The sequence below is a fragment of the Diadema antillarum genome, unplaced genomic scaffold (genome assembly GCF_040938485.1).
Source record: "Diadema antillarum isolate AM-2024a unplaced genomic scaffold, OU_Dant_1.0 seq00000514_RagTag, whole genome shotgun sequence".
NCBI classification, from domain to species: domain Eukaryota; kingdom Metazoa; phylum Echinodermata; class Echinoidea; order Diadematoida; family Diadematidae; genus Diadema; species Diadema antillarum.
The window spans coordinates 3,163-291,520 of NW_027271468.1; the positions used below are offsets into that span (position 1 = coordinate 3,163).

At 38.8% G+C, this 288,358-nt stretch overlaps 6 protein-coding genes across 6 annotated transcripts; 4 read left to right on the plus strand and 2 right to left on the minus strand.

The window, feature by feature from the left end:
* Positions 1–4,044: 4,044 nt before the first annotated feature.
* On the minus strand, positions 4,045–37,291 carry LOC139734231 (chloride channel protein 2-like). The gene is made up of 20 exons (XM_071645031.1): positions 37,232–37,291; positions 32,538–32,703; positions 26,746–26,884; positions 25,967–26,098; positions 24,573–24,701; positions 22,680–22,813; positions 21,168–21,245; positions 20,039–20,243; positions 17,820–17,904; positions 16,693–16,794; positions 15,405–15,489; positions 14,625–14,768; positions 12,671–12,851; positions 11,976–12,073; positions 11,094–11,209; positions 10,182–10,315; positions 9,000–9,181; positions 8,017–8,068; positions 6,993–7,021; positions 4,045–4,230 (listed from the first exon to the last, which is right to left on the minus strand). The coding sequence occupies exons 2-20, from the start codon at positions 32,661–32,663 to the stop codon at positions 4,045–4,047; spliced, it is 2,337 nt and encodes a 778-aa protein (XP_071501132.1). The 5' UTR covers positions 32,664–32,703; positions 37,232–37,291.
* A 6,555-nt stretch (positions 37,292–43,846) lies between these two features.
* Positions 43,847–188,388, plus strand: LOC139734226 (kazrin-like). The gene is made up of 15 exons (XM_071645026.1): positions 43,847–44,031; positions 156,682–156,920; positions 169,385–169,502; positions 172,367–172,579; positions 174,116–174,423; positions 175,583–175,808; positions 176,575–176,589; positions 179,008–179,217; positions 180,532–180,734; positions 181,441–181,553; positions 182,375–182,609; positions 185,298–185,399; positions 185,863–186,029; positions 186,747–186,900; positions 188,251–188,388. Exons 1-15 carry the CDS (start codon positions 43,971–43,973, stop codon positions 188,386–188,388), a joined length of 2,502 nt encoding a protein of 833 aa, XP_071501127.1. The 5' UTR covers positions 43,847–43,970.
* Positions 188,389–203,718: 15,330 nt separating this feature from the next.
* LOC139734227 (uncharacterized) lies at positions 203,719–233,953 on the minus strand. Its single transcript, XM_071645027.1, has 5 exons — positions 233,283–233,953; positions 208,928–209,068; positions 204,676–204,995; positions 204,458–204,639; positions 203,719–204,061 (listed from the first exon to the last, which is right to left on the minus strand). Exons 1-5 carry the CDS (start codon positions 233,668–233,670, stop codon positions 203,719–203,721), a joined length of 1,374 nt encoding a protein of 457 aa, XP_071501128.1. The 5' UTR covers positions 233,671–233,953.
* Positions 233,954–257,936: 23,983 nt separating this feature from the next.
* Positions 257,937–262,515, plus strand: LOC139734234 (E3 ubiquitin-protein ligase MIB1-like). The gene is made up of 4 exons (XM_071645033.1): positions 257,937–258,183; positions 261,327–261,498; positions 261,885–261,991; positions 262,361–262,515. Exons 1-4 carry the CDS (start codon positions 257,937–257,939, stop codon positions 262,513–262,515), a joined length of 681 nt encoding a protein of 226 aa, XP_071501134.1.
* A 53-nt stretch (positions 262,516–262,568) lies between these two features.
* On the plus strand, positions 262,569–265,942 carry LOC139734235 (E3 ubiquitin-protein ligase MIB2-like). The gene is made up of 5 exons (XM_071645034.1): positions 262,569–262,578; positions 263,254–263,366; positions 264,211–264,318; positions 265,071–265,175; positions 265,724–265,942. The coding sequence occupies exons 2-5, from the start codon at positions 263,289–263,291 to the stop codon at positions 265,940–265,942; spliced, it is 510 nt and encodes a 169-aa protein (XP_071501135.1). The 5' UTR covers positions 262,569–262,578; positions 263,254–263,288.
* A 5,870-nt stretch (positions 265,943–271,812) lies between these two features.
* On the plus strand, positions 271,813–283,603 carry LOC139734236 (uncharacterized). Its single transcript, XM_071645035.1, has 10 exons — positions 271,813–271,831; positions 272,492–272,702; positions 274,580–274,706; positions 275,283–275,501; positions 276,732–276,907; positions 277,646–277,767; positions 278,450–278,636; positions 279,895–280,024; positions 282,549–282,665; positions 283,151–283,603. Exons 1-10 carry the CDS (start codon positions 271,813–271,815, stop codon positions 283,601–283,603), a joined length of 1,761 nt encoding a protein of 586 aa, XP_071501136.1.
* Positions 283,604–288,358: the final 4,755 nt, after the last annotated feature.

The following is a 288,358-nucleotide window of genomic DNA, read 5'->3' on the forward strand; positions in this document are numbered from 1 at the left end:
TCCGCTCTTATTTCATATGTAACACGACTCATAGAAGTACTCGGTTGCGGAGATATCAATGATTTTGTGAGAGCATGTCGAGTGGTCTAGGAAATCAGTGTTTTGTGAAAACCACCTTCAAAGTTTTCCTTCCGACGCATTCGTGATGAAGGGGAGGTAAAACAGTTTTCATGTTTCGACAAAAGAAGGTACGTATTCTCCTAGCAACCTCCGCGATGTTCATTCAAGCTTTGCGCCAGTGGTCTACGCATAACCAGTCAGTAACCAGGATGCCACGCACTGACCAATAAGATCCATCCCTTGTTGCTAGGGGCCGAGTCTATCCACAGCACTAAATCTAAATCTTCAGACACATTTTTGTTCTGTTGAAAGCCAGAAAGTCATGGCTCAGAAAAATGCTAATTTTCTCTCTTTCCTTTCATCAGTTAGCCTAAAAATTTCAGCATATAAAAGACAAAACATCAGATTACAAAATAATGTCAAAAACAGAAATTCAATGGTTTTGATCGATTTTGATGATCTGACTTCAAACTCGATTTTCTCGGCTCAGCCGTCAGCGACTTTAGGATCCTTTTGTTGTGGTGGGTCACACTTAAAAGACCCGGTAGCGTTGGGAGAGAAGGGTGGCTGATTGAATCCATCTTCCTTCGCTGCCCACTGGAGTTACATTTGAAAACCATGACTAGCGTAGGCCTGGTAGAATACAACTGCCCATCAGAGAATATGTGCATCAAAACATACACTCATAGGTAACACTCAACTCCTGTCTAGATTCTTTGGCTGTGTGTGAACTTCCACAGAGATGAGGGCTAAAGCTGTACAATGTATGTCATTCTAACTGGGATTCTTGAATATATTCGAATTGGGCAAGCCTTCCCACTGCACAAATGCCAACGCTACTGGGTCTTTACATTGTATCATTTACAAAATGTCGTGCGAGATTATCCTGTCAGCTGATCTGAGTTTTCACCCATGGTATGTCTGTAAGAGCAGCTATAAGAAATACACACCGTACAAGACATTAGATTTCTGAAGAGGAATAAGATATTTGTTTTTAAGGGCCATCACAGATCAGTGCATAGATCAGTGCATATCTACTAGGTGCACATAGTTCTGTGGATCAGGAATGGGATGTTTTTTGTGACTTCCTTACCATCTGTGGTATGTGATGGTGATCATTCTCAAAAAACGACTCAAAAGAAGTTCTTGCAGTGACCAGTTCTCATTGAGCCAAACTACTCTGATCATTTCCATCATGAGTGATGATGGTTTATGAAGTGCATTTATGAACATGTGAAACAAAGCAAGAAGGATGCAATCAGGGAAATCATAAAAAGATGCAGAAGTTTGGTTATGATTAGGTGCATTTACTTTGACAGTGAAATACCATGGTATATCGTACTGTATTTATGTATTATTTGACACCATGGTAATTCCAATGAGAATGCACATATTTTGTCTGCTTTAAAAACAAACCTTTTGGCTCACACAATGTGTATGAACACTTTTACAGAGAAAAAAAAAAGTCCTGTCTTTGGTAATGATCACTACTGAGACAAGAGAAATGAAATTGTTGCACACATTTGGATACATGAATCATCACTTCAAAATGATGAAAATTTTTACCATGCTTCGTTACTTCTTGATGCACTAGATATTAGTGTTGGTGCTATGAAACATAATAAATGTTACAGTATGCTATGAACAGTCTGAAGTACTGAAAAAAACACACTCAGATATTCCAAGGGTTTGGACATTTAATGAACTCTAATCTATCAAATATGACATTTATATTTGATGTGTTCTTGTACTTGTGACATCAATCTGAATGACAATGGCTCAAAAGTATGCTGATGATAAAATGTGACCCTGCACCTCAAAACAGACAAAAAGTCGCCAGACATGAATTTTTAGTTAAGACCATATTCTGAAAGAGTAGACTTTAAGCTTTAAAATGATGTATAACTTAAATCAAATGGACTCTCCTAACCTATCTAAATATTGGAAAGAAAGCACAAATTCAGGAAAAGTGTGAACTGAGAAAAGAGGCTCTGAAGTACAGTGTCTATTCAAGCGCTTAATCTTTACCAAACCGTGCTGGCTGTGCGATGAATGGGACAAAAAACAGGAAGTAAACCACCAGAGTAACGACAATGAAGGGATTATCAGATTAAACTGAAATTAAACATGCCTCATTAACACATTCTATCCATAATTAATGCCAACTTTCCAAGCAGTAGCACTATCCTTTCAAAAGTTATTAGAGTTGAAAGTGAAGAGTGTGGACGAGGTTTTTCAGAAATGAAAAAGGGATTCTAAAGACACACCTAATCACACTATTCTACCAAAAATGTTCGAGATAAACTGCTAAAAAAACACACTTTCCTGCCCGTTTTATGATACCAAATTTTAGCATAATGTAAAAGAAGACCCACTCTTTCAGAAAATATGAAAAAGTCAAGTTCGGCTAGGTTGACCCATTTCATATATTTTCAGTCCTCACGCAAAATCAGTGTGTGCGACTTTATGTTCATTTTGAGGTGCACGGTCACATATGATGATTTACGTGTTCCTGTGATAAATGCCCTGGACACACTGCACAATGTGAGTTATCAAAGATGTGCATGCAAAGAACATTAAAGTTGACATGCAGCAGCAACCTATGGGAAAGTTTCCTTAAACATTGTGGATTCAGCAAATGTAGAGTATATTAGTGAATATACAGTGAGAATATAAGGACAATTTGACAATCCAACCATAAATAATCTTGTTTTTTTCCAGTTTATTCCATGTTCTGCACTCTCTAAGTGGGAATTCTACAATCTGTGATGTTTGAAAGTAGTAAATTGATATCCAGAAAATCCATATTTTTCCAATATTAATCTTTAAAAATTATACCATTTGCTTGGTACATGTATTTCATTGAATTATGTTCAAAGAAAGCATCATACTACTGTAAAAGTGTATATTTTCGAGCGAGTAATATTTTGCACTTGGCCCAGTAAGATGAGTTTTGCATATTTTTAACTCCACGAAATCAAGGTATCAACTACTGGAACATATGGCAAGCAAAAATATTCACATGCTTTATTTTTGCTCTAGTCTCTGGTTGCACAAGATGTGCGGAAATTTCAAAACTGCACAATTTCCACTTTTACAGTACTCAGTACTTCTGGAGGAACCAGTTCACATGCTCTTCTACTGTGCAAGCAAGATTCAATGCTTCCAAGTGGACTCCTAGATTTCCCTCAAACTTTCACTTGGTGTTTCACTAATCTTTCTGCGTTCACAGAATCCACATGTTAGGGACAATCTTAAGATTTAGATACTTATTTCTCAATCTAATAATGTGAATATTCGTTTGAAGCATGGACTAAAGATGAACTAGATTCTAAAGAAAATAAAAGAAATGGAAAAATGTGTATCATGAATGGGACCTTATTACTGATTATGTCAGCAATGAAATAAGCAATTTTGAAGTCAACTCCCATTTTGCAGCTTGCACTCTGTTAATAACTTGAATTCTAGTCTCTTGATTGTACCACATATCAAACACATAGCTCTACCAGCAACTGGAAGACATTGAGGAAAGAGTACAGCTTAGATCATTAGTCTCTTCAGAGGTATCCTTTCCATAAGCTGGAAAACTTTCTGTACTCTGGTTTTTCTTTGATTAGTCCCTTTTGTTGCATTTTTATAATCATTTTCTTCTTCTTTTTATTTCATGCGGGGATGAGATGAATAGTAAGGATGAGCAGCTGGAAAACTTTCTGCACTTCTGCTTTTTTTCGTTTACTTCTTTGGTTGCTGTTTTTCTTTCAATCATTTTTCTTTTTCACGCGGGCATGAGATGAATAGTAACGGTGAGCAGCTGGAAAACTATCTGTATTCCTGGTTTTATTTTGATTAATCCTTTTGTTGCCTTTCATTCAATCATTTTTCTTTTTCACGCGGGCATGAGATGAATAGTAACGGTGAGCAGCTGGAAAACTATCTGTATTCCTGGTTTTATTTTGATTAATCCTTTTGTTGCCTTTCATTCACTCATTTTTCTTTCTTCATGCACGGATGAGATGAATAGTTAGGTGAGCAGTGAGAGGGGGAAAAAAATGATACTTGTGAATTCTGAGGGTCGAAACTCACCGACTTGAGCTGCTTGCCAAAGAATGAGGCACGCTTAAAGTCTAGGGTCGTCGTGGGGGAGTTATTGGACGGCCCGCTAAAGTTATCCTACGAGGGAAAGAGAGATGGACAGGCACAAGATCCCGCACGATGGCGAGGGGAGTGAAACGTCGTGCGAAGGGAGGAGAACCGATGTGCGGCGAGAAGGCGTGTCCGCCTTCTTTCATCTGTCGGCTCAAGAGTGCTGGTGATACATGCTACGTATGCAAGCAAGATGCACTGGGCTAACTAAACCACCAAACAGCATGCCAACATACACTAGACTACTTGTATATACCCAACTAATACTAACCAAACACTGAGACAATTTTCACAAGCAGCAAACGTCAGCGTTAGCATCGATATCACTACGAATCTAGTGCCAAACTGTACGCATATTTAGATCACAGACAGAATGGATATCTATTAAAACATGTACCATGTACACTGCACTACTTGCAACAAAGAATATTTCACTATCTTTATGAGCGGCTTGCTACAATGAATTACTTTTTAATGTAACTCTGACAAAGTGTACCATTACCAATAACTCTCAGTTTGTGCTCACAGCACATCCTCATAGCACTTTCAATAGCTCACTCCCTCAAGTACTGCAGAGAAGAATTTGATGATTAAAACTAGTGTACCTAATATGGTGGTAATGCTGTAAGGATGAATAAAGGGAAAGCTATCACTAGCAAATTTAAAAAAAAAGCATTGAATGAACTGGAACAAATGAACAAAAATAAACAAAACAAAAAAAAATAAGAATGAATGATTTTTGACAACTACGGTCTACAAACACTTCAAACACAAACCCAGAGATTGTGATGCAACCTAATTTTTACCTCTCTCCTTTTTTTGTATGCATAAATTGTCATTCATCCTAAGAGTCAACATTAGCATGTTTTTGATATATCCTATGAGGCAGTCTACCTTGATAAGTTTCAGAACAGTTATACTTGTTCTCTAGGTGCAAAGTAGCTCAACAGAAGAGAATATATGTAACTGCAGTAACAGACTACTAGTCATACGAATAACTCCACCCATGCCATCTGTTTCCTAAACCCTCCCTCCACAACCCCCCCCCCAAAAAAAAAAAAAAAACAAGGGGGGGGGGATTTAACATTATCAAGTGGGGGAGGAGGAACAGAGGAAGGAACTATTGGTAAAATTATTTCTCTGAAAGTACCAAGTGCTGTGGTAGTACACACGGCATACACTCCAGATTATTAAAGAAAATCTTGTGCTGTTCAAACTCTTCCCACTGGTGCACAAGGAAGGGCACTCACCACACACTGCACAGCAAGTTACGGGTGCTTGTGTGTCTTAGGGGGTATCCAGAACTGCAACATTCTCAACTGGTGTGAACGCAGTTTTTACCTTTTTCGAACTTGTGGAAAGTGTGCGCAAAAATCTCTGCGAAAGGACACCAATGTCAATTCCTATCATTCAGTCAAAGAATTGAAGTTCAGGCAGGAGGTTGTTAAACCCTACCATACAGGCATTCGTGAGCAAAATGTTTTCTTTAATACTTCTCAGAAAAATCGTTAACAGTAGAATAGAAACAGGGGAGGAAAACGAATATCACCAAGAAAATGTCTTTAGCAGTTATACGCTTGACCGATTCCATCATTCAATCTTTAACATCAAGATCAAAGTGGAAAAATATGTTTTTGATATGAGTTCTTCTGGGTCATTTGTGAAGATTATGAATGCAAAACAGGTTAAGTGCCATCTTAAAACATTTTTAAGTCCACCATCAGATAGAGTTACACTGGTAATTATCACCTTTCCAGTGATACCTCACTTGTTACATAGCAAGGAATATTTTTGAAGTTATGATTTAAAATATCACATATTTTTTCATTATTTTTTTCTCTTTTTAGCAACTTTTATCACAAATATCTCAAATTAACAGGAATGGAGTTAACTCTTTTTGCGACCAAACTCTTCATATTTTGCCAGGCAACTAACAAAGAGTCAAATGCATATAAGCCAGCAACTGCAGGACCAGCCAGTATTTGGTCCCCTTCAAAGGACAAGGCAATGGCAAAACAGTACCATGTCGAGGGAACTACTGCTGCTGCCAGTGGACTTGAACCAGAGACCTCAAGCTAAAGAGTCTATGGTCTCATCCACTCAGAACTAACCCTTCCTTATTCTTTCTGAGTTAAAGGAAACATACTTGTTCCATTATCAGTAAAAATTGAAATTGATCACTCATACCAGAGGGACCCAAAGCAAACTTTTATTGGACCACACTTTGAGAGAAAAAAAAAAAAATATATATATATATATCCAACAGGATAATAGAAGCCAACATCTGCATTTCACATACTGAGTCTTTTAAAAACAGTTATAAAACATCTTCCTTGCTCACTCACAATATATCAAATATATTCATCTCTAATCTCTATTAAATATATTCAGCTCTGATTTGGTGTGCAACATTATTTTGTATTTAGTGATACAAATTAAGATACAACTTTTTTTCCCAATATCTTAAAAATAAAGAAAACTAACTTATTTACCCTACATCAAGAATATACAATAAAATCTGATTCTTGTTCATATACCCTCACTGGAATCAGAAATCAAATATATGCCTGCAACATATTCAAGTCAAAAAGAAGAATCGCTACTCCTCTACTGTATATGATATCACATTGCATTAGTTCAACAGGTTTTGTTAGACTGTGACCCTGCTGAATACCATTAACTGTATTCGTCTGCTTCACAAGTACTGTAGCATGTGCTCCAGTGAAAATTGTATAACAGTGACTTTCAGATATATTCAAACAGGACAAAGAAATTCTCGGGACACTCACCTCGAATCCCTTGGACACGTCTGGTTTGTCTGCAAGGGAGATATTAAACAAAGCAAACTTAACAGGCGCATTTGATCTCTGATCTTAAACTGAATTCAAACCATTATCTAACTAACTACAAAAGCACTCTAAAAGCGCAGACCTTCTAAAAGCGCAGACCTCCGCAAAGCATGAAGCTTATTTCCACCACTACACTGATCTTGTTCTTCCATAGAGATATCATACGTACACACAACACCAGTGCTAAAAGTCGCCAGATTTCCAAATATAGAAGCCTTTGTTACGTCATAAGCCTTCAGCTGCACGGCACGCCTCACCCTAGCAGAAACTAGAGCACGCACTTTAGTGCGGGCAGGCAAACCTCGAATACTCACAGCCTGAACTCCCAAGTTCATTGACCCCGACCTGCCAAAACATCAAAAATCCTTCATGAATTCCCCAAAAATTCTCGGATCATTACCAAAAGTTAATTGTTTGTTACTTGTGTCATTCTCAACCTTTCCTGCAAGTTTCATCCCAATCCGTTAACTACTTTTTGAGTTATTTTGCACACGGACAAACTAACTAACGAACGAACGAACGAACACACAAACCAACGGTAACAAAAACATAACCTCCTCCCTTGGCGGAGGTAACAAGAATAACACTTCTACTATACACTCCAGGTTGCAATATGTAGAGTTTGCTATACTGTCAAAGTGGAAATTCTCGCACATATCACGCCACATAAAACTGGTGCAAAAATAAAAGTGGGCGACTGTTAGCTTGCTATATTGAATCTCATATCATATCTTTGATAACACGGACTTTTACAACATGTAAACATTCCTGTTTATACAAGTTTTCCAGTTACTGTCTTGTTAACTGCAATCAATGTAAGATTTACTGTAATTGTATTTAAAGGGTTACATACGGAACAGATCCTTAGTAAAGTTAAACCCACAGACTTCAGTTTCTCAAAGAGACATTTCATATGACACAACTGCCAGTAATAACTGACAATAATCCTCAGCACAATACTCACCTTCGTTTACTGGGGAGAGACTAATGCTGACTGCTCTTTCATTAGAAGAAGGCTACCAACAACAAAGATGAAGTCATAGAAAAAAGATTTGAATGGATAATCAACATAAGCCTGGACTCATATTTGATAATGCATGGTGGTCTTCACAGATTTAAGGGGGGAAAAATAATAATAATGTGTTATACTTGAAAAAAAAACACCATATCATGTCTTGTTTTTTTTTTTCTTTTACTATGCAATTTAGAGTTGCATTTTCAGACACACAGAAAGTGAGAAAAATAATAATAATGGGTTATACTTGAAAACAAAAATCATGTCTTGTGGTGTTTTCTTTTTTTTTTATGCAATTCAAAGTTGTATTTTCAGACACAAAGAAAGTGACAAACATTTGAAGTGAGGTACATTATGCCATGATTGAGCCTTAACCATATCTCACCTTAACCATACTGTAGTCCATGTTGAAATGAATGCACATAGGCACTTACAAATTGTTCATTACAAAAAAGCAGAGTTCAATAGACTGAGTTTTGTTTGTTTGTTTTTTCTTTTTCTTTTTTTCTAGAGATAGAAAAGACCCACTCTGTGAGTAGCAGCATTTCACACTTAAACAGAATCTGTGATTCTTGGTGTACTGGCATACACTGAGACTGTCTCAAGTGACTGAGGGGAATTTGGCCGGAGGAAAGCGCTCCAAAACAACAGTCTCCAAACAAATCTACAATTGTGTGTGTGAATAGGAAAATCCCTGACTCAATTCTAACTTCACAAGATTCTGTTATTTTTGGTAACTGGTATTTACATTGATGTATTCAAGTGATGGGGGGAACTTGGGTAGGGAAAAGCCCTGCAACATGACAGAATCCTCACAAATATACAACTACACATGTGAACAGTAAAATCTATGACTTGAATTTGTAATCCCTGGAGGTTTTTTGTTCTTATTGTATCTCACAGGACCAAGATAAAGCCAGCAAATTTCTGACCTTCTTGTGAAATTCCACCACCGCCACGGTCTCTTCTCCAGCCGCCTCGTGGCCGGTGTCCATGCCGTTCTCCCTCCGCCGCCTCTCCGTGGCGACGAGGACGCGTCGCGCCCTGCCAATCTTCTTCTCCAGCATGAAGGAGAGCTCCATGCGCTGAACCGAGCCGAGGAGGATCATGGACTCTGATCGCGGCGGAGAAAATCACACGAGAAAGCAACTTTGGTTTATGAGGGCCAGTCTCCATCCTTCCAACATTTACCCCTCTTGCTTCTTTTTGTGTAATATCTTCGCTGTATATTTTTTGTTTCTAACAATGCCAACAATAAAGATGTGAATTTTCGTAGTAGAAGGGTGACAGTTGAGATGTGAATTTTCTTCAATTTGTCTCCCTCTAACAAATGAAATTTGCAAGATTGCAACTGGTGATCTGTAATTTAATAAAAATGTCAGACAAAAAAAAGGAACCACAGGACTCAAACCTGTCATCTACTGCTTTCCGGGCAGCGACACTACACCACCAGGCTGTCCCTGGTTGCCAGCAGTGACATGATGAACTTGGAACAAATACCCAAGCTCCAAAATTCCGGACATTCCAGATCAGCAGTTGCAATCTCACAAATTTCATTTGTTTGAAGGAGACAAATGGAAGAAAATTCACATCTCACCCTTCACCCCTCTACTTAATATCGTCGGCTGAGAATGAGAAGGGCGTTAAGTTGTCTTGAACACTATGGGTTTAGTGACAACTTAACGCCCTTATCATTCTCAACCAACGATATTGTCTTGCTTTCATTAATCCCAACAATCAGTGGATCTTAAAAGGATCTTGCTCCCAAGGTCTTTACAGTCAAGTCTGCCGTTTCTCCACTGCCTAAAGACCCATTAGCATGGGGATACCATGGAGTGCGAAGGCAGGCCTGACTCGAATATATTTGAGAATTCCCGTAACAAAGTGTGCACAGCTATATCACTGATCTCTATGCATGTACACACAAAGCCAAAGAATCTCAGGTGGAGTTAACAGTTAGAGATGAGCGAACGCTTCGATGCACACATTCGCTGATCTTTGGAGAAAAACTGTATTTTCCATGACACCAGGATTCGATCCCAGGATCTCAAGTTTAAGTCTCAAGAGTCTCATCCACCACATCACAGCAATCCCACTAAAAAAAAAAAGTTTACCAGGTGCATCGACCAAGGGGAAGGACGTCAGGGAGGAGTTGTTGAGGAGATCTTGGAGCTCTTTGTAGGTGGACAGCCAGGAGATGAACTTGAGATTTCGCACCATGATGTCCTCAACGAAGATGTCGTACGTCCTTGATGGCAGAGGGGAAGGGCACAAGATAGAAAGTGGAGACATGCATCAGAGAAAGAATCCCTTAAGAAATTTCTCGCTTTGCAATATTTTGTTGAAAGTATGATTTCTCTTTGTATTTCCTGGTGATGTTGGTTTATTGCTCTGCATATTCACACATTCAGTGCACATCTGATCTACCAGGTATGTATTAACACAAAAGAAAACAAAAGATGTCAGTTTGAGTTTCAGTGGTTGAAATATAAATGTACAAACTCTTTTGAATACCTCTAGATATACGCTGGTACATTGTCACACATTGAGGGCTGTCAGTCAGCAATCTGTAACTTTCACAGATCTCAAACATCAACTGAAACAAAGGTTAGAGGCATACAGGGTGTGTATTACTTTAGCTTAGAGGCAGTTTAACTGCAACACATTAATTATATTTTTAACCTCCTGTAACAAATAAGCTTCATCTTTGCACAAGCCATAACAGATTACTGAATTTTTAGAACAAAACATACATTGTACCAAGCTAAAGGGAAAGTCTGGGGGACAACCATTATTCTTTTGCAGCTAATGGAGGTACAAATTTACAGAAAATTTTAGTGCACTAAAAAAACCAAAAAAAAAAATAGGTATGAGCTAAATTTTTGACTTAAAGGATCAAACAGACAGTGATTTCTTAAGGCATCATTAACATTTTTGCATTGATTTGACTCTGAAACAAGTTCCTATTTGAGTGCAATATTCACTTATGCATTCATTTGTTGGTTTGTTTGCTGATTTTGACTAACTTGGAGCCAGCGTGGCTGATATCAGGAAGGTAGGGGAGCTTCTTGATGCGTATGATGCTGTCATAGATGGACGGCTGGAGGAGCTGAGCTATGGCGTTGGCTATCAGAACAGCAATCTAAAACAGAGACAAAACAAAACAAGATACACAGGACTTACTGTATAATACCAGTAGGTTAAAACTGACCTACAGCTTGTATGAAAGTACATGCACTGTGCCAAATTTGTCAACCTGTTACTTTTTGTCCACACCCTGAGTGAAAAATAGACATATTGTTCATTCTTATAAATAGGAATTTGCATGTTCTGGGAATGGCAGCAAGAATATACAGTCAACCTTGCTTAAGTCGACCTCGCATAAGTCGAATAATCACCTAAGTCGAAGGTCTTTTCAAGTCCCTTTCTCTTTAATCTCTCATAAGTTGAATTTTCTCTAAGTTGAAGCTATTTCTTTGGTCCTAATAGATTCCACTTATGCAAGGTTGACTGTATATAATTATATTTTTGATCATTTCTAAAGCAGCTTGATTTCTACAAATTCATACTGTTTCACTCACATTTGGACTAAAAGCAAACAAGCAAATGTCAGTGTGGGATACAAGATGAATTTTTCGTGTGTATTATTAATTCAGAAGAGATGTGAAAACACCAAACAGAATTTTAAAATGAATAAATAAAATAGATTACAGACAAATACCCACAGAAATGGCTTCAGCCCACCTCAAAGTGGTGTAAATTTTTTATCTCTCTTTCAGGTCAATTGCTTTATCACAGCAAGGTGTTTATCACTTTCAAGGTTTTTCAATAAAGTGGTGGAACTGCACTTCACTATTCTTTCCCTGGACAAACTGGGACAGGACCTGATAATTCTAGAAATATCTCACCATGACGGGAAGGATGTGAGTGATTTGACCAGTCAGCTCAAACACGATGACCGACGTTGAGATGGTGTGAGTTACACTGCCGGACAATGCAGCAGCACCTGAGTAGAAACAAGAAAGAGCAAAATTATGATGCACATGCCCACTTCATACAAATATCACAAGATATTTCACACACTGTAACACATTAAGATGCTGTCATTTAAACATTGTACAGAAGGGTTCTGAGAACAATGTATGTTGATTTAAATACGTAGCAACACAGATGTTGATTCCTCCGGGAGGAATTCAGTACAAGATTTTTCAGGCACAAATCATGTAACAAACATTGCTTTCTTGCACATTTAGAACCACAGTTTAAAAGGAACTCCTCATAATTCACCCAATAAATGTACTCAAAACTGCAACCAGCTGATATGGTTTGTTTTGGTAGTTTTGAATTAACAAATTTTACCTGAAGTATTTATACAGATTAAACACTTCTCATGTTCACAAACAGCAACAAGACAAGAAGAATTTCTTGTTATTCACTAAATAAGCACCATATAAAACTCCCAACTGGTTAGTTTATATTCTGGATTTTCTGGAACCTAATGCAGATTTTTTTTTCCAAGTCAAATACTAAACGTGAGACTTCAAAGTCACAAAAATGAACTACAGCCTGCAGAATTCAGAAACAGGAGATTTTAACCACTCACCAACCACGGCGTAGCCACCAGGGACCACTTTGTTGAGCACATCGCCGTTCGGGATGCCCTCAGGGAACCAGACGGCCATGGCCTCTCCCACCAGTCTGCCAAACGCTGCTCCGATGGTGAAGACTGGGATGAACACTCCACTAGGTACCGGTAGTGTCACGGCAATGGCCGACATCCAGAACTTGTTTAAATGGTCATAAGAAGTTATCATCATTGATAATGCTAAAATCATTGTATATCATTATTGAGTAGTAGCAGATATAGTAGTAGTAGTGGCAGCAGCAACAGTAAAAGTAGGTGTAGTAATAGTATACAAATGATGCACAGGATAGAGTGTGTTAGTGAAGGTGCGGCGCGCTCGAGAGTATTGACAATGGTGCGACATGCACGAGGCGCAGCCGAGTGCATGTTTGCAACCGTTGTCAATACTCGAGAGTGAGCCGCACCTTCACTAACGCCACGAAATAATCCTGTGCATCATTTGTTTTATAAAATGGGTCGAAAACTAACAGCATTATTCACGTACCTTTGTGGGTCAATACCAGTCAGCTACATGTAGCACTCGCTCAAAAGTCAAGATGTCCGAAGATGTTCGTCCCAAACATTTACGCACGTCGCACTCGGAAATCCCGCACATAAGTACTGTACGTACGTATAAGAGTATACGTACGCCACGTACTGTTATGCACAAGAAAGGCCGCCGGCTGTTGTGGCAGCCCGCGGCCCGAACTAGAAGTTGTTTACAGGATTGACAGCGCGTATAGTAGCGCGTGACGCACTTGTAACAACTGATTGAGTGCGCACTGCTAGTGTAAACATTGTGACGTACGTCAGGCCAGGGAGGTGGAAGAGAGACTCTTCTTAGTGCATACCTGAAGAAAATAATGCACGCACACGTGACTGATTTCAACGCTTCCTATTGGCTACATTCTTGAACCCATTTTATAATACATCATAATCATTATTGAAGCTACAGCGTAAAATGAGAAGAAAAAACACACAAAAACACTGAATTAGAGAAACTATTAATTTCAGTACAATCTCATTTTGGCTACCCTACAGGCATTGAATGGTATAAATGCATCACTGACAGGATAGTCTTAAACCACTCCTTTCAGCAAAGTTTAGAATATGAATTGGCATTGTAGATGACAGCAACAATACAGGATTCAACAAGGCTCATGTCATATTAGCATCTATAACTTAAAAAAAAAAACATATAAATATAAACCTGTATCATGACTAATATTCAAGACAATGCATTGCGTTTTATATAATCAGCTGTAGTCTTGATGCTCTAAACAAATCTATTGCCAACACAATATCCATTTCTTTTGCATCCATACAAAAATGGAAAAATTAATCTTCCACAGTAACTGTCAAAAGATGTTGACAGTATCTTTTCTGCATGTATCACTGTGCTGGAAGTACAATTGTACCAGATACCATAAAAGTGGAATTGTTTGTTTTTTTATGTAATATTACTTCATGTCTTTGATCTCGAGGTAGGTATTCAAGGGATACTGTACTGTTACATTTATTTTCATTTTTTTTTTTACACACTCACTAGTCCCGTACCATGAGTGCATTTGCTGTCATAATATGGACCAGCTTCCTTTTATCACAGTATGCGCTGCCTAAGCCCTAAACTGCCCAGGGCCCTGTTTTATGAAGAGTTAAAATTGATTATATAGTTGATTTCAGCTGTAAGTCTACGGCAGCCTGTGTAGTAAACAAATTTAAAAATCGATTTTATCTTTTGATAAAACGGGGCCCTGGTAGCAGTGAGCTGTTTTAAGTGCTAGCTACAACTTGTCCTGACCGTCCGCAAAATTACACTGTACCATTACAGAAATTTCATTTTACAGGCCAACTGCGAAAATTTCATGAGCAAAAATTTCTGCTTTTACAGTACTCTCTGAATACATGACTGAGCAGCAAGGCACACACTCACCTCCATGATGATGAAGACGACCAGGGTCACAAACACATTGGGTCTATGCCAAGGCTTGTAGATGTTTTCCTCCTCGATATCCTCGGGGTCATTTCCCAAGGTGGTGTTGCTGAAGAGCTCGTTGATTTGCTGTTTTTGAGTCAGCTGAGCAGAACAAAGAGATTCTTTTATCGAACATATGTAATGACTGACAAGGCATGTACAATTGATGCACACGCCTAAAGTACATCACATGATACATTGCATATGTTCAACACACATCTGAATGACAAAACCTCGTGGCATAGTGGACAAGACTCCCGACTCCCGACTCCCGATCGGAGGACCCAAGTTCAATTCCCGCCCAGTGCTTACTTCCTTGGATGAGATGTATTTATCCACCATGTCCCTCTCAGCCCAGATGTATAAATGGGTACCTGGCAACTCTAGGATAATACAATTACAAGGCTTACAATTCAACAACTTTTATAGTGATCAACAAACAACATTCAGTCACACCACGTATCAGGCATGCCCTTCAATCTTCGAGTGATAAGAAATACATTAGGTGGTGTACTCTTGGTGTTCTTGGGAAATAAGATGAAACATGGGGAATAACTTCATCAATTGCTGCTGATAACTAGCAGTTGTTTAAACTCTTGATGTGACCTTGACTTAGTTCACTTAGCTCTTGCCAGACAATGTTCAATATGTACTATGACAGTCACAAAACGGAGGGATTACCTTTCATATCTAGCTATGCATGGCAAATTAGATGATTGGGGCAATTCCTAAACTTACCTCCCCAGCCATAAACTGTCCAAGACCCAGCGGAAAGGTGATAGATGAAATGATAAATGCCACAATGGTGGGATAGATCAGCCGGCTGAAAGATAGAAAAGTAATTGTAGAAACATTAATTCCACACATTTATTCAACTTAATACACAGATATTAACCTCTTGCCAGTGTGACACTATAAATAGCCCCGAGAGTTTGTGCATGAGACATCAGCTTCCAAGAAACAAATGGGTTATAAGTAGAATTTTATTGCAGTATGACTTCTCCAAAATCAGAGAAAAAGTCAAGCAACATCTTCAAAGATTCTTGGAAGGATATAACCTTCCATAATATAAATTCAAACAAAATATCTGAAAAGCTGCAATACTTCTTACTTTATCACTGTGGTTCTCAATTACAAATTTAACCAACAGTTACTCATAGAATTGTAGGACACACCCAGATTTGCAAATCTCATGCTTGTTTTATACGGGGAATACACAAAAGTTTGAATGCAAAAACAGATAAATGCAACTTTCAAAGTTTCATTATCATTAAAGTCATCATCAAATAGAAAAAAAAAACGAATGATTTTTTAATGACTCTGCACTTATGTCATAACAAGAATTCTTATCTACATGGGACGTTTTAGTGGCGCAATAAAAATGCATATTCTCATGCACTCGCTTTTAACTGTGCAACATGGGAGCATATTGAATGAAACCGTCCAAACGCATAGGCCAATGTATCATTGTTAGTGGTCGTGCAATAATAAACATATATTTTGTCTCATCTCTTGCACGAGTGTTTGCTGAGTGTGCAAACTCTTGTAACAATTCACAAGCATGCATACATCTTGCTACATACACAGGTGCAAGTTGCTCCTTTTTCAGTGCAGAGCCGACTTCAAAGTCTGGTAGAAGTACAGTACATTTCTACAGTTTATGCCTTTCTCTATAAAAGATTTTAGATAATAATTGCATTGGATGACTTCTAATAATTCATGGAAAATTGGGGAATATTGCACTCATCTTTGAGGTGTGCAATATTCCCTGGTACCCAATTCATAGCCATCCAATATAATGTAAATAGCTTTAAAGATCTTATCAAATTTATCATGTGTCTTCATCGTTTTCTTTGTTTCTCAGCAGATTTAATGAAATATCTCAAATTGATGCAAATGGATATATTTGTTTTTGCATTTAAACTCTTCATATACAGTGTGCTACATAATGGGATTTAGTCTTCCCAAGGAAATACCTCGCCAGTAGGAAGCGTGTCTAGTCACATTCTCAGAGCAGGATACTTACTTCTTTTGAAGGAAACCACTGACGGTCTTTTGGCCTCTGAAGAAGTCCACGATTTTCCTGTGAAGGTAAACGAACAGGGCGCCTCCGAAGCCACAAACCACGCTGAAAAGAGACACAACAAGATGATCAAAGGCAAACATGACAAGAATAGATAATGGATATCCATGCATACACTGCTTCGCTTCTGCTTCTGGATGTTATGCCTCTGTATACGCCATGTATTTTGCAAGATTTTTATTTTCGCAAATTTTGCAAGTCTGATGCCATTCACGAATTTAGCAATGTGCAAAAATATTCACTCTAATCCCAAAATGAATGTAACAAGCACTCATACATTTCTCCGTTCATTACTATACTCCAATAGTTAATATTGCGAATTTATCCCCTTGTGAAATTGTTGGGAAGTACCAATTCGCAAAAAAAAAAAGAAAAAAAGTATATATGTGATCCGCCAAAAGGATCCTAAAGTCGCTGACGGGCGAGCCAATCATGGCCCAGAAAAATTCCATTTTCACGCCTTTCCTTTTATCATTTAGCTTCGAAATTTCAGCAGATGATAGAAGATACATTAGACTATAAAATTATGTTAAAAACAGAAATCCAAACGTTTTGACAGATTTTGGTGATCTGACTTTAAACTCGATTTTCTCGGCTCACCCGTCAGCGACTTTAGGATCCTTTTGTTGTAGCGGGTCACATATAATATACATATCAATATGCAGTATGATAGTATCACAAAATGTATGAAACACACACACAAACACACAATCTAAATACATATTGGACAGGAACAGAAATGATCATATCAAAATGTGATGCTAGACTGTGTACAAGACAATAACAATCACATTTTGCTACAGCCATAATTGTGCCAGAGTGTCTACTTGTACATGTACAGCTGATCTACGTGGTTGCATTTTATGTGTGTGCATGTGTGTATGAGCACTTTGTATGCACAATCTGTGGTTATGAACACATCTTGGTGTCTGTAGTGAGTGTGTGGTTTACACGTGTGTTAGTGCTTGTGTAGGGACTGTAAATATACAGTGTGTGTAAGCATGTGGGTAATTACATGAAAACGAGTTTGTGTTTGTGTTAGTGTTATTATTCAGTACACCAGGGCTTACCCGATAAATGCGAATGCCACTAACTCTTGGACATCAAAGGGAAAGTCCAGTCTGAAATTTGTCTTGAATAATGCAGTAATAGTCTCTGTGTAGAGGAAAGAAAACAAGGAATTCAGTGCACTATTAAAGACAATAAGACTTTTATAAAAAATCTAGACCAATTATGTTCATTTCTGTACATTAAGGATGTGACTATCATGCCATATTATCAAGGAATATAAAGACAATCAATATCATTTTTGCAGTATGTGAGTATGATACGTAGCCCTGCATCACAAAACCATGAAAAAGTTGCCAGACATGGATTTTTATTTAAGGGTAGATTCTGAAAGAAAAGACTCTAAACTTTAAAATGGCATACAATTCAATACAAATGGACTTTCCAAACCCATCTAAACAATGGAAAGAAAGTACACACTCTGGAAAAGTGTGTACCATATGTCCCCCAAAAAAATTACAATGGGACCCTCCGCAATGATAACTTTAAAAATAGTGCATCAATCCAAATACAATTTCAGGGTACAAAACTATAACTCATTGCCCACATCTTACAGAAAACCTCATTCGCTTTGCTTCAGTGGTTAAAGAGAAATAAGGAATTTTGTAGAGCATGTCAGGAATCTCTTCCCTCCAAGTTCTGTCTATTGTGTTCACACACAAGAGCATCCAAGTGCTAAACTTGAAAGAATCAGACTCATGACATGCTTTACAACAATCCACATTTCTCTGTGACTGCTTAACCAAATTGAATGGGGTTTTCTGCAAAATAGAGCTAAGATGTTGCATTTTAAGACCCTGAAGTAGCATTTAGACAATTTAATCATATTGGGTGTTATCAATGCGAAAATCTGATTGTATTTTTTTTTTAACATACTGTACTGAGAAAAGAGACTTTGAAGTTTAGGGTCTAGTCAAGTGTGTAATTTCACCCAGCTGTGCTCTCTGCAATGAATGGAACAAAGAGCAGGATATAAAGCTCCATGGCAACCACTATGAAGGGACTGTTAACCTAAACTGAAAGTTTGCACATCATTAAGTGAATTCTATTCATAACCGATACTAACTTCCAATGCAATAGCATCATCCTTTCAAAAGTTCTTAAGAGTTGAAAGTGAAAAGTACTTGAAGGTTTCTAGAGCTCAGAATTCGTAAATCTGGGATGGTCTACATTAGCTCAAAACAAAGTATTCAAGCAAAACTGCAAAAACAAGACAATTTCCCATTCGGTTTATGATCCTAGGCTTTAGAAATATATGAAAGAGAACTACTCTTTCAGGAAATATAAAAACCTAAAATTGATTTGGTTTTCCTTCTTCATGTGTTTTGATTCCTCATGGAAAATCAAGTTGCACAAGTTTTTGCTGGTTATGTGATGTACGGTCACATATTAACTCATTATGTGCCAACTAATACAGTCAAAGAAGAAGTCAGTTGAGAAGCACTGTGACATGAGAGGTAAATATTATCCCTTTTCATTTATAGTAATTTCCAACCATAGAGATATTTTACACTTAATCACATGTAGGTCCATTTCTGTTAATATGGGAGGCACTATCTTCATGATTTATTTGTTTTGCAAATATTGGTACAGCAGTAGATTTGAAGAAAAAAACAATTCTCCAACATAAAAGCACTGTCAAATATATCACGTACGCAACTAATGGTCCTTTAAAAGAGGCTTCCGAATGATTTTCAGACTTAAGCATTTGAACATCTATAAATTGTTTATACTGTGTACAGACTTTCACAATCTATAGTAACTATGATGAGGAATAAGAATGTTTTCATAATTCATTAAAAAAAATTACATGAAAGAGAATGATGACAAAGCAGCTTTAAATAAGAATACATGATTGGATACACAAGGAAGCAGAACAAAGGAGGAAAGCATTCATAAATTCTACACCTACCCTTGTATGCAAAGTTGTTTAGCAAGTGGTATGGTAACGGAATTACATTGCTCCTCTACTGGAATACGTGAGCCTCCCATGTCATCATTGCTCAGTGTAATTTGTTTTGGGTTTTTCAGAGTATTGGTTTACCTGTTCACGGACCACAATAAATTCCACAAATCTAAATATGTACATGTACATTGCACTATCGATCTGTGTGCAGCATGATGTGATCTTATGAAAATCATCTAGAATTCCCCTGTATAAAATATTGCCACAAGCTCTAGACATAACAGGTAGGAAATCTAAAGAGAGAGAGCTCCCAACCTTCATCTTTGTTCCAAACTGCCAGCAGCCTGAAGACAAACGCGCCGCACACGGCACCGAAGAAACCGCGCCAGTAGTTGCGGACGGCAAAGTAGACCGAGGTTACCTCGATGCTGAAGAGCACGCCGCCGATGGGCGCAGCAAAGTTGCAGGACACACCCACAGCACAGGCAGCGGCGAGCATCTCGCAATTTCTAGATTCGTTCTGTGTGAAGATGGGTGTTGAAAGGGTTGGGGGAGAAAAATACAAATGGGTATTTCCATATAAGGGCCATTCAGGTATGTCAGGTTATTTTCTGTTTCTGTTGTGCATCCCCCTCCCCCCCCCCCCCCCAAATATATGATCTTTTAGAACACTAATGAGAGATAACTTTGCCCAAAAATTGCTTCAAACAGGCAATCTATTAGAATTTTTGCCAGAATCAAAATTTTGGGGCGAATGTATGTTACGCTGGACTGGCATCTACATGTATGTGCTAACATATGAAGGTCAAATGATTGTTCATTGAAAATTTGTTGTTTTGCAACTACTTGTGATGGATAGAAGTTTGTATTGATATGGTTCTGAACAACACTCCTTCGTAATTCCCTGAAATAGGTCTAAATGTGTATCACTACTTCAGTTATATAACAGCGTAACTTATCATCTAATGGCAGTTAGAGGCTTTCTATATTTTCTGACAGTATTTCTTTTTTTAAAATTTGCAGCTTCAAATCAATCTTGGATACAAATTTGATAAATGAATTTTGCACAAAAGGTTACATACAAACAAATTTTAAAACCTAGAGACAATTCGACCTAGAACACATCAAATATTGCAACCTCACAAAGCAGTAAGGTCTATCTCACAGCCTTGAATGGGGCAAAAACAAATGAATAACCCATAACCATGTTTGCCAACATGTCTGCAGTCTAGACAATGGCTCCATGCATACATGTATGATCAAGAAAGAATATAAGGCTTAGAGACCAATGAGAAACAATCTCGTAAACCGCAGGGTGGCATTAAACAGATGAATGTACAACTGTTCCCTTTACCACGTGCGGTCTTGTCAATACTACGGTTAGATCATAAAAGTTCACTGGAGCAAACGAAAAAGGGGACAAAAAGGACCTTTGGATACTCACCTCAAATATTCCCTTGAATGACACGATCAGTTTGCTCAGCATGGTAGAGACTATGCTTGCTATATGGACGAATGGCCCCTGGAAGTAGATTACCAAGAAAAAGGCATGGTCATTTCACATTAATCCTCTCAAGCAGATTATCTTGGGCACTGCAGACATCACCTTGCAGTTCATGTGAAACTTCACATAATCCCCCCCCCCCCCCCCCCCCATTAAAAAAAAAAAGGACATAAAACTTAAGAAAATATTGTTTTAAAAAAGATCATGCGCAACTTCAGGCAATCAAGACATTTATGGGAAATTTTAAGGACTTGTACATGTAATCAAAAACTTCAAACAAAAAATATGATATGAAAACATGATTTTACACTTATCTCTATGAAGAGGCCATATCAATGTGCACGTGCAAACACACATATAACGAAAAGAAAAAAGAAAAACTCACCAATCAAAACCTTGGTGAATCAAGGACTCAGAACAGGTTTTTCTGCCTAATCAAACCCTTATCTCTCAATGCCCATTATTCCAACATATTTTAACTGCAAACACGTTTTAAAGCAAGTGACCTTCTGTACAACACGCTTTGCAATGACTACATGAGGATGATGTACTTTTTATTGCAAAGTCAGTCATGCATGTCAAATTCTATATCACTTGTCTTATACAATAATATACTTCATATTTGAATGTATGCAGGTATCTTTTCAACAAATGCTGAAGTAATAATGATAAGGATGACAATAATTAACATTTATAAAGCGCTTAATGTGGGTGTTTCTAAGCACATTGATACAGAAAAGAAAAGTTGAATTAGAATACAGAATGTATTTATGGACACTGTGATATGTATACACGTGTAGCAAAGGAGAGAAAATTTTTACAATGGACTGAATAAAAGAGCTTAAAGCGATGATTTAAACTTTTCTACACTTTGAACATTTTGAATGTGACAGGGGAGCTCATTTCAAAGAAATAGAGCAATGACAGAAAATGCCCTATCAACATAATGGGGATAAGAGCAAGGACCATAGGATCATAATTGCAGAGTAGAGGATGAACGGAGAGATCTGGCTGAAGCAGAGGAGAACAGAGAAATCAGGTTTTGAGAAAAGATGGGGCACCATTGTTGTGTATCATATAAACCAAATCATAAAAAGGTTTTTAAAAGTGACCCAGTGATGTATGGGGAGCCAATGGAGGAATTGGAGAATTGGAATAATGGAGAAAAAGGAAATAATGCCAACTATTAAAATTTATACTGAAATTATAACAGAGGAGCAAAACAATGTCATAGCTTCCTTATGGAGTGAACTTGTAAAGAATTACTGAGTGGATTTTATTTTCCTAACATCCTGATAAGTGCAGATTTCAGAGTCTGAATCATTCAAGTTGTAAGAGTTAAAGTCAGTTGTAAAAGTGCCAAGAAGAGAATAGTTTTTTATGCAAGGTAACATGGTATGATATCACTTCCTCTTTCTTCATATCTGCTAGTGGGCAGAGTTTGGCACTTACTTCTTTCCCAAGGGGCATGCCGCTCCCCACAGAAGTGGCAAGGCCTATCACTTTGGAAATGAAGGTTCTGAAGGAGAGGTATTCTTCCAACACCACGCCCCTTAGGATGGTCTTCATCTCCGGAATACCGGAACCTGATAATTGTAGCAACAACAACATGCAAAAAGGTAACAAAATAAAATGAATACATAATAATAAAAATATCAGTATAAAACTGGAAATGAACAACAACAGCATGAAAACTATTAGACAGACACATACAAACTGCAAACTTATTGTCTGCTACACAACATCCTGTCAGACATTCGTACAATTGTAGTTGTCATACAAAATGTATGTGACCATGAATCACAAAACTACCATTTAAAAGTCAAGTGACCCAATTTTACACAAAGACTAAAAATAGGTGAAATAGGTCAACCTTGTCAATCTTTGTTTTTTATATAGTAATCTGAAAGAGCAATTTTTCTTCTGCATAATTCTCAAGTTTGAGATAATAAAAAGAATGGGGAATTGTGTTTCTTGCAATTTTCTGAGAACACTTCTTTGCAGAAAAGTGTGATTACACATCCATATGTCAAAGTCTCAGAGGACCACTGTCAATTCTTAAAAATCCTTTACACAGTAGTTGATTTCACATGTAATTAAATAGAAAGGATGATGATACTGGATTGAAAGTTTGAACATTACATCTATTTGCTATGAATAGAATGTGCTAATGGAGTTTGCAAAATTTCAGCTTTAATCTGATAACCCCTTCATTGTGGTTGCTATGGAGTTTTACATTCTGTTTCTTGTCCCATTCCTTGCATGGAGCAGACTTGGCGAAATTGAGCGCTTGGACGGGCCCTAAACTTCAAACCCTCTTTTCTCAGTAAACACTTTTCCATAGTGTGTACTTTCTTTCCATTATTTGTAAAGATAGCTTTGGAATATATACATATCATATTATTTTAAAGCATGGAGTCTGCTCTATCAGAATCTGTCCTTGACTAGAGATCCACATGTGGTGACTTTTTGGTGGTATTGTGATGCAGGGTTACATATCATTGCATCAACATGTAAAACAGGAGCCGATAAAATTTGATGGCAACTTGATCTTTGTGCTGCATACGTGTTTAAGTTTTCATTTCAATGTCTGAAGCTGACTAATTCCTCTATTCAATTCTCTGCAAATGGTGCAATATCATTCTAAAGAGTATTTCGCAAACTCATGGGATGTGTACAGTATGTTTCCTTGCTCTTCCACGAATAATCTAGACACCAAGGTGAAAATATATCACAACTTACTGTACACACGCATTTCAAGGGACAAGTCTGATAACACAGTGTACATGTTACAAACATTGTAGTAACGAGCTCACACGTGTACGGAGAGGTATCACTTTCAACAAAGTGAATTCAGCAGTCCAAATTTTCTAGTACTGTATTATGTTGTTCTCTCTTTTTAGTATGTACACAATGATTGATTCATTCATTCTATTTATTCATGGTACTAACATCAGCTACGGCTGTTTTTCAGTTAGTCCGTGCATTTGTTATAATCTCTTAACTGTTAACGATATATCATTTATAATGGGATTAAATTGGGGCTTTTTGCGACCATGTTTTAAAAGGTTTTTTTTTTTATATCCATCATGATGCAACTGTTCCACATTAATCCAGAAACTCGAAAGTACAACATAATTGTTTGCAACATGATAAAGTATTAGGAGGAAACTTGTTCAAATGTATTTCTTAGTATGGGGGGGGGGGGGGGGGGAGGGGACTGCTGAATTTTTGTTTCTCATCACAACCCTGCACTGGGCACACAGACAAAGAGTAGCGATAAACCAACCACAGTGCAAGCTTCCAATAAAGAAGCCAACCTCAGAGGCAAAGACAAATATTTACCGATGGCATGAGGTGAGACGAGGTGAACGAACCCTGCTGAGAAGATGATGAGGACGACGGGGAAGCCCGCCCAGGCCAGGTACTGCAGGATGGCTTTCCCCTCCAGCATGTAGAACATGTGCACTTGGGCTGGTAAAGACAATGGCAGCGGTATGAAGTGTAATTTTTATGACTCTAAAGCAAGATGCAGTTGGAGATAACAGACTTTTCAAGGCATGAAATTTTCATGAACTGCAGCCACTGGCATTCAATGCATACAGGAATCTTGGCTCTCACAAAATTTGGGAAATCAAAATGCAGACCAACATTCCTGATTTTACAGTAGCTTTTGTTTCCTTTCATTCTAGGTCATATTGTCTCATTGTTTGGTTTGTTTTTTATTGTTTGGTTTGTTATGATTTCTTTTATTGCATCCCTATGCCTTGTCTGTCTGTCTTGTATTGTCCCCATCTTGTTTTGTCTTGTGCTGCTTTGTCTATATTTTACTTTATCTTGACTCGTCATGACTTCTTCTTCTTGTCCTGACGTGTCATGTCCTGTTTTATTCCTGTTTCATTTCATTCCTCTTCTTTTTTTCTTTTTTTTTTTTGTGTGTGTCTCTTTTTGGGAAGAGGAAACCATGAGCCCACAGATACCACACAAGAATTTACAAGAATATTACATCGAGAAAGAATATCCCATTATCTTGGAGGTGACACACATTCAATATGACAATCAGATAAAATTTAAGTGAATAGGTAAATAGTGTGTCTAAATTGTTTTGAGCATTTGAAAGTGGAGCAAATAATCTCATACACTGTACATGTCCCCTATATCCAAAATGTGTTGCATACAGCTCAAATTTCACTGGTCTTCATCAAAATAATCTTGTCTCTGGAACAGAACTGTCTGGTTGTGTGACTATAGGAAAAACCTCTGTCCACAGGATATGATACTCATTCACAAGAGCCATGTGTACAAATGGTGCCTGTAGACAACAAGTTAGATACAGATAAGAATCATTCATGCATCTTAAAGGGGATGTCTAGTAACTGATCAGTGGGAATCAGTGGGAATGCTGGGGGATGATTGTTCCAATTCTTGTGGGATTAATTCAAGAGTTCATTATATATCTATTGTTGTGTGAAAATTATTTGCTTCAAAACGGTCTCATATTCAAGTAATGTGCAGTTTAATGCCCCGTCACTGTACAGGCATGCTATTAAACCTGGAAACATTAAACTGCACATTACTTGAATATGAGACCATTCTGAAGCAAATAATTTTCACACAACAATAGTAATATATAATGTACTCTTAAATGAATCCCATAAGGATTGGAACAATCATCCCCCAGCATTCCCACTGATACCCGATGATCAGATACTAGCCATCTCCTTTAACTGATGTCATACCTGTTTGAAACTTTTGGATGGTGTAGTCAAGAGCAAAAGACAACAATGCCATGATCACACCGAGGAGAGCCAAAAATATCCAGTCCTCCCCGATCTTGGAAAACAGCCAGTTGCGGAACCAGATCAGTGATGCTGTCAAAAAAGTTGGACACAGAATATGTTATGCATGTCTGTTTCAATTACTGAATGAAGCTACTACAATTCAAATCTAATGCTTTACATATACAAAACTAATGAGTGAGGTTGTTAGAGTGTTTATTTCATTCTGCTTACAGTTCAATATATGTAGCTTACAGCATTTCTAGCATCACTATCAAATGAAATGCTTCAATGAATATCATCACCATCATATGTTGCAATTATGGAATCATCATATTATCATCATCTTCATCACAATCTGTAACTGCCATTATTGAAAGAATGTATCATATTTACAATTGCTTACAATATTATATCATACATGATTTCAGAGTACATTTGTAGTAGTGACAATGTACAATTGTAGTAGTTGTGCATGTACTAGCACCACACTGTGATTGTGCAAGGATCCAACTTTCTTTGTATACACATGTGCAATTTTACTCTTGTTTCTCCAACAACAACAAAAACTTGAATATTCAATTCTCCATCCCAAAAGAAAGGTACATACATTGTACAAGCTGAGACATGCTTGACTCTGTCTTCAAATAAAAGCATACAATTTTGTGACATCAGCATGGGGTACAGAATGATATCCATCATTGTAATACTTTACAATTAGCTGAATTTTATTCCCATACCTTTACACCGGTGGCATCTACTCTCCCCAGCATACCGCCTGAATTCATCCTCCAGTTGTCTCTGTGTGCGCTCCTCTCGTAACCTTGCTGCCTTGGCCTTCGCGAATTGACCTAGGTCACGCGAATATTGGCCATGCATCTACAAGTGAACAAGATGCCAAACAGTGAGGTTGGGGGGGGGGGGGGGGGGGGAGAAAACTACAATGCGAGTGCCTTGAATTGCATTCTTAAGAAGCAGAAGGGGAAAAAATTATTCCTTTTAACTGCCAATCACAAAGAGTCTCCCTACTATTTTGACTACAGTACAGGCAGTAAAAAGTTCCAGCAAAAAAAATAATAGATAAATAAATAAAAATCTCAGGTCTACAGAAAATGATAACACAATAGAAACACAATTGCTGTACATGACTGTTTGATGACATATCAAAAGACAAACTTCAAGGAATGTATCAGTCAAGTACTAGACTGTATGTTACATTTTATATTCATGTTTTTCCTTTTCCTTTTTTACAGTGACTCGCATTGCAAGTCACTTCCTTATGAATTACCACATAAAACAAAAGAAAAACAAAATATCTTGAGGGCAAAGCAAATGAACTACAATTTTTGTATTGCACAATGATGACATCACACTTACACATGTACATGACTGAGTCATTATTTCCTTATGTCTTGTCAGTCAATGAACTTCTTGTTCTTATTTGTATTATTATTATCATTACCATGTCTTTGTTTTAATCCCCATTTACCATGGGATATCATTTTCACAAGTATGTCACTTTCAGTGAATAAACTGTAAATAAGCTGTAAATTGCCAAATTTGCTCAAGGACAAAGAATTCAGTGTTCATTTTCCACACTAGCTGAATCGTAGGTTATATAATGTATAAAGTTTGGTGCTATTACTCTCTACAGCAAGGAAGAAAAAGGAGGCATTGTTGAATGTGGTACAAAAACATTGTACACTACATACATTGTGGGCTTTGACAATACAAATGCTGCTACATGTAAATCTCAAAATCCTAAAATATCTTTAAACTCCAAAAGAACTATACAGATCCATGCTGTATGCGGCCTTTCAAATACACTTCGATAAAGCTGATCTTGACTAAATTTAAGACTGTAGGATGGCTTTTAACCCCTTGCATGATGTGTTGGTTTGGTTCTATCACATACCAAATATCACTATAGAGCAGTAAGATTTTCCCAAAAGTTCACGCCAGAAACTGGTCGTGCACTAAGTTTTCATGAGCATTTCACCTTTCTAATGTCTAATGTTCCCTTCCATTAATCTACAGCTGTACACTTCTCACCAAATAATATTAGCGATGAAGTTACACAGAGTAAATGACCCTGCGATCTTCCACCATGGTCATTCCATGCCAACAGTTGGCTGTGTACAGTACTTTCCATCCATCTTTCTCACCACCCAGCTGCACTTGCATTGTAAGCTTTGACCTTTGACATGAAATCTTATCTGCCCATCTGTACACCTCAGATAGCATAAAAGGTACAATATACTGTACAGATACCTGGACATATCATCACCAAAATCCACAAAAGATATTTTTAGGGAGTTTTCTGGTTTGTTTGTTTGTTTGTTTTTTAATTAAGTTTAAGCGTTGGGGGGGGGGGTAGCTACTGTAGTGACATATGACACTGTTCTTTTGTTCTAATTCATGTTCAGTGTCGTGGGGCAGCTAGCAACAAATGACGCCTTTGTTGTTGTTTTTAATGTTAAGTGTCATCAGGGGCAGCTGATGACAGATGGTGTCAAAACATCGCATCTCTGACACTATGAGGAAGAGATCTAAGAATTAAAAAAAAGAAAGAAACATTGATACAAAACACTGACCATTTTCCACCTGTGGTCAAACAAATCTGTGCATACATCAAAAAAAAAAAAAAATTGCAAACAATTTACAAAGATCTATGACAGACGTGGGAATGACTTGAAACAGTGTGCTCTGAGCCAGGCTGTGCTAGAGAAGAACACAAACTTGGCATCATTCCATCATTGTGTCTACAGGCTGTATGCTACACTCAAAATAACACTATGACTACATTTGCTACAGTTATGATTGCCACTGCAGGTGTACACTCACTCACTTGCCAAGCCATTTTCCCTCATGATTAGATCACACAGAATTAAGACAATGAGATGAAACGATACAGCTACACAGGTACAATGTGTACATGTAGTGTACATTGTGTAATAAACCCTGATGGATTTAACTTTGTATGTTAGTGGTACAATAGGCCTACGGTGGCAACATTAAAACAATGAATAAAATAAAAAATATTTATTGTATATAAAGTCTATTACGTGACCTTGCATCACAAAACCAACAAAAAGTCGCATGCAATGATTTTACATGAGAACTGTGTTGATGAAATGGGTCAACCTAATCAATCTTGAGTTCGTCATATTTTCTGAAAGAGTATTCTTCTTCTGGGCAATTCCGCAGTTAGGTGGACATGACATGGATAAAAGAAATGTGCCTCTTTATCTTACTCTTTAATCTAGGTATCAACTAATGCCATGGATGTTCACCAATCATTAAGGTCTTTCAAATTCAGTAGATTTTATCTTTCATATTGATTGATTTCGCGAGATCTAAAACCATCATTTAAAATGTACATGTGGGACTGGGGATGCTGAAATTCACTTAAATGCAAATTACAGTGGGTTCCTTTGAAATTTTTTCCTCAAAGTTTTGCTAAAGGGTAAAAGATAAATACATTTAAATACTCCAGAAGTCATGTGACATTTTGTCAATTACAAAAGGGTGAAATGACCTGCGGAATTACTCCGGACAAATGTAACGTTACTAACCGTAACGTTACTAACCATGCTTTTGGGGGTCTAGCTAAGAAATTATTGGTCGAACTGCTAAAAAACATTGTGTGAACATTTGTCATGATGCAATAATTGAAATTAATGCAACACTTTGTTTCAAGTAACTTGAATTTTTGCACACTTTTTGTTACAAGACATTGATTTTTTTGTCATGTCCTTTTTTCGTAACGTTACTAACCAGTCCTTTAAGTTGCCATAGCAATGCTACTATTTCTTGGATTGTATTCATCCTTATCTGTATCATAAACCTGGGAATGATGAACATGTTTTTGACATAATTTTGGCTTGAAATGAATAAATGGTAATTTAGTAGTAAAAACAAATATCTAAATTTGTTCAAATGTAACGTTACTAACCGCGGAATTGCCCTTCTACATTTTTGCATATTTTTGGCTCATATAACAAATTAAGGGGAAAATTGTGTTTTTAGCAGTTTTTCTACATTTTTTTTTTTTGTTGTTGTAAAATAGTGTGATTAGGGAGGTCCCTTTTCACTTCTTCAAAACCCCCTATATACGTGTACTCTTCACTTTTAACTGAGAAAACTTGTGAAAGGATGATGCTACTGCTTTGAAAGTTAGTGTTGGTAATGGATAAAATGTGATAATAGAACATTTTTAATTTCAAGTTAGTCCAATAATCCCTTCATTGTTGTTATTTTAATAGGCATTTTATGTGTTTTTTTTTCCCTTTGGTCCCATTCATTGCACAGCTACATCGTAGCACAGCTTGCTAAGATTAACTTGAATAGACCCTGTAATTCGGGGCCTCTTTTCTCAGTACACACACATTTCCAGAGTGCGTGCTTTCTTTCCAATATCCATATAGGTTTGGACAGTCCATTTGCATTGAGTTATACATCATTTTAAACGTAAAGCTTAAAGTCTGCTTTTTCAGAATCTGCCCTTATGTAAAAATCCATGCCTGGTGACCCTTTGTTGGTTTTGTGATGCAGGGTTACATGTACATATTTTTTATGTCTTATTTGCTGTTAAAAAAACATTAAATTATTACTTTTTCTTTCTCTCGATTCCAAAATTTAACATGCAAAACAACCCAATTGTAAAGTAATGAAACATTCCCAAACATTTGTGTCCATCTGAATATACACAGTGTCATCACTGTATCACAAAATGCTAATATTATATTATATATATAGTTTCTCAATTACTGCACATACATGTAGTCACAAACACGTGCTTGTATGTGAGTGTCACTGTAGAGTCTTTACTCAAAGATAACAGTTATTGCATATCACCAATCATTACAATGAAGTTTTATTCTCCCATCTATTATATAACAACAATGATAATAATGATAATAACAATAATAATAATAATAATAATAATAATCACAACAATAATATTAACAATAAAAATAATAATAATAACAACAAACACATTGTATGTAATGTAGTGGGATTGGGTTTTGGGGACAGTCAGCCTTGACTTCCCCCCTCCTCTCTACTGTACATTACGATCTACCGTAACCAGACCCAGACTGTGACTTTAACCTGACTGTGGGGTCACATGACTGACACATTTGACCCTGTCAGGTGACTATTGACCCCAATGACCTTGACTGGACACTTGATGACTGGACTTGTGTTACTGACAGATGTGGATGGTACCCCCCCCCCCCCCCCCCCCCTAAAAATCGGTCAGCATCAGGCGCATCAGGCCATTATGAATATCGGTGAGTACTTATTTCACTAAGTGGAGCAAATCCCACTTTAGTAAATGAACACTGCATGAAATTGCACTGCAGTAGGCCTACACATACATGCACAGTATCCAGTAAGCAGAATCACGATCCTGAAAACACGTTTGAGGCATTTTCGGGGGTTAGATAAATGTAACTGTGTTTTCAAATGCGTTTAGAAACACTGTTTTGAAACTCAGTTTTGAAACGCCTTTCAAAGGGCATTTTAAAACACGTTTGAGACCACGATCGCCTCTCTGCGAGTAGATAAACACATTGATGTTTTGAAACACGTTCACATCTCAAGGTCAACTCCGAGCCGTTTCCGGTTGTGTTTTCTACCTATTATTTGTGTGTGAATAATGAGGCATGTTTGGTGGTATACAGTTGACCTTCACTTCCTGGGTCGAACAGCGCAAAGTAGTAAATTAACTATGCAGTGACAACACGCGAATCTACACTGTTGTTAGTGTTAAAGTCTGTACGATGGATGGATCTAGGCTAACATTAGGACATCTAGATCTAACGTTAGGATAAACGCTGCTATCATTCATGCACCCCGAGAATTGCATTTCAAACCACATTCGCAAATACCATTCCAAACGCGTTTTGAAAAGTGATTCTCTCTCTCAAGTTAGATAAACACAGCCTAAGAAGTAAACTGGAACTTGGAAGGCAAACTTCCTTCTGTTCCCTCCCCCCCCCCCCCCCCCCCCCCCCCCCCAAATACCACACCACTTGCCAATTATGCGTGTGGCTGTGGTACTGTGCATGTGGGATTTTGAGTGCGTGCATTTGTGCGTATTTAGAATATTACAGCTAGCAAGCAAGGCTGTAACTGTTGTTGAGTGGTACGAGAAAAAAAAAAAACAGTGGCGGGGGGGGGGGGGGGCATAAGGAAGTCTTTCCAAAGTAAAATACTTACACAGTAACTTTGTTATGCATCTATTTTTCGCATTTAAAGGACGAAAACCAGAGTTGTAGCTGACGCCACCACTGCACTGGCGTATGCTAAAATGTTATGTAGGCTAGTCCCTTTCATTCATAATTTTGTTGGTGCGCTAACACTCCTAATCCGGAATCGACGAACAACCATATTTCGTCCGTAAAATAACAAAGGAATTCTAAAACTTGATGTCATATTGTTCATTTACGACGAGTTGCAAATATAAGAGTCTGAAAAATCGGTGTAAACAACTATAAAATGGAACGTCAATCTTGTGAAATCTTACCAAAGTTTGCTCATATTCCATCTGCCGTCTGTCCGGTTGGAGCGCCATCTTGAACTTTTGATGTTCTTGTTTTTCTTTTGCTTGTTCGGCTTGCATAGCCTGGCGTGCTAATCGACTCGCTGCCATAATACAGCTGTTTGGACGCGTCCACTTGTGTACAAGGTATCTGTCAAAGAAGCGAGTGTCAAAACAACTTGGGGAGCATATGAAATTATCCATTACACTATTATGATGTGTGCTTATTTGTTACAGCTCAACACAATCGAATCATTTAATTGGAAAGAATTATCAGTCATTACCTTAATACTCACCAACTGATCCATTACTGCAAATTAACAAGTCTGAACCCCTGCCACGAATGGAATTTCTCTATTCAGCATAAAAAAACGTGAAATTTCGCTAGTGGGAGGAACCCCAGCGACCGAGAAAGTTTTCTCCATTAATGTTTCTTCCATTTTTCATTGAAACTGAAGTAAAATCTGTACTGCAACTCTTATCACCGCTATTCTACCATCTCATAAATATGCAGAAATCATAATCTGTCTAAGCTAATATAAATTTATGGCCTAATGTAATGTGATGTAGGCCTAATAATTATAATGTCCTTCATCTTTATGAAACTGATGAACTGTTTCAATCGTGTTTGTTACCAGTGTTTGTTTATTTTTCGTGTTTACAACGCATAATATTGTTCAGCAATTGGGTGTAAAAATGCTCTTGGCAGAAGATATCGAGGTACGAAGCACCAAAAAAAAAAAAAAGTTCAGGGCCATATTGACATCCAATATTAAAGGGACTGTACAGTACTGGTTGAGGTGGGGATTCGTGTTTTGAACATTCTTAAGTGAGATAATGAGAAACCTCCTATGAAATATGAAAGAGCATGTGATTTTAAGAAGGATTCAACATTTATTTGATGAAAATTGGTTTTCAAATGGCTGAGATATCCAAAAAAGTGATAATAATAAAATGCGACATGCCACAACTTTTAGGATCTCTTTGTTTCACCTTGTTTTTGGATTTCTCAGCCATTTCAAAACCGATTTTCATCAAATAAACTTTTGATACCCCTTAGAATCGCATGCTCTTTAATACCTCACAGAGTGGTTTCTGAATATCTCGCAAAACGTAAAAAGCTAAATTCTCATCTCGACCAGAACTGTACACCCTTTAAAGACAATTGACGTAATAGGTAATCAATTAGGTTATTATCAAAATAAAGCTGATACCGTATAATCTTCAAGTGTCGTTCTTGATAAATCAACAGATCAGACTAATGCCCGGACATTAGTGCCCATTAATTTTGATTTTTATTTCATGAATCCTTGCGCGATTTCTATTCGTGCATCATTATTATTATCATTATTGCGCCCTATGTATCGTTCATCTTTCATGAGTATAGCGATGGCGAAAAATATAATTAGCATCATAAAGACACATCTTCCCTAGAGAGTGGCTGGCCATTAAAGCAAAGCTGATGTATTTCAAAAGCTACGATAAATGAAGCTGAAACGGCCCACAAGGCACTAATGATTTCGTTTGACATATCAAAAACTTTTTTTTTCTTAACACCTATACCCCCACACCTACACACGCAATTTCCCGTCGTTTTGTATCTCAAGAAGGAATTTGCCTAATATGTGTTAAAGTTGTGTGCGCATGTACAACTTGACCAGACAAATTATGTATCTAAAGATTACGTCAAGTCCACAATCATGCATACAGTCTCCGAGTCCTTTTCCACTTTGAGTCAAAATTAACCTACGAAAGTGTGCAATACTGTTCAATTATATAACAACGTGTTCTCTTTCCTAAATGTTTTGCTTTCTTCAAATGATTTCCGGTTTCAAAGACATCAACCATCAGCGACCGATATTGGATCCTGCGTATATCCTACATGTATTATCTCGTCACAGTGACGAGTGCAAACTCGTTTTACTATTTGCATAGAGCCGTATACAGAGTACGGTTCTAAGAATTCGGAGAAGCCACGGATCACATCAAAGGAAATGTGGCTAAGCATTATTCTAATGTCCGGATTTGCCCTTTAGTTGCAGTTATACCACAAACTACACAACCTATACAAAGATGCGTATTTGAAGCGATGCTAATCCACTCTTATACTATGTCAAAGTTCATGCAGTGTCGGCACTACTTTTGTTTTTATAACTTGGAACACAAAATATACCAAATCAGAGTACCTAATCCGAGCAAAAGAAAGGTACAATGAGCAACGTTCTTCGCTGTCAGTATAGCCAATGTTTGTTGTTGTTGCTGTTGTTGCTGCTGCTGTTGTTTAAAATAACCGTTATTGTTTAAAGGCGCTTCATTCAGTGTTAAGTGCTTCCATCAAAAAGCAATATTATATAACAACTATACACAGCTTGCATTCATTGCTGTTTCCACGGTAACAAAGAATGGGCAACAAACAACGAGGAGTATCAGACTTACAAAAATGAATGTTTATGGTGCAATTGACAATGATATCTATAGTCTTCTCGAATTTGCATGATGTTGATTTCACGAAATCGGATTTTTTTTTTTTTTTTTTAAGTAGCGGCAAATTATACTGGAATAATTTCCATAATACTCGTATTCGTCTGACTGCCATTGATATGAATGTGGACATATGGAAGCAGAATATCTGTGTGGTTATGATTGATTGATATATATTGATTAATATTATTGATTCTTCGAAAAATGAATGCGAAAAAGAATTGGAAGTGGTAAAGAAGCAGTGTATAGGTCCTATACAATGTGTATTTGTATTGATTAGTTGAGTATAGTACAGCTTAACTTAAGTGTCAGTAGTGATAACAGTAGTAGTAGCACTTATTAGTATAGTATACTCAGCAGCAGCAGCAGCAGCAGCAGCAGTAGTAGTAGTAGTATTACAGTAGTAGTAGTAGTATAGTATTATGTAGTAGTAGGAGTATAGTTGTAGTATATAGTACATGTAGTAGTAGTAGTAGTAGTATAGTAGTAGTAGAGAGTAGTAGTAGTAGTAGTAGTAGTAGTAGTAGTAGTAGCAGCAGCAGCAGCAGCAGTAGTAGTAGTAGTAGTAGTAAGTAGTACATGTATTAGTAGTAGTATAGTAGTATACTGTAGTATACGTAGTAGTAGAAGAAGTAGTAGTAGTATATATAGGTAAAGAGTGGTAATCGATACAGTAATGATTTAGTGTTAGCAGCAGAAATAGCAGTATACTCCTTGGAGGTCATGCACAGAAATGTATAGTAAAGTAGAGTAAACTAAAATAAGAAAAATACATTTCAGTCATCTTCCTTGACTTCTCTTTGGATCATGACGGAAGAATTACGGAAAGTTATTATAGGTTCAAGAGTGTAGCCCATGCATGCTTCTGATCAGGATTCTCTTTAATCAGGCCATGCTAGTGACCCAGGGGACAGCCATGAGTGTGGGCCAACTTAGAATATCAAACAGAGAAAGTTAGAGAAAGAAGATGAAGAAGAAAGAAAGATAAATAGGGACAAAGAAGGGGAGAGAAGCTGGAAGTGAAAGAGAAGGTCGGAGAAGAAGAGGACAAAAAGTTGACGATGTATATAAAGGAAATCTTACAAAGCCTTTTTGCACACACGCGAATGATATTGAGGAATCTGTTTTGTAATATCAGGGAGGCGAGACTCTCACCTCCTTAGTAATTATACACTTTATCACAGCATAGATCGGGTCGGTTTGCTAGCAGGAGATCCCACAAAATTAGCTCTGTAAATATTAGCCCCAAAGTGACCTTTTCTTTATAGTTTGATTTTCTTTCTTTTTTCTTTTTTTTTTCTGTGCACATTTTCACTTCCTCCCCATATCATGTCCGAACTTTGAGACGCTTTTATGACACCCCTTTCTTGTTTGTCCTCTCTTAAAATATGACCTGAATCACTTTTGCATGGCTGGATAATTATATTGCTTGGATGCTGCCGACTGTGTTGTTATATTTTTCCTTTTACTCAGTTTGAGTACATCACGTATTTTTGGTGTGATTCACATCCACTGTTTACCCATCGCATGAAATGATGATTAATCTGCATATCAGGGACGTATTATAGCCATAACTTAGCACAGAGTGTAAAAACATCGATTACTGGCCGTCTTACGTATACACTGAAGTGTTACAAAGAAACGGCGCATGTCGTATCCCCGCCTTAATAATGTTTATAGCTTGATGTTATAACATAGAGAGAAGTTTTGAAACTTTTCGTCTTTGCTAACATCATGGTTTGGATTGCCAGAAACTAAAATCAAAGGTAGTGGTAGTTAACAGTAACTAGGAGAAGAAAACGCGGGAAACGAGCCCTCTTGCAATACTTCGACTTTGAATGATAAATGTCATTTTTGAATACATTGTATTTTGGTCCGATTCAAAAGTATTGACATGATTGTACTAGATTTAGATCTAATCAAATGGTCCGGGCAAGATCAACTCGTGCTATCGAAATGCAATCGACAGCATTCTGACAAAATGTAATACACTTTCCCAGTCAGAAAAGCGAAGTGATTTAAGTGAAATAAGAGAGTGCACCAGTAGACTATAATTAAGGAGTGTGCTCTAATGACACTGGATCTCAAAAGACAACGTTCACTGTATAAACGAGTAAAACCAATAAAAAGTGTGCACGCACGGATATAGGCAGGGCAACACCAGTATAGGCCTAGGTCACAAAATAGATTCAACTCACCTTCGAAGCGATTTTAGAATCAGCCCAGCTCTCCAGCTGATCAGCTTCCGGAACACCAGATGTTTGGCTAGCCCTCCCTGCCGGGCCACTGGAAGCAGAGTGACAGATTCACTGTCGCACGGCGCGGCTCTCGGTATATTATACCAATGAGTTTATGGCAGCTTTATACCACCGGTGTCCCAAGTAAACCAAACAAAGTGGTTGTTGCAAATAGACCTCGGTCATTGCTCATTTCTAAACACAAACTCAGCAGGAACCGCTGCTTTTCTCCTTTTTATTCTTGTCACCTCATCACCATTACGTCTATTCTCTGCAGAAGACTTCGAAAATACAAACGGCATATCCTGTAATAATTCCTGCGAACTTCGCATGAAACGCGTTGTTTTTCAGACAGAGCATGTGATAATACAGGCCAATACCATTTAGCCATGTCGCACATGACGTGATGCGTTTTGACTTTGCTCGAAGTGTCGAATGGTATATCCCTTATTACAATCGCGGTTATCTTTCAGCGGTTGTTCAGACATTAAGTGTTTTATGACCCCCTGTAGTAATCCCGCTTTCTACTCTAAGTTCATTTCCGAGATTGGAGATGAAAATATTTGTGAGATATGCATTTAATTTCTATATTATAGTTTGGGAGATAAGGAACGCATGTCTTCTCCATCACCTCAAAATGTTTCCAATATTTTGCTCTGTATATACGCAGTCCTCCATCACCAACCACCCAACCACCTTCTCCGCAATGTATCATGTCAAATAATAATATTATATACCCATATCAATAACTACATCCGTGACTCAGCTGCACGTACTCTTAATTGATGACGGGGTCCCCTGTTCGAGTCCCTTGGCTAGCTTGTGCTTCTAGGGCGAGATTTTTTTTTTTTTTTTGGGGGGGGGGGTGGTAAGGAGAATGCACACACAGTAAACACATTTAATTCATAACGTTAAAAATATTCCTTGTAATGTAACGAGTGAGGTATCACTGGAAATGTTTCATTTTGTTCTATGATCTGATAATCTACTTTCTTAAATTTCTTTCTCTTTTCTTTATAACGGCGCTTGACCCGTTTTACCGTCAAACTCTTTATGTATTATTTGCTAATGGTAGTTGAACGGATCCGTAATCCTCTTCTGAAATTCATGCCTAAACGTTTTTAATGCACTGATGTCTGACTGCACAGCCGGGCGTCAGAGCGACTCATTTGCGGATGTACAGCTGAGCCTAACCGGAGATAACCAGTTGGACACCACCGTGGCGTGTTAAAAGGATGGGGATAGTTTTGGTTGATATGGGCTTCATAAGTTCCCAGCTTTTTTTCATGAGATGATGAGGAACCTGTCATGAAATATGGAAAAAAAAAACATACAATTTGAAAAGGAATTCAAAGTTCATTTAATGAAAACTTAGTTTTGAAATGGCTGAGATATCTAGAAACAATTAAGGAGTTCCTTATAAAAGGTGGGACCCACTTTTATTAGGAGCTATTAGGACGACTTTGTTTTACCTTGTTGTTGGATATCTCAGCCATTTCAAAACCGATTTTCATCAAATAAACTTTGAATACCTGTAAATTGTATGCTCTTTGATATTTCGTAAGTGGTTTCTTGATTATCTCACACACACAAGAAAAAAATCTGAATCCCTTATCTCAACTAAATCTATATCACTCCTTTAAAGCGGTGGTGTTTACAAGGGCATGTTTCCAGCGTTTGGGCTGCCATTTAGCCGCTGGTTTCCGATTCAGTTTCCCGAAACGAGGATGGCTAAAGTTGAGAGGAGAAAATAAACGTCACTTCGACGCCGGATGGTCTGACAAAGATAGATCCTGATTACGAGAAATATTATTGACAGGTATAATACGGCCATGGAAAATGAATGCACGGACGGACAGACAGACAGACAAACAGGACAGATATTATAGTAGATAGATAGGTAGATAGATATAAGATTGGAGGAATGCGAACTTCTTGATAACGATGAATATTTACGAAAGTCTGTGCATCATCATGAAGTATCGTTGACCTAGGATGCCGACATCGCAGATTGTTGTATAGAGAGGGGACATTGTTATGTAATCAGCCTAGGATTTAGAAATGCATACGTCTGCTCACAAATCATCCATAACGTAAAATTATGCTTGGTGAAACTGCAATATTAAGAGCAAAGTGGAAAGGGAACTGAGTTGGGATGATTATCATACGACACCTGGTCATATTTCACCTTTTCACACACCGCAACGAAAATAGATTCTAATGTTATAGACTTTAGTGTGTCTATTATGTCAATTACTTTAAATTGTGCTCAACACAGACGTTTTGTTTTCAAGTCTGTTCTCGTTGAGGGCGCTCTCATCATCATCAACCCAGTGCCGTATATTAAGAGAGTCTGGCCAACTCATAAATTGAACGCCATGTCATTACCCAGCGTACAGTGCGCTTATGGTTTTAGCGTGTGCGCTTTGGGGTTAGCGCAGGCGTCCCAAAGGCGCAAGGCACTGTGTTGCTTGACTTTTTTTTTATAGAGAGAGAGAGAGAGAGAGAGAGAGAGAAAGGGTGTAGGTTGGGGGAGGGACGTTCATTCATTCCATCCATGTTGAACAAAGCCAACAATCAATCTTTTTTTACGCATTCAAATAGACACAAGCACACAGGTATAATCAAATTATAAACAATAGGGAAGCTGTTTAAAGGACATAATTCCTGAATATGAATATGATAAATTATTGCTGTATAAATAAAAGAAGAATTCACAGTATGTCGTGTCGTAAACTTTCACTAGACTGTAGGCCCTTATGCTATATTGTATATTTAGCAAGTTGTCCAGGGAACAAGAATATCGTATAACAAAATGATACAATGTATATATATTTACAATTCTAGCTGTACTGTGCACTGACGATAGACGAATTTCACAGTTTTATTGTTTCGCACATAAATAACCATTATTACTAGTACCATCCTATTTAGTACCATAAACTGACATGAAGGCCTACTACATAAGTAGGCCCTAATTCAAGAGGAATACACCTATGTACAATGTATATACAACATGAAAAGTCATCGGCAAGTGCATAATGCTATGTAAAATGATCTCAAATTGTTTGAATAATTATATAATAATTATATAAATAATTTCAAAAAAGACCTGTAATTGAACAATTGAACAAGCACAAGTACCTGGATAACATAATAATCACGAGGGATATCCTCAGTGACATCCGTACCAAATATAAACTATGATCAGGACCATTGAATGGATATGAAATGAGTTTTAAAAAATGAAAATGTCCAAATGGCGACCGGTATACCTCCGCCATATTACATTGTTCTTAGCAGATGTAGAGTACGCCTTGACAATGTTACACGACAGTTTCACATATTATTGGCAGAAAAATTTGTCACAAAATTTAATGCGTCGAGTGTTTACTTTCCTTGAACTAGATGTAAATGGATGAGTTTTATTTAAAGGAGAAGTATTAAGGAATTTGAGCATTTCTTACTCGTAAGTTAACCAATCTATTTTCATGGCAATACTTTAAGCGGTTCGTATTTTACAAATCTGCGGAAATTACTGTCATTTTAGTATTTTCACTTGACCTTTGACCATCATGGCCAAAATCTTTCCCTACGCGTCATTGTGTAGTAATGGTGGCATGCAAATACCGCGTTTGGTTTTAAGTTTGTGCATTGGGTAATCTCCAAAGTATGGATGAACTGGGTAATAATATTTCAACAATAGATAGTAGAATTTTAACATTCTACCTGACATCGATCCTTGACCTTTGCCACCTCCCATGACCCCCAACCCCAACCCACCCCCCACCTCCCCCCCCCAAAAAAAAAAAAAAAATCACAAGAGAATCACGGTCGAGCAGTAAGTTTCGTCTGAAAATACATGTACTCACCTTCAGAAATTGTATACAGATATGGGGGAAATGGCAGTATTTTAAGATTGTAACCATTATGATTTTGACCGTTCACTTTGAGCAAGTTTACACAAATGTTATATGCTAAAAAAAAATCGTCCACTCCCACATGCACACAATCATGTCAAGTTTCATGGCCAACGGTTTCAACAAAATTGATTATGAATGAAGGACAGACAAATGCCTCAGGCGACACTTCGTACGTTATAGCGGTGACATACAATCTTAATGTGAATCAAAACTTGGATAGTCTGAAAGACAACGCGAGGAATCCAAAGAAAAAACAAATCATATCGTTTTCCTGCCTATGTCACACTCTAATTTCCCACTTCTTTCCTTCGTTTTGGATCTGTCGGAAAGCGGTGCATCATTTTACACTTGAGCCAGGTCGGTTAGCGCAGGATAGGCATGACGAATTTTCAGTTTATCGCGGTAAGATATCAAAATATCTTTCGCATACATGTACTTCAATAAAATAGACAACGGCAAGGACACTGCACCGTGACTGATTTGGGGATGTCCCAAAGGCAAGCAATATTAACGCGTAGCTGCGCATGTTCAACAATGGGCACTGCGTATGAACTCTGCTCACGCCCGCGTGATTGACTTTGGTAACGACATGGCGCCTGTAGATCACGGGACCAGCTTTTGACCAATCACAGGCTTCAAAACACATAAGCCGAAAACCGAGTTGGCCAGACTCTCTTAATATACGGCACTGCATCAACCTGATACTGGACAGGTGAAGAAAGACATCGGAAAGATAAAACCGTGGTAAAGTTACTACGAATACCGTGAGAAGATGTTTTGAAATATTAGGGTTTGCGCTGGCCAGAATCTCGTGCCCCAGGATTTCCAATAGTATACTTTCTGAATTCACTGCAGTGCTCTCTCCCTCCCACCTCCCTCCCTCCCCCCTCTCTCTCTCTATGTTTGTATAATAGATAGATAGATAATGATAGATAAAATAGATAGATAGATAGATAGATAGATAGATAGATAGATAGATGGATGGGTAGATAGATAGATAGATAGATAGATAATGATAGATAGATAAGATACATACTAGTATACAGGTATCTATGTAGAATGATTACTAAGTATGTATAAAAAAATGATAACATATCACTTAATTGTATCTTGTATACTATTCTTGTTCGAATGAATACATAGAATTGCACATTTACATTTTATGGTATAGCACAGACCTATACAAATGCATAATTTTCTTTACAAAAGAGGTGATTCCGTGTCCGAGTTGCCTTCCTGAAAGGGGTAAATTGACGTCGTCTTTTAATTAGTGAGTTAGGAAACTCTACTTCAGCAGAACTATACACCTGCAAAGAAGATAACAGTTTAATGTTCACGAAATGCAGTTTGGACAAGTAGCATTAAAAATTCTATGATTGACTGTCAGGCTCAAACTATGTCTTCCAATACAATATTTCAATGCGTATAGTGAGATTGTTTCCGCAACAAAAATGCAATGTATACATGCAGTGTATATTGCTGGCTATGGTATATACGAGTTCACTTCAACAAAGTGATTGAACTAGTAAAGATAAGCAAGAACAACAAGGCTATCATCATTACTATCATCATAAACAACAGCAAGACATTTTAGACGTGTTTTAATCAATGTTAATAAGAGAGAGAGGGAGAAGTGGAGGGAGAGAAGAACAGACAAAGAGAAGAGATTTCACGATCAGGTGATTTGCAGGTTCCATTACTAACATTTTGCTCCCATGACTGCCTCCGAGGCGCTAAAGCCAAACCTAAATACCCACAAAAATAATTCTAACCCTAGGTCCATGGTGGAGAAAATAAGACCGAATCAATTGTCGCAGGAGCAAATTACTGTCGTGTATCCGATTTACCGAGCTTGCTAAAAGTGTCACTTGGACTCATTTTCAGGAACTCACGTTGAATATATCGGTTCTACTGTAAAAATTCAGCAATGCATGAAGTTCGTGAACTATTTCGTAAGGGTATTAATAGAAAGGAAGACTGTGTAGTTAGAAGAAAGTATCAATCTTTAAACACAGCAATAAGGCATTGCATTAATTAATTGGTGACTCTTTTTTTGTCTTAAAATACTTGACCGTAACTCATGCGAAAAAAGACGTGAAGTATTCAAAATCATATTATTTTTGACAATTGTATTTTCTTTTATTAAAACTCGATCTAAGTAAATGTAATTCCCATATGTATGATAGCTGCTATTACTTTTTGGATCACATTCAATATCCTTCAGACGTTCTAGAAGCGATTAGAATCATAAAAAAATAACAATTAACATCTTTATAGAGGAAAAACCAAAACAATGAAACTACTGGATTTTACGATATTCTTAAAAAAAAAAATGATAACTGCAGAATTTGTCCCTGTTGCATAAAAAAATGAAATCAAACATAAGTCAGAAAATCAAACATGTGTCAGTTATCAGCCAATCAGAACCGAGTATTTAAAGAACCGTGTTTGATTTTCTGACTTATGTTCGATCTAAAATTTTATTCGACAGTGACGACTGTACAGCCGCGCGCTTCGTACAATCAATAATAGCGCCATCTTTTGTTGAGGTATTGTTTATCGTAGTGTAAGGGTGTGCAGAGAGCAGCTAGCTCTTTCCCTTTTCCCGTCTACAATGAGCTGGACCGTTGTAGTTACGAACCCTAGCGTCTCGCCGTGGCACCCCGAATGCACGCTTCATATTTGGCACGTGAGGTCCAAGCAGGTTATGCCATTCATTCGGTGACACAAATACGTACGTACGTTGGTGATTTGTTGGACCGGAATCCACTGGCACAATGGCAGATGTTTTTCGGACAAATGGAGGTGAAACGGCAAAAAATGATTCCCTGACGTGTGGTATGTATTCTTGCTTTTGTGATGCTTTAAATATATTTGGGGTTTTGCTCTACTTGGTGTATGTTTGTCGCAATTTGACGGTTAATTTGAACGTCGATTTAGAAAGACACAGCTGACTCAAGCCATCTCCTCACAACGGTCACGGAGGGGAGATTCCCCCGTGTGATCGGCGCAGTGACTCATAACCGGTCCGCTGGATCAAAGGATCATATCATTATTTCATTTTCTGTCAATTCTTCTACTATGGACAAATGTTCGATGAATGGAAGATGTACTGGAGATGATGACTCAGTTCTCCTAATGTACATAAAGCTGACTGATTAATGTCAACAGTTGATGATTATTCAAGGAATTTGCAGTATAAACGTTATAGGCCTATAAATCTAAGATTCTTGTAAGAATGAATGAGAAATATTTCAGTGTGTGTGTACAGCGACAATGGAATCTATATATGGATTCACTGACATTAACTGTGAAAGAGCATATTGATCTGAACAACGTGTTATGTTGTTTTATGTTTTGTTTTGCTCATAGCAGAGCAGGTTTGGGTGCACTTTAATAATCTTAAGGTTAAGGCTATAACATTTGAAATTAGATCCCCCCTTTTACTTTCAGATATACCTACCATATCCCATTTTCCATTGGACCACATCTGAAGAGTCTATGGTGTAGAATGTAAGAATGTAGAACATCCTGGATTTATGTGGTGCACAGATCAAATTATATTTTTGTATTAGAGGTTGAAATTTTCCCATCTTCATTTTGATGGAAAGATCAGTCTGTATCTATATCACCAGGTACAAATGTATACAGTGTAATCAATGTCTCACGGAGACTATGTCTGGCTTCACGGATCCTCCAGACAGACGGGGTTTTCTCTCTCTGTTATATTCTTTAATACTAGTGACCTGTTATATGGGAATAAGAAGTGCAAAATAACTAACGTTACATGGTATGGCATTTTTATGGCCTAATTTAATTACTAATCAAACCTGCGTTGCTATGACTCAGATTTTTAGTCATTTCAAAGTATAACTGTGTCATTTAATTCCATGCCTCACCACACCACTCCAGCATGTGCATCAGTCATAGAAAAATAAAGATTAATCATTGAAATAGAGAAGTACTATTGAAAGTCCCCCATCATGCATGGCACGGCTATACCCTACTCACAGGAGACTGTGGACCTGTATCTCCCCGGGAGGAAATGAGGTTACTAGTCCCTGGGTTGACCTTAATTCTGAATTACAGTGCAGGTAACAGCATGCCTCTTTGAGTGTGTTTGGCAATTTGTGCACAGAGAGTATGTTTGCATTGTGTTTATGTGCTGTGAGTGAGAGACAGATATTTACAAATTATATTGAGAGATTATAGATTATTGTATACCTAGTGATAAATAGTAGTACATGGAGATACACACAGAATGAGAATGAGAGTTGGGAGGTGGGGGGGGGGGGGGGGGACTCCACAGACCTGGTCTTTCAGTGACTACAGAAACTAAATTTCACAAACATTTATGAGTACATATTTGTGATACGTACAGTACTTCTGCAATTATGTTGACCCTGCAACTGTAGTGGATATATTTGTGTGTGCAGGTGGGTGGGGTTAAATAAATAAGGGGGGGGGGGAAGGGGGCAAGTGTCAACTTATGTACACTCTATGACAGGGTTGAGCAGAGCAGCATTCATCTAGGAGTAGGAGCAAGTGGGTTGACATTTGAGGTATGACCCGACACCTGTGGGTCTCCCAGCAGCCCCCCTGCCTGCCACAGAAGTGCCAGGGTGCCAACTTCCAGCGGCGGGGGGTCTCCGGCTGACGAGGAAATTGTTAATTTGAGTGAAATTGGCGCACTCGGCCTGTTCTCCTTCCCCCTCCGCGCATGAGGTTGGATGGGACGTGATGGGAAGAAAGCCCCGGGTTGTCGCTAAGGAAGGAACGTACTCCTCACAGAGCTTTCAGCAGATACTGATCAATTGCCAACCTGTGTGGTTGAAGGAGAGACATTTAGTGTAGACTGCAGATGATGTACAAGTAGAATGTACACTTTTTGTACATTTATATCCAAATGTAGAATTACACAATGAGCTGCTGGGCAGCTGTAGGTTCAGTTACTCCTGCACAAATGACTGCCAAGTTGTCCGAGTCAAAGGACTATGGAAAGTAAAACAAGTCTCCCTTCATCTTACTCTGAAAAGTTGAGAGGCAACTTCTTGATTTCTTCCCCCCTTTGTGATTAGAACTACAGAATGCCACCTCAAAAATTCTAGTTTTCTTGAAATGCTAGATTGCAAAAATCATTAGGCCCTACTTTGTGTTTGTTTTGATATGTGTGAATTGCTTTCATGTAGAAGAATGTCTTTGTTTAGAACTGCAGCTGCTGGTATTAAACCCAGGACTGCACATCATATTGAGGTCAACTCTTGAACTTGAACTTCAGTTTTACCACGTTTCCTCACAACGCAGACACAGCTGCCTTTATCACTTCTAGCAGTGCCCCGCCCTGATACTCAAGAATGATCATTACATCATTTTGGCATTGTTTGATGTGCAGGAGGCTGATATAGAGACCAGAAAACATACTGCTTTTATAACATGCAGTGTGAATCAATGCTGAATAGGATCCCACCATCTTTTTTTTTTTTTTTTTTTTAAGGTCATACTGTGGTGAAGTTTGATCAGACCTCATATCATACATACCGTGTTTAGGAATATCATGGGCAGTATTCTGATCTGCTTTTTTTAATGTGTGTGTGTGTGTGTGTGTTTCTGTTGTGATTTATTACCTTAAGTGCAACTTTCTGTGAATGAGCTTAAAGTCATGTGTACAATGTAGATCCATAGTCATGCAAAGTTGTTGGGTTTAAACTCAGAGTTTTGAAAATATACAAGGAGTAATATACAAAGTTGTAGGCACCTATCTGATTCAAAGTCTACCATGCAAAAATTTGATGTCACTTTGCATTGTATACAGTGCATGGCCATGTTCTCCATATTTTCCATTTCATGTATTGTATTTATGAACATTGTGATATTGAAGAAGAACTCTTTTTAATGATTAAACGAGCTCATGATAGCTCATGGCCTGCATTTTATCTCGGCAGCATCTTCTGTCAATGAGAAACAAGAGTAGCATCGGCGTGTAAATAATAACATCCATGCAGAAAGGTGACATTTATCACCATCGCTTACCTGGTCAACTGATATCTGGTTTCATTATGGAGTAATTAACCCTGGTTCAACTGTTATTGTGAGTTTAATTGCAGTTGCAGTGTTTCCGACACCCTGCCGGCACTAATGCTTGTCGCACATGCTGGTTTTAATCTGACGAAGTCCCCCCCCCCCCCCCCCCCCCTCCCCCCCACTTGGCTATTGCGTTTCCACAAGGTGGCAAGCAAGCTCTGGCAACTGACATTGCAGAGGAGTCAAATGCTTTTACAGACCCATCTTGCCTTGTAACTAAAGCTCGAGCCACAAGATTGATTTTCAAGGGAATGCCTTTAAACGTTGACACTTCATCACTGTGACAAGGGAATAAAGTTTAGGACAAATTGCCATACTAAAGTAAGCACTTTGAACTGTACAAGATACATGTACAACACCATCAACCACAACAACAACAAGTACTACAGTCATGACTCAGCAAGGTTGAATGTGCGTACAAAACTAAAAGGTTATTCACCACCTTTTGGTATATAAAAAGTTGAAATAATCTTTTACATTGTAGCTTGGACTAGCAGTTTACATAGTTTACATACACCTTGATAGAAGTTTGTCATTGTAAGGATCAAGAACTAATCTTTACATGTACAATACAAAGTAGACCACATGGAGGTCACTTGATCTAGTACAGTGTAACTGCATATTTTATTTTTTTTTTCCTGTAAGGTATTCGATTTGTTGTTTCTGATCCTGAAAAGCTATTCAGTACAGATCAAATGCCACCAGATTTATGTGTTTACTCCCTCGCCCTTTCTGTCTGGGCTGGAAGTTTTAATATTTGCCTGAAGCACTTGCTTTAGGCAGATGTTTTGCTAGCCTGGCGCCATTTTGACAAGTGATTGTTGAAAGCGTAATTGTGCATGGAGATGTTTTTATTCTCAAGTAAATATGCCATAGGGGAGCACACACACTAAGCTTTAATATCAGACAACCCATCAATGTTAAAGAGCAAGTTTTGCTAGTGAAGCTACATTTAAGTGTACACAATTAATGGTAATTGGAGTGTATACTATTGTAACTATGAGACATTTTTTTTTTTTTTTTTTTAAAGAAACAATCGGTCAAAGATGTTTTTATATCAGTTGTTTAAATTTTGATATCACTATAAATTGAAAATGTATAAAAAGTTGAGCAATGTTTTGTTGGAAATGAGAGGCTACATGTACGTGTACTAAACCCATATAAAGTGTACTACATATGTACAAGTAGTATTTATGTAGGTTTTGGTAATAGAAAATAGATCTGGAGATTCAGTGGCATTTCTGTATTCTCCTTTTCCCCTTTTCTGATCAGTGAAATGAGTTGTATTAATCAAATATTTACAGACATGTCTCAATAATACAGATCTTGAAATGTTTCATACCACTGAACCATTCTGTGATTATGGATGATAAATGCATGTACAACAGTGTGTGTGTGTGTGTGTGTGTGTGTGTGTCTATAATGTCTTTTTTAACAACTTTTATGGTGACATTGTAGCTCTGCATTGCACTTGACTCAAAACAAAACTTGCCTTTCCTGTTTTTTTTTTTTAAATTCCATACAAGGTACGATGAATATCACTTTCTGTCAATGTTTGCATTGTGCAAATTTGATGTGCTTGGTGTTTGTTCTGCCCATTGTACAGACATGAATGGGAATCAGTCAAGGGTAATGTACATAGTACAACCCCCTATATTGTAATCAGGGGAATAAAATTCAGGGGATGAGATATAGATTGTACCTTTGCACTTTTAAGGTCATTGATCTCCAGAGTATGAGAGACTATAGATGGGAAAGTTTTCTCATCTAGGAAACTTGGAACTCATCGCTGGGTTAATAGAAGACTACTGTAAACGTGGAAATTTTCGCGGTACATTAATTTTCGCGGATTTCGCGCTACGCTCGGCTAGCGCGAATTCAAAAACGCGCGAATATATCTTCACAATTTTCTACGCACATTTTGAACGGGATGAATTGTGTGCGCTTCATCGATGATACTGCTACGTAGTACAATGTACAGGCATGTTTACGCTACTAGTACTGTGCGAAGAGACGATACCCTAGATTGCTGTGTACTGTAGCATGCATGTGTGCACCGCACGCATCGATGCTACAGTCCCCCGTGACTACGGTACTAGAGTCACAGCTGTACTACGTATTTGAGTGCTTGTACTCGCAGTCGAGCCGCTCGCTACGTCGCTTGTCGTACGCTGGCATAGCAAGCTATGTAGCAGAGGCTTTGGATGAAAGCAGTGAATGTGTACTACAGTAAAGTAACCTGCTGCGGAGCGCGAATTTAAGAACCCGCGAATACGTTTTCGAGCCGCTCAGCGCGAAAAATTAATCGCGCGAAAATATTGACGTTTACAGTACATTGTACTACAGCTTGTGATGTCATTTAAGCAGAGAAGGATTGTATAAAAAATGAAAAAAAAAATCAACATATTTTCACTTTTCTCACATAGTAAAATAGCACTTGACTTGCCTCTTTCAGAAAGCAGGGGGATAATATTACCCTCAACATACATCAGTAACGAACTGAGGAAATGTGTTCTTTTTTAAGTGAAATTTTGTGGAATTCTCTATATTCTTGTACATGAGTATGCATGTGACATCATACATTGTGGTAGTCCTCTCATCCAGGAGTGACTGGACAGAAACTTTAAAAATGCATAACTTTGGAACAGATTGTCTGATTTTCCTCAAACTTTCTCTGATGTGTTTTGCAGATATTGCCGCATTCCCTCAATCCACTTAAAATATGGTACAAATCAAGGTGAACTTGTCCTTTAAATTCCATATGATCAAAACAGACAGTTTCATCCTTTATATTGCCTGTACTGTACCAATGCCATACCATTAGGCTGCGTTCACATAGAAGTATTCGGTATTCGGTATTCGGTATTCGGTATTCGCTATTCGCTATTCGCTATTCGGGCACCGAATACACCATTACCTGCACCGTCAACTCACCATCCCATGCAGTGAGGATTTCTTCCTCCTACATCCCAGCAAATCTTATTAAAGGAGAAGTCCGGACGATTTTGAAAAAAATTAACCAAAATCTACATAAATAAAGGATCATAATGACTAAGTTTCATTGAAAAAGACCCTCCCAACTCGCCACAATCGATTTTTTAGCATCACTAATTTTGAATCGTAACCGTTCGATTTCTGTACGCCGGCGAGAAAGATCACGTGACAGCGTGACGTTTCATCCTCACATTGCTTTTTGCTTGGAGCGTCAGCTGGCTCGGGGGAGCCCTGCTTGAGCAACGGTGATACGGGCCAAGCAAGCGGTAGTAGCGTACCGCTCAACAGTCTCTGACCACACAGCGGATGCACGCGGCATGATCTATTGCTTCATTAAAAAAATGCCGATGTGTCAAGTGTTAGGGTGTTGTCAATACTTCAACTTTACTAGTAAGTCTTCAAATTGAAGAAATATTTCGATTTTAAATTGATATCTATCCACGATACTACCTTTACATGATCCTGAATGCTACAACACGCAGCCCGATTACGCTGTGTGTATTGGGCTGCTGGTCGTAGTTACCGGCGCGGCGCGGCGGCGGTACCAAGCTGGCGCTGGCGTTTCTTCCTCGGTTCAAGTTACATGTATACTGTCGTATTTTATCACTGTCAGACACACTTTTCAACAGTCTCGGACAACAAAAGAGGCAATAATTCTGACATTGACAGACTGATTTCAGATTGTTCACACTCAGAAGTCGAAAAAACGATCGCGGATTGTGATAGCACTTGGCAGCAGCAGACGTAAATGTATGCCTGCACAGCCCGACAACAGCTAATGCATTGTAAGTGATGAGGTGGACACTAATAAGTACGGCAGTATTATAATACATACATATTTCAATTTAAACGAAAATGTTATAGCATTGCAACTATTTTACATTAATCTTTGAAGATTTTATATCTAGATATATAACGAAGATTATTTGAATAAAGGAATACAGCGTTTGGCAACAGCACTCCTAAATCGGTGTACGGTCTCCTGCAGTAGCGCCGACAAGGCACACATGCAGATACCGCCCGCAGTCAGCAGTGCAATGGGAGATCGATGCGTAGCTGGGCTTCGCTCGCGGTGCTCTCAGCTGAGGAAACTGCGCCCGATACGTCACGCGCAATGCATCCTGGGACAGATAGTACGAAGGGCAGCTCGCGACGGATTCGAACATGAAGAATTACCTTATTTTAAAAAAAAATCATAGTAAATGTATCTGATGGTCTTTTCTCGTCGGGAAAAGGGTAATAGGTTCATGAAATATTGTTCTTTACACACGAAACGGCTGATAATCGTCCGGACTTCCCCTTTAACAATTTCTAAACTGCATCAGAATGTCAGTCTACATGCTTATTTTTGCTAAAGGGCAAATCCAGACCAAAATTGTCATTATTTCATAAACGAGAGACGGTATATGCTGCAAGAAAATCGAACAAGCTCGATTCCCACTTTGCTATACTTTTCGCAGCTATTCAGTACTTTCGAATAGTGCCCTCCTATGTGAACCGGTGTGAGGAAATCCTATCGTTCGATTCAAGCTATTCGCGTGCCCTCGAAAAACGAGCCCGAATACCCGCATAGTATACTTCTATGTGAACGCAGCCTTAGGCTGTAGGCCTATATCACACAAGATCTAATGAGTATCCATACTCTTACTTCATCCTTACCCCCACCCATCCCCCCTTAGTTTTTTTTTTCTCTCTCACACTCTCCCCATAGACTGATTTGCGCTGACCATGATGTCACCCAGTTGTTTCTATTGTCCACACCCTATTGTGGGGAACTCGCCCCTTGTGTGCAAATCCGGGATGATCTAACCATGGATTAAGTCCCCCTGTAGTGCTGTGATATGGATTAAAGTCCCCCTATGGTACATGTACTGTGATAGAATAAAATGCTTGTTCGAGGGGAGCACTCTTTTTCACAGTACATGGGCTAATCCATACTATATGGCTAATCCATACTGTATGGAAGGATACTTGGCTACATGTATTTATAGTTATTAGACTGTAACTTGTTTTGTTTGTTTGTTTGTTTTTTAAAAACCACCCTCCTCAGAAGCATACTTTTGATGTAACATGCAAGTTTTCAGGGCTTTTCAAAAGTTTTTTTTTTTAGCTGAAGATTGTTTGATTCACTAGTATTCTCTCAGTGCAGTTTCCTTCAGGAGGGACTGACACCAGTATCTCAGTGACCAGTACTTTAAAAGTAGTTATTCCCCGCGTCTTGAGTCTTGAGTCTTGATGAAGTACATGTAATCCCTGTAGCAGCTGCAACACAGCTTTCTGGGATGGGTCCTTCAGTTTATCCCAGACCAAACTGTTCAAGAATAACAGCATGGTTTCAAAAGCAAATGTTATAGTGAAATACATCGTTTACTATTAGAGATTTATTGAAAAAAAAATTGAGTGCCGCTTTGCCTTTCTCTCAAGAATTTGAGCCTTCAAGCATATTACAATTTTTGTAAATATCAAGTTACATGTACAGTTGTAGTTGCTTCTTTAAAAAAAAAAATCCTTATTTACGCTGATGTACATGTAGGGCAATTTGTCAATCAGTTGCAATGAAAACATCTCGAAGGAAGAATTTCATGAATTTGAACAAAAAAATCCTTCTGACCACTGTGTCATGCTGCTCAGAACACATTACACTATATTTATGTACCATTTTTTTTACTTAAACATATTCAGAATCAAACTTGCACATTGATATGCTTTTTTAATACATTGTATAGATCACTGCTCCATTATCTAGAACTTGAGAGCACTTTGAACCAGGTTATGACAGTATGCTGCACATACATTATTCTCAATATGCCTAAAGGATTCTATGTGTAGGCTCTACAAGATCTTTTATTTTGCTTTGTATGAAAAGCTAAAGTTCTCGTTATCTGTTCTTATTATTGTTCTTATTCATTTAAAAAAAAATTGTTAACCCAGCACATGGCTACATTTTTGCATGCGGCTGTTAAATTTGCTGTCCAACAGTGATTCGCGATATTTGCGAAAATTAAATCCTCGTGTAAATAAGAGCAGAAGAATTAATACAGTAATGGCTATTAAGTTGCAGTACTCATGAAATTTACAATTTTATTTGTCTCTTGTCTTTGCATGCATATATTACAGTGTATAGGGCGTACAGGCTGTAGGCTTTCCATTTGGGACCATGCAGCTCTTTTGTTTTGTTTTAAAAAATGTTTTAATATTTTCTTTTCAAACTGAAAGCATTGTTCAACAATGCCTTTAAATCACTCAAACTAGAGTGACACATTCTCTGTGTGCCACTGGTACACCCCTGGTGGTAACGATCCAAGAATTAGCTCAAGATGGACGTGCTGTCATAACAGATGTGGGTTCAGTTGCCAGTCAGTAAAATGTCTGGCCCCTCATCGGCAGGCCGGGCAGACGGTATTGATTTGCAGGCCAGCGTTGGAAGCGAAAACATTCCAGCGCGGCTAATGATACTCCTGGCTATATCACCTTCAGCAACAGTTCCGCTTCCCACCCTTTTATGATGCATGCAAATAAAATTGTAGATAATATTCCCTGTCGGGAAATTCCCTGAACCCCTCCTCCCCCCCCCCCCCCTCCTTGTTTGATGTTGCATGGTTGAACATCAGTGGAAAATTAGTTTCTGTATTTCATGTGGTAATAATGTTTTATTACCAGACCATTTTGTGTAGTAGGCTGTAGCGATGGTTCAAATTGCCAAAAATTTGAAGCAATCGAAACAAAGCAAAAGTAAAGTTAGATCACTTACTTGATGTAATTCAACTTGCTTTTAATGTTTATTAACAAGCTCCATTGGATGTTCAGAATGTTCTTTCACTGCAACGTAATGAAACTTTCCATGATATTGCTCATTTAACAACTCTGTGTGTCTCTGTGTGTGGTTTTTCTCACTTGACCATTATCTGCTCATGCACAAATGTAACTCATTTGGTTTGGCCTTGTTTTATTGAGGAATTATGCAGTCTGTCTCAGAGAAGTCTACTGTCCTCAAACTCTTCATTCTTTTATTTTTGTATCCATGAGCACTAGTCCGTAGAGTAGAATTTTCAAGGCAGTTTGGCTTTCTATACTGCCTTATGCCTACTTACAGTACCTCTCTGACAAATACATGTGTTGCATCAGCCTTGTTCAACTGTGATAGAAATTGATGGTGAGATATTGAAGTATGTGTCATTTGTATCAATGTGGTTGAATGAAAAAGGAATGATGAATGTTTGGCATTGATCAACAATGCCAAATCCTGTTGAGACATCTGTTCCAATTTGTTCAATGTGGCAGCCGACTCTAAATGTTTCGTGAATTTCAGTGACCATGAGCCGTCCACCAGCATATTGATCCACTGAAAGCTAAATAGATGTATGTGCAGTTCATTAAAATGACCAGGGTTGCCTACAGTGTATGTTCTTTCAAACGCCAGCCCCCCCCCCCCTATTGTACCCCGACATAAGTGTATGTAATGCTGTTTATACACACTCGAAATAGGCAGTTTTTGAACATTGATTACTGAAATGTGATGCAAACAATTTGTGTGCATGGGACACAAAAGTATTGTTAAATCTGGTGATATATATTGCGATGCTCAGATCAGTCCTGCTTGTTTTGTTTGTTTGTTTGTTTGTTTTTTTAAATAAACAACTCTGCTGATAGCTTGTGTGAATGGCATGCAAAGAATGGATTTTTGTTTTGTTTTTTTCATCTGGTAAATGTAATGTGCATTTCTCATCTCACTTGTGGTGTAAAATTATTTCGATTTTGGCAGATGATAAGTGCAACTTTTAACAAAATTAGTCGCGCAAAAATATCCACTTTTACAGTAACTGTAAAACCAGAAATGTTTGCATGCCTTTTAATTTTGCGAATCTTGGCTCTTGTGAAATTCGCGAAATTTAATTGCGCGCAACAGTTCTTGTCCACGTATGCATTGAATGCTAGTGGCAATTTGCGAAATTTGATGCCGAAAAAAAAAAGGAAAGCCATTGGCTCCAATTCATGAAAATATCATGCAGCGAAAATATCTCGCTTTACAGTAAACTCCTGTGTTTGAATGTATTCCTGTGTCAACCCTTTGCTGGAGCCTTTCTGCCAACTTTTATAAATTTCTACCAAGGCTGTTCTGAGGAGGTTGTCTGGCTTTGTTTACTTTCCAGGCCACCAAATTAGATCCAGACCACAGAAAAGTTTCATCTTTTTTTATATCCTGCTTTTTGTAATCCTCATAAAGGCAAGTCCAAAACTATTCACTACCAATTCTGGGTTTTGTCTCGTACTCAGGGGTGTGATCCATTGTATTATACTGGCATGTTCTCTAATCCATTGAATACCTTTGAAAAGAACCTGGAATTCTGCCTGAGTTAATTTGTTAGTTCAGACTTTATCTCTGGCCACCAAAAATAGATTCAATGGACTTGTCATTGATTTTTCTTCTCCACCCCCCCCCCCCTCCCCCTTTCATCTCCCTGTGTGTATGTTGGTGCTTGTGTGTGTCTGTGTAGTGTGTGTTTGTATGTGTGTTTGCTGTGCAATCTGAAATAAGGTCAAGACTAGAAACAAAATCACCTGAGTGAGAAACTTTGTGCTATACTGTAAACATAAACAACCCTGGCTTTGGTTGGACTTCATCACTGTGGAGACAATGATTGACAGAGCAAACAGTGGTCTTTAATCGTTTGTATCTTCACACTCTGTAGACTGGTATTTCTGATACAGTGGCTGCAGATGTAATGGGCGTGCCTGAACAATTTCCTTGTGATGATGAAATGATGATGATTTTGATGAGATTTTTTTTTTTTTCACGATATGACTCCAAGGCTATTGCAAGTGTACTAATACCTGTCTGTTCACTCTGCAAATTTCATGCGATGAAGATGAATTGGCAATATTTTCATGTGTTGTCAAATTTGTGGCCCAACAGTGATTTGATGATATTCATGAAAATTAAACCCTCATGAAAATAGCAGCTCTTACAGTATCATATTTTCTTTTTTTTTTCTCTCTCTCTACCTCTCTTCTTTTGTTGTTGGTTTTTTTTCCTGCTTGAACCCAAGTACGGACTTTTTCCAAGAAAGAAAGAAAGAATGAAACTACATTTGATGCAATAATGAATGCACTGTAGGTCTGTGCCAAAGGTCACACTGCACTTTGAAAAGCTCCACATATTTCACATGAATGACAGCCTAGAGACCAGTTTTATCTTTGATGTAGAATGATTTAGGGAAGGGATAAAAAGATACGATCAAAACATTCAACATTGCAAAATGTTTGCAATTGGTTTTAAAGTGATATATGGCCACTCAGAAGCTGCAAAGTTCTGTATGTACAGTGTTCATCTCAATAATGTTTGCATTTTATATTGCGTGGCTGCATTACTGTATATTAAAGTAAAGAAGGTTCATTATTAAGATAAAATGATAATGATGACGATAATAGTAACGTGGATAATAACATTCATAATAATTTCGTGGATACTGATGATTATAGTAGAGATACCTGTTTAAATATAAAATCACATAAGTCTTCAGACACCTCAAAGGAAAGGAAAAGAAAATTAATTTTAATTGAATGCATGTACATGATGTCAATGCAGCAGAGTGCAGAATGAACAACTGATTTCTGTGTGATCATGTACACATTGTACAATACTACAGGGTTTTGCATCATGGTTTCTTGATATTGACTTGGGTCATGTACACTTGTAGGAAGCTTCAAATTTGTGTTATCAGAGTTGATATACAGTAATCAAGCTTGCAAAGTTTAGAACCCTAGCATATCACTGACATGCAAGTCATGTAATTCATCACCTCGAAACGAGATCTCAAATCATTTGGACATCGTTAGATGGGGATGTGAGCATTCGCAGAGATATGTACATGTATACTTCTTGTGACTACATAATATTTTGTTGTATGAATCATATTTTAGTGTATAAAAGCCCTTGTTCCACCCATGTTTAGAAGACGATTATGAAAAGAAAGACATCTGGGAGATTAAAAGTGCTTTCCAAGGAATGATACAGAGTGAACTGGAGGCATTTGTGTGTTCAGCTTGTGCAATCTCTGTAGTCCCACCCATACTGGTTCTTGTAGGCATGTTTTCCTGACCAAAGCCTCAATGGTGTTTTTATGTACTGTATACTGACTGTGGTCCTCTATTGTCTTTCCGATCAATGCACCCAGTTGACAAGTTTCCTTTGCCATGAATGGGTCTTAAAGCCACAGGATTGGACCATGAATAGAATCTGATTTGGCTTTTGGAAATCCATTGGATCTTGAATGAGGAAGAAAGAAAGAACTGTAGAGTGAGGGGAGGGGGATGGAGATGGAGATGGTATTATACAGAGGGAGTAAGAATGAATGAGAAAATTAGAGAGAGGGGATAGTTATAGGGCAGGGGGAGTGAAAAAACAGTTAAAGATCAATACTGTTATTCTATTTGTATATATTTTCTATACTCAAGCTCTAGCGTTATTCATTTTGCAACGAGCATTCAGTGGTATTTGCACATGACCTTGTGTAATGTGTGTGTGTGTGTGTGTGTGTTTGTTGTGTGTGCATCAGCTCTTTTGATGTCTTTTTAGAATCATTTGGTAATATTGTTGACAATTTGAAATTATTTCAAAGATAAATTTTATGAGGTCAGTGTGCAACATTTTCAGAACAAATTATTATCCCTTCGACCCTAACATTTTGATAAGGCCTATATGGGCCTTATCACAAAATGAACCCTCGAATTAGCCCTTGTTTAAAAAAAAGAAGATATTTATGTAAAATGACTTTAATCCTGCATTAAGATTATAAATCAAACTACTTGTACTAGAATTGAGGTGAAAAAGCATCACATACTTTATTTGATGTCAACAAAAATGTATGCATAACATTTTGATTTTCTCACATTTTGTTTGATTGTTGTGATTTTTTTTTTTTTTTTTGGGGGGGGGGGTAGGAACATGAGCTTGTAAAATACATTGTATGCTGGATTTTAGTTCTTACCTTCAAAAGATAACACATTCTGCTATGTATGGTATAGATACAGACCCTTTTTATTCTCTTTAGTATTAATATTTTTGAGGTTTTATTATATATGCCAGCATTCATCATGAGATGTGAGGTATACAGTTTGTTCTGTCTGGACCCCCCCCCCCCCCTTGTTTGTTTCTTTTACTGTATCTTACTGTATGTACTTGGCCATCTACAAAATACACACTGTGTAGGTAGGGTATAACCATGGATCTCCATGGTCTAACTTAAAAGCTATTTTGAGTTGCAGACGTTGATGTTGCGGTCGATCCACTCAAAGAGAATCCCCCCAAAAGAGGTTGTCACGCAAGTATTGATGTGGTCCAAGGTAAGATGAGATACTTGCAGAGGTTTTTGTCTCAGCCTGATCCTTCCTGTTTTTGTTATGGACAGCATGGGAGGATTACAGGAATAATCTTGGGGTTTTATTGTCATGGGTTGTGTTTTCCCCTGAGCTCTTCCTGTCAGGCTGAGTGGGTTTCACACTTGTGAAAGAACTCATTCGTAACCATGTTTATGATAATGGAAACATATTTTTTAACTTGATTGAAGGAACCACCTCACAAACCACTTCAAATGTATACACAATGTATCTATGGCAAACTAAGTTTTGTGTGATGGTTGTATCTCAAATGCCATGCCATGTGTATCAAACGTGCAATCTTTGACATGATGACACACATCAGGGCCCCGTTTCATAAAACTTGTTATCAGTGACAAGTTGTCATAGATGTGACAAGCTACTGAAATCATTGCATATGATTGGCTGAGAGCAAATTTGTCATAAAAATGTGGCAGTTGTCACTGATAACAAGTTTTATGAAACAGGCCCCTGATGTGCCAATTTGCATGCACTATGGTGGAAATGATTAAATGCTGTACATGCCATAAAAGTTTGTAGCCCTTTTTTTTTTTCAAATTGGAATTTTCCAACAGTTTTGCAAGTGGTTGAATTCCTGATCGTGGAATAGCAATGGATGGAGAAATGTATGTGTGCGTCCACATTCATGTTGAGATCAGAGTTGATATTTTTGCATGTTTTAAATTTGTGAATAGCACCTGACTCACAAAATTTGTGAAAATAAAAACCCCACAATTTGGGTATAACAGTTCAATATCAGTCTGTATACAAGTATATCTCTATTGTAATTGGAGTGCAAACCATTGAGATTCCAAGTACGCATAGGATCCAGAAAAAAAAAAAATATGACTAGTTTAACAGCTTAGGACCAAAACATAATACCAGTTGTAAACATGGTTTTAATAGAAATATGTTTTCCAGAAATGTGTTTGAGAAACATGATTTGAGGTTGCTTTATCTCGCATAGTAATTGCTTTTAATTGGCATTAGACACTTTCATTCAAAGATTCTAAATGTGTTTTCATACCAGTTCTTATGCCAGTCTGAAAGGGTTTCCAGCTACAACCAAGTCCAAGGGTGTTTGGATACATCAATACCAAGGGGGGAATGTATCCATGACAGATTAAAACATGTCAGACAGAATTTCTGCTGTCATGCACTAGCCTCCATCTTCCTGGACTCGTGTTTCAATGCTCGCACTATCACAGACACAAAGGGATAAAATTTTTCCTTTGGATTCCCTGTCTGGTATTCAATGTCAAAGCATAATCATCATTGCAACTGATTGACAAATTGCCCTACAAATTTGCATAATCATCATGTTTAGGTTTTGTTTTGTTTTGTTTTGTTTTGGGGGGTGTTTGTAGACCAAAAGATTGCAGAGGTGAAAATTTAAGTGTGCATGTTCCCTTGGACTAGCATGGTCTCATGTGAACATGTGAGTGATTCAGTTTAAAGGGTGTGTACAGTTCTGGTCGAGGTGAGGATGTAGCTTTTAACATTTTGCGAGATATTCAGAAACCACTCTACATGTATGAGATGTCAAAGAGAATGCAATTCTATGGGATATCAAAAGTTTATTTGATGAAAATCGGTTTTGAAATGGCTGAGATATCCAAAAACAAGATGAAACAAAGAGATCCTAATAAAAGGCGTGGCCTGTCGCCTTTTATTATTATCGCTTTTTTGGATATCTCAGCTGTTTGAAATCCAATTTTCATCAAATAAATGTTGAATCCTTCTTAAAATTACATGCTCTTTCGTATTTCATAAGAGGTTTCTCATTAACTCACGTAGGAATGTTCAAAACATGAATCCCCACCTCAACCAGTACTGTACAAACCCTTTAAAGTGTCCAGGGCCCGTTTTATCAAGAGATAAAATTGATTGTAAATTCCTGTACCACACAGGCTACCATAGACTTATGATAGAAAACAACTATATTATCAATTATGTTTGATAACTCTTCATAAAACAGGGCCCAGTTAATGCAGTCATTACTAATTGGTTTAATGTCCTCCTTTCTTTGTTTGCCCCAATGGAACACAAACAGAAACAAAAACAAGTGACAACCTTGCAAACAACTACATTGTAGCAGAAAGAAACAAGATGCGACAGCAAAACAACAATTTGGTAAAACAATCAGAACCATTAATTACAACATGAGCTTATGACATATGATTGATGCATTTAAAATGTATGCTGCCCAAGTTGTGATATGATGATGTTAATTAGGTTTAACCCATTGACGATGAGTCCCGAGTATTGTCAGTAGGTGTCTATAGTAAAATCAGCTAGTCCTCAATGGGTTAAATGGGGCCAATGGGCCGATAAAAATCCTAATTGTTTATGCCAAAAAAAGTGAAGAAAATGCAATGGAATTTAGAGAATCTCACTATTCTAGGGATTGTTTGATAAATTTATACAATTGCCCAAGTCATGCTTGACCTAAAATCTTATTGAAATTGAAAAGTTATGTGGGGCGGTATCAGCTCTTAAAGGTGTGGGTTGAGGCCGAGAAGGGGTAAAGAGAAGGGAAAAGGATGGGGAAAGGCAGGGAGAAGGGCAAAAGGGTGGGGGGGGGGGGATGAAGGGGGAGATCGTGTAGAAGGGAGGGAAGGGGAGGGATGGGAGGGTGGAAAACTGGTGATGGGTGATGGTTACATCCTCTTGTTTAGGGTGGTGTGATGGAGTGTCTAGGTATGACTCAACCATGTTGTTGAATGACTATGTGCATTAACTACACTTTGTAAACTTTAAAACTTTTACTCTGCTCCTCCCCCCTCCCCCACCACCATTGTTCCTGACCCTGCAAGTGCCATGTATTGTCCCAGTCTTTGTCTAAATCCAATTGAGAGCAATTTTGTGCGAAAACGAGACGATTATGACTGGATAACTTCGTTGTCTGAGATTCTTCATCACCCCATTGTTCCTGTCAGTGCGAGACGCTGAGGTGTCAGGAAGCGAACACTTCGGATCCTATCTCGTCGTAAAGCCCTCGTTAAAGTGCTCTCTGCCATTTAACGTTCTACGAGTCTCTCGCGATCCCTCCATTATCGTTTTTTAGTCTCGTTGATAAATCAGAACAATTGAGTTGCTTGGATAGAATCTCGTTATGACTAACTGTCTACTCCTATTTTTGTCATTCCAAGAAGTATGATGTTGGTCATATTGTGCAAGTTACTGTGTGTGTATGTCTGTTAGTATGTGTGTTTTTTTTTTTTTTTGGTTGTGCATTTGTGACAATTTTATATGTATGTGCTTTGTCTGTGTGTGAGCAAGTATGTGTGTGCATGTAGTTGGGTGTTTTTTCTTGTTTCTCCAAACTTGTCACTGTCTTGCAGGCGCAAATCTAAATTCCGCCCAATTTATTGAGCTCAGCGGGGCGAATGGAAACATGCAGGCCATCTGCAGTCCATAAAAGTTGACATAGTCTGACTCTGTGAAAGGGAAATGGGAATAGACAGATGAATGTAAACAGTCCAATGCATAGAGACATCAGATGAAATATTGGAATCTGTTGCAGATTTGATCTTCGTGCATTTTGGCGTGTGATTAAAGTGCTATTCTATACCATTATGAAAAGGGGACTGTAATAGAAATTGAAGTAAAATGATTACGGAGTGTTGGGAGTTTCATCAAAACTGGACGGGCAGATGCTGTATTTTAATCTCATTCTGATGCCAGCTGATGCATTACGATGGGATAAATGACTTTAGGCAGTATTTTATTTTTGTTGTGGACATGCAACATTGTCTAAAGTGCTGTCTTTAGGCAGTTAAAAGAGAGCTACAGGTGCCAATATGTGCCTCAACTTTCTCCATTGTTTAATAGTACCTCCTCCCCAAATCAACCCCAATCCCCCCAAAAAAAACAACAACAACAACAACAGACAAGCTAAAAACAAAATAATAACAAGAAAACAAGTTTGTTGAAAGTGCAACTGTGTCAGGTTTTATTTTGCAGACAGTGTGAATTGCTAATGATATGAAGTCTAGTATTGATTGACTCACAGTGTTCTGGATGTGAAATGTATCATCTACTTCGAGGGGTGAGAAGCCATATGATTGAATAAATTCCTGCGTAATCCTGTCACAGCATGCATTTTTTTTTTGTAATTTCGCTGGTAATGTGGAGTGCGTACATATGCATGCCACCTGTTCTGCTACCTATGTCACCTCACACTAATAAAATTTGCAGTTTGCAGTGCCGTGTGCTTTTTCCAAGGACGTCGTTGCAAATCTAATTCGCATGTGATTAATTACATTCGTGTGCGTTGTACAAATTAGCAAGATGAACCGGTAATTTGCCCAGTTGCCCGCCTTAGGAGTATTCTACAAAACACAACTGCATTGTATGTACACTATTTTGGGGGGCAGTCATTAATATTGTTAATCTCTGGACAGGAAATGTCTCATAGGCATTGCATTACTTTCACACAATGCTTCAGCATTCAATCAAATTTAACACAAATTCATGCCACTTTCACCTATTAATGCAGTTATATAGTGATTAGTTTAAAATTGGATGAATGATGGTGATATTATACCTTTTGATGGTATCCCCATCATTAATTGTGTACATGTATTAATATTAATGTTAATGATAATAACAGCTATACCATGATAATGCTGTACTTACAATGACAAAAGAAAAAAGAAGATTATTTTGATTAAAGCAATGTAAATGTGTGTACAGATTTTAAGGAACAATTTGGTTAAAATATGAGGAAAATCAGACATTGATCAAAGATTACTGTAGTATCTGACTTTCTTGGTCATATCACTGATTTTCTTGCAAGAAAACCCCCAGAAAACTTCTTTGTAAGGCATTCAGGCATTAAAAAAACCCCCCAAAGCCAGAAAAAACAGCAAAAATAACAAAACTGAGCAGAACACCATGTTTCAGCAAAGGGTTTTTTGCATGAATTCTCACAAAGTTTTCATTAGGGAAATAAAAAGAAAAAACAATGAGAGGCTTTTTATCGGAATGGATTTTGCATAAAGCTGTCATGAACGTACATGTAGGCTATTTAGAATTAAAAGAAATGGCATGAATGCTTCACTTGATTTGGAAGCGTACACTGTATATTGAGAGAGCACTGAGATACATTTTATTGTGCATGTTTATGTGTGTTTTGCAAATTGTTTTGATACTTGGCGAGAAGTTGCTCATATTTTGGTCATGAATATTGTACTGCTTAACGATCCCAGTGTGAATGGATGCAATCATGCTTAAACCAGTTGCATCAATAATAAAAACCAACAACAGCGACAAACTAGTTGCAGTTTTTATGTCCTTGGATAAGGTCTGTCAAAATGCAAATCTTTCCTGTATCAGTTGTGGAGAATAAAATGCCACCAAGTATTGAAATGAATTAGGGCCTATTTGTTTAGCGAAACTGCATCGAATTGGAGCTATTTAAGGCAAGGGTTTGAATGTAACTATTCATGGTGTGAAGCACATGCTATAAGCGAAACAATTTGGAGGCAGACTTAATAACAGACTGCACTTTGCAGTTTTCATTTTTAGTAGTTTACAATGAAAGTCTGTTTTTACTGCGAACTCTGGCAGGAAAGCAAGCTTTAGATCACTTCCCGCTCACAGAAACAATAGAAGTGACACTTGACTGTCGGTCAGATGGGGACAGCTAGTATAGTTGTCTGACTGTCCTTCATAGTTTGGTGACTTTTGTGTTGTCGCAGTCCTCCCCCCCTCCCCCCCCCCCCCCCATCAAAAAAGTAGATAAATGAAATAAAGTAAACTTTAAAAAAAAAGAAGCTCCGTGCAGCCAAGGCAGTCATTCAACCTTTCTGTGGCATGAAACTATGGATTGAAATCAGTTAACAGTATGTAGCCACTCTGGTAATAGAATTGGCACTGTTTTGTTTTTTCCTCTTTTTTTTTGAAGTGGTCATCCCATGGGTGCTGTAGGCATTATATCTTTGGATAGATCTTAATAATAATTATAACAATTATAATAATAATAATAATGATGATGATGATGATGATGATGATGATGATGATAATAATAATAATAATTGCATTCATATGGTGCTTTATTCATGTACTGGTGTTTCTAAGCGCACTGGTGCAATTCATACAAAAAGACTAGAAAACACAATAACAGGACAATGCAAAACCAAAATTACAGTCACAAAAAAAGAAAGAAGAAGAAAAAACAATACAGGTGATACAGTGATACAATAATTAATAACTGACTGTGTGCACCTCCAGAAAAAAAGAATTACAACTGATTTAACAGATGAGTTTTGAGAAAAATTTTTAATGATTCAATAGATGAGGCATTCTGAATATAAAGAGGGAGTTTATTCCAAAGGGTGGGGGCAATGGAGGAGAAGGCTTGGTCACCATAACGGGTTTTTGTACGTGGGCCATGAAGTAATTGGAGAGAGGAAGATGAATGCAGGGGTCTGGCAGAAAAGGAGGAGCGAAGAAACATTAGGTTTTGAAGATACGTGGGTGCAAGATTACTTGCTTGTTGCTTGTTATCTATTCTATTTCTAGTCTTTTGCTGTTATGATTTTAGAGGGGATAGGGTGGGGAGGGTGTGGGAGGCTAAACATGGCAGGTGGGCAGAGGGGAGGAGGACTAGATGTCCAGGAAACTTCACTAGCTATTGCGATCCACCTAATTACCTCTTTCACACTTCCTGGCACCCTGCGCATGACTCACAATGAAATGGTTTGTCAACCCCGCGGCACCGTCAATCGGTCAAGTCGTTGAGATGCGGTGTCACAAACAATCGCGCTCGAGGCGGATCCCGTCGTCAAGTGACACCGCCACCGCCAACGCCAATCGACGTTTCTTTCACGGTGTCTCCTGAGTGCTCCCAATTGGGAGGAGGGCGTCATTACCTCCGTCTTCGCTGTAGCGAGTTTTAATGGGACTGACGATGTGCCAATTACATGGAAAATTAGCTATGAATCTCAAGGCTTGCTGGGGAGGATCTTGCTTTGCCAGGAAGTTTCTACGCCCCCCCCCCCCCCCCCCCATCGTGATTGTATGGCCACAGATCTCTTTGATTTACTTCTACATTCTTTTTAATGGCCTTCATCTTGTATGAAATAGTATACTGTCTGTATTGAAACCTTTTACCATTTTTAGCTCACCTGAGCCAAAGGCTCAAGTGAGCTATTGCGATCGCCCTTCGTCCGGCGTCCGTCGTCCGTCGTCCGTCGTCCGTCGTCCGTTGTCCGTCGTACGTCGTCCGTCGTCCGTCGTGCGTCGTGCGTCGTGCGTAAACTTTTTACATTTTCATCTTCTTCTTGAAAACCCCATGACCGATTTTCATCAAACTTGGCAGGTAGCATCCCTAGGGGGTTAGGAACTCAATTTGTTAAAATGGGCACCATGCCCCACCCAGGGGGCCCCCAGGGGGGCCCAAACCCCCCAAAATTAAGGAATCTGTAAAAATCTTCTTCTCTAGAACCAGAAGTGATAGAGCTAAGTTAATACTATGACTTAGTACATTGATGACTGTAGTTTCAAGTTTGTTCATGGCAGAATCAGGGGTGCCCCCCTTGGGACCCAGGGGAGGGGGGTGGGGGAGGGTTCTAATGGGGCCTAAATTGTACATTTTCATCTTCTTCTTGAGAACTCCATGACCCATTTTCACCAAACTTGGCAGGTAGCATCCCTAGGGGGTTAGGAACTCCATTTGTTAAAATGGGCACCATGACCCACCCAGGGGGCCCCCAGGGGGCCCAAACCCCCCAAAATTAAGGAATCCGCAAAAATCGTCTTCTCTAGAACCAGAAGTGATAGAGCTAGGTTAATACTATGAGTTAGCACATTGATGACTGTAGTTTCAAGTTTGTTCATGGCAGAATCAGGGGTGCCCCCCCCCTTGGGACCCGGGGGGGGGGGGGGGGGGGTGTGAGGAGGGGTCCTAATGGGGCCTAAATTGTACATTTTTATCTTCTTCTTGAGAACCCCATGACCCATTTTCACCAAACTTGGCAGGTAGCATCCCTAGGGGGTTAGGATCTCAATTTGTTAAAATAGGCACCATGCCCCGCCCAGGGGGCCCCCAGGGGGCACAAATCCCCCAAATGAAGGAATCTTTAAAAATCTTCTCTAGAATCAGAAGTTATAGAGCTGAGATAATACTATGAGTGAGTACATTAATGACTGTAGTTTCAAGTTTGTTCATAGGAGATCCAGGGGTGCCCCTCTTGGGGGTAGGGGGGGGGGTGGTTGGAAGGGTCCAAATGGGGGCCTGAATTGTACATTTTCATCTTCTTCCTGAAAACCTCATGATGGATTTTTGTCAAACTTGGCAGGTAGCATCCCTAGGTGGTCAGGATCTCAATTTATCAAACTGGGCACCATGCCCCACCCAGAGGGCCCCAGGGGGCCCCAATTCCCCCAAATTAAGGAATCTTGAAAAAATTGGGCCCTTATTGTACATTTTCATCTTCCACTTGAGAATGCCTCGTCAAATTTTGGTAGAGCTGTGAATAATTTAGATAAGTGACTGCGTGAAAGGTGAACTTGCGATACTCAGGTGAGCGCTAGACCCGCGGGTCTCTTGTTTGGGATAGTCTTCATTTATTAATTCAAGCATATGGCACAGTGTGCTTGATTGATACCGTTTTGCTGACTAATGCTAGTCACCTTGAGCGAACCACGAGGGGTTGGCATCATTCGCCCGTTTTCTTGTGTGGGTGGATAGTCTGAAAGATATAAACATAGTTGGTTATTGTTTGCAGACATATCCAATATCTGTGGCTACTTGAAACTTAAACATTTTGTATTATAATTTTTTTAAAACTACTACTACTGCTGTATTTTCTTTTAAAATGTCAATCAGCTACCTACATTGGTGAGATGAGCTAATTATGCAATGTGACACAGTCAAGGTTATTGGTAGTAATTGATGGTAACATCTTACGAAGACCTATTTTTAAGCTGCTCTCCAGTGTTCAAAATAGCTTTGTCACAGTTGTCTGATACTGTGTCACTTCTTTAATAAAACACAGTTTTAATTTGGGATTAGAATATCGGGCATGATTATACGAAACCACACAAACCTCTCCACTAACAAGTTTGTAATAGAGTGTAGCTTTTCCGCGAAAAGCATCGGTTGTGGGGGGAGGGGATGGGGGATGGATACCAAATTAAGGTTTCAGTTTTATCTGTGTTCAGAACCTGCTTCAAAATGTTTTCAAAATTTACAGAAAGAAAAAAAAAAACTTTCCCTTACTTTATTTTGTTAATTAATGCCTGTATGAAAAAGTCTCCAAAATTGTAATTCTCATATGACAGTTAAAATATTATTGAAGTCACACACAGCCTACGATGATTTTCAGTTGATCTTTAACCCGTTGAGGACGAGTCCCAAGTATACTCGGGCAGGGGTCTATGGAAAATACGTGTTGTAGCAGAATTAGCCCGTCCTCCACGGGTTAAATTTGAGATCGACTTTATTTCTTTGTGAAACACCCCCCTGGTTTGCTCAAGGATAGACTGTCAAAATGTAACACATAGAGAGGAAAGTTAGATTCCTATACAGTATAATTGATCAACAAAATTTTAAGTGCAAGTTACAGCTGTTGTAACCCAACAGCTTTGAAATTCAAACCCTAAATCAAGCAAATATGTTCTGTACTCCACTGGTGAACAAACAGGTGCCATATACCGTATGTCCCCTCAAAAATTACAATGGTACCCTCCGCAATGATAACTTAAAAAATAATGAATCAATCCAAACACAATTTCAGGGTATGAAACTATAACTCATTGCCCACATCTTACAGAAAACCCCATTCAGTTTGCTTCAGTGGTCAAAGAGAAATTAGGGTTTTTGTAGAGCATATCAGGGATCCCTTCCCTCCAAGTTCTGTCTATCGTGTTTACACATGCAGTTCCAAGAGCATCCAAGTGCCAAACTTGGAAGAATCGGACTCATGACTTGCTTTACAACCATCCACATTTCTCTGTAACCGCTTTAAAGGGTGTGTACAGTTCTGGTTGAGGTGAGGATTTAGCTTTTAACATTTTGCGAGATATTCAGAAACCACTCTATAAGATGTCAAAGAGCATGCAATTCTAAGGGGTATCAAAACTTTATTTGATGAAAATTGGTTTTAGAATGGCTGAGATATCCAAAAACAACACAAAAGAAAGAGATGCTAATAAAAGGCGTGGCCTGTCGCCTTTTATTATTATCACTTTTTTTATATCTTAGTCATTTGAAAACCATTTTTCATAAAATAAACATTAAATCCTTCTTAAAATTACATGCTGTTTCATATTTCATAAGAGGTTTCTCATTATCTCACTTAGGAATGTTACAAACATGAATCCCCACCTCAACCAGTACTGTACAGTCCCTTTAACCAAATTGAATGGGGTTTTCTGCAAAATAGAGCTAAGATGTTATATTTTAAGACCCTGAAGTTGCATTTAGACAGTTTAATCACATTGGGTGTTACCAATGCAAAAATCTGATTGTAATTTTTTGGGGAACATACTATTGTGGCAGATTGGTTTGTGCATTCTCTCTGCAGAATAAAGTGAATAACCTTTGTGACTTGTATGGATTATGGCGTGTTCCCTTGTTAGCATCAATCGGAATAAATGCGTCGGTCGTTTACTTTGATGGCCTATTAGTGCCGGAGTGCTATTTTCTCACCTCTCAAGGCAGGGATTCCAGCCTCGCAGGCGCACACAATCGGCTGCGCACACACATCGCCCACGAGGACTAGTTTACCAGGAGCACGTGAATGCCACATACGGTACCTATCTGGTCCCCTTCTGCGCATTCCACCCCATTCTTTACCATGTGCTGTACCGCTGTTGTTATTGGGATTTAAATACTTGGCGTATTGATTACAGAGTATTGGCACCGGGGTCTCAAAAAATAGATGTGGGTTCCAGGGTTGTTTTTACTGGGCCATCTCTTGACAAACAGCCACTAAAATTCCAATACCCACAGGTACTAGCCCTTTCAGAAAGGTGTGAAGGACTACGTAGCCGAACATACATTTCTCTCTGTGGTACTTTTCTGTTCTTGAGATATAAGCAAGCCTCCAGTGGGATTTATGACACAATTGAGATTGACATGTCATTCAGGTATCCGTAAGGGATAGCAGTGGCGTAAATTTGGGCTTCGACATTGTCTTCTAGTCTACTTCAGAGTTCAGAGGCAGTTGATATTCAAGTAAAAGAGGCTAAAATAACAGTGGAGACACTCCACACCGCTACAGAAATAGATCCTCGGGGTGGTATCACCTACAGTTAGTGTAGCTGTCATCCATTGGATGTATAATGTACATCAGTCATGGTGTCACTGGAAAAAGACATGCCCAGATTTTCTTTTGCATTGAGATAAAAAAATAGAAAGAATGAGACAGTTAGTCATGACAGTCTTGAGAATGGAAGGGGTGGGCAGGAATACCCCCTCCCCTCTCCCACCCCATACAAACAAACACATACACACCACCACCATAACTATAGAATCCCTGAGATCTGTGTAGAAGAGTATAGGTCTGAAAAGAGTTTTCTGTAAACTTGTATTACTTTTTATTAGTCAGTATGATTAGCATAAATTGACTCAGAGACAACAGTGGAAACCAGTACAAGTACTCTCAATCCATTAGTATTTTTTTCTCACTTTGGTATTTTTTTTTTTTTAATTTTTAAAAGGAAGAGTGAATATTTTGATTTTATAATGTGTACCTGTATGAAACATTGGTCTTTCCCTGAAAGAGCAGAGCAGAGAGAGAATTATAACTTCATCACCCATCAACTGAAAGTCATTTTGTTTTTCTCCTGAAATTAGAAACAATATCTTGTAACAACTTTTGAAGTTTGTGGCATTGAACACATAATTGTAGGTTTGTATGGTCTGTTGCCATGCCATGGGCCTCTGCATTTTGTAGGTCCTCAATTTAAAGGTGATTGGAATTGACATCACCCCATTCACACGTGGCTTAATTTTCATGAGGTTGTGGTCAAATTCAGCATTTCATCCTCATCTCTGATCAATGTCTGGATATTGACTGCTTATCCCGAGATTTTGTTGTGGTAGGTGTGACCGATATGCATCAACATTAACATGGAGGCTTGTGGTATAAGTGTGATTTTCTGTGGTGAGATAGGTTATACCACATCAGCTTGAATGTGGTTTGACTTCATTTTATTATTTTTTCAATGTGTGTTTGTATTTTCATATGCTTGTTTGTTAGAGTTGTACATGCATTTTTGTCAGGAAGTATGTGTGTGTAGTATTCATAATAGTTATATCTAGATTAGGGCCTAGATTGATTGATAGATAAGATAAATGAATAAATAGTAACATTTTGTGTTTGTTAAAGTTATGTATGCCATTTTGTCAGGGTATACTGTGTACTATATTCATGAATGAATGAAAAAAGTAGATTAATTAATACAACATAATCAATAAATCAAAACATCTACGCAGTAAACAGTCATACATTTGGTTGCAGTCCTTTAAAAAATGTCCCTAGTTGAAAAAAAAATATCAGGAGATTAAAATCTTTATACTTTTAAAATGTCCTTTCCTTCTTGAATAATAAAATGTTATGTACAATATCCTCCTTGGAAAGAGAGTGGGCGGGGGGGGGGGGGGGGTAGTGGGTGGTGGGGATGGGGAGGGGAGAGGAAAATGGTGATGGGGCAACATTTTTCATCGTCACTTATCTGAGCTGAGTGAGTGTGTCTTCTACTCTAGGGAGATTCAGATAGTATTAAACTCATGTGACATAGAAGGGAAATACACAAGGAGATTATTATTTGAATTAAGATGATAATAACACTGATGATTAGAATTATTTTCATCATGATTATCATAATTATTATTATTATTATTTTTGTCATCATTATCATTATCATCATTATTATTATCATTATTATTACTATTTTTTGTTTACTTTCAAGGTGTTCATGGTTCAAGTTTTTCATGAAATTTATGAAGGGGGGTGGGGGGGGGGGCAATGCAGATTTGGTATGAAGTCTTATTTTGCAAGAAGTGTGATATTGCATGAATGAAAATACCATGCACGCGCAGCTTAGAGGCAAATTGCAATGATAAATTAGCAAGATGAGATCATGCTGCTCCATCTTCTACTCCTAAACTTGTACATCAATGCATTTATACCAGAAACTATGCAACATCCAGCCCATCGAACTCACACTTATAAGCAGATAGGAGTTCCATATGCAGACATACAAGGTTGCCATTTACAATTTGTATGTTGCCCGATGGCCCTTTACAAATGTACAATTTTGTAATTCTGATTTGCCGTAAATGTTTGTCTTGCTCTGTGATTTTTTCATTCTTTTTTTTTTTCCGGGGGGGGGGGGGGGGGGGGAGGGGATGGGAATATTTTGCTGATAGGAGCACTGTTTCATGGAATTTCTGGCCTTGAACAGATTTTGAAGGCAAAATGGGAGGGTGGAAGCTGCGGTTTTCTCTGCTAAGTCTTCCTGTCAAACTGTTACTCTTCATTTAAAGTAACATACAGTCCCTGGCATTCCTTATGTTATTTGGGAGGGGGGGGGGAGGGGAGGAAGGGTTAGGGAAGGGGTATTCCTCTTACCCCCTTGGTATCGCTAGGGATTCGATAGCATGTTGAGCTGTTACCCTGGGCCCCTGCTGGCTTCATCATCTCTTCCTGCTAGGAAATTTGATTTGAGGCCCCCATGTTGAAAGACTCAGGCAGGGGTGAGAACTCACCTCAGATGAGGGCAGTGCAACATCATTCCTTATGCATGGGACTGGGCTTTGTTGATACTGTCATCAATTGATATAAATCCTTGAACCAATACAGTGGGTCACAGGGTCTATGTGTGGCGAGACTTAACATTGTGAATTTTACCATTAGTTTGGATGTTTTGTATCTCATTACAACCCCTCATTTTTCATGATGTGGTATGAGGTCGGTTAAACCACACACTGGAATATGAAATGGATTATGACTAGCCAAAAGATTAGTATGTTGTATTGATTTGGCAGAGGATCAGATCAAGAAGGTTTATATGTGTGCCACTGAAGTGTCAGTCAAGCAATTTTTGTCTTTATAATTAGTTTCTATACCAATACTACTGATGTATCTACATTTGTATAGTGAAATAAGTGCAACAAAATATAAGGAGTCATTACCATAAGTGCTTAATTCCATTTCATGAGAAAAGGATGCTTACTTTGACCAAAAGCTGTCAACTTCACTCATGGTAATTTGCACCTATATAAAGGTCTTTGGTTGTGAACCTGTGCTGTATCCAAAGATATGAAAGCAAAAACAAAAGCGGGCTAACATTGTATAATGGCTAACTTGAATGCCAGATAAAGGACATGTGAAGGTCAGAGAGAGACTAGGGAACATGATCTTTGGTGAGAGCTTGGAGACCAGTGACATCATTTGGGAAGGGACCAATGGGAGAGCCCCAAAGTCCTCTGATCTCAGCTGATGCATTCAATACTTTGCTGACTGACATGGTTGTGACAGAAGGAATGGCAGGTGTGCTTTAAAGTCCATTTTACCTTGGACATTTTGCCCATAGCTCAGCATCAAATGTGCTAAGTCAACACACAGCCAAATTTGTATGTGATACAAATATGTGCATACCTTGCAGTATTGTCTTGCTGAAACTTTATTTTTCCAGGGTTGAACTGTAGGGGTTCACTCCAACTTTCATGGAGGATTTGGGATGTAAGGTATTTATAGCTGATTGGAAAATTTTGTATTAGGATCATTTGACAATATGTCATCATGATTGCTTTATGTTGTCATATAATTGAAAGATTAAGAACATCAGAAATAAAACAATTAACAAAAAAAGAAGAAGAAAGAAGTAAAGCAAATGGACCCATGTGATACTGTGAGTAGTTTCCAAAGTTTTACCTTTGAGTATTTCTCTGCAAAGACAGATTCTATCAGCCTCTGACTGCCATGCAGATTTGACCATGGCTCTCTGACAATACAGAAACTTGCAACAGCAGGAAGTTTTGCAAGAGTGATACTACCGTTCAAGAATAGAACCAACTAATGAGCCTCCAATTTGCTTGCAGCTACTTTAACCCGTTCCATACTGAATTCTAAATTCCCCATAGACTTAATACACAGGCCACCAGGTTCCTGGAGTGAACAGGTTAATTTAGCCTAGATTGTTTCTGTTGTTTCCTTCATAAAAGACAGCGTTTGCATATTCAAGTCGGCTCAGTTCATAATATTCGGAGAAATTATTTCCAGCAAACAATATTGAAAGGCTTTTGTGACACATAATTTCACTATGTACAGTCCCTTGATCCAGTGTATCATTGGATATGATTAGAAGTATAGTCTAGTCTTCTTTCCAGATCTATGGTTTCCCACCATCCAGAGTAAATGAAAGTGTATTGTAGGATAGCTGTCTGACTTGGCACAAGCTGAATAATAAGGTCAGTGTGACAGGCTTACAAAGTGACTTCGCTATTAAAGGGACTGTACAGTACTGGTTGAGGTAGGGATTCTTGTTTTGAACATTCCTACAGTTGTAAGTGAGATAATGAAAAGCCTCTCATGAAATATAAAAGAGCATGTAATTTTAAGAAGGATTCAACGTTAATTTGATGAAAATTGGTTTTCAAATGGCTGAGATATCAAAAAAAGTGCTAATAATAAAAGGCGACATGCCCCAACTTTATTAGTATCTCTTTGTTTCACCTTGTTTTTGGATATCTCGGCCATTTCAAAACCGATTTTCATCAAATAAACTTTTGATACCCCTTAGAATCGTATGCTCTTTGACATCTCATAGTGTGGTTTCTGAATATCTCGCAAAATTAAAGCTAAATCTTCACCTCGACCAGAACTGTACACACCCTTTAAACCTGTTTAAGACTACTAGTAGTCCTGAGTGTACACGATCAATCGACAAGTGTCTGTGGGAAAAGCATGTTGTAGCAAAATTGTCTTGTCCTTAGAGAGAGGGGGGGGGGGGGGAGGGAGAGGGAGAAGGAATGTGTTTTTATGGGTTTTCAATTGTTCCAGTATGCAAAGGGAGTCAAGTATGGGGTATGGTTCCCAGACTATGATTTCCCAACTTGACACCAGGTAAGATGCATAGGCCTTGATATTCCCATCTGAGAGTGACACGGCTGTTTTGCCTTTTGTTTATTCCTTCTTTTTTTTTGAGCATACGGTTCCCAAAATACCTCGATATGGAAATACAGAACATGTTCCATCCCCGTTTCAATGCTTAATCTGCGCTCGACGGAGTGTTTGAGGGAGATGGAGGGGTAAGATTGGCGCCCAGTTGTTGCTCAAGCTCAAGATGGCATCCGCAGATTCTGCTTTTGTTTGCGTCAAACTCCATTGCTGGTTGTCCGGCGAGATGGTGGTGGACGATAGTGTCCAGGATGCAACGTCCAGGGGCTTCTATGTTAACCCACTTTGTGGTCAGCTCCTTCAAACACAGCAGTGTAAATTTTTAGAAGAGAGCAAAAATTTTGTTTGTTGCAAAGTTGCCCAGGCCTTTACCCGGTATTTCTCTCTCTCCTTTTTCTTTTGTAATATTGCAACCTTCTTTGATTTTCCCAAAATTTCTTGTGTATTCATTTCCCGAGGCATCATTTGATACAATTTTATAGGTGTCCTGAAGACAAGTTGGTGCTGCACATTGGACATGCATGGGTTTCAAACTGAATCCATTTTGAAATGTTCATCTTCTACACAAATATTCAGATGAAATGGACTGCAATTGCTTTGACAGGCAGTATTTTTATACCCTTGATTGTCTACACTGCATATATGACAAGATTATGTGTCAATATGGCATGGACTGTTTTATGGTACACTTTATCTGGGTTCTTGTTGCTTAAGTCATTAAGTAATAAACTTACGTTTTCCCTGATGAAGACTTGCCTATCATGGCAACAACTAATGCATGACATTGGCTTTCACATACTGAAATGAATCAAGCATAAGAATGGATGAATTTAATACTGTAGATATACAGTATGTGTTTCATTTTAGGTCTGTAGCTAGTTAAATGCGCATATTTAAACGAGTCGTTAATCATCACAGGACCATCTCTCTAAATTACGGCCGACATCACTCGCAAAGTATAGCTGTGAGCAGTATTCCGAGACGGCACAGAGCGGTGCAGTGAAAAGGTGCGTGCAAGATAAAATGCATCCAGCGAAATTTTCCTGGCTTTTCCCTTCTCCTTCTAATCCATCATCAGCTGCGCTTCCTTGCCAACCGGTATTTAGCTCAGGCAGAGTCTTTTGTTGACAACCGCCTCCTCGGAGGATCTTGCCGCCTGTGGGTGGATTTAAAAAAAAATGATGCCAAATTATGCGTAAAAAGGGATGGAACCTGTGATATTATCTCAGCTATCAAGTATCTTTTAAATGGGAATTGCATACTTGAATGCTTTTTGATTTTCTTTTTCAACATGTCTGTATAGTAGGTTCTTTCTCCTAATAGGAGGCATCGAGAGGTTGTTTGTAGTGGATACTTGTCTTTAGTACTTGAGAAAGCAAAAAAAAAAGAAGTTTGTACAAATACATTGTAGTCAAACAGACATTTCATGTGAGATAAATGTCAATAATTGTCCTTCAAATTCAAACTGAAATAGGAAATTCATCATTGTGTTTGGATCTAGGTGCCTACATATACATTGGTTGCATGCCATTATGCCTGTAGTGTTTAGTGTGTGTGCACGTGTGCATGCTGTATTTTTGTGTTTGTGTGTGTTTGGTATATTATAAACATGTGCAGATGTGATGCAATGGTGTTAGGAAGCAGGAAATGACCTCCAAACCTACATTACACTCCTTTCACATTGTCAGGGAACATACAGGGATGTAATGCATTTGTTGGAATGCAAATATACGATTAACACTCTGATAGGTCATGGCACTAGAAGGGTTGACAGGACCAGCTTCCGTTTATACTTCAATTATATGTCATACCCAAACTGAATTGCCTTCATGAATGACCTGTGTTTTGATAATAGGTGGTATAGCAAACAAATGTATACTACAAGCTTTGAGTAGGGAGGAAATGTGGGTAGAATTATCAAGATATTGTTGCGCAGTTTGAGGGAACATGTTGAGTTCATTTTACATATAATGCAAGACAAATTGGAAGATCAATTTCATACAGATTGGAAGATCAAGGGTATAAGTTGAAAAAAGATGTGGGTTGATGTAGCCATGAGAACTCCATTCATCACTCTCAGTTTCAATTTTCAAAAACAATCATTAAAGAAGTTCTTGCATTTTGTTTGACTCTTTACTGCGACATTTTCACTATGTAAAGCGCATTTATAAATCAATCATACAGTGTATGCATTATATAAAAGACTGTTTGTTATTGTAATGATGATGGTGATAAGAAAAGGGCAAAGAATACACAATAGATCCAGAGAGATAAGATGGATAGATGAATTACTAGAGAGGAAGAGAGGGAGATGAAGAGAGGGAGGGAGGGATGAGGGAGGGAGGGATGAGGGAGCGAGGGGTGGGAGAGGGGAGGGATAAAAGACAAGAGATTGAGGTATAGGAGGGGTGAGGAAGTGGGCAGAATCCATGAGAAGTAGATCAAGGACTGAAAGAGGCATCTTGCCAAGTGAACTCTTCATTACCCGAGGCTGATGATGAGGATGAAAAAGAAGAGGAAGATGGTGGTGACCTTTCAGGCTGTAAACTTGGTGTGAAGAAGACAGGAATTCTCCGCACATCCTTCCTCCTGTCTGTGCGCATCCGCTGAACTCGCTCGAGCAAGTTTTGTGCCAAGATTCTTGCCTCCTCCTCCCCTCCACCCCCCCCCCCCCCAAAAAAAAAAAAAATCAAATCCTGCACACTTTGCCATATAGCCCCTGGATGGTCTGGTGAATATGTTGTTTGATATGCACAATGTTCTGCACTGTAAAAAACACATAACAGCACACAGGCAGAAGTTATTTCATCTTACAATTTTTTTTTAAACAGTTTTGCAAAATTCAAGTGATTGGGCGTAGTACAAATCCAGAGTAGGTTGTAAAAGCATCAGTGGACAGAATGAATTTCAGAGAGCTTGTTTAGATACTAAAGGTATGGAATTGATGTCATTGTTTTGACATTAGCTTTTTTTTTCTTTTTTTTTTTTTGGTTATCATGACAGTTTTGATGATAAATGTCATTTTCAAAAGTCCTTTCCTACACGTACATACATGTACATTGTAGTTTCTAGCTGGCCATCATGGAAGTAAATTTGTGAAACTTGTATCTTGTCTGTTTATATTTCATTTATTATCTCCAAGCTACCTGGACTTGTGAACTAAATTAAATGACCCATTCCAAAAGAAAGAAAGAGAATTTGAACTGAAGAAATTGTGCACAGATTTCATTTGTAGAGTGTCTTGGCATTTTTACTCACCGACTGGTAGCATGATGCTCTGCAAACAGTAGAAAGAGGGGGAAAAAACTTCATAAGTGCTAGGAAATGAAAAGCTGCAATTTCCTGTCTGAAAGTCAGTCTTTTATTGGTTCAGTGTAACTTTTTTTCCCCCGCTTTTATAAACAAATGAAAGAATGCTGCAGCAGTTTGGAGTTACATTGTATTGTATGGAAATGGGAGATACAGCGCGAGGATTTAAAGAAAGCATGCAAGCCTACTCAAGTCAGCTAGTTTTCTTTTGTCATTCAAGAAGGTAGAAAATCTTCGCCGAATAGCTCTATCCCAAACCGTGTAAGTGCCAGTCATTAGTAGAACGTGTGGTGCAGAACTAGTGACGGCTTCTTGGAGATCTAAAAAAAGAAAAGGACTTAAAAAAAAAAAAGAAGAAAAAAAGCCGAGACAAGAAAACCGGGAGTGTCCAGGCCAACATGTGAATTCCTTTTAGCATACCGCTTTCGGCCCATGTGAGAGGCCGGCTGTGAAAGTGTTGTACACTGTACGACTTGTTCGTCAAGTCTTCTGTGAATGAGGCAGGGGTGCGATGGCGGAAATGGAGGTATCCAGCGGACTTGTCGAGATTCTGGACTACTCTGTGTCAGGTGGGACTTTACCAGTGACCTTTTTGTGATACCAGCAGCTCTCCTGCAAACAATTTGATTGCTTTGAATGTCTGTCTTGATCTTAGAACTGATTGTGACTTTAGGGGACATTTGCACTTGTTCTGTTATCAGAGTTATGTGAGGAGATTTCAAGCTGTGAAAAGTTTTTGTTTTGATTTGTTTTGTTTTGTTTTTTTGTCTGGAGTTTGTTTGATATGCATGCAGTGTTACAAATAAGATCTGCTGCATTCTCTTGTTATCTTTCAAAACTTTTGTGACGTTTTATACACATGACTCTTGAAGTGTTAGTCTGATAGCATTAACTCTGCCAAGTGGTTAACTGCACATCATGCCCACCATGCCAGTAACTGCAGGTTTCATACAGTGTAGGAATACAGGCTGCAAGCTTGAGTACGGCAGAAAGAGTTCACTGCTATGAGCGCAATGCGTACATGAATGCGTGTAGATGTGTTTGTGGGAAGTATATCATTGTTTGATGTGATGTGAATTGAGGTGATGTGCAGGGAAGAGTTCCACATCAGACAAATTCGGCAGCTCTGGATGTGGACAAGCTCAGTGACTACAAAACCTGTACTTGCATTATCCTTCTAGTAGTCTTTTATCATCACATTCATCAGAATGTCTATAGCATGCCTTTGAAATGAACATTAAATTAACCATTTCTCTTCCAGAAACGTTTAATAGTCAGTGTATACAATGTACAATGTCATGGGTGTTTTCTGTACCACAATGGGTTTAGTATTTCAGAGCAGGCGCATTCTCACTTTCATGAGATTTAGTGCAGGAACCACTCTCTATAGGGTCCTATATCTACTCTCTATCAGTGTACAACTGTACTATTACTATATATAGCCTTTCTTTTGTATCAGGCAATGCATTCATGCTATGTAATTTCTCTACTGTGTACACATTCTTTCCAAGTGCCCCTGTGTGCCCCTTGTAAAAAGCAAGGGATTACAACATGCATTCAGAATGTTGAGAAAAGGAGAGAGAGAGAGAGAGTTGAGCTATAGATACACTTTCATAAGGGATCATGAAAAGCAATTTCGCGAGTTTGATCCTTTCAATGTGTACCTCGTTAATGCTGCAGAGTTTTCACAGGCTGGAATTTGTAGAATAGATCATAGCCATTTTGAATGGCAGCAAATATGAATGCAGATGGCTCTGTGAAAGTTAAACCAAAGGCATGATTCTCTCATAAAGATTGTTGTTTTTTCCTTTTTAAAGACATAATAAAAGCATAATTTACCATTTGCAGGTGAAACAAAAACCCAGCATTAGTGCTTCAAAATAGTTCTGAAATATGAGTTAGGGATAGAAACAACCAATGTAAAAATTTGAACCAGTATAAACGATGTTAAATATTGTTAAATTTATATACAAAATGTGAACAATAGTTGTAATAAAAGTGTTTCCTGACTAAACCGTCTACAGTTATGGTTTAGTGAAAAAAAAGGTGATACCTCCTTATATTTTAGGCTTTATTGCAAAAGTTTTATATGGTAGGATGTTTTGTGATACAACTGACGTACAAGTACATATGTACACATACAATGTATGCATCAAAAGTGATATCTTGAACATATATTAAACTAGAGAGGGGCCGTCAAAGGCGGCAGACCCACGCCTAAGTACAAAGTTGGGGTAAACATAATGTGCATTCGGTCATCTACCAGAATTCGGCCACTTAATTGCCAGTGTGCTTTATCACCAGCCAGTGAGTTCTACCAAAGATCGTACACTGAAGTGTACGATCTTTGGTTCTACAGTCACATCACACGCAAATCACATCATTACACATACGGTATTAACACTCATTCACGTCTCCTCCAAAAATCCATCGAAAATCCCAAATTCCACCGTCAAAAGTGCAGAATCGGAACTTTTCCAAGCGCGCGCGAATTAAGTCCAGTTTTAAGAGTATTGTCTACGCGACGGGTCGAGGAAAAAGCGCTAAAAATCGAGAAATACGCCGTTTTCTTGCGGGATATTTTGATTATAGCAAGCCGAGAGTGTGATGATATCAAAGGTCGTATGAGTGTACGATCTTTGATGGTATCCACAAAAGCGCAAAAGAAAAACAAAATTTACGTACCCCCTAGGCAATTACCCCTATGATTAGTGTCTACGGGAATTATTCAATGCAAGGGTTGAATGCAAATGTCTACTGCACCAGTATTCGGCCACCAACGAGCGCCGCAACGTCCCCGGTGCAATTTTGCACCAACAGTGTAGAGCGCGATGCATTTTCAGCGGCCTTGCACACGCATTGACATTGAGCACGCATATCGTGCAGTGTGACTGCGACCGAGCAAAATGCTCCTCCAACGAAAAAAACAATCAATGTTAATTTGAAAAATCATCAAATATCAAAGGTCGTATGAGTGTACGATCTTTGATGGTATCCACAAAAGCAAAAAAGAAAAACAAAATTTACGTACCCCCTAGGCAATTACCCCTATGATTAGTGTCTACGGGAATTAGTCAATGCAAGGGTTGAATGCAAATGTCTACTGCACCAGTATTAGGCCACCAACGAGCGCCGCAACGTCCCCGGTGCAATTTTGCACCAACAGTGTAGAGCGCGATGCATTTTCAGCGGCCTTGCACACGCATTGACATTGAGCACGCATATCGTGCAGTGTGACTGCGACCGAGCAAAATGCTCCTCCAACGAAAAAAACAATCAATGTTAATTTGAAAAATCATCAAAATACGGGCCAGTTTGTGATGACGGAGAACGAACTTTCATAAATCTAGAAGGACATAGTCCCTCAAATAGGCCTAAACGTAAATTTCGGAATTCTTACGAACATTTGAGCAGCGAAGTCGGATCGTTGGGGAGTTTATGTCTTCGTATGGTAGCGGAAAATCGCAAAGTGAGAAACGGGAAATTTTCGGAATGGTCACTATACCATGGGGTCAAAACTTCAAGGTCACACAGAATTTGCAAGGGTCAACCGATTATCACCAAAATCTAATCGATTCTTTCCTGTCATTATCCAAACATTCCCTGAACATTTCGTGCAAATCCGTTTACCCGTTCTCTTGTTATCTTGTACACAAACAAACAAACAAACAAACAAACAAACAAAAAAACAAAAAAACAAACAAACAAACAAACAAACAAACAAACATACGGAACCCTTTACATAACCCCCTGCCGATTTTCATCGGCGTGGGTAATCACTGTTCCCAAAGGTAGACAGGACCTTTAGAAGGTCTGCAGAGCTGAGAAGATGAAAATCTCTCCAAAATGAAATTATAAAACTGTAGTCACTATAGGAGCATTTCAACAATCTTGTGTAGTGATTCATATATTATGTTGCAAACTAATGATTTTCACTCTCTTTCCTTTTCTTTCCTTTTCTACGTATTTCATTTTCATGGATGCTTCTCTGCATACTTCTCAATGGTGCCCCACATAACCAACACAGGTGAGTGATGAGTTTTTGTTTCAGTACATGAACCAAACTCTCTCTTCGAAAGAGATGTTTTGTCGTTTTCGAAGTGCAAAACTTTATGTGTGTTTTGTTGATGTTTTCAATTTCTGCTGTGCGAATATGTCATTTTACTGCCAGTTGAAATGTTCAATGGGTATATAAGTTTGATATACTGATGTGAACACACATTGTTTAAGAACTTTTTAATGTGATTAAAAACAGCAGAAAGGCAAAATGTACATTTTTTTGTGTGTGGTTCAAATTAAGCATGTACCAGTATGTAATGAAAAAAAGCCCCCATGTCCATCGCAAGTGAGACATTTGTAACAATTGCATTGCAGTGTGCATGTGATCTTTAGAAAAACTGCGCTACTGAAAGAACTAGTTATCGATAGCATGACACAATACATACGACTGATATTTGTAAGCTTTTTTCCCCCCTTTTGAACACCAGAGAATGGGTGCTGATTGTGTAATGGGATTGTTCAGTTCAAGTTTATTTCCACAAATTTGCTTTAAAAAGATACAGAGAGACAATCAATTAAAATATTTATATACAAACCCAAATTATTTCAGGTGAGTACATAGGCCTACTCATCATAATCAAAAAGTGTGTGATGGAGATTAATATAACAGTTTGATTGTTAGCATGTGCACTAAAATGTATACACACACACACACACACACACACACATAAACACATGAATTGACAGCATCGAGCAAACATGGTCAAGCTACTGTAGGTGACATGTTCAATTTCCATTTTTGAAATTGTATTGAGATTGCCCAGTTGATTGCGATGCAGCTGTGTGTCTGTCTGGAGCAAATTTAATCTGCCTTCAAGACTGGCCGTGTAATTTCATTGACGTCTTTCTTTGTCGTATCAAATTCAATAAGCCCATTGCTGCAGGAAAGATTATCTTTTCATGCCCAGCTGCATTGATGTCATTGACTAACATGAATCTATTCTGAAACCATGTATAGATCAATACAGTTGCTTGAGGCAGGGCAGAAAATTACGCTAGCCCTGAGACTTGACATGAGACTAATATCTCCCACTCCCCTTTCTGGATGAATGAGGGGGTATGAAGTGAGGGAAGGTTTACTGGCTTAGCTGGATTGATCCCCCTTTTTGGTGTCCTGTTAAGTATGATTGAGGTATCCGTGTACGCCTTCAGTCGTAGGTGAGCGTAAGTGGAGAATATAAGAAGATTACAACGATCTCTTAATCCCAGTCTGTAGACAGTTTGTGATGTTTTGTCGGCGTTGGTTACTGTCTTCAGGTAGAGAGTGAATGTAGCTTTCTCGGCACTTCTAGCTAGCCATGGAAACCGGTAAAATGCCGTCAAAAGAAACCCCCAGAGACTCAAATAATCATGAATCACCGTTTCTTATTACTTCCAATTACAAATGTTGTATAAAATGCAAGTACGACATGAAGGTTTGGCATTTAGGAAAATAATTGCTCGGCGCGGCTACGTACATCTCGTCCGCCCACGGAGGAGTGTAATTTACTGCACTCGGTAAGGCATTGGAGCCATGGAGGCGTGATAGAATCACAGCTTGAAAAGTGGCACATAAATTTCATCTCCAGCGTTGTCGCCATATTCAGCCCAAGCTCTGCTTTAGGCGGTAATTGACGCCACTTCGGGGCAGAATGATAGGTAGCACTTCTCAATGGGTCTCCATATTTTTTCTTTTTCAGGTAGTAGTGAAGATAGTGAGCCCACTTCATTTTGGTGGAGGATGCGGTTCTGTTTGTTCACTCCATACATCAATCCTTTGATTATCTATTTCTTCACTTAATAATTTCCTTGCTTCTTAACCCAGTGAAGTCTAGTCCCGAGTATTCTTAGGATGGGATGAATGGGAAATGCACGTTGTTGGAAAATCAGTCCATCGTCAACGGGTTAAAAGTAGTTCGGCAGTTTGTAGTGGGCTGTATGTTCGAATACAGGTATGAATGAAGCAGGAAAACACCAGTTCGCTGTTGGGCATGATTGCACAATATGAGTGAGGATGCATGCTTGTGGTTTGATTTGACATGCAGTTTGATGGTCACAAGGAAAATGCTTATTAGAATTCATATTCTCAGCACAAAGTACATGTGGTCAGCATGCCAAAAAACAAAAACAAAAGCACAATTTTTGAGAAAAAAAAAAAGTTTGAAAACCCCAGTTGAAGATGGCACTATGTAACCAGACTCTGAGAGAAAGACAATTATGCCATACCTTTCATTTCCTGTAAAGATATGATATCATAATACCATTCAACATTCAGAAATAGGTGTCGATGCCCCTCTGGATGCTGCTGGAGAATAGAAGAAAATGGAAGACACTGCCAGGAACAGGAAATTGCTAGGAATAAAAATGGGTATGGAATAGAGGGTGAAATTTGCATTTCTTTGATCTCTTGAGGGCTTTTTACACTTGTAAATTTTTGCTTAGCCCCGGACCAGCGGTGGGGCTAAGGGGGGGGGGGGGCCTTAGCCCCACCGTTGGTACGGGACTATCCTTAGCCCACTTTCTGTTTACACTCGTTTTTGCCAAAGTGGGCTAGCCCCACCGATAGTACGGTACTATCTGGCCCTGCAAAATAGCAGGGGTTAGCACCGCAATTGCGGTGCCAAGCAAGTGAGTGTAAACAGAACGAAAAAATAATCCTGGGCTAAGCGACGGAGACGAAGTCCGACCCTCACTGACCAATCAGAAACGAGGTAATCAAGTGCTGCCGGTGCGTGCGTGTACGTGTACAGTACACAGCGTAATTATGAATATTCATGTGGTTTGGAAAGTCCGGGGCTAAGAAATAGGAGTGTAAAAAGGTCAGTTTTCTCCTTAGCCCCGGACAAGAGATAGTACGGGACTAATTGGCGAGTGTAAAAAGCTGAAAAAATTGGTACGGGACTAACGATAGTCCTGGGTCAGAGAAAGTCCGGGGTTAAGAAACACAAGTGTAAAAAGCCCTTTGGAAAGCCACTAGGTTAACAAATTTCTTATCTCTTTTTTTTTTAGAGGCATATAAATATATGCTTTTTCTGGTGTAGCAATATACTGTATGAGTACACACCTTTAGATTACGGTAAAAGCAGAAATATTTGTGCATGTTGTTTTCCATGCTCGGCTGAGTTAGATGAATTTTGCATGTTTTATCAATGTAACTCCATGGAATCAGAACATGAAATTATGTGACATGTTACAAAAAAAAAATGTGCGTCCTATTATTTTCACGCTAGTTGGAAGTCCTGCAAAATACATAAAAATTATGTATGAATGTAGATATGAAATAATAATGTTTTATGCTTTATGCACCAAACAAAGGAAAACATTTTCAAATTACATCAAAGTCATGTTACCAAAGTAGCCAATCAGAAGCGCTGGCAGGGCATTGATCCTGTTAATATGTAATAAAGCAATATTTGTTTCTGTAAGAAGTGTAGCATCTGTGGAATGATGCAGGAAATTTGCTTGGTGAGATTTTATTTGGAAGTTCTTTTGAATATGTAAAGAACTTTCTGAGGGATTTCCTCTCCTTTGAACTCTTTACCTTTATCTTATTTGTGTTGTTTTTGTTTTTTTAATGCAAAATCAAATACTGAATGTTAGTCATGAAGTGTACTCATTCTGATATTACATGCAAAACCAGAGTTCTATATGAATCTGTTAGAGTTTTGGCATGGATGCATGTATGAAATCTTTATATGAGCAATACTGTTTGCCATGCTTGAGATTTTTGTTTTGTTTTGTTTTTTTGCCTTGAGGGCAGATCACTTGTTAGGGATTGAATAAGTCTGAATTTGGACAGACTACTAGCTCTATGAGCTATGATTGTAGTTTACAAGGTGAATGTGCAGTAGAGCTGCAGATATATATGCTAAACTACATGTGTATGTTCATGCCAGTGTGATATATTGGACACGTTGCCCACTGATGTAAATAAATATCCCTGTCTTGGAAGGGGGCGGATTTGAAGTGCAAGCATTCTGATTGAGCCGTCTGGATCATGCTGAGTTGATGCCATCATGCCTCTCCACCACCTGCCTGCAGTTGAGAAATCTCCAGCTCTCGTCTGCACGGATGCCGTCTGTGCGATGACAAGTATTTTTCTCCCAAGACATTGACCTTGATTTTAGGCATGCTCCTCTCCCAGGTTGTTTGATTTTTACCTTTTCTCTATCAAACAAAATAGAAAAAAAATATATGATAGTTATATTTTGCACCTCGTGAGTATTTGATGAGACATACAAACGCTTAATAACAAAGGGATAGTGTAGTTTTGGTTGAAGTGTGGATTCAGATTTTAACTTTTTTGCAAGATGATTAGAAACCAATATAGGAAATATTAAAGAGCGTACAATTTGAAGACGAATTAAACATTAATTTGCTGACAATTTGTTTTAAAATGGCTGAGATATCTAAAAATAAATCAAAACAGTGGTCCCAATAAAAGGTATGACCAAAAAAAAAAAGAGCTTGTCGTGTACCTTTGTATCTTTCCTTGGACAAGTGCATTTATTATACAATATCAAATTATAAAGAGTGTGTGTTTATACATGTAGGCACAAACAAACAATTTTAAACTCACTGCCTTATGAAGTCAAGCTGAGTGTGTGTGTGTGTGTGGGAGATATGGGGGGGGGGCAGACAAAACAATAACTCACTGCCTTGAAGTGAGGCCAAGTCAGTGTGTGTGTGTGTGTGTGTGTGTGTGTGTGTGTGTGTATGGGAGATATGGGGGGGGGGGGGGCAGACAAAACAATAACTCATTGCCTTGAAGTGAGGCTAGGTTTGTTAATTTCTGGTAGGAAGGAAGCCCTGGTCAGCATGTAGAATGACTGTCAAGTCACTCTCACACGCAAGCAAACGCAATTGATGAGACCCTGGGCTGTAATCTCAACCGAACACACTGATTGGGGAAGATTGCAGCAGCGCCACTGCAGTGATATCAAATAAGTCTCACGCTATCATACGGCTATCTGAATCAAAGCAATCCAAGACTAGTCTTCATTCCTTGCTTTCCTGAGGATATTTTTTTTCATTCTTTCCGACCACTATTAAAATCGGGACGTCTCCTAAAAAGAAAGTACTAGAAGAAGAGCTCCGCAGATTTTCACACTCGAATCTATTCCACACAGGAAGGCAATCAGGGTAAAGTTGAATGTTATGACAAATGAGACTGGTAAACCAGTCAGACACTTCAGGGTTTTAACTGGAATTCTTTCTGCAAGAGAGAAAAGACATTGCATGAAATATTTCGGAGATCTAGGGAAGCAGTACTACAGACTCGTTTAACCCCCCCCCCCCCCCCCAACTGTATACAGGAAGAGATGCTTGGCACTGAATACATGTAGATGGAAAATACTCTTAATTTTTTAACAGATTTTCATATCTTTTAATTAAAAAAAAACATGTAGAGTCCACAGTGCTTATATGTGAAGTAGTATTGTTCAAATGCACTGTTTCGCGATATCATGGAAGCACAAATATTTTCAGTGTTACATTAATACCTTAAAGCACATAAACTTACTTAGATCGTCTATTATTAGTACAGGTAATATTGAGTTTGTGATGACTCTGATTAGTTTTGTCTATTCAAATACTAAGATTTCTTCATACTCATGCATGTTGTAATGCAGTTAGCGCAGATGTAGTGCCAAATGTTGCGGTAAACCTTTACTAAAAAAGGGAAAATATTGAGTATTAATGCTGACCTTATGCACAATGCATGGGATGGTTGGAAAGTCACCAACATAATACCCGTATCAGGACAATTATCCCCCCCCCCCCCCAATATCAAATACTGGTTAGTGGAATGATAGGGTCAGACCAAAGATTAGGGGTTAGGGTTAGGGTTAGAGTTTGGATTGGGGTCAGGATTAGGGTCAGGATTAAGATTAGGGGAAGGGTCAGGGGAAGGGTATGGGTAATTCTCCAGGGGGTAATTGTCCTAGACCCCATAATATGTAAGAACCTCAAATGTGAGAAATTTTACAGAAGGAAGAATACCTTGCACCTTTATTTTCACCTTGGCACAGTGCACCAATTCCAAGTGCTCAGGGGCATTTGAATTGATATCATGCACAGCTCACATGAATAGCCATTCAGCGGTATTCCAAGAAGCATATTAATCCGTGCCCAAGTACACACACACATACTGCCTTCTATTTCAGTATCAGCCCTAACCCTCATGTAAATATTTGGACTAGCATTGTGTATCCAGGGGATATTTGGATTTGGGTACAATCCTGGGATGATTTTAATCAGAAGGCCCATCAGTCTGACTGTAGCAAATGTTCTTGTGGTATGGATATGATCGTTGTGCTATCACAGCTCCAAATCTGTCAGGATGCTTAAAACTCACATAATACCTCATCACCTGGGGCAACAGAAATAAGTTATCCAAGCGTTGTATTTAGTGAACCGTACTTCTTTCACGCGCTTGTCTGATTGCCATGTGAGCAAAAATGGAAAACTAACAAATACATTGTTTGTGTGTGTATGTGAATTGCCGTACTTCAGAAATCTTCATACAGGTTGTAGGTTTCAAGAATTCCATTCCTTAATGTAGGCCTATTCCGGTCTGATCCTCTGTAATCGTTAAAGCAGTGAACCTCATTCGAAGTTGGAAAAGAAAAGAAAAGAAAAACACAGGTTCAAAAAGGGGATGAGTATCTTCACGTGAAGAAGTTATCACCAGAACTGGAGATTTAACATCATGACATTTAGATTATGATTTGAAATCGGTAAAAAGCAAAGTACTGGGAAATGAGGAGGGTTGGCATGTATTTATTGTAAATTTTTGCCAAGAGCCAAGATTCACAAAATTAAAATGCATGCGAAAGTTCTTGTCTATACCATTATATGTGTTGAATGTCAGTGACAATTTGCGAAAAACGCCGTCTTCTTCAATTCGAGATGATTTCATGCTGTGAAAATATTTTACTGTACAGTGAGTCAGGAGAACATGTTTAATATTTGTGCTATCCTCAGAAAGCAGCCTTGTTATAGTGCACTCCTGTTGTAACAAACATCCTATATAAAACGAAATTCCCAAAACAGCGTAGTAAAAATTCAGGTCTCAAAATTATTATACATATTTATGTATAAGACTTACTATTCAGCTATAATGAAATTTCGATATAACAAGAGAAAACTGCTACAACAGTAGTCCTGAAGACTTTGTTATAGTGTCGCTAGGAGTGCACTGTATTCCACAAATTTTGTAGCAGCCAGTTTGGGTTGCCAGATAATACTATTACCCTAACCAGATTATTTTGCAAACATGTAATGAAATAAGAAGTAATAATTAATTGAAAAAAGAAATGAAGTTAAAAAAGGTACATATGCATATATAGTTATTCAGGAAAATGTACCTTAAGCTATCATGACCTTCAACCTAGAACATCAATACTGTTTTGAGTACACTCACATATACCACCGGATTTATATTGCCTATTTCTACATCTACTGAAGATCAGTGACACACACACACACACATTTTTTTTTTTCAAAAATTCATTTCTCTTTAACTCAGCCATCAAAAATTGGAGTCTGCACCCCTAATTGTGTCTGAAAAGAGCTTTCTAGACAAGATAAGAGCAAAGGAAGGAACAACAAGAACAACTGATCTCAACCTCCTGGGAAATGAACAAAAAGTAAATGGCAACAACAACCGTACAAAAAGAGCTCTGAGTTGATGTTCTGGTAATTTGCAAAAGGGCAAACCTCTTTATAGAGTGCCGCATTCAATGGCAATGTGCATGATTGAGCATCAGCTGTATATTACTATTTGGTGCATTGGTGCAGTCATTTTTATAATGTTTTTCCCCCAAGCCACGCTGTGTCACCCATTTGAGTATATTGCATTTCAGTGTCTATTCCTGCATTGACTTGAGATGCTATTGTAACGATGTTAAAAAAAAAAGAGATTGTTGATGTGAAAGAGAGAGAGAGAGCGATTGAGAGACAGACAGACGGACAGACAGACAGACAGAAAAAGGTATCCAGTGAGGATGGATTCAATAGAAAGAAAGAGACGATATATTAGAGCCAGGAAGAAAGAATGAAAGAAACAGGTGATATTGGTCTGGTATGTTTGACAGGTGCTGAAAGAATGAGAGGGGGGAAAAAAGGGGGAAAGAAGGTATATTGGAGAAAAAGGGATGCTAAAGAAAGAAAGAAAAAAAATCAGAGGCAGGGAGAAAGAATGATAGAAACAGGTGATATTGATTGTATCATACAATAGGATGAAAGAATGACAGAAAAAAAGAAAACAAAAAGAAGTATGTTGGAAAAGGGAGAAATAATATGACCAAAAAAAAAAGACACGGAATAAATTGAATATGCACAATTATCAGTTGTTACTCTTTGAAATTATGTACAATTTCTTTTTAAAATATTTGTAATAATATTAGAGCAGAACCAGATAAAAGACTTTAACAATTGAATATCTGTTGACTTGTAAATTTCTTAAAAACAAAAACAGAAATTATACGCTTGTTTGTGGTATTATTTTCCAACATGATAGTTTCAGTGCAGTGGAGCAAAACCTGACAGCAGACTTTAAAGGGTGTGTACAGTTCTGGTCGAGGTGATGATTTAGCTTTTAATGTTTTGCAAGATATTCAGAAACCACTCTATGAGATGTCAAAGAGCATGCAATTCTAAGGGGTATCAAAAGTTTATTCAATGAAAATCGGTTTTGAAATGGCTGAGATATCCAAAAACAAGGTGAAACAAAGAGATCCTAGTAAAGTTGTGGCATGTCGCCTTTTATTATTAGCACTTTTTTTGGATATCTCAGCCATTTGAAAATCAATTTTCATCAAATGTTGAATCCTTCTTAAAATTACATGCTCTTTCATATTTCATAAGAGGCTTTTCATTATCTCACTTAGGAATGTTCAAAACATGAATCCCCACCTCAACCAGTACTGTACAGTCCCTTTAACAATTAACTCTCAAAATATCCATTTCATATTGAAACCTTTTCCCCAGTAGAGAGTATGATATATTTAAAGCAATTGGTACAAGTTTCTGTTAAGAGTATCAATGTTTGTGTGATCTGGTGCTGTATCATATTATTTGTTATAATTAATACTGCTATTCATTTAAACATTCCCACTATTGATAAGGAAGAGTAACAAAAAAGTGATCTTTCAGTTTTAGTTTGAGCCCTCTGTTGTTCATATATTGTACATGGTGGTTTGTTCCAGCTGCAGAATTTTCAAACACCCATGCATTTTTAAATGTGTAGGCCTATGAAGTATAGATTCGTAAACTGGCTGATCAAATGAAGAGATTTTAGGTTCCTGTATCCTCTCGAAAGTATGAGAAAGTGTCGGGTGTCTGGGAGAATGATGCGAATGGGCACACCTTCCGTGAATCACATGCATTTCCATCCTTCTCTCGGGCACATGACAAAATAGTTGTGAAGTGATTTTTTGTTTTGTGCAGATATAATGAAATCAATTCATTCATTCAGATTCAGATTCAGATTCATTTATTGTCCATTTAGGAAATTCTTGTTGGCATTTAGGCATACACATAGGAATATCTGCATACATACATACATACATACGTACATTGTGTACATGTACAGTATAAATAAATACAGTTTTCAATATATACACAATCATGCAAGTATAATTTATACTCACAATACAGTAAACACATACATCATTACAAATTCATAATTCATCACAATTCATTATATTTACCAATCAACAACAAAACAAGAGTTTAGAAAAGGTGAAGCCCGTCCTTTCTGAGGGAGTGCACAAATCAACCAATTCCATCCAATACTTCCACAGTGTAGGATGTGTGCGGTGAAAGTCAGAAGGGCCGATTTATTGAGAAAAAGGTGATGATTTCCACAGTGAAATTCCCTGGGGATTTGAGCGTTTACAATTTGATCAAGGGGATACTGGATTATAGATTATTTATGCAGAGAGGAGTGTTGGAGGTGTACATGCAATCAAGTACCAGTGCAAAGACCCAGCTTGAACTATCCACCATTGAGCTGAATTCATGCGGACAGAAAGGGCTGGTTTTCCAGGTCGCTGAAATGTTTGAATGATAAACAGTCGGATCGTAATTTTCACGCGCGTCTGTGTTTACTCTCGCGATGCCATTCATGATGTATGAATGCAATTTGGCAGAGTGGAAGTCTAGTTTTTCTGAGTGACTGGTTTCAACTTATTTTTTTTTTTTTTTGAACCTGAGTGAGCAATTGGTGCTTTCGTAGGTCAATCAAGCATAGAATGAGTGACAACCCTTTGGAAAAGCCCCACAGGCTGAATATATACACACGGCATTTAAAACCACTACAGTGGGATCGCACTTGTGCTTGTGTTGATCTAGAGATTGCTGTACTATTCAATGAGTCCAAAGATGGCAGTATTTCAGCGTTTGCGTGGAATTTTGACCAATGGTACATGCCTAATTTGATTGTGATGGTGGGGAAAGTTTATTGCAAGTGAGTTAGGTAAGTTTGACATTCTTGTAAGAACTACAATTGTATACACACAATTGTCAGTGGTATGAGCATAGTGGGTGAGCTGTAATGTTAAAAAATTGTGTACTCAACCTACAGTGTACTTTCTGTCATTTTAGTGTGCATTGTCCCTGTCACTAGGCCCATTCACACACAAAAGTTAAATCAGCTTTTTTTTAAAAATCACATTGCATTAGTGATTTATTTACCATGTTCAAATACATGGCAAAAAAAAATAATGATTTGGCTAGGTGCTTTAAATCTTCAAACTATACATACCCAAAAATGACTGGAACATGACAAACTGCACTTTGGTTTGCAGACATGTAGCCAGTTACATCATGGGATTGAAAAAAAAAAACACCCAGATTTTTTTTTTTTCACATACCATTGACAAACTGTGTGAGACAAATCATCTCGACCTCAGATTTTCAAGAAAAAATATTGAGATGGACTGATTTTTGCATCATGATGTGGATCATGATATAGGTATTATTTGTGTGTGTGTGTGTGTGTGTGTGTGTGTGTGTGTGTGTGTGTGTGTCCACTCACAAGAACAGATGGCTTTTCGCACCGTGTTTGCAAGGATCAATTTTTGAAAACTGTTAATCACAGGTGTGTGTGAATGGGCCACTTTGAAGTGATAAAGATCTTTGCATTGACAATTTCACTTGTGAACAGTCAATCACTCTGCAATATTCTCAGGAGGCCTGCTTGTGCTCGTGCAAACGTATCACCATTTGTTCCAATAAGACAGCAGACAGCAAGGAAGGAGATATCTATTTGTGACTGTGTAGCCCCACAACAAGAATTTGTGTCTCATGCAGGCAGTATACGTATAATCTCGAATCAGAACTCATTCCATCCGTATGTTGCGAGAGCCCTGCTGTAGTTATTAGATATTTACTGGCTGCCACATCACTCTGTCGTCAACCAATTCATCATCGGCTTCTTGCCTGTATTTTTAGATGATTCCCCTCACAACAGAAGTCGATGATGAGCAGAGTCTTGCTGTTTTGGTTTTGTTTTCATGTTTCTGCTGATTTTGCCTCTCGCTTTCTCTCATTTCTGCTGTGATATTGGATTTGGAATGAGAATATGTTCGACAGCCACACTGTGGAAAGACACTTAGGACAGTCTCTGGCAATGCCATTCACCTCGGAGTCCAAATTGTATTGTTGATAATAAAAAAAGCATTCTTGATATTATTCTTTTGTTACCATATGACAAAGTGCATTGTTTTTTTTTTACGACATCATTTGTGCATAACGTTATTATTGTATTTGAAAAAAAAATGCCCTTATCAGATGAATGAAAGACAGATCGACAACTTGTATCACTTTGAATCATGTTCTCTTTTTCTTTTTCTTGTTTTGATGATGGAAATAAAGTATTGAATTGAGAATTATTCAAAATAAGAGAACAACTCATTCCATAAAAATCGGGGGGGGGGGGTGGACCCACTACTATCAAAAGCAACAGAGTAATGTCTGATATTTGTATTTGGTCGCAAAGCTTTCATTCTGGCTAGAAGATTGTCAGACAATACCTGGTGGAATGTGGTCATTGTTCTTTTTGTTATTTGTTCATATTTTTGTGATATCTTGATAGCTAATATTTCTAACATCAGGAGGATATTTGCCTGTAGAGTTCATTCCCCTGCCTTTTACTTTGTACTCAGATTACTTTGGGCACATTTTCAATATATTGAGAATTTGTGTTCTTTTTACATTGTTTCTCTTTACTTTTTTTTTCTTCTTCTCTAATATCCCATTTCTGCTTGCTCTGGTAATAATGGCATGATCCAAAATGCTGAATTTTTGAATCCGTGGTAATGTCCCAGCATTGATTGAAATTTAGTTCAATTATTTGAAATTATTACGATTCTGATAGACACAACAGTATCAAAGTTCAGGGGGGTGTTTCATCAAGTTAGTCAGCGTTGACAAGTTGTCAGTCTCTGACAATCACCATAGTGACAGTCAGTGACCATAGCATCTCAGCCAATCAAAACCAAGGATTTTGCTGAAATTGTCAGTGACTGACAACTTGTCAGCGCTGACTAACTTGATGAAACACCCCCCAGTTACACGTGTTGTAGTGCCGTAGTTTCAGTCAAGCATTTTCATTTTCTCCCAAATAAAACAACTTATATGAATTCTGAATATGAGTGATTCACTTAAAATATGAATTGCCAGGTATTAAAGACAAAGCTGTCTAGATACATTAAACTCGCAGCATATCATGCTGTACATCAAGTTAGCGTGGCTGCTAGGAGTGTGCACTGTTAACCCCTCGCATAGGAATTTGCGTTTGTCGCAGCCGGAGATGCTACCCTAGATTTGCCAATTCCAATTATCTATCACACTTGAGTCCTGCATGTTGCACTGGGTCGTCTTTGATGGTTGGGAATGACAGGCAGCCGTGACGCCGTCTCAAGGCTTGCCAAGTTCTACCCTTGACATAGATGTTTGACAGAACTAGATTGCATTTCCTGCTTCTGAATGTACCGCAACTATATAAATGCATTTCTTTCTTTTTTTTTGGGGGGGGGGGGGTGGGGCTATCCAGCACTTTTAATTGCAGTGATCATGATTCTTTACGGCAAGTTCACTTCTTTTGTGTGAGCCCCCTTTTCAAGTTAAATTTTTGTTTGTTTGTTTTCTCTCATCCACAAGAATTCAATGGATGGAGACGATTGGAGCGTCTTTGGCACAAATCTATTCAGCAAATAGATTGGGGGGGGGGGGTTAAGATTGTTGTCTTGTAGATTCTAATGTTTGCCATTGAATGTAGATGGTGGAAAGCTGCACTTTCAATCTTTTTTCTAGGTTTCTATGGAATTGTCTCTGTTTTCCAGATGAGAACATTCTTCTTCTTCACTGCCCCAGACATGTTAATATTTTGGATTGTCAGATTTATTATTATTATTTTTTTTTATGACACACACACACACACACACACACACGCACATATGAACGTTGCTACCTCACCCTACCATATATGTCTAAAGGCCTATATTGGCCCTAAACTTCTTTTAAAGTTTCCTTTTTGCTCCCTGTAAGAACTGGTATCATCATTCATTTGTATGCCCGGGTGCTTCCCATTAGGCCTCCATGTAGGCCTACATACATGTATGTATGTGTATCCTCCTCCTGATGTTGATCTCTTATAACCTTTGCTACAGACAGCCAAGTATCTGCCTATTCCACCAGTATGGTCCGTACACAATATGTCCCCTGATAATGGATAGCGGTGCGGTCATGACCGTACGTCCTCCGTCAAACACATACGGCTCGTAAATTTGTTTGCAGCTGAAATACCACAGAGGGTATGGCTTCCCTGGCACAGAGTATGTATGCAGAAAGTCTTTGCCATTTTCAGCACAGACTATACAACTGTGTACATCTGTGGGAATTTTGTCTGTTAAAGTTCAAATCAAACATCAAACCTAAACTTTGATGATTGTCCACATGGTATTGAATCTTTAACCCATTGAGGACGAGCTGATTTCAATGCTAAAACACGTATTTCCCGCAGACTCCTGCCCGAGTATACATGTACATGTACTCGGGACTAGTCTTTAATGGGTTATATGTAATTTCTGTGCGAGAGTCTTACCTGATAAAACCACAGAACTACAAGCTAGTCATCGAAGTTTAAAACTAGGAATCAATCTCTACAAAATATTGAATTAACCTCTGCAATTTATAGCAATGCTGTGTGAGTGTAACAAATAGTCACTGAAGTGAAGGATTGTGTACTGATACATGAATGAGATCTACAACAGTATCAAATGATCGTTGTCACGTAAAGAACTGTCACTCAGAGAGATTCCAATGTAATTTACATTTTCCGCCAGCTTAGATCTCTCCCTTTAGATCATGCCAAGGAAACAACAAAAAACAAAAACGAAAACAGAAAACAAAAATTGAAGTTCCTAGCCCAATATTCCTCGCTTGAATCATTAATCAGGGCATCAGGAATTTATGGCCATGCCTCTTCCATAAGCACTGAGATTGTTTACATCTTAATGGAGTTGCGACCCGTCTGGAGAGATGAAGGGGGATAAAGGGATGTGTGGGTACACTTCCGATGGGGGAGAATTTAAGCCCGGCTCGGAAGTGACTCATTCCCAGGTTTCTTTAAGACCCCTCCCTCCCTCCCCAAACCCACCCCCCTCAATTCATGTTTTTTGAGCGATGCAGCGATGCGTGATGCATACACACAGAATAATTTCTACGTGCCCAACATGCTCCGATTATATTCAATGCTCTCTGTCTACATGTAGTTCCCATTGTAATGAAAGCGTATTGCTTCTTATTGACTCAGTGTCTTCCATAAGAATGAGACTCATGAAGCTTGTAATTTGTTCTTGAGTATTATTATTCCATTCTGTTTCTTCCCATTAAATTTCATGAATCTTTGCATGTGACGTGCCAGACAGCTGAATTCAGCGTTTCTTGTGAAATGTTTTGAAATTTAAGTTTGAAATGGTGCGTAGTTTTAGCCCCTGAAAAGGAGAGAGAGAGAGAGAGGGAAAGAATAAAAACTAAGTCTGTTCATAAGGATTAGGTATTAATGCTTTGCATGTGATACACAAGTATGGTAATCATATCAGCAGTAGGCCCCACATATAATACATGTGTGCTAATGTGTAAATGCTTTAAGCAATCTCCACGTATGGTATACATGGATATCATAAATGTTTTATGTGCCGTCATTTTCATATATTGCTTGGTGGTGATGTATTGCAGATTTCATGCATAATGCAGGTCTGTATTATTGTCAAGCAAATGTGATTTGTGACAAGTTACTTTATAAAATGGGTTCAAGAATGTAGCCAATAGGAAGCGCTGAAATGAGACACACCTCCTTCCTTTACTTCAGTACAATTGCACTGCCTGTAATCCTATGGTAAATTGCCGATCGTCTGTGCGCTCCTTTGAATTGCAGTGCCTGCAATGCTAAATATACGAAGTCCAGAGGTTAGATATTGCGATATCGATAGCCCAGCGAAACGAACGAAAAATGGCTGCCTCCAGCTCGGATCCGTTGCAGGCGCAATTTGAACTGTTAAATGACGAGGAATTGGATGAATTAATCAATGGAACTGATTCGGCGAGCACGAAACGGTCTCTGAAATTCAGATGGCAAAGATTTGAGGCCTTTGTGAAATTTACCAAGACTTCATTGACTGATATTTCCCGTGAAAATTTGGATCAGCTACTGTTAAAATTTTACGCTGGGGCAAGGAAGGAGGACGGCACATCGTACAGCAAACGTAGTATTCAGTCAATCAGGTATGCAGTACAGCGTCACTATCTAGACGAACAAGATTTTGACATTTGTGACAAAAGCACATTTCCGAAAAGCAATAGAGTGTACAAGGCAGTTCTTGTAAAGCTGAAATAGAGTGTACAAGGCAGTTCTTGTAAAGCACTGTCCAAGAAGAGCGTAGAACTTCAAAGACATGATCTTTCTGATGCCAGTGTTACTACTGTTAGATCTACTACTGTTGCTGGTGAAGAACATAATCGTCATGATCATGGAACAGAGTCAGAGGAAATGTCAATTTCTATTCAGAGTTGTCAGACGCAGAGACAGGTTCAGGAGTATCGGTATCGAAGTGTCTCCATTTTACAAAACTCACCTCAAGTTCGCACTTCTAGTGCACCTCACTTCCATTTCCAGAACTGCGAGGTGCACTTCCACCATAAGTAAGGCAATTGGAACTTGTACATGAGTTGATGTTTGTATTAGTCTTCATTTCACTGTTCATCTTCAATTTGGTTGACGTTCACTTCACTTCAACGTTCACTTCACTTCGACGTCTTCACTTCACTACTTCTTCATCTTGAATTTGGTTGACGTTTACTTCACTTCGACGTTTATAGGTAAGTAAATAACTCATAGACCCATTTTATAAAACAAATGATGCACAGGATTATTTCGTGGCGTAAGTGAAGGTGCGGCGCACTTTCGAGTATTGACAATGGTGCAACATGCACTCGGCGCACTAACGCACTCTCTCCTGTGCATCATTAGTATACTAGCACTAAATGTTTTTATACTAGCAACCAAATGAAGTTACAAATACACGTACAATAATGCCGGCTACATTATGAGGACATTTTCTCCCCCCCCCCCCCCCCCCCATGAAAGGGAAACTATAGAAAAAACAACAACAAGGCACAGACAGGCATTTATGCTGTCACTATGCAAAGGAGGGCTACCATCCCTAATGGCCACCAAAGTGTTTTAATATGGCCAGGTGTGTGTTGACATATCCCTTAAAAATGAATAGTTCACTTCATTCACATGTTGTCTAGCTCTGTATTTAGCAGCACTAGGACCAAAGATGCATTTACATTGTAGCTACCTAAATGTTGCCCCAACAATAATAGCACACGGCACTCTCCATTAGTCACTAAAAGCCATGCTGGACGTCTAGTCTTAATTACAGACATTATGGGAAATCAATTCTGCCGCCCGGCTCAAACGCACTGCACGGTATCGTTTGTCACGCTCGGAGACCCTCGGTAAATGGCGAAACAAACGCCGGGTGATCAATTAGCCGGGATTGATTTCAGTATGAAAGCGAGGGGTGCGTCTGCATCTTATCGCGAGGACGTCGATCGTTTGCTGGGTGGAGTTCGTTTTAAATATGGAGACAGCTGCAAAGAGAAAAGAAATATTTCAGCAGTGATTAGAGTGGAAAGCCCTTTTTGTTTTGTTCTTCATCTGTTTGGGTAGCAGTTTAAAAAGATATAGAGTGCCGAAGATATTCCTATAAATGCACCTGTATCAAACTAGGTAGAGCAATATAAAATAAGATGTGATGTACCCAATGGAATCAACCTCCCCAGCCATGTATCCAACCGTTCATTCTGTTCACCTGTTTTTTGTTTTTTTTCCCCCCTCCCTTAGCTATTGCTATTAACATAAGTTTGGACCATTAACCCATTTACAGCTGGTGCCTGGGGGGTTCTCAGGCAGGGGCACCAGTAAACAAGGAGGGAGATGTGGGCTGTTGCAAAATGGAATGATCCTTTTCTTGGGGTGAAATTTGTGAGATCATGGACCCTATCCATGGTTAGATGAATAGTCTTTCCAGTGCATTGCTTCCTGAATTAAGGTCAAATCTTCTCCTTAAAGCAATCCTCCTTAAAGACTGCGTCACACTAGTGAGTATCAAGCCAACAAATGCCCAACGAATTTGAAAATTTGAAGAAATATGTTCACATCCTACTAATACTAGAATAATTTGTAACGTGTGATGTTCTTTGTATTCATTATGTATTCATAGGGATTCGCAGAGGTAGCCGATATTTGATTCTGAACATGTCCCAAATTGAAAATCGGCTCCAGCATATCTCTGTGAATCTCTACAAATAGGTAACGAATACAAAGAATGTCAAAACATGTTATAAATTATTCTAGTATTAGCAGCAACGGATGTGAACAAATCTTCAATATTCGAATTTGTTGAGCATTTGTTGGCCCTTCACTCCTTCACTCCTGAAGGTCTCCTCCCCCTCCCCTCCCCCCTCCCCTCCCCCCTCTCCACATACCCATGTTCTACACTCATTCTTTTTGTGAAGCACTGGTTGTAGGCTTGGAGTGGATGGATTATCCCCAAGGTACTTTTCAATTCCCTTTCTACAATTGAGGGGGTCGGTGCAATATAGTGCTAACTCACACTTTTGCCAAAATTGAGTTACATGCATTTTCATAATCCTTATCCTTCACTCTAACCTCCGTGAAAATGTCATATTTGAATTCAACCAATAAGATGGTAAAAAATATGTGCATTCATGTTTTATTAATGTACAATGTACGGACTTTCCGAACATTCAACAGCGATTATCTCAAAATGACTATTGTGAGGGTTAGCACTATATTGCACCGACCCCCTCAATTGTGAACTTGAATATAACATGTAGCATGTTTACATACCTACCCATTCACATTTCAATGTCACTTTCAATTTCAGTGGTCTCGAGAGAGAGAAAGATTTTTTTTTTTTCATGTGGCCTCAATCTCCCTAGCTGCTGTTGAGCACCTGCTCAAAGATTGAGGATGCAATCTGCTATGGGCTGTATGTCTGATGATGAGGGTGGGTTGGAGGTGAGGCAAGGACAGGTTATATTGCGCTGATGTTTGCCCGCATTAAAGACTCTGTGCATCTTTGAGGTGGATCTCAATTTTAGAAATCTGGGAAATGTACTGCCAGAGCTGTATTGTGATATATTCAAAGACATTCAGTGTAAATGAACCCTGTGGTGGCACATTCATTGTGAGAAAAAAATTTAGTGTGTTACTTTCGAGAGAGCTATGAACTACTGATAAATGATTAGGATAATTAATGTTTTTTCTATTAATAACACTGAAATACTGTCATTGGAAAATGCGGAATGTTATATAGTCTTAGATTTCAACCCATTTTTATATCCATTTCTTCAGATGGTATTAGAGACTTTGCTCACATAATGGACCATGCACCATAGATTTCTGTTGCTGGTTTGTCTTTTTTTTTTTTCAAACTGGAAACGTCACTAAGCAGTACCTTTTATTAAAGCTCCAATATGCCTGTTGTTATTGGAGCTGCAGATTTTATTACACTTTATAATCTCCAAGATATTGCCAGTAGCCCAAGGAGGATGTAATATGCAAGATAGCTCGACAGTGGGCTGTTTTATGATTCGGAGATGACAGCATGTACCATGCGACAGAGATGTGGGACCATGGCATTGCAGTCCCTCGGGGAATACATCCCCACAATGAGATGAAATGTATCCTCTCGGATAACTCCCACCTATGGGGGAGGTGTGGAGGGAGGTCTGTTTACCCTACAAGCAACAACATGATGCTCTTGCGCCCCACGGAAGTGTGGTGGCAGTATCGAAGGAATGTTGGAACTGGAGTGGGGCGGTTTGCAAGTCGCTCATACTCGAACATGACGCTGGGGGTTGCTACGGAATATTGATGACATCTGGAAAAGGAACATCGTGCGTGCAGAAAAATCAAATTTCTCCAGGGGCACGTGCACGGCGTGCTGTCATCTTTATTATCTGGAAGGAAGGTGAGCAAACATGGGGAGGGATGAAATTGCAGAGGAGGTCTGGCGGCCTTGTGAATCCCCCTTTGATTGGCGTTGTTATTGTATTCATCCAAACAGCATTCATGGGATCATTAAGGTAGATATACATGTGTACCTCCAGTTGAAGATAAAGGAGAGGGCCTGTCGTGGTGGTGGTGGTGGTGGTGGTGGGTGGGTGGGGGGGGGGGGCGAGGGGAAAGGGGGCTAGCATAATGGAGTGGTGGTAGGGAGGGGCTGGTAGTAGTGAGAGTGGTAGGGTTAAAAAGAGGGCTGTACAGTACAGTGCAGTCTTCTGGCCTGAGACTATTGCCCTGTGTGCTGTCTGTGTTCCTGTTCAGCACACGTCATAGGGAAAACACCTGATAAGAAAAACATGAGATTTACTCAATGATTAGCAAGAACTGTACATATCATTTTGATGGGTTTTGTTAGAGGTCCATTCTATTGGAGGAGATGGATGTAAAGAACAAGGTTTGACAGAATTCATCAATATCGTCCAAGGCTAAAGAAAAAAAGAAGTTATTATAACATTCAATTTTATCATTGGTTATCTAGGGTGTACAAATGATGGATTAGAATATGTGATGACCGTAATGATAACAATACCACTCATCCCTATCCTGTTGCTACAGGAGTGACCGTTCTTGCTCCATAGCTTCTTACTTTGCCAAATGTAGCATATTAGACCTTCATGCTTTAGATTGACAGGGTTTTTTTTCTTCTTTTACTTCAGTATTTTGTAAAGGGATGTGCATCCATCATGCTCTGTATGATAATATAATTTAAAAAAAAGTGAAACGTATGTTGTCTGCACAGATTGCAAAAGCATAAAAATATGACAGATTTCAGAGTGATGAAAAAGCGTACTCCAGTACTGTGGTGTTTTGCCACTCAGAAGGGACAGGTCTCACCATACCTTCTCAACTGAAATTGCTCAGGGGTCACAGTCTATACAGTTCATTGCTATTGCTTGCGAAAGTCCTGATTTTGACTTTGATAGGCTGAACAACTGTTCACCCCTAAATTTACGATATCACTCTTATACTATAAGTGATATTCTTCAGAGAATATTGGTCAACGTGTGAACATGCCAAGGAAAAAAGACGACTGTGCGATGGAGGTTGTATGGACTGATATATGGGATGTATGGAAATGAAGTCCTGGGGATTTGTTTACACATGTTTATCTTCTTTTGGAAGTCAGACATCCGGGCACTAGCTCACTCGCATCCCAGGTCCCAAGTTTTGTCTGTCCGCTATCTTAATACCCATTTCATATCTTCCTTTTCTTTTTTTAAGCATAAACATCCTGGCACAGTGTGACATGCTGTAGGCCAGCTATCATGTTCCCTTAAAGGTCATCCCCATCCCTCACCACATCCTACCCATTCTCGCATCCTTTCTGATCTACTTCACCGCCTTGATTTACAGCTGGAGGAACATTGGTCGTCGGTGCTTTGGCGAATGCTGGCAAAACTGGCAAATTCGTTTTGATAGCGAAAAATGGGGGAAATCAATATTGTCTCACCCAACCACAGACAGAATGTTCTCATTTCAAACCGATTGAAGTCATAGCTATCTTTACATGTTGTCTCTCCGCTGCCTTCCTAAGGAATACCCCCCCCCCTTGTTTCCTCTTTCCTCATTTTTTGTGCATGTGTTTGAATGTATTTTCCATCTTCTTTGATGTGACTATAATTTCATACGCATTATTGAATTGATTTTTCTGCTTTCTGTTTATACTGCATGATGCATTTTCAAACTGCTTAATGCGCCTCATCAGTCATTTTGCATTGCTCTCCCATACTCAATTTCACTTTGTTTTGGAACTCTTCCTTCTCATGTATTCTCTATTTCAATCTTTCTTTTCCTTCTTCTTGTTCCTTTTCTTCTTCTTTTCCTCTTTTCTATCTTTCTTTCTTCTCTGTGTTCTACATTTCTGCTCAGTTTTCTTCTCCATCATCATCTTCTTCCTCTTCTTCTTTTTCTTTTCTCCATCTTCTGACTGCTTTCTCTTGTGATATTATTCTCAGTGATTTCAAGACAATATAGATCATCCCAAAGTGTGGGCTTGACCCACAAAACCTGAAGTTGAATAGGACTTCCTAACCCTCGTTGACCCCATCCCCACCCCAACAATCCTAGCACCTGTCCCCTGCGACAAGCCCGTGAAGTAAATTCCTGGCAAGTGGTCGCCCGTCTAGGTCGGGGCAGTATTTCCCCTTCACACCAGCGTACACACAAATACCTAGATGACGCCCGTAAAACGTGCACACGTGAGAGATTAACCGTGAATCGTAAATGTGCGAGATATGTGTGCCGAACGACTGCAAGGACTGCCAAATTGAATTTTGTTTCCAAAATTAGCACGGTAGGGGAAGTGCTTTTGCAAATCTCCTGCTCTTTATGGTAATGAATGGTGAGGAACACTTGCTTCTGTCAGGGTCGGGGGAAAAGTACAATTTAGCTGCATAAGTTGGAAATTGTTGCAGGATGTGTAACATAATTGCTCCAGAAATTTTTCAGCATTGTCATTCTCCCCTTTAAGAAATTGACGTCCATATCAAGGTGGAGCTTACGTGTTTGTGACTGTCTATGACTTGGGCAGGAAGCTATTAAAGTACTGTCTCTGTGTATCAGTGTGGTATTGTGAATGTTGAAGATTCTATTTGATGGAGATGCAGTTTGAGTGATGAGATGATGGGTAGGCCTATATCAGTGTGTATTGGTTGTTACATTTTAGTACTTTGATGCATGCAGTGCTATCTTATTTTTCATAGTTGCTTCAGACACTGCTAAGACTTACTATAGTCTTTATGTCGGGTGAATGTAACTCACAACACATTCTTATTGTGACATTACAGCAGACTTTATGTGAATGTACCCTGAAGCATAAAAAGAAAAAAGAACGTGCAAAAGGTTAAACCAGAAAAAGATTTATGCTAAAAGAATCAAAAGCAAACTGGTATGTCAATAATATTGTCAGCTGCTAGTCAGCGTGGGATACAGGAAGGCTAAATGAACACTTTATTTTAAGATTAGAATTCTTCTCGTGACCAATCATTTTTGGCGAGAAACTTTCGTCCACGCCTTGTTCCACCTCATTCCGATTTGCCACATATATGTACACATCACAGTAAACGGTTTGTTACAAACACCTTGTCGTCATGGTGACCGTACCTGTGAGCGTGCTTGGAGCGATAAGTAAGCCATGATCCAGGAAGGCTGATCAATGTCTGCATTCTATGCCAAATTTGAATTGAAACAGCCAGGTGCGAAGCTGAGAACACCTTAATTAGTTAGCCTGGCAAAGACGGAGAACTGTAATACGCCACCCCTTCATTTCATTAACCCTCGCACTGCTGTTTACCATCCACCGAAGGTACGGGTGTATGGACTGTTTGAATCAGCTGGACTCTGCTTTGAGAACTTAAAACATTCACTATGACAACATGATATTAATCTCAGCTAGAGTAAAAACAAGCCAATGACTTTCAATTCCCATGGTATTGAAGACGAAAACAAACAAACAAACAAACAAACAAACAGCAACAACAATGAAGCAACAAATAGTAAAACAAAATTACATGCATAGAACTTCAGAATTGGTGGAAAGTCTGACACTTCCACACACATCTACACATACATGTATATAGATTTGCCCACCTGTTTTGCATTTTAAGAAATCATATATCACAGGATATGGCTCTTAAAAACCCATTTCTGTCACTGCTTTGTGTATATTGAATTATAAGCACACATATCGATCGGTCCTCAGCCGCAGAGTGTAGGAAATTAAATGATGACAATTGCGGCGACTTTAATAGATATAGAAGAGTCATTTCCACACTGGCTTATGCCATTCAGGATGACCCAGATTGGAGCCCTGCATGACCTAGTTTGGAGATCCCACTCAACATTGTAGCTCAATCCCATAAAATATCAAGAATATCCAACGTGAAGTAATCGTTGAAAGCCCTATTCTTATTTTTTCCTTACAAGATGCTACAGCAGTGTAACGCCGGACAATGAACTAAGCAAATTGCTATACTTTGCAAGAGGTAGAAAGGAGGACATTGGTGTCACTTTGGAGTAAAGAGGTTTTTTTTTTTTTCAAATGGAAGAATCATGCAAAAGTTGCATTCAAAATATGAATGTACCATGAAAGTCATATAATTTATTTCACGGTCCTCCCGTTCTCTGTCCAATTGCTACCTAATTGCTGTCATTATGTTTACAGCAGGGTACTTTCTAGGAGCAGGTTTTATTGCTGAAGTTCATAGCCATCTCATCTGTCACATTCAGCACAAAGTAGTTCAACATCTGTAGAATGTTGTAATTGTTTTCCGTGAGACAGACGTGGCTGCATTATCAGTTGGGCTGCGAGTGATGTGTGTTTATGGGAATGGGATTTCGCTGGAGACCGAAATAGCCCTCTGCAATCTTTTGCGGAGCAAAACATCGATCTCCTGTTCCTGCCGCTCTTCCAGGCAGTCAAGAAACGGCCGATTCTTAAAAGCCCCTCTGGGATCTTATCTGAACCCCCCTGCTAGTGCACCGGGATGAGAGACATCGACGGAGATAACAAGGCCCGCGGATTCTTTCGTGATGTCATTAAAAGTCACATGAGCCTATCTGAACATGCCCCCTTGAACCGCCCGCCGACTTGGATGATACGTTCAGCGTTTGCGAGAGTGTAGTGACTTGTGGGAGTATATTTTGCCTCGCAAAATTTTATGTTAGATAGCTGCTTAGAAGCTCCACAATTTGGATTGCGTGCCATTAGAATTGAAGGAAAGGGAAGATGATGAATTTGCGTGACAGATAACTGATAATATAATATCATGAACAAATTTGACCTTAATTCTTTTTTTTCCCATTTCGAAAGGAAATGCTGTTATGTTCTTTTGGGCTCACTGAAGTTCAATGGAATCTGTATCACAACCTACAGTATATAGGGATGAAAAGTTAACAAGTGCACTGTTGGCTCACAGAAACCGTAACACAAAAATGTGCAAAATATTTTTGCCCAATTGTAATATCATGCCACCAAGTTCAGTATAAATCTACAGTCTAATGCTCAATTGAGAATATTCATACAATCTAATGCTAAATTGAGAATGTTAATACAGTGGAGGTTATTTCAATGTAAAATTCATACCAGCATCATCAAATATCTGTCTGAAAATTGATTGCCTGCTAAAAGTGGCTTTTTCAATGCTACATAATGTATGTAAGCTAAACATACAGTATTGTAGGTAAAATGCCTGAAGCAATCACTGACATTAAAAGGGAAATTCACTGCAGGTTTTTGATACCTTGAAAATGCAAAATCCAGATCAGACTGATGTTGATATTATAGTTTCCTGCCCTTCAATTCCTCCGCACTTGTCATTGGCAGCTGAAATGGTATAATGGTAAGTTGTGTCTGTTGGGAAGAAAAGAACAAAACTGGCTGTGACGCATTAAACACGTCTTTTACGATGGAGGCCTCGTACCATTGAAAGAATAGTGGAAGCGCCTTTGATCTTGATGGAGGATTTCGTCTGACACTGGATCCCGAGGTGGTGTTTCCCCCGCTGCAATTTTAATTTCTTTCCAATCACATATTCAGCACGTCGGTGGGAGGAATCTGTCGTTAATTGAGAATCTAATCACAATCGGGAGGCCAGAGGGCGCAATTTGTCTTCATCACCTCCCATTCTCTCGCTGGGTGGGAGCAAGCCGCTTGAGGTTGGCTGAGGAATTGCGTGTTGTCACTTCGTCGCCGCAAGATTTCTTCACTCTGTAGAGTTTGCACATAAGGCATAATGAGATTTTCTTTTTCGTATCATTACACTCTGTCTTTATGACTTTTTGCTGCAGGGGTTTCTTTTATAGCATTTTTGAAAATGTGCAATGCCAGCTTTAGCGTGAAAGGTCATAAATGCAGGGGTATTGTGTATCTAGATTAGAAATTACCATATATTACAATGTGAATTCCTCGTATAATCTGAGACCAGTGCAACTCCCTGTATACAGGTTCAGGTTAAACTCCCTGTTAACCCTTTCTATGACAGTGTGTACAATGCCATGGGATGTTACTTTTGCCAATTGATACTCTTGGCCTCGTCCATTTTAATATGTGTGTCTTTCATTGCACGAAAACTTCTCTGACCAAAATGAAATGTAGTGATATGCAGTGTCTATTTATATATGATAATGGGAAGATTAAAAACAACAACAAGATCATCCTCAACAGCAGCAGCAACAGCAGCAGCAGCAGCAGCAGCAGCAGCAGCAGCAGCAACAACAACAACAACAACAACAACAACAACAACAACAACAACAACAACAACAACAACAACAACAACAACAACAACAACAACAACAACAACAACAAAGTTTTCCTTATTTGATGTTGCTGGGCTTTATTTCCAGTATTATTCGATCTTCCAAGATAATACCATTTTATTGCCACTTCTGGTAGATCCTTGCTCTAGTTTCTGCAGAGGTTTATTGACTTGGTTTTCACCAAATAAGGAATGTGGTGAACAGTGTCTGTAGACAGGATCACGAGTGAAATGACTCATACTATTCAACAGCAGAATGAAATTGAATCTCATATATTAAAAAAAATGAGGTAATAAAGTCATTTCTAAATATATATATAGGTTCTTTTCCGTCTTGTTGATGTTCCTTTTTTTATGGGGGGGGGGGGGGGAGGGGCAAGGAAGGGGAGGTAGAAGAGAGATGAGAGTTTGGATTAATTCAGGTAAGCTGTTTTTGCCTGATTAAACACCTATTAAGTGGATTGGGCAGTGTAGTTGAGCAGAGCAGCAAAGTGACAGGTAAGCCATTACCAAGGAGGATGGAGAATTGGTGCAACCAACTGGAAGTTGCCTTTTCAAGTCCCGGGTTTTGCAACCAAATAATCCAGCACAAGCTGCTATAAAACAATTATTCAAAGGTCCTGTTTACCTTCGGGATTACTGATTTAAAAATGTTCAAGATATCACATTTTATACATATGTGTAGGTCAGTTGTATCACAAAGCATCCTACCGTATAAAAATTTTGCAATAAAGCGTAAAATATGAGGACATATCTCTGTTTTTCTCAGTAAACCATAACTGTAGATGGTTTAGTCTGGAGACATTTTTATTATAACTATTGTTCCCATTTTGTATCTTAAGCGATACTTATCATGGATTATACTGATTCAAATTTTTACATTGGTTGTTTCTATCCATAACTCACATTTTAGAACTATTTTGAAGCACTAATGCTGGGTTTTTGTTTCATCTGCAAATGGTAAATTGTGCCTTCAAGCGGTGAGGGCGGATTTCTACAAGAAGAAACTGTGTGCAAAAGCAGCAGAAAGCATTGCAAGGGGATTGTTACAACAAAGGGGATAAAGGCAAGGGAAAGAGATTTCTTCGTATAGAATGGAAAATCTTAGGTATGAGTTTTCTTCAATTTGTCTGCCCTCTGTCCAAATGAAATTTGTAAGATCACAACTGCTGATCTACGTTTTCATCAAACATGTTGGAAAAGTAGGAACCAGGTGAAATCGAACCTGTTATCTACTGCTTTCCAGGCAGTGACACTACCACCAGGCTATCTCTGGTTGCCGGCAGTGACATGATGAACTTGGAACAAATATCCAAGCTGCAAAATTCTGACATTGTTGTGTTAAGTAGTCCAAGGAGGACAAGGCATATTAAATGAAAGCAAGAGATTATCAAGCAGACAAATTGAAGAAAATTCATTCCTCACATCTACACCCCTGTGCTTAGTAATCTCTTGCTTTCCAGGGAAAATCTATTTGCATTTCATGCATGATTCTGCCAATTCTCATTTCAGCATTATCTATACCCAATTTCATTGTGCATACCAGACGAATCAAAGGCCATGAAGGGACTATCATATTATTGATAAACTTGTCTCTGAATATAGGTTAGGAAGGTCAGTTGTAGATGACAACATGTCCATAATGTGTAGGACTGCCTCTACAAAATGAAATGAATTGGCAGTATATATGGAAATCAGCTGCTAGCTAGAAGCATAGTGAGAGATGAAAAGGAATATAAATAGATGTCCTGTGTTGAAAAGACAAGACAATAGGATTTTTATGATGATGTGTCTATGAATTTTCTGTATGGGGATATATTCTAGTACAAGTGTTAGTGAAAGGAATGGTAGGAGAAATTGTATATGCTGTTCATCTTTTGAAGATACAGATGTTTTTCAGTATCTATGTTGGGAAACACATACACATACACCATTATTGCTGGTTTCACTGGCCTTCAACTGGTTGTAACTGCAATGCTATGTTTCTTGACCACTTACAATTTTGCTGGGCTCTTTATAAAGGGATCGTATAGTTTTTGTTGAGACTTAACCTTAGGTTTTTATCATTTCTTGGTGAGATAGTGAGAAACCTCTTATGAAATATGAAAGAGCATGTAATTCCATGAGGATTTCAACATTTGTTTGATGAAAATTGATTTTGAAATGTCTGAGATATCCAAAACAGAGTGCTCCTAATAAAGTGTGTGACCCACATTTTATTACGATCATTTTGTTTTACTTTGTTATTGGATGTTTCAGCTATTCCAAGCCCAATTTTCATCAAATAAACTTTGAATTCCTCTTAAAATGGTATGCTTTGTCCTATTTCATAAGTGTTTTCTTGGTATCTTGTTATTCTAAATCATTTTCTCGGGGGAATGTTTCCCGTATGTGCTGCTACAATATGCATCTAAAAAGCTGCTGTTTTGTAGATACAAGTAAAGCATATGTGTTGACATGCTCATTCATTTTGCAGAAACAAAATAAGTAACGATGGTTTTTGGAGGGTTACATACAGTGTTGTACAGCAATTCTGTTTCTGAAGAGGAGAGTCACTATATTTACCAAATACCTCCTTTCTAAATTCAGCTGTGTTTATTAGAATAGAACATCACAAGAATGGTTGGAATGCTAGCAATGTTTATAGGTGAGCTTGTTCATTTTCCCCCACTTTTTTTCTTGTCTGGCCTGTGTGTCTGTCTTGTAGCTATTGTTATAGGAGTCGCTTCCTCTTCTATGATTCCACCCCCCCCCCCCTTTCAAATTTAAAAAGTCGTGCTTTATATTGCCTGTCCGATGTTGATACTGGCACAACATTATCACCGTGTGTTATTGTGAATTGTGATCCGGAGGTGAATACAGTCAACTGAAGCTCTGTAAAGAGTTGCAAGCTATTTGCAGACGCACTTTTAGAGTTGTGGACATAATGGCTTATGGATGAATACCTCATTTTCGGCATACTTGAAAAAAAAAGAAGAGCAAAGAAAGACAGGAGGAATAAAAAGGGCAGCGGCTTTCCTTTCATCTCATCGAGGCATTATATGTCGGTATTTGTTAAGCATACCTTGATTTCCGGAAAAGAGTCGAGTAGGTTGGCATAAAAGCAGAATGCTAATTACATTGAAAAAAAAAATTGATGGGAATCGAGGATCGGGGAGGGTTATTGGTCATGTTTCAAAATGGTTCATTTTATTCTCTTCTTATTCTCATGGATATGACATGTGCCTGTTGAGGTTTTCCTAGGGATGGTTTAGACCTAATGCATTACCGTGAGGCCCCTGGCAATGATGGGGTTGGATGGGGGACAGGAATATTCCTTTGGAGGTCCATGCAATTGTTAGTTACGTGGCCACCATTGAAAAAGAAAATATAGAAGAATAGAAAAGAACAGGAAAGAAGAGCAAAGAAAAATGCTGACCTTGTCGTACTTTGTAGCTCCAAATGATAACGTTTTGATATTGATATTTTCTTCTCTTATTGTTATTCTCTGCTGACTTTTCCCGCAGGCAATAATTTGTCTTTTTCAGAGATGAACTGGAATATGTAGGGCCTACTTAGATGAACTTATACTGCAGGATTAAAAAAAAAAAAATCAGATTGAGGCATGCATATCTATGTGCTATAGATTGGAGATCTGTGTGTTTCAACCTAAGAGGAAAATTCAAGTTATTTAAAAGGACATTGTCAAGAGGTAGGTCTAAACATGCCTACTGTAAACACAATTGTACAATTGTCATGAATTACCATGTTTTGACTCTTATTTCTTTAATTTGTTATAACTGTTCTATATTGATTATTTTAATGTGTGTACATGACAGTTTACAACAGTCATATTTTTACTTATAAAAGAAGTTTCATGTTAAACTTTATATGAAGTAGGTTAACTGTAAAAACATGATCCCCTGTACAACCAGAAATGCGATATTGTCTGAAGAAAGAACTGAAGTCCATTGTCTCCCCCCCCCCCCCATGAAGAGGCATACATTTAATAGTTCCTCAAGTTCTGATTTTTGAGTTTAGAGTGTTTGCCTGATACCCATCCTCCAACTCCAATCACAAACCTGACAGGACCTGGCTATTTTTGAGAAAGTGACATTCACTCTTCCAGAACAAGCAATTCCTCTTCATGGGGAGGGAGGGAGAAAGAGAGAAAGAAAGAGGAATATAAACAAAAACAGTGCAGAGACAGACAAAAACAAGAGTTCATGCCTTTTAGGCATTTACTAGTCTTTGATCTTAGTCCCTGATTGTCAGGTTTTTATTTTGTCACCCTGTGTTGATAGCGTTGTTGTAGTTTTACACTACTCACATTGGGTGAATAATGTAAGAAGAATGGGGTCCGCCATCAAGAAGAGAGACTGAGAAAGTTTGTATTGGGTCTGGGGAGCAGAGACTAGGTACTGTTACCTGGCACCCAGCAACAGAAGAAGAAGAAAAAACAAAATGTGGGGGGGGGGGGGGGGGGAGGGGGAGGGAGGGTAGAGGTAAAAGGGAAGGGGTGATTGTGAGCTACTGGCAATGCAGCATTGTGACCTCACCAACTCAGGACAGTCATGTGACAGAGGTAAACAAAGAGGGGTCGTCTGAGGTCAACCTGAGGGTCTTCAAGTTACCTCCTGGTCCTCTACTGGAGTTTCTCACCTGGCCTGCTAGCCTGACTTCCAGACTGTTCCACATTTTGCTGCTCTCAACAAGATGTGGGTCAATGCTAAAAACTAGACATACAAGTTCTTGCTAGAAATCTTTTTAACCCCCCTCCCTTTTTGTTTTTACAATGTTGGTTCAGAATTTTTGTTGACACTACATCAATCCTTGCATAGGAGCCAGAATGGCATTTGAGCAAAAAGTCTGTCGTGTTTGTAAAGTATATCCTCCTGCTTCTTTTGTTGTTGTTTTTGTTAAGCACTGTATTCTTTATATTCTAGAGGGGCAAAGTGATGTATAGCACTTATTGCAGGGTGGATCTTAAAGAGAGAGTGTGTCAATGACAGGGTAATGTGCATTTCATCAATGTTTTACCTGGCACGATCGGCAATGATTAACTAGAGTAGGCAAACTGTTCAACTCATGTAAGATGAATTGCAGGTGCATGGATGCACAATGGATGTAATGGCTACCAGGGGAAATTGCTATTCAGTTGTTTCTTTTTTTTTTTTTTGGGGGGGGATGGGTTTGTTCTGAACATGAACTGTATTTGATAAGGCCCTTTTCCTCTCAAACTATGCACAACATCAATATCTTGTAAAACATGAAGTGTACAGAACAGTGTAGCCCTACTTTTATCTTCTGTCAGCAGACATATTACTGAGCAAAAAATTATTGTATGTTAGAAATGAGTCAAAAACCTTTCTATTCATGTGCGATCTTTTCCTGAAGAAAGTGTTGGCAATCTAAAATGTTGTTGACTGCCTGGTTCTATGTCTTCAGAATTGTAATTAAAAAAGATAAATAGGAAATAACAGAAGTAATTTCAGTCGAATAGCGCAATGCAAAGGCCATGAGCTGCCACTTGAGAGTTGACCTTGGGTCTATTTTCCCATAAACATTCTGCAAGTCTATGGCACAGCCTTGCATACATCATGGTAAATCATTTCCATGAAGCATGCTTTGTATGAATGCTCTCTGTTTTGTTTTGTTTTGTTATGGTTTTTCGTCATTCTGTTGCCTCAGCCAGCTGCATAGCTGAAGGCCACCTTTGCCATTGTGCTTTTACCTGGGCAAATCGGGCAATCGAGCCGCTTTTTAGCCTCCTGTGAAACGCCGGTCGTTTGTATCTCCGCTGCGATCTTTCCCATAATATCCTGCCTGTGTTACTGTTAGGGGCCCAACAGTGAACCCGGAGTGGAGTGAGGGAGGTGAATGCCCACCACCGATTTCCTTGCCTTCGCCGTCTGCGCCCTTGGCGTCAGCCAGAGAGAAAACTACATTGTATAAAGAATAAATAGTCGACAAGGAGATTGATGTGCTTTTGTGTCCATAAGCGGTTAGGTTCATGTAAACGTGTTTCAGTTCATGCTATGAGGAATGTGACAAAATGGTAGCAACAACAACAAAAGAACCTTGCCTCTAGTAAAACTTCTACTTTGGTTTCTCTGTTATCCCCACCCCCCAACCGTCTTCCCTGAACCTGATTCTTCACATCGAATTGAGTTTCTTAGAGTCGTTACAGTGGCGATTTATATACCTGAGAATGTCACCGCAGAGAACCCTGTGGGCAAGTTTTGCTCTGTCAGAGTTCATAGACGTACTCCTTGGGAGACTGAGTATTTTTAGGTGACAAGGGGCTTGCAAATTCTCCCTATGGCATATACATGTAGCTCTCCGAATCTGAACGTGTGTGGCACTCTAATTTTTTTTACCTCTAATGCTTTGGAAAGAAACCTGTGGTTATAAATGCGCAATGTGTAAATGTATGCTTTTATGCCCATGGAACGCCAAAGATTTACGCCCAGCCCTTTGTTAACTAGTCGTAGGAACATTTCTTTCCCTAAGAAGTCCTTTAATCACGACACTGACATTCTTCGAAATTGGTCATCAGGTTGATCCATGTTTACCTGCGCATGACGAGTTCTGTGTGTTTTGAATGTACTATTAAAGATCCTACTCTACGTAGCCCCGTAGGATCTTGATAGTACAATTTTCCAGAACCGCAAAACTGGAAGCACACTTTCCAGAAGCGATCGATCAGATATTGGTATTGTGAGGTGATATTGCTTGATATCGGCTATATGTGATAGGGAGAATAGTAGATGGCCAGAAGGCATGATGGGCGTGGGAGGGGGGGGGGGGGTGGATGGAAGGGGGAATTACTGTTGCAAAGTGCAATCTATTTTGCTGAAAGTTTATGTCCTTATCAGTGAATATACATTAACCAGCGAAACACAAAAAAGGGGTGGCTATTACCTATTACGCATTTACAGACTGGGACAGTACAGTCGTGGGTGATATTTCTTCAAGCATTCTGATGCAGTGATACTCATTCAAAATGTAAGTTGGGTTGAGATCGATTGGACTTGAAATAAAAATGACGATTTAGGTGCTACAAATCGCTTTGATTAATATTCACTGGTGGATGAAACCACTGCCATATGCATGCTGTCCACAGGATTTCCATCACACAGAAATAAGTAGTGCTGTGCTACCTTATTTAAGCAGCACACACACACAAACACACACACACACACACACACACACACACACACACACACACACACACACACACACACACACACACACACACACACACACAAATGACTTCCTCGTTGTATAAGGTTATTATGTCCATAGATGGGTTGAACAAGAGGAACAAGGGGTGATTTAAAATTCAGATGGGTCGTTGAATGAGTTGTTGACCTCAGGCGCTTGCTGGATGGGATCTCCTGAACAATTCTGCTGGAATAAATGTGCCTTGGCTATGTAGCAAAACAATCCATCGCTGTGGTTCGTGTCAGGGGCTCGGATCGAATCTTGATACGTAGGGCTCAAATTGCCAGCACCAAGCAGTATCACATTCCTAGGCACTACAGGCACCATATCAGTGGTAATGCAAATGGAATGTTCAAATTCTCCCGAAATAAAACATATTTTGAAGCAGATATGAGAATGGCATTGGGAAACTGATACTGTTATGGTGGTCCAAGTTGGCTTAGATTCATGAAATGATTTTGCTTGTACGAAAATAACCGAAAGGAGTGTAAATTATCACATATTTGTCACTGCCTCTGGGTGACATGATTGACAGTGTAGCCATGAAATTGTTCCCCTCTTGTAAGCTCAGTAAGCCTGATTTGTAATCTGATGGAAACCAGGTAGAAAGTGGCAGCCTTCAATCCCAGACACCCCTCCCCCCCCCCCCCCATCCTTAAAGGACAAGTTCACTTTGAAATACGTGTGGCTTGTCCAGGCTTGAGTGAATGCAACAATATTGGTAGAACACATCAGTGAAAGTTTGAGGAAAATTGCGCAATCCATTCAAAAGTTATTAATTTTTGAAGTTGTACTGCCGCCATCACAGGATGAGAAGACTTCTACAGTGTGTTTATCTCATGCGTAGAATGATATGAAGAAAATATGAAGAGAATTCCACAAACTTTACTTTTTTTTGAAAAAAAAACACATTCTCTCCACATATGTCACTGATGTACATGTTAAAAGGTAATGTTATTCCCCCTGCCTTCCGAAAGAGGCAAGTCAGCACTCTTTTAATGTGAAAAAAGTTAAAATATGTCACATTTTTAGTAGATTTCTCATAAATGGTTTGTGGTATTGGAGTTCAAAAATTAATAGCTTTTGAATAGATTGACCAATATTTTTTTTTTCAAACTGACGCTGATGTGTTCTACTAAATATTGCTACATTCACTCAATCCACACATAGGTGAACTTGTCCTTTAATATCTTTGATATTTTGTCTGGACCCCTGACCCCCCTCCCCCTTCCCCCTTATAGAGGAATTTAGAAACAAGTCATGATGGGATGTTTGTAGTGTGAAACCCACAACATCACCACCCAAACATTCTTTCTCTTTTTGCATCATATTAATTGTAAAACGGTGTTTAACCAGAAACTTTTGTAGCATGAAACTTATGCGAATTGGATCCAAGTGAAAAATGTTAGACACAACAAGGAGAGATTGCTTGTGTACGACACAATGAGGGTGTTCAGACGCAAAAAAAATTGTACTAGAATGGTATAGCTATGCCAAAACAGTATAGCTATACGATGAATTTATACGTCTGAATGCTGACTATGAAATGAAATGACATGTAACGAAATGACGTATAGCGAAATGATGGTCAGAGCATCATTTCGAACTAGAACTCGATAACGCATCAGCATTCCATTGTGTCCATTGTGCGTCTGAATGTATGGCGACCATAGAAGGGTATAACTGGGCGGGGCTTAATGGAAGTGCACACGAAAGGTGACCTTGTACCAGTCACTCATGACCATAACAACATGCGCAGTGAGAAACTGCACATCTATACAATGTTTTTCAGAGTGGTCGAAATTAGCGTTTGAACAGTCTGTCAGCTATATGATGATTCTTTATATGTCATTTCTTTATCGAGTTTTGGTATAAACTGGCTTGCGTCTGAACAGGGGGAATATGTGTTCCTCTGCATCAAGGTATGTTGAGAATGCCATTTTTTTTGGGTAACTTATCCGATGTTGTGTTCTGTTTGTATCTTCTTTGAGGTAGTGTAGCATGCTGTTGTTGGATTTAGCAAGAAAAGCAAAACACTGCATCGTCTAGGTCAACGACCCCTGAAGGGGCAACAGTCGCTGTTGACGTCCGCACAGAACAAAATGTGGCTGGTAGGACACCCTCCCTTTCACATCTATAGGTCAAAAGACTGGGAACTTCACACCAGTGCTCTGTGCTTCTACATTTGGTCGTCCCCAAGGATGCCGTTTTTGGTAAAGTTGAGGGGGCACTATTTTTACCACCCCTTTCTTTTTTAGGCCCTGCAGGAATGCATTTGAGACTTACCCTGGATAGTTTGGCGCCTTTGTGTCAAAGAATGTGCTTTCACTTTAGGACTCCCACACATTGCAAGTGTGTGGGAGGTGAAATTGTGATGTACATGTACATTCATATGTGTGTATACATGGATATATTTGTTTGTGTTGTTGTTATTGTTATGGGAGAGTGAGAGTTAACCACTATCTCTTGTTGCTGTTGTATGTGAAACACCTCTTTCCCTGATCAAATGCATTCTATGCCTACTGCTACATAGAAGCTATAAAGAATAGGAGAAAGGAAACCTAGTGCACTTGAGGATGATAAGAATGTTGCCAATTCCATACATGTATGGCAGTATATATAGTGCTTGCCTAATTCTGAGCTCATGGTGAGTTAGTGCAGTCATTTGTTTTCCTGTCAATGCAATTCAATGTACAGTGCAAAACCAATTTTCATCAAATAAACATAGAATCCTTCTTAAAATTACATGCTCTTTCATATTTCATGAGAGGTTTCTCATTATCTCACTTAGAAATGTTCAAAACATGAATCCCCACCTCAACCAGTACTGTACAGTCCCTTTAACTCGATTTCATACATTTGTACTTTGAGCACCGTTGGTCAGTTTGTATTTCTTTGGATGTGGATTCACAAAGCAGTCTTTCTCAGTGTCCACTTGAGGCTAATTTGGATGTGACGGTCGTTAGTCGGGGACGCCGATCAATGGGGCTGGCCTCCAAAGGTAGAGGTGAGATTTAGAACACCAGAGAATTCTGCTCCTGGTCCAGGGAGGGTGATGTAGCAGAACCGCAAGTGAAACCGAAGCCGGGACCTGACGGGGGAAATTCCAAATTTGCTGCGCTCTTCCGCAAGTGCAAATTGCCCACACAATGCTCCAATGCATGTTCCACTGACAGATTGGTCCACAGCTGGGGTGGGGTGGGATGTGGAGGGGGGGGGGGGGGTGAGACTATGAGGGAAAAGGAAAGAGAGGAAAATGGATAGAAAAAGATTGAGACCAACAACAACAACAAAAGAAGGAGAGAGGGAGAAATATGATGTGTGATTGACAAGAATCGTAGAGAGATATTTAGAAAATGGAAAACTGTGTGAAGATATGCCAAGACTGATATGCAATGTCATCATTCCACTTAATTAGCATGATTGGAAGAAGCCAGTAGCGGGGGGGGGGACTGCATTTATGAGAGAGACAAACCTTACCAGGAGGAAAAGTTTCAAAAGTTTTAGATTCATCCCAGGGACGAAGTCTTAGAAGGCATTCTTTGAGAGGTATTTATTTGTACCCATCATCTTCTTCTTTTTTTTTTTTTGTTATTATCTTTACTTATTTTAAAAATTCCTATTTCTGTTTGTTCAATGGTATTGGTGCCAAGGAATGGAGACTATCGGTGGTGGAAGTAAAGGAAACGGCGAACTTTATTTGCCGGACTTGTTTGCCGTGCACTCACACTCAATCCATCCTGATCTCCTCTGGCAGACATAGAATCATCATCAGGGGAGACGTGCCTTATCGACTGTGTACATACTGGAGGAGATTCCTCCTGATGACATTTGGGGAGGATGACATTCCTGTTGCCATGGTGACCAGTAGAATGTCACACATGTTTTTCTGCAGTATCTCCATTTGGTTTGTCTTGGGCTGTTTTTCCCCCATTTGATTATATAAGATATTAGATGGCATTTATTACTCTCTTTTGACAAATTATGTAAACCTAATGAGGTTGTCATAGCGGTTTATGCGTCATTAAAAAAATGTTTGTGCCTCTGATGCCATTGTGGCATTATGGTGGTATTAAATATATCCATTCATAAAATGCAACCTGCTGTAGATGACTTTCCATCCTTTCAGATGGCAATGTACATAATTTATCGACACATTTATCAGCAAGCAGAACAACCACTGCAAAAGCTTTTATTTGCGGGAGCTTTTATTTTTTCACGAAATATGCTAGATAGAAGCTCTGTTGAGCTGCAAATTGAACAATATGCAGAAATATCACAAATAGACAGGCTTTAGTACATGCATGATGGACTTGGTGTCAAATCACGAAAATAGCATCTAGCGAAAATGTTTATGCTCTCCTCATTCGTGAAAGTATGTATACACAATGTAAATGAAAATAACAGCTCATACAGTATGATACAAAATAGAAGAATACAAATTGTATATATACATGTATTTATACCTACATGTTAAATCAGAGACGAGCAATATAAATTGTTTTAAAACAGAAATAACTAACATCAGTAGGCAAGTGCTATTATGATGTCAGAAGTGTGATGATTGTTAGTGTGTTTGAAGAAGCCTGGATAGATGATATAATAAATATACTCTATGAGACTCATAATATGTTTGAATTTGCATTTGAGTACCAGAATATACTTTTCATCCTTCCTTATCATATACATTGCCTTTGATACATTGCAGCTTGTGATCAACAATGCACACAAATGACGTGCCATTTACCCTGCCCCCCCCCCCCCCCCTTGTGGTATTAAACTAGGTCATTCGGAAACCCAAAGGAATGCTGATACTTTCATCTGGGGTATCATAAATTCAATATTTCATCACTTTTATTCACCTAGTTGCTGTTAATTTTGTATGTCATGGCCAGGCTCTGAATAGAGAGAGATGTGAATTTATCACAATGGCCGGAGGCAGGTAAGATGGGACAACAGAGCGGGAAAAAAATGCAGGAATGCCAACAGGGGAACCCAAATATGTTAATATCTCATAAAAAGTATGACTCATGCCCAAAGCAACCCAAAAAGGGGCTGAAGAGTGAAAGGGGGGGGGGGGGGGGTGGGCAGAGTGGAATAATGGCTGGGTTGACTCTTCCATGCCTACGTCTTGGGCTCATCTGGTTAATTTTCGACAAAGGCGCTGGAATAATTTGAGCCATCCGTCACTTGTGAGGAGAATATCTGACGACATCGTCATTTACGCTGTTTCGTCCCTATCACTGATGCAGCTCCCTCCTCCCCACCCCCCTCCACCTTCCCCTCCAACAACCCTTCAATTTGTTGCTGTCTTGTTAATGCCAGAAGTGTCCCAGCAAGTGTGCCATGATGACTTAACATTCTCTGATGAATGATTTTAATGTGGACTGCCATTCTAATTTCATAGGAAATACAAATTTGATCAAGAGTATTACAAAAATAGTAGTGGTTACTGTTTTAGGAAACATGATAGTAAGAAAAATACATGTCATGGTCATCTCATCCATTTTTGTTTCTAATTTTATGGAATAAAAAAGAACATGAGAGAAAAGAACAAACGGTGTGGAAATTGACAAGAAAAGGAGAAAGAAAGGCTTTTAATACACATGAAACACACCGATAGAAGAATGTGTGTAGCAAGAAAGAGAGAAATAAGGAGCATGGTGAATGAAAGCTTGAAAGTACTGTAAAAGCCTTATATTTTGCGAGTCTAAATTTTCGCGAATCGGGAATTCCCGACTATTTCGCGAGTGGTTAAATTCGCGATCGTGGAGTCCTGTACTGAGCGGAGAAGAGTACACGCATACGTCACATTCACATCGAGATCAGAGTAAATATGTTCGCGTGTCTTTGATTTCGTGAATAGCACCTAACTCGCGAAATTTGCAAAAATAAAAACCTTGCAAAATATTCGGTGTATACAGTATACCCCAGAGAGATATTGAAAGCATTCATGTCAAAAAGTGCAATGAAATGTAAGTGTTGGGTTTTACAAATGAAACATGCCGATAGAAGAATGTGTGTAGCAAGAAAGAGAAAGATAATAAGGAGCATAGTGAATGAAAGCTTGTAGTATTCCGCAGAGAGATATTCAAAGCATTCATGTCAAAAAGTGAAATGAAATATATTTGGTGGGTTTTTTTTTTGCTCCCCCTGAGGATTTTGCACAAGTCATTTCTCTTGGCACGCAGACACCAGGTGTCTGGTGACTCATCCTGGTGGAAATTCCCATCTTGCCGCATCCTCGAAAAACTAACAAAAAAAAAATTGCTTTTATGTGCTCTAAATCATGGTCATGCATCCTCTGGGGAGAAACGAAACGAAACAAAACAAAACAAAACTGGATGTCTTTTCACATAATTCATACGAAAAGCAACTGCTGACACCCACACCATGAGTAGTCAAGTTTACTTGTAAAGTTTAAATTCATATTGCAACCCCACTTTTGCAACAGAGGTTGCTCTTAGCAGCCAACAAGCTTGATGTATGTGCTCACTTGGCAGAGTGAACTAAAGAACCTATAGCATGGGAATTTGTGGAGTGGGAAGACCGGCCTGGTTCAGATGATATTTGAGAATCCCTGTAATTATTGTGCACACCTTTATCAATGATCTCTATGTAAATACACACACAGCCGCAGAATCTTGGCTGGATTCGACCGTCACTGATGAGCGTGCGCTCCGATGCACATATTCGCTGACCAGTGCTATTCATGGTTTTCGTGTGTACCCTGGTGAGCAGCGCATGAATTGGACTACCTTTATGAACCCCCAGGAATCTTTAAATGCATACTGTGGGTTGCATACTGTGTGAACCTCAACAGAGTGATTTTATACAGGTCTTTTCATTTTCATCAATTAATAAGAGCCTGTCTCTCGGTGGTAAAGAATTTTACCTCTACTTGTATATATATTATTATATATTTCAAAATCATTTTTCTCCTTTGTACAATCAACTGTGGTTTCATGATTGTATGATTTTGAAATTGTATTAGGTACCACCACTCCTTGTCCTCCCCCTCCCCCCTCCCCCTCCCCCCTCCCCCCTCCCCGAAAAAAATAAATGTGACAACAGGATACCTAAATCTTGTTTAAGCAAGATTTAGCTTTATCATTGCATCACATCTCTACATCTTTCATGCCTGGGTTGCGGGGCTTGTGTAAAGGGGGGAAAAAATGCAGCTAGGGATGATTTCATTTGATATCGTCCTGAAGAGGACTTGTATAGTCATGATTTGTATTCATATAAGACAGACCGGTAAGACGTGACATGGATGATGTACAATGTAAGGATTGAGTGAAACCAATAAGAGATGAGGAGTCTAAAGGAGGACTATATTTAGCTGCTACTTACTCAGAGTTGCCCAGATATGGATGAGATGGAGTCACGTTTGGCTTCGTCTTCATCTCGACGCAAAATTTTTTCTAATCGCTCGTCAGAGCTCCAGAGCATCAGCAGAGACAGTTGTTATGATCGATGTGTCTATCCTTTTCCCTTTCAAACTTTTTTTTCTTCTTTTTTAAAGATGTCTGCCTTCGCAACGGGGCAACACCCCGGACCGAAATAAATCATAAAGCCTCGGGGAAATGATTGGCAGCTAGGCGCGGAGGCGATGGGAGTGCTAGATCAACCCGACTGCCGCTGGTTGGGGCCGATAATGCTGCTGCTAATTTATCTCTAATTGCTTTCTGGCGTCACACACAGGGTGGGGATTATGAAATGAGCATTCCGCTTTATAGTTTAGTAAATGATGCACAAATGCACACATTGGTTGCATACAGTACACACATGTACACATACATACAGAGATGAACATGTATACACACTCGATTCCATCTGTAATATACCAAGTGTGTGTGTGTAGTTTTTAAATTGGTAAATCTTTCAACGCATTTTCTTGGCTCGCCCATTTGTACTTTCTCTGCTTTTTATCTTGAGTGCATTTTTTTTTAACAGCTCTTGACTTCTAGAAATGGGCGTAGGTTGATCTGTAATGCAGTTAATCTCTTTTAATAGGCTGCCTTGCATTTGGATATGTTCTGTAAATATATGTATGTGTATAGAGTATATGTATGATGCTGAGAGGAACAAAAGTCATTAACTCCAAGCACAAATCATGAGCATTTATGCCCTTCTACATCTTGCACAACAATGTATCAAAATCTGCTCCTTGCTTGTGGAAAGTCTGAGAGATTGAGCAAATTTCCTGAGCTTACATGTCTTTGGCAAACACATGTTCAGACAATTCTCTGACTTGCACTGCCAGGACTAAGCACAAGATTGCAAGCCTCTGCTGCATGGAGAAAAGGAAAATTGCTCTACACATTCTGAAACATACAGTAGCTATTATTCTCCTTTGAAGCTTTCTTCAAATTGTTCCTTGGGTCTGCGCAGAAGATGAAATCATCTGCTTGCAGTTATATGTGAATATGCTCTTTGGATATTACAACTGCCAACGTCAACCACTATCACTGTGCACACCTGCTTGAATAGTTCTGGTGTACATGTCGATTCCATGGTGACACAGGCAGATAGAATTGTCCCATACTCTTGAACTCTTGTATGATGTGTAGTCTGCCTTGCTGTTGTTATTGTTGGAATTTTTCATAAAAAAAGAAGTTTTGCTCGTGTGTGGCGGTCTTTTGTACGTGGAACTCCCTTGACTCCATAATACTGTTAGACGTTGCCGCAAATTCGAGAAGTTGGAATAATGGAATCAAACCGAATCGACGGTCGCCGCATCGTGCAGTACCGCGTCAAAACAAAATTCTACTACATTGTCATGTATGGTAAGTTCATCATGGAGTGCGTATAGTCAGGGAGAGTTTGTTATACAATGTGCAACAGAAAGGGCTGATTTTTGCATTGCGATCAAAATAGCACTTTTGAAGTTCATGCATGCGAATGAGCCTACAATGTTCAAGTATGGCAAAGTTGTTGAATTAAGATCTCTTCCAGCCTTTAATGGTGCACCTGGGATAGTGAGCAAGCACGAATGAGTCACCATTTTATTGAATTTTCTGTGCACTTGATTGCGCGATGGGTTGTGTCTAAATGCTTTCCAAGATGCCCATGAATTAAACTAGAGTGGGTATCCTGTAATGCCCTACTCAGCTTTGGTCGTCCGTCCGTGGGGAAGTCGTCCCCTAATTGTTTTCCCCCCTCATCTCTGTTGAGCTCGGGATGCATTCTTGAGAATGTCCTGTCTGAGTGGATTCATTAAGTCTTTCTGTTCTTCATTAATGCCAAGTTTCCCCCCATTCCTTGGGTGAGGTCCGAGACTTTGTAAGGGAGCATGGACCACAGATCTATGCAGAACTTCACTTTAAAGGGATGGTATAGTTTTGGTTGAAGTGGGGATTCAGATTTTAACTTTTTGCGAGATTATTAGAAACCACCTATGAAATACTAAATAAAGAGCATACAGTTCTGAGAGGGATTCAAAGTTTATTTGACGGAAATCGGTTTTGAAACAGCTGAGATATCCAAAACAAAGTAATACAAGTTAGTCCCAATGAAAGGTGGGTCCCAACTTTTTTATCAAGACTACTTAGTTTTTGGATATCTGAGCCATTTCAAAACCAATTTTCATCAAATAAACTTTGACTTCCCCTTAAAATTGTATGCTATTTGATATTTCATGAGAAGTTTCTCATTATCTCACAAAAAAAGTTGGAGACCTGAAGCCCCATCTCAACTGAAACTATACCATCCCTTTAATGACAACTACCCTTTGACGTGATGCATGAAATACCATCTGCAAATGGTTAAATCTGGATGAAGTTTATAAGACTCTAGATTTGATTACCAGTAGTACCGCATGTGCATCGAAGATGTGATGAATTTGCAGAGACATTCCATCAAATACATCCTCATATTTCTTTGATATAAGCTGAGAGACATGTTACAGCCACAGTGGCATGTTAGAGTAATATCTCATCTTGCTATTCATGGCCATGACATTGGCATGTGGTGCAAGACATGAGTTTGATGCACAGAAATGTCAAGATTTCCTGAAAGAGTGTTCATGTGATATGAGCTATGATAAAGCCTTGTCGAAGACCCGCAACAAGAATTTGTATGTTATGAGCAGATTTTTTTTTCTGTTTATTACAGGAAAGGGAAATCGCTTGCCACCATAAATACTTTGCACGGGGGCATAAGGATCAGTATCTTGTTTTTGCTATTAATAAATTTATGAAAATCAGCTAGCATTTCATATTGAATATATCACATGTAATAATCATTTCCTGAGTGGAATGATAGTGGAAGCATCACATAACAGTTATCCCTTATCACTCTTCACATCTCGTGTATGATTACTTGTTAGCATTTTCTGTTTCATCCTTTATTTCTCTTTTCATTTTTATTCTGCATCTCCCTCTCTCCACACACACACAGACACACACAGACACACACACACACACTCTCTCTCCCTCTCTTTCACATTCTGTCTCTCATTTATTCATTTCTCTTCTAGTCTACACCTTTCTCTTTCTCTGCCTTCTCTCATTCTGTAACTCTCATTCTCTGTCTTTTTTCTTTTCCTTCTTTAATAATAATCTACATAGATATCTCTAGATTTTCTCTTACTCTATCCCTCTTCTTTTCTATTCTCATATTCTGTGTAGCTTTTGTTCCAGCTTCTTTGTTATATTTTATCTCTGCCTCTCTCCTCTCTTCACACTCCCTCTTCTGCTTTCTCTCTCGCTCTTAATCTTTTTAAGGACTCCATGTCCTTCCCCTCAGCAACTGAGATACAAAATGGAACAGAAAACAGAAGTTGCGACAAGTTCACATAGGAAACACTATGCTATTCATTTTGGCATTTGAACTTGATATGATGTGCTGTCAAATCACCACACAGTTATGTGTAAGTAACTACTTAACTGCACATCATCAAGATTGAAAGACCAGGTGGTGGATAAAGCTGGCATTAATGACTAAAGCCCTTGGGCCAGATATCCTCCTCATGTTAGTAGAAGAGGATGCGATCATCTCGGCCGTATACAGATGCCAAAAGAGAGAAGTGATTTGTAATATTTCCATCCCCATCAATCATCCTCCTCCTCTTCCTCCTCCTCCTCCTCCTCCTCCTCTTTCTTCTTCTTATCCTCCTTGTCCTCCAAACAATCTGTAATCCATCTCCGGGACGAGACAGCCATCGAGGTCCCGCCGAACATGAACATGCATGCCCGGGTGCGCGTGTGTATATGTGGGCGCTTAAAAGGTCCGTGTCGCATTCGATTAAAACCAGCCCAGACATACTGGACAACGGATATGTCTGCGAGGAATTTCAATTAGGGGCTTGCGTGAGCATTCTCACTCGGGGCATCTGCATCACGTTATGAGATAGGAAAAGAGAAAAATGAAAGCGAATGTTGAGATGGAGAATTCAGAACATGTACATTCAGTAGTGTGTCATATGGAGTTATCGTTGACATTGTTTTCCTGACCATGCATATAAAGGAGAATAATCATGCATAATATGATTTCCTCATTCTTTCTTGTTCTGAATAATTTTCTTCTAGCTAGTGAATGTCAGTGTCTACTCTACCTATGTTTTTTAGCTGTATTCATCACAAACAGAAAAATCATTATTGGGGACAATTTCCAAGGAGTGGGATTATCTAGGAAGAATGAGGTGAACATTGCACCCATTGGCACTAACATGTATGTTTTCTAGGAATTGCAGGGAACACAGAACTGTACAGGTTTTAAAGGGGAATTTGGTCTAAACATTCTGCATTTCCTCCAACCTCACTGATGTGCCACTACCAATATTTTTGCATTTTAATAACTGGATTTATGCATAGGCCTACATGATTAAGGGTAAATTTCCCTTTCAGATGGAACATGATGTACTGTACCCTTTGCCAGAATTGACCCGGCAACTTGTCTGCAGGACTTGCAATTAGCCATCCACATTATGCATCAGCTTATGACAGCCATGTAAACCCTGTATTACACTTGTCATCAGACTGTGATGGTTAATCTTGAAGGGTCTATGTTTGCACGAGTAGAGACAATCAAAATGAAAATGAAAATGACATGGGAAACATCAATATTTGTCAAAACTCCGAAATGCAGCTCTAGAAACTGCAGGGGCCACTCCCATGTTATGATGTTCAGTGCTGTCGTTTCATGACATGGCGACGGTTAAGCTGTTTGCATCTCGCAGAAAGTAATCATTGCATGTCATGATGGGCGTAGCCAATGAAATTAATGATTTCCTCCAGCCTTGTTTGCCATGCGAGTTCCATATAATGCATTTGTACCCCCTGTCCCCAATACTTTATCGACCCTTCCAACGCCTCTGGCTAAAACCCTTCCCCCTCCTCACTTTGCCTTCTTCCAAGGGGGCTTGCTGTCTTACCCGGCAAGGATTCATGCTCAATTCCGTCTGATTACGAGCGCCATTCTCCCGCTGAGTTCCTCCATTTCCTCACTAAACCCTCGTTAGAGGGGTGCGATCCGACGCCCACATCTCCCCGGCCACACCCCTTCCCGCGGAGATATAGAGCGGGACAGTGAACAGGATGTTATTGCTCAATGATGCAAAGTGGATAACATGATAATAGAAGAATGACATGAAGATGTAGTGCCGTCTGAACAGAATTCATTCACTGGAAATATATGGGTTAATGAGCAAAAAAACAAAAAAACAAAAAAACAAAACAACTGGGAATTCTATGTTGTGGAGTATTGAGAGTCTGCTTACTTGTATGCCAATGATTTTGACCCCAACAAGGCTAGGATGCAGTTTGTTTTTTAATATACATTTCGATAAGCAGAACAAAACAAAACAACACTCACCTCTTCAGACTCAAAACTAGATAGAAAAGAAATTAGATTATTTCCTCAAGAAAGGTCCTCTTTGAACTTCCCTTGTGTTTGTGTGAGTTGAAAACAAAACAGTTATTTTCCATGGTATTATACTAGAGTAAGCAGCATGATTTTTGATAGGTCTTTTATAAGCCCTTGTTTATAATTTGTTAATGTTCAACTGATTCTGTGATCAAGTTGCAAATATTAGAGTATTCTGCTCCTAGGAAAGGCAGAAAACTTTTGTGAAAACATTGAAACATTGCAGTCAGTCACAAATAAAACTTTAGTTTACTATGTCTATCAGCTGGTATGTAATATAGTTAAAGAACTAAAATGGTGATCAATAGATGAATGTCAATTTTTGCACAGTTACATATCAGTCAGAGGAGTGAGATAGCTGTGGGAATGAATTTCCTTCATTAATTCATTCATTTATTTCCATTTCAAGGCATAATAACAGCATATATACAAACTTCAAAATGATGATTTATATGGCTTTGGATCATTACTATAAAGTACATAGGAAGCCAGATTGGAGACATTAGCAGTGACCAGGGGCCACCAAAAATTGATGTCCGCCACCTTATTTCCAGAAAGGCTATCTTTTGGTGGCTAGATTGGGCCATTAACATATAGGTCCTAACATGAATTTTTCTTTTTCCTTTTATGTGGGGCACCAATTTGTCTCTTTAGGGCTATACAACATTTCTGTTTCGGGCCACCAAAATTTCAAATTCATAGATTTGATTGGCCCAAACAGGCCACCAGATAAAGAAGTTTATAGTATCAAGCCCTGATACAGGGTGATGCTATCTGTTCCAGTCCTGACGCACCATCAAAGGGGCAGAGGAAACTACTCACTCAGGGAATCGTAAGTGAAATAATTGGTAATCCCCCCCCCCCCCAAGTGTCTGGCCAGTCATCCTTACCCCTCCTCCCTTCCCCTCCACTCCATCATCACACCCCTCTGGGTCCAATTACCACCCCCACCAGGCAGGCAGTGACATTGACCCAAGTTGGAGCCAAATGGGAGGAGGGACTTTGTCGTGGTAGTGATAATTTGTAACATTTTATTTCCCTGCCCCCCCCCCCCCCTTTCACATCATCTCTCATATCAGGGCTTGACACTATCTTTTTTTTTTTGTGGTGGTCCGTTTCGGGCCACCAAAATCTTTAAATTAGACAATTTGGTGGCCTGAAATAAAAGGAAACATAACAGTCCATTTTCATTCTTAGTTACCCGATCAGATCACCAAAAGGTGGAAATTTGGTGGCACAACATTAATATTTAGTGGCCCGGCCCCCAGGCCCACCATGTATGTTGGGCCCGGCATGTGATATATGTTTACATGTATATTTCTATGCTTATATATTTTCTCATCTCTATTTCTAACTTTATTTGTCTGCGAGTTTCTCGGCTATGCATCTCTCTCCCTCTCTCTCCATTCATCTCCCCCCCCCCCCCATCTCTCTCTCTCTCTCTGTTTTTCTCTCCCTCTCTCCAAGGTAGCCAATTACGGAGTGGCTTACACCCTGCGATCCCAAATTAGCCTCACGCAAGGCGAGATCCCAAACTTGATTACGTCCAGAAGTGTCCCCACCATGCTTTTAACATTGAGAGGTTAAACTTGGCTGTTTCCCCCCTGGCTCAATTGTTTGCTTGCGAAGAAAAGAACAAAACAAAACAAAACAAAACAAAGCAAAACAAACCCAGTTATCTCTCGTCATTGATAGAATCATTTGGAGTAATTTCCTCGACTCCTCGTCTTTCTCTCTCGTTTCCCTTCCCCAAGGCATTGGAGATCAGTCCTTGTCTCCGTTCTTCCTCTTCCTCTATCTTTATTTTCTCTTTCTCTTCTCCTATCACTTTGACTCTGTCCTTTCCTTCCTGGCTACTTAAATTATAGTTCGACAAAAACCCTGACGTGTTGTTACAGTAAGCCAGGGCCTAATTCATTGTGAAGGGGAACTCTAGAATCGTGCGTCACATTTCTTTCTTTTTTCTTCTCTCTCTCTCGGATGATGCTTATGCTGAGTAGTGACAAGCTGGTTATCTTATCTACCCCCCCCCCCCCCCATGGTGTTTGTTTGTTTGTTTGTTTGACTAGTTTATGGCAGACTAGTTTATGGCTGATATTGATTTTTAGCTTGCATGTGTTGACATTTATCCAGAAATGCAGAAAATGAAAGAATTATGTGTATCTCTTATTTATTTGTACGTTTGTTTTCTTTAATAGTCGACATTATGTTGTGCTGATAATCTCCCCTTGAAAGTTAAGGTTAATTGGACTTAAGATTGTTATGGTGGATGTTAGGTGATTCAGCATCATTTTTATTTTATTTTTTAATATCAGAACTTCATTTTTTTTTTTGCCATGAACTTGAGTTTTGTCTGTATTAGATGTGAAGTTGTTCATCCAAGAAGTTTCCTACTTATGAGTTCTGTTTTCAGCAGGATGTGGGGATGATGACTGCACTTGATTTGCAAATGAAGTTAGTTTGATGAGCTATTTTTTGTTATCACACATTGCAAGCTTTGTGAAATTATGTACTTGCAGTTCATGGAGCTTCTGTTGCAATTCTTAGTTCAGTAATGACCTTGGAATATGATGCATCTACTCGTAGTATAGATCATTATGACATATACTCTTGTCAAAGATGAAAGTCCCAGGTTGGGGGGGGGGGGGGGGGCTTTTATCACAGCAATATGTTTAATAGACCTATTGTGTATATGGTATGTGAATTTCACGTAAGACATTCACATTCCAGGTTGATTGTCATAGAATGTTCTGTAGAAAGACTGTGATGATCTAATGAGGCATGGAAAGGATAAGAACAAAGATATGTAAATGTACCATATTTATTCACCCTTGAAATGAGTGCATATTTAGCATACAAAGAACTGTCTGGTTTTCCTCTTGTTGTGCAAACAAACATGTACAATTGTCTTCCCAGAGACAAACATTGAAACGATATACTTCAACGGCTGCATGCATTTTAAAGCTAACTTGCACAAGTTTTCTCCACTTCAACTACGTACCGCCTCCCCCCCCCCAAAAAAAAAAACAACAAAATTTTGTACCAACAAATACAAAGACAATATACCAGCTAGCGAGGAACTAATTATGTTTGTTGACAAAATGCTGTCAAAGTGACTTTATCCCTTTCTGTAGCACCCAAGGCAAGCCATGTGGGTCAAGCCTAGAGTTGACCTGGCCCGGACTGACCCTTGGTGTGGGTCACTCCACTCTTTGGGCATCTATGACGTGGGGGGGGGGGGGGTGTCAGTGTGGGTTATGTACATAACATATGCAGAATAAGATCAACTGTTTTTCAGGGAAGGTGTTTCCATGATACTGCACAAAACAGCGAGTGTAGAAACTTTGCAGACTGACCACTCCTGCTGTCTGTCATCAGGATTGTTCAGGTCATCGAATGGATGACTAGCAGCAGTGATAGAGTCCAGAGCTATGGCTTGAGAGAAAGGAGTGTTTCAGAACTGCCCCATACCCCAACAAATAAAAGGAAAACAAATTTTCAAGAATTGGGAGAAAATCCATAAATGAAATATGAAATAAATTTTTGCCTTAATACATGTATTAGAAAATCATAAGGAAAACAATTGAATTAAAAAGACAAAGGAAAGAGGTTTTTGATTAAAAATGTAACTGTTATTAGCGTGACATGGTGCAACACATTATACACGGATCAATCACATAAGGAAATAATAGGTTCCTACTTCATGACATTTACAAATTTCAAGCATACTCAGAAGAAGCTTGCTGCAATTGTCAATTCTGTTTTAGTCACATTATCTCACATATTAAAGGTTTATGATGACTGAGATTTGCAGCATGTGCATTTAAATGTTTGTCCCACATAAGCCTACAGGCTACATACAATGGGAGCGCTCATGTAAAGCATCCAGAAACACTGTGGGAACGTTTTGAATCTCATTAAGATTTATTGGTTGTGACCCTGATTTCCATATCCGAGATTTAAAAATTTTTAATGGTGTTTACCAGTGATCTTTGATGACTCCTATGTGAGGACTCCTCCCATCATTTAAAGGTAGTGTTTACCATTGGGAGCAGTGATTTAAGATATGTTCGACTAATCACATTTGATGCATATATGTGTAGGCCAGCTGTATCACAAAACATCCTATCATATGTTTGCAATACAGCCTAAAATATAAGGAGATATCACTACTTTTCTCATTAAACCATATACTGTAGATGGTTTAGTCTTGAGACAGTTTTATTGTAACTATTGTTTACATTTTCTATGTTTAACAATACTGTGTTTTTGTTTCATCTGCAAATGGTAAATAATGCCTTTAATGTATTCATGTGTAAATAAAGGATATGACAGCTGGAACAACCTGCTGGCTGGAGTGTTACTGTAAAACATGATATATTCGCGGCACGAAATTTTCGCGAATTGGAGCCGACGGCCTTTTTCGTGGCAAGAAATTTTTGTGAATTGCCTCTTGCGTTCAATACATATAGTGTAGATAAGAAATTTCGTGTGCATTTTAATTTCGCGAATCTTGGCGCTTGCGAAATTCGCGAAATTAAAATGCACGCGAACATTTCTCGTTTTACAGTATGCATACCGTCCTTCATACAGTGTGCTATCAGTATCTAGTCATGTTTTGACTTCATCGCGTGGAGTTTTGCATTCCATTTCTCAAGGTGTCAGCATTATATGTCTGTCACAGCAATACGTTGAACCCTTGTTTCCATTTTAATGTGGAAACAGGAGAAACAAGCGTACATTAATCTGCAAGAACATGATTGAATTGACTCTCTAGTATGGAATTGAGAAATACAAAGTAGTCATTTTTATGATAGTTTCTTGTTGATTTCGTTTCTTAGAGCAATTTCTTGTTTCAATTTTAGGTGTTATTGTTGTTATTCTTCACAGAAAGCACATCACATTTTGGTATTTCCATAATTATGAGGAAGAGAGAGAGAGAGAGAGAGAGAGGGAGAGAGTCAGCTGATGCTGTATTTGTGATATTCTTGTCTTCTTTGACTCAAGTTGGTGATTTTTCATCCTTAACTAATGTTCCTGAAAATATTTACGGTATGTTCCCTCTCTGCCACAATTGTTCTCACAGACATCGTCATTTGTTGCCATGCCAACCAAACCTTATACTGTACTTTCTTTTTGTATGCTTGATAACTTTAGTTGCTTTTTTTCCCCCTCCTTCAACGACACAGGAGTCCCAAAGTACATTTGTAATGCCATGAATAGCAGCACCACTAATGTAGCGCTAACAGAAAGAGAAGCAGAAATGTAGATATGTGGGAACGATGTGCTTTTCACCATGAAATCTGCCCGTCATGGCCTGCCTCCGCACACGCTTGCCATTCCACGGTTGCCATAGTAACGTTTCCTGGAACAGCCAGAGTACCTTTTCAGCGTCAGTGAAGAAAGCAAGACAGAAATAATTTTTGCCTTCTTTCCTGAGATTCCTGTGCAATGTGTTGTGGCTAATAATGGACAACAGGAGTAGAATGATTGTGTTGTATATATTATTTGAGTGAGTTTTTAGTTTGACTAAAAATAAAGGGAGAGGTAATATGTGTATCTTAGTTTCTTGACGACAGTAAAAAAAAAGGGGGAGGGGGTCTACCCTATATCCTTTCACTTAGAGTGTACAAGTGTAGCTGTCGGCCCACTAAGGTATACAGATTTTTTTGGGGCAAATTCCTCATTATGCTGAACCACGTTTATAGAAGTTCAGAAAGGATGCACATATTTCCTCCCCTGGCTTGAAAAAAATATATGCAATTTTACATTGTTTTTTTTTTTCCTTTTGGTTTTGAAGGGACATTGGCATTTGTGGGATAGAGTCAAACTCTTGTATACAAAATTAATGGAAAAGATATCCAATGTTTATATTTTTTATGTTTAAAGAAATAAGCATTTGATTCCATCAAAGAGTCGTTAAAATGTGAGAATATGGACCTTGACATTTCTCATTCCATGAGAAAAGCTGTAAAATGTTTGTTCAAAGGCTCAGAGATACTGAAACTCGTGAAGCCATGTGATATTGCTTTAAACAGAGACCCATCAAACTCCAGATATATATATTTTTTCTTCTTTATTGAAAACAAAAATGTTAAGCTGCAGATCAGTTGAGATGGGTGGACTTGGATAAATATTAAGAATGTTTTGATTTTTCATTTACTTCCTGAATATACCACAGCTCTGCGGACTGAAATCTCTAAAAAGAACTCACATGACTAAGCAGGAAAAAAATCTTTGTCTCTTTATTGCTGCATCATAATAGTGTATCGATTGCTGGAAACCAGAGGCATTAACCACGGCTTTTGTTTCCTGTAGTGTGTATGTGTGTGTGTGTGTGTGTGTGTGTATGTGTGTGTAGAACCACAGACAGTCAAGGTATATTTTCCTTAGCTTAAAGGCATAATTTACCGTTAGCAGATGAAACAAAAATCCAGCATTAGTGCTTTAAAATAGTTCTAAAATGTGAATTAGGGATAGAAACAACCAGTGTAAAAATTTGAATCCATATATTCAATGTGAAGTATTGTTAAATACACAAAATGTGAACAATAGATAACAATGTTTCCAGACTTAACCGTCTACAGTTATGGTTTTTTTAGAAAAATACTGATATCTCCTTATATTTTAGGCTTTATTGCAAAAAATTTATATGATAGGATGTTTTGTGATACAACAGACCTACAAATATGTGTCAAATGTGATATCTTGAACATTTTTTTTTTTAATCACTGCTCCCAAAGGTAAACAGGACCTTTAACTTAATAGTGCAAGAGAACCTACACACTCCCCTGTTTCATCTTGTTGGCTTTCGTAGAATTTTTGTCAGGCTTCTTCCTGCGTACACTCAAATATTAATCCCAAAGAAAGATAGCCAGCCAGCAAGGAGCTGATCCTTTTCCGTACCTTTGTCGGCGGAAGTATCTGGGGCTTCTTTTTGTCTTGTGCTGAAATAGGAAGTTTAGAGTTCTCTCCCAGTGTTTATTCATTGTTTCTAGCCCCGCATTTAGAGACGGAAGTGGAATGGCTACCATCATTCTCCCTGACCAAAGACAGACAGACGTACAAACATACACCCACATGTTATTTTTATTTGTTGAAGGGTATGTGGTTTGGCAAGCCTTTGTGCACGTTTTCTTCAGCTTACAAATTTCTTTGGGCTCTCTTATTCATTTCCCTTTTAAAAAGAAATGAAATGAGCAAATGTGCATTAGATTTTTTAGTCAAGTAACTGGATGGATCTATTTTGTCAACTTTTTTTTTCTGTTTTTGTGAAGTGGAATATCAACTGAGAAAAAAAAAAACATTCCTTCTACAGTGTAGTTTTGAAGTATGAATACAACAAGGTTTAAGCCCTGATATCATCCACTAATAATGCTGTTTAGCCATTCCACAGAATGTAATATTACTATCCCTCCATGCAATTGAGAAATCATGATTTCGCTTTGAATGTACACATTGTCCTTCAATTATTAATTAAAGAGTACACATTCACATTTTTATATCTGTATAGCATATGATGTTTATTGTGGAATACATTGTCACATCAAGTGGTAGAGATATCACAAATAAGTAGTGATTCCCAGTACCAGGTATGATGATATTAAGATTGATCAACCACTTGACCTTTGTATGTGATTGCAAATTTGAGGTATCCTGAGGAAGTAATACAGGAAATGAAACCAAAAAAAAAAAAAATGCATATTGAAATATAATCAAATGCAGACCTTTGTAGCACTATCAAATACATGCTTGGTAGTAGTCATAGCTGAAATTTCATGCCCAATGGTATCTTTTCATAGAACACCTTCTAAACTTTATTTAATTGGAAACTTGTGAGGTGTAGCTAGGGTCAAATTCTTCCCCTTTTTGCAGAATATTGCTGAGCCTTTCATTTGTAGAATGGTAGTCCCTTGTGCCAACTCAAAGATTTTTTTCGTAACGATACAATTTTTTTTTCATATGTCATTGCAATATCATGTAAAACATTTAAGGCATGGGGGGGGGGGAACAATGCTTTCAGACACAAGTTTGCAATTCTGTGATGTCAAATGCAAGCACATTCCCCTTGCCTCCCCTGTATTTTACAATGGGAAATTGTCATATTCCCATCAAGGGAATTTTCAGTTGCACATGTATGCACCCTTACTACAATCATTGTAAATATTTTTTTCTTTATGACCCCGGCATGCAAAAATTATATTCTGCCACCAGTGACAGAAAAGAATAGATACACTTTATAGAAATTTATACACAGGGCAAACGAAAGGTGAGCCCACATGCTACATCACAGAGTTATCATTTTTTTTATTTGATTGGTCATAACTTCAAATATCATTACTTTTAATCAGAACTTGATCAAACTTTCACCATTCTTGTCATTTTCCTGGTTCTCTATCTTCACACAAACTTATTTTTTTCAAACCGGCTTCATCTTTAAAGTTGGCAGTGTGCTGACAATTTCCATTGCAAAGTATGTACGGTAACCACCAACACTGAATGAGGGAGGGGGTAGGGGTAAGGGAAGGGAGGGGAGTATGAATGGATGAGACAACTGCTCTAATGGGGATTAATAACAGCACACTTTTTTTTTTTTTTTTTTAGCGGGAGTTGCGGGCTGGGGATGAGTCATATGTGGAGCCCTGCCAAAGGTATTACGTAAAAGCTCTCTCGGAGCTTGCTTCGTAACAAGGTTATCGCGAGCTTGCTAGTGATCTACTGCCTTGATGGAGAAAAAAGCCACAACTTTTGCCTGAAAATATCCTTTTTAGGGATGCTTCTAAACTCATCCCCTGATTAAAGCAACTGCAAGAACAGATGATGATACATTTACCAAAGCCTGAGGGTTGCCTTTTTTATAGATCTGTGTAACACTGCATATTGATACAATAATTGGATTAGCCTATGAAGAGAGTTTGTGAAAGTCACATTTTTCTTCTCTCCTTCCTGAGTACAGTCTGTGGTAGCAGTGGTCAAACATAAAATCATTTCTGGTTCTCAAACAGAAGTAAAATGTGGAATCACTCTGACTTGATGATGATAGTGATAAATTGTGATATTTGATGCATTACATACAGTAATATTGGATTTATAATGTCCTATGTACAGAGGAAGACCCCCCTCCCCCACCCAATTTGATTTGTTCACTTTCTCAGGGACTACAGCATGTAACATATATTGTGTGGAATACAAGAACAGTGAATTTTATGTGGCAACCATTCAGGTTTTTCACTCATACAGGTACTTGCCTGAAGAGTACATCTATATGAAGTCTTAAAATACATGTAGTATCTGTCATGTACAAAGTGCTAATCATTTGATGTTGCCAGTAGTTATGATTCTCGAACAGTAAAGTGTAAAAGTTGTAAAAAAACAACAACAACAACAATCCAGTATTCAAGGATTTGTCTCTATCCCTGAGAAAAGCTGTATTCCTTTCTAAATTTTGTTGACTGTGTACCCATGCCCAACCGAAGTACAGATCAAAGTATTGTAAAATATGTTGCGTCAAAGATATGTTCTATTCAAGCAACATCCAATATTCTAGGCTGGATGGTGAGAGGATTATGTTTTTGTTAATAGGGACTCCTGCTTGGATTTCAAGTGATTAATCACGCTGCTGTCAAGTTTGCTGTCATGATGCATTCATTAGGATAGATTTATTACTTTTATTAAAATGAAAATGCTCACAACTTTGATTCAGTTTTTCCACGTACACACACACACAAAAACAAAACAAACAAAACAAAACAAATCAGTGCATTCTCTGGTGTACCCTGACTGAATATGGCTGACACATAAATGAAATGAAATTGAATTAAAAAGAAAGACGGACAGACAGACAGACAGACAGACAGACAGACAGAGAGAATTGAGTAGTATATGATCTCAAATAACCTTAAAATGATGTAACGTGGTGACAGTGAGTAATGGTTGGGAATTGAAACTAAGTGGAAATTCAGGAATCCGACGACGCATCACAGGATATACATACGTCATGGCAGTTTGGCCACGGAAATGCATGCTCATCAAATGGGTGAACTGTTAAATGGGCAAGGTTCAAGAGAAAAAAAAATATTCCACCGAGTTGGCATGTAACATCACACCTTATTGTCAAGAAGCCGCTTTTCTTTCAGTAGCCTAGCGACGTAACTAGCTCAAATGTTTTGCAGGATCCATTGTTTCCGGCGTATTCGAACGTCTGCAAAGTTTGTTGATGTTTTATTGCTGCGTGATGTGCATAATGACTAAGTATTCCATGAAATGCCATGCTGCAAAGTTTGTTGATGCTGCTTTTTCCTGTGATGTCACAACAGAATCTGCTTGGTTAAATGGCCAAACTTCTGCTATTAAAGGTACTGTTTACCATTGGGAGCAGTGATTTAAAAAATGTTTGAGTTATCACATTTGATGTATATGTGTAAGTCAGTTGTATCACAAAATATCCTACAATGTAAAAATTTTGCAATAAAGCATTTGAAGGAGATATCACTATTTTCTCAATAAACTTTAACTGTAGACAGCTTTATATTATAGAAACAATCTTATCATAACTATTGTTCACATTTTGAATATTTAAAAATACTTATAAACATTGATTATACATTGGTTGTTTCTACCCCTAACTCACATTTTAGATCTATTTTGAAGCACCAAAGCTGGGTTTTTGTTTCATCCGCAGATGGTAAATAATGCCTTTGACTTCAGTATGTGCCATATATTAAGCAAGTCAATTTCTTGTGTATCGGGACTTTCTGTATTTCACGATTGTGGAGTACAGTACTGAATGGAGAACATATGCTGGGAATAGAGTTAATATTTTCGCTTTTCTCTTAAACTTTTGAATAGCACCTAACTGGCATAATTTGGGAAAATAAACACTTTAATAATCATCAGCATTATACAGTATTTAGTTCAAACCAGCTTGACTTACTGGAGCAAAAGTGAGTGAATCCTAGTCTGTGGTTGCCACAAAATGTCTTTTCTTATTTGAACCTGTGTCAGTCACCAATTAACAGCCTGTGGTTGGTTGCAAGCGGCAGTTGGTGGCACATTATTAGAGGGAACTCACCAACAACCATCAACCTTTCCCCCCAACCATCCCTTGTCACCCCCCCCCCCCTTACTCTCTATTAAAGAAGAGGAAAATGAAGTGATATTTGCTAATTACTACCATTGGCCACCTGTTAGTGCATAAAGTCAATGACATTATGCTTCTGAAAGGGTTAAAGGCACTCCATACTAGTCTCTGTCAAAGACCCCCTTGGTTGAATAATTTCAAGAGAAGCCTGTAGCACATGGTTACGCAAGACAGGGTAAAGCCACCAATAGGCCTGTCTTCATCAGCCCAAAGTTTCAAAATAGCATGCTATTTTGCGATTACGAAACTAGCCCGATGTCAAAATAGCGCGCTATTTGTGTGGTGAAGACGCAAATATCGCACTATTTGATCGGGAAAATTTTCCCCAAAATCTTGGGCTAGTTCATGGACTAGCGCGCTAATTCGTGTGTGTCTCCATCAGCCTGAAAAATTTCTTGTTCCCACCATACATTCCAGGGAAGCGCTGGCTGATGCAAGCAACAGATTACGAACTGTACCCTTCATTTTGCTTCCTTGCGAAGGCCCCGTCTACTTATCACGGATACGGTGTTCAGTAAACTGTCATTAGTTACGTTCAGACGACAAGCCGTAACCTCGAGGTTAGGAAACCTCAAGGTTAGAGCTTGTAGATAGGGACCGTGAAGACGCACTCGTAGTTAGCTAACCTCGAGGTTTGCTTGATGTTAAGAGCCACGAGAAATCTTATGGTTAGCACTCTAACCACGAGCCGCGGGGGGGGGGGGTCCCCACTTGTAGTTAAGCACCGTGTGGCCACAAAAATCAACGCACTCGAAGGGGCAGGAATTTAACCTGGAGGTTTCGTAACCTCGAGGTTAAGATTCGTCATGTGGACGCACGTCGTAGTTAGGGGGCAAGAGCTTTACCTCGAGGTTTCCTAACCTCGAGGTTATAGGGCCTGTCGTCTGAACATAACTAATGTTGATACGATTTACACACTATGTCTAAGGTGCCAACAGAATGGTAGAAAATAGACCTGAAAGCTCATTACATGTATTGTGTACATGATCGAGATCAACGCAACGAACGTGAGTCCATCGAGCTTGTTAGTTGTTACTGAAGTACTATTCTGATACTAGAACCTACTGTACCGAAACGCGTGTCTGTACCATCTGTTGTGTATCATACATATACGGTGATAACGGGAGATATATGCACAGGGAAATCCACTTTCAAACTGAAACGCGCATACGTCAAATTTTGGGCTAATTTCCCCAAGCGGGCTGTTTCAAGCTGATGAAGAAGCACATTCGCAATATCGGGCTATTTTCCCAGACCGCAAAATATCTCGCTAGTTTGAACATCGGGCTGATGAAGGCACACCTATTGTGAGGGAAGTCACTAGCAAGTGGGCCTTCGGATACCGTCCTATTTTCTTAACTCATACCTAGCTCTTTTCGCTCGGTACTGTCGGTGCTAACGGCGAGATGGCCTTTTAAAAATGGCTGCCACCACACCACCCCATTCCTCTATTCATGTATATAAACAGAGATAGGTCCATAACTCCTGCACACTTCAAACTTTCAAACTTTCAAACAGCACATAATTATGATATGATAATGATAATGATAATGATAATGATAATAATAACTCTGAATCACTAACTAAATTTTGCCAACCAGCTCTTGGTAATGAAAATCACAGCCAATCAACAGAGTTCTTTTCTAAGAAGGTCATGCATAATTGATTTTGCACTGACTGCAAGTTGGTGAAGCTAGCAATTCTCATTGGTTTATCAAAGTGATCTATAAGCCAGTTCGCAGTTCCACTTTGCGCATGAGCAGAAGAAAGGTCATTTGTACCAGCAAGCATGTTGGTTTTAAATTCACTAGGGTAAGCATCTGTGATGTAATGATTATTCATGTAATCCTTATAAATGCTGCTTGCCAGCACATCCACTTGACAGCAAAAGTAGTATTTGGCAATATCAATCGAAAGAGATTGTGAATACATTCAATGCAAAATAATGAAATGGATGCTTTCTCAAGTGTGAATTGACGGTTCATTCTAGTCATCTGGTCTTCACACGTTCATTCTTTCTTTGGACAGGTTCAATGAATTCCATAATATTTGTTACGTAAAGTTTACGCATATTGTCGCTCAAAAATGAGTGAAGTGCCCCTAACTGACTGAAAAAAAAGAAAGGTCATTCGGACCAATATTGTGCCCGCCCATGAGCTCACTTCGAACTGGCTTATTGTGCAGTGTAGGAGTTGTACCAGCACATGAATAATAATCACATTCGCGGGTCTCAGAAGGTCCTTGCGTGAAATGCGCTTCAGCTCTTTTCGCTCGGCACTGTTGGTGTTAACAGCGAGAGTGCCTTTTAAAAATGGCTACCACCACACCACCCCACTTCACCATTAGGTAACAGAGGGAGGTCCTTGGCTTCTGCGCACCCCTTTATCATCCCCCCTTCAATCTACCCTCTGTTCCTTGGCAGTGACATCCACGAAGTTTGACACTCAACATCACTCATAATCCTGCAGATGGGCTTGTCTGTCTGTGTGTGTGTCTGTGTGTGTATGTATGTATACGTGTGTGAGGGAAAGGAGATTGACGGGGACCTTGTCACCACGACCGCAAAGCTTGTGAGCAGTTGGGAGGTGAGGGGGCTATTTTTTGCCGCTCACCTGCGACCCGCTGCCATTTTTGGCAACGTGTTAATTACCTCCGCCTAAACTAAAACTTCCTACTGGAGATGGGGCTAGCCTTATCTGTCCATCTCCCTGCTTCTATGCTTCCTTCGATCCTCGTTTGCTCTCTCTCTTTCTCTCTCACTCTCTCTCCAGCTCTCTGACTGTCTCTCCGCCGCTCATCTCGTCTCATTTGTTAACCTGTGCCGTTGTTCAAAGATGACGTTTATAAATTGGGCTGCGTGAATCACTGATTACAGCATTGAAATGCCATTGGAAGAATAGACGTAGGCGCTGTCATGACAGCATCACACATGCTACCGGTGCATTTAGCAACTGCTCAAGTCTAGGAGAGGGAGTTCGAGAACATAAGCATCCAATTAAAACGTGATCTCCACACATATGTTCAAGCCGCCTGCATTATTCATTGGCAGTAAAAGTTAGATGAACAAAAAAGTGGCAACTGTTTCGTCAGATTTGGACTTGAAATTAGAAAGTGATTAATGACCAGTATTTTCTAGTGTCGTACGGTTTTTATGAAACAGTGGCAGTTAGTTGCAATTAGATGGGAGAGGGTTTGTACACCTGGCAAATGATCTTTCCAAAGAACATGATTCTTATAGTTTTTATGTTCAGATTGGACAACATATGTCTGCCTTTCATAAGTACGCATGTGTTATAGGAACCAAAGATAAAATCTTCAGTGAAAATGTGTGAATCTGTAAAAGTTTGATAGGCATTCTTCTTTTCCTGCCAAATTTTGATGAGACCTGGGCCTAGTTCTGTGCAGCTGATTTTACTCTGTTAAAGAGGAAAACATAAACATGATCATTGTGGGATTGCACTCTAAGCCTCTCAGAACCAATATTTAGAACTAGGCCTACCCATTATCACTGATCAAACACAGTTCCATGGTAGCAGTAGCATTAAAGGGGATAGCTAGTACCTGATCAGTGGGAATCAGTGGGAATGCTGGGGGATGATTGTTCCAATCCTTGTGGGATACATTTAAGAGTACATTATATATATATATATATATATATATATATATATATATATATATATATATATATATATATATATATATATATATATATATATATATATATATTATGTACTCTTAAATGAATCCCACAAGGATTGGAACAATCATCCCCCAGCATTCCCACTGATTCCCACTGATCAGGTACTAGCTATCCCCTTTAAAAAGCAGATGTATTATACCCAAAATGTAGAAATTTCAGAGCAGCACACATTGTAAGAACTTTTGCGATCTTGATGCCAAACTCCAATGATATTTGAGAGTGTTACTGGTACCCCCTCTCCCCCCTTACCCCCATCCCCTTAGCAGTACCTTTCTCTCAGAATTGATAGCAGAACTCAAGAGATGATAAATCATCTACATTGATGCCAAACTCCAATGGCATTCTGGAGTGTTACGGGTAGTCCTTCTCTTCCCCCCCCCTCCCCCACCCCCTTAACTGCACCTTTCTCTTAGAATTGATATACAGAGCTCAAGAGATGATAAATCATGTACGTTGATGATCAAACAGCATGTGGCAGGCTATCATGTTTCATGCAGCCAATGTATAACAAAGTGCATCCGATACATGATGAGTCATCCAACATGAATGTAGAGTAGCATGAATCCAGTGAGGGAATGTACTCTGTCCTTCCGCTGTGCTCCGCTCATGACGTAGTTTAATGATATGCTGATGTCACGGTAATGAATTACGATCACATTTCTGCATGAATGAATCTTCCCAACTGGTTTTTATGCCATTGTCATACATCTTTTGCTCCAAACTATTATATTTGGTAGTATTAAATCCTGCTAGCTTTTGATTTCATTCATTTTTGTTAGATGAAAGAAGAAATATTCTTTAAATTCTATGAAAGATAATGGATTTGATGTTGAGATGAATGAAGTTGTATTTGAACCAACAACCATTGGTCACTTGTCTTTTAAAAAAATGGTATTCAAAAGATTGATAATCAAAGACTTGTGAGTAAAGGTGACATTTGTACTTTTGTGGGTTTTTTTCTTCAACCATTATCTAACCGAATGAAATTTGTTAAATATATAAAGCCATGCATGCAAGTTGTTTTCTATTTGATCACAGCTTAGGTTTTGACATAAAAAGGGATAATCATTAGAATCTTGTATTATTCTGCTTGGTGATGTGGTTGTGTTTGAAGCAGAAGAAATCTGCTTACTCCACTCTTGAATCACAGATTCAGGGACATTGAGATGTGTGGTTTGTATACAAACCTAAGCTGCGGAAAGTTATGTGGTAAAGAATCAACAATGTTCCTTTCCAGGCAACACCACCAGTAAAATGTGAAGACGCAGGAAAATAAAAGATAGAAAAGAGCTACCGTGCTTTGAAAGATGTGGTTAAAGAAGAAAATATGGAAAAGAGCTACTGCGTCTTTGAAAGATGTGGCAATAGTAAGAAAGAAAAGAAGGAGAGTTTGAGAGATTGTCAATTTACATGAGGGGCAAGGATCTTACATACCACCAAGATGAGCTAATCGCCTTAAAAAAGAAATACAAATCCCTCAGTGAATAGCTCAGCCCGCAAATTCTTTTGAGAGATAGAGTCGACTAATCCAGTCTCTCTCGGTTTCCTGCCTGTAACTTGATTTCTCCGGTTGAGCGCACAGCTCTCCGAAAAGGACAGACAAAAGCACAGAAAGCCCGCTGGCGAACAATGTGAACTGGACTTTGACCTGAGCACTAGTACAGTCTGTGTGTGTTTGTGTGTGTGTGCGTCAACAGTTAGCTCACTGCTTGCGTGCACTCACTTGATGTGTCATTCTGTCTAGCTAGATCCTGTCTTGCTATTAAAGAGCTTCTCATTCTGCTTCTGGCTGTCGTGGGAGACACACCACTCAACGACGCTTGACGAAGTTAAACATACTGGGTTTGTTATGGAGTGCTGATATTCTCTTGTGCGAGGTAGCGTGGGGGGAAAACCGTACTGACGCGGAAGCACCGACTCGTGCTTTGTGATTTTTAGCAACGGAGATTCAAGAGAGTGGATTCTGCAGTGAATACCTCCTGCTTTTGAAACAGTGTTAGATTGTTTCAAGGAGCTGTGGCAATATTACACATGGATGTGTGAAGTGAGGATTTCATATTTTGTGGGCCGAGCGAATTTTGGGTTTGAGAAGTCTTTCTGTGAGGTGGAGTCGTACCAGGAAAATTCACAGATTATTGGCATTAGGCATTGCATCAGCATCAAGATCTTGGATTTTTACCTTTACATCACTTCCTGTCATACAAATTTGTAACCAACATGGAATTGGAAAACAAGAAATCTGTTCTCTTGCCTGGTGAGTTGGATTTGATTATAACTAAATTGGTTCATGAAATATTCCAAGTGAAAAGTCTCTTCTAATACAAAATGACCACAATAATCTTGCTTCTCGCCTTCGTTACATGGGCTGTTGCTATTTTGCTTATGTATTTCCAGCATTATGGGGCTCTATAACAAGAAACCTGTAAAACAACTGATGGTTCTTTGAGTTTCCCAGCCCCATTCAATGAAATGAAGCCATTTTTAGAGTTTTGAATGATTATGATCATGATAACACTAGTGATGATATTAATCATTCGTAAAGCACTGTATCCACTGTTAATGTTTGTGGTCAACTCAAAGCACAGTGCTCGTGATAGTGCATGGTCAAATTATACAAAAACTAATACTGTACGAGCTGAAATTTTCGCGGTGGTTTTTTTTTCGCAAATTTCGCGAATCGCCTTTGAACCGCGAAAATATCAATGCGTGAATAAATAAGTTCAGTTAGACCCTCGCAACCGCGAAATTAACAACACGCGAAAATGTCCGCCAAGTAGCAATTCGCGAAAATATCTGTACGCGAAAATTTCAGCTAGTACAGTAGTACACAGGTGCATAAAACATAAACAAAAAGTAATGAAAAAGAGAATGAGAAAGGTACTGTATGTCATGCTAACATGTATTTTGAAAGTCAAAATATTTCTGTGTCACGTTTACTCATGACAACGTTAATGGATTGTTTCTCATGTTCATGTACAAAATGTGTGTGGATATGTCCAACATAGAGAAGTGCGTATGAAAAAAAGATCCGCTAGAGTTTGCACAGATTTTGTCAGAAACTCTACACTATGTATATCATACTGAAGACGATCTGACGTGTCACAATGCAGTGTGCATGTACTTCACATGGTACGATTGTTTATCAGCGTCTTGCTATTGTCCAATTATGGCAGAGATAAGAGGCAATGAAGCCGTTTGAATGCAGAGCAAACAAGTTTCATGATGTCACTTCATGCTGTGCGCCAATTGTCTGTCGCAGCTCTGCCGTGTCTACCAGTGAAGATAGTCTCGTGCAGATCTACCCCGAGGAATCGAAAGGGTCCAAAGGACGTTGTAGGCAGTGGCAATGTTTTCCTGAGGTCATTCAAGACTAATCTTTCCCCGTGCACCCATTGACTTTATTGATCTGAAGTCCCGTGTATCTCTCGGTAATTAGGTTTCGAGGTTGCCATGTGGGTTTCTCTTTGAGTTGTTGTTGTTTTTCGCTCTGTTCATATCCTCTCTCTGCTCTTGATTTGTATCATGTGTATGTGTGTGTGCATAGACCTAGGTCCATGGTGTGTGTGTGTCAGTTTGTATACTGGTAAAAAGCAGATTTAGAAAGATATTGAGAAATATAGAAAAAGATTAACAGACAGTAGATGGAGAGTTTGTTTTTTTTTTTTTTTACAAGTAGATAGGCATATATGAAATTAAAAAACAAACAAACCCATGTTTGTTCTTGTTGCAAGCTTTCTTAGTTTAAAAGCTGCTGTACTAAGAATTATGGATCAAAAGAAATAGAGAAAGATAGATCGAAGAGAGGGAGGGAGAGAAATGCTGAGTGCTCCCTAAATAGCTGTCAGAATGATAAGTCATTTGACAACATAAACTGTTATCTAGACCTCCATTACATAACAGGATTATCCCAGATGTGTTTGACTGGCCTTCCCTCAATCCAAATGCTCAATTGCAGTCGTCATTATCTGATAATCTTGGATTTAACCCAGCTCTCCCCTTGAAAAGCGAGGCAGACATTCCAGCTGATTCGGCAATCAGAGTCTGGAAATTACACCTGGTCAGCAAGTGAAATGAAACTTTGCCTGATGCTCGAATGTGTTTAAGAGCTGCAAGCATGTTGATCCATACTAAATCTTTTTTGAAGGTGACCTATGTGTATGACTCACAACCTGCAATTGTCATGTGTTGCTGCAAGCCTGTGTTTGATATGCATCAAAGTTTTCAAGCTGATTTCAGAGTGGACCATTTCATTCTTGAGTGCCAATGTTTGTCCATCTCCTTGACGAGTTAGCCCATCAAGGATGTTTGTGTTTGCACGTTCGTAATGTTATGTTTACCAGAACATTATTCAACATTTTCACGGCGGCAAGGATGTAATGTGTCCTTTACTGAATGTTTGCACGGTGTCCTAACTGAATATTTGCACGGATGTTTGACGAGGCTTTCGGCAGAGTTTTGGTATCCTTCAGCGAAATGGATGAGAACACAAAAATGCAAGAGAGATCTTTGACTTTAGTACAGTCTGTCCTTGGGGTAAGGGACACGCATTCTGGTGCTGTTTAGAAACCTTCGATTGTTGCAAATTTATCGCTTTTAGGCTCTCCAGTCAAATAGATCACACCATGTCGCCATCAATGGAATGTAACGTTTGTTCATTCCCTGCCTGTGAAATTATCGCCTTTGTTGCCAAAGCCAAATTGTAATGTGTGCTATGTGGGATGATGGTTAGAAGGTATTTTGGGTATTTGTGATGAAATATATTTCTCTCCTTCTCTTCTCTTTTTTTTTTCATATGGGAGAGGGGAAATGAGGATGGCGTGGGATTGGTGATTTAGATTGTGCACTGTATTGATTCTTTTGTGTACATTGTTGAGTTTATTCAATGAGGATGCACACGTGTGTGTGGAGTAGTTGATGTAATGAATATATATTTAGGGTATAATTTAAGCCACAAAGTGCCTCACGTGGGTAACAAATGGTGTGCATATACATATACAGCAGATTGGTCTCTTTGTTTTGTCTCTCTTTTCATGTCTGTCGCACTCGCCAGCCGCTCACGTGGGAGCGCGGCTCATGCCCATTTGCAAGGCCCAGTGAACCAGGCTGCGCTCCTTGGCTTTTAAAACTCGAAAAACAGGATGTCCGTCTAAATCCCCATAATGCCAGCCACAAGGGGCGGAATATATATTTTCCCGCATGTAATGACGTGTGGTACGAGGATGACAGCGGTAGTGACAGTGAGCAACAAGTCATGCAGAAGAATAGATTTTATGGAATATAGTCTGGACTGACCTTGAGTGTTATATACTACTCTTTTCTAGCAACATTGAATATACATACATTAGCGCTGACTACGGAGTAATGTAGGTGCCTACTTTAGTCCAGAGATGCCCATTGTTATGTTTTTTTGTCTTTTTTGACAATATTTTGGACTTTAAAAAAAAATAAAAACTGCAAGTTTAATGGAAAATACTGTTTTTCCCAAAGACTGTATTGTAGGTGGAAATTTTCATGGTGTCCAAATTTTCACACATTTTGTGTGACCAGAAACTAGCACAAATATATTTGCTTTTTATTATGTGTACCACTGTAGTAATGTCTTGATTCCACAGAATTGAAAACGTGCGCAATTCATCTTACTCCGTAGAGCGTGAAAAATTACTCACTCAAAAATATCTACTTTTATAAGATAATACATGTGTCTGTTGCAGGAAAGGTATAGATTCTGTTTTTCCACAAACTGACAAAGATAACCTTTTTCAGCCCTTGGAATACTGCAGTTTTGTTTGCGAAGCTGAGATCCCAGATATTGTATCCATTAGCTCTTGAAGAATGCACTCTTGGGATAATAGTTTTTCAGATCACACGCAGAGAAGCACAAGCAAGCGGTTAATTAAAGATTCAAGCGACGTCGGACGAATGGCTGTTAATGGCCGGATGACTGTGTGTGAGTCATCTCAAATGGTGGCGTACAGGAAGCACAAAGAAATAGTTTTGTCACATGACTAGTCGGGTCATGTGACTGATGTACGTCACTTGCAAGAAAACAAAAATAAAAACAAGGTACTCTCATTTTCTCTTTCTACACCGATGTACAAACTGTAGAATCACCTCTAATCTTATCTCTTCTCAAATATTAAAGCATTCTGTCTTTGATTTGGCTTGTGTTTATTATATTGTGCGTTTAGGTACAAATTGTAAACTTGCCAATGTTTGTCCTATATATGCTTTGTTTTTGTATCTAGAAATGCAAAATAAAGAAACGTTTCAGATGAGAGTGATAATAGTTATTTAAGATTTTGTGCTTCAGATGCAGCCAAGACCAGTAAAGAGATAAGTCAGAATTCTTCCTGACGAATCTAAAAATATCTGTATTTGGCCATGTTATGTACAAAATGTGTAATGAAGAAAAATATTCATTCTTCAAGAAACATGCTGAGATTGTGGCCATGATGTTATGTTGTGTAATTCTTAGGTTTCTACAGGATGACAGCATGATTTCATTTCATTCTTGTCACACCTACAATGTTGTAGGATTTTATTCCAATGGAGGGCAGTTGTCTTTATTCATGAAAAACTTCTCTGAAGTGGTAAAGGTAAACTCTAGTATTAAAGGTAAAGTAAAGGCATTGATACTGCAAAAACCCAAACTACACTGTGGGTTACCAAAAGGTGTCTGCCTGTCCTCTTGTAATCTGCTGAATTTAATGATCAGATAATCTTAAAAGGAATGATGGACTAAAAAGAAGGGGGGGGGGGGGAGCAGACAGACAAACATAGTATAGATGAGAGACATGGCACAGCTTTGAAAAGTTTGTGAATACTGACTGCCATTTCGTTGGATTTTCTTCAGGTAGCTCTTAAAAGCTCATCCAAAGCTAATCTCTAAAAAGCTGTGCGATCCCTGGGAAATTCTACCTGAACACGCAATAGGAAACATACAAATGACAATGCCATAAAGAAGTGTCAAGCATTGAAGGTGTGGCACTTCTGCACTGAGAACAGACTTTATAAGTCTCTTTCTGAATTGAACAATGCAGCTGCTGTACTTAGGTTGTAACTATAAGGATGAGGTCCTGCCTGGATTACTTCATGTGTCTGTACTTTCTGTTAACTGCAACCACTATAAAGGAGTAGTGTTAATTTATACTTGCAGAACTTTGCCGGAATTTCGAAGTAGAGATGGATGAAGTGGTGGATGCAATTTACTGCTGTGAGATCTTTGCAACGTTTTAAGATGTCATGTTCCAGGTTGTTATAAATTGTGGAAGATAGTCTGGCTTGGCCACACATGAATCATTTTTTCTTATGGGGTAATTTGATTATTTCTCTGGCGAACGCCCAAACAATGGCATGACTTATCAGTGACTGCTCATCATGAATGTTTGAAGATTTATTTCCTGATTTTCATTTTTTTTGTTTTCCTTTTTAAACCCATCCCCCGGAGGAGAAGATGAAGTCATAATATTTCTGCCAATTTCCTTCCTTCCCTCCCTCCACACATCATCATGGCCACATCTGGTGGGTTTAAGTAAACCAAATGTGTTTGATGTGTTGCCAGGGCAAAGTCTCAAGTGTTAGTCCCACACATAAACATTGGGGTGTGATCTCTAGTCATCATCGCGGGGATCTGTTTATTCAGTGCCTAAAATTATCCCTGGGCTGCGAGATTACATCACGCTGTACGTGGAATGAGACTGATATTGTGGTTTGGAGCTTCGTCCAAGCCAACTTTGACGATAGGAAACACGCTAAGTGGTTGTGACATCATCTGTAATCTGGGTTCATTGTAGGATGAGAATAGCGCCTGCTTCTTTCCTTTACAGGAAGTGTACGATATTGTTCGTGAATCGTCGGGAATATGTGACAGGAGAAGTCACCAGTACCTTTCTGCATCTCAAGTAGTAGGACTTATCCAGTAAGGGATGATATCAGAATTTCACAAAACAAAGAATACTTTTGTAGTCTCCCCAACCATATACTGTAAAACGAATATTCGTGTGCATTTTAATTTAGCGAATTTCGCGAGCGCCAAAATTCGCGAAATTAAAATGCACGCGAAAGCTTTTGTCTACACTACATGCATTGAATGCCGGTAGCATTTCGCGAAAATTTCATGCCGCGAATATATCATGTTTTACAGTAGTTTTGCTTTGTACATTTGCAAAAGACATTATTTTATGCATTCTCTTTTGGTTGCAGCAGTCATGTGGTTATTTTCTTGAGATGAATATGTAGGCCTAATCCACATGATAGCGTAGTATTAGAAATTTTGCCCGCAAGGAATAGGCTGCTAGATTTTGCATCCCTCTCATCTGAGGTCACCTTTTGACACACGCTCAGATCTAGACAGTAGTGTAACAGCATGCTCATCTACTGTACTGTACTATATGAGCAGCTTTTGTCCTTTGCTTGCAGAAAAGTTGTTGTCTACACTACCATATAAAGCGAGATTGATATTTCAATTCGTCGGGTGCCCGTGCATTGGCCGCTAACGCAATACAATTTGTATTGCGTTAGCGGCCAATGCACGGGCACCAGACAAATTATTGAGTCTCCCTGCTGTTCAGTCAACTTTTGAGCAAGACCTTTCTGGGACAGGTTAGAGCCCCTATAAAGGGGTGTACGTGTATTTCACACCTTATACCCCTCTGACCACTGACCCTTCACTTTATGGCCATTCAAACACCCCTGGGTATCATGGTGTGGCTTTGTGTAAAGTGGGCTATTGGGGCTATTTGTCTTGTTTGACCTGGGATGAGGTTTATTCAGGAGGGAACAGTTATTGTCCTAATTTAGCTCAAATGCTGTAAGCCTCAAGAGGGGGCCTTGTATAACTCCAATCTGTTTGAACAGGCCGAATAACAACCCTGTTGTGTCACCCATGACTACTTATAGACCCTATTAAAGGTGCTATGTTATTCCCTTGGAGTTTTGGGGATCGTTTAATGGGCATCTCCCGTCCTCCTCTAAATTTCCCTCCAAGAGTTTCATGTAGTAACCTCGCATGGTCAATTCTTATAAACAACATAACATCTGAGCTGTGTAGTCTACACCTGTACCAAATAAAAAGAGAATAAAAGAAGGACTTCAAAGAGTTGTCATCAATTCCAAAGGATAGCAGGGTTCCTAATTTACTGCAATAGAAATAAATTGAAAGTCTTTTTCCCTGTTATTTTGTCACAAACATTCGCTCAGTCAGATGCTTTCTTTGTAGGTAGACACATTTATCATACTTTAACTCCCTTTCCTCAGAAATGCAGGATATGGATATGATACACATCTATAGTTTGAGAGCACAGTGTTCTGTATGCCTTTGAGCTGTATCCAAGTGTCATACTATTGCAAGAAACCTAAATGATCGCCTTTTCTGCAACTTCACAAGGCATGCCGCTTACATTATCATACAACTTTGTCTGGGCTCCGTTCTATCAAAAGTTAAAATCAACTTTAAATTTCCTTACCACACAGGCTGGCATACAGTTACATGTACAGTTAAAATCAACTACAACCAATATATAATCAATTTTAACTCTTCATAAAACAGGGCCCTGGACATTGATAAAGAGTTTTTCCCTATTGACATTCACAGCTCATGGATTCACACGTACTGAATTTTTATAGCCATCATTTCCAGGCTATTAAAAATTGCTGTATTTACAGTGCCACTAATAAGAGCCAGTTTGCCATGGAATGCCTTCTTTTCTACCATGGGGATATTTCTACTGCCATTCATAAGCCTGCTCGTATTTTTATTTTGTAGTTTATTTTGGAATGGAATAATAACTGTCAGCGTCAATCAACATGAAGCCAATTCCCTAGGAAGGCGTGGGAGATCGCCTTGCGTGTGCCTTTGTTTGCCTACAGTAAATACTGCAAATAAAAGTTTTGGCATGTTGGTATTTTTGTAAGGTTCATGTAGAGGACATTCATAGTGTTCTTGTCTCTTCTTTTTTTTTTCGTATTTCCATGTGTCATGCTAAGGTGGTAAAAAGAAAAAAGATTCCCTCTTAAATGCGTACAGCCATTGCATAAAGGTACAGCATAGTTATCATGGACACACAATCTAATGGATTTTATCTTTTATGTGATTGGGTTGTTGTTCTGTCGATTGCTTCATTGGTTTTGTAGTTACTTCTAAGTTCTTGTATTTAACCTCTACACAAGCTGAGGTATCAATATGAGGAGTTGATCATGGATTTTTTTATTATTTTTGAAAAAAACAAAACAAGACTGGAATAAGATTAGGAAATATCTTTATTGGCATTCAAGATAACGGTGACCATGTTGCTGAGACTCCATCATTGTTTATGTAGAGATCCGAAACTTACTCGCCTTGCCTTCATAAATATGCAAAGATATGTGGACTTTACATTGTACCGGCAAAGTATAACGCTTGAACTGCCTCTGTAGATATAGGTCAAGTGGGTTTGTCGCGGATGTCGTAGCGATGCGCACCATTGAATCTGGGAGGTACCTTGCCTCCTAACAGATTTCATTTTATCTTGATTTTTTCCTGCAGCTAGGGTTTTTTTAAAAATCATTATTGTTTATCTCTGATGAATGGAGTGATTATGAAATTCAGAGGCAACTGTGGAGAGGAGGTGATATGCCCACCATTTTTATTTGCCATCAAGATTTAACCTCACTTGCGAGTGACAGTCGAGATGTTTATTAGCCCCAGGCGTAGGGCAGGATTGCTGTTAATCTCCCAACATCATCTCTAGGGGGAAGCTAAAGGGAAAAGAAGAAGAAGAAAAAGAAGCAAAAAAAGAAAGATATCTCAGCAGAGTTCCCAGGAAGTCTCAAATCTCGCACTGCTGACTGCCAAACTGCTGATGATTTCAGATCAAGAAGTGAGATGTATTTATAAATAGCAGCAGCCGAGGAAACCTTCATTTAATGGAACAACCCTCGCTGAGAAGTCTTGCAAGTCGAGTGAACCCGCAACCTTTCCTTCTCCTCACCCACCTCCGTTAAGGACGGTGTAAAAAGTTTCCGCGATCAATTTGTGATATCGTCCCCACTCTACAGTGCAGCCCTCCAATTAACAAAGTTTTTCTTGTTAATGCTATTCCTGGGAATATCTTGAGGGAAAACTTTGTGAGTCAGATTTTAATGGGGTCATTAAGGCAATTAACTAATAATCTACTCAAGATCAGGTGATACTCAGCACTTTTGATATGTATTGAAGGAGAAGGAACCCTGGATAATGATGATTTTTTTTTTTCTTACAGGATGCTTACATTTCTAAACCTACATATATTAACATTGTTGGGTATTACATACATCAAACATAATCGTATCCCCCTAGAATATCCCCCTAGGAGCCAAAACACACAGATCTTTAATGAGCAAGTCCTTAGAGGTGTAATCTTGATACAGACATGGAGCTTTTCGTGTAATACCATCTTAAGACTGTCGGGTATTGATACTAGCATGCCTCGGCAAGTTCACGGAAAAGTGGATCAATATGATTTCTGGGATTGGAGGGCGTAGCCACGTGATGCGGTTGCGAGACACCTGCAGGGATTGATCCAACAAACCAAGCCCGCTTCAGCAGTACCCACTCCCCAAAGGATGGGCACATGACGTCACGGGCTGCATTCGCCCCCTCTTTTTTTTTTTTTTTTTTGCGACAGCTTTGCCGCTTTATCTCGCTAGTAGGATTTGTCGATCTTCCCTTTTGAGTTTCCTTCTCTAGAGGCAGAAGACTTCAGATTAATCATCTGAAACGATCGAGGGTGCCGCTTGTCGGACGTACAAATTCCTCCGTTTTAATCAGCTAATGATTCGTTATCCACTCATCGGGCAGAAGATGCCAACCTCTCTTATGCCACAAGCGGTCGTAAGTGTCACATTGGGCGTGAGGTTATGGCTCGTGAAATGTGACTAGATTCAGTATAGGATACCTCTCTACGAACACTCCCAGGTACCAGGGAGAGCTTATAAATGTCTGACTATCATTGGTGTGATTTGGTTTTTTTCTAGCTGAAGTACCTTGTACCTCGCTTCAAAAGTAGGATTACAAAGCAGATGTTGTTCTATAAATCTGACAACAAAGACAATACTGAGACACATTGTTCAGCAGATTGATTTTAATACAAAAAAGAGTGAAGTTATTCAGATAATAGTAAAGGTAAGCAAGAAGAAATACACCAGCTTTTGAATATCAGGATATTTCTGACATTGTACCACTTCATATTGTGACTTTAATGATGTCTATGTGGTTTTCACATGGTTGTTGTTGTTTTTTTTTCAGAAGGTAAATGTTGTAGGCACAACAAATTTACTAATTCTAGGATTTTGCATGAACTAGAGTGGTGCATTTCAATCAAATTGCCTTGTAGAACTCTACATTGTACTTTTTGTCGCTTTCTTGCCACATGGTATTAAAAACACACCACAGAATTAACACATGGCCTGGTAGGTGTGACCTTCTTGCCTCCCTTCATGGCACACAGTTTGTACAGACGATGGCCATTCAATAATGCATGTTACAGTACGTGCAAGGCATGCCACTACCATCATGTATTTGAGGCAACCCATAATTTTTTATGAACCGAAATCCATCGTTAATTATGTGACATTGCACACTCGAACAAAAGCGCCTCCAACTTGAGGAAGTTTGCATGATAAGTCTTCACAAGTCAGTGTGTCTGTGTGCAGTTTATGATGGCCAGAAGAATCATAGATGTACATGAGGTACAGTACTTGGTATCCTGTGGTCTAGAATTGACAGTGGATACCAAATAGAAAGATTTGCAACAAGGTTTCGTACTCAGTATTCCATGTATATCGCGAACAGTGAGCACAATGAGAAACATAGAGGGAGGTACATCTTGTAGGCCTACATGTACACATGTAGAAAGACGTATCTCTATAATGTGTGTTCATTGGCCAAAATAACCCTTTGAAAAAGATAGTTGCAAGTATTTGCCTCAGAGTACAATGTGGTTGCCCTTTTTACATCTCTCTCAAGACATGTTCATGATTGCTGATGAAGAAAAAGAAGAAAAAGAATGAGCAAAATAAAAACGACTTGCAAACATAATGTTTAAAGGAATGTTTAGAGCTGCAGCTTGGTAGCGAAGTTAATGCTCTCTTCTTCAGCTGAAATTGCACACCAAACTCTGCATGAAGATTTGATTAGTGGAGAATGTTCCACTGTTCCTCGGGGGACACTGGAGCTCACAGACCAAATAATGTTGGTGTGCACGGAGTACCTTTCCTGCGTACGCGACTTTTCTATACCTACCCCAGGTTTGATTGAGGATTGGATTGGGGGGGGGGGGGGGGGGAAGGAAGAGAAGGTAGGGAGATCAGAAAGTGTGAAAGTGTATCTTGTTGCGACTCCAAATCCAAGGCTTTTGTCTGATTAGATTGTGCTACCTGAGCCAGCAAAGTGCCATTGTGTCTGCCCTCCGAGCGCTCCCCGCGTGTCGCTGATTAACGTCACTCGGAATCGCTGCCAGTCGAGAGGGGCGGAGCTTTCCACGCAGAGAAAATCATTGTGGGGATCTTATCTTTTGAACTTGTGCAGCACTGTGCAGATGTCGTGTGTGGATCAGCAAGCCATCTGCATTCATAATTCATATCGTCTTACTTCTGTTCAGCATCTAACATGCCATTTATGATCTCATTTATCTCTGACTGGGTCTCTGTTCACGACTGACGAATTGTTTCCGTCTTCTTCATTTGCCTTGCTACCACAGCTATCCAGTCTCTCGACTCACTCAATGACCAAATTGTGCAGTTCATCTTTACGCCAAAGTCGGCGGAGTGCGATGTGAGCGGCGGTGGGGGCGGCGACAACCTGAAACCACTGGAGCGCGACTCGCTCAAGTCCAACCTCGCGCTGATGCGAAGACTCCTCGTGGATGCGCAGGCCAAGTTCCACCGCATGATGGACGACAACAAGAAACTGGCGGCCAAAATCGACACCTCGCTGCAGGTAAAGATGTGGGGCCAGGGCGGGAAGGGTAATGTTTGCTCTCCCCAAATTGGATCAAATGAGTTCGAGGAACCCTCTATTGAGCAAACCTTCTGATGCTGACTTATTTAACTTGTTGGGTGCTTATTAAAGGACAAGTTCACCTTCATAAACATAAGGATTGAGAAAATGCAGCAATATTAGTAGAACACATTAGTGAAAGTTTGAGGAAAATTGGACAATCGATGCAAAAGTTATGAATTTTAAAAATTTTTGTGTTGGAACTGCTGGATGAGGAGACTACTATGGCTCATGATGTCATATGAGTACGACAGTATAAAGAAAATGTAAAGAAAATTCAACATATTTTCACTTTTTTCGCATAATAAAAGAGCACTTGACTTGCCTCTTTCTAAAGGCAATGGGAATAATATTACCCATAACATATGTCAGTGACGAGTCAAGGGAATGAGTACTTTTTTCAAAAGATGAAATTTTGTGAAATTCTCTTTATATTTTCCTTATATTGTTGTACGCATGTGACATCATACACTGCAGTAGTCTTCTCATCCAGCGGTGACTGCACAAAAAACTTCAAAAATTCATAACTTTTGAACGGATTGTCCAATTTTCCTCAAACTTTCACTGATGTGTTCTACTAATATTGCTGCATTCTCTCAATCCTTACGTATATGAAGGTGGACTTGTCCTTTAAGTTGTTGGGTACTTATCAATGTCCACCCTGCCTCTCCCATCTCCCCCCCCCCCCCCAATTAGTGTTGTAAATTTGAGAATGGTGCTGGGTACTTTGGTAGTGAATGGCAAAAACCATACAGCAGGGTGCTACATAAATTTAGTTTACGACTTGCTCGGTTGGGCAAGCAGATTTTCACATTTGCTGCAAAGGACTTGCCCGAATATCGATTTTACTTGCCTGAAAATACAGTCCAAAATATAAGGAAATAATAGAGAAAATCATGTGTAAGTCAACAGCTTAATAAAAAAACAAAACAATTATGTGAATTAACAGCACACATTGATTCGCACGCTGAAATACATTGGAATATAACAAACTGTCCATTCGAGTATTGCCATTGCATTGCATTAGGGCTTCTTCACGTAACTGGATAAGTGTAGGAAAGTTGCTGAAATGAAATATAAAGTGCGTTGCATCACTAAACAGCCATTTTCTTTGGGCTTCTGTATGGTTGACTTTGTGGGTTTGTTGGAGGGGGGGGGGGGGAATAAGGGGAAAAAGGTACAAATTTTTTTGCTAGCCCAGTTTGGGCAAGCAGTTGTTCTAACTGTTCAAAAAATATGTGCCCGAATTTGATTTTTCACTTGCCCCGGGCAATCGGGGAAGTGCTTATGTAGCACCCTGCATACAGGCAAGAAAGATAGGAAAAGAGAAACAAAGTCTTTGTCAATTTTCCTCTATCTCTCAATCTTGAGTTTGGCAAGGTCTTCATGACTTTCTGAATGGGAAAAGTCATGTGAGGGTAATGGGATAATGGCACTCCATATTAAAACCAATCATATGACATTAGGACGATATGGAACTCTACATTGCATGATCTGCACTAACCATGAAAAGTCCTTATTGGGCTGATGCTAATCAAGGAATGTAAAAAATTAATCTAATGTCCTGGCATTATGCAAAGAGCAGAGTTGCTGGGTTCTTTCTTTTTCCCCTTGAAAATCTACCATTGTCAGAACAGCACATATTATACAGCAATATCCTGTGTTGCGTATAAGTACTCTGAATATTCTTTGTAAGATATTTGAAGTGTATTACCGTAAAAACAGGCACATAAAAAAGGTCACAAAAATGATCTGATCGAATGATGTATTATCTAATGTCCAATGTGATGATGGATTCAAGCATCCATGGAGCTAATAATTAGAGAATGACAGATTTCAAGCCTGTTCCCTTCGTTCCTTTCGGAGAGCTTGTGAGTTATGTGGGGGGGGGGTTCAGTCTTTGCTACTTTTCACTCTCCTGTGATGGCTGAATATGGCAGAGTTTGCAAATTCAGGAGAAATTTCGTCACACAGAGGCACAAAAATGTGGATAACTCGATATGCAGAGGTGATTTTTGACAGCTTCAATCGTCACCTCCTGCTTTACTTCTCTGTCAACGGTGAGATCAGTTCAGCTTGGAATGTCGGTTTTTACCACTTCACACTGTCTGCATGGCAGACCTTTTTCCCTGGCTTCAGATTGTATTTCGCCAATATTTTGTTGAATATTTCATTTGATAAGTGCCATTTGTTTGAATATCTTTTTTTTTCCCCCATTTGGTGTCGTGATATTCGTATGGTAGGGCCTACATTTGTAAGTTGATGGATTGAAAGTCTCTTACTTCACATTGGGTTTGATGATATTAATTACACATTTTCCTTTCCCGAATAAATTAACAGCTTTATTTCAGTGATAAATTCACCTCTATGTCACTCCGATAATTTTTTTCTCTACATTAGTATTCATTTTTTTGTTTTTCATGATATTCAGAGTGATTATACAACTAGCTCACAATAGTACTACATGTATATTATTGTTTTTTTAGACTTCTTTATTCTAAGTTTATTAATGTTTGCTATTACCTCTTTATGTTTGGCCTTCCCGAGAATGTCAATGACAGCATATTGAGCAAACACAGTACCATCAATGTATTGAACTGTTTTGGCTCTTTGGGTATTGATCCACCGCCTGTGAATGCTTCCAAAGCCACCCACGGTGTGTTTTCCCCTAGTTCCACTCTTTGTGGCACCGGAAAAAGTGCGCAGAAAGGGGGAAAAGAGAATGCATGCATTCATTGAATTAGGTTAATGGGAATTTATCCAGTGAATGTATCCAGCGAATTCACCTCTTCCCTGCAATCAATGCACACCTCCTTGCATCGATGTGTGTATTTGAGACCCACCGGCATATTCACTGCACGTGGGAGGGAATTGATAGAGGCTATTTTATCAAACCATTTGCTCTCAAATGACCGGCGGACAGGAATTTGCTCATAATATCCCTGTCTTTTCACTGGAAAGATTCTATAAGCCAGGTCATTTTGCTCTAGAAGTGGATTCAATTGACGTGAACTCTTCTTGCATGACCTGGAACCCTGTAGCAGTTATTATACCCCCGCCAAACGAAGTTTGAAGGGGGTATATAGGAATCAGCGGACGGTCGGGCGGTCGGTCGGGCGGTCGGGCGGTCGGTCGGGCGGTCGGGCGGTCGGGCGGTCGGGCGGTCGGTCCGTTGCAAATCTTGCGTCGCGAACTACTTCCTCAGTTTTCAACCGATTCCCATAAAACTTGGCACAGATGTGTGCCTTGGGTTGTAGATGTGCAAGACGTATTTTTTGACAGTACCCAAAAGTACGTTGCCATGGTAACGGCATATTATGGGCAAAAATGGGTACAAATCTTGCGTCGCGAACTCCTCCCACAGTTTTTGATCAATTTTTATGAAATTAGGTACAGATGTTCATCTGAATATGTTAATGTGCAAGACACATATTTCCGCAGTGGCAAAAAGTGCGTTGCCATGGTAACGGCATGTTATTGGTAAAATATAGGGCAAAATGCTTCATGGCAAAACTGCTTCATCAGTGTTCTTCCAATTCTCATGGAATTCATATTGAATGTTTGTCTTAGGATATAGGTCAGCATGACACATTTCTTGACAGTGACAAAAAGTATGTTGCCATGGTAACAGCTCACATATTATGAGCCAAAATGATGGAAAATTTTGTGTTGCAAACTACTTCCTCAGTTTTTGCCCAATTTCCATGAAACTTGGTACAGATGTGTGCCTTTGGTTGTAGATGTGCAAGACGCATTTTTTGACAGTACCCGAAAGTACGTTGCCATGGTAACGGCATATTAATGGCAGAAGATCAAGGAAAGATCTTGCGGATTTAACTACTTCCTCAGTTTTTTGACCAAAGCTTATGAAATGTGGCACACACCTTGATCTTGGTGGGAAGATGTGGAAGACATATTTTTCGGACGTGTCGGAAGCTGCGTTGCCATGGTAACGGCATATAAATGGCAGAAGATCAAGGAAAGATCTTGCGGATTTAACTACTTCCTCAGTTTTTTGACCAAAGCTTATGAAATGTGGCACACACCTTGATCTTGGTGGGAAGATGTGGAAGACATATTTTTCGGACGTGTCGGAAGCTGCGTTGCCATGGTAACGGCATATTAATGGTGGAAGATCAAGGAAAGATCTTGTGGATTGAACTACTTCCTCAGTTTTTGACAAAAGCTTATGAAATGTGGCACACACAATAGTCTTGGTGGGAAGATGTGCAAGACATATTTTTCGGACGTGTCGGAAGCTGCGTTGCCATGGTAACGGCATTTAAATGGCAGAAGATCAAGGAAAGATCATTCCTTGGGTAAGACTGTTGTCACGGGGCGGGGGTATTAATCACCTTCAGTGATATTTCTAGTTTAGATTATTGCGCAAGGCATCAGTGGTTTTCTAAAGTAGTGAATCTCTGCAAGGTGCTCTGTGATATTCACTCTCTCTGTAACAACTCACGTTGGATGTATACACCTGAGCCTTCAGATTCTAGCTTGATATAAATGGAGGATAAACTCAAATCATCTGCTCTTTGGTAAGTGATAGAACCTCACATAATGATGATTTACACTGTTTGTCTGAAAAATTGGTTTCCAAGCTTGCATCAGCTGTAGTTGTTGAAATTTATGAATCTCTGTTTGTTTGTGGATGATATGCACCATCATTAAACCAATGGTTCAGGTGACAAATTTTGAAATGTCAGACCGTCCTGTTTCATAACTTTAACTCTATTTTATTGACAAAGCCCAAACACACTCCTCTATGATAACCCTTATATTTCCTGGTTTGATATGACTTCTCTCAAGGTATTTATCAAAGAGATTATGATTAATCTTTAAGTTCACAGGAACCAAGGTTGCCCTTTTCCCCTCTCTCTGTGGTGAATCGATATCATCTCTTATTTTTGTTGTGAACTACCGCATATTTTCCAGTTTTTCATTTCCCCTCTCCCCTTGATGCGGGGCTGAAGGTCAAACGTACCTCTACTTTGCTACCTTTTTTCTCTTTTTCTTGATTTCTTTTCTCGCAAAATTTATTTTTCTTGTTTGTGTTATTTGTATACCATAATTAAAAATGATTTATGTTTGTATGCCAATAGTTGAAATCAATGAAACATATAAAGAAAAAAAAACACAAAAACTCTGCCACAAACTGAGTAAAATCTTTAATGGATATATCAAGACCAGAAGGCAGATAATTATCCTCAGAGAAAAAGAGAGTAAACAGATAAAGATAGAGGGAGAGACATGAAGATTATGATGTTCCAGTTACATATTGCTGGATAGGATGTCAGTGTACCACAATTACTTTTCTCTCCAGCAACAAGTTGTCCAGACAGACCCCAAGTATTGGGCTCGTAGGGAGTGGTGTAGCCAGCCGGCAGCCCGGCCAGGAAAACACTTCCCATGGATCAATATTCGCCACGAGCCGCACGCCGCAGAGCGGAGAGAAATGTTATTCATGAGACCCCCGACGCCAAGGAGGGCACACGGTGGTGTGTCGTACTGAAAGCACGTCATTCGATGTGACGCCTCAGTACTTTGCTACATGCGTGATGCGGCCACCCTAGTTTACCCTACACATTCTTCACAGTCTGCCAAGCATAGCATTTTATTCATGCTTCTTTGTTTTTGTTTTCCCCTCTCTTTCTTCCCATGTCTAATTTCTGGTTCATGTCTTGCATAATCATGATGACCTCTTCTGTATGTCTATTGCTCCCTACCCCCCCCCCCCCAAAAAAAAGAAAGGTTTATCTTCGTTCGCTTGCAAGTCTTTCATATCAATTCACATCATAGGGTAAGATTTTTCACTCTGCTGTTTGGGTTTGCTGAGAGCTCATGCTCCTGCTGTAAAAAATAGCACTCAAATTTGTTGAAGAATTTTCACAATATTCCATTTTCCAGGTTAAATATAGCACATGATCGCAACATCAAATTGGTATGCACTCATAGACGACTTCACTATTAAAGATAGTATATCTATGTCAATGTTTTGTGCTGTTGTAAAAACACATTGGTCAAAGTCACTGGTTTTGTAAATGTGAAGACTAGGATATATACAACCTGAAATTGTTGCATAAGATATTAATTGGCCAAGATTACTTCTTTTGTCAAACGTCAATCCATTTTGTGTGTGTGTGTGTGTGTGTGTGTGTGTGTTTGTTTTTGTTTTTGTTTTTGCTGTTTCATACCAAGTATATTCTTCTACCAACAATCAAGTGTCTAGGTTCATTGACCTTTTTTCCTTGCTATGTATTGTTCTTTCTCTTTCATATCACTTGTTAAAATGCTGCAGTCAGTTACTTAAGTTGTGATGGTATGAGGGTCATATTTAAATCTCTACACTCCTGGCACCTCATTTCAGCACCAAAAAGCCTCCCTCTTTCCTAATTGCATATCGATTGCTCACACGATGCGCCCGGGCGGTGTGATATTACCAGATATCTCACCCCCGAAATCGCGGTGTGATTTCCAGCCGTTGAGCTTCCCCCTGTTTCCTTTCCTAATGGAGACACCTCTTCTCAGCCCGTCGTCTGCCGAGATAAGACCGCGCCCGCCAGCGTTTGCTCGCGAGCCGCATTTGCCGGGTCTGAAGGACACCGTAGCCCCAAATTAAATGAGGGCTGACGTCAAATTAGGTAAGCAAAGGGAGGAGGTTAACCTGAGAGTGCTGTAAACTTCTTTGTGCCGATCGAACCTGTCCGAGTCGTAGCCGTGAAATGCAGGATTCTGTTAGTCCAGATAGATTCATTAGAAGTGACAAGTTTGTCCCGCCGTAGTCACAATCCCCCCTCAGCCATCTGTATTTGATACTGTCCGATGAGCTTGTCAGCTGAGCAACATACCTTTCTCTTTCTCCGCATCAGCCTGAAGGCATCAGCAATTTCTCGATTTCTTGGTCAGATTATCTTAGATTGTAGAAGCATTGAATGTTGGCAAAATCTACGTTAGAATACTGGTGTTTGTTGGGTTTGTTGGACGACAGTTCAGACAGAAACATCACTGTAGATCAAAACGAAGAAGTCAGCTGCATCTGCATCATCAGATTTTCAGCACAGTGTTTGCTGTACCCAGTATGAAATAAGTCATCATTTTGCATTTATAAGACATAGTTTAAAAGAGTTATTGATTCATTTCCTCTTTACTTTATTTAGGAGGAAAACGATTTTTAGAGTGATTTCAACTTGGCCAAAATTGATAGGGATATTCACTTCAAAGTTGCTGTCATGTTTTTATTGTATGTTTGACTACACATTCCAGAACCTTGGCAAACACCATGCATTTAGAACATTCCCATGTCATCCATGATCTGATCATGTGACAACATTGTAAATCACTGCCACCAGACTCCAGTCCAGCTTTTACCATATTTGGTATAAAGTTTGGGTAGCTTGCATGAATCTTGGCTGAGCCATCATTTCATTTTCTACCTCATGTGGTGCAGTGGCAGATGGATTTTTTTTTTCCACTACCTCTTTTCTCTCAAGAAAGCATTCTTGACATAACAGTGAAGGGGCAAACTTATTGAAAATAAGGATAAAGCATAAGAAAACAAAGAGAGGGAAAAGGCTTACCTTTTTTTCAAATAGGCCCTATTCTTCTTACTGTATTTCCACCACTTTTGAGCTAGAGACTCCATTTTTCAAGAGAAAAAAAGAAGTTCTCTGTCTTAAAAATCATGTAAGATTTTGCTAGTTTTTGAAACTCTCCTTATGCATTGTTTGATTCACTTTGCTACTACCAGTAATCTTTGCCCCACCCGCATCCCCAATCATTCATTTGGTTAATGTCCTAGACCAAAAGTTGATATAGAAATGTTGCCTGATTGGATAGGTGGGTGTAGTATTTAAACATTTTCCGGTAGGATGGAATGGGTGTGGTGCAGAGGCACTGATGATTGAGAAATGATGATGTATATGTAGACTAACTTCATATTATACTTGGTGTGCTAGCATTGAATGCAAGTCACTATGAGTACCGTTTGTCCTTCTGTCGCCATCTTAAAGATGCGATGGGGGCAGAACTACTGCACGTGGGGCGGCTCGCACGTGGGAGCTACTCTGATTGAAGATGGCATCAAGGATAGACTCTAGTTGCCAGGAATAGAGATGTTCTGGCATTGAAATAATGAGGTATTACGTCATGCAGATGACATACATGGTCAAATTCATTGCAGGACACTCGGGCTTGCGATAAAAATTTCTCTATGTTGATAGTTTACCCAGTTAAAGTTTATGTGACTTCACATTGGTTCCAAGCATTGAATTCACAATTATGATGTCATCAAAACTTTTCTAAAGTTTAATGTTCTACCTCAAGGAAATGAATGGATGTATTTTGCTCTTAAGAAAGGCAGTAGTAATGTGAGAAATGTTATCCTTTTTTTTTCCAAACATCAAACCCACCCCTTCCTATCTTTTACCAAACTTTGGTAAAGTTTTTAAGGGTGTGTCAGCAAAAGATGACCACTGGCAGTGCATTCTAAACCCTTTAAATGTGCATGTATTCATGGTAGAAAACTGTAAAGATGAGAGGAATTAAAGAGAAAAAGCACCTTGGAAAATGAGGAGTATGGGTCATTCAGGGTATTTGAGGAACAGGTTTTAACTTTCGGTGTCGAAACTGCATTGAGCAGTAATGAGAAGTGTCACTATTAAGCTCTCTGCGGAATGCATGCTTCCTGTAAGTAGTGAATAAAACTATATGTGAGGCAGTAATTCCCACACAACGACTATTTTGATGATGCTGGAATCATTTTTCACAACCGCGTGAGGCAGACAACACCCACCTTAGCCCCTAGTCAATCCAGAGGACATCCCAAGAAGATGGGAAGAGCCGTATGGAGGTCGACCGTCCACCAAAGTGTCTCTAGTTTGGTAGGAGCCGATGCATGGTGACAAGGAGGGTGAATGAGGATGGTGGTGGATGTATGTATTAAAGAATGTGACCCTCGGATGCCATGTTTAGGATCATGTGTGGCTTCACTAGGAGTAAAATTGCTGCACGTGGTTCAGCGTGCACGTGGCTCTTCATTTCTAAGAGAAATACATGAACACATGATCATGTGATAAAAACAGATGAGATTGGAAAGGACTATTATGTTTTTATACAGCGTCATCATTGACGTAAAATTCACCGTAGCTGATAGTACATGCAAGGTAATTGTATTTCATGAGCTGTAAAGTTAGCTAGAAGTCAAATGCAATGACCTAGACCTTCAAATAAATGGAAGTGCTGGCACCATGAAATAAAACCCCTCAAAAGGTGGATGTCTAATGTTTGCAGGTAGGCCTACATAGAACAGACACATGGTAATGTCCATTCCGGCAAGTTCCACTCGCCTCACCTCACATTTAGTTCTGGTCTGTAAAAGTGTGCATTACACAGTATATAACACCTGGGTCCTGTTTCATCAAGCTGTTCGTTAAGTTACGAATGACTTAAGAACGACTGGTGATCACTTTATGTGCTGAATTATTTAGATTCTGATGAGTATAGCACATCAGAACTGATCACCAGTCATTCTTAAGTCGTTTGCAACTTTAAGAACAGCTTGAAACACCCCCCTGGCTGTAGAGCTAAAACTGGCTGTATTTCCATATGGCACGCTGATAGCTTGCAGGTGCTGATAGAATACATTGTTGTTGCTGCCAGTATTCTAATGCTGCATTGTAGAACTGTAGTGTTGTCAAAGTATACTCTCACTTGTGAGGTGTGCATGAGCCCAGCTGTTTTATAAGGTAGGTTTAATACAATAGTTTCTGTACCACAGCATTCCATTGCATCAGTGAGTATTACGTGGAATGAGTTGTGGCGTAGTAATTGGATAATGCAAAAATCATCCTCAAGTGGAGTCTTTGGACACCCCTGGCTCTGTTAAAGGGAAGTATACATATATAGATCTGTTCAGTGTTACAGATATTGAGATAGCCTCTGCTCTTCTACACTGTAGATGTCATGAAACTTGTCTTACGAGCGTGATTACTTTATTGCCATTTTGGACTTGTGTGTTAAAGATGAAACGTGTGGATTTGTTGAGAGTTTGCACAGTACTTTCCTCATTTAAAACAGTAGCACGACAAAGTGCTTTGAACAATTTTACAGATGCACCCACACATTTGCTGTAGCTGTGTGGTATTGTAGTATGAAAGCAATACATTGCTTGATAGAAGTTTCGAGGATGTCATAAACCCTAGTCTGTTGACAGTCGGTTTCAGGACATGCGTGCCAGATGGCAAACTGAGCAATCCAGGATATATCTGTAAATGTTAGTAGCAAAGACAGGACAAGAATTGAGGAATTTAAACTTATCCATGAGAAGGGAGAAATGTATTGAGTTGACCCAGATTTCTTGAAGTTCACCGAATTCAGTGTGATTTGACACTTTAAAACATAGAAATGAATTGACCCTGATTTCTTGAAGTTCACAGAATTTATTGTGAGGGGGCAGTATGAACAGGAAAGTGTCCCTCATATGCCAGACACTGCTGGGGGTCTCCGACTGAAATCACTGGCCCAGTGTGGCTCAAATTGGCCACTCTTGTGGTTACCTTAGCGACAAGAGAGCAGCCGTGGCCGTTATGTGGCACTACCTCAAGGAATGGAATGACTCTTTAAACTCAACATAGTCAATGAATGGATAAAAAACAAACAAACAAACAAACAAACTTTCAACAACCTTTGACGTCCTCTTTCTTCTTTCAAGAGAAGCAAAAAGGCAGTATGGTGTGCGGTGTACCCCATCATGTTCTAGTGACAGAAGAAATTGTCATTAAATCAGCCCAATGATCGTGATGAAATTGAATCACTAGATATTTGGCAAAATCTGTCCAAACATAGGCTTACAACTGCCCCCCCCCCCCACTCAAGGACCTTTTTACTTTTAAAATTTTCTTTCTACAGTGTTCAGAAAATGAACCTTATGCAACAAGAGTTTGTATGTCAGATGTTTGATTTTCCTCTTTTTTCATTATGTTAGATTAGAATGGAGGCCAGTTTTTAATTCCTCCCTGAAGAGGTTTGGTAGCAGAGATTCTTCATTCTTTGAAGACCCTGAGATACTGTTTGATTTCAAGCATGGAGCCTCTTGTCTGAGAATCCACACGCTCCTTGGGAAAACTTCATCCTCCACTCGTCATGGGAGAGGAGATTCGCTCCTCTCAGACAGACGTAGGAGACTTTCCCTCTCCGTCTTCCTCAGCAGTGGGGTTTGGAGAGCCGTCTTATGAATTGAGTACATCGCTGATGGATGACTATGTAAATTGACTCGCAGTTTCATCTGGTAAATGGATTGCGATGACATTACGGAGGGGGGGGGGGGGTGGATGGGGAGGACCGGATGAAGGGGAAGACATGGGTATGTCTGCTCCTGGTTTGTGAGATGCATCATCACTAGGGGGAACATCACTGACCGCATCCGACGTGGTGCATGGTTTCTGCTGGTAGTCACAGGAGATGAGAGTTCTGAAAGTTCTGTGAGTGATTCAAACATTGTTGTATTATTAAGGTGGAAGTCATCAGTAGCTTCTGATTCATACACTGATACCTAGAGCTGTATACACCCAGAGATGGAACATCATATATCTTGTGACAAGCTGATCACGGCTGTCCCTGCATGCCACATCAGTAATACCCCGCTTTCAATTTTGAGATGTTCTTAATTTAAAGTCACACATCACTGTACATGCCAGGCACAGTGTGTGTGAAGGTCTGTGAAGAACACACAAAAATTTATGTACATGACATACTGTGTGTGGTTTGTTTTATTTCTTCCATTTTTAGTGGAAGGATTTGCAGCTGCAGGTAATTGAGTCAGTGAATGGAACATCACATCAAGATGTACCATTATTTCAATGGGATTATATTTTTGTGACATTATCACTTCTGGTTTGAGTGGTGGATGACTATAGTATGCTACAGCCATCACACGTTCTATGTAATTCGACAGACTATCTGGCAGAGTAATGTATCATGCTCCAGTGTGATGTACTGTCTGTGTTTGCTGTCAGTGAGCACTCTGGATGACAGAGATTGATAGAGTAATATAATTGTAATTTTCTTCATCTTCCTCTCCCCCCCCCCCCTCTATTTTTTATTATCTCTCCCCCTCTCTATCTATCTCTCTGTCTATCTATCTATCTATCTATCTGTCTATCATCCTCTATCCATTTATCTATTTAACTATCTATCAATTTATTTATTTATGTATGTATTTATTTATTTATGTGATTATTTATTTATCTATTCTATCTATCTATCTATCTATCTATCTATTTATCTATATATCTATCTATCCATCTATTTACACATCTATCAATTTGTCTATTTATTAATTTAATTATTTATGTATTTATTATATCAATCAATCTATCTATCTTTTTCACTCTTTCTTACCCCAGAATGCCAATCAGGAAGTGGATGCATTGAGAGAAGAGCTAGCAGACACCAACAAGAGGTTAAGTCAGATGAGCACAGACTCCGCACCGGCCACCCCTGACAATGATCAGGACAACAAAGGTATAGTATGGTCGTCTCCAGGTCGCATCTCTATCCCATTTCCTTACCCCATGCCACCCCACTCTTTGGTGGTCTTTTCCACATTCCACCCATACATCCATCCATCCAACTATCCATCCATCAATCAATCTATCAATCTCACTTAACCAGTTATCTATTAAGTAGTAGCAAACCATGTATCTATCTATCTATCTATCTATCTATCTATCTATCTATCTATCTGTCTGTCTTTCCAACAATCTATGTACATTGTGTATCTATCTTTCCAACCATCTATGTATCTATCTATATAGCTACATACATATAGCTATCAATCTATCTAGCTATCTGTCTATCCAGTCAGAGTCAGTTCTTATATTCATCCATCTGTCAGTTTAGCCACAGCCATTCATTGATTCATTTGTAAATCTGCATACATCTATCCTAGCTGTCCACTAATTCATCCATCTACCTATCCATTTGTCCTTCCATCCTTTTCTCTAGTGCTTTGTCTATCCATTCCTCAATCTATCCATCCCACCCTCCATTAATCAGTCCATCTATCCTTTAATCTATTCATCCCACCCTCCATACAATTGGTCCATCTATCATTTGTTCAATCTTTTCATCCCTCAATCTTTCCATCCCATCCTTCAAAAATCTGTCTATCCATCCCTCAATCTTTCTATCAATCATTCTATTAATCTGCCCACCTACCATCCATCCATCCATTCATCCATCCATCCATCCATCCACATCTTAGCCACCTAGCTTTTTCATCTGTCAATCTATCTCTCAACCTTTCCATATATGTGTCCATCACCTGTAAAGTGAATCTCCCTCACTTTCCCTTCTTCCCAAAAATATGTCTGTCCCTTTCAACATCATTCACTGCTTCGTGTACAGTAGTACCTTTCCACATACCACGTCACCACGGTACCGACCACCTAAATAACAAGTCACACCGAAGTATTCCATTAAAGCAGCCGCGGGAAATCCCGAAGCATGCAGGGAGAAACGCCACTGTCACTTAACGTGACACGATTCATGCAAACATTCCCAGTCCATGTGATAGCATGGCATCGTTGTCAGACCAACTCAGAAGACTCTGGAAGACATGTTGGGGGGGGGGGGGGTGCACCCTGGTAGCTGGTCATTCACCAGGGGATAAGCCCAAAGCCCATTAACTTGTGTCGATGACAGACCACTCCCCCTGAAATTGCATAGCTCCTGTGTATATAGGCATGGATTATTCCATCACCAGAGAGATGGTTATTATAAGAAGCTCCATCTACCTTTTTTTCAACACATTGTTGGATGCACATATCAGTTTCAGTTTCAAAAAAAGCATTCTTTCCCTTTTGTAAAATTTGTGTTGGATTTTCACACAAACTTTCCTGCTTCATCGGTGGTGGAGAGCAGCCAAAAAAAAATTTGTATGTCAAAAATTTGGGTCTACATAAATGGCTGATAAGCTTCTTACACTAGACTTGTTCAGTTTCAGATAGGAAAGAAAAATGAAACAATAATAATACTTGTAGGAAGCACACCCACTTGTCCAAATCAGCTTTTAATCGAAGGTGAGGTGACTCATGTTATGACGTAGTCCTTGGGGACCGGCAGGTTTCTTTCGTTTATCCATATTTTGTTATTGCCCCCCCCCCCCAAAAAAAAAAAGAAAAAAAAGAAGGAAATAAAGCATGTAAAGACTATATACATATAGATATATGAGAAGTGCGTATCAGGGTAACCATAGCAACCGATGTGGCGCCAGGGTGGCACGTGTATACATGACCTACATTTGGCTCTCTTTAGTCTCTTCCCCAAATGTCATGTAATGGGGAGAAGATTGATGTAATCGGGAAGTGTTAAAGTTTAATGGCCTCGTTTTTCATAAATTTGATGTTCTAAATGCTGGATGAGTGGGGGTGAAAGTTAGCTAATGCGATAAAATGAATCACATTTTTATCATAACGAGACCAGCTATGGACCATTAATGCCATAAATTGTCAATATTTTTTGGCGGGTGTGTGGGGAGTCTGGTGCCAGAGTATTGTGAATTATCCCATTTCGTGCACTTTCCATGATCTTAGATATTCAATTAGAGTCTCAAATCACTCATAGTACCAGTATATCTATAAGATTTATTTGCACCCTTGGAAGTATTACCAAACAGTGGAAGCAAAATCATCTTCCTCTTGTCCATTGCTGTGGACAAGATGGGCATTCGGTGGGAGGGCAATGTTGTGCCGTTACTGTGTGGCTTTGGGTTCATGGACCAGTCATCTACAGGATATGTTGCTTTGCATGATTTAATTTTTTATAGCCGTAGCTGTACTTAATTTACTCATTTATAGTTGTTGTCAGTTATGATAGTTATGATGATAATGATGTGCTAATTAAAATAGTAGTGATAACAATGAAATAATAATGTCATCATCAATGTTATATCAGCATTATTGTACTTCGCCACTACTACACTGTACTACTACTACTGCTGCTCTACTCCTCCTACTACTCCTACTACTGCTACTACTACTACTACTACTACTACTACTACTACTCATACTACTACCACTACTACTACTTCTACTACTACTACTACTACTACTACTACTACTACTACCACTACTACTACTACTTCTTCTTCTTCTACTACTACTACTACTACTACTACTACTACTACTACTACTACTACTACTACTACTACTACTACTACTACTACTACTACTAGTTACAATGATACCAGTACAATGTGTAAGTACAATAATTGATATAATGTCACAACTGATACTCTGACTGTTATCATCATTGTTGAGACTACATTGTTCAAACCCATTCAAGTAAAGAAATATTTTCTTTCCTTCTTCCCAATGTTTCAACAGAATGGCAGAAACAGCAGGACCAGCATGAGCTGCAGAAGCTGCGCGACAAGTGTGCCCGCCTCGAGATGGAGAACAAGAGCCTCCTGAAACAGGTGGATGATGCCCACATCCTGGGGCGGAGCCCGGAGGAGGAGGTGCCCAGCGCCAACGAACTCAAGATCCAGCTGACACAGACGGAGCACGAGCTGGCGCGGGCCAAGGAGGCCCTGAATGGTGGGTGGTGATGGTGTCAGCCCCCCTCCCCTCCCCTCCCCTCCCCTCCAATCCCTCTTCCCCCATCCCATCCCTCTTCCCCCCATCTCCCTTCCCAATACCCCTCCCCCTTCCCCTTACCCCTCCCTGTGGGGAAGGAAATGGTAATGGAAGTGTTAGGGTCAGAGGATGTAAATGTAGAGGATTGAGGTCCTGTGGCACGAGAGCCATGTTGTGGCTTAGTGGATAAAACCCAGCACACTGACAGTCAATGTTAAAGGACAAGTTCACCTTCATAGACATGTGGGTTGAGTGAATGCAGCAATATTAGTAGAACACATCAGTGAGAGTTTGAGCAAAATCGGACAATCCGTTCAAAAGTTATGAATTTTTGAAGTTTCTGCTCAGTCACGGCTGGATGAGAAGACTACTACAGCTTGTGATGTCACATGTGTACAACCATATAAAGAAAGAATAAAGAAAATTCAACATATTTCCATTTTTCTCGCGCAACAAAAGAACACTCGACTTCTCTCTCAGAATGCAGGGGGAATAATATTACCCTTAACATACGTCAGTAACAAGTCGAAGAAATTTGCACTTTATTCAAAAAGTAAAGTTTTGTGAAATTCTCTTTTTATTTTCCTTATATCGTTGTACGCATGTGACATCATACACTGTAGTAGTCTTCTCATCCAGCAGTGACTGCGCAGATACTTAAAAATTTCATAACTTTTGAACGGATTGTCTAATTTTCCTCAAGCTTTCACTGATGTGTTTTACTAATATTGCTGCATTCTCTCAATCCTTATTTATATGAAGGTGGACTTGTCCTTTAAGGTCCCTGGTTCAACTCCCATGGCAGCAACTAATGTGCTTCCACTGTTCCAGGCAATCACTCTTTATCCTCTTTGCTTCATTTCTTCCAAGAGGACTTAGTTCTGTGTTCATCAGTTCATTAGTTCTAAGGCTGCTTGCATACATGCATTTATACCTTCCTTCACAGCCATGTAAACAAATCATTACTAGAAAAAGACAAATGTGGCTTGTGAGGGGCTCATATGTTGAAATGTGTAGCTGAAATAAAAAAGAAATGAAAAAGCAGAAGTTTGCACAAGATTCATTGTGTTTTGCATGTCTATTAAAACTTTAGAGTAAGGAGTAATAGAAGAGATTCTTTGGAGTATCTTGATCCGTGGTGTAAAGAGTATAGGCAGAGCAAAAGCAGATGAAGTCTGTTGAGTTGTTGAGAGCGTTGTTGAAAAGAAGTAAATTTTCTCTACTAGTCCATGAACAATGCATAACCATTCTCATGCATCTGGGCCCTGTTTCATAAAGCTGTTCGTAAAGTTACGAGCAACTTTCGAGCGACTGGTGATCAGTTTTGATGTGCTATACTTACCAGCATTTCCATAATTCAGCACAAGAACTGATCACCAGTCGCTCGTAAGTCATTTGTAACTTTACGAACAGCTTTATGAAACACCCCCCTGGTCAGTCTGTGTACTATTTAGTAACTTTGTGCCGTTTCCCTCCCATCTCGAATCCACCGACCAGCCATGAAGGCGGACCGGAAGCGGCTGAAGAGCGAGAAGGTGGACCTCCTGAACCAGATGAAGCAGCTCTACTGCACGCTGGAGGCCAAGGAGGAGGAGATGCGGGACTTCATCCGCAAGTACGAGCAGCGGATGACGGAGAGCGAGGCCAGCCTCAAGAAGATGGTGGCCGAGAAGGAGGAGGTGGAGAAGGACCGGTGGGAGATCCTGAAGCGGGCTCGGGAAGCGGCCGAGCGCTCCGTGGCGCTGCGGGAGCAGCTGGACAAGAAGGAGAAGGAGAATGAGCTCCTGGAGGAGGAGAAGGAAAAGGTGAGTTCGGGATCTCAAATGTAAAACAAACTTCTCAGAAGGAATCAAAATTCACCTTCCACTATTTGGACTTGCTTGTACTACATGTATATCGAAAAGGTCTACCAAGAAACTTGTCTGGCTGATGCAGTCTGCCAGGATAATGAGTTGTTTTTTAGAGTCTTTTGAGTTTGCACAACATCTATTCCTGAAGGTCCCTCCCTGTTCAGTAGTGGGTAGGTAAAATGTAACTTGATGATCGATCATGCCGTAACAGTAGTATTTCTCAAGAAGCTACATGTGATTCTCTCTTGCACCGAAGATGAATGGAAAGTGCTCTGGACCAATTTGTAATCAATTATAAAACAACATCACATAGCAGCCATGATCAGGTATGCTCTGAGATTGCAATACTTGTTGACGCACCCTTGTGGCTACTACTTTGCATTTTCGTCATTACCCAAGCGAAATTGTGTTATCACAGAGCTATTTCACACATTTGATGTCCATATACATGTATGTCCATTCGAGAGCAAAAATATATAGTTTCTGCAGACGTATGGAAACTATATTTTACTGTCAACTCCCTCCCCTTCAAGGGTACCTGCAGTGTGTGAAATGTCAATGTGTGCTCTGACAAGTGTTTGTGCTGAGTGGCATAATACAGTAGTGGCGATGCTCCTTAGCCTTTCATTAAGTAATCTATGAAGAAGAAGCTACAACATACATTTGAAGCCTATTTGATAAGTTGGTTTGCCAAGAAAAGTCAAAAGAGCCTCAACACCTAACTCGAAAGCATCCAGATATCTTAGGTGTTGTGTTTGAATGATTCAGAAGTACTGGGAAAAAAGCTATCCTCAAGAACAAAGCAAGATTCCCAGGAATTCCACTGCTAGAGACACATGTTCTGACATACCTCCATTTCTTGAGGAGAACTCAATTCAAGGATTACTATTTTGATCAAAATGAAAATAGTCCCAAAAGTTCGTCTTTTGTCTTTTTTTTTTAAGATTTGTATTTGCATCTTCTTAGTTGCAGAAATTAGGAGCAAAACTAAAAGCTAAGTTTCTAAATGCAAGTTGGAGAGAGAGAGAGAGGGATGAAGTAAAAGGGAGGAAATGTAGAGGAGAGATGAAAGTAGGATGTGAATATCTAACCGAGTGATACTGTGCGCTCCTAGGTGAGACGGCAGCTGATCATGGAGAGGCAAGCCCCTCGCATCATGCTCAGCACGTCGGGCAGCATCAACGACTCCATGCTCATGGGCTCCCACCACCGCGACGGGTCCATCGGATCGGATAGCGCCCTCTCGCAGGGCGCCGAGGCAAGCACCCCAGGCTCCGACCTGCCGGAGACTCCGCCCATGTCGGCGAGAAGCATCCGGACCACCCATTCCTTCATCTCAGGTGAGGCATCCGGGGTATCCCAACTTGGACATACCTGTGGTTGAAAGAAACCAGTCCGTGCCAACTAAGCATCTGATGAAAGTGGATGTGTGGGTGTTTTATTGCATATCTGGAATATCTTTTTAGGCAGGAAGCACCTAAAGTGTATGATGAGGGGCTATAGTGCTGCTGTCTGTATGTGTAGGTACAGATGTGGCATTCAGGTTTCACTCATTGCTCTTGAAAATGCTGACACATTCTGGACTTGATGTGTGATTGAGAAAAGAGAATCATATCTCCAATGTATTGATTAGAGGGTTTGATCGTGTTCAGAAAAGTTCAGAAAATGTTCAGAAAAGATATTCATTCTCCAATGTATTGATTGGAGAGTTTGATCGTGTTCAGAATGATTATTAAGAAAATTGATTGTCACCTCAAGGAAAATAAACTGGAAAATATATGGGAAGAAAAGATTAAAAGAGAAAATAATGGAAAGTGCAATATGTCCTGCATGTATTTTACATACATTGTAGAAAAAGTTGAAGGGTGTCGCTACAATATTCAAATCATTTTCATAGGATAGACGTGTGATCAAAAGTGATGGCACAAAGCTTAGGCAAAAACCGAACGAAACAAAAGACGACAACACACTAGAACCAATTCAGAACGCAAAATATAGTCCATACGATGTGTTAATGAAAGTGAATACTTTTCTGCATCCACTCAGTGACGAGAGTGAAAGTTTGTAATGCCTTTATCTTTGATTTATTTTACGTTACACGCAAAGTCCAAGAGTACAGAGGTATGGTCTTCTTCCTTAGCAACATTTCACCTAACATTTGAGTGACTCATTTCAAAATCAGAACAAGACAGACCACTTTTTGTGTCAAGAGTCATGCATCGTGCCCATTGTGTTGTTGATCATGTGTGATCATACACATTCAGTGTGTTAACATGGGATGAATGGTGGGGGTGTATTGTTCTGTTTCCGTTTGTTACATTCATAACTTGCAAGATATGAAGTGTTGAGATCTTGCTGTCACTTTTTCATTGTCAAATTTGTTGCGAGGATGTAGGTTATTTTGACCAAATACTGGAATGTAAAAGTTTGAAGGTTATGCAATACCAAAGAGTCATTTCAGTAGTTGATTGTACAGTGTGTGTACAGCACTAAGGCCCTTCTGTTCTTTAGCCAGTTGGTTCTGTCTTTGAGGTTACTTTGCCATTATGCATATCAATCGTGTACATGTACATACATTGTACTATTAGAGCATGAAGGACAGATGTCCCAATTCATTTTTGTCTTCCATTGCATATTCACCGTAGTGATGGTTAGACAGTTGCATTGATCATATGGCATTTTTGGTTTCATTGTAGCTCATACATTATATTTCAGCATTTTGAGTTGCAAGAAAAACAGAGAAATCAGAGCATAGTTAGGAATGCACATATCATTTAGTTTTTCCATGCTTAGATCTGGCTTGAAATCTATTTCTAATTGCATAATGGCAATCATAAATGGGTTTGGTATTGTAGCAATCTGTACCAGTATTAGGACAGGAACTTTATTTAGTATAATATAAATGTGCATGAATTGTAAATGATGGCTAATTTAGCTGTCCAGTGGATTACGAACGATCTGATTTCATTTCCCAGGAGATATCCTTGTTGTCTGACCCCTTTTTGGCATCTTTCAAGTCTTTTTATCTTAATCTAATTAAATATCTCCCTTCTGTATATGTGCTAATGATTCTAACTTTTTATTTATGTACAGCTGTATTTATTTATTTGTTTATTTTGTCTATCCAATATGGATAGGAAGAGAAGAAAAAGTTACTTGTCTTTTTAAGAAGGCTGTTTCTAGATGGGAAGCATTTGCAAAGCCAGTTCGTAGTTAGCACACACCATAAGAAGTGAACCCATTCAGTCATGAATTCCTGAAACCCACTATATACGTACGGTTCCCTGTCCACACCACATTCGGTCTGATTACTCTTGAACAATGCTCTCACAGCTGTTGAGGCGCTTCAAGAACAGCTTTCGTGCCCACCGTGGAAAAGAAAAGTTCCGCGTCTGTGTCACGGTATGAACGGTCATTTGCATGCGCTTCGAGTCGCCATCAAACTGCAATCCCTGAAGCAGCTCATTCGCAAACAAAGCAAAACAAAATAAGAATAGATAAATAGATGAATATTTTGGATTAGAAAAAGAAATTAAAAAGATTTTGAGCCTCTCAATGCAAATGACCTCATTATGCTAATTCACAAAGCCTAACTACGAACTCGCTTGCCCATATCTTGCTTTGTTTAAAATACTTTTAGGAGAAGAAAACACAGTGACTATTGCCATTGCGTCATTTCCCAATTCCATTGAAAAAGAATGGAGTACAAAATGAAAGCATTGCTCCTTCGTTCTGATAATAACTGTTATGATCATGAGTGTGATTTGTGTGTACTTATTGCACTAGAGCCGCCATGGTGATTGTGCTTTTGCCAAAGTATTTGCACATTTGCACCTTTTTGCTTATGCCCGTGTGTTTTGTTTCTTCTCTTTTGTTGTTTCTCTTTGTCTGTCCGTCTGTTTGTCTCTCCTCATTTCTATCTCTCAATCCACAACAAAACTAAATTAAAACATAAACTTCCCTCCCCTCCCCTCTCCCCCCTCCCGGATTTGCCAATAATCCATCATCAAATTAACAACCCTTACCTTCCATTCCCTATTCCATATTTGCCTTAAATACCTCTGACAAATTACTTCCTTGTTTATCTTATGTCGTCCTACTTTCCACTCTGTTAAAAAAACCCAAAAAACCTTCTTGTCATACCACGACAATCAACCACCTTTACCTATGCATGAATGTGTATTTCTCCTGTATGCATGTCATGTACCATCACAAAATGACCTCTCTATGCAACTATGATATTTCTCTGAAATTCAAAATCATATTTGATTTGTTACCATTCTAAACTGTGCCTAATACATTATTGGTCATGTATAAAATGGTCTGTATCAACATGTTTTGAACCAACCTACCTATATATTATTTTGACGTCACATCCATTCAAACTTTCTATAACTGAATGCCACCCTTTTCATTTGATACCCACCGATTCCATCATATATATGATTTTCTTATTTAATCATGACACAATAAAATCCCATGTCCCAATGAATGTCGTCCCTTCAAAACACATCGACATTCCCGATTAAAAAAATTTAGATAATACTTCAGCCGACAGCGAAAGCCGGGAGTTCCTCCTGTCACCAGCCGAGCACCTGTCGAGGTCGTCGGAGGAGCTGTGCAACCTGGAGACGGCGTCTACGACGTCCAAGGAGCGCTTCAAGAAGCGGAAGCAGAAGAAATTCAACTCGCTGTCGAAGATCTTCGGCAAGAAGAACCGCGCCACCCTGGAACAGATCGTGTTTGACGGTGAGCTTTTTTTTTTAATGTCAGATGGTGGTCGTTGGGAAAAGAGGAAAAGTACTTTGCAGCTGGACCAAATATCTTCTCAGCATATGATCTTATTTTGTGCTTTTTTATGTGTAGGTACTGTTTTAATCGTGTTTGCTTTGATGCCATCCTTTTGTTCTTGCAGATAGGGAAATGCCACGCTAAATGAGCCATGAAACCACATACTGTAAAAGTGGAAATTTTCGTGGTGTTGAAATTTCCGTACATTTTGCGCAACCAGAAACCAGCACGGAAATAAAAGCATGCAAATACTTTCGCTTGCTATATGTTCCAGTCGTTCATGTCTTGATTCGGTGGAATTTAAAGCATGCAAGACTTATCTCGTTCCACCGAATGTGAATAATTACTCTCGCAAAAATATCTACTTATATTGCAGTAAGGAAATTTGCTACGAATGTGAACATTGCGTGCCAGTCCAAGATGAATATGCTTCCGGGAGGTTGATGCACAAATGTTCGCTATTATAAAAAAAAAGAACAAATTTATGCTCCCCCTTTCTCTGACCTTATTGGGGTTTCTTTTTTGTGTGAAGTAGATGGGGGCTCTGAGGGGCCAGGATGGGTAGGTACCAACTGTACGCTATCTATTAAACAACAGGCAGGCCATGTGTTGCACATCATATTAAGTGCCTTCCACATTCTCAACTGCAGCTTATGGGTTTGCACTCATTGGTACATGTAGTTTATTTCCAGCGGGGAGAGTGACTAATTCCACCAGGCTTGATGCTTCGTCACGAGCGATGTTCCCTCGCAAAAGAGAAAGTTCCTTCCTGTTCACGTTAGGAAAGTATTTTGGAAACAACAAAAGAAGGAAAGAAAAAAAAAGAGGGGTAAAAGAAAAGATGTGACTGAAGTCGGGGATTAATCATTTCTGAGCATACTAAGGGTGGAAGTGTGTAGGGTGAAATCAAATTTGTGGCGACAGGAATCAAAAGTTTGAAGCAAATAGGGTCATGATGGTCAAGGCCGTATCTGGTAAGCAGTGAGCAACACACATGCCCACACACTTCTTCCATTTTCACAGAGGATAGATGATGCATGAGTCAGGAGTGGGGGGGGGGGGGAGGATTGTACAGAGTCATTTTTCGATGGTTACCTCAAACTAAAGGGTTAAGTCAAATAGAGGAAACAATGAAGTTTCATTAAAACCCGAGAAATGAGCAAAAAATACACCACACATTTTCACAAGGTTGTCGCGATATCGTGCATTTACGTATCTATATATGTGTTCCCATTAACGCTCTTGTCTTTTGCTGCATGTCGCCCTCTACAGACACGAACCTGTCCAACTCCCGGCACAGCAGCACCCTGGAGCTGTTCTCGCTGGACGAGCAGGAGAAGGCGCGGCTGGCCGAGAAGTGCAAGTCGACGCCCATGTCGCAGTGGAAGGCCAACATGGTGGTGGCGTGGCTGGAGCTGGTTATGTGTCTGCCACAGTACAGCAGGGCCTGTGCTGAGAACATCAAGAGCGGAAAGGTACTTGTCGTCATCGTCGTCATCATCATTAATCTTCATCGTTACTATCATCGTTATCTTGAACATCATCATCATTATTATTTTCATCATCATCGTCATCATCATCATCACCATCATGATCATGATCATCATCTCCATCATTATCACAATCATCATTGTTACCATCATTACCATCATCATTATCACCATCATTATTCATCATCATCATCATCATCATTATCATCATTATCATTTCAGCCACAGGTAATGCTGTCATCAACTTGATGTGTATGTCTCATGTCTATCATCATATACTGTAAAACATGATATATTTGCGGCATTCAATTTTCACGAATTGGAGCTGACGGCCTTTTTCGTGGCATGAATGTTTGTGAATTGCCACTTGTTCAATGCATATAATGTAGACAAGAACTGTCGCGTGCATTTTCATTTTGTGAATCTTGGGGCTCGCGAATTTCGCGAAATCGAAATGCACGTGAACATTCCCCGTTTTACAGTAATTGGTGTCCAGAAGTAAATCGTTGTCCAGTGTGTAACAAATATGCGAGTACATACCATTTCAAAATGTATATGGATCGTATTTTTAAACGTATTTTCTGTCACTGTGATTTGAATGAATCTGAGTCTGAACAAGTGGTGAGCTCAGTCAGAGAGCCTTGATGCAAACTATGATCCTGGAATGTTGTGTCTCGTCTCTTCCCCTCAGGTGCTCCTGGGTCTGTCAAATGCTGAGCTGGAGTCCGGTATGGGAGTCAGCAACGTGCTGCACAGGCGGAAGCTGAGGCTGGCTATCAACCAACACAAAGTGCCTAGCGACTGGTGAGTGATGGGTCTTTCTTGTCTCTCCAGTGTTATGTCCAAGCTGGAAGGTTTTTACGACAAAACAGACATTTTCCCCCAACAAACCTGCTGTGCTTATTATTAAATGAGTCTTTTGTTCAGGGTACACTGCCCGATGCATGTAGTAGTGCCAGGGAGTTGGAAATGTCCGTGTTCTTGACAGCACACAGACCAATGACAATAGAACTCTCATAGAGTGCATGATGTTTGTGCATGCCATCACAAATATGTCTAATGTCAGTGACATGCCTTGTATGCCACGTCTTTGAGAACATGCAAATGTAATGTGATGAATTGAGTTATTTCGTTAGGGTTTTTGTGATGAAATATGGACCAGTACTATAAGAAACCGGTGTGATTAACTTAAAAACTTCTCTTGAGTCACCCTGATCTGTAAATGAGTGTTTATTATGATTTCACAATGAAGGGTTTTTGCTTTTTCGGCTTGGTATTTTTCACACAGAGTCCTATTCAAAGTACAATCTTGTACATACTCTTAAAACCAAAACCATGGTTCACAGTCATCAAATCAGTCAGATGTCAGCGGAAAATGTTTGTTATATCAAAATCAGTCCATCCTGAACTGGTTAAAAATTAGTTGGGGGGGGGGGAGATTCGAGGCTCACTGATTGGTGATATGAATCTTGGTTGATGGTTGCTTCACTGTACTCCTCTAAATCTTTTCTCCCCTCTTTTCCCTCCCCTTTCCACTTTCCCACATCTACTACCCTCCATCCCTACCCCACCCTCCCCCCCATCCCTCTGGATTCCACCCACTTCAATTCCCTGTGGCTCTGCAGCAAGTTCCCCAAGGCGGCTGAGCTGGACCACTGCTGGGTGGCCCGCACGTGGCTTGGGGACCTGGGTCTGTCCCAACACTCGCTGACCTTTGAGGCAGAGCGGGTGGATGGCCACGTCCTGAACAGCCTGACCAAGCGAGACCTTGAGAAGTACCTCAAGGTGACGAGGAAGTTTCACCAAGCCAGCCTGCAGCATGGCATTGAGCTTCTTCGCATGCTCAAGTTCAACAAAGCAGTGAGTTTTCGTTTGTTTCTATGTCTGTCCGATTGTGTCATTGGATTAGTAGTCGCACACACTGATTTTGTGTGAGGACCGAAAATGGATGAAATGAGTCAGCCTAGCCATTCTTGAGTTTTTCACATTTTCTGAAAGAGCAAGTCTTCTACATTTTAACAGAGTTTAGGATCATAAAAGGAACTGGAAATTGTGTTTTTGACAGTTTTTTCGTAAACACTTTTTGGTAGAATAGTGTGATTAGGTGTGTCTATAGAGTCCTCTTTTCATTTCTTAAAAACCCTATCCATACTCATCACTTTCAACTCTAATAATTGTGGAAAAGCTGATGCTACTGCTTTGAAAGTCGGCATTAATCATCAACAGAATGTGTTGATAAAGCATGCTCAATTTCAGCTTAATCTGATAGTCACTTCATTGTTGTTGCTGTGGTGGTTTACATCCTGTTTTTTGTTCCATTCATCGCGTAGCTAGCACGGCGTGGTAAAGATCATGTGTTTGAATAGACCCTGTACTTCAGAGCCTCTTTTCTCTGTTCGCACTTTCCAGAGTGCGTGCTTTCTTTCCAATATATATATAGGCTAGGAGAGTCCCTTTGAATTGAGTTATACATCATTTTATAGCTTAGAGTCTGGTCTTTCAGAATCTGCCCTTAACTAGAAATCCATATCTGGTGACTTTTTGTGGGTTTTGTGATGCAGGGTCACAAATATTCTATTCAGTGCTGACTGAAGAGCTTTATTTCCGTTGCTTCCCAAACTAATTGTGCTTTGCGGACAACAAAATCTTAGCAGGAGAAGCCAATTTCCTCTGTTGAAAGCATAATATTTTTTTTTTCCATTTTGAGTGGAAAACACTCAAAAACATTCATAAATTGTGATGATAATAAGTGGATCATATGAGCATATCTTCGCTGAGGTGACAAGACCTTGTGTCTCAAATTTTGGTAAAAATTACTTTTTTGGATTAATGGTGAGATAATCAGTTAAGTGATGCCCTGTCCAAATCCTAGTTGTCTTAGGAGAGGCTATCCCATTTGATATACAAGTAGCATACCTGCCAACTGTTCAGTTTTAATCTGAAATTCAGATTTTTCACTGAATGAAAATGCATTAATTTCAGTGTGTTCTGATTTTTTTGAAATATCTGTTGATAGTAAAGTATATGATATTTATTAAAGTTCAGATTTTTAAATAATTTTTCTTTGTTTGTTCAGATTTTTAAATAATTTTTCTTTGTTTGTTCAGATTTTTGAATAATTTTTCTTTGTTTGTTCAGATTTATTAAGTCTCGGGGTTGGCAGGTAGGAAGTAGTGCTATGGCTGCCATGTTTGTTTGTTTTTATTTGCTTTCCTGAACATTTCACATTTTGTAGATATCAGGTCTTATCGCCCCAGCATGATATGTTTGTGCATGTGTGTCTCGTTGCTTAAAAATTAGTTGATTGAAATTAAAGTGAAAAATTAGTTGATTGAAATTAAAGTGAAAAATCAGGTAGACTTGTCCATAATACTATATTCTAATGTGGCAAAAGCCAATTTATGAATGAATTTATCATTTGATATGAATGAAGTTGTTGCTTAAGTTTGCCTGAGCAAATTCCATATTTGTTTCTGTTTGCAAAGCTGTTCTTAGTTCTCAGTTTAGTAAGAATCGTGTGTGGTATAATACATCAGGATGTGTTTTTACTCCTCGCATGCTAAAATGAAGCAATTTTAATGAATCAAACATCTCGGTTAATTGCATGTGATGCAAGTAGTTTGTCAGTCAGCCATCCTTATCTATTGGCAGCTTGGTGAAGAGAAAGCACTTAGAGGGGTTGGGAAGAAGGGAAGAGCAAAAATCAATTTCACAGTCCAATTATCAGCACCTCAAGAAATGAAGTGTGCAAACCTCAGCATAGCCTTTGTTATACTCAGAAGCTGTCATCTTACGATCATTGCACTGATACCTCTGGAGTTGACTGCGCATCTTACAATTTGAGAGAGATTGGATGAAACTAATTCAGTTTATGAAATCTTGCAGAGACCAGAAAAAGAAAAAAAAAAATCACAGTCATCTGTGAATTTTAAACATCAGGATTAAGTCTCATCTTCCAATATGTGTTGCCAATTTGGGGATCAATTATTAGATTTTTTATGCTTTTGGTTCTACAACTGAAGTATTTGGCCAGATTAGGGCTCATATGAAAGAGACTGTTTTGTACAGCACCTTAATATGAAACAATAAGACTGAAATACAGTATTGTAATAAGATACAGCTTTGCACCAGACGGGCTCATGTAGAAGTTAAGGGGCAAAGTGTATTGCTATTAAGTGCCCGCACACCTCCCATATGGTTCCTACAATGTACAACTATATGTTTGTGTCCTGATGATGGAATGTTCTAAAGCCTTTGCTGATTTGGATGTCATTGTCCCCTGTTGAGATGTACACTGTATGTGTAACACAGATTTCTGTCTGATAGGTCTTAATAACCTATCGAGGGCGGATTGATTTTGCTAAAACACGCATTTTCCATAGACACTTGCCTGATTATTCTTGGGACTCATCCTCAACAGGTTAAAATCTTCCTTGGGTGTGATGTCTGAGTTGTTGTCAACAGCCCTGTGGAATGCTACAAACTCCAGACCACATGCTGACCGTGTCCATGCATGTCTTGTCCTTTTCTCCATCTCCCTTGTTTTAGATGCTGGCCGAGAGGAGAGCCCAGAGCCAAGACGTGGACATTGACCCCTTGGTCTGGACCACACAGAGGGTCATGAAGTGGGCCAGGAGTATTGACCTCAATGTGAGAAGATTGTTTGTTGTTGTTGATGTTGTTGTTGTTGTTCTTCTTCTTCTTTTCTTTTATGTTCTGTTCTGTTCTTTTTTTCTTTTGTGTTTTGCCCTAGAGCTTTGAAACAACCCCCTTCCTCTCAGTGTAAGAAGATTGTGTGCTGTTGTTTTTCCTTTTTCTCCTCCCCCCCCCAAAAAAAAAGGAAAAAAGAAACAGATAAGATACTAAATATTGTACATCATAATATCCTGATTTTTGTATGTTTACATTTTTGTTTTTGAAGAACTTGCCCTGTATTTCACCATTGATTTAGGAGAAGGCATCATTCTTTCTCGGAGACATATTACTGATAAAAGGAATGATTCTAGATTTTATAAGCAAGTATATTAGAGTTCTGTTCACTGTTTTGGGCTCAAACAGTACCAAAGCAAGTATGGAGTGGTGAGTATGTCTCCTCTTTATCTCTCAATATCAGGAATATGCAGAGAATCTACAAGACAGTGGAGTCCACGGCGCCCTCATGGTCCTAGAGTCCTCATTTGATGCCGAGGCCATGGCCAATGCCCTCGGTATTCCATCTAGCAAGAACATCATCAGGAGGCACCTGACCACCGAACTCAATGCACTTGTGCTGCCTGCCAGGTGAGAGCTTGGCTGTACCAGTGATGCTGGTCATTGTATTCCAACTACCAGGAGATCATTTTGTAATATGCAGCGATGCCAACTGTTACTTTGGTTTTTTTTTTTTCTTTTCTTTTGCGAAATTGTGTTCTCTTCTTGCCAAAATTTTTGGCCAAAAATTCTGTAGGTTTCATGGAAAATATTGTATTGTTTTGTTTTCCAAAATTGTATCACTAAACAAGTCTATTGCAGGAAGGGTAAAATGCTCTTTGTCCACCAAACTACACCTCAGCCCTCAGAGTACTGCAGTGCAGTGCTGTACAAGGTTAGGATCCCTCAATATGGCACTGAGAGACATTTTTGTATTGATGATTGCTGTCATTCCTTAATTCAGAACAAGAAGGGCACTACTTACATCTAGTTGTGTAGCAGTAATGCCCTTCTGTATCTCAGCTGAGGACATACTAGCATTAATAGTAGTAATGCATTTTCCATCTTTACAACTTTATATAAAAGGCATTATTTACTTGTAGACAAAAGAACCGTATGTATTTATTCAAGAATATTGAGTGTTACTGGTGTAATTCATATGAATGGACATATTAAAGCTGAGCTAAGAGTAACATTAAGTCCACATTCCAGATCTTTTGGGTTCATTGTTCGTCCATGTTATTTACTTTGCATTGTTTTGTTGTTGTTTTGTTCCCCCCCCCCCCCCCCATCCCCATCGATGTCCAGATCTGCCTTACAAGCCACCAGTGGAGACAGAGAGACCCCTACCACCACCACCACCAGACCCCGCCGCTCCAGTGCTGGCGCCCTCGGCAGCTCCTCCTTCCACAGATCCTACCATAGCAATGGGGAGAGCGGCAGGAGTAGACCCACCTTTAGGGTGAGTCTCGACCTCTGAGAAGAGGCAGTTCAAATGACATCATTCAGTGTTTGTTATTGTCATTACTGATGGGAAAAATATGGAAGAGATAGACTGGACCTAAGTACTGGAATGAACTCCCTACGGAACTTACAAGCTGCACCACTTTAACCTCATTCAAACGAAAATTAAAACAATATCTTTTGAGCAGCTACGGCATGCATATTGTATAGTACTTGTTGCTCAGTATTTCCTCCCTTGTCTATCTCATTTATCTTCTAGTAATGGTCCGACGGGATCCTAACCATGTACATTATTATTCTTCGATCAGTCTGCCTGTTGCGCTCTCTAAGTTTTTATTGTTACACTCGATTGTTGGAATTCTTGCGCGTGGCAGCTGTCTGTTACCATGGTCACACGGCCTGCATGGTTTAGGACCCCGCTGGAATTTGACACCTGAGCTCCATTGTCCTTGTGTGCATATTTTATATTCACGACAAAATTCTTTTAGCCCACCTTCCATTTATGTATTTATGCCAATTGTTACGTCATCATCTATACCTCCACACCCACTTAAATCCTTACAATCTCAGTCGTTGTTCTCTCAATGTCCTTACTTGTAGTAGGTTATAGTTGCAACATGTGACCTTTCAGTGTTTTATTCTGTATTTTATATAGCAACATTTGATTTGATCATGTTCGTTTTAATCGGATCCCCCAATTATAGTATGGTCTAAAAATATCTGTACTTATGCTTCCCCTAATCTGATTTTACCACGGGACCTGCGGCTCTATACAAGCTTGCTTTTACGCAGGCCCCATCATATTTTTTTCGCATTATGATCTCAGTTTAACTCGCATGTATACAGACCTTGTGTATACCAAGACAAACTTTTGAACATTCCGGTGAAGTTCTATTTTGAATTATGTTCTGTATAGATTTCGTATCAATTTATTTTATATTGTGATATATGTGAGAAATATGAAAATAAATTGAAATGAAATTGAAATGAAAACGTAAATGAAATCTGTAGCAGAACTTTTTTTTTCTTGTTTTATTCTCAAGGTGATCTCTTGTAATTGACAGTACTTAAAAAACAACAATAACAAACAAACTGTGAGGTCCATCTTTGATTGCATTTAAACCAACATGGAGATTGGTATGTGAGACTGTTATCATTTTTTTTTTTACTTTCTTCAATGCATCAATAGTAAAAGATTACCAAAGAGCTGTATTAGTATGAAAGTCTTTGGTCTTTCATTTAACATTGAAAGAAAAAAATATGTACCTACAGTATGTGATAATTTTCAAGGGGCTATCTCATACCATGGACTGACATCAAATGTCTCCCTTATTTCTTCTCTCTGTAGGGCTCACTGGGTAGAGCCCTGGGCCGAAAGCTTCGGCAAGACATGAACGCGTACAGCTCAACGTTCAACGCCACGCCGGAACAGATCAGATCAAAGTCGAGGAGCCAAGAGCTGAGCGGGGAGAGCACAGCGGTATAGAAGGGTGCCCTCTATCCTCACTGACTGTGTAGTATTCAGAGCGAACGAACCCCGAGGGAGAAACGCAGAGAGATTGTGGGAGGGTTCTTCGAGGCGTCATGCAGTGCAACAAAAGCTTGCCACGATATCGATCACGGAATATCATTTTATTTTGTTGCTGTGAGACAAACCCGAATCGTACGAGGTGCGCCACACACATACAGAACGTTAGGATGCAGACTGGACTAGCGACATGTGGTGTGGATCTAATCGCAATTCATCGATCGGAGCAGTTTGAGTCTTTCACGAAGGATCTGCCATTGGAGTTTATGGAATACTTGACATTGTTGTGATGCAAAGTGAAGGCATGGTGTGGGAAAATGTTGGAACAAGCTGTTGGGAAAGCACTGGGAAAATCTCAAATCTGAGCTCTTAAAAGACTTTGCGAGAATTAAAAATATTATTGACAGTGACATTGCTTATTTGGTATGCGTGAAACACAAAGGTTCACAGACTTCGTGAAAACAGTTTCCAGGGCATGTCGTGCGAGACATTGCCCTTAAGTGCTGATGGATGGCGTATTTGTTAACCAACTAGCGTTGCTCCGATTTCACTGACGAATTCTTGCTCAAATTATGTGCAAAGCCTCCAACAGTTTTACAGAGAGGAACACATACGTGGTGCTGATACCGTACACAAAGTGTCCTGTATAATTTGCTCAAAACAAAGAGTAACTTTTTGTACAGAACTAGTGTCACAGAATACATTGTTTTGATGAGGATAACTGCTCAATCTATGTGAAGAAAATCTGTGTATTCATACAGTAAAATAAAAACAAACATTTTTTTTCCCCCTCTTTCCCTCCATTGCTGCATCAATAACTTTGTTATAGGGGAAAGTGGGGCTTATTACCAAAGCAAAGTAAATGTGACGATTTTAGCATTACATTGGGAATGACATTAATGAGGCAAGGCACCAGGGCCCCATTTCATAAAAAGTTGATATGATAGCAACTCTTGCTGAAATGGTAATTGTCATAGTAGCAAAAAGAATCCAGCTTCCTGATTGGCTGTTGCTATGGGAAGTTGCCATTCCAGCAAGAGTTGCCACCTTAACATCTTTTATGAAACGGGGGCCCGGGAGTATTTGGTCATGGAATAAAACTGCTTTTCTCGTATTGAGCTAGTGTGGGTTTCTGCTCGTAAGACCTCCAGCAGTGGTGGATGAGACCAAACATCAATTTGGGATTCGTCCTCTCGTGACGGGAGTTCGGTATATCCCATGCATTCATGAAGGAGGGAACAACCACCACTTTTTTTTTTTTGCGCACAAGACAAACTTTGGAAACAATCAAACAGGCAGACAACCGGACAGACAGACAAACAAACAAAGTAATAGACAATGTAATATTTTTTTTTTTAGTGGAAAAATGAGCAAAGAAAATGGGATTCCGTCGGGATTCATCAGCAACGAAATAAGATGAAGACACTGTGATCCGTAGTCTTCAGATATTATATGCCGTGGTGATTTCACAAGAGCTGAGGGACTGAAGGTTTTCCTTTAGAAGTTCATCTAGTGAGAGAGAGAAAAAGAGGAAAGGGTGAAGAATTAACAATGGCTCGAAATATTGAATGTATAATTGTACCACCGGTTGTGCTCTACATATAACTTTACACTGTAGAACATGCATTATACTTCTCAGGATGTATTCATAGACTTGTATGACCAGACTCTTGTACGGATACAGATTCTGTGATGCCTATTTACATCAGTTAGACTTTACAGGACAGTCAGTTATTCAATTTGATGTTTCCCTTCTTCATCTGTACAGAAAATAAATTCATCTATGCAGTTCATATACTTATTTGATGGAATGATGAAAGGAAAATAGCTTTTGTGCTCTAAGAAGACCGCCAAAGTAGTGGGTTACAGTGCTTGATTATGGTAAAAAACTAAATGCAAATTGGCAACAGTTGCGTATCATGCCATCAGTGGAGGTGAATGTCACTATGAAAATAAAGGGAAAATTATTATAAAATACTAACACCATCCATTAGTAAGATATTGAAATAGAAGCCATATAAACAAATATTATATTTGTGAGATTGATATAATTTTTCTCTATTAAAATGCACAATCAAATAGAAAATGCAATCAGTTCAACAGAGCATAGGATGTATTGCCTGATTGCTAGTAAAAACATTAAAAAAAACCCTTACTTATCATAGCACAAATTTGTCACAAGTCACTTTATGTACTGCAAGCCATATGTATATATTTGTTACATAACCAAATTTTGAAAATCGTTCCGCTTTCCACTGTGTCAAAGTTATTTTTTATCTTTCGTATTACACTGTATACATGTTTCACGTGCAATCATAAATAGAAGGTTTGTTACGATATATGCCAATGTCTCTCTTTGCATACTGCTTGCACCGTAAAGAACCTACAGCTTACCAAATGAGGTTTATATTTGAGGGGGAAAATGGAAATGAGGGAATAAGATTTCGATACACATTGCCATTTTGGACACTCATATTTTGTTATGACCACGTACTACACTACGTGCAAACATGCATATCTTTTTTCATTTATTTATTTTACTTCTGTGGTCATAGTCAAAGTGTACATTGTAGATGACAATTTCTTTTTCCACTTTTATTGCTAGTTGGACTATTGTGATGTCATCTGCTTGCTGTCATTATCTTTACTCTATGTTCTTTATGTCTGAGGTCATTCAACTTCTAGCACACTCTTCCATCGATGTCTCTAGTGCATTACACCACTTTTTGCGCAGAGGCAACTGATTTCATGTCATATGTGGTAATACTGATATGAGTAATAATAATGAGCCTCTTTTCGAGGAAAAGAGAAGAAAAAGGTCTTTCCCAACATTTTCAAACATAAAAATTGCTTCCCATCCTTTTGTTGGAGGGCTTGCTTCTATATTGTCATTGATGGTACAGAGGAGATGCTATGGAATAGTGATTTGTATGAGGACGCTTCAAGAGCTGAATGACAAGACTATATAAAAAGATAAAAAAAGAGGGTGGGGGATCATCTAATGCAACTATATTATCAATATCAGAATGAAGGTGTATGCAAATCTGAGCTTTTCTGTGAAGAAGTGGGCCATTTATCGGTTTGGAATCCATGTCGGGTTTATTTACATTAACGCACCTGTGTCTTTCGCGGTATCATTAACGCTTCTCAAAAATAACTGCCACATCAAGTCATAATTCAGCAAGTGTAGATATAATGACATAATATGCTATGCCAGTGTGTATTGATAATATTCATTCAGTACAATATGATTCTCAGTAGGTGTAAAAGAGCAGCAGAAAGGGAGAAAACATGCAAGCCCTCCCCCCCACCCCTGTTGGTTCAGATATTGATGCAACGACTACCAGTATTTGCTGTCGTCATTAGTTTCATAATGCCAGAGTTTGAATCTCGCCAAATTACTTTTTTGTCAGACGTGCTGGTGAAGTTTAATCTTAAAATGTCCCCCTGGTTTGCCAAAGGACACGTTTTAACGATTTGCTGCACTCACCAACCTGCGTGACTGAATCCACCATCTGATACCTAATTAGCCTTTAAACAAGGCGACTCGCTCTGCGTGCCCCCGTATAGCGCGTTTACCCCACAAACCTGTTGGCCGGCGAGTGGAGCGAGCCGCCTTTATCCACTCGTTCAGGGATATGTACTTTTGTCGTTGTTGTTGCTTTATATTCTTTGACAAATTTGTGTACAAATTTGACGCAGAAAATACACACGGCACCAAGGCAAGCCTCGTTAATATTAAGTAACTATTCTTATTCTACTTAATATTAATGAGGCTTGCCTTGGTGCCGTGTGTATTTTCTGCGTCAAATTTGTACGCAAATTTGTCAAAGAATATAAAGCAACAACAACGACAAAAGTACACATCCCTGAACGAGTGGATAAAGGCGGCTCGCTCCACTCGCCGGCCAACAGGTTTGTGGGGTAAACGCGCTATACGGGGGCACGCAGAGCGAGTCGCCTTGTTTAAAGGCTAATACCTAATGTGCCATCACTGTGGCAGGGAACAGCAAGAGTGGTTGGTTGGAAAGGATTGAAATCAGTCAAATGACAGCAGAAATGGGTTCAAGGAGAAAAATACAAACATCATTTCATAGTCCTTGCTTTGAAGGGGAGTGGTTGTGCAGCATTATCTTTTTTTTTTTTTTTTCTGTCTGTCATCTAATGCTGAATTGGTTGAGAAAAGAAGAGAAATGATGACATATATGTTTATATTTGTCAAGAGAAACCATTCATGGCGTATAATGGATAATGGGAGGCACTGTACCTACTTCCATTGTTTGTCAGAAAAATCCTTTCCGGTGATTGAATGCTGACATACAACGACATACATCAGCTATTGTGAGAGAATAATTGAATTGTCACAAAATCATTATGCATATTAATCAAGACTGAATGAGTCTGGTATGTTTTATTGATTAAAACAACATTTATGACATATTGACAAAAATTGATGAAAAAAAAAAGATATTTGTATATTTTGCACTTTGAAGAGTTTCTATAGATATTTAGAGATTATTTTCAACAAAGACGGCAAAAATTGTTGTCAGAGCTGTTGATAGGAATCACTACTGTTTGTGGGTTTGTGCGACGTTATGGCAGTTCACTTTATACAGTTATGCTGTGAGACATTTCACTTCAGTTGTTGTTATGCTTTAATAGTTTGTAGCATGATTTGATATTCTGTACTGTGGGCTCGCTTTAGTAGTTTCTTTTTTCTCTCTTTTTTTTTCTTCAAAATTTCACTCTTGCAGATGAAATATCACCTCTTTGTTAAGAGTCCTTTAATTTGTCAACCTCTATGAAGACCTCATTTCTATAGCTTTGGTACAATGTATATCTCCTATGTAGGACCTGCCTTTTTTTCTTTCATTCATTCTGTCTTTCTGTCTTTCTTTCTTTCTTTCTTTCTTTCTTTCTTTCTATCTCACTGCGGGAATCACCTAGGTGAACCCAGATGACTGAAGATAAAAGGTGATTGTTTTGATCTGCAAGAAATATTGTCTGATCAATCGCAGGTGTGAAATACCTTTGGAAAGAGTTGGGAAATGTTTACCCTCTGTCAAGACCGGGGGAAAGCCATCTGATAGGACCCACCTGTTCGATGATAAGTTCATGATAGGTAATGCAGTATTTGCAATGTATCAAGAAAAAAGAAAGAAATATAAGAAAATGCCTTCAAATCACATGCAGAGGTTAAAGTTCAGACCTCACACATGTGATGCATGGAAACGAGGGAAAAATAGAGCCCCTTCTCTTAGCTGATCGCTGCAGTCTCATTGAATTCATAACAGAGTTAAGTTTTAAAACCTCATTTCCTATGTTTGATGATATTAGATCTCGGTATTTGACCCGCCGTGTTCTGTCAATATGCTGCTGGCAATGCTACTGTAGACTACATGTTTGAAGTCTCATTCTTGCCATGTGTGAGTTGTGGTCGAGCAGGTTGGGTTGCCGTATGCTATTTGTACTTAACTTAACCTAAAAGTCAACTTACTTGCACCATAGGCAGTTTGTGCTTTCCTCTTTGAGGCGAAGTGTTAAAAATTTTTGATTTGAAGACTTTCATTGGGGTGGTAGATGTAATCAAAGGTCTTTATTAGGAGAAATTCACTGTTTCTTCACCGAAAGTAGGCTTTTTCCTCTTTAACTATTACGGTCCTCTTGGCGACCTGTTTTACTTAAACGGTATTCATAGAATTTTAAGATGTTCATCTTGAAATGGTTAAACCAACAGAAGAAGGACTGTCTACAGACGTATGGGCAAAGGCTTTGAGACTGAGGATATGCATGGAAGGTACAATTACTTGTAAATTTAGTGAATTGTTGATATGAAAGATTACTGTTCACTACTTTTTAGTGTTCAAGGATCCCATTTGCATAACTGATTTACCAATCTAACCAAAAGATTCACCTCTTCACTACTTTCTCTCCCCCTTTTCGTCGGGGAGCATTTCACACTTTTCTTGGTCATTTGCAAAAACCGAAATCTACATGACTGATCTGACTATTATATCAAGTGTGCCCATTTTTTATTCTCCCCAACACTTGTGTTGCAAAAGTGGATTTACCTGCCCATTTATTATCACTATTTCTCTCATTTTTCAACCTGTTTGCACAATTTTCTTTTTTCATTAAGTGTCACAGTATATAAGTGAGAGGCAATAGAGCTGCCAGCGTGTGACAGAGAGCGAGGAGTGAGTATTTGGTGTGAAGATTTGTAAGAGACGAAAATAAATATATCTATATATATTATTGTATTTTAAAACAAACAGAAAAAAAAGGACAACTGTGATCTGGGTAATCATAGTTTGATGAAATAAAACCTGAAAAATTTCAGCATTTGTTAACACGCCTGTTTCATGTTGTCTCTGCTTCATCCCAAATAGTAGGTGGTGATGGTGATGACGACAATGACTATGATGATGATGATAGTCACGACGATGATGATGATGATGATGATAGTGACGACGATGATAATGATGATAGTGACGACAGTGATGATGATAGTGACGACGATGATGGTGATGATGATGATGGTGATGATAGTGACGACGATGATGGTGATGATGATGATGGTGATGATGATGGTGATGATGATGATAGTGACAGTGATGATGATGATGATGGTGATGATGATGATAGTGACAGTGATGATGATGATGATGGTGATGATGATGATGATGGTGATGGTGGTGATGATGGTGATGATGATTAAAATGACTGATATGATGGTGCTAGGTAGAGATTCTTGTAGCAGTGATTGTGGTGGACCGTGTAATACTGATAATGATGATTAAGATGGGATCATGGTGGTAGTGTGATACAGTAGATAGTAAAAATGGCAGCTCCAGATATTTTGACACAGATGTTACTCCTAACTGATGATATCAGTGGCAATGAGTAGGGGGCTCTGGTGTTCATCGTTGCTGTGGCAATGATGATTGTGATGATAGGGTACGATTGGGGATGGAGGACGAAGAGGAGTAAACTTTAATAGTGCTGTTTGATGAAGATGACGATGGTTATGAAGATGTACGTAGTTGGGGAATGATGATGGTTAAGATAATGGTGATAACAATGATTGTAATAGTAGTCATGATGACTGATATTTGACAAAGACGGTAGTCATGGTAAGCATGAATATATATTACAATAAGGGGCTTTAATGATCATGGTTTCCCCTCCACATCATCATCATCACTATCATCATCATCACTATCATCATCATCATCATCGTCATCATCGTCATCATCGTCATCATCGTCATCATCACTATCATCGTCGTCATCATTATCATTATCACTATCATCATCATCACATTCTAAACATCCACTTCCTCCTCCTCCATCCTCAACCATAAACCAAAGTGTGATGTCATAGCCAGTCATCACCATGGAAACTACACATAATTCTAAACAACTTCACCTGGTTCCAACCCACACTGGAGCAAAAGACTGACATTATCACTACGGTACTCTACAAGTGGTTAACGGTCGAGGATGGAGGAGGATATGGATAAAGAGAATGTGATGATGATGATGATGATGATGATGATAACATGATGATGACGAAGGGGAGGAGGGCAGGATGATTGCAAAAATAAGAATAACATCTGAAGATAATTGACACAAAGATGATGGTCATAGCATCATGGTTGCTATGACAATAACGATGATAATAGCTTATGACCAAGGATGGAGAAAGAGCAAAAGGATTTAGGGATGAAGCGAATGAATTGCACTCCTTCGGCAGTAATGAAGACACTAAGTCGTAGGGGGTCATTCTTAGTAATATTATGCATCTGGAGCAAATGCTTCATAGACAGCCTTTATAATATGAACACCACATCACAACCTCAAACACATCCAGACAAATACAGCAATGGATGCACAAGTACTTCTCCTTGTAAAGTCACATTTTTATTGAATTTCATATGACTACTCGTGATCATAGTAAAATTCTAGAGTATATTCATATAAATTTATACATATATTATACACACGTAGATATTTCTGACATGTACCTTTAAAAGTTACATAGGCAAAGTGATTTCCCTGTTTTCTGCATTTTTGTCCAATCTGGCATCGAGTTTTGCAAACAAGGTGTTTCTTTAATCTCTCTCTTTCTACAAATGGCAAAACTGAGGACGGAAAAATAATAAGTACAACTGGCACACTTGAGGCAGGGTAAAAAGACAGAGAACAGAGAAGAGATCATATCACAGATTGGTTCTGAAATTCTTTCAAGATAACAAAACAGCCCATGGCTATTGTAGGTCTCCAGGAACTACAAGTATTTCACATCAGGTACAGCATGTACAATGAAATATACTTTACAAAGTCTAATAATCTGAATGAATGTGAAAGGGCACAGGTTGTAAAGTTGCACCAGCCACTTCGACTGCTGCACAGTGCATAATGTAGGCATCATATATTTGACACATGAAGGAGTCATCACATTCAAGGTTTAGATTCATTAAGGGTGCATAAAAATATAAAATAATGGCAAAAGGTATCTCTGAATGAATGAATGAATGAATGAATACACTGTTTTAACAATACACCATGTACACATTGCATAACAGAGCACATTTCTCTCGGAGCCTAGAATCTTGGTAATTGAGTTCCCAACACTTATTAAAGTGATAATACAGCTTTATGAATAAATTAAGTCTCATTGTCACCCCAAGATGGACGAACTTGCATTGGCAAGGTGCAATTACAATGCCAATACCAGGGTAGTTTAAACATTAATTACCTTAACGCACACTACAAAACTTCCTTTACCACCTTCATCTTCGAAATTTGTATTATCAGTATTTTTTTTCTTATTTCTTTATCTTTCTAACACAGTTCATGCATGGTATACATGCTACTCAGAAGCCATGGCTTACTCCCCTCAACACAGAAAGAAAACTGGGCAAATTGCTATTACAATTTATGTGAAAGCCCAGAGGGGAAAAAACGTAATAATAACACTATACAAACTAACCTTGACTGTTCCCTGGAATGTAAGAACATGAAAAGCAAAGTAGGATGAAGAGGAGTATCTCTTCTACCAAACAATTTCGTTATAAAAGTATTACAAAAAATTGGTTTCTTTTCAGGTGTATTACAAATGGTCAAGCTTCTCTGTGTGATTGAAATTGGTTAAACACTGGCAGAAGACCTTTCTTTCAACATTAGCAAATGCTGCAGACAAAATAAAACAAAATGAGCAAAAAAATAAAATCTTGAGAGATTAAAATTACATGTGCAATCATAATTCAAAGAATATCTCTAGAGTCATATACATAACTGACCGTATTCTGCAAGCAGGATGAAGACATCCCATCAAAACTGAATTGAATTCTCACATAGGTACATTTGGGATTGTCTACAAAAGAAGGCAGGAACGTTAGGGGCACTACTTCAAAAAAAATCACTCGCATTGTTACAATAACTGCAGTTGCCATGTAGTAGCTGTGCAGCAACAAATAAACCAACTAGCCAACAGCATTTTAGTTGTTGCTATGGTAACAACCATCACCGCTAAAACACCACTTCAAAGCCAGATTTATCGCCCAATTACTATACCCTTGCGCTTTGTTACAGAATGCAAATTGAGCAGTACGGGAAGTTGAATATCAATTTTAGAAGGCTGCAAACGGCACCTTTGAATATAAAAAAGTGAACTTTCCTATGAATACAATCACGAAAGTAATACAGCGAAGATGGCAGACAGAGTGTACAAGATGATGAGGCAGGCACAATCACATCATTTGGGTTCGAAGGATCAAGGTTACCATAGCAACTCACTCGCCTGCATAGTCCTCCTGCTCAACCATGTGATACAATATTGAGCATTCTGCTTTTCACCATGAGTGAATTGCTACCAGAATTACTGCTTTGAGACATGCACTGATATTGAAGATTGTCGCAAAAAACACAAATTTACTGACTACGAACAGGGAAATTTCTCCCTCCAATCAAAAGAAAAATGATCACTCATGCAGGTTCAACAATGAGCAGGAAATGATTGTAAACTTACAATTGCAATTTTGCCACAATTTGAACAATTTGTTTTCTTTTGTTTTGTTTTGTTTTTAGCATACATATGATATATATGTGTGTATAACGTGTTTTGATGAACACATACACACAAATGATTCACCTTCTACACTTCAATTAAGCTTCCTTTTTTTTTTTTCTTTCATCAAATGCAATATGATTGCAAATTCTGTTGGAGGAGATACATAACAAATTTTCCACCTTGCTAAATTGCCTCACTAGAGATGTAAGCTGCACGTTGACAAATTATCAGGTTATTCATTTGTCAGGCTGTCATATCTTTGACACATTATGAATAGTAAATGCCACCTGACTTTAACGTTGGTAGTACAGACTTTGACAACAAGAATTAAATCAATTTATGCTGACTGTGCATTCAAGGAAAGGGACGAGGGGGGAATGTGCTCTCTCTCTTCGAGTGCTGCGTATAAATGCCCGAGGCGTTCCGTCATTACTCGCATCATTGGAGATGACCCATCTGCATAACCGCCCCGACAATCACTGACGGCAATTTCTGAGCGAAACTGTGCGCCAAATCTACACTCAAGCGAGCAAAATTGAGCGAGATGACATGTATGCATTCGCCAATTCATTCGGGCGTGAGAAGGAGGGGAAAAAAGGTATTGAGATGTGCGGGTTTGAACGCTGAAGAAGAGGTGCTTAATACTCTTGTTCGGCACACATCCATTCCAAGAGTAATGGTGGACACGTGAATTATTGTAATTAGACATTATATGGTTTCCAATTCAAATGGGGCTTCACTTGTAGATACTAGCTCAGTTGTTAGTCATGACTAGCTTGATAATGAAGGGAAGCCATTGATGATTGTCTGCAATTGTGGAGAGGTGTGATGACGTCTAAAATCCTAACAGCAAGGGGGAAAAAACATAAAATGACTGTCAAATTTGGATATTAAAGTGAACTTGCAGCCTTCTTTTGTAAGCAGCCTTCTTTTAAGTATTCCTTCAGTGAAATGCTGCCAAAATCCATTAGCAGACAGCAATTTGTGTCGCAGTGTCCTGTGCAAAGATTCACAATTCAAGACTCACATTTGGACTATGCACACTTATGCATAAGAAGAAAAACAAATCCTTCCACTATGACTTGACTTTCCTGGAGTGTTTTGTTGGATAGGTAGCAGTTTTGGAATATTTTTTTTTCAGCAAACTATCAATACACAGAACATGCAGGTACCTTTCACTGTTAACAAACCCAGCTGAAAGAAACACTTCTAGACCTAACTTCCGTTTCAGATTACATGGCTATTACGCAAATGATACTGATCATGACTGATAATCGGTATAAACTGAGTCAGATAAAAACTCTGTCTCCAATGATAGTTCAGACTACACTTGTATCTGACATTACCAGTTTAGGGTGTGGTAACTGCTTCCTTTATTCCTCTTCTATCCTTTAACTTCATGGTTAATGCTGCTAGAGATTACAAAGGAACTTTCTGTTTTTATGGACACAGTGAAAATAAATTGTACCATCACAATACAGTTAAAGTAAAAAAACTTTGACCAGAATGAGCAGCGTTTGCAGGTCAAACTAGGTCTCTCTCCACCGCCACCCCAGCCTCCCTAAAAGAACAAAAACTGCAGATTTACAGAAAGAAGACATAATTCCATCATTCACCTGAAAAAACAAAACAACAATCTGCGTGTAGTCACTGGCTACCCATGAAGCAATAGAGAGTGATACTCCCTGTTTTTTATGGGTGAAGATGATGCACATTACTGACACAAATATCACAGGTTAAACTCATCTGAGATGCGTAATGCAGTGCGGTTTGGCCATTTTGTGTTTGTACCATTAAAACTATCCCATAACATGAACTAATACCTCTTTGTTTAATACTGAGAACTGTTGCCAGCAGAATTATGCTCAAAGTAAGCTCTACAATGATTTCAATAATGACAACAATGAAAATATTGATAATAATTCAAATCAGAATAACAATCACCATGAATGTGAATCACTCGTATAGCCATGATAGTAATATGTCTGTAATTGATGGCAATTAGCATAACAATGCTAACAAGCAGAACAATAACAATTAAAATAATAACAAATTTATAATAATATCAATAATAATATGACAATAAAGTCTTTCTGACTAGAGATTTCTGCACATCAAAAATGCAACTGTCACACTGGTACATACACTGTATGATCTATAAAAGTGTACACTACTGAGGTATATCACCAGCTTATTCGTATTTCGTCTATGCTACATGTATTTGCTGCTCAAATCTAAACAAGTAGAAAATGGCCGCATACATGAAGGTAGACATGTGCAAGTTATATGAATGACACACCTCATTTTTCACATCTTCAATTCTGCATTCTCCCTTTGGTATTGCTGAATTTAATAGAATAATGAAAAAAAGAAAAGGTTTGCATATCATAGGATTTTGCACATATCATATCTTGTTCCATGCCTTGGGGCTAGATTTCAATTAAAACCATTATCTTGAGTTTTTGCTGTCAAAACTATCACATATACAGTCATCAACTGACTTCTTGCTGCCATATTCATTTTTCCTCCCCCTTTAAGGAACTTTTTTTATTCCTATCAGACAGAATGTTGGCACTTTATCTGACAAGAAAAATAAGCAGGACAATTCATAGTGATACTTGATACCAGTGTGGTAAAGCAAGCAAATTAGCAAGCCCCTAGAGAATCATCAAAGCAGCCATCATGCTAGTATCTTATATGCAGCTTTGTGTTTGCCAGATGACATTAAAATTGAAAACAAAGAAACACAACAAAATAGAAGATCTGGCCAATCACAGCTCTTCCTACTGCTAAAACTTCGATCTGGAATAAATATCTCTGAATATTTACAAATATAATTTCTCTAGAAAAAAAACACTCTTGAAGCAAAGTTATTTACACAAATGGAATATACTTTATCAAAATTTCATTGACAACCACCACACTTTCAAGATTACAGGACAAATTTGTCGCGTAATTCCACTGTAAAAACGACAGGAACATTGTACAAAACAGTGATGGTAAAAATGGAATTCTCTGAAGTTCTGAATAGATTTTCCTACTCTCACAAACAAAAACGTAAGTACTGTAGTCACTGCATACATTCACAAGCATTAAAGTGCTACATCCAGATGAAATATGGTCGCAGAAATAAGAAGTTAGAGCAAAAACACTTCATGCAGGACAGAAGTACAACATCACACAGACAAGCAAATCAAGGACTGATACACCTAAATGTTTTCATTTGAAGCAACCAAGTCATTGGGCCTGAAATATTTTATACACAGGCAAAGAATGTGGATAAATCTTGGAAAATGGGCACTCGCAAAATGTGCAGTCCCTCTATAAAGCACAATGGTTCACACTTTAAAAAGTTGGTGAATCTCAACTGGACAACAAAATTTGGTTTGTTGCTTGAAGACCTGAGTATTGCTAGTGAATAATTCAATAGACTCTGTTTGTTTGTTTGTTTGTTGATTTTTTGTTAAATTCAAAGTTTAAGCCATACTCTCTTTCAAGTTGTGCCTTTTTCATTGTAAGCAAAGAAAATGTCATGTTAGAAATTGACTCTAACTTGCATTGATTACTGCAAAGGTTAGAATACAATTTTATGAAATGATGAAAAGATTCATGATTTTATACACAAACACACTGGACACTATTAAAAAGCCTAGGAATACAATCCACATGAAAAACTTATCAAATGCAGAGAAGCATCTAAAACTACTTGATGCAACAAAATTGCTGCTTTTTGCATTCCAACTGTTTGTAAAAGGTTTTCTATTTAAATCCACAATCCAAGCATTTCAGGTGCAGTGGGGAAAAGCAACTTGATAAAAAAAAAGACATAATCAAACACCATTATTTTATCTTCACTATAACAAAACAAAAATGACTTGCTTTGGTAATATACTACTTTTTAAATTTTCAGTTCATTTAATTTTAATACAAATACAATTTCCCATCTGCACCTTGCGTCATTGTATTTCAGAACCATATGAAAAAGGCCAAGAATATTGGCATAAATATCATGATATCATACGAGCTAAAAAGTCACTAACTTCAGGCATAAAGACTAGAGGGTCTTATCTCTAACATGACATTGGTCATGCAAATGAAACCTGTGTAGGGATTTTTTTTTTCGCAAATTATTATCAAAATGTTTCTTTGCAAAATTATCATTGAAGAGAGAAGAGAAAAATGTTCTGTTTAAGTTCTTGTCATGGTGATTTCAAGCTAAAGCCTGTATCATCGCATAGCCCTAGAAGCCTATGCTTCATGGGAATTTATTCTCAGCAGCAGGGGGAGGGGTGGGGTGGGATATGCGAGTAACATAGACAGCAACAACACTGAACAAAACAGAAAACTCTAGCCTTCCTGGAAAGAAACTACCAACTGTTCAATTACAAGAATGAAGCATGTGACATTATCCAACAGGGATGGGTCATGTTGTCCTATGTCTCTACATCACATGACGCGGAGAGAAAAAATTTCAAGGTTCTGCCGGTAAAGATGAGATCAATGGCCTCTCTTCCTCTCCTATTGAACATGGACTCTACTCACATGATTTTTTTTTATACATGTAATCAAGGTTTGGCAATGATAATTATATACAAAGGCAAAGGCAGCTATGCACAAACCGGAGCACTTGACTCGCTGGGTTTGGTTTATCTAGCATCAGGTATCACTCCATAAAATTCCCACGACATCGCGGTATACTATCTCGCCACATGAGGACAGCCTGCCACCTACAGGATTGTAGAGTGGTTGACATGTGCTCCATCATATTTGAGAGCGAGAGTCTGAAAGTGGCAATACTGCAACACACAGCATCGATATCGACATTGTAGGGATGCCTGCCTAAGACCGGCTTTGGCTGAGCTCTTGAGTTTCTAAAAACTTGGTAACATGGGGATCCATGGGTAGCCAGAGTTATTTGCTGTCCACTGAGGTACATTCCTAAACTGCAAATAGCACTGGTCAGCCATTATGTGCGTCGAAGCGTACTCTCATCAGTAACGGTTCAGTCCAGTTAAGATTCTTTGGCTATGCTTGTATACACACCGAGATCAGTGATAAAGCTGTATGCAATTTGCTATAGCATTCTCGAATATATCCAAGCTGGGTCAGCCTCCCCCCCCCCTCCATGGTATCCCCATGCTCCCAGGTTCTTAAGGGGTGAGGCGGGTTAAGGGGGCGTGGCACATGCACACATCATCATCATCACGATGTCTCTCATAACGCCTTGACCAGCTCGGAGAGGATTGCCGAGTGGTTCTGCTCGACGCTGAGCGAGGGCAGCGACAGCATGCGGTCGTTGTCGCCACGGATGGAGATGATGGAGAGGTGGGAGGAGGGGCCGTTGTTCTGGCGACTCGTCTCCAGGGACAGCATTGGTAGGAGGCCCTCGGCGACGTTGTCGATCATGTACGGGTCCCCGCCGGTCATGCAGGGGTGGTGGTGGGCCGCTGCTGCAGAAGAAGAAGAAGCGTTGCCACCAGCGTTGCTGTTGTTGTTGGAAGTGTTGCTGGCGGCAGCAGCAAGCGCCGCTGCTTGAGGGTTGTACTCCCTCTTTGGGCTGTGTAAATAAAGAACAAAGTCATATTTTTATTTTTTTTCCACATTACACCTGGCATCAAACACTAATTCATGCAATGATTAAAAGCATGAGGTTTTTTTTAAGAAGTCCGTTGTAGGTGACAAATTGAATAGTCTCAATATCTGCTGGCAAATGTACAAGTCATATTATGTTGTTAACAACCACCCACATTAATGCTCAAAGGTCTGTGAACATTAACATTCAACATGATGCTGTGCAAAGGATAAGTTCCACTTCATCAGAAGAGATCAATGTACATGTATGAGAGACAACATGGACTAACAATTCTGCTCCTAATGAGCTGTCATCATCTAGGCTAGAAGTGAGATTGGGAACACCCCTGCACTGGCTTTTATTCCCTAGAAGCCGACTCACCGTCCTCTCCTGACAATCTTCTTCTTTCCCTCTCCGTCGACGCTCTCGAAAAGTTTGGCAAGCAGCTCGGTGTTCGCGGGTGACACTTTCACGATTCTCGGCGGTGGCCGCGGCTGCTTCATCCGGGCTTCCGGCGGAAGCTGCGCGGGTACCGGTCTCGCCTCTCTCGTTTCCGTCCCGCTCTCCCTGAGATCGCGAATCGCATCCTTTTCCCGGACCACTTCCTTGTCCCTCACAGATTCCCTATCCTTGGTCCCTTCCCTGTCCCTGGGAGTCAAGTCTCTGTCCCGTGGGGTCAAGTCTCTGTCCCGCGGGGAGGTTTCCTTCATATCCCGTGGGGAAACCTCCCTGTCCCTGGGACTCAGTTCTCGTTCCTGGGAATTGTCCCGTTCCCTGCCGAGGTCAAGCCTGAGCGATTCTTTCTCCACTGGGAGTTCTGTCCTCTCCTTCATCTCTTTCTTGATTTCAAGTTGCCCGACCGCACTATCACAGTTATCCGCACTTTCGACATCCGACAATGGCGTAACAGGTCTCACCTCTGAAAAAAAAAATGGGAAAGTGGTCACCTTCAATTAATGAGGTGCGAGTACACTCCAATTAAAGCAAATCAGAAGCAAACTGCTTAACTCAACTGGAGTTTTTCTTCAGGAGTGCTAAAAAGTGGGAAAAAACACACCACACGAACAACAACACAAAACATGTGGAAATAGTTGCAAGCATTGTTGCTGTCATTAGCATGAGGATAGGATCAATCTTGAAAATGTTTTTCTGGGAACTTTTTTTTGACAAACATTAGTGACAGGTGTGGTACAAGTGTATGAGCTTTGAACAAAAGGCCTATTCATAGAAATTACATTATGCTTCATTAGATGGCAGTACTTTGATGGAAGACGTTTTTCTGATCCTAAACCCAGACCCATCAGCTAGGAACTCAATACTCATCATATAAACATATACAATAAGAGAGAAAAGGACAGACACAGTAGGTCTCCTGTAGGTTAACTTTACACAGAAATTCTATTCTACGGCTATCATATGACTCTGATCTTATGACATGTCGATCTGATACGTTATCAGCAAACATTGGCTTCACTTTTTGGATGCTCTCCAGACTTTCTTCAAAAGACTCCTTTTGTACATCATGTGAAAGATTTGAATGCTGTACAAAATGATATTCAATGAGATGTCTTTCTGAACTGAACCTTTGTTAGAGAACACTAGTATTAGCAGTTGCATAAATTGACCATGAACTCTCCAACTTTAACCCGTTGAGGACAGGCTTATTTTGCTACAACATGCATTTCCCATACACACTTGGCGGAGTATACTCGGGACTCATCTTCAATGGGTTTTTATGCCATCCCCCCCCCCACCCCCACCATGCACACACACATACAATTGTGCACTGTGGATTTTGATTTCCTCTACAAATGTCAATGCATGTCAATGTGTGCTTACCGTATTAACATGAAGCAAGTTGTTTGGCACAGTTTAAGCCACCCCAATATGTATTGTGTACTGTGCACATATCGCATACAGTCTACTATCTTCCACTTCCCCCCTCACGAAAAAGTGTCAGACAAAAAAGAAAAAGAGAGGGGGAAAAAAAGAGAAAGAGGTATAATGTGTGACTCCTGGTTTGAGAGGTTAAAGTAGAAATCCATCTCCCATCAATTTGAGATCATAACCGCCACTGATTGCTTTCTATCCGCGGAAATCCTTTTCCCCTCAATTTGACATCGTAACCATCTCTGATTGCCTTCTGTCCACCGCTCCAAGATAGATAGCTAGAGCAAGAGAGGACTGAGGTGCACGAGTGGAAAAGAGCTAACAGCCATGGGCCTTTTCAGACAGGCAAGGAACTCGTCCTATAAAAATGTGGAACAAGTTCCATGCTCGGCAAGTATGGTACAGTCTAGGTCTGATGGAACAAACTTGAATTGTGGTGATTTTTTAGTAGCCAAAAGGTTTTTTGTTTCAATATTTGTTCGATGGTGGATACATCTCCATAGTCTGATTGATTTAATAATAATCTCTAAAACATTTATCGAGATAAATTCGATGGTACCCCTGTTGTCACTTCCATCATGCACATAGGGTTTGTTTGTTACATGTTTTTGTTTTTGTTTTGTTTTTCATGTACAATGTATCAATGTGTAATCAGAGTTGTGTGTGTGTGTGTGTATGTGTGTATGTGTGTGATTGATAGGCTACAGAGTTTGTCAAACAGCTGTTGTAAGGAATGTTATTTGAAATGACTGATCAGCTAGGTGACTCATACCAGTCTGAATGCTCCCCAACACTGATTATAAACTCGTAATATATGCATTTCAGCAATGTCATTACGTGCAAGCTCTTTTGTGAGTGTGAAACTCCTCCCAGAAAAGAAGAGAGAGAGAGAGAGAGAGAGAGAGAGAGAGAGAGAGAGAGAGTGAGAGAAAGAAGATGAGAGTGAAAATGGCAGAGATGCTGCACAAACAATCCACAGTAACCATGCCAACGGGGCATCAAAATACCGGCTCCCTCATCAAATTTGCCCTTTGATTCCTCACAACGTGCTCCATTGTCGGGGAGCAGAGAGCAAAACCCATTGGCGCACACCTGACTTTGCTGATTTTAATTGCCCCTATAAGGACACGCTTGACATTAGTCTCCAATTTCAAACCCAGCTGGTATATATGCACCAACTAAACAATCAAATGAGCATACATCTGGAATGGACGGATGGCTACTGTGCTTCAACATAATCTTGAAAATGTGTGTGTTATAGTGTTTGCCTCACAGATTGCATTTATACATAATTTGTATTTCAAATGACAATGTCTATGTGTAAATGATGACAATAGAATAATAACTGACATTTCTATAGCGCCTTTTCCATTGTGACTGGACACAAAGCACTATGAGATGTCATCCCTGGTCGCCATAGGAGATAAATAACTGTACCTTTGTATGCACTGATTAAGATAGATATGATCCAAATGAGAAAAATAAATGTTGACAAAAATTATCAGATAGAAATACATGTATGATGGATTGATATTCCTTCACAATGAATAGCCTCTGTCAGCAGATACAACATTGTATCCTTTGGAACACCGGCCTCCTCTGTGTGTACTCATTTAGGCATATAATGCACTACAATGTATGAGTATATTGTTTAAAGAAAAGTAGATATTGCTAATTAATAATACAGAAAAGGGAATGCAAAAGAGACTAGTCTCTACTGCTGACTGAACACAGTCAGTATAATGAAGCTGTTTGTCGGTATGGTTTTAAACATGCATTCACATTTTATTCTTACACTTCTCTGAATCTATAAGGCAAGTTTCTCAAAAACTCCTGCTCCAAATAAACTACTGATATCTTATGAAGCATGACTATGAGTGGTACAAAATGAGTAGCAAATACTGCTGCTACAACCATATCCAGGAAATGATATTCCTGGTATTGCATCGCAATGTAATATTCATTTTTCATCAATCGTTTGTCTATTACACAGGCTTCTTCCATAGAAGCACACAGAATGCCATTTGAAATGTTATTCATCAACTGAAATTGTTACTGGCAATGAAATTTGGGTCTGAAAATTATTTTCAGATTTATCACACCATATATGACTACAGGTGTATATGTGACCCTGCACCTCAAAACAAACAAAAAGTCGCCAGACATGAATTTTTAGTTAAGACCATATTCTGAAAGAGCAGACGTTAAGCTTTAAAATGATGTATAACTTAAATCAAATGGACTCTCCTAACCTATCTAAATATTGGAAAGAAAGCCCAAACTCAGGAAAAGTGTGAACTGAGAAAAGAGGCTCTGAAGTACAGTGTCTATTCAAGCACTTAATCTTTACCAAACTGTGCTGGCTGTACTATGAATGGGACAAAAAACAGGAAGTAAACCACCAGAGTAACAACAATGAAGGGATTATCAGATTAAAGTGAAATTAGGCATGCCTCATTAACACATTCTGTCCATAATTAATGCCAACTTTCAAAGCAGTAGCACTATCCTTTCAAAAGTTATTAGAGTTGAAAGTGAAGAGTGTGGACAAGGTTTTTCAGAAATGAAAAAGGGATTCTAAAGACACACCTAATCATACTATTCTACCAAAAATGTTAGAGATAAACTGCTAAAAAAACACCCTTTCCTGCCTGTTTTATGCTACCAAATTTTAGCATAATGGAAAAGAAGACCCGCTCTTTCAGAAAATATGGAAAAGTCAAGTTCGGCTAGGTTGACCCATTTCACTTATTTTCAGTCCTCACGCAGAATCAGAGTGTGCGACTTTATGTTCGTTTTGAGGTGCATGGTCACATATAGATCTTTTATTATGTTAATTTGGCTATTCAATGTTTCGTTGAATCTGTACATCTTCACACGCCACATTTGGAAATATATGTATCGTTCTGTTGGAACTTGGCAACGTGACTATACAACTACAGTTGTAACAGGTGTGCTTACCCGAGAGGTCAGAATTGGACTGCTCCATTTTGCAGAGGGGAGGTAGAACGGAATACATGGAGCCCGGAGAGGCAGAATTGACCGTGTTGGGCTGCTGCCAAAACGACTGCGGCAGGGCTCGTAGGCGCATCGGAATCGGTTCTGTCAGGTGCACACAAAAAAGAAGACACAAGGGTAGAAACGTTAAATCATGACTTGCATGAATGCCACATTTAGTGTAGGGGAAGATTCTGTTAATGTTCATGATACAAAGTAGCAATAAAATGGAGATCTACAAATGTATAGATTCTGAACTCTTACAGCAAAAATTTCTACTAGAACTGTGAAAATTCACAAAAGTAAGGTAAAAATGAAAGAAGTCGCAAAATTAAAAAAAAAACACATATGCTTCCTGAATCATTGCACGACTTGGTCACATTCACATACACAATTTTGACTAGGTGGTGATACCGTATATCACAGCCATCCAAGTCTCCAATTCACTTACACACAAATTTCTGACCATTTGAGCATTAAGAATTAGGGGCTTCTGGGACGGACACTGTACTGGGGCTTTCTATAGCTCAGTCGGTAGAGCACAAGGCTAGCATCCGGAAGTCTCCGGTTCGAATCCCGATTGAATCCCATTTTCTTTGCTCATTTTTCCACACACAAATTTCCTCACATTCTTTCTATGGGTTCAAAGAGAAGAAATCTAATCTTTCAGTGCAGTTGTAAAAATAATGGTTATTGTACAATGTAACAAGTATACAATAGTGACAGTGCATAGGGAGGGGTGATGACTGCTTGAATTATTGACAATTAAAAGAAATTTTCATATTGCTCTTTTACAATACGGTATATAACATCTGTGAAATAATCTCTGTGTTAAGTTTGCCTGTCTGATGGTGACTAGCATGTAAGTTTGCAAGAATTTTAAACTTCCAATGTCTACATCTTATTTTTCGGTGCAAATGAAAAATTAGATTTTTTTTTTTAAAAAGAAGCTAATTATAGGTTTTAAACATACACCCATGCATACAAACATACTAGATAAACATGCAAGCATAGACCTACACAATGTCATGGCCTTGATGCATGAGTACAATTATATCAGTGCATTGATCTGCATTTTGCTGTAGTATGCAGAACATCACATTAAATCACAAATGTACAGCACAGTACCAGGAACCTACAGTATCTCCACAGCAGTATATTAAGCTACAATGTGTAGGTTGTCAATCATATAATACATGTACTTGTATACACACACAAAAACACACACAAGGACAAATTTATCTTGTACGTTGTCATCAAACACGTTTTTTGTTGGTGATTGCTGTTTTTTGTTGCTGTTTTTTAACTTGAAACAATATCAACTTTCAGGTAAAATGGGTATCAAAGAAGAAACAAAATATCACTCCTGAATGAGGACACACACACACAAACACACACAAAATCAGGACCTAGAAACCAAATATAGATCACATCTATTCATAGCTTGACGTTCAGTAGCTTTACACAGCAATTCCTTCATCCCTCTCTCTCTCTCTCCCTCTTTAGAAAACGTAATATTGATTTCTCTCACTAGCCGCAAGCCTTTCATTCTTTCCCTGGATACAGCACACACAATAGAACAATACCTCTACTATCTAACTCTCATTCCATTAAAAGTCAACAGAGGTGGGAATTACAAGCTAGCAGTGTACATGTATATATGTGTGCTGCCCAGATGTGGGGACACGCTCTTCAAGATCTTGTCTGGCACTGACAAATTCTATTAAAAAAATTTCCATTTTGTAACAAGCATTTCTCTTCATTACTTTCTACTATTTCCATGCCTAATTCAGTTGACCTCAAAATATTGTACAACATTGTAACTTCCCCAACTGACTCAATTACATCTATACTCAGCACCGTATTTGTTACTCTACACGTAACTTCCTTTTTCTTCATCTTCTTGTTCTCTTCTTGTTCATTATCTTCTTTTCCCTTCCTTTTTCGTAATCTTATTCTCGTTTCGCTCCTAATTCATTTCCTCCTGTTTTCATCTTAATCATCATTTCCCTAAGACTTCACACATGAAGACAGTCTGCTATATTATACATGTATCAAATCTTCTGTTGACATTTACAGTCTCTACTAGATTCCACTCAACTACTGCCAAAAATTACGAGATAAGATTCGTATCATTTGCTGTGTAATCACACTCGGTGTAAATACTATCCCTGTTCACTAAGAATGTCAACTGGCATCTCCCCCCCCCCCCCCCCCCCCCCGTTATATTTTGACATGATTCCACTCTATGAGAAAGTGAGAATCAAAGATACTTTATTGTGTGAGCATGACTGCATTTCATTCAAGAGTGGTGCCATATTGAAGGCTGAAAAGACTTCAGGGTTGATGCACAAGTAAAGATTATACAAGTGAAATTTTCAGCAGTTTGGCAATGATGCATGGTACATGTAGAACTTTCCTCCCTGCTTTTCTCCTTTGCACTGTTGTAACCAGGATTGATGAATACATATATCTGTTTCCATTTTAGTAGCCATGGCAACCTTTATCCAACACACACATTCCCTGACAAATATTTACTGCATGATAACTCTGATCTTAAAGACAAGCAAAATAAATTGAGATAGAATGAATGAAGTAAAAATTAATACTGGTAATTAAATAATTGAATAAACAACAAATGAATAGGCCTAAATGAATAGATGTACAATGTAGTTGGGTTTTTTTTCTTGATAGAAGTTATAATCAAGTTTTACATGCTCACTATAACGTTAAATACCATTCAAGACAAAATACAAGGTGCAATTGCAGATTCCAACATTTGTAGTGACTGTGATGGGACTTTAAAAGTACAGATGAGTCAATGTCCGCAACTGCATAATTCAAGGGATTACTGCCTTGTTCAATCACTTTCCATAGCAAAGCCAAATGCTATGCAACAATCACTACACAATTGTAGGATGATATTCAATAAGCAGCAACAGCATGCATGGTTGCATACAAGCCCTCTTTTTAGTACCGTAGTTTTAATGCATTGAATGGCGACCACTTTCCAAACCACAAATAGCCCATTTCACAGAAGTAAATACAGCCTTTGTAGTGGAGTCTACCTACTGGATGTTGTAATCCTTTCTTTTTTCTTCCTTTTTTTTTTTCTCGCAAGGCAAGCTGACACAGATCAAACAGAGACATGTGAAATAGGAGATTACATATTGCCAGCCTGTTTCAGCCTTTGGGCAAAGCATGATCACTAAAAGACACAAATGAACAAAATTAAACAATTAGATTTTTCCTTTTTTCCTTAATTTGGGGTTGCCCTTGTATGAGGCTCCTACAGAGCAGAGAAAGCCAAGCTTGGCTGTCTAGTACCTGAATACTTGAATTATTATCATCTTTATCAACTATCATTATGCCTCCGCCACAAAGATTTGCCAGAGGCATAATGTTTTGGGGTTGTCTGTCTGTATGTCTGTCTGCCATCATCAATTTTGTGGACACCATAACATAAACAACCATTTGAGGTAGCATAATGAAACTTTGCAAATGTATGCATGAGTGGAGCCATTTCAAAACCAAATTTCATCAAATAAACTTTGAATTTCTCTTAGAATTGCATGCTCTCTCATATTACATAAGAGGTTTATCATTATCTCACAAAAGAAGTTGGAAACCTGACACCCCATCTCAACCAAAACTATAGATATACCATCCTTTAATGGGATTCTCCTAATAAGATCTACAGTTGTAGGCAGGATTTGAAAAAGATGAATGTAAGAGAAATTTCAACTTTTTTTTTTTCAAGAAGCCAGGCTAATTGGACAATATCTGCTCTCAATATTTAAATTCTATGCTAACAAGCAGAGAATACTGCAGTGCCATATTTTCCTGGTCACAAACATCTACCTGTCTGCTGTATTATTCTATCTACTTCATACAATAAGTAGCATAGATTCATTCTGCAATCATAGAAACCCCTTTGGCACAATAGATTGCAAGTGAGGGACTTTGAATTCTACAATCACAAAGTGTATTTTCTGATATGGCAATTGCAAAAAAAAAAAAAAAAAAAAGAAAAAAGAAAAAGAAAAAGACAGACCTGAAAGAAAATCACAAGCTCTCCACGAAACAAGAATTTGGACACATGTGTACAAGATGAACGTAAGAGATAGTGAACAAGACAGAATATAAGAGAGAAGGGAAGGGAGGGAGAGGGTGAGAGTAGGGGTAGTGGGAAGGAGAAACAGAAAAAAAAAATGCTTCATCATCCCATGAGTCAGTTCCTTCTGCATCAGCTGTGAATCCCGCAGCAGTGTAGGGGACAACATATTTTTCAAAACACAGTCGGACTTTGTTCAAATTTGATGAAAGGCAGTGTCTCACTCCATACCCATATATTCTGGTCCTATTAAATGAGGATGGATTTACAGTTAGCATGTTGGGGTGAGGGGGGGGGGGGGGGTGGGGTGAATGAGGGGGAAGGCAAGTCCACGCCCAAAAATCAATATTCTAATGACTCTTGTCAGGGGCAGTAAACAATGGTGGGATCAGACAACCTGTGTTGGCCTAGGTATAGTCTTTCTTTGCATGGCCAATTTGTCATTTCTCATACAATACGCAGCATACATGCTGGTACAGTTCAAGCTGTGCAATACATCATCTTCAATGAAACAATAACAATCCCTACATCACATTGTATTGCTCCATGTAGTCAATAATTCAGAAAAAAAAAGAGAAAAAAAAAGAAAACTGATTAATATCATGTGTACAAGGAATGCTGACTGTGGCAATACAATGTCACGAATGTGTCTTGATTTCATGCACACTTCCTTATCAAATTATTAAAGCTGTGCATGAAGGGTCACTCTCTGAATAGGATCTGGCTTCCTATACATACATGTACCACTTGCTTTTTATCAAAAACAACCACTGTACATTGTATGACAAAGAATAACCACAGCAAATGCTATGCCAGAAGATATGGTGCCATTAAAAATTGCTCAGTTGAAGAAATTCAATATGTTGTTTTGTACAAATACAATGTACAGTGTATGTACAACATGTACCACACAATCAACAGTTATCTTGGGTTTTGTGCTTGTTTGTTTGTTTGTTTTGCTTTAATGATGACAAATATACCATTGTACAAGAGATCTTTTGAAAAGAGTCACCACAATTTCAACCACTATGTTTCTGCCCGTGAAAGTTAAATACTACACTACAACAGCAAGATACATTGTACAATGCATTCGTCATCATATCAGCAAAAGTCCAATATAGAGTCTGGTTGTGCCAAGACTATCCATAACGCGCAATGACAGGAATTTGTCCAGGCCTGTGTGAAATGCGAGGGATTAGAGGTAGTGTATTAAATATCCTGTACGGCTGGTGAGTGTGAATTTGCCCGGAACAATTTACATCGACACTTTCCGCAACATTAATATCTACTGCTGATCACGCACTAGGCTCTAAAAGCATGGCTCAAATGTTGAAGGGTTTCTACAATCACAAATTCTCAACTGAACACTACTCATATCTCTCATTCTCCTTGAAATTGACTTTCAAGGAGTCAAATAGGGATTTAATAGATTCTTCTGCATCAATATCTCAAGCAATGGAGGAACTGGGTTGGCAGTGTACACAATGTACATTCAATGTTTCATGTGAACCTGGTATCATCAGTTTAATGAATGCACTCTGTTTAAAGAAAAAAGAAAGGAGAAGTTTGAGCTGCTTTGGACATTTTGTTCATGGTAGAATTTCCATCATCAAAGACACTTTGTATACAAACACACTATTGTCACTATACCAGCACACAAGTTATTCTATTATCCAAACTGTATAATGGGCACTGTGTATAAAAGGGGGATCTTTTTCAAGCTCTTTTTTTTTTGGAGGGGGGAGAAGGGGGTGGGGTTAAAATGCATAAAACTCTGTGAATTCGTGAAAATCATTATGCCACAATTAACACTTTATGAATTACATGTATGTCACTAGGGAAACATATGTACAAGTATGTGTCACAGATTTAATACAAAATGTATTTTGGAGAACACTGTCATTTGGAATCAAACCTCTCAGCACACAAGATGCATGTGAAGTGTTATTAGAAATAAACCTTGATCATGATAGCTCAAACCTGACTGAGAAAAGTATGCAGATCTCATCTCACAATGACAAACTGATTTTAAAATGCAGTTGTATGGAAATTAACTAAATTTGGCAATATACCATTAAAAATCTCATTTCTGCTAAAAATGATGAAGGTAGAAGCTACAGTACCTGATACATCCTGTAGATTCTCACTTTGAAAGACAATGACGACACAAAACACTGCAGTAAACACACAGTAAAATATTCATGACCAAGATCAGAAGGGAACTCTGAAAAGTCCCATTATCACTACTCTTGTCTTTGACAAACCCCACTTGCATTTTGCAGTATACTCTGAATGCCAATGTCATTATGAGCGTTTTCAAAAAAAACTTCGAAGACACACACACACACACACACACACACACACAGACACAAACGTATGCAAACACACGAACACACACACACTCACAAATAAGAATGAATCATCTTATAATAATCACGAGCCTCCGAGAACAGTCTCTGTCCGTTCTTTGCCGCTCATTTTGTTCCAATTCGGATCGCATTTCAATAAATATGCACCGTCTCCAGGAATCTCCAGGGACAGAGGAAAAAAAAAAAGGCAACCGCGCGAGAGATGCACTTCCCTCAAGATCACTTTGAAACACGCCACAACGATTTGTAATCTTTCACTGCAGCACAAGTACTTGTATGCATACACGTACACTGTGTGCAGTATGGGAACAGGCATGCCATTAACCCCTTGACTACCAGACTAGTATTTAATAGGCATTTGTCATCTGCTGACCTGTCTTGGGTTTTAAAGTAAATAGTAGGGGTTTAAACTTGATGATACCACCACGTCTAGTGGGAGATTTCGAACAAGAAGCAAAGCTGTACACTAGCATCTTTGCTACAATAATCTGTTTCAGCATGCATAAATTACTCTTTACTAGACTGCCATGTTACTCACTCAAGCTTTCTGATCATATTCCAATCCCGTATAGCAGATGTAAAGTGCTTGCGATTATACAAAAGTAGCATTTGTTAAAAACATTCTGGTGTGTCATCACGTGCCTATAATATGTACTGCAGGCATTTATTCTAGAAAATGATAATGGACAATGAAAGAATGAGATCAGAAAAGAACGATTACATGAATGAGTGAATGAAACATTTACCGAATCAAACTCAGCATTAGGTGTGTGAGCGATTGCAGCAAAATATCACAATGATTAAATATGGAATGAAGAAAATTTCCATTTTTTTTTTCCTGACCAGCACCTGTATTGAAGCTACCACAGAAGTAACTAAAAAGTAGTAACTAAAAAACACAACTCAATGAAAGTTATCAGTTATTCAGATCTGTCACTGTGTACATGCATGTTTCTTTTTTAATAAAAATCTTTTTTTTTTCTTTTTTTCTTTTTTTGGGGGGGGGGGGGTCTTTTTTTAAAATACTCTCTATGTTTCACACTCCACTTTGCATGCCTGGAGGATATCCATGTATTAGTCATACCAATCATCAGACATTGTATGACTACATTCAGAGAGAGAGAAAAAAAAAAACAACAACAACGCAATATCTTGCTACAGTAACTCATGACACCAAGAGGCGTTTTGGGTGTGGTTGTACACGGCAGATGATGTAACAGACCGAAATAGGATGCTGATTAAAGTTGGACAAACAGAAAAAGAAGAAGAAGGGAAAAATAGAGGTGACCAGATATGAGAATTAGAATACAATATGCACCAGTTCTCAGTCCAGCCACTCATATTAAATCCTTAGGGCTGGCAAGTGATGTCATTGCGCTATCAATTATTCATCATATTCCTAGCAGCAAGGGTGTGGTTATATTTGGACAGAAGAAAAAAAAAAGGGGGGGAAAAATAAGTATTAAACTCAATAAAAGGAAGATGCCCTGGGGATTGTTTAAGTAGTGCAATGCTGTTGATGCTCTTGACGAGTCCTGGAGTGTTAATAACAGCAGGACGATAAAATTGATATCGGGTGATGAAACCTTGGACACTCAAGACGAGAGATCTCACGAAATTTATCAAGCATGCTGTCTTTATATAATAGGAAACAACTCAGAAGCAGAGGTACAGGTACGGGTTGTAGGGATGCCTGAAGGGGCAAAAACCCATCACCATCAAAGTATCTTTTAAGGGAGCATTTTCAAAGTACAAGGCAATTCCTATGTAACACTACTGTCACAGAAAAGGGAAAAAAGGTAAACATTAGCATTCACTTTTGTAAAAAGAACATACATCTGCATGTATGTATATCTGCCCATTTTTGGATAAAGTAATAATAAGTACCGGGTATGTTATTTTAGCAAGGACCACTGTTGTTTATAAATGCTTTTCAGTCATACACACACACACACACACACACACACTCACACATTATACACAAAAATACATGTACGGTATACACATTTTGTACACACAGAGTATACACCTAAACCGTTCATGTGAACTCTTATCAGGCTTTTCAAGTTTGGCACTGTTATGTGTGTATTTGATTATCATTAAACAGTGTACAATGGATAGTGTGTGCTCCAAACCCAATGGCATTCTCAGCATGTACTCAATGTTACGGTCCTGAAAAATACACATTGTAACCATACAAATATACCTTTGAAAATATACTTTCTGAACCAAGTAAAATGTGTATTGTTACCAGCCTGTTGAGGGTATTGTGTTTTTCATTGTAGTGTAGATAACCGTGTATTTATGTAATTATTATTATCATATAAGTGATTAATCATTTGTGTAAATTATAGTATTTTGGATTATGCAGTGGTTTATGTTTTAATAAGTATATATCATGTAAAGCGCTTAGAGGATTTTATTGATAAGCGCTATATAAATACTGAGTTATTGTTATTATTATTATTAACCACTGTAACCCTACTTGACTTTTTACCTTGTGCATTCCAGTGTGGTAGACAATTATTTCTAAATTACTTTCACAGAATCAACAGTCTCCACTTTGCGTACAATGCTTTATAAAATTTGGCAATGAGTGTGTCTACAGAACATGCAGAAAAAATTACCGGTATTGAAAATCATTTCAACGTAGCTTTGTGACTACACATAATGTGTCACCACCACAGAGGCACAGTTCCATCGTCACATGCTAAAAATTTTGGATCATCTTGCTTTGTATGCAGAGGATGTTTCTCCAACCGAAGCCATAAATCTGAAATCACGATTTAATGAATATAAATCACTGCATTCCTTCCGATGCAGATTTCAATTCATTTGCAGATCAATGAATCATGACAATTTTGCTAAAGTAGAAAAAAAGCAAATGGCAAATGGATGGTGACACAAATTATTCACAAGGGGGAAATAATGACCAGTCTCTCCCCTTCCCTTCCCTACCCCCCCCCCCATGTGTTGAAAGAATGCATAATGAAGCACAGTTTTTATATTTCCCTGCCTATCGATGATTTTCACATGCTTCTTTCTTTCTGATTGGTGTACATCTTTTATTAAACACACTCACCACGAGAACATTCAACATCTTAAAATCTACATTAAGGAAGATCAACAAGATACAATGGGAGAAAACAAAAAATCAAAAACACAAAAATAGAACAAAAATACTGAAAACAACACTGAATCTTCTCTTGTTGGTGTTGCTGCTATTGTACAATATATTGTAGGTGCCTTGTATAAAAGTGTACATACAGGTATACCTGGTTCTTAATCTGTCAGGGAAAGATACAATATATGTAACAATGTAACAAGTACAATTGTAGGTCTTAATTGTAGAGATGTCATGTGAAGAATAATTTTGATTAATTTATTTATCAAGCTGAATCATGCTTGTAGCTTCCACTGTACCAATGCAAAATGATACTACAGTGTATGATCATATGTTTGTAGAAGCAGCAAGATGCGTTCACCACTACGGACTTCGCAGTGTATACAGAGTAAACACTGGCAAACCATACACAAGAACAAGGTGCACCTGCACTCCTAAAAACTGCAACGAAGCGTGGATGCTTTTCCTGAAGACATTTGAAATTGTCACATGTTACATCATCGCAGTTACCCCACAGACAACCACAATGATGATGGCTGACTGGTTGATCTCTTCATGTTGCCATGGTAACTGCAATGACAGCTAGAAGCAGTATTGTGATAGGTGCTTTTCTAAATTGGGTTATGGACAGAGAGTGTAAATGTCTGTGTGTGTATGTGTATGATGTGTGTGTGTATGTATGAGGATAATTTTATTAAAGGACACTTCACTTCCCTGTCTATATATATGGAGATAATTCACAAACTACAGTACTCTTTCCAAGGGCATGGATGGATGAACAGAAATGTATTCATTACTTTATCAACAACAAAAAAGAAGAAAAAAATGGATTGTAATTTGATAAGGAAGTGACACAATGCTATTAGTCTAGAAGATAGAAAGACAGCAAGAAAAAGAGAGGGGGAAGGGGAGAAGAGAGAGTTTCCAGAAAAAAAGAACATAACATTTTTTTTTTTTTTTAAAGAATGTTGATTGCCAAAATGAAAGACATATCAATAAACATCCCACAGGAGATGGGATAATTCACACGATGCGGATATAAGAATTGAAAGAGATATGTACAGATAGTACTCGAGAGAGAGAAAAAAAAGAAGAGAAAACAGAAAGACAGACAGACATGAGCAGACAGACAGATGATAAGCTGTCCTCATTGAGAGTGGAAGATGTTGCCAGGATCACACAAACTATCAGCATTCAGTTCTTGGCTTGCCGTAAAACAGTACTGTGGAGAAGGATTCCATGGCACTTCTTTCTATTTGGCATGAGAGTGCTAAATGAAAAGATGAGCAGTTACAAATGGAACAGATGGACAGAAAGAATATATTTCAAGCTGCTTGGGGTATATATTCAACCAGATGCAAAGATGGGGGTATTGTGGTGTCACGGTGTGCATATATGTATACACCATATTTCAAGAAAAATTTGTCTTTGCATAGATCTACATATGGCACAGGCCTCATACAGTATGTATGGGCATCTCCTATGACAATGACATACATTGTACATTGTACATTATAAAAGACACACACGGCCAGTGCATACAATGGGATGAGAGATTTACATGTATCATACCAACGAGATCTGAACAGAAAGTGAGCTGGTTTAGTCGTAGATCTACTTCGGATGGAAGCAGTTACAGGAGAATCTGATAGACAAGAGCAGGAGTAAATACAGATCGGACAGAGATGACGAGAAAAGAGTAATTCACCCACTCAGAGATTATATCACTTTGTAAATAGAACAAAACTGTCGTACAATGATCAGTGACAAAGAAATGAGCAGCGAGAAAGAGAAAAAAAAAGGAATAAATCTATATCAATGTACAATGTAATGCTATACATTCTGAAGGTAGGTAGTTTGTGAAGAAGATAATCGTTTTATATATTTACAGTAGCAACAGTTATTGACTGTGTGTACAGTTGTACATTTGCATACACAATCATGTACACGTACGCAGACATTATGCAGCGAGTTTAATACACGCAGTGTGTGTTTGAAATAGAGATAGAAAATAATCACAACAATTGCAGTCACAACTTCTTGAAACAGGAAGAGAGAGAGAGAGAGAGAAAGAAAGAAACTCAAGTGGGAGAGAAGGAGGAGAGATAGAACGTGGAAAGAAAATGAGAGATGGCTGGATGAAAATTAGGCACTTGAGGGGTGGCAGAGATTGGTTTCAGCTGCTACTCTTCCCTGCCGTGTGTCGTAGCAGTGCCATCGCCCCATACACAAACAGCCACCACGCTCTATACTCTGCACGGCTGCCGTCGTCGCCCGCTGCTACCACTGCTGCCGTGAGAGAGAGAGGAAGAGGGGAGAGAAAGAGGAAAGAACCTCCTGTTGCTAGGCAACAAGCACATCACATGTAAACTCGGGCCGCATTGCTGTCGTGGAGCCCAACGACCGCTGATGCATCAATTACACGCCGAGTGTTGAAAGGGAGACGTTAGTTTCTTCAATTCCCTCCCCCCCCCCCCTTCTCTTTCATGGTTGCACAGCATGTACAGATGTAGCATGAGAAAATTTATCACCCTTCATTTAAACACCATGATGTTATTGGTGTCACAAGATACACCAGTTTTCTTTTTTCTATATTCTATGCTGATGCTTGCTGCTTTTAAAGATATTTGCCTGGTTTTGAAAATGCTTTGTTTTATAAACATTTGCAGTGAAAGCACTGGTAGCTAACATGCATAAAAGAACGATATTATCTGAGAATAATAAAGTTGTTGCTCATCCTCAAAATGTCAGCAGTGGACTAAACTTCAAAGTTTGGATTGCACAACACAAACTTCGTGAATATTACAAGTAATGTTCTTCATGAGGAGTACAAACTCTGTACCTCTGGTATTTTTCTTCCTATTTCCAAGTTATTAGACAGTCTGTTCCTTACTTGTAATAGACACATTGATTTTGTTTTGTTGGTAAAATTTCTCAAATTCTCCACTCTCAATGTTGAATGACCTTGCACAAGTACTGAACAAGTGGATTTTGATATACAATGTAGCTTGAGATTGAAGTTAGCAATCTTGTGAAAAAAAAAAAATTCTAATGTGGGGGTTTTACAGCACTTTAAGGTGTTTTTTTTTAAGAGCCTACATGTACATGATTAAGCTTAAATTCCATATGTCCCTGAATAAACGATACCATGCAGAATTGAAAAAATAATGACCAGGTTAAGCTATGATTAAGTACATGTATGCATGTTTCTAACAATCCTGTCAAAATTGTGTGGGTTTTTTTTTTCTGTATCAAATTAAAGACAAACATGTCTTTTACCCAGGAACATTACCCTTAGAATCTGATGAATGAATGAAAATGATAGCACTGCATTCTGATAATTTTCAAAATTACGATTATTTTTTATTCGGCATTTCAGACATTGCACATGTATTCCTTCAAAAACACACTGTCATTTTATGTCAGTATCAATGTGTATTGCATGTGTCACATTTTTAAAGTACATTTAATGAAATATATGTTTTGCAATAACTGTTGATTACCACCAATAATACAATTGTAGCTCAAGGCTATAGCTTAGCTCAAGGCTATAGCTTTATAGAAACCCCCGACAGTCAGCGTGTTTACCACTGACACTGCCGTTCTGCAAATTTTCCATGGAGGCATAATTTGTGGGTCACCTCATTGCTGTGACAACGTCGAAGGCAAATTGTCATCCTCATTCCAAATGAATGCTCCGGTTAAAAAAAATTAAAAAAATAAAAAAGATACGCACGCGAGCACTGAATACGTTGAATCTTTGTGGATGATGTGTTGTCCGTCAACATATATTCTCCTGCACTGCATGGAGATGATATAGTAGATTGTGAAGATTTTTGTAATTGTTTTAGATCAAAACATCCCCTTCTTGTCTAATCTTTATTAAAGGTATTTTTTACCTTTAGAAATGCAGTGATTTAAAAAAAAAAAATGTTTGAGTTACATGTATCTTATTTGATGCATGTAACAATTTTGCAATATAAATCCTAAAATACAAGGAGCTATTACTATTTTTCTCAATAAACCATAACTGTAGACAGTTTATTCTATAAACAAATTTTATTATAGTTCTTGTTCACATTGACTATAGTGGCCCCATTTTTACTTTGGCTGATCCTATCCCTAACTCACATTTTAGAACTATTTTGAAGCATGAAAGGTGGGTTTTTGTTTCATCTGCAAATGGTAAACAATGCCTTTAAAGACAGTACATGTCTTACTGTTGCAGTTAGAAGCATTTGCTTGTCAGTATTGGCAGAATGTGGAAAAGATTCTCTATATTGGCTCAGCAGGGCATAAAAACAGTTCATATTCATGAAAAAAAAAACCCTATTTCATCTGAAACAGCAAGTTTGGCAGGAGACATCAAAGAAGAACAACAAATGCATTCTGCAGCCCTGAGAATTTGGAGTGGAAATTAGTCTAGGTTGTAGATATTTTTTAGCTAGTGACTAGAAATGACAAATGTTCATAATATCACAGTACCTTACAGGTTCATTTCAGGGTTTTTTTATCATCAATTCTTCTTGTTTTACTTTTTCTTTTTTCCCCCTTTTTTCATTTTTTTTCTTTTCATTTACAATGTTACCAATACAAATGTACTTTAAAATACTATCTTTGGCAAATAATGCTTGACAAGGAGAAACTATTCCTTTGATAAAGATGTCCTCACTTTGGAGTTTTGTTTATTTCAGTGTAGTAGTCACGTTTGAGATAAAATGATAAAATGATAACATGAATCCTGCCCTCAATGCGGGAGAGATAATATTTCAAAATCATGAATATGAATCATTGATTGAAGATGAGAATGAATTATCTCAATGCAATGAAAACAATGTATTCTATCAGAAGACTGTAAAATGTAATTTACCAAATGCAGTACAAATTGTATGTGTGCAGAGGCATTGTATCTGAATGTAAAGCTACACTGTCTTGTGATTTCGCACTCTCACTGCTGGCTTGAAGCATGTTGGGATAAAACATAGAGGACACAAAACCTAAGTGTAGGAATTTGTCAACGTGGCTGGATGTCTGCGTGAAGGTCCATTCCATCATCCTCCCTGCTGTTAGGGGAGATACCAGAATCCCTTCTCTTCACCACATCTTCATCTTCCTCCTCCTCCTCCTTCTCCTCCTCCTCATCCTCCTCCTCTTGCTCATCTTCTTTCTCTGCTATCTTGGATGCTGCAGTCCATCACCAATGTCTTTATCCCACACCACGAAATGTAAACAAGATCCTGCCCTTGGATGAAAGAGGATATCTGCGTTTCAACTCCGCGCATACCTCACAGGCTGTGTCCTTCTGAAGAATCATCCCCAACCATGTCTCATCCTATAGACCGTGGATGTGTACCATGCCAACGCCATTATGTACACACGGGACTGTGCACACGACATGACGCATCGCATTAGCGCTAGGAGTCTCTGACATGGGCATTGCATGCACTGGCATGTACTGTGCAAACAAAAACAAGATGGGATTCGAAAGTACAGCAGCCCGTATCTAGAATTTACGATCGAGACACAAACATAGTCTCATTAAATTGAAAGCTAATGATACATGATTCATATCTATCAACGTTTATGATGTTCTCAATAAAGACACATGAGATTTATATTATCAAACCGTTTTATCAACTGATAACAGAATCTATAATGTATAGTCTGTTTTTGTTATGTATGATTGTGGAAACCATCTTTTGTTTGTTTGTTTGTTTTTATTTATTTGTTTTGTTTGTTTGTTTTTATTTATTTGGTTTGTTTGTTTGTTTGTTTGTTTGTTTGTTTGTTTGTTTGTTTGTTTTTGCCAACTGAAAAGGCTATGTGCTGCATTTATCACTATGGTCTGGCAATGGCAACTGTATGACCTATGGTTTACACATTACATGACCCTTAGCTCAGCTGTACAATGTATCAGCAGCAATAAAATCGAACAGTAACATGCTTCCACTATTAAATTACTAGCAAACTGTTCTGCCAAATTTACATCCATATTAGTTAGTAAAAAAACAAATGGAATGAATTCCAGAATTTTCTTGTAAAAACTAAAAAACGCTAAAAAGGAAACATAAAACTAGCCACACTGTCAATAAAATCTCACTGCAAAGACTAATGAGAGCAAAGTGACAACCACTAATTGATGTCTTGCGCTGCATTTTAAAAGCATTTTAAGATTCGTCCCCTTTAGGGTGGGATTTCACGGAGCACGCGAACGATTTGCGAAGGACGCGAATGACAAAATCCAACATTCGGAAAAGTTTTTCTCCGAATGTGTTCCGACAATGAAGCCGAAAACTATTCTTGCGCATTTTGTGCGAAGTTTCCACGACGTTTGTGCGAATGTCGTGTGTATCATTGCGAAAGTACAGCATGTTACGTACACGAAGAACACGCGACGGAAATGCGAACAACGAAACATTTCCAATAATCATGGGAGAAAATGTACCCAAGGAGAGGTGGAAGCTGTCTTGAGTTGAATTTTTTTTCTTTCCTCTATTTCTCCTTACTTTTTCTCTCATTTCTCTATCGTGTGCTTGCCTACATTCTTTTTCCTAATACCTATCTCCACTAGAAACGAGCATCTGATTTTTTTTTTTCAGTTCCTCCGACACATAATCTCTATAGTTCAAATGAAATTTTACATACTTAAGATTAATCTTAAGTGTATTCTGCGATTTTTTTTGTATATCAAACATTTCTTTCTCTTTGCTAGTCTTTAATTTCTTTTGTTACTATAGTTGTTAATAATTCTTTGATGTTTAGATGTATGCTACGATTTTTATCTGTAGAAAACGTATAAGTCATACATCCCCCAAACGTGCGCTAAACGTTCGCGAGAATGTCTCAAAATGTACGCGAACAGTTTGCGATTACGTCGTAAAATGATCGGAAAAACTTCGCAGATTTCGCATAACATACGCGAGACATTCTCCAAAGTTTCGGAGACTGTTTGGGGTTTCACGAACATTTTGCGAACATCGCGCGTGTCTTGCGAAGGTCTTGCGCATATGACGAGGCTTTAAAGACACTTTCGAGAACAATTCACGAGCAAATCACGACCAAGTGTGCGGAAAAGGTTCGCAAAAAATTTCAAACTTTTTTGAAATTCTCGCCGAAGTAAAAACGACATTCGCGAACAACTGACGACGCTTCCGAACCCTCACGTTCGTTTGGCGAACTTTTGCAGACTAAAATACGAATGCTGGATTTTGCCATTCGCGTCCTTCGCAAATCGTTCGCGTGCTCCGTGAAATCCCACCCTTAACAATGGCCGAGAGCATTTGCAGATCTTTGAACTCTTCTCTGATTTCCCCGTTGCCATGGCATCAACCTCCTTCTGGCTTCCCTCATCATGACAGAGAGTTTACCTGCCTGAGCGTACCCCACCCTCACCCTGCCCTGCAGCTGTGATCAATGCTATCCCAGCAGCTCATTTAGCGCAGCACTAAGGACCAAATAAACGGGCAGATACATCACCCTATATTTTTTTTTCTCTATACATCCCTCCCTCTCTCCCCATCTCTCTCTTCCCTCCCCCCCCCCCCTCTCTCTCTTTATCTGTCGTATCTTGTCACCATGGCGAGCAACTAGGGCCTTTCATGGTCAAGAGGAAATCAATAACTGTATTTGGGGGGCATCAGTGCAAACTGTACGTTCATTTTTGTTTTTGTTTTTTTTAAGCAAGGAAAATTATTGAGCAGCCCTGATTCCAGACTGCAGATGTGTGTGTGTGTGTGTGTGTGTGTTTGGGGGGGGGGGGATTAAAGAATGGATGTTGCTGGGTAATACACTGTGTTTTTTCTTCATAGATGAATGGTTTCAAATTACATGTGTACATGTGTGCATACAGCATACAAAGTACAACATCCTTGATCTACTCAATTCATCATGGGCTACCGGCATTCCCCCTGCTTTCTGAATGGGGCAAGTCAAGTGCTTTTTTATCATGCAAGAGAAATGAAATAGGTTGAATTTTCTTCATGATTTCTTAATATCACTCTACGCATGTGACATCACAAGCTGTAGTAGTCTTCTCATCCAGCAATAGCAGCACTGAAACTTCAAAAATTCATAACTTTTTAATTGATTGACCGATTTCCCTCATACTTTAATCACTGATGTGCTCACCTACAGTGTATTATATTGCTGCATTCTCTCAATCCTAATGTATGAAGGTAAACATATCTTTTGATAATTTGACTATCAAAATATACACAACGTTTGCATTAATGTATTCCATATAAACTCACTGATAAAAGTATAAAAGTGACCCTTTTCTCCTTCAAACATAGGTCTTGATTCTGATTCATTTCATCACCTGTCCAACAACTTATTCCCTACTTTATTAACTTCACCTGATATCTTGATTTAACTTGTTTTTTTCTTCAGAGGAAACCTTTTTTTTCCCTTTTCTTTTCTCATTTTAAGAATGTAGAAATGTTGCAGCAAATATAAGTGCTACCTGGGGCCAAAACAGACCGGGGAGGCTCAGAATATAAAACTTTTGATGCAGTCAGTTGGGCTCAATTATGGGGAAAGCAGATTAAATTGCTTCAAACTTGATATTGAATTACAAGCTATCATCGAACAGGCAATCCATTTAGAGGTTACTAGATATGGCCTCTTGACCTCAGCACAGGTTGTAATCCAAAAAACAGCCATAAGCCGAGATACCGCAGCAAGTGTATCAAATGCCGACTACAAAAAGCCGGATGGCAAAGCGTGCTTTCTTTAAAATCCATCTGCGGTCACAGCTGCAAAATGTTAACTTCCACAGCAGTAAAACCTGCTGTGCAGATCTGTAGAATAAACAAATAGTTCCATATTTCATCTGAATGTATAGACTGCATACACTGTGTACCAGAGCATCAATTTGATAAGACCAATCATGGACATATCATCAGACCATGCACCAGCCATTGAATGCCAGTTTTAAAGACAGCTGACGTACACCCTGTATCTTCTCTTGATTAGTGAAATTTGTTCGAGTTCATAGTACACAAGAGTCTGTGCCTTTATGTACAAGATTGTATCATATTTTGGTAATATATATTCTTCCATTATGAAGGAACAGACATGTTAGATATGAAATGCAATTGAAGAATTGAATACGGACTGCAGGCTCATTACAATCGTCAGCCATCAATCAATGTACAATGTACATACAGTGTATGGAAATTGTACATGACTGTAGGACTGCAATAGTCCACAACGATGATTTTTTCCTGAAAAGTAATTACTGTATTCAAAGTTTACTACATTCAACCCCTTTAGGCATACCAGAAACAACAAATATAACATGATCTTTTGAAACCTATGCATCTTCAGGTTTAATACCAGCTCTGTCTACAGTAGTAAAAGTAGAATTATTTCTTCTTCTTCTTTTCATCAGAACATTAAAGACAGAATATGTCCGGAAATATCATACTGTCAAAAATATCCATATTACAGCTTTTTATCAAAAGAGTGATGCACTGCGCCTCGCTATAAATTACAAATTTATATTCAACAGCAACTTGTAGAAAGGTATGGGTACAATTGTCTGTACATATATGTATACTTCTTCACTTGTACATGTAGATACTTCCACAGCTAGAAAGGATTTATGTAATATCTCATGAAATCATCCCTCAACAAAATCCTCTTTGCTCTTCGCTGTACATCCAGCATGATCTGATTTATCCCCGAGACTGGGGGTAAATGCAGCTCACGTCAGAACTCATCATTCCGCCCATTCCCCGAGGGGAGAGGAAATCAGGCTTGCACATTCTATGCGGATTTGTGGCTTTCCTGCATAGAATCTGCATGTATGACAGCCTCCTAGTGAAGGAGCTATGATTTATGATTCTGATGATGTATCACAAAAGGAAAAGTCCAATCGTCTTTGAAACGAGTGATGCAGCTCATTCATCTAGGAGCTACTTACAGTGTACGTCTGCAGAGGCACCTCGAAAGGACTAAAATAAAAAAATCGAATCAAATAAAAAGGCAGTCTTTCAGCTGCTTTCCTATCATAATACAACATTGGTATTTTATTAAGGAGAAAAGGAAGCATCTGATCTGTAGTGTTTTTGCTCTACCACCAGTACACGGTATTCCTGCTTGTATGGGATATAATTTGTTTTTTGGCAATCAGTGTACAAAATGTATTATCTACATTTGTTAGCCTCTAGAGTTGCATTTTTAAACTAATCAGAGATCTTCTAAAACCAACACTGACTGCAACTTCTTGTACCCGCTTCCAGTTCGGTCTAGATTTTGGGTTGTTGCCATGGTAATTTGCATAGGGGCATCAAAACCCATAGAGAGCAGTCTGTATTGCGTATTAAAACGAGCTGGTCAGAATACACAGACTTACCAGCTTTTCACTCAGTGAAGATGAGATTATATTACTTCAATTGCAAGAGAGAAGGGATTTAAAAAAAAAATAAAAAAAAATGATCCCTGTAACACAAATACAGTTGTAGTACCTCAGCTTCATTGTTGATTTTTTTTCATTCTTCTCAGAATTCACTTCAAAATTCTGCATGCATACTGTTACACATATCCAGTAGGCAAATCAACTGTAAAAGATAATACATGTACCTATGGATAAGGGAGGGAAAATCCACAAATATCCTTGCCCATCTTTTAATAGCTGTAAAATCCTTGCTCATTATTGAGACTACACTGTACATGTAATGTAAGATTCTCCTCTAAATTCATATCTGTTCCAGATGACAGTCAGAACAAACAATTCAAAGCTGGTATTGTCCTGCTGCCTTCACGCATCTCTATAGAATTCTTGATCGCTGCATACAGGTGTCTCTTTACGATTCAATTGAGTGAAAAGTAAATATATAATCCGTATCATCCACGACTTCAGATGGCAAACACACAAACATATAGTATATGGTTGTCACGACTACCATTATGCCATAGAAAAAGAAGCTACAGATTTGTACATTGTAGTATCCAGCACGGGTACAACATCTCCCAACAAGTTCATCCCTTCCCCTGCCCCTCCCCTCCCTCCTCCCCTTCTCCTACCCCAGCCACACTAACCAGACATCTTTGACCTCAACTTGTGCAGGGAGTTTTACACAACCTGTCCATCTGACTTCTTGACTGCACGCAGTCAATATAATTGTCATGTTGCCAACAGTTACCATCAAGTGGATCTAGTGCCTTCAGAGGAATGTAACATACAAAATTGTACAGTCTGTACAGTGTTCACATTGCACAATGTAGGTTGATGAATTGTATGCCACTGACTATAAATTCAATGTTGTACATTGGTCTGTGGACCTGAGGTGTTGAATCAAGTTTCCCCAAACACCATTTGATGGAGGAGTATCATACTATAGGCCTACACCCATGGTATGGCCTCCCTGTACAGTATTTTAAGGAACATGAAAACAATGTACTGGCATCTAGATAAACACATGTATCTCTGCTATTAAAATTTCTGATATGAAGCATGCTGCGGCAGAACTGAGCATATACCTATTATCAAAAGCAAATGAAGAATGATTCAAATGCACGCAACCTCACAATAACTGCACAACAAAGCAAACAAAATAAAAGCCCTTTAAAAGTAACTGATGGGTGCATGTCGTACGCAAGCTGTTTTTTAACCATCCTTATTCACTGTCGACAGCAGGCAAAAGTTCTGGATCCCCTCAAGAGATGCACGAACAGAGACGAGAACATTTTTAATTTCCTGTCATCTGCCACCATCCACATCGATGAAAAATCTCCTGACTCGAAGAAGGGTAGAACTGAGCAAGACGTTTTAGAGAAAGGGAACATAGAATACTGTTTGTAACAATGTTCATGGCATTGAGCAGCTCTATGGCTGCATTCACCATCTTTCCCATGTATGAAACACATTTCATATTCAATATACCACCTATCAAAGTGCGTTTGTAAAGGCCTTTTGGATCACGTTTCTTAAGCTGTTGCGTTTCTCATCTCTATCGTGAGACAAGAGGGAGGCCTTGTCACTGTGCAGCTCCAATGTTGCACAGTTTGACCTGAGGAACAGAGATGTGTAGTTGACAGTGGTTGGTGTGAGCAGGTCAGAGCTGTAAACGTGTACCACTTCAAAACAATGAGAGCTGCGTTTATCACCTCCACAGAAACTCATTTCTAGCTCAAATGTGTTTGCGATCACACTTTTTTTTTTGACATTTGCCCAAATCTCCCTGAAAGTTGTTTGGAATTACATTGTATTTCTATGCCAGAAATGAGTTGATAAATGCATCCACAGCCTACAATTGTACGAGACTTTCCTTCTTCACATACAAAGTTGTACACTTCATCTACATATATATGAGGAGAATGAGACTGACAAGCATTGCTGCATGTGTACAATATCATGGAGATTCGTATCCGGGCAATTACCCCCAGAGGGCAATTACCCCCCCCCCCCCCCCCCCCCCCAAGGCTAAATACTGGTTCTAAGTGGTAAGGTAATTCGGAGTTAAGATTAGGGTTAGGGTTAGGTTTAGGGTTAGGAGTTTGGGTTAGGCATAGGTAGGATTAGGTTCAGGATTAGGATTAGGATTAGGGCCAGGGGAAATGGTCCGGGGGTAATTGCCCAGGGGGTAATTGCCCTAGACCCTGGAGATTATTAAAACCTCCAGGCATGAAGACAGAAAGCCTACACGATGTGCATATTACACTCAGGTGTGTACACTACACGTGATACACAGTGACTTCATGCCCCTTGAGATGAGAAAGGAGAGAGTTTATGTGTGTACTTGTACATATGTAGTGAACACACAATGACTTTATATGCCCCATGAGATGAGAAAGGAGAGAGAGAGTCTACACACTGTATTATATTCATGTAGTGAACACACAATGACTTGATATGCCCCTTGAGATGAAAACGGACAAAAGACAGAGTCCGTTAAAAGGAACACATCTGCCTGTGGTAGTACAAAAATTGTACAGATACCGGTACATGATGCAAAAACTACTGTACATTTGTAGTTGTAAGCGCAAACCTGCACAGTCCTACAACATTGAAATACAAGGTGTAAATTACTAATAAGCTTGGGAAGAAAACTTTCCATGCATTTTCTTTTGAGAAAACATTTTTTATCTGAAGCAAATGAATCATAAAATAGGATGAAGAAAGAGAAAGAAAATCTCCAATATTTGTTCACGATGGAGTTTGCATGAGCCTCCACTCAATAGCTCTGAATTCATGGCTGAGTCAAAATGTTTTTCACTTTCATAGATTGTTTTTTCTTTATTTTGTCAAAATGTCATGTATTGCACTACATTGTATTTTGGTACTGTATGTCTGTCTTTGTGGTTGAATAATGATATTATTAAAGGGAAGATAAACCCCAAGAGCAATTTGGATTGAGTGAAAGCAGCAACATTAGTAGAACACATCAGTGAAAGTTTGAAGAAAATCGGACAATCGATGCAAAAGTTATGAATTTTTAAAGTTTTGATGTTGGAACCACTGGGTGAGGAGACTACTAGAGGTTATGACGTATGAGTGGACAACAATACCAAGAAAATATAAAGAAAATTCTGCAAAAATCCATTTTTCATGAAAATTACAAATTCCATCAACTTGATATTGACATATGTTAAGGATAGCAATTATTCCCCCTGCTTTCTGAAAGCGGTTGGTCCATTGCTCTTTCATGATTCTAGAAAAGTGAATTTTTGTTGAATTTCCTTTATATTTTCTTTGTATTGTTGTCCACTCATATGTCATATCCTCTAGTAGTCTCCTCACCCAGCGGTTCCAACACCAAAACTTTAAAAATTCATAACTTTTGCATCGATTGTCCGATTTTCCTCAAACTTTCACTGATGCGTTCTACTAATGTTGCTGCTTTCACTCAATCCACATTGTTCTTTGGGTTTACCTTCCCTTTAACTACATTGTAGTAAATAACAATAATAAAAATGCAATATCACTGAAATGGGCACAGCTGCAACAATTAGCCTATGACAGCTTGACAATTTCGATTCCTCAGTCTATTAAAACTAATGAAACTCAAATTAGAAAAAAAAAACAAATTAGAAAAATAGTGCACTGTATGTATTTATTGCTTGAGCTACAGCGTAGAATGTTGTTAACAGGCAGTCTGGTAATGTAAATTCCTGACTGACTAAATACTGACTTCATCAATCCCTGACAGGGGATAATGAACAGAAGTACATGTACAGCGTAGCTGTAGAAAAAATAAATAAATAAATAAACGAGAGCAGTGGGGGGGGGGGGAAGAAAGGCAGACAGACAGACAAACACACAGACAGACACACAGACCGACAGGTCTAAGGTCACAGAGGAAGGAATGGGATGTGCAAATGAGTTGTGCTGATAAGATTTTTTCTTTCTTTTTTTCTTTTTGTAGAGCAAAACAAAGGGGGGGAACAATTAAAGGGAAGAGCTGTCATCTTAAAATCGCTCTTTACAAAGGAGCCCTGCAGGCACTATAAGTGTACAGTGTACAGATTGTATGTACTGTACAGATAGGCCTACATGTACAGTTGTAGCATGATAAAAGGTACATACTATATGCAGGTCTAATACAATATCTAAATGTTCTCATTATTCTGCATCGAGTACGCATTGATAGCAAAAAACAAACAAACAAACAAAACAAAACAAAAACCATATTGTACAAGTGAGAGGGCAGATCAAGAGAACACTTCAATTCAATACTTGAACTTTGTTTGGGATGGTCAACTTCATACCTTTCCTGACTTTGGTCTTCATCCCACCGATGGAGCTTGGGGGCAGCACCGGGACAGCCCCTTTCTCCTCCTTGGGAGCCCCCTTGGAGACGACGGGGTGCGAGGTCACATGACTTTTAGGCAGGACGTCCTTCATCATGGATTGGCGCTTGATCTTTCGCTTGATCCTCACATTGACCTTTGGCTTGTGGTCAACTTTGATCTCCTGGCCATGGTGCGTGAACCCAGGGGGTCGCACGTAGGTGGGGCCACTGGACGTGCTGCTGCATGGGGAAGGGGGGATGTCCTCCTGGTCCGACCCCTCCCCCTCGCTGGAGCTGCTTCCGCTCAGGGAGCAGGTTGGTCCCCGCTTGCCGCTGTTGGGCAAGAGAGTCGATGGCTTTTCCATCTCGTCTTCCTCGGGAGAAAAGACAGACAAACAGACGGTTTGCCGGCCGACAACGACAGTCTGCGATGAAGCAATCACTTCACACGAGCAATAAATGCGCCTTAACAAGTAGTAACCCTTTCGGTCTGGAAAAGTGCTTTGGCCAATCAGCGCTGAGCAGTGAAACAGACATGTCTGAATGCTGTCCTAAACCACAAAGTCATTACTGAGCGGTTGCTGTTTACTTCAGATCTATCTAAACTTTCTTCCCAGCACAACACACTGTAGGACAGTGTATACGGTGTGTGTGTGTGTATGTGTGTGAGTGCACAAGTGTGGTTCCAGCAGCTACATCACTAATACCACCACTGCACAGCAAAAGAGATCGTGCTGGGATGTAAAAATCAGAAGCATCAAAACATGTGGACTGGTACTGGTGTCCACTTGTAGACTGGTTTCCAGTTGTAGGCCGTGAACAATTGTATCCCAATTCTTGCTGGAATTCGGCTACAAGGACAACGCTGACCAGGACCACCCACAAACAAAATATCTTCAGCACTTGTACACTTTACAGCAGTGGAGCCTTCGCACAGGAATATCAGAACAGGATTTCACCAGCATCCAGGCAGTGCCCTATCTGTAACCACGGCGATTTGGCAGTTACAGGAAGATGGGGAGGAGATGTTTGAGTGCATCTGCAGGCAAGGGAATGAATGATCCTCAGTTGTCCTTTACGAAGCCAGCACTGATGCAAGGAGCTCTATTGTCAAGTCAACGGTTGCTGCACTGAAAATATGAAAAATAGAAATCGGGGAGAGAAAAATATAAAGACACATTGAAGTATTTTCATCCACCACTGCCCTACTTGCAGATTTTTCACATATCGAAGGAAACAAACATAAAACTTCATGCTACAGCTGTACATTACACCATTTTGTTAAACACGATGCACATACAGTAAACAGGTCTTTGCACAACTACGACGTACAAGCAGTTTCAACATTTGCTATAAATGTTGCCATTATCTTTTTTTCTCTCTCTCTCTCTTTTCATCTTAATAGAGGAGTAGGGACAACATGCAGTACATCGTGGTGGTGCTCATTGTAGTCTGTCCAAAATCACATGAGAAAATAAGTCTATGGACGAGACAGATCAGTCGGCAGTTTTCAATTTAGTATGTAATAACTTTATTATGTTAACTTTGCTTTCAACAGTAGCTTCAACTTGTGTACTGTCCAAGTGTAAAAAGCTTGAATCTACATACATATGTACAATCTTGATCTACATTCACTGTCTGCATGGAGTTCAAAAACTTATATTGTGGGCAACAAATAATTCAGGATCACGCTGGAAAAAGATGAAAGATTAACATGTTGATGAATTGATATCATTATTACAAATCTATCACAATCAAATGGCTCTACAGTACTGTGTATGTCGGGCATGTTGTCACTAGAAGTTAGCCATAGATCTCCAGAAAATAGAATTAAATCTTTGTGTTCAAAGCTCAACACCACTATTAAGTAGCAAAAATAACAATTGAACAGTCATGTTTGCCCTATGGTTTCAGGCACATTTATAGCTTTAGGATACACTGGTATGATATCCTTGATAATGAACAGGCACCAGATAAAACATCTACATGTATAGCAATATCTGGATTCAGCTGAACATACAACTACAGTGTATCACATTATAAATGGCCCAGATTCTGCATACAGAGTACCAATGTTGGTAATCTCCAATCAGCAAACTTTTCAGAAGTTTGATCATGCTATAAATATTAATGGATTCCTGGGGGTGTTTTTAAATCATCTCAAATTTTACAGGGTGAACAATATTCGTCTCTGAAGCACACATAATACACAAATTCCTCGCATTGTGCAGAGGCAGTATCATCGCTGCCCAAATCTACACATGTATATGAACCCATGTACACATTGCTTTTTATTCAAATGGTTACAAAAAAAAAAAGAACCTTTATTTTGGCTGAAAAAAAAAACATGGGAAAAAACTGGTTGGTAATATTGCAGCTCTGCAATATTGATTCAATATCTGATGATTAATAATGATGATGATGATGATGATGATGATGATAATAGCAGTAATAATAATAATAATAAAAATAATAACAATACAGTGTACATGTAACAATAATAACAACAATAATGATAGTAATAAATAATAATAATAATAATAATGATAGTAATAAATAATAATGATGATAATAATAATAATCATAACAACTAGAGATTGTAATTTGTCATCACTGACAAATTAAGGTGATCCGATTTTTTTTTATCAATGATTCGAGTCCTGATCGCAATAGGCATGACCATACAAGTTTCATCTGTGTTTAGAGACATTGGCCGTGTGATGTTTGCATTCTCATTTAGAAAAGGGAGTCATATCTGCCATCTTTGGTACCAAATTCTGTATACACTGAATAACGAAGATACAGCAATGAATACATATGACCTTTGACCCACCTTTGCACTCCCAAGATTGCATCTGATTAAATAGTGGTTATTTTGTGAAATGATTCTCGCGACATCGTCTATACGTGTGAAAAATATGGGAAAGATAGGACAGGTATTCACTAAGATACAAGATGAAACATTTATGACCTTTGACCCTAATTTACATACCCAAGATGTTGTCCGATCTAGTAGTTGTTATTTTATGAAATAATGTTCGAGACATGAACTAAACATGTGCAAAATATGGGGGTGATAGGGCGTGTTTTTCTTGAGTTATTGCAAAGAAAGTTGCAGAAAGAAAGAAATATCTCAATACATAGAAGATAAGCTTTAATTTCAACCAATTTTTTATCGTAATCCCGACATTGTATGAAAAAACGAAGGAAACAATACGATAGCGCAAAGTCTCAGCTACAACATATTCAAATCTGGGAGAAATTCACCGAAGGGTAAGTGAGCTAGTGCTCGATAAAGACAATCATGTCAATTTTCACATTAAAGAAAATTCCCTCCCATAGAGATAACACGTCATAACGAAGATACAAAAAGAAGTACATATGACCTTTGACCTCAATTTGCACAGACAAGATGGCATCTGAGTAAAAAGTAGTTATTTTGTGAAATAATCCTTGTAACATGGTCTTTGTGTGTGCAAAATATGGGAAAGATAGGACATGTATTCACTAAGATACAGGGTGAAACAATTATGACCTTTGACCCTAATTTACATACCCAAGATGGTGTTCGATCAAGAAGTTGTTATTTTATGAAATAATTCACGTGACATGAACTAAACATGTGCAATATATGGAAGTGATAGAGGCCGTTTTTCTTGAGTTATTGCAAAGAAAGTTGCAGAAAGAAAGAAATATCTCAATACATCGAAGATAAGCCTGAATTTCAACCCAATTTTTTGACGTGATTCTGACATCGTATGAAAAAACAAAGGGCACACTTACGGTAGCGTAAAGTCTCAGCTACAACATATTAAAATCTGGGAGAAATTTACCGAAGCTTAAGTGAGCTAGTGCTCGATAAAGATAGTCATGTCAATTTTCATTTCCGGAAAAACTGCACTCCCATAGAGATAACACGTAAACTGGTCAAATTTGACAAGATTACATTTAATCCATTTTTACGAAGTGATACCGTTATCCAATCAAAATATTGTAATTTTATGTCTGAAAGAACATTAAATAAGCTACATCATACTGAAATCTGGGTGAAAATTGACAAAGGACTAGTGAGATACGTTCGAATGAACTTGAAATTTGATGACGTCATTTTGAAAATTTACTTTTCTTACTTTATTAAGAAATTTGATATCTTTTAATCACTTTGACAGCATTGCCAACCCATGAAATGACATGTACAACTCATCAGCTTTCAAAATGTGTAAAGAAAATGGGGGGTCACCGTCCATCCTGACGAGTAAAATCGGATTTAAAATTGGCGGTTTTTTGGCATAGTTGCACTGTATATCGCCATTGACGCGCGCGCGGAATTTCAACTTTGACGGGCCCGTATGACGTCATGTAGAGTCGGATTGACTTGAAACTTGGTAGAAATATTCCTTGACATTTCAGGCATCCGATTAAAGTAAAAAACCGGGAAATTTCTATTGCATATGAGCTGTGCGTGCGTATATGCGCGCGCGCGTACGCGTCCGTCCGATCTTTTCAATTTTTCCAAAAATGCTCCAAATGGTCTGAAACGTGTGCAAAAAAAATTTGAGCTCGATTTGAGCATACAAATATTTCAACGCGCGCGTACGCGCACGTCTTAAGAGGAAATATTTATTTTAAGAATATGAGTAGAATGCGCATAACTTGAAATATATGTGACGTGAATTTCATTGAAAAATTCCATTCTATTAATGAGATATGATTGAGAATGTGTTTTCATATAATGACGTCATAGTGACGTCACGGTCGACTGATCACAATGATACATTAGATTTGTCGTCTTTGGGACATGATGCATACATGGTATAAGTTTGAACTTGATAGGCATAGCACTTTCTGAGCTAACCTCTGCACAAATTTTGGGGAGAAATAAAGAAAAAAAAGAAGAAAGAATCCGTACAGATACAGAAGGTGATCCGAGAGGATACTCGGATCACCTAACTAGAGATTGTAATTTGTCATCACTGACAAATTAAGGTGATCCGATTTTTTTTTTTTTTAATCAATGATTCGAGTCCTGATCGTAATAGGCATGACAATATAAGTTTCATCTGTGTTTAGAGACATTGGCCGTGTGAGGTTTGGATTCTCATTTAGAAAAGGGAGTCATATCTGCCATCTTTGGTACCAATTCTGTATACACTGAATAATGAAGATACAGCAACGAATACATATGACCTTTGACCCACCTTTACACTCCCAAGATGGCATCTGAGGAAAGAGTGGTTATTTTGTGAAATGATTCTTGCGACATCGTCTATATTCGTGTGCAAAATATGGCAACGATAGGACAGGTATTCACCAAGATGCAAAATGCAAAGTCTTAGGTACAACATAAAATCTGGGAGAAATTCACCGAAGGGTAAGTGAGAGCTAGTGCTCGATAAAGAAAAGCATGTCGATTTTCACATTAAAAAAAAATCCCTCCCATAGAGATAACACGTCATAACGAAAATACAGAAAGAAGTACATATGACCTTTGACCTCACTTTGCACACCCAAGATGGCGTCTGAGCAAAAAGTGGTTATTTTGTGAAATGATCCTTGTTACATGGTCTTTGTGTGTGCAAAATATGGGAAAGATAGGACATGTATTCACCAAGATACAGGATGAAACATTTATGACCTTTGACCCTAATTTACATACCCAAGATGGTGTCTGATCAAGTAGTTGTTATTTTATGAAATAATGTACGTGACATGAACTAAACATGTGCAAAATATGGGATTGATAGCCATTGTTGTTGTTCATCTATTGCACAGAAAGTAGTAGAAAGAAAGAAAAATAAAGAAAAAAATGTTATTTTATAGAAATTTGAAGGAGAAGCATAAAAAAATCAGAAAAAGATAAAGTTAGGAAGGGAGATTAAGACTAACTAAAGAAAAAGAAGAAAAAAAGTGTTTAAAAAATGAAAAAAAAAATATTGGCAGGGGTGAGCCTCGAACCAGGGACCTTAGGATTACGAGTCGGATGCGCTATGCAATGACCTATTTCATGCCCCATAGGCCCTGTGTATTAAGCAAAATGACGCTGCATCGAAGCCACGTGCCATTTTCAACCAAGTTTTTCGATGTGATGCCGACGTCGTATGAAAAAATGAAGGGCACATTTACGATAGCCCAAAGTCTCAGCTACAACATACTAAAATCTGGGAAAAATTCACCGAAGCAAAAGTGAGCTAGTGCTCGAAAAAGAGAGTCATGTCAATTTTCACTGCCAGAAAAACTGCTCTCCCATAGAGATAACACGTAAACTGGTCAAATTCTACAAGGATACATTCAATCCATTTTTACGAGGCGATGACGTCATCCAATCAAAATGTTGTTTTTACATTAATGAAAGAACATTTCATAAGCTACAACATACTGAAATATGGGAGAAAATTGGCAGTGGATAAGTGAGATACGCTCGAGTAAACTTGTAATTTGATGACGTCATTTTGAAAATTTACTTTTTTTACTTTATTAAGAAATTTGATATCTTTTAATCATTTTGCCAGCATCGCCAACCCATGAAATAACATTTCCAACTCATCAGCTTTCAGAATATGTAAAGAAAATGGGGGGTCACCGTCCATCCTGACGAGTAAAATCGGATTTAAAATTGGCGTTTTTTTGGCATCGTTGCACTGTATATCGCCATTGACGCGCGCGCGGAATTTCATCTTTGACGGGCCCGTATGACGTCATATTGAGTCGGATTGACTTGAAACTTGGTAGAAATATTCCTTGACATTTTAGGTATCCGATAAGTGTAAAAAAACGGGAAATTTCTATTGCATATGAGCTGTGTGTGCGAATATGTGCGCGCGCGTACGCGTCCGTCCAATTTTTTCAATTTTTAAAAAAATGCTCCAAATGGTCTGAAACGTGTGCAAAAAAAATTTGAGCTCGATTTAAGCATACAAATATTTCAACGCGCGCGTACGCGCACGTTTTAAGAGAAAATATGAATTTTGAGAATATGAGTGAAATTTGCATAACTTGAAATGTATGTGACGTAAATTTCATTGAAAAATTCCATTCCATTAATGAGATATGAATGAAAATGTGTTTTCATATAATGACGTCATAGTGACGTCACGGTTGACTGATCACAATGATACATTAGATTTGTCGTCTTTGGGACATGATACATATATGGTATGAGTTTGGAATTGATACTCTGAGAACTTTTTGAGTAAGTAGATACACAACTTTTGTCCAGAAATAAAGAAGAAGAAGAACCAACAAAGAATCCGTACAGATACAGAAGGTGATCCGAGAGGATACTCGGATCACCTAACTAGAGATTGTAATTTGTCATCACTGACAAATTAAGGTGATCCGATTTTTTTTATCAATGATTCGAGTCCTGATCGCAATAGGCATGACCATACAAGTTTCATCTGTGTTTAGAGACATTGGCAGTGTTATGTTTGCATTCTCATTTAGCAAAGGGAGTCATATCTGCCATGTTTGGTACCAAATTCTGTATACATTATAACGAAGAAACAGCAACAAGTACATATGACCTTTGACCCACCTTTGCACTCCCAAGATTGCATCTGATGAAATAGTGGTTATTTTGTGAAATGATTTTCGCGACATCGTCTAATCGTGTCAAAAATATGGGAAAGATAGGACAGGTATTCACCAAGATACAAGATGAAACATTTATGACATTTGATCCTAATTTACATAACCAAGATGTTGTCCCATCTAGTGTAGTAGTTGTTATTTTATGAAATAATGTACGTGACATAAACTAAACATGGGCAAAATAAGGGGGTGATAGGACGTGTTTTTCTTGAGTTATTGCAAAGAAAGTTGCAGAAAAAAAGAAATATCTCAATACATAGAAGATAAGCTTTAATTTCAACCAAGTTTTTTATCGTGATCCCGACATCGTATGAAAAAACGAAGGGCAATTTGACGATAGTGCAAAGTCTCAGCTACAACATATTAAAATCTGGGAGAAATTCACTGAAGGGTAAGTGAGCTAGTGCTCGATAAAGACAATCATGTCAATTTTCACATTAAAAAAAATTCCCTCCCATAGAGATAACACGTCATAACGAAGATACAAAAAGAAGCACATATGACCTTTGACCTCAATTTGCACAGACAAGATGGCATCTGAGTAAAAAGTAGTTATTTTGTCAAATGATCCTTGTAACATGGTCTTTGCGTGTGCAAAATATGGGAAAGATAGGACATGTATTCACTAAGATACAGGATGAAACACTTATGACCTTTGACCCTAATTTACATACCCAAGATGCTGTCTGATCAAGTAGTTGTTATTTTTTGAAATAATTTACGTGACATAAACTAAACATGTGCAAAATATGGAAGTGATAGATGCCGTTTTTCTTGAGTTATTGCAAAGAAAGTTGCAGAAAGAAAGAAATATCTCAATACGTCGAAGATAAGCCTGAATTTCAACCAAAATATTTGACGTGATCCCGACATCGTATGAAAAAACGAAGGGCACACTTACGGTAGCGTAAGTCTCAGCTACAACATATTAAAATCTGGGAGAAATTTACCGAAGGGTAAGTGAGCTAGTGCTCGATAAAGATAGTCATGTCAATTTTCATTCCCAGAAAAACTGCACTCCCATAGAGATAACACGTAAACTGGTCAAATTTGACAAGATTACTTTCAATCCATTTTTACGAGGTGATACCATTATCCAATCAAAATATTGTTATATTATGTTTGAAAGAACGTTTCATAAGCTACAACATACTGAAATTTGGGTTAAAATTGACAAAGGACTAGTGGGATACGCTCGAATGAATTTGAAATTTGATGACGTCATTATGAAAATTTACTTTTTTTACTTTATTAAGAAATTTGATATCTTTTAATCATTTTGTCAGCATTGCCAACCCATGAAATGACAAGTACAACTCATCAGCTTTCAAAATATGTAAAGAAAATGGGGGGTCACCGTCCATCCTGACGAGTAAAATCGGATTTAAAATTGGTAGTTTCTTGGCATAGTTGCACTGTATATCGCCATTGACGCGCGCGCGGAATTTCAACTTTGACGGGCCCGTATGACGTCATAATGAGTTGGATTGACTTTAAACTTGGTAGAAATATTCCTTGACATTTTAGACATCTGATCAAAGTGAAAAAACTGGAAATTTCAATTATATATGAGCTGTGCGTGCGTATATGCGCGCGCGCGTACGCGTCCGTCCGATTTTTTCAATTTTTCAAAAAATGCTCCAAATGGTCTGAAACGTGTGCAAAAAAACTTTGAGCTCGATTGGAGCATACAAATATTTCAACGCGCGCGTACGCGCACGTTTTAAGAGAAAATATGAATTTTGAGAACATGAGTAGCATGCACATAAGTTGAAATATATGTGACGTAAATTTCATTGAAAAATTCCATTCCATTAATGAGATATGATTGAGAATGTGTTTTCATATAATGACGTCATAGTGACGACACGGTTGACTGATCACAATGATACATTAGATTTGTCGTCTTTGGGACATGATGCATACATGGTGTAAGTTTGAACATGATAACCATAGCACTTTCTGAGCTAACCTCTGCACAACTTTTGGGGAGAAATAAAGAAAAACTAGAGATTGTAATTTGTCATCACTGACAAATTAAGGTGATCCGATCTTTTTTTTTTAATCAATGATTCGAGTCCTGATACTGCAAAGTCTCAGCTACAAGATATTAAAATCTGAGAGAAATTCACCGAAGCGTAAGTAAGATAGTGCTCGATAAAGAGAGTCATGTCAATTGTCACATCTAAAAAATTCCCTCCCATAGAGATAACACGTCATAGCAAAGATAGAAAAAGAAGTACATATGACCTTTGACCCCACTTTGCACAGACAAGATGGCATCTGAGCAAAAAGTGGTTATTTTATGAAATGATCCCTGTAACATGGTCTTTACGTGTGCAAAATATGGGAAAGATAGGACATGTATTCACTAAGATACAGGATGAAACATCTATGACCTTTGACCCTAATTTACATACCCAAGATGGCGTCTGATCAAGTAGTTGTAATTTTATGAAATAATGTTCGTGACATGAACTAAACATGTGCAAAATATGAAGGTGATAGGGGCTGTTTTTCTTGAGTTATTGCAAAGAAAGTTGCAAAAAGAAAGAAATATTTCAATACATCGAAGATAAACTTTAATTTCAACCAAGTTTTTTCACGTCATCCCGACAACGTATGAAAAAACGAAGGGCACACTTACGATAGCCCTACATCTCAGCTACAACATATTAAAATCTTAGAGAAATTCACCGAAGCATAAGTGAGCTAGTGCTCGATAAAGATAGTCATGTCAATTTTCATTTCCATAAAAATTGCACTCCCATAGAGATTACACGTAAACTGGTCAAATTTGACAAGGTTACCTTCAATCCATTTTTTTGAGGTGATGTCGTCATCAAATCAAAATTGCGTAATTACATTTAAGAAAGAGCATTTCATAAGCTACAACATATTGAAATGTGGGTGAAAATTGGCAAAGGATTAGTGAGATACGCTCGAGTAAACTTGAAATTTGATGACGTCATTTTGAAAATTTACTTTTTTTACTTTATTAAGAAATTTGACATCTTTTCATCATTTTATCAGCATAGCCAGCCCATGAAATGACATGTACAACTCATCACCTTTCAGAATATGTAAAGAAAATGGGGGGTCACCGTCCATCCTGACGAGTAAAATCCGATTTAAAATTGGCGGTTTTTTGGCATAGTTGCACTGTGTATCCCCATTGACGCGCGCGCGGAATTTCAACTTTGACGGGCCCGTATGACGTCATATTGAGTCGGATCGACTTGAAACTTGGTAGAAATATTCCTTGAAATTTCGGACATCCGATCCGTGTGAAAAAATTGAAAATTTCTATTTCATATTAGCTGTGCGTGCGTATATGTGCGCGCGCGTACGCGTCCGTCCAATTTTTTCAATTTTTCAAAAAATGCTCCAAATGGTCTGAAACGTGTGCAAAAAAATTTTGAGCTCGATTGGAGCATACAAATATTTCAACGCGCGCGTACGCGCACGTTTAAAGAGTACAGATGAATTTTGAGAACATGAGTAGAATCAACTTGATTCGAACTATATGTGAGGTAAATTTCATAGAAAAATTCCATTCCATTAATGAGATATGAATGACAATGTGTTTTCATATAATGACGTCATAGGGACGTCACTTTCGACTGATCACTATGATTTTATTAGATATGTCGTCTTTGGGACATGATACATATATGGTGTAATTTTGAGATTGATAGGATGAGGACTTTCTGAGCTAACCTCTACACAACATTTGAGGAGAAAGAACTTTTTTTGTGACAACGGGAAGTTTAACACTAGAGATTGTAATTTGTCATCACTGACAAATTAAGGTGATCCGATTTTTTTTTTTAATCAATGATTTGAGTCCTGATCGTAATAGGCATGACAATACAAGTTTCATCTGTGTTTAGAGACATTGGCCGTGTGAGGTTTGGATTCTCATTTAGAAAAGGGAGTCACATCTGCCATCTTTGGTACCAATTCTGTATACACTGAATAACGAAGATACAGCAACGAATACATATGACCTTTGACCCACCTTTACACTCCCAAGATGGCATCTGAGGAAAAAGTGGTTATTTTGTGAAATGATTCTTGCGACATCGTCTATATTCGTGTGCAAAATATGGCAAAGATAGGACAGGTATTCACCAAGATGCAAAATGCAAAGTCTTAGGTACAACATAAAATCTGGGAGAAATTCACCGAAGGGTAAGTGAGAGCTAGTGCTCGATAAAGAAAAGCATGTCGATTTTCACATTAAAAAAAAATCCCTCCCATAGAGATAACACGTCATAACGAAAATACAGAAAGAAGTACATATGACCTTTGACCTCACTTTGCACACCCAAGATGGCGTCTGAGCAAAAAGTGGTTATTTTGTGAAATGATCCTTGTTACATGGTCTTTGTGTGTGCAAAATATGGGAAAGATAGGACATGTATTCACCAAGATACAGGATGAAACATTTATGACCTTTGACCCTAATTTACATACCCAAGATGGTGTCTGATCAAGTAGTTGTTATTTTATGAAATAATGTACGTGACATGAACTAAACATGTGCAAAATATGGGATTGATAGCCATTGTTGTTGTTCATCTATTGCACAGAAAGTAGTAGAAAGAAAGAAAAATAAAGAAAAAAATATGTTATTTTATAGAAATTTGAAGGAGAAGCATAAAAAAATCAGAAAAAGATAAAGTTAGGAAGGGAGATTAAGACTAACTAAAGAAAAAGAAGAAAAAAAGTGTTTAAAAAAATGAAAAAAAAAATATTGGCAGGGGTGAGCCTCGAACCAGGGACCTTAGGATTACGAGTCGGATGCGCTATGCAATGACCTATTTCATGCTCCATAGGCCCTGTGTATTAAGCAAAATGACGCTGCATCGAAGCCACGTGCCATTTTCAACCAAGTTTTTCGACGTGATGCCGACGTCGTATGAAAAAATGAAGGGCACACTTACGATAGCCCAAAGTCTCAGCTACAACATACTAAAATCTGGGAAAAATTCACCGAAGCAAAAGTGAGCTAGTGCTCGAAAAAGAGAGTCATGTCAATTTTCACTGCCAGAAAAACTGCTCTCCCATAGAGATAACACGTAAACTGGTCAAATTCTACAAGGATACATTCAATCCATTTTTACGAGGCGATGACGTCATCCAATCAAAAGGTTGTTTTTACATTAATGAAAGAACATTTCATAAGCTACAACATACTGAAATATGGGAGAAAATTGGCAGAGGATAAGTGAGATACGCTCGAGTAAACTTGTAATTTGATGACGTCATTTTGAAAATTTACTTTTTTTACTTTACTAAGAAATTTGATATCTTTTAATCATTTTGTCAGCATTGCCTACCCATGAAATGACATGTACAACTCATCAGCTTTCAATATATGTAAAGAAAATGGGGGGTCACCGTCCATCCTGACGAGTTAAATCGGATTTAAAATTGGCAGTTTTTTGGCATAGTTGCACTGTATATCGCCATTGACGCGCGCGCGGAATTTCAACTTTGACGGCCCCGTATGACGTCATATTGAGTCGGATTAACTTGAAACGTGGTATAAATATTCCTTGACATTTCAGACATGCGATCAAAGTGAAAAAACTGGAAATTTCAATTGCATATGAGCTGTGCGTGCGTATATGCGCGCGCGCGTACGCGTCCGTCCGATTTTTTCAATTTTTCAAAAAATGCTCCAAATGGTCTGAAACGTGTGCAAAAAAATTTTGAGCTCGATTGGAGCATACAAATATTTCAACGCGCGCGTACGCGCACGTTTTAAGAGAAAATATGAATTTTGAGAACATGAGTAGAATGCGCATAACTTTAAATATATGTGACGTAAATTTCATTGAAAAATTCTATTTCATTAATGAGATATGATTGAGAATGTGTTTTCATATAATGACGTCATAGTGACGTCACGGTCGACTGATCACAATGATACATTAGATTTGCCGTCTTTGGGACATGATGCATACATGGTATGATTTTGAAATTGATAGGCAGCGGACTTTCTGAGCTAACCTCTGCACAACTTTTGCGGAGAAATAAAGAAAGAAAGAAGAAGAAAGAATCCGTACAGATACAGAAGGTGATCCGAAGGATACTCGGATCACCTAAAAAGAAGAAAGAATCCGTACAGATACAGAAGGTGATCCGAGAGGATACTCGGATCACCTAATAATAACTATAACGATAATAACAAAATAATAGTGATGTTTCTAAATGATATTTGGAAACAAACAAGGGCCTGTTGTTATTTCCTCAATACAGGAGTAAGCACATTTAATACCTGTAATTTGCAATTAAAAAGTAACCTTCTATGAATTTTCATCTTTTCTTCAAAGGTTATTATTCCCTGATGTTCAAGGGAAGAAAATAAAAAGAATATGAGCTGAATGTCAGAGACTAAGGCCCTATTCATTCTTAAAGAAAAAAATGGATGCCAAAAAAAAAAGGATCAATGTTATCTAGGTATTCAATACTGCACAGCAATGCACACCTTACAGTTTATAGTGGGCCTACATTGTATATTATTTGTTTGTAGTGCACAGTATTACATTGTACGTGTATAATATGTACATTGTGAATATATGGAACATGCTATTTGGGTGACATTAAAGGATGTTACACACAGGTACTGATACAGAGAACAACTTTAAGAAGACTAGAAAGTCATATTATGTTTACAATTCCATGAGCTGCTGCCACTCATCACCCCCTCCCCCCCCCCCCCACACACACACACAATGTCTGCTTCTGATTATAATGCCCATGAAATATGACCTGTTTGTTTAGTCCAGCTGAGCATGCCCACATTGCTACTGAGAGCAGACTCGCTCCAGTCTGTGAGAGTTGCTCAGTTCCATGATGTACAGTACATTGTATGAAGCACAAAGGTATTATTTCTAGGAGTGTGTATGTGGTATCTGTGTGTGTGTGTTTGTGTTTGTTTGTTTGTTCATCAAATGATATGCACCTACAATCCATTATATCCATGAGTAAATAAATTGGTGAGCACACATACTCTACAGTGAATGCCCATAGAATCAGTATGTACATATCACTATCAGTCATTTGCCTCCACACATGCATACTACACGTGTATACGTACACCCTGCTAATGAAAGAATTAAAAATCCCCAGAGAATTCTATGTGCAGCTAACTTTAGTTGCACCTCCTGTAAACCCCCACCCTAGTCCCCATCTCATCACATCTCCCCAATTTAGCTATGTAATAATGAATGAATGGCAAATCAATTTTTCAGCTGATAAAAAAAAAAAATATTGAATTTGAGAATCTGCCCAGTGGTGCACGTATGTTGTAAATGTATACAAATTAAGGGTCATAACCACTGGCAGAATAGTAAGGGATTGAACTCGAGAATGAAATATTACATCTTTTAATTATGTTTCTCCAAAGTTGTTCACAATTGTTCAAACATGAATATATGTCATGCATGATGTAATTAAAACAATAAAGACTACAGGTTACAAACAACTTCTGAAGTGTGGAGTTTGGCACTACAGGACTATTCTTTGCAAGTCAAATTGAAGCAATGAATAGAAAAGGGTCTTTGAACCTAGACTATGCACATTGTAAAATGGGTTTGCCCTCTCACACACTGTAAGAGATTGTATGGCTGCTCATTCATATCCATTCCCTTCACATTCATGAAAGTGGCCCATTGTTTGCCCTCCCCTACCCCCCCCCCCCCCCCCCCCCCGAACAGGATGTACCATAAAGAGCAATAAAGCATGAAGCACATCCATGACGACATTTTATTTTAACCCGAGGGAATTATTTTATCCCATGATGCAAACAAGGTTAAAAACAACTCACATAAAATCTGTGCTTAACTACGGCATCTGATGAGAAGATCATACCTGAGTAATTGTAAACATGGTTCAATATGCCAAATCAAATCTACATATTTGTTGTTTACATTAAAAGCAGTATACCTTATGATCAGGGCGCACACTGACTACTGTATACGCTGAATATTTCATGGGTTTTTCACTTTTGTGAATTTTGCAAGTTAGGTGCTATTTGCAAAATTAAAGACATGCGAAAATATTGACTCTGATCCCGATGTAAATGTGATGTACATTGTACGCGTGTACACTTCTGCATTCAGCACAGGGCTCCACAATCGAGAATTTAACCGCTCTCGAAATCGTCAGGGATTCCCGATTCAAGAAAATTTAGACTCGCGAAACATATGGCGTAGGCCCTATACAGTAGCTGGGAAATTGTTCAGATTTGATTACCAGTATAGTCTGTAAACAGAATCGTGATCACCAAGACTTTTTAAGGATGTGGACTGTTGCAAAGAGTTTGGTTCTATGTAAAAAATCAGCAAATTAAAATCAATAAAGGTTCTCTTCATTTACAATCCAAATTGCAACTGTGCAGTATAATTTCATATATTATGGTATGGTGCCTTCACTCTACAGTTCTGTACAGAAGACCGGTTTTGAGTCATATAAATTAGCATATTGGTGCGCATAAGAGCCGCCTCCGGCGGCTCTCCCTTAGAGATGAATTTCAGTGCAACTATTCAGAAGAACAAGTCTGCCCAGAAAATGTATTCCATTTGTAATGTAATCATACATTGTTGTACTCTCCCCCCCCCCCTACACACACACACACACTTTCATACAATGTACTTCAATACATATACTGAAAAGTTGATGACCTTGCTAACCTGCAACTTGCACTTTTTATTGATAGATGCCCTAGAAGAATGCATTCCAATGTGGTTAGTCGTAGGGGGTACACTAATTGTAAAAATGTAATAACATAGATTTCTTTCAGGTAGAACTACAGTCCAGTAGGCCAACACTTTTATACAACAATGAACAAGTTAGAAATAACGTTTAGAACTTAATAATACACTGCACTGTATTAGTAGCCAGGGCCTAAATACTATACAAGAGTCAAGTAGAGCTGATCTTGAGTACGAGTTGTGGTTCATGAATTCAACCAAAAGAGGTACAGAAATTGTAGCAGCCTGGATTTGTCATCCCCTGAAATGATATCTGATATTCACATGCAAGATTTCAGTATGTGGCAGGAAATTGAGAGTACTTGAACTAATGCTAATGGAGTCGACGATATGAAATCTGACACCAGTCCTGGGGAGACTGCTGCACCTGGGCCATGTAGGCCCTACGCCTGTGTCGTAACTGTAGTATCTCGAGTAACCCCCACTGCACGTATTCAGATAACGGTACTCATGCCTCCCTCACTTTTCAACACATACAAACACCACACACAGCGACAACGAACCCCGCTCCAGCGGGCTGAGCAACCGATGTAAACACGGTGACTGACCCAATGGTAAACCGCAGCAACAAGTCTCCCGCGCACACATACAGACACGGACGTCAACTACATTTTCGGCTGCTTGAAATTCATTAATCACTCCAGACATGAGGATTACGTTGTATTACAATAAGAAAGTAATATTCTCACCGTTTGTCGCCCTACATGTGTATAATCCAGCTCACAAAAGTGAGTTTTCAGTGATTTTACTGAGCTCTTCAGCTGTCTATCCGGCGCGCTGCACGAAGGGATTCCGACCCATGCCCGTTGCTTATAAACATCTTTCTGTAACTAGGGTTGCTCACACGGTCACATGGTACGAGCGAGGATAATTGATTGGATGCTGATTACGTCAGCGGCATAGAATGAACTGATTTTACATACGCAGCGCACGTGTAGTGCCTGTACTGTAATTAGATGCAGGGACTCTACCGTTTGTAAAGAGGGATGTAAATAGTGTCCTTCAATATTATTATATCTTTAGCGGACATATACTAGTACATTTATCATCCTCTTTCACAATACGGCTTCATCTGGTACTAGTAGCACTATTTAAACAAGGAAGGAAAGCTCACTGAGACAAGTTCATTGTCACATCTTGAAGATAATTATGTGCTTCTGCAGTGGAAGAAGTAAATTCGAGTATAGTAAGATAAAGAGATCTCTCCCTGCATTGTTTTTCTTTCATTGATGCTTTCAGCATGTATACGCAATTGAATAATTGCAAAACCAGTAAACTCGACATTGACGACGCGATCGCTAAGACGACGCAGCTTCCCGGGTTGAACGATGAAAATTGAGAGCTGCCTAGCGCATGTGCATAAACACCATGCATTAGCTTAGTTTGCGTCGTCTTTAATAGCGTTCGCATCGCAGATCTAAACTTTAAGCTTTTATGAGATAGACAATGTAAATCAGATGTCCGTTTATTGTTGTGTTGTTATTGTGTGAGGTTTTTGTTTGTTTGTTTGTTTGTTTGTTTGTTTGTTTGTTTGTTTGTTGTTGTGCCTTTTCGCGGAGAGTTCAAGACCCGTTCCAATCAGGAGGGGGATGGGGATCGAGAGAGGGGCGGGGTGGTGACCTGGTCCGTGAGCCGTTAAACCTCAGGCCTGCTATTTTGTGACAAGCACCCGAGTAAAGAAAAAAAAGAGAAAAATATGGGGTAAGTTGTTTTGTTTTTGTTCTATGCAGCCCAGTTATCATCAAAATACATGAAAGAAAGTGCATGGAACACACACCCCCAAACACCAGCTATAGGCCTACACATCCAGTCACAGCATCGGGCCCTTTCCATAATTTAAATCTTTATGGAATATTTATAATCTAGAGGAAACAAACCCATGTGCTGAGCTTCTACGCCATCTTAATAGGCCTAGACATTTCTGTTGAAAGTATAATTTACTCTAACCCTTGTCCATCCCATTGGTGATTAACACTCCACTTCATAAATTATGTTAGTCGCTCTTGGTTAGGATTGTAATGTTACATTCCTCAAATTGCACATAATTCTCATTTTATCACAATGTTTTTCTTCTTTTTTATTGAACATATTGTTTAATGATACTCTATTTTTTTTAGTAACTGTGTTTACATGTTTGGTAGGGGTAATTGATTATGTGCTTGTAAAATTGACTTTGTTCTTGTAATCTTCACTTTGAGAAACGATAATGATGGATAGAGGTAAACTTTCATACTTGATATTCCTTTAGGAAGGAAAAGCTACACACAAACACACACACACAAACTCAAACACATAATAGCACTGCCATTGGATGTAAAAGCTTACCAAGAAGTCATGAAAGGCTGCAAGTTATCTGTTCAGATGTGGTAGTCCATAGAAAAGAGAGGGCGCTATTCTTAAAACGAATTACCCACAGAACGACGAACTTTCGCTTTCAGATTCCGAAGATAGCCAGCCATGCGTAGTCCGTGCAGGGCACGCGAGCAGTTAGTAAGAGAATGACATATCGACATAGATTTCTTCTTCTTTTTCTTTTTCTTTTTTCGGAGAGGAGGGGAGGGGGGGGGGGAGGTGTTCCTTTAACATTCAGTTTTTAAAGGAAATCAAAACCCAAAGAGAAATGTGGATTGAGTGAGAGCAGAAACATTAGTAGAGCACATCAGTCAAAGTTTGAGGGAAATCGAACAATCGATGCAGAAGTTATGAATTTTTAAAGTTTTGGTGTTGGAACTGCTGGATGAGGAGACTATGTGTGGACGACAATATAAAGAAAATATAAAGGGAATTCCACAAAAATTCATTTTTTCATGAAAATTACACATTGCATTAACTCGATACTGACATATGTTAAGGGTGGTAAAATTATTGTTCCCCCTGCTTTTTGAAAGCGGTTAGTCAAGTGCTCTTTCATTTTGCTAGAAAAATTAGTTTTTGTTGAATTCCCTTTATATTTTCTTTATATTGTTGTCCACACACACGACATCATAACGTCTAGTAGTCTTCTCATCCAGCGGTTCCAACACCAAAACTTTAAAAATTCATAACTTTTGCATCGATTGTCCAATTTTCATCCAACTATCACTGATGTGTTCTAGTAATGTTGCTGCTTTCATTCAATCCACACTTCTCTTGGTTTTGGTTTCATTTAAGAAAGCACACACATTCAAAGCTATATTCCCAAACGATGTGCACATGTGGAACAAAAAAGAAGTGTAACTGTGATTTATATGGATTAGTATAGAATAACGGTGCTGTTATAGTGCTCATGGATAGTTGGATTTCATTCATTAATTCATTCATTTTCCTATTTCCAACAAAATCATACAAATTTTGCACGGCCCCCACGGCTGCGCCGCCCCTGTATCTATCCATTTTTCCATACTTATCCATCAATACATATGGCAAAGTATCAAAAGTATACGAAAATTCTGGCAATGAAAAGAAATGCTAAAAATCAATGATTTTAAGGTGTGTCCTCCACACGTAGGCCTACTACAACAGGTCACATGACTGATTGACTGTTGTGTATCTAAAAAGTGAACTGCAATTTGTTGTCATATATGTCGTGTATCAGAATGTATGCAATATTACTATAAAACCATTAACGTTGGTTTTGATAGGCAGTCATTAATAATCCATGTCCCCTCAAAACAGAAGAAGAATTGAAAAAATTGCATAAAGTGTGATAAAGTTTTGCAGCATGGCATGACACTGTTACATATTATGTACCGGAATCCAGATGCGTGTGTGTGTATGTGTATGTTTGTGTGCGTGTGTGTGTGTGTGTGTGTGTGTGTGTGTGTGTGTGTGTGTGTTTGTGTGTGATCATTTTGCTCCGCCCTCTTTCCCTCATTCTGTCCCTCCCTCAGCTGCCCCCGCTCTCCCCCCTCTCTCTCTTTATCTCTCTCTGTGTCTTTATCTATCAAGCAATCAATCTATGCGATTCTATCACATAACCTGCTGTTCAGACGGCAGGCCCTAACCTCGAGGTTAGGAAACCTCGAGGTTTCGCTCTTGCCCCCTAACTACGACGTGTGTCCACACGACGAATCTTAACCTCGAGGTTACGAAACCTCGAAGTTAAGCTTCTGCCCCCCGTAACTACGAGTGGGTCCCACTCGATGTTAAAACCACAAAACCGGAAGTTTCAGCCCACACTGCTAACAAGGCGTCTATTTATTCTTTTCTTGAATAGTCGAACCCTGTCGGACTCGCTTACGGGTACTCTTTTTCTCTGTCATGGTATGCAGAGATAGCACTGCACTGATGACTTTATGCCTTTTATGAAGATATTCGTCGAAAACATTTTTTTTTTTTTAGCGTCGGAGAAGAATGTAGAATACAGTTTGATAGCGAGTTCGACGTGTTCAGTTTCAGAGATCAAGCGCATGGGAAGAAAAGATGATGTTGTTGTGTCATGCGTCATAGGTTTTTCACGTGTGGTGTATTTGTGGTGTACGTTTGGGAGGTTGACCCGGAAGCAGAGGGAAATTGTGGGGGCCGGAGTTTACGGCGAGGTCACTCTTAACTTCGAGTTCGTTGTGTTTTGTGTCCACACGGTGCTTAACTACGAGTGGGGACCCCCCGCGGCTCGTGGTTAGAGCGCTAACCATAAGATTTCTCGTGGCTCGAAACTTCGAGCAAACCTCGAGGTTTGCTAACTACGAGTGCGTCTTCACGGTCCCTAACTACAAGCTCTAACCTCGAAGTTTCCTAACTTCGAGGTTAAGGGCTCCCGTCTGAACGTAACTAATGTGTATCTATCTATCCATCAATCAATCTATATTATCCAATATATCTGTCTGTCGATCTGCCTCTATCATGTGACAGACCAATGACGACCTAGCGTCGTGATGGGGCGAGTTTTGAAGGAAAAAATGAATTTAATCAGACTTGCAGCACTGCACTGTATCAGCTAGACCGAATACTAATTCAAACAAGTTTAATGAGTCTAGTTCAAGCAGTGTTTTAATCATACAGTCACTTGAATTGGCATAATGGAGTCGCAGTCGAAAGTAAAGAATGATACAGAACGCTGTTGGCACTCCCTATATATATTGGCATTCACTCCGCAATTAGGACTGGATGAAAGTTGGACATAGTTTCCCAGCCAGATGGCAAAAGGGCAGGCCGAACAAAAACCAAGAGCACATTGTTGAACATTGGTAGGCCAGATTATGTAGACTAAGAATGTGAGTACATGTATTACTACTTTGCGTATGGTGACTTTCACATGAAACAAATGGAAAAGATTGATAGTACCTTATAATGGATAATAATGATTGGGTATTCGTCATTGCTATAAAGCTAAGATTGGGAAGGGGAAAGATTGAACAACATCTGTGAGGATTTTATAATATACAAGACTTTGTGAATGACCGTATTACAATTGCAGAACTCGACATTAACAGTGGCCCGGATACACTGGATATATACACTGGATACACAATAAAACATGGATACATTCAATACACTCAATACACTCAATACACTCAATTGGTGCGTTCATCCAGTTGCCAGGTAACTGCTGGGTGAAAAAACCAATCTTGTCTTTTACATGAAAAGCTGAATAAGGTTAGAACTCTCTCAGATTTTTTTTTTTACTTTTTTTTTTTACTTTCAAAATCTTGTGTTTTTGAGAGGATGGGTCCGTGTGATCTTTGTTATTAGTTCCGGCATAGCTTTCTTTCACGACAAAAATATGAAATTTGTATACTGTTGTATGCTTGTCCATACAGTGTTGCAAAAAGTCATTTCTATGGTTGGACTATGCGTTGAATTAAACAGCATGAAAAGAGTTTCACTATAGAATTATCAAGGTAATGTCTTAATCTATACTTGTAAAGCACTGCAGGGGGAGTAGATTATACATTTTAACGTGATATGACCAAATTAGGCATACATTTCCAACAACACCGGGATATTTAGTATATGATTTTTAAATCACGATATGATTTGTGAATGATAAATCATTTTATGAATCATGAATTGTTCTTCTTTACTGGACTACGTTCTCTTAACTTTAAAATTGGCTACAATTAAATTGAAGCTAAATTAAGAGGTAACAAATACACATCGTTCGAAATTATTTTGGAGCAGGTATAGTTCAGTTTTTGAAGGACAAAGTTGAACTCAACTTTGTCCGTCAGACCGGATTAAGCTTATTTACATTTTAAGGAAAGAATGAAAGAGTCGACACACACTGTACCCTGGAATATTTCTTAAAATGTCACGCAAACACTGCATGTAAATTATCAAACCAAAATGTATGCCGTATACATCAAAATATTGTCATACAAAGTGACAATCAGGGATATGCGATAAGTCAATCCCTAACCTTTGACTTGAATCCCCTCGCCCGTTATCAAGACCAGTGAAAGTATTACAATAGCGAGTTACAATGTCTTGTACTAACATTGACAACCAGCCAACAAGCAGAGTTTATCACAAGTAAAAAAAAAAAAAAAGCCTACTGTCTTTGAGCAAGGCTACTACATATTGCTGGGCCAGGCGCGTTCGCTTGTGACGGAGGCGCACTTGCGAGCCGTTTATGGGTTTTGGGAATTCCCCGGTAGTCGATCCACACGTAAACTGTAGTATGTATTGCCACATTGTGCCCTTTGGTCGACCACAGTGTACGGTGTGATAACGTGTGAAACCCCGTACCTTCGCCGCTCACAACGTTCTCGCTATTAACCCAGGAGTTGGTGTGTTGAAGACTTGCATGAAACTGACATCCGTTTTGAGCGAAATCAAGCGTCGTGAATTATCTCTCCCAAATAAAGCTTTCTTCTGGATAATACCTGGCCTGAACTCTGATACCGTCTGGGTTTTTGACTGTGTGTAGGTCTGACCGAACCCTGATGTTTCGCTGATGATTTGAGAAAAGGTGCTACATTGATTCACGGTGAGTGATCCATACATTACAATCGAGACTCCAGATAATAGTTGATTTAGCGAATGCAGCAATGATGCTATAATAGTAGGACGCCTACTAGTATACGTTTGGGAAATTTCTGACAATCCTTTTGAGGTGGCCCTTTCAATCAGAAATCAGACGCGCCCTTTGTAAAGTGAAGAAGAAGGAGAAGATGTAGGGCCTATTTATGCCGAAGAAGATGAAGGAGAAGGAGGAGAAAGAGGAGGAGGAGGAGATTATACAAATTACACACAGCAGTATGATTCCGTCAAATTCATTCCATATAAGTCATTATTATTAATGTGATCATTTATTTATTTATTTTATTTATTTATTTATTCACAACATCTTTTAACAGGGACATTCCGTTCAGTTCTGCTGACAGCCAGCAGACCTGCTTTTCAAGGAAGCCCTGTATACGATAATACAATGCATACATAAACTTTCAGGTAAAAACAAACAGTAGGTGACCTACACAAAAACAAACAAACAAACAAACGAATTATATACAGTATTTACAAGTACATTCACAAATGGTACTAGAGGGGTACCAGTGTATTACAATAACATGTGGTAACATGTGATACAGGATTATATCAACTCAACTCAATGTATAATGAGCAAAAAACAAACAAACATTATTTTTTACCATGCTTCACAACCTAAGATCATATAGTATGTAGCAATGGTCGGCAGTGTTTCTTGAAAAGAGGCAATGAACTCGGCGTCTGGACGGGAAGGGGTAACTTATTAAAGAGCATTGGACCATAATAAGAAAAGCTACGTTTTTTGTACTCGGTGTTAACCTGAGGAACAAACAGTGGGCTGTTGGTAGCATACCGTGTTACATAATAAACGGGTCGCTGTGTGATCAGGCGATTCATATAAGGCAGTGCAAGCCTGTTCAAAATTTTAAAGACCATGAGACAATGCTGGTATTTTATCCTGTCTGCAATATTTTGCCAATGTAGTGTTGGTATATACAGTGATACAGATTCATGTTGCTTTATATAAAAAATCATACGAATATATTTATTTTGCATTATTTGTAATTTCTTAATGTGTGATTTGGAACATGAACCCCAGCTGGTGGAACAATAATCTATGTGGGGTAAAACTAGTGAGTAATACAAATTGATAATCGTTTTACGTGATGACGAAGATGATGGCAAGTATACGTGATAATGATGACGGTTGTGGTGGTGTATTATTATTATTATTATGATGATGATGACGATGATGATTATTATTATTATTAGAATCACGCTTAGTCATAGGACAATCTTTTGTAGTCGTTGGCCTATCATTATTCTGCTTGTAAACTCTCTCACCAGTCATGTCGGCTCTGGTTGGAGCACGCGTTGTACGGGGGCCGAGCTGGAATTGGGGGGAGCAGGACGGCGGAGAAGGCCACCTTGGTACCATCACGGCCGTAGTCGTCCCCGTCACGGACCATACCGATGGTGATTCGCCCTTGTCTCCGACGGCAGTGAAAGTTACCTGGGATAGCGGGAAGAAGGGCAATTACCGCACAGGCTTCGGCGGGGAGTTCGACCTCAGGCTGTACAGCAGCGCACCGGCAGGTCAGGAAATCTCACTCCACGTTCAAGTTCACCTTACAGAACTACTCCAGACAAGTTTTAAGTTTTCTGGGTAAAAGAAGAAGAGGAAGAAGAATAAATTTCACAAACATAGGATTGAAAGCTAAACAAAAATGGATAAAAATTAGAGCAGAATGTATTAGATTGTGAAATTTTCTAATACTTTAACTAAACAATTCTTCAGCAGTCAAAATGAATATAAAATAATAATAATGATAACAACAGTAACAATAATAATAATAGTAATGGTGGTAGTAGTAGCAGTAGTAGTATTAATAATAATAATAATAATAATTTAATAACAGCGACGATAATAATGTTAATGCTGGTAGTAGTAGAAGTAGCAGTAGTTTTAATAATAATAATAACGATATAATAATAATAATAGAGGTATTGGTCATGCCATTTATCAGTCAGTCTGAGTGCTCAAAGGGCATGAAAAAATTTCTTTCTTTCACAGCATTAAAGGGGATGGCTAGTAACTGATCAGTGGGAATCATTGGGAATGCTGGGGGTGATTGTTCCAATCCTTGTACATTCATTTAAGAGTACAGAGCACTCCCGTTACAACGAACACGGTTATATGAAATTTCGTTATAAGGAAGTAAAACTTCTGGTCCCAAAATTATCGCCATTAAAGTCTATGGTACAAAATTCGCTTATAACGAACACGGTCATAGCGAAATTTTCGTTATAACGAAGTCTTTTCCGAGCGCAACTGACAAAGAAAAACAAAAGAAATGTGCTCCGTTATAACGAGCTGAGGATCGCTTTCGAAAATACGTAGCGGAACAAGCATTTATAGCGTCTCTGCATGGGCGACCGCGTCACATCACTGTGTGTTCGCTTGGTGTGTCACGCAGTTTCCGAGGGGAACTTGCGTTATTGTAATACAATAATCTGAAATTGAATAACTATTTGTTTTATTGTTCACATAGATTTCCAGTGTATGACGAGTATTCAACAAACAGAATATGATATATGCGTGGCTTCCTTGTTTTCGTTATATATTGTATTTGTTCGGTTATAACGAAATTTCGTTATAACGAAAGAAAATTGCCGGTCTCGAGCATTTCGTTATAACGGGAGTGCACTGATATCTATTGTTGTGTGAAAGTCATTTGCTTCAGAATGGTCTCATATTCAAGTAATGTGCAGTTTAATGTTTCCAGGTTAGCATGCCTGTACAGTGACGGGGCGATCGTTAACGGGCCGTTAGAGAGAAAGAAATAGAGGAAATAATTCGAATGAATTCGAGATTAAGAATTTTAATGACACCCTTCACATCAAAACGTGCGAGTATAGGAAACTATATAACCATACGGCAATGCTGACCTTGTATGTCATGGAAGAGGGGTTAGTGCTCATTATTGACCTACAGAATAATTTTTATGCTATTTTTTCTTTTATGTAAAGAACGATGGGAGAGATTGTGCGATGCTGACGTCGTGCGTGAGACACTTCTAGTATGCATTGTGATTTTGACTTATATAGGCGCGGTCAGACTGGCAAAAAATCGAATGGTTTAAGATCGCAAAGTCTTCGCGATCTTTTGTCGTCCAGTCACATTGGCAAAAGATCGAGAATTTTGGTGGGGGTGGCATAGGGGGAAATAACCCTATAGTTGCAGTGGGAAGTTTCGCGAGAAGTTTCGCGGAAGTTTTGCGGGAAGTTTGCTTCGAGAACTTTTAAAGGTGCGGTCAGACTGGCAAAAGATCGAGAAGTTTAAGATCGCGATCTTTAAGATCTCGAAGTTTTGCCAGAGTGACCGCAAACTTCCCGCGAAACTTCTCGATCTGTTTGCGGGCGGTGTCTCCGAAGCGCGAGGCCATTGTCATGTACAGATGTGCATTGTTACGTCACAATCACTAGCCATCGGACGGCGCACTCTTTCTTGCGCGCGTACCAATGGCCCAAACTTCGGAATCTTAAACTTCTCCATCTTTTGCCAGTCTCGTATGCATATCAAATTCTAATTATTAAAGAGTCGTTCTGTTTGTTTAGATTCAACTTCAATATAGAATGGGGGAATCCCTTGGAATCCATCAGTAATTTTGTAGATTCCAGAGTGGTTTCTATGCGTTTGGTTTCGTTTCATTCCGTTTTCAAAGTTATTCGTATTAATCATCATGCACCCGACTACTAGCATACTGTCGATTAATGGTAACATTTTTAGAGACGTGATGAATTCTAATGTACCCTTCCGTGAGATTGGTAACTTACTCTACCTTACAATGGAAAAGGTCTGGATTTGGCTTTTCACTCAATGTGCCACAGAACTTGTGTATGATTCATCCTCCCGTGATATAAATATGTCAAGGTTGGAAATTCAAATATTTATATCTAGGGAGGAGTATGTAAGTATTAAGATAACGATGAATATCATTAATGTTGGCAATTATCATTATCACATGGTATTGATTTTATCTTTGGAATTCATAAGCATTGTCATGGTTGCCATTTTTTATCATGTTAAAGGGATGATACAGGCTCGGTTGAAATGGTGCTTCAAGATTCCAACGTTTGTTTGTTTGTTTGTTTGTTTTTTGACGATGATTTTTGAGAAAATGAAACTCTTTTAAGAAATATGAAAGAGCATATAATTCTAAATGGAATTCAAAGTATATTTGATGAAAATTGGTTTTGAAATGGCTGAGATATCCAGAATAAAGAGATGCTAATAAAAGGTGCGACCAGACCTTTTATTCATATTTGATTGCTTTGTTGTACGGTACTTTATTATTTTTTATTATATCTCAGCCATTTCAAGAAAGATTTTTATCAACTAAATTTTGAGTTCCTGTGAGAATTGTGTGCACTTCGAATTACATAGATTGGTTTCTAAGTATTTTACAAAAAGTTAAAAACTGAATCCTCATTCACCTTGAGCAACCAATAAAACATCCCTTTAACGCATTTCTTTTGTCTGTTTTTTTTTTCGTACTCTATCCGTTTAATTACTCGGAAAAAAGAAAATATTGCAAGCCTGATTATAGTTGGCTTTTCTAACTGATTAATTCATAAATGACATGGTATGTAATATAGAATTTAAAAGGGGATAATTATGAGCAGGGGTGCAACTGTACTGTTTGTCGACTTTTTCTTTTCTTTTAAACTGATATCAGGTGTAATCCAAAGAGGAGTGAGGTGTGTTGGCTGTGACGCTTCAGACATAGCTGGTAGCTACTGGATATGCACAATGTGCCCGAGGTGCAAACTATGCACAGACTGCTACATGCAAGATACACATGCAGCCACTCACGAGTTCTGCAGGAAGGACGAGCCGTATGATACTGGGTAAGAAACTGGTTTCAGAGAAGTACAGTGATGATGATAATGATAATAATAATAGCAATAATGATAATGATGATCATAATAATGATAGTAATGATATCAATAGTAATGAAAATAGTGCTACACAATGAAATTATGAAAATCTGATATCAAATGCAATAAGCATTTCGATGACGATACGATGTAAAAGTAAAAGAATGAATCTAAGGTGTTTGATATTGATAATAACCGTGACGTTAATGATGATAATGCTTTGATAGCAAGTGATGCGAGAAATGTCCAAATAGTCATACACATACACTTGTAAGATACGCAAATTAGTTTAAAACATATTAATGTGCGACAGTGATCAATCTTGTCAGTTTCATCTTGCAACTCGTGTATCACAGGGTGCTTGTTGGCACGAGAGAAGACACAAGGACAGTGAAAGCTCGTGGTTTACTTCCTGGGGCAAAGGTCAAGAGGGGGTCAGACTGGAACTACGAAGACGAGGATGGTAAGTTACATAAAGTTCGAAGTGTTTGCGTCACGTACAAATATGATTCATACTTGAAATGTGTGTATAGATAAAACAATATCCTGACCGAAGAGCCTGCGCACACTATTGTCTTTAGGGATATGATAATTATTCCCCCTTCGCTAGCGCACACGTGTTTGTGAGTTGATTCAGTGTGCACTTTGTGTGTGCGTGTGTGAATGTGTATGTGTGTGTGTGTGTGTGTGTGTGTTTATTTTCTCTTTTTTTTTCTGTTTCCGACTCATGTCTCATGTACTATGGTATCAAGATTATTATGTAAATGAGGTATCGGGGGCCTGACAAAAACTCTGAGATAAACAGAGGTTGATTCGTGCTTCTTCATTCAAGGCGGAAAGAAACAATGGGGAAACGTGAAGGACGTCTGCGATTGGTCGGATTCATCGCGCGCGAGCGGTGTCATCGTCCAATGGAGCAACGGCCTGACTAAGAAATACCGTGCGGGGCACGATGGGAAGGTAGACGTCAAGGCGATGGGAAGGTAGACGTCAAGGCAACGGAAGGAGCTGATGGTGAATGTTTCTACATACATCACCTCGCGAGTGTCGGTGAGTACTCAACCCTCCCTTCGTTTAAGTTTTGCCTGGTATTTGAAATTCGTGTTTGTTATCACTACTTATATCGATTGTAAATAAAAAAGAGAAGACAATGGACACATTCCACAAGTGCACAATGATTTGTGAAAATAATAACCTTGCATTTCTTGAAGGAGAATAAATCTCTTCAACTTAAAGGTCACAAGAAAAAGCCAGTTGTAGTCTAAACTGATGATTCGTTGGCTTTCAACACGTTATTAAAGTGAGTCATTTCCCTTTCTTCTGTTTTGAAAGTAATGAATTTCTGTGACGCTTTAATATTGTAGTGTGTGTTAGTGTGTGATGTGTGGCTATGTGTGTGTGATTTCATGCATAATTATTATCATCAATCGGGATTTTTTTTTGTCTGTATTTATCGTATATACTATCCATGTTATATTTGTCGTTCATTACTCTCTTGCTTAATCTCTCTGTTTGCTTCAGAATGGTTGCCTTTTGGCAAAAGATTTTATGAAAAGAAACTGAATGAAAAATAACTTGAAACCAGTAAAGTTCTTACTGACCTCTTTGAAATTGATTTTAAATGGGTAAAATACCATATCTAAAATTGTTCGTTTACAGGCGGGCGAAAATTTATCTTCTCTTGTATGTGGAGTTCGAGTTCATTTTTTTATTCTCTCTCTCCAGGCGAGCGAAATTCACCTATCATAGGAGACAAGTTAATGATTGTCATGGATATGGAAAGTTTGAACTTTTATCAAAAATGTCTGGGACAAAATTACCCCGACGGCCTATCAGAGGTAAGTGCATTTTCATTCTTTGTTTTTCGCTTCCGCTAAGTACATTTACTCTCTAGAACTTTAGAATTAAAAATATATATATATAAAAGATATACCAAGTAGCTCATTCCGAGCAATACAGCACACACATACAAGCTTAACAATAAGTACACACCTGCGCGTATAATCTTTGGACACATTTTTTTTTTTTTTCACGAATACAATCAAACCACGTCATTACCGGTGTACTGTAATGGTATACGCTTTCTCACCATATCACTAGTTTTGTTATTTCCCACTCTTTTTTTTAAATACATGTACCAATAGGGAAGTTTTAATTGCATTTTGATTTTAGGCACTTTGCAGTCAAAATCACAGATGTTTGTCTTCCCTTGGAATTGCAATTTATTATGTTTATGTACTGTACCATGCTAAATGCAGACGCACTCAATCATTCATAACTTCTTCTTTTTTTTTTGACAAACGCAAACTGCGTGTAAAAAGTCTCTCTCTTACTTTTTCACACACCTTGGCTCGTAAGAGAAACGAGAAATGAAGAGACAAAATGTTAAAAACACAATTATGTATTATCATGCATATATAAAGTCAAGGCAGATATCTTAAGTTTCATATGTATCATGTAATATATAAACATTTTATTGTTATCGTGCTTGTTATGTCAACTAGGCCTTATTTTTATAATATAAGCTACATAATTATGTAAAGTCAAGGCAAATCTTAAAGTTTTGTATATGTATAGTACATTATACACCGTCATAGAATCCCAATATCATTCGCCAGTTTTATTTAGAATGGAGAAGGGTTTTAAAGGATGCTGTTTTTGTTTCCTCTTCTCAATGCTAAGAAACTTGGAGTTGCGGGGTTTATGGCAAACTGGAATGACCGAGGTTGGATCGGGCTGCGCTACGACGACGGAGTCACGCTGGAGGTTCCCTCCTTCCTCCTGAAGAAAGTACGACCCTGCTTGGGTCGGGGGCAATTACCCCCTGGGAAATTACCACAGACCCATCCCTTGACCGTAACCCTAATTCTTATCCTGAACCTGATCATACACCTAGCCCAAACTCTATACCTAACTCTAACCCTAATCTTTACTAAAACCTTATCACTTATAATAGTAACCAAGATTAGCCGGGGGGGGGGGGGGGGGGAGCGTTGTGGACATGTGGTGGAAATCCGCCTGGTATTGCTCCTCTCTCACTGCTCATCATATACTTATAATCTTTAACTGGAAGTGGGGGATAGTTACAGTCTCCTGTCACTGTGTTAAAAGAGAGCGAGTGTGTTAGCGCTGTGATTGCCACATTCATGACATTGGGGAACAAAGAAATATTATAATGTATAAACGCATTCTTTGAAATGTCATGAATATTGCAGTGGTGTAAGATCTTAAACCTTCGTAGAGCACGATGTGACTCCGTTTTCAAAATATGTGATTGTTGTTTCATTCCGTCGTCAGTAGCGAATTGTATCAAAACAAGAGCATGAACGACTGGAAATCAGTATTTTTGCAATCGTAGTCAGGATTGCCGAGAGCAACTGTAGAACAAACCTTTATACCTGGGAGACATATTCGTGAGACAGCAGATGTTAGTATGGTGCTTGGAAATATAACTTGTTTCAAAGATAGTGATGAAAAATCGCACTATACATCTCCATGAAGAGACGCTTATTACATGGCAGAATGTGACTTTCCTCTTGCAGTGCGTCGAATTTCATACCGGCGACCGGGTAAGAATCAGCAGCAACATCGACTTAATAAAGAGGCTACAAGTTGGCCATGGCGACTGGACAGACACAATGAAGTTGGTGAGACAAATATTTTTTTTTTCAATTAAAATCATATAAGAATAAATACTAGAACAGCGAAAATGGCAACACACAATGTGCTTCCATTCAAAAAGAAAGAAAGGGAAAAAAATTCTTGGCGCGCATTGTCTGCAGTCCAACATTTTCAAAGACGGGCAAATCCCCGCAGAAATCCCCGGATGTCCGTCTTGCCATATATTGATGCAATGTTGCGCCTCAATATTCTGTCGGGTTGATGTTTGCGGCTTTCCTTTAGGAAAGCATTACGTTCATAGCTCAACAAACGTTTCTCTCTTTACTTTCTTCCCATGAACCGAAAAAGTCATTCTCGCTTAGCATTCGTTTTCGATAAGGTGGTTCAGTTGTTGGCTTCAGTTGATCTTAGTAATGGCGACTCCGATATTCCAAGGCGTCGCATTGATTTTGGTGAAGTCCACTTTCATGAGTAATCATCTATCAATATTACTATCATGTTTTATAACCGATTAATTGTGTTTGAGACTCCAATCTAAATTTCTTTTTTCGTCTTTCTCTCTGTTCTTCCAAAGACCGTCGGACAGTGTGGCACGGTGGTGAAGGTATTTGACGATAGTGACCTAATAGTCGAGGTCAAAGGTGTTGAACTGATCTATCACCCCGCGTTGATCACCATCATGGAAGACGGAGAGGTTGATGACGCTGATGATGAGGACTATGATGACATCGGCGTGACGGCCGCGGCAATCGACAAATCTATAATCAACAAGGGCGAGACAAAGGGTTGGTAAAGTACTTCTTGATTATATGGCAGTGCTTTTTTTTTTTTGGGGGGGGGGGGGGTTGGAATCAAGTCATATTTAAGAGAGACAACATCCTTGAGAAGACACAAAATCATCATCCTATATGTGTGCAACGATAGCATTGCCACAAATCACGTTCTCATCCAAAATGCCTCTTTATTAAAGTAATCAATTAGTCAGAGCTCACGGATCGTTTTCCCTATACGGATCTTGTGAAGAACGGTAGAATTTAATTGTTTGTTTCTGACACCAAACAGCATCTCAGTGATCATGATTTATAGCTTACTGGCACCAGTCGTTGTTATGCTCGACAATTCTCAGTCAAGAGTCCTGGTTGTCAGCATGACATTTCTTAAATATCCGTGAATAAAGTGGTCTATGCAACTGGATAATACCACTGATGACAGGGAGAAATGATACAAACTTAAACGGTGCAAACATAACTATGAAAGTCATTAAGCTGCATTTCATTTGTTTTTTTTACTCCTCTGATCGGTATAGATTGTACGTTATAATACTTTACCTTTTAAGCCGTTTGTAAAGCCAATAGCGGTTTATTGACATTCTCGTTGGCTCCGGTTCTTAAACCTTCTGTGCTTATGAGTCTAATGCGCCCAAATTTCACACACAAGCACAAAAGAAGTCGTATAAGGGAAATGATAATTGGCCTGAAATACTTTATAACAAGTTCTCGGACTTAGTAAATGGATAAAATATGATAAATGATAAGCTTTACAAACTGCTTAAAGGGTAAAGTATTATAACGTACAATCTATACCGATCAGAAGAGTAAAAAAACAACAACAAACAAATGAAATGCAGCTTAATGACTTTCATCGTTATGTTTGCACCATTTAGGTTTGTATCATTTCTCCCTGTCATCAGTGGTATTATCCTGTTGCATAGACCACTTTATTCACGGATATTTTAAGAAATGTGATGCTGACTTCACTGAGGACAACCACTAATGCGAGTAAACTATAGATAGATACATTATTGAGACGCATGGTGTCCGAAATAAACAAATAAATTAAACCATTCTTCACAAGATCCGTTCACGAAAACGATCCATGAGCTCTGACTAATTCGTTAATTAAGGATGCATTTTCGATGAGAACGTGACTTGTGGCAATGCTATCGTTAACCCGATCATCTGTGGCGTTCTTCCAAAGGTTCATTTTTTTTCGAAGGTTCGTAATTCCGAGAAAGAAGTAAGTTTCGTCATTCCGAAGGTTCGTTAATCCGAAAAATTTTAGTTCGCTAATCCGAAGATGTGAAAACGGTGCGTACAAACGAACCTTCATATTATGAACCTTTTTTGTTTTTGGATTGACGAACATTCTGCACACTATAACGACCCTTATTTCATTTCGGATTAAAGAATCTTCGGAATAACGAACTGAAATGGCAACACACAGAGACATGAACAACACTGATGCAGTTGGTAGGAGCAGCGGTCTACAATCTGGTAGTCTCGGGTTCGAATTCCGATGGAGTCCCATTTTCTTTTCCTTACTGTACAATATAGATTATATTTCTGGTCAGTTTTCATTGCTTGCATTTATTTCATTAAATAGTCAAAAAGCTACATAGCTTCCATGATCCCTCGCGTTTATCCCCCAAAATGATTTCAATCCCTCTGGTTTATGTCGAGTTTATGTATAAAGCATCTGACCGCACGATCGTTCGGAAATAAGGTGTCTCTGAATAGGACGAATACTATACTTGGGTTTCCCATAGCTCCGTCGGTAAAACTCCGGTCAAGCAATTTGGTGAACTCGGGTTGGAATCATGATGGTATCCCATTTTCTTTGCTCATTTTTCATTAACAAAATAATGTTTTCAGATAATTCATTTTTTTTTTTTTTTTTGCAGACACTGACGAGGACGAGCAAATGCTTCGAAACATCCTCGTCGACAGGTTTGTTTGTTTGTTTGTTTGTTTTATTTTGTTTAATCACGGGATAAAATGCCCTCGATCAGCCAGAAAAGTTTTTTGTTTTTTGTTTTTTGTTGTTGTGTTTTTTAGAGGCCGTGAATACAGTGTTACAACAACAACAAAAAACAGCACACACTTAACAAATCAATCAAAGCAAATTAATAACAAAAACAAGCATAACATAATAAAATACATTACAACATGAATAGCAGAAACTATATATCAAGAAAAAACAAAACAGAAAAGGAATATAGACATAACCACCAAACACAAACGCTACAAAAGAGGGTGACACAAACAGGTTCACGGAAATTCAGACAAATTAGCTCAAGCATAATTATGAAATCCACCTAACACTCATACTCTAATATTCTTTCAAAATCTGTCAAATTACTTATTATTCTTACATTTTCGGGGAGTTTATTGCATATCTTAACACTGGAATAAATATAATACATCAAAATTTCAGGTAAGTGCTCACAAATTGCTATACGGAGTGATTACCTGCAGTTTTCTTTCATTATATCGAAATGTATTCATAGTTGTATAGATGGCAATTTTGGGACGAAATTACGATAATATGTATAATTATGTTATATAAATATATGTATATATGCTGTATATATATATATATATATATATATATATATATGCCAGTTAATCATAGAGTTTCCATGGGCAAGTTAAAGCAAAATCATCTATGTACGCTTTTAATCTTTATTGTCCGTCTGTAAAATCATTTTTGTTTCAGTTTCTATGCACATATAAACGCATAAAGCATTAAGCAAAATTCAATCACAAGAGGGTTGATCTAACTCCCGCCACCGTATTTCGCTCCTGTCCGCCAGTGAATTTTTAAACACAAGCCAAAACGAAGTTGCAGAAAACACACATAGTTGTCTAGTTTTGATTACAGTACCAGTCAGTATCGCTGAATACATCTTCTTATGAATCCTTTTGAAAGAAAATATATCAATAATCAAACCGTGACATCTCCACCAAACACATTTTTCAGAAAAAACTCGTATTGAAACAGACAAATATAGCTTCGATTTTCAAACATCGAACTAAAAACAGAACCAATGACAGTACAATGGCATAATAGTTTTTCGTCTCGAAACCATAACACAGTGTCATATAGACTTGATCTCAGAACAAAACAAAACAAAAAACAACAACAACTAAGTAACATATACCTTCTCGATCTTAGTGACATCTCTGTTCACGTAATTTGATAAAGGAATATTTTGTTTTTGCTTTGTCATGTTTGTAGCTTTAGAGCTTTTGGAAGGATATTATGTGATGTCACATAACGATATGAGGAAAATAACTGAAAATGCCAAGAAACTTTTTTTTTTAAAGTTAAGAGCATACTCCCTTTACTTTTTACGTACATAATATTGCAGGTAATATGACTGAAAATACATGGCATAATCTTAATTCTTTCTTTATATAATTTCACTGCTGTGACAACTTTATTTTCTGTAGTTTTCTCATTCAGGATTGACAGCTGCTGTACTCGACAAAACTCCCAAAACCTTTGAACGGACTGTCCGATTTTTCGCAAGCTTTACACTGATGTGTCCTATACCACTATACTGAATCCATCCAACATATCTAGGGCAAATTTTGCTATGAAATATATATATATATATATATATATATATATATATATATATATATATACATACATACATCGCGGTTTGTAGCAGGTTGGTGGACAAGATGAAGCAAGTGGGACTAAAGGACGGATCGAAGGCGGAGGGCAAAGCATTCGTCCGGAGCGCTGCTGAAGGCAAGGTAGACAAGGTCAGAGAGCTGCTACGCCAGCGCCCAGAGCTCGTAAGTCGGAGTTCCTTCCAGTACAGTTGCTAATTCTTCTCCAGCAAAGTTGTGATTACTTTGCAGAGAACATTCTTAAAAATCTTACTTGCCAATATAATACCAGCAATCGCAATGTTATTACCACAAAACGTTCCACTAAATGTTGCCCTTTAACGTATCGCCTTTGCAATGTGTTCTCGAGCCGAATGCCTGGCGGCTGGTAAACAATTGCGAATACGAGTACGAATGAAATGTCACACAGTAATTATAACCTCCTTATGTCAGATTAACAAGATAACAAGTAGCCGAGACGTAGAGTGACAGGCATGACAGGCATTTTCAAGTTCTCGTGTATAGAAGGTGAATACTCATATTTCTGGGAGTAGATTGTTTATCCAACGTATAGCTGTGACATTATTTCACAAATAGTGTATACTACATTGTATTTGTGAAATGTCTTCACAAAAAAGGACGTTATTTTCAGTGTGATGTACCATGAAGTGTCATACGTGCCAACATTCTGAAATGGTCGAAAATATATGGGTGCACGTCACGAGACCGACACCCACGAGTCATACAGCCCACAAGTCATACAGCTCACGAGTCATACAGCCCATGAGTTATGCAGCTCACGAGTCATACAACCCATGAGTTATACAGTTCACGAGTCATACAACTCATGAGTTCGACACTGAGCTAACGAGGCCCTAGAGACCGACACATTAACCCCCGTGTTGTATTTGTCGAACTCGTGGGCTGTTTTCACCTAGTGTCAAACTCACGGGCTTTATTTGCCTGGTGTCGAACTCGTGGGCCGTATGACTCGTGGGTGTCGGTCTTGTGGGATGATCTCGAAAATACACATCACATGAAGGTCGTTCAGGCAATCGCTTATAAAGGATTATTTTACTTAAATCCCAATATGATATTACTCATAAAGGTGAAGGCCAAGCATAGCAGTCGGACGGCGCTGCATGTGGCAAGCCATGAGGGTTACCTACCGGTGGTGCAGCTCCTAGTCGAAGCGAACGCACCCCTTGAGGAAAAGGACGACGATGGCGACACAGCCCTAGCATACGCCGTCATTGGGTGAGTCAACGTCCCCTTCGTTGCCGAAGCACCTCGATGCGTGTTTGCAATATCCTCTCACGTCCCCATTTAATAATTTTTAGCTAAAACAGTCAGGGAGTGAACATCTGAGATATTTGAACGACTTTGTTTTGGTGGATTGATAGGCCAGTGAACACTTAACCATTTCTGTGCCGGGGCCTTGGGACGGTGTACATGTACACAATGTCATGGGGTTTTCTATGTCAATCAGCATTCAACGCACACAACGGGATGGACGGGAAATCCTTGGTTTAATCATGCCCTGAACTGTCTTGGACACGATATTATATTATTCCGTTTGTTTTTAATTGTCTCTCTTGGCATAGCTAGGGGTATGAGTTGGTGTTTGGGTGTGCTAGGGTTATTAAAAATGTCAGGAACTTATATGAGAGCAATGTTGACACTTCAGAGGCTGCTGTGGGTTACAGCAATATGATTGTGATTGTGTTGTGATTGTACTTGTGATTGTGATTATGATTGTGATTGTTATTGTGATTATGATTGTTATTGTGATTGTGGTTGTGATAATGATTATGATTATGATTATGATTATTAGAACTTTTACTCTTGACATGCAGCTTACAGATGCTGCAAAGCGATGAACAGAGGTGAATTCATTTTGAATACTTTCCAATCACCTTCATGATATGAATACGTTCATTTTCTCTCATCAATATGACATGTCTGCGAGGGAATGAGAAATATTAGGTTAATTTTATCAGGAGTTATTACAATGAAACTAATTAGTGTAACATTCTCTTCAGCAACAACCCGTCCATCGTGGAATATCTTATCAAGAGAGGCGCCTACGCTAATGCGACCAACAAACACAGGCTGACTCCCCTTCACCTCAGTGCAGCCAAAGGTCACCAAGCATGCGCAATGAAGCTCCTGCGCCGAGGCGGAAGTGTGAATGTGCAGGTCAGGGATAATTTGTGTTAAGCAATTTGTAAAATCTTTGAAAACTCTTTTGTGACATTGTCTGATGCGAAGACGGAAGTTATGTAAAGCACACAGAGATTCCTTTTGCACTATATAGGGTGCCTAAAGGCAGGCAAATCATTATTATTATTATCAAGAGCTCTTTATATAAAGCTTCAAAAGGCCCAAAAGCATCATTCTCGAGTGTTCTGTTCTGTTCTGATGTTGTGGTATAAGGACACTTTATGACATCTTTATAATCCGCACATCTCAAAGTTTAATGTGGCTCTTTGAGAAAACACATTTATGAGAAATATGTTCATATATAAATATAAATATATATATATATATATATATATATATATATATATATCATATTATATTCAAATATATTATCTCTGTGTGTATATTCAATTTCCCCACTCTTCCCACAGCTGGAGAGTTAAGACAGCAGACGACACTTGTAAATAGCAGTTACTTTTGTTGTGTCTATAAGTTTAAGACAAGAGAATAATTAGCACTTTGATATAACCATCCAAAGAAACAAACAAACAAACAAACAAACAAACAAACGAACCAGAGCTAAACACTCTTGGGCTTTCCACTGTACGTTTACAAATTGTTAACTCGCTACAATGTCAATTTATTTTCTTATGTTTTGAAAATATTTCTTATTCATGTTCCGAATTAATATGTTCAATACTTTGTATTTTGTATATGATTTTGCTGTTTTAAAAATAAAGTCAATCAAACAAACAAACAAACAAACAAACAAGTATGTTATTTGTCATGCTCACAGGATAATGTTCGTAATTTACCGGTCCACCTTGCCATCAAGCGTAACTCGGATTCCCTCCTCGAACCGCTCATCAACAACCCACAGGCCGACTTGCGTCTACGGAACGCCAAAGGTTTCACGCCACTCCACTACGCAGTGCGCAATAAACTTCCAGAGTCAGTGCGCCTTCCGTCATTACTTCAGTCACTGTTATACCGTCCTATTATTTTCTGCTTGTTCTTTTCTTTCCTTACTTTACTTTCTCTAAGTTCACCTAATCCTCTGCTTTGCCTTATCTTTCTTCTCCTCTTTTTCCTACTCTTTAATCTTCTTTAATCGTCTCTGTCATGTTAATTTTGACAATCTTGTACTCTTCTTGTCTTGATCGGTAATTTTGCCATTGTATGTCTCATAAATTTCAGAAGGCGTTGGGCTACGATTCCCTTTACCATGAATTATTCTATGATTTATGATTTTCCTACTGTTAAATTACGCTCGTTCGTGGACGATTATCCATTCAACACTCAGCGCAGTTGTCATAACTAAGTAATGTAACACAATCACATATCATGTATTCAATCAAGTATTTCAAGGATTGTAATGTTTTAGCTCACCTGAGCCGAAGGCTCAAGTGAGCTATTGCGATCGTTCTTCGTCCGGCGTCCGTCGTGCGTCGTGCGTCGTGCGTCGTCCGTAAACTTTTGACATTTTCATCTTTTTCTTGAAAACCCCGAGACCGATTTTCACCAAACTTGGCAGGTAGCATCCCTAGGGGGTTATGATCTCAATTTTTAAAATGGGCACCATACCCCACCCAGGGGGTCCCAGGGGCCCAAACCCCCCGAAATTAAGGAGTCTTTAAAAATCTTCTTCTCTAGAACCAGAAGTGATAGAGCTTAGTTAATACTATGAGTTAGTACATTGATGACTGTACTTTCAAGTTTGTTCATGGCGGAATCAGGGGTGCCCCCCTTGGGCCCAGGGGCGGGGGGGGGGGGGGGGGGGGGGGAGGGGTCCTAATGTGGCCTAAATTGTACATTTTAATCTTCTTCTTGAGAACCCCATGACCGATTTTTACCAAACTTGGCAGGTAGCATCCCTAGGGGGTTAGGATCTCAATTTGTTATAAAATGGGCACATGCCCCACCCTTGGGGGCCATTGGGCCCAAACCACCCCCCCCCCCTTAAGGAATCTTTAAAAACTTCTTCCCTAGAACCAGAAGTGATAGAACTAAGTTAATACCATGAGTTAGTTCATTGGTGACTATTTTCATGTTTGTTCATGGCCGAATCAGGGTTGCCCCCCCCCCTTGGGACCCAGGGGAGGGGACCTAATGGGGCCTAAATTGTACATTTTAATCTTCTTCTTGAGAACCCCATGACCGATTTTCACCAAACTTGGCAGGTAGCATCCCTCAGGGGTTAGGATCTCAATTTGCTATAAAATGGGCACCATGCCCCACCCAGAGGGGCCCCATTGGGTCCAAACCATCCCCCCCCCCCCATTAAGGAATCTTTAAAAACTTCTTCCCTATACCAGAAGTGATAGAGTTAAGATAATACTATGAGTTAGTACATTGATGACTGTAGTTTCAAGTTTGTTCATAGCAGACCCAGGGGTGCCCCTCTTGGGGGCAGGGGGAGGGGTGGGGTAGGGGGGGGGCTAAATTGTACATTTTCATCTTCTTCTGAAAACCTGATGATGGATTTTCACCAAGGTAGCATCCCTAGGGGGTTAGGATCTCAAATTATCAAAATGGGCACCATGCCCCATCCACGGGGCCCCAGGGGGCCCGCAATCCCCCCAAATTAAGGAATCTTTAAAAATTTGGGCCCTTATTGTACATTTTCATCTTCTACTCGAGAATGCCTTGTCAAATTTTGGTAGAGCTGTGAATATTTAGATTAGTGACTACGTGAAACGTGAACTTGCGACCTTTACTCAGGTGAGCGCAAGACCCCCGGGTCTCTTGTTCTGTTAGTAAATGAGTAGTGATAATTTTGACTTCAAAATACAATATTAATGGACGATCTTGGACACGAATGATCACAGGGCTGTGAAGCTAATTCTAGCTCGAGATCCGAAGCTGTGTGAGATTCAGAAGGACGACGGATATACTCCTCTTCATTTGGCCGTGGTCAACAACCATATCGACATTGCCCGACAGCTCCTTGAACACGTGAGTGCTTTTAGTGACATAAATAGGTGGACCAATATTTTTGAGGATCGGATGAATCTTATGATTTGGCAAACGTGTTAGTGAATCCGAAAGATGTATGTGGTGGTATGCAATGTGCCAACTTCATTCAGTTCAAGTCAGATAACATTATCATTTCCAATCAACACAGGAGTGAAACAAAGTTCAAAGCATATATTACACAAATCATGTTGTTTTATCAATTTGCAAGAAATGTAAGCAATGCAATGTGGATCGTAACGTATGTACTTAAATATAGTTGCTATGTACACTCGAGTAGTAGCAAACGTATCAATAAGTGTACATACTTATGTGCAGAACTAAAATAATACCCAACTTTCTTTCTTATTTTGCAAGTTAATGATAGTAAAACATAATAATTGTGTACATGTGATTATCCACATACTATAATTGGTAATGTACATAAAATTATTATATGGTGATATACATGTCTTTAATATAGCAATGCTTATAGACATCGAGAGATACCTCATGAATGAGTTAATGAATTTCTACATAAAACGAGCAAACCAGCAACCCATTATGTTCTTCCACCAGGCCTCGGCTAGTGTCAACGTCGCAGAAAATGGCGGAAAAGCGACCCCGCTTCATTTCGCGACGCATCTTGGTTACTCCGAGATCATCGAAATGCTGGTTTATCATGGCGCCGACGTCAACGCCAAGGACAAGGATGCCGACACCGCCTTGCACGTGGCCGTCAAGAGAAGGCGCAGCTCGAGAAGGGAGGCGGTCCGTTCAACGTCGACTTTCGACAAGGTTTGCCGAAAACAACAAACTAAGCAAGCAAGCATAATCAATTGTAGTGGCTCGATTAGCCGCTTATTATTTTGTGTGTAGCAAACCCTGTGTTTTGGCTAGTTTAATTTGTCACTGCTTCATTATTGAATATACAATTTTCCCCAGCCTTACATAGCTAGTGGAAATTTCCATGCATGTAGCACCATGACCTTTCAATCTGGTTCAGACCGGTTCACTGTCATGCCGTGTCGCAATGATGTAGCACACGTTACGTAGATTAATTATTTATGATATAGTGTTAATCCAATTACTGTAGATTTTTAGTGCGTATTAACTAACAATATAACGTCTTTTTGTCTCTTGCATTCAAAGGGTAACTTGTCAGTCCAGTAGGATCAACCTTGACTTGATTGAAAACCACCGTGAATAACAAAATAATGATAATAATAATAATAATGATAATAATTTGAACAATTTAACTTTTTTTTGGGGGGGGGGGGAGGGGGATGAAATAGAGACTTATGCACAAAGGGGTCTTTATGTGCTATCATGTTATGAGGACTTAATTTCTCAGAATTTACATGAATTCGTCTGTTTTTTTTTTCATTGAAGTCGAAATTCATTTTCTTCATTGCAGTCCAAAGTGTGTGTATTTGCATGTATTCTATGCGTGTGCTTATCTATTTATGCGCGTGTTTTGCACGTATGTAATGGCAGGGGCGGGATGGGGATGGGGTGTTGGGGGGGGGGGGGGGGGGTAAGCGGCCCATGCACAGGAATAGCTAGTATTTTGGTGACAAATAGAAAGTAGATGAATTCTACAATCGTATTTCTGCAAGCTATATCTTGTCATGGGTTCGTATTTTTGAAGTCCCAAAGAGATTGAATAGCAAATCTTCTAATCAGCTTTGGATTTGATTTTAATCAATGATCAATGAGAGACGACAAAATTCATATCAACACAGTCCAGTTTCATAAATAACGTAGGCCTGATCATAGTCATGCACGTTTCCTCACGCAGTCAGAAACATATTCTGACACACCCGTTACAGTCAGTAACATTGTATTCCTTCAGTGATAACATCCATTCCTATATGACAACGTGAAAAATTATGAATGTATTTACCGATAATTGTTTTTCAGACAAGCATTGCGAAATGTCCAGACAAATAGTACTTTTCTGTAGGAACGACCATCGTGTCTATTAACGACAAATGATGTGATGAATAATTTGTTTTCTCTTCTTAGCTACGCGAAGAGTTGAGGGATACGACGTTGAAAACTTCCGGCGATACCCTTCTGGCATACCTCATACGTCACGGAAGTGACGTCACAATCAAGAACAAACACGGGTTGCGACCACTGGACTTACTTCGGGACCAAGACCTGAGGAAGTTTTTAATGACGCTCTCCGGAGTCGCGATGTGAGTAACTTACCAATATCCTCCCTCACAAAGTCATTTACATGTTGCTTATTTATTATAACTTATTGCGTGTGAACAAGCAGCAATGATTATGACGTAGTCTCTGCCGATTAGTCGTAATCTTTATGGATTCTGAATTCTGAATTGAAATTTAAGATGACAATGCAACCAATTAATTCGTATTTGGAGGGCTTACGAGCATTTAAAACAAAACAGTTCAAACCATTGAAAATATAAAAGTGCTTGACCCACAAGGCACACACAGACTAAACCAATAGATATTTCATTTCATAGGCCTATAACATTTTTTTTTTCTCAACGTTATACCAACTCGCTACACGTCGATTACATGAACCTCCGTGCTCGTGACTTTACAGCGCACTCCATTACAACCAGCACGATTATAACGAAATTCTCGATAGAACAATATAAGTATTCAGGTCCCAAATTTATCATCTATTTGTATTATCTTCACTCACTATAGTGTTCTGCTCTATATAGAGAAATTACGATATAACGAAAGAAAACCGCCGGTTGCAAAGACTTCGTTGTAACGGAAGTGCACTATATTAGACGATGTGTGTGTATACAGTGTGCGGGTTCACCTGACATAGTGTTCGTTATAACAAACTTTCACAAAGATCATTTGCGACCAGCAATATCAAATATTTCGTTTTATTATTATTCTTTTTTTACTTTGAAAACAACGATGATAACATCGTAACGACACTTATGCAGTGAAGAGGACGCCCAGCTGGATAAGCCAGATAAGCGAACGAAAGCAGAAGAGCAGCGACAAAAACCGGCTGTGAAACGAGCTGCAACCCCGCAGCGGGCAGCAGCGCCCACCAAGAGACCAGGTACCCATTTCTCCTTATACTAATTTTTGGTACAACATGCAGTATGTGCTTCGCATGTCTCTGGCAGGTAACATGCCCTGGCCATGAAATTATGTAGTGATTACCGTGTAGGCCCTACTACTGTATTGCCAAAGTTGTTGATTTTTTTCCTCCTGATGATTTACTGATTGAAATCGCTACCGTCGAAAAATGGGCCAGATTTGTTTGTTTGTTTGTGTGTTTATTTGTTTTTCAAAATGACACTGACGCATGAGTTTGTCTTCTCACAACACCTACGAGTTCTGTGTTTCTTCCCTTTCTTACTTTTTCACATTTTCAAGACTATGTGGAAAGTATATTCGCTTTACATGTAAATACTATGTACATGCACTTCACAATTTCAGCAGGAATTAGGTACATGAAAATAACGGGAACCAAGCCTCCCCCTAGGTGTTAGGATCTTGTGTACACGCTCGTATTTTGTTGTCTAATGGTACGTGAGTGACGTAATGTCAGTTAACGAGGCTTTTCGAGGCCTTAGAAGTTTGAAGAAATTTAAAAGAAAAAAGAAAAATCTCAAGAAACTATAGGGCGATATAAAGATACCTTTTTAGGCGTTATGTGTCAAACAGCCGACGTCTTCACTTTTCTAAAGAAGTTTCAGTTCACCATGTCGCATCATAAATACAATCATCTTTAGCAGCTCAGGCGGCCTTCGGAGGCATTCACTACATCGAGCGTTCCGAACTTCATCTCGGGGACACAGTGGGGCGAGGCGGCTTCGGTGAAGTGAAGAAAGCAGTGTGGCGCGGCACTACGGTGGCCGTCAAAATTCTCCCCACCGCCGGAAGCCAGGACAGCGAAGTCAAGAAAGAAATCTCCATACACAAGTACGTCATCTACGTCGGGAGGGTTCATTATTCAGCCTGTAATAACAAACACGAAACATTATCAGAGTATTGATTTATGCCAGATCAACTTTCACAGTAAAAATAACAATTGTTAGTTAAATGTAGGAGGGAAGGATGGTGTTGCAAGAATTAGGTAAACGATCAGAAAGGTCCGGAATGTATATAAAGTGTGTCGAGTTTTTGTGAAACAGTGCTATCCAATTTTCATTATGCAAATTAGATCATGTGGCAAGAAACTTTCCATTACGTCATATCTGCGAATCCTATCCATGATATTTGTCAATATACCGGTAATTGATAACTAGTCTTAATCGTCTAAACTGCAGAATAACTTCATGCTATTATTGTATACCATTCCGTTACTCGAATTCAAGTTTCTTTCTTCTATTCTCCAACCATATTATCTCTTCTTCTTCATCTCTCTGTCTTTTATTTCCTGTTCTATTTTCTGCATGACAGCGACGTAGTGTTTGGATATGTCTGGGTGTCTGTTTAGGGCTAGTTAGGTTCTTATTCGTAATTTGTGTAATTCATTTTTGTAAATTGAATTTCGTGTACAAAAGTAAAAGATCAATGATATCTCATGTATATTTTGTTTCACTATGTTTGGGGGAATGCACCCTACAAGCATTGCTTCTTCAGCATTCCTCCCCATCTCCTGCATTTTCTAAACTTTAAAATGTTTTGTGCTTTTTTTCCACCCTATCATTTGTTTATCCATAAATATCATTTTTCATATTTTGTAATTGTTGACACATATAATTATGTACTTATGTTTCATGTGAGAAAAAAAAATTATTTACAAGTTCTGTTGGAGATGAAAAAATAAATGAATGAATGAAAGTACAAAATATGCGATGATGATTTTATGAGCAATTCAAGAATACAACAGCCGTGTCGTAAAATTGCTAAAGACCAATGTGGGACTCGAGAAAGCGATCAGAATTGTAGTCGACTTTGCCTCATTATTTTTGATAGTTGTGATTAATTTCAATCTGTCCGCTTACGAATGCCACATTGTTACATCATGATTTCAGAATACATTGTATTACATTTGGCTGCCATTTTTATGTGTATATTCTATTTCTATTGATTTCAATCAAAGTTTTCATAATTGCATGAAGTAAAAAAAAAAAGGAGAGGCATTCTGTGTACAAAACTGGCAAGTTTAATGATACAGCAAAAATTCTGAAAAAGTGTTGTGCTTTCCCTATTACATGTATTGTATTTTTCGTAGGCAAGTGCGACATCCGAACATCGTGCCCCTAATGGCCGTCGCGCACGAGGTCGGTCAAGCGCTCGTTGTCATGGAGTTCATTAACGGACACGACCTCTACCATGTGCTTTTCGAGAAAAAGTGTCGTGAGGTGAGATGGGGCAACCCATTTGACACTTTCGGAACACACATACACACAATAATACACTCATACGATTCTCTCAAAAGACGCAAGTGCACAGCATTTTGGGTCATACGTTCAAACTGAGATCTGTACGTCAAATCACGCGTGTTGTCGAAATCACTTGTATATTTCGTGTCATTATCTGTTCGTGTGAATAGGCCGGTTTACCAACACACTTCCCATGCAATATTTTTGAAATGAATTCAATTCAGTTTTAATTCAATTTATTTCCATAAATACTTTTGTTACACGCAGATTATTCTCCAGAAACAGAAGCTTGCCCGGTTGCTGGCTTACTCTGTAGCAAAACCAAAGCATGCAAGCAATATTCTAATATACATGACGCAAATCTCTCTTTTGAAGAGGCTACACCCCCGTAAATAATGCCAGTGCATATCTTGGCAATCAATGACTTAAAATCAAAGATATAAAACACCTGTTTCTTGACCCTGGCCTAATCTAAGCAGGGAGGTGACCTCCCTGATCTAAGCATCAGTCATCGCCACAGCACCACAGGAGGGGGGGGGGGGGGCACCGCGAGAGGAGGAGATTGTTTTGGTTTTGGCATGGGCTATGTAGCTCCATGGTGCGTGTGTGTGTGTGTGTGTGTGTACGTGTGTGTGTGTGAGTGTAGACATTCAGCGTATGCAGACAGAGCATGCCTGTACTGCAGTGACTGGAACTATTGTCATTCCATTTTGTCTCTCCCCTTCTCCCTCCCCCATCTCTCCCCCCCCCTCTCTCCCCCTCTCTCTCTCTCCCTCTCTCCCTCTCTTTCTCAGCAGGCTGATTGTAACCAGGGAGGTAGTCTCACCTCCCCGTTGTCACTGCCAAATAGCACATTGTCAGCACCGGCAAACTGGCAATGCTCTCCTTCTTATTCATGTATTCTCGTTATCTACGGGTCAATTTTTTTCGTTCGAAATGTAAAATGGATGACCATAGAATTTCTCAATAGAATATAAAATTGAAAACTTTAGAAAGGATAGAGAAAATTGAGTTCACTTTGAATGGTCTGCCACAGGCAGATATCCTTATCATGCTCTTACGTATACGACAGCTGCTTTCTCAATGATCCAGTCAGCAGGCTGATTGTAACCAGGGAGGTAGTTTCACCTCCCCGTTGTAACTCACTGTCAAATAGCACATTGTCAGCACCGGCAAACTGGTAATGCTCTCCTTCTTATTCCTGTATTTTCGTTATTTACGGGTCAATTTTTTTCGTTCGAAATGTAAAATGGATGACCATAGAATTTCTCAATAGAATATAAAATTGAAAACTTTAAAAAGGATAGAGAAAATTGAGTTCACTTTGAATGGTCTGCCACTGGCAGATATCCTTATCATGCTCTTATGTAATACGACAGCTGCTGGAGTCATCAAACCCTGGCTTGGCCTCCAGGTTTGTCACGTCTGAGCAGAAAGTTTATTTGCAATGGACAAGTACTTCGACTCCCAACTCCCAAACGACAAATATACACACCCCACTTTGGGAAACCCCAGTTGGGGACTCGCCTCAAACGAGGGATTGACGGCATGAGATAAACTCATCCTGTGGAACGACTGAATAGGCTTAATAACTGAATAATTCAGGTTTATTGAAATTTCACCCTGAGAACTTAGTAGCAAGTACATTGTAATTCACTTCATCTGTTTTTTTACTCGATGATACTTGTATCGATGGAGGTAAAAAGGTGAAAGGGTCTTACATTAGTTTTACATATTTTCTTGTGAAAAAAAACTTCAACCTGGTATCATAATGGAGAATTCTTTCTTGAGCTCCTGGTGATAAGTTAGGGAGAATATGGTGGCAAAGACCAAAAGTCACATGCTTTGACAGTTAGTGTCCATTGTACACTTTGTTTATTTGGTTTGGTTTTATTCTGTATTTCTTTGTTATTGTCCAAGTTCAGTGACGAATCTTTACAAATTGGTACAAATTATGCCAAAAAGGTAAATTATACAGATCAGTATAGGAATGACCAATTGGGTATCAACGTCTACTTCTGATAACATACTAATGAAAAAAATAACAACACTATAAGATATGCTGTAACTGTTAATAAACAAGGGGAAAATTAATACTGCATAGACAAAATCATAATAGGTAGTGCTAAACGTGGATATGGCCGTGTCGTATACATTAACAATACTAAATCATCAGAACTACACATAGATATTAGTTTAACAGTTTACCTACGTCTGTATATGGGCTGTGTGCTAAAATTTTTTTTTCAAGGAAATCAAATATTGAAAAAAAAAAAGAATTACATCACGTGTATCTTACAACAATATAGGAAAAAAATACATTCATAGTGTCATAGTCACAGTCTTTAAGGTATAAACATAACAATAAGATCAAAGGAATCGAGGATACACTTGTTTCAGAATAAAGAGGAAGAAAAAAAAACATGCAGGAGTCTGCCGTCTTTATTGACTATACATGTCAGAATGTAATACATTGTATGTACATTATTATGTCCTTACGCAGAGAATACCACTGACGTGGGAGCTGAAGATGGCAATTAGCCTGGATTTGCTTACGGCATTGACCTATCTTCATGCATCCAAAATTCTCCACCTCGACATCAAACCATCGAACGTTATGGTAAGGCAATCAATTCGGAAAGTACATTGTAAGTTAAGTAAACCCTTTCGGACCATTTAATTCCAAACATTATTGACATAGCACACAAACAGCTCGCCATTTGGTAATAAGCGGGTGATGCGAACAAGACAGTGGCGGGAAAAGAGTAGCTCACATCGTCACGATACAAGATACAGTTGGCTGTTAAACCCAAGATTGTTGTATTTTCTCTACCAATGTCTACAAATTAAAGTATTCAAGGCTAATGGGACGTTTTAAATTTTACATTTAGGTCTCTATTGCAACAGGCCCATCTGATTATATCATAGTATTGTTGTCTAGATATGAGAAAGCTAAGGACAATTATTGTAGTCCGATGTCAGACATGATTAATTGCTGGGTTTCGTTCATTTTACTGGGCATATTATTTCATATAGCCTCGTGAAAGGAAAGTAAGGGAGATGGATTATTTGATATTGCATTGCATTTCTTCACCATTATTTAAGGTGGCGTACGGCTCCAATCGTGCCTACCTCTGTGACTTAGGTCTGGCGCACATCAAGACACGGAGCGCAATGTCGCTTTCGACGTCCGTCCGAGGTCCCCGTGGGACCATGCTCTACATGGCCCCAGAAGTCGCGGAGCACCATGGAGCGGGTTGGGCCTGTGCGGCGAACGATATCTGGTCCATCGCCTGCACTTTTCTCGAGCTTTTCGTCGAGGAGCGACTGTGGGCAGGCTTGGACATCCTTGGCGTCATGCAAAAGATGCTGAAGCCGGCAGCTAAGCCACCCATCCTGCCGAAAGCATCACCCCAGATCCGCAAACTGTTGGAGCCCTGCTTTGAAAGGGACCCGCAGACGAGGCCCAGCGCGGAGACGCTGCTCGAACAGTTCCGGCTGCTGCAGCAGAACCCGGCTGAACACGGCAGTCGCTATGTTTGCCATCCCCATCTCTGAATAGTTACTGCTGACAAGACTCTATGACATAGGATTGTAATTCCTCACCGCTCAACGAATCTATTCTAGACCAGAGTGCTGCTACTATGGGAAGGTGGGTCAAGCAAGAATGAAACCGCAAGCCACATTTGGGTTGCAGCTACTCAACTTGTTTGAATATGCTCTCACTGCTCATTGATTAGTTTCGTTTAAGCCACTTTAAAATGTCATGTAATCTCAGACTCGATGCGTTATCAAAAGGCTATTTCTAATGACTCTTTTTGTGTGTTAACAAACAAAGAAAAGAAATGCAATCAATGCAAAGGAATTCGAAAATAGGACTACGATAAGCGGTGTTTCCTGTCGTTTTTCCCCTTTGAATATTGGATTGTGTTGTTTGTTTTTGTTTTTGTTTTTCTTTCTCCTCGAAACATTCTGAGACATGTAGGTTATGACTTATAACTTATAAGACTTTAGGAAACGAATTTAATTTCCTTCTTGCTGTCCAAAACGTATTTCAAAGTCCCGTCTAATGTCAAATTGTGTTGCTATTATCATTCCAGTTTGATCGAGAAGCATAAGCATACTCACAAGCGGTCGTTGGTAGGCAGGGGGGGGGGGGGGGGGGGGGAATACAGTATTGGTATCACGTCACGTAGTGTCCCAATGACCTGAACACAAAATTTCACAAAGTTTCCAGTTCTGAAATAAAATCCACATGAATATCTATGTGGGTCAGTTGTATAAACTAGATAGTGACTTGTTTAATTAAAAAGTGTACAAGAAGTTGTATCCTTCTGGTCAAACTATTGGTTGTGTTGTTGAAAACGATGATGACTTGCAAATTAATCGTGTAGAAGTTGTATTCTTTGCATATTATATATATATATATATATATATATATATATATATATATATATAATTATATATAATATATATTTGTGTCGCATGAAGCAATGGTGAATTGCAGAAGAAATCCAAGAAGTTGTATCCTTTGAATCGATTTACTCCTGAATTGTTTAAAGCGATGATTTTGTAGGAAAACAATAAATCATTTTGTGTGTGGTGTATGAAGCGATTCCTGAAAAAGGATATAAGGGTACACCTTGATCATCAACCATAATACGATTACAGTACGTAATTTTTACAATTTTGTTATAAACTAATGAAAGAGTAATTAGATGCTGACCTCGTCGTGCCTTCTTAAATCGCACAATGGATGTGATTGCGACGTAAATCCATGTTTCATGAAAACGTTCTAACGAAAATTTTCGTATTAATGTCCAGTTTTGCTGAAAATTACGCCGGTCTGTTGGTGTGCGTTTACGCTATGTTATATTCAAGTAGTTTCAAGACGTATTCCATTCGTGCACTCTAATTCTGTAAGTTTTTCTTAGAGGAGAAAAAAAAATTAATTGATTGTGAAAGAGAAACACACACACACCTATATCTCAACATTGTTATCTTTCTTGGTTATTATTCGTTGAATGTATCCGATATGTATCATTGCAATTCGAATTGCAATCGATTAATTTTTCGATAAGTATATGTTTTTGTTCTTTTGTTTAACTTCCAACAAATTAAAGTTCCACTGTAATTGAAATACGAATGAACATGCTGGTTTAGGAAAAGACTTAACAAAGTTTATTTTAATATGAAGTGACTCCCAGGTCTTCATACGGTTTGTTGGACGTGATTTTTTTAGTAAGATCAGTGCGCATATAAACAAACAAGTAGTTCAGGATTTATTTTTCAAATCGAAGAATAAAAGACACAACTTGTCAATGATTATTTACTTCTGATATAGATACTCTGTAGATGTGACCACAACCTTTCTTTTCACATTTGATATAATAACGTGAATAGTTTGATTTTGTCGCCTGTCTTATATGTGTGAAAAACTCTATTTTTCTACCGTTTTTTTTTCATACTTTGGCTTTATATTGCCCAATTTAGGCCTGTGAGACAAAATACAGAAAAAGGATATTATTTGATCAAATTGAGTCACGGTTACTGTATAACGGATCCTATAAATCGATGAACATTTGTCTTTGTCGCCGTGAGACCGATGCGATAATATCGATTTGCTGATGTATATGATATATTTATCGAATTGTTTATTTTCTTTCTAGGACAAAAATTATATTTATAGAGGCATCAAAATGTAAAATCGGGTTTGTATTTCTTTTTATGAACGTTATATTTAAGCAAGCGGGTACATAGTACAGTACATGGACTGACTGTAGTTACTGCAGTAGACGGCTTTTTGATATTTATGATGATCTGGTTTTGCCTATACACTGTACTTGTATTACCCTTTTGAAGCTCAAGAATATGTCGACAGGCTGAGATGGATTGAAAGCATATTGCAAACTTATCTTTCAAGTTGAACAAGAATTATAATTGATATCATAGAGTTACAAACATTTTATTCGCGACCACGCATCAAGCAGTCACCGGAATATCTTCCATGGACTTCTGCGTGTGAAAGACTCGTACAATATGTTTTTCTTATAGTTATTAACACCGTTCATTTCTATTATTACGGATTTCTTCCGTATTTATGTTTTTCTTATTGAGAAATATAATACCAGTGTAACTAATAAAAACAAAATAAAATGACAATATTTCGCATCAATGTCGTTGTGTATACAATGTTGCTGAACCTATTTTGGACAGTATAATAATTAGCATTGCCTTTGGCACGTTGGTGTTCTACTACACTTAACCAACAGGAAATGCAGAAATCGGTTGAAAAGAAATGACTTGCATGTTATGATATCTCATAATTATGAATGCATTTATACATTCATAAATATTCAGTCGTCTTTAAGCAGGGTAGCTCTTTCAGTTTGCCAACTGTTCTACCAAGGGCCCTGCGTACATACAACATCCAGAGTGTGTCATATTACAAAGATACAAACTGTAAAAACAGTACATGAAAAAAAAATGCATGAGAACGGAGAACACTATAATATGATGCAATATTAATCAAGAGTGAAAAACGTTCATTGAGTAAAATGACACATTGTATAGATCAAACATTGTACACACCGAAAACATGTAAAGCACACATTATTTGCATAAAATTCCAAGTGAAGAATTTAAAAAGCCAATAAAATAAGATGAGTTAAAGGGAATAATAGGGCAGCCGTTTTGTCTGTCAGTTTCAATAAAACAACTCGACACAAGAATTCCTTAATTTGAATAAATAGGCAGTTCCCGCTGCTATAGATATAGGGCTAAGAACCTGGCAGTACTGCCTGGGTCCGTTTCATGATAGTCTTGAAACGTACATGTCGCATCTATCTTGAGGGAAATTTGTAAAACAAGAATATCTTTCTGCAATTTCATGTGAATTATATGTATGTGCATGAGCCTTTTTGTGACACGTGTTTGTGTGTGTGTGCTTGTGTTGCATCTGTCCTATGTAAATATGTTACTATTATACTTCTTGTTAATATGTTTAAACTTTAGTATGTTTTGCTTTGTTTTATATGTTTATCCGGGACCCCTTTTTTACAAGCTCTGCTTCTTTTGGGGTCCCAAACCATTCATTATTCTTAATGCTGTATCCTTTTGTAAAATGTCAAATGTTTAATGAATTGGTTAAATAAACTTGAAACTTGAAACTTGAACTTCTCGTTCATAAGACACTGCACTATGAGAGACTTCTTGAAATGAATTTGATTCTCTTTGAAAATCTCTTATAAATACATACAGTGTACCTACGAGCAACTGAGATTTATGTAAAGACTTTTATGTGGTGACTTCATGATACGGACCCAAGGGGTACCATAAAGTACCATTCAAAGAGAGTGGAAAAGCACAATGCAAACTTTGATGTTTTTGTAGAAAAGAAATATATCTTTACCCAACGCTAACTTTTGTATCTTTTTTTTCTGTTTTCTTTCTTCTCCTTCATAACAGTTTATGAATAGAATAATGGAAAAGCTTTGGTTTACGTTTTAATGTCTTCCCGTTGTCACGGGAAAGCTCGCCAATTAATGTTACAATGATATACATATACCACGTGATAGAAACCCTGTATACTTACTCGTGTGTTCGAATGAATAATGTCAGGAAGCCTGGAGGAAGAGGTAGCTGTGAGGTTTCATACAATAACTCATTTTTTTTTTTTTTTTTTTGTATGGGCAACTCGGATTTTTCTCTGGATCGAGCTTACTATAGATACTGTAGAGTCGATCCCTCCATCTCTGTCCATAGGTCGGCCTTCCTTGGAACGCTCTCTCTCAATTCAGCGGCATGTCAATCGGTCAAAGTCCATGGTCTATAAAAAGCGTACTAACTTCTGTTAAGGCTTGTTTTTGATTTGTTTTGTTGATTCCTTTTTGTTTTATATTACGTCTTAGATAAGCTATTTTAGTCTTGGTATTCAGCAAAGTGCTCTGAAATGAAAGAATAAGTTTTCAATGATTACACTTGTTTTGATGTAAGACCTACATGTATACAATGTACCATATATACATATACATGCCCATCATTGATTTCTGTATTGATTACAACAACAACAACTTACAAGAGATATGCACAGTATTGTGTGTCCACGGTATTATCCCTACCTTGGGCCCTGCTTTAGAGTATACCACACCAGAACCTTCTAATTCTTTTGGATGACATTAGTACCTTTACACGTTGCGTCCACATACATGTATAGGTCCTACGTTGTACAAAGATTATAAAGTTAAGGACCCAATGTGGCATAACCTGGTATAGGAGAATGTTCAATGTTTTCTGGTGTTATGAGTCCTTGTT

What these genes read in the sequence shown, in the direction of transcription:
- LOC139734231 (XM_071645031.1), bottom strand. Translation starts at nt 32,663, where the DNA reads ATGGCAGCGAGTCGATTAGCACGCCAGGCTATGCAAGCCGAACAAGCA. An exon ending in AGTGGTTTCCTTCAAAAGAA is followed by an intron (nt 15,490 to 16,692) that starts GTAAGTATCCTG and finishes TCTATCTTTCAG; the next exon opens with CCGGCTGATCTATCCCACCA. An exon ending in TGGTGGAATTTCACAAGAAG is followed by an intron (nt 8,069 to 8,999) that starts GTCAGAAATTTG and finishes TGTTGTTGGTAG; the next exon opens with CCTTCTTCTAATGAAAGAGC.
- LOC139734226 (XM_071645026.1), top strand. Translation starts at nt 43,971, where the DNA reads ATGGCAGATGTTTTTCGGACAAATGGAGGTGAAACGGCAAAAAATGAT. An exon ending in AGAACATCAAGAGCGGAAAG is followed by an intron (nt 180,735 to 181,440) that starts GTACTTGTCGTC and finishes TCTTCCCCTCAG; the next exon opens with GTGCTCCTGGGTCTGTCAAA. An exon ending in CACAAAGTGCCTAGCGACTG is followed by an intron (nt 181,554 to 182,374) that starts GTGAGTGATGGG and finishes GTGGCTCTGCAG; the next exon opens with CAAGTTCCCCAAGGCGGCTG.
- LOC139734227 (XM_071645027.1), bottom strand. Translation starts at nt 233,670, where the DNA reads ATGGAAAAGCCATCGACTCTCTTGCCCAACAGCGGCAAGCGGGGACCA. An exon ending in GTCCAATTCTGACCTCTCGG is followed by an intron (nt 204,996 to 208,927) that starts GTAAGCACACCT and finishes TTTTTTTTTCAG; the next exon opens with AGGTGAGACCTGTTACGCCA. An exon ending in AAGATTGTCAGGAGAGGACG is followed by an intron (nt 204,062 to 204,457) that starts GTGAGTCGGCTT and finishes TTATTTACACAG; the next exon opens with CCCAAAGAGGGAGTACAACC.
- LOC139734234 (XM_071645033.1), top strand. Translation starts at nt 257,937, where the DNA reads ATGTCGGCTCTGGTTGGAGCACGCGTTGTACGGGGGCCGAGCTGGAAT. An exon ending in GTACAGCAGCGCACCGGCAG is followed by an intron (nt 258,184 to 261,326) that starts GTCAGGAAATCT and finishes AACTGATATCAG; the next exon opens with GTGTAATCCAAAGAGGAGTG. An exon ending in GACGAGCCGTATGATACTGG is followed by an intron (nt 261,499 to 261,884) that starts GTAAGAAACTGG and finishes CGTGTATCACAG; the next exon opens with GGTGCTTGTTGGCACGAGAG.
- LOC139734235 (XM_071645034.1), top strand. Translation starts at nt 263,289, where the DNA reads ATGATTGTCATGGATATGGAAAGTTTGAACTTTTATCAAAAATGTCTG. An exon ending in ACCCCGACGGCCTATCAGAG is followed by an intron (nt 263,367 to 264,210) that starts GTAAGTGCATTT and finishes CTCAATGCTAAG; the next exon opens with AAACTTGGAGTTGCGGGGTT. An exon ending in CCTCCTTCCTCCTGAAGAAA is followed by an intron (nt 264,319 to 265,070) that starts GTACGACCCTGC and finishes TTCCTCTTGCAG; the next exon opens with TGCGTCGAATTTCATACCGG.
- LOC139734236 (XM_071645035.1), top strand. An exon ending in CAACGTCGACTTTCGACAAG is followed by an intron (nt 275,502 to 276,731) that starts GTTTGCCGAAAA and finishes TTCTCTTCTTAG; the next exon opens with CTACGCGAAGAGTTGAGGGA. An exon ending in AAAGAAATCTCCATACACAA is followed by an intron (nt 278,637 to 279,894) that starts GTACGTCATCTA and finishes TATTTTTCGTAG; the next exon opens with GCAAGTGCGACATCCGAACA.